At 35.1% G+C, this 288358-nt stretch overlaps 1 protein-coding gene across 2 annotated transcripts; it reads right to left on the bottom strand.

Annotated features, from left to right (window-relative positions):
• Positions 1 to 111487: 111487 nt before the first annotated feature.
• On the bottom strand, positions 111488 to 255668 carry Kcnj3 (potassium inwardly rectifying channel subfamily J member 3). 2 transcript variants are annotated; one of them, XR_013108603.1, is made up of 4 exons: positions 254675 to 255668; positions 245134 to 245350; positions 145400 to 145486; positions 114614 to 114752 (listed from the first exon to the last, which is right to left on the bottom strand). XR_013108603.1 is itself a non-coding variant. In XM_034496459.2 (3 exons), exons 1-3 carry the CDS (start codon positions 255374 to 255376, stop codon positions 114166 to 114168), a joined length of 1506 nt encoding a protein of 501 aa, XP_034352350.1. In that variant the 5' UTR covers positions 255377 to 255659; the 3' UTR covers positions 111488 to 114165. The 2 variants fall into 2 exon arrangements, 1 of the variants encoding a protein (XP_034352350.1); XM_034496459.2 differs by lacking the exon at positions 145400 to 145486 and having other exon boundaries at positions 111488 to 114752; positions 254675 to 255659.
• Between the last annotated feature and the right edge of the window lie 32690 nt (positions 255669 to 288358).

Here is a 288358-nt window from a genome sequence, read left to right as displayed (position 1 = left end):
AGTGTAAATGTAAAAGTAACATTTTTTTCACTAATTAATTTAGCTCCTAAATAGTTGAGACAAAGACTGTTAGATTTATGTAATAAACTTTAAGTCACTGAGCAGATATTACTGTATTCTAACTCTCTAAGCTAATCTAAATGCTTCTCTGCCCAAATACCAATGATACTTGTCTCCAAGACTTTGTAGTTTCTATGTGGATCTCTTTGTTCCATATATGTTCTCATGGTGGCTTCCTGGTCCCTCCTTTCCTGGTAAATTCTCTTATTCTTCTCTCTCTACCCCTTCCCTAACTGGGAACAGTAGTCAAGCCCTTTATTATCTCCTTTTCCCTGTCATTGAATGATTACATTTTTATTCACCAATCAAAGATAACTGGGGAGCAATGTTTATATAACATTGATACAAGAACTTTTTTGAATTAGCATTAAAATGCCATATCCAGATTACAACAAGATGTAGGGTCACAAAAATCAGAATTTGAATAATACCAGGATAATGGTAGATAGTAACATTTTGCCAGTATTGTTCCTTAAAAGTATTTTGGCACAGTACATTCCAAAGTCTTTGGTACCTTTCTCACTCGCATTCAGTCATTAGTACTCAGTTACAGACTGTAAGCTCTACAGTTCTCTACAATTCCCTCTTAGGCAAAATATGAAGTGAACTATTTCCTATGAATGATGTTTCCATTAGTTCAATTCTGAGATTCTTCAGTGCTTCATCTGGGTATCCTTTCACTATGCCCTACTATGCTAACTCAAAAGATTAAAAAGAAAACCATGAGGTTAACATTGTGTACTTTTAATCACATACAGCAAATTATCATTGATGGTCTGAAGATTATTTTCTGGACAACATATAGCTTGCCAATTTTTATTGTTTCAATACTGAAGGATGTTGAATAGGATGGCAAATTTGTATGAATTTTATCTGTGGTGCTCAAAACCTGAAATACTTCTGTTATTATCTCTATTGTTTAAAGTTTTTAAGAAATTGTTGAGTTTTATAGTCAAAGTAATTATATGAACTTCTCTGTGCTAAATGGAAATAACTACTCAAAAGAAAATATCTTTGTAAAATGGGTCAGTTATGTCCTATTAACTCACTCTATTTGGGTATACTTGTCACTCTACAATGAATAGTGCCATCTAATAATCTAATAATTGATTAGTGAAAACCAAAAAATGTCTTCACAATTCACAGTGTCATCTGAACTTAGTACTGAGTAAATGAAGTCCCTTTATGTGGATAACATAGGCAGTATGATTGTGTGCCTAAATATGTATTGAGTAAGAAAACATATCAAGTAAATATTTGGTGCATTATACAGAAAATGCTTACATAATAAACAGCATACTAATATGGGCATAGAACAGCAATTCAATAGCAGCCCCTGATTGATATACTGACAGTATCAGGTTTCATTAAGTACATATTTATTTATTGGTTGTAAGTCTACTCATTAATGACTAAGCTATCATTCCAGTTCCAAGTACACATTTACTAACACCACGAAGAAGAAATTGTCACTTTCCTCTTTTTCTATTTTTGTTTTCCTTCTACGTATTCAGACAGCTATAAAATAACTTTTCCTATTGACTGATTCCATGTGGCATGTCATAAAACAGTTCCTCCATAAATGTATTTACTATTTCAATGTCTATTCTAAAAACAAGTTTTCAAACACTATTTTGAGAGGATCAAAATTAGAGTGCATAATGTTAGATTACAGTATGGTCTTAAATTGATAGATATCTCACCACATCTTAAAAATTGATTTGATATGAAAAACTAATTTTATCTGCATTAGATTTACAGTGAAGTTTGCTTTTTAAAGATAAAGATCATTGTATCTACTGTGGGCTTTGAAATATTGTTACGTCTGAACTATTGAACTGAGTTCTTGAAGATACTTATAAATGTTTTATATGTTACTCTACGGAGTTCCAAATACTTTCCTTCAGTTGAGTTCTTATTTTTACATGGAGCTTTGCTGATATTAAAAAGGAGCTCTGGGTTTAGAATACAGTTACAATGATCATATTTCAGTTCAGGATTTTGGTTTGTCAAGGCTATACAAGCTTTTCTGTATGAATTGATTCTAATCATGAAAAAAATGCATAATTTTCTTAGAGAGATCATTTATATCTGCATTCCACATTTTCTTTAAGGAATTAGATTGCCTTTCTTATTTTAAAGATAGTTGATATGTAACTTTAAATTTCTTTTTAACCCCATAACTCTCTTCTGATTTTCTAATGCCCAAGTGAGTACATTGGTTTAGCTTAATTTTATTTTTGAGATTGTAATACAATTACAACACTTCTCCCTTTCTTTTTTCTTTCATCCCAACCCTCTACTATTCCCATTTGCACCATTCTTAAAATTCATGACCTCTTCTATTCATTAATAGTTATTACAGGCACTGTCAGAGAGGTCTGTAAATCAAAGCAATGAATTTGTGCATTGTAGTCAATTTTGTGTCGAATTCCACATGAGTTATACAGTAACTGAAAAACTACGTAAAATGAAAATTGTGACTCATATACATATACTCTATCTTCCAAAAACTGTAAAAGTCATCTTTCTGTGAGAGTTCCAGTCTGACTTAACTAAAGAGAATGAGAAAGATGGGGTGGAGGGAAGGATGGAGAGACAGAACAGAGAAACAGACAAAGAGAATCATAGAGATTAATAGATCTAAAGTCAAATAAGCTTGGGGAGAGACAGAGAAAGAATGGAAATAAGAAGGAAGACACTTTGTAGTTGTGTTGGTTCTTTGATTCTTTACTTTCTGCCCCAGTGTGTGTCAGTGGCTATGTTTCTATGGCTGCTATGGTTACAAGCCTTTCATTCTTACAAGTCTTCGAATTTTAAAGTACATGGCCTTCTTGCCTTTCAAATAATAATAAAAAAAAACCTGTTAACTGCTTAGATATCTTTCTTTCTCTTGTTGCTAAGTATTAGCCTGCTAATTATTACATAAATAGTAAATAAATTTCCACTCATTTTTTTCCAATGTCTTTTGACCATGTCACATCATCAGTAATCAGGCAACTATATTTTCTGAAAGGTTAGACCATGTAACAAAGCAGTTTTGTGATGTTCTCTGCTAGCTCTCAAAAACAAAGCAGCACCCTCTTCCAGAATCCCCTTGAAAGGCAACCTTTCTAAGTCTACAAATGTCTAATTAATGTTCCTAGAGAAATAGTAAGCTTTGTCAAATCCTCAGGAGTCAAATCTTTGAAACCTGGAGAAAAAAAAACTAGTTTTTCAACATAGAGGAAAATATCACATAGCTTAAAGCTCTTTAAAGACAGTTTTATTGAGATACTTTTTTCTTGAATATATTAAGATTATAATACAATTAAATCATTTCTCCTTTTCCCTCACAAAGAAAAATTTTTTTCAACAGATGGAGACATTACCAAACATAAATAAATAAATCACAACCAAACAATATGCATACTTATGAAGCTCAGCCTCAATAGATATATCTGCAATATACCTCTACATTAAAAGCTCAGAAAAAACATCAGAAGATAGAACAGAAACATGGTAAGAGCCAAAAGATCGGGATTTGATGTGAGTTTGTTATCTCCTAGAGATATAACACTCTATACCCATGAAGTCTCATCAACAATACTGCTTAAATATGAAAGGAACAAGGATGTAAACAGGTCAGAGTAGAATGCATATATGTTCTTAAGATAATGATAAACTATAATTCGAGTGCCTTGTTCCCATAGTGTATTTGAAACATTAAGCATTTTTCCCTTGTTATTACTAGTGTACATTGAAGGTTGGCATGTGTGTGAACCTGTCTGGGTAGGTGTGGAAGAAACTGAAGCAAGTACAGTGACAAAAAACAAAACAAAACTAAACTAAACTAAAACAAACAAACAAAACCACCCAAACTAGTTGTCTACTTCTCTTCGCACTACCATTCCACTAGTGCTGGTTACAGACTTAAAGGTCACAATGCATGGCTTTTTATGTACTCAGAGTGTCTGAACTCAGGTCTTTTTCTTTCCCAGCAATCACTCTTACCCATGGACCGATCTCTTTAGTTCTCAAATATTTGAATTTCAAAGAAAAAATATCTCTGATTAAAAAAAAAAAGTCTTTTTCTCTGAGAGCTCATATGCTTTAATAATTACTTATTCTGTGTTTTTGTTTACTAATAATTACTAATAATTACCCAGTAGCAATAATCCTGTTTACTAGTGATAACCCACTGCCACAAAAAACAACTGTATTTCTGTATTGTTAGGCCATTTATTCCACATGATGTTTCAGTGAAAAATCTTTACAAACTAAAAATGGAATAAAAGTTTTTCTTGTTTAATGTTGTTTAGATTATTTTTGTCAAAAAATACATACTTATTTATGGCTGTTTGCTTCCAATTATATATCCTCATATAATTAAAACTTGAAATCTGTGAAAAAAGATCAACAAGTTTCTTACATAGCAACAGCAACATATAAACATTGATTATCTAGTTAATATATTTTAATTATTTCATTCCTTTAAGTTGTTATTACAATGTTTCTTTTTCTAAAAATCAATTTTCTAACTCAAAGTCATAAAAAAATAACTATAATGTTTTTCTTTGCAACACATATTGTTGAAATCTTTTCTCTGAAGCCAGGATCTAATTACTTTGCAATTCTACTTCTAAAAAATTTTACTAATTTTATGTGTTGTGTATGGGGTGGGTGGAAAGTATATGAGTGTCATTACTGTCATGTTTAGTTCACTTCAAAGAAGAACTTTTGAAAGTCTGTTCCCTCTTTATCCCATGTATATACCAAGGATGACTACTTTTATAGTCAGTCTTGGTAGCAAAACCCTAACTGGTGAAAGCTTTCATTGGGTTAGTTTTTTATTATTTTATAAATAAGTGTATAAGACATTTAGAAATGTCCTTCTGTGGCCTCAAAGATGATATTTTTGAAACTTATCCATGTTCATTTCTCAGATTATTTGAGTGTTATTCTGCAGAAATTATTATTAAAGCACATTGCAGTTTTATGGTATTTGTTTTTTAATGAAATGCATCTGGGATATATGGAAGAATAATGAAAAAGATTTGGGTGGTGAAAGAATTCCAAGTAATGTAAAAAAAAAATACATTACATAGATAGAACGTTAAGAATTAATACAGAGATAAAGATAGAGCAGAAATTGAGGGGATGGCCAACCAATGGCTGGTTCAACTTGAGACCCATGCCATGAAAGAGAGCTGCCCTTTAACACTACTGATGATATTCTGTTATACTTCCAGACAAGAGCCTTACATAACTGTCATCTGAGAGCTTCACACAGCAACTGGTGGAAAGAGAGGCAAAACCCTACAGCTAAACAGTAGGTGGAGCTGCAGAATCCTGTGAAAATAGAGAAGGAAGAATAGAGGGGTCAAGGATACAACAACAACAACAACAGAACTATGGAATCAACTAACCTGAGCCCATAGAAGGTCACTGGGACTGAACCACCAACTAGAGAGCATTCATGAGACAGACCTAGGTCCTTTGTATGTATGTAACAGATGTGCAGCTTTTTCTTCATGTGGAAAACCTAACCACAGGAGCAGTGGCTGTCTCAGACTGTATTGGCTGCCTTTGGATCTCTTTCTCCTAACTGGGCTGCCATGTATAGCTTCAATAGGAGAAGACAATGCAAATTGTTAACCTAAAATGGGTTAATATCTATGGGAGGTCTCTCCTCTCTGAGGAGAAATGGAAGAGAAATGGGTGGAGATGAGGTAAGAGAGAACTGTGAGGAGGCATACAAAGAAAATTTATGATCCAGATGTAAACTTAGTTAATTAATTTAAGAAAGAATTAATAAAAATAGCATTTTATTCCCTTAGTCATATGATGGAGTAAAGAACCAACTATGCAAAATGCAGGAAAAAATGTTGACTAGAAACATTTTTGGTCACCAGGATCTTCTAGGTTACTGGAGTGGAGTAACCAGTCAGGATATAAGGAATAACTGCATCCTTTGCTTTTATCTAGATTCCAACACAGAAAGGCAAGGGGTGACTGCATTTTATTGCTACTAATTAATAGGAACATGAAGATGATAGTTCCAAGAAGAATGATAAGAATGGTCTCTTCATACTGTGCTCTGGAACCTTGCTATCCCACTTTTGTGAACATCTAGTTCCTATGACTAGGAAAAAGCTGTTAAGACAAAGGATTAACACCTTAAACTTTACCAGAAATGTAAGCCAAGTGTGGAGGAGATAATTTAAGAAGAAGCGGCAGCAGTAGACAAGATGGCAATGGTGTCTGAAGACGTACAACACTGGGATCTGGCCATGTGTCTCAAAAGAGTTTTTGAAAAACTACAAATTAAATATGAAAGATAAACTTGCCTTGTTTCTAATTTTACCTAGAGTATCATAATAAATGTATATCTGTGTACTACTAATCACCTTGAGATGAAAAAATCTCCTGAACAACACAGACAGATTAGTGTAGTAACCAGATATGTAGTCACTTGTCTCTATTTCTTAAAGAGCATCAGAGGTGAAAGGTGTGCTATGCTTTCATGGTCCAAAGTATATTACATGATTATCTCACCTCAGTTGGATAGAGATTTAATAATTACAGGACAATAGTAGCTGAGGAAAGTTTACTCATTGGTAATGCAAGCTTGTTAATTCTTTGTATCTTCCAGAAGGAAGAGAAGACTAGGTAAAACAGTTTTCAAATCTGTGCTTAATGACAAGGCTTTCTGCTTTGGCTGATTATTATTATTATTATTATTATTATTATTATTATTATTATTATTATTAATTCCAAGGTAGACTTTGCAGTAGAATCCTGTTCATACATGATCACTAAACTCATTACAACTGCATTTACTGTCCTACTAACCTTCCAATAGTTCTGTCAAACTGTCATTCCACTTCTAATATTCTAATATTTTTATTCAAATACCTTTCAACAGTTAACTTTTTCAATTATAATTAAGAAAAAAATTTCTAGACCATATTAAGGGGTGAAAAGAGTTATAATCCTGAAAAAATGATGAATTAGATATATGCTGAACAAGAGCACAAAATAATACAGAATAGAGTATAAAGCCAAAGGCTATCAGAATATTTCTAACGCCTTTTGCGCTCCTGAGTATAACAATCTGTTTCTTCTTATCTTTATATTTGTACATAAAGTAGATTATAAGCTGCAGTAACTGCTTCTCATCTCTTCATACACATTTTATGAATATTTGAAGAACCAATATTCACTCAATTTTCCAAACTTCAAATAAAGAAATTAAATTTAATCTCTGGTTATTTCTTGTTCTGTTATTCATGAGTTATACTGGTCTCTATAATAAATTCTGTTTTCTATTGTCATGTGTATCTGCTTAGTTTACTCCAATCTCCTCTCTTACCTAGACCTCTGCCTCTATGACTACATCTCCTTCTAAGTCACAGTCTATCATTATCCTTCACACTACTTATCAAAGTGTTCTTTCCAAGAGGGAATTAATATCAGTCCTTTCAGGGTGGCATAATGCAGTAACATAAATAATTGGTTTAGAGATCAGGGGTATATTGCTACCCGGTCTGAAGCCTTGAAACTTGAAGATCAATATGCTCTAGATTTGGTGACTGGTGATAACTGCTTCCTGTAGGACAATTTCTCTTGTAGCCACATCATGGTAAGAATGAGAAATCTCTTCACAGCATGTTTGTATGGACACTAAAGAGTCTATAAAAGCTAAGCTCTCAAAGAAAAAATTTCTCAAAGGCTCCAGATACTAACACCATGTTATCTATTGTGAATATTGGGGGCATGAAAGTGATGTATCCATTAAGCACAAAAAAAGTTCATTGCATTAATTTACAAATGTAATTGAGCAACAAATATATGAAAATATGGTTCTGTCAGTTCCTGTCCTTTATTAATTGCCTTAAAAGAGCCTAACTAATCCCATTATCTCTTAAAGTCCCAAAATTCACGGAATGAGCTACTGCCTCTAGACGGCCTTTCTATCTGGTAATTTCCATTATCTTAATCATAGCTAACAAAGATGTCTTCTTCATGACTGATATCAAGTACAGCCTTTTCCTAATCAGGCTAAAGTTATCCATTCATTGGCTTCCCAAGCACAGTGGGCATGATTCTGATACACAGTTCTTAGAAAGCGTTCAAGTTATCCATACATATGTTTATGCAAGATAGTTGGACTATGTGACCATAAAGACTATGTCTTCTTGTTCTTGACATCTTTGCTTCTTAATATAGTATTCCATGCACAATGAGGTTCCACTACTGTTTACTAAAAGTAATATTTCAGCTCTATAAAAATGTAAAGTATGTCTTTATTATAGGCTGGTATTCTATTGATCATGTGTGTTCACTCAATCACTTTTAGATATCACTTAGTAATTCCTTAATTCTAATTCCTGGAGGCCAAAAGAAAATTGTGTATTCACTGGGACTAGAGCTATATACATGGTTGTAAGCCTTCACGTGTGTGGTGAGAATCAAACCTGGAAGAGCACTCAAGTGCTCTTAACTACTGAGGCATCTCTTGAAGCTCAAAAATGAACTTTGTGTTGTATAAAGAATCATTTGGTAAGAAGCCATTTCTGGAAATAATCTGTGCTAATGAGAAAATGAACTGAAGAAAAGTAGGATGTGGGCTTGGTTATTTTTGCCTTCAACGAGGTATCTTTAATCTTCACTGTGAATAGTACATGCTGCTAATCTTATTCTCTGAAAAAATGCATGTGATTCATGCAAGCCATGATGCATGCAAATTTTGGAATGGATAACCTACATCATTATTTTAAAGGCAGTTATACGGAGGATGATCTTGTTGGAAACAAGGATATTTCACTAGTTTTACTATTTTGATCATTCATTATAGACTGAGTAAGCACAACTACAATAATACTTGGATACAGTATTTCAGTCATTATAAGTTTTGTGTATTAGACCTCAGAAAGAAGTGTTGGAAAATTAAAATTCCTGGAGGACTTGAAAATACATACTTGTACTCTATAATAAAATTGCTAACATTAACAGTGAAAGACTCACATGCTTTCAAACACCCCCACACACATGCACATGCACATGCACATGCACATGCACATGCATACACACCCCAAACTACAGGCAACTAAAGAATTCTGAGAGGAAAAATAGTCTTTTCCATTAACTATATGAAGAAAAGCTAAATTCCCATTTGGCATTCTATTTAGGTAAATAAATTATGTTCTTTCTGATACAGTCATATAGCATGGTCCAGCACAACTACTTTCTCATTATTCCAAATCAACTTATGTTTTAAAGCAAAGCAATAGAATTTTCTTTGAAATTGTATTCAGACTTCTAACACTTTCCACTCTGGCTAGAGTTCTCAGATAAACTTGGTTATCTTCAGCATTATGCAGCTAAGTTGTATAAAATTTTAGGTAATGATATTGACAGGTCAGTTGGCCACAATAATAAAAGTAATATCAAGTGTATGTCTTGAATGTTAGCACAGCCTTAACATGACAAATATATGACTCAAAACTAATTTGTTCTTAAGGATGACACTGCTGTTTTTGTTCTCAATTAAAGAACCAGGTTGGTGGATAAACCAGGTAAACAGTTAATGCTGCTTCCCTATTCTTGATACCCATATGCTATGAGAAGGAAAGAGCAACACGCTACAATAAAACAAATATGCAATTGTGTGTACTAAGCTTGTGAATATTATCTCTGTGTAAAGAAAAGAACAGTACAATATAATCTGCTATTGAAATTGGATATGGTTTAAATTTCTTTCCATCATACTAATAGATATGTGTGCATGTCACTGATAGTTTAAAGGTTACAAAGACACTGGTACCACATACCAAAGCCTATAATGTACATTATTCCTGATTAACATATTTTCACATGAGAAATTTATTCATCAAAATTGATGAATGCCCCACCCAGAAGGGCAGTGAACAGTGTCTGGGGAACTACCTAAAAGAGAGAATGAGGAAAACAGGGGCACACAAAGAACCATAGCTTCTCTATAGGTTGATCAAACTTTAAATTTTATTTTTTCACACAGGGGTTATAAACATGTAAAGGCAGGATGTGGGGAAGGGGATGACTCAGGAGCATAGGTGTTCTCAGGGGCGGACAGATATCTTCCAAAACAGGGTATCGACTGGGTGAAGGTTTAGGGAACAGGTCACTGTGACTCTGTCTATGATTCACGTGTACTTATCTAAGCTGGTACTATCCACCAAGGCTACCTATCCACAAGGACTATGACTATCCAGGCTGGTAAATATTCACAGAGACCAAGACTTTGTGTTAGCAAGCATGTATGGCTGACTTAGGCCTATTACTGATTTTAGGCCATCACTGTATAAACAAGGCTTCTCGCAGCAGATGTAAGTTGCTAGATATTGCCATGCTTTTAACATAGCACGTATCTTTGTTTTAAACTCATTAGACCTGCACAGAGCATGCTGAATTGATGATAACATAGATATACAAGTTAAAGTACATTATTTAAATTATTAAGTAAATGCTTTGTGTTGCTTAATTTTATGATGCAAATTTCTGTATAACAACATAGAATTTTACTATATTAAATGCATTAAATTCAGGAATATACATATTTGAATTGATGTTTGAAAGAAAAGCATTTTTAAAGTTTGAATATTGATTTTGACCTCAATTTAAGGAAAACACTTATACTTATGTTTGTGTTTGTTTATTTTTAGTTTAATACCTTTTATTGAAAGTACAATATAATTATTTGCTTTTCCTCTTTTTCTTCCAGACATCTTCGTGCCCCACACTCTCAAAGTGATGACCTCTTTTTTATAATTACAATTTTACACAACACACACACACACACACACACACACACACACACACACACAAGAGGGGCATGGATACAGAGATCTCTTAGAATAGCACCCAAGCAGAATATAAATAAAGAAATCTCAAGAGAGAAAGTAGAACATAGAGAGAAGCAGACAGGAAAAGCCGAATCAAACAGAACATAGGTTATCAGCTTGGAGCCATGATTTGACTTCGAGTCATTTATTTTTGCAGCTCCTCTTCAAGCCAAAGCTTGTCCTTGGCACCTTAAGTTCAATTAGAAGATGACGGCTACCAATAAAATGTGAGTTCCATTTAGTGCATCATCACCTATCTCATTTTGTTTCAGAGATGTTGCAATTGAACAGAAATAACTCTGAAACTGTTTTTATAAAATGTCAACAAATTGTATTTTTGATTTACCAAAATAATACACAATATAAATCCAGTATTTGATTTTACTTATCTTAGTTACTTAGAAACTACATTAGATTAATCAGAGAAAAATATGCTTTCAACTCTAAAAAACCTAACAAACTTCCTGTCAAAGATGGAATAAATATGTCATTTGTAAGCCATCAATATTCAGTGCTTTTCACATCCACTTCCTATCAGGAAAGATTATGTTTAGCAACTATCTGAAAAGTCTAGAAGACATTTGATCTTAGTTTTAACTTCCAATCTGAACAAAGAACCTCTAGGTTTTTCTATTTTTATATTTTATCCACAAAATAATAAACAGTTATAAATAGAGAAACACCATTCAGTTCAATCCAAGTAAAACTGTAGTTTCATAAACAGAAGGAGAGATAGAAGTGCACATAGAGAGTATTTGTGAAATCGTCAAGATTTGACTTCTGCAAGTACAGTCTGCATTGGTTTGTGTGCAGAACCTCCTACCTGCTGGGAATCCCTATGCTGACCATGTTGAATTTCACCACAACAAATTAAAGAAGTGAGATTCAAACAAGCAATTAGCACTTTGGACAGTTCCAGGAATATGTATGCATGTTTTTATTTTATGGTAACTTTGAAACCATAAAAATAATCACAGAACTAAAGAACACTTAATTGAGTATCTCTGCTCACAGTCTGTATTATTTTTGTGTGAAACTTGAAATTATTTAATTTATTAAAATGAAAAGAAATTTAGGGAAAATATTTGCATTTATGTTTGGGAGGGTGAGAAGCAATAGTTTAGAGAAGACTAGTCCTAAACTCATCTGGATTTGAGCAGGTGAGACTTGATATTGACAGAACCCTGAAGAATGTACAATTTTTATTGAGAAGAACCTGAAATAAATTGCATATTAAATTTCTAACAAAGTCCCTACAAGTCAGCATCCTAAACTGAAATCTTCTAACCAGAGTAACCCAACTTTGAGGGTATTATCCAACTAAGAATCAAACACATACACACACACACACACAGAGAGAGAGAGAGAGAGAGAGAGAGAGAGAGAGAGAGACAGAGAGAGATTTAGACAGACAGACACACAATAAATTGATAAAAACACAGGAAATTACTTAATTAAAATTAAAATTAAAATTGACATTTTAGGGAAATAAATTCAACTATTCAACCTAATTGTTGTGGTACCAGTATGAGCTTCATGTCAAATAGGGGACGAATTGAAGCATCTGCAAATGATATCTGAAAGAATGTTTCATGAAGTGTTGGTTAAACTTTACCTTGATAGAAGATGAGATTAATTAGGCAGACACTGCTTGGATGATTAACATATCTATTTGCAGTTTAGAACTCTGACTCTAGAAAAAAAAGAAAATACAGATATTAAATGTAACCAAAGGTGTTAGACTTTAATTCTGGATCTGAGTACCTTGTAAACTCTAAAGAAGAGTGAGTGCTTCTTATCAAAATCGGCTTCTAAGTCCATGCAACAGAAATAAGGTCACATGACAGCCAAGCATGTTTTTATCAAGGCTCTTTTCTAATTTGTTAGATTTCACTTTCTTTTCCTTGTGATATATCTTGTGAATATCTCTATTCTTGTACTATTCACACTTTATTAGAGTCATTTATGTGTTCACCTAAACTAAAATGATTGCCCTCATGGACAATGACTGAAATTAGTTGGTAAACCATTTAGTTAACTTAATCCCAATGCCTAGAAAACAATGCCTTTCAGATCCAGAACATATTTCAGCCTTGAATTCATTAACTTTTGCTGGATAGCTGTATAGACAATCCTCACCACACACCATGGTTCAGGCATCTTGGTTGATTTATTGTGCTTTTTTTCAACAGTAATTTCATACCTCCTCTGACCCTTTTTTCATCTCCATGAACATGCTTAATTCATTTCTTCTTTCATTGTGGTATTTCATATTTTCTTCTTAGCCTGATTTGTGCTCCTTCTGTGATGATATATTTCTATGAGATTCCACTCACGGTGGTACTCGGATTAAGTAAGATTTAGTGTCTCCACTTAAAATGGCGTTATAGTGGATTTATCCTGCCTTCTCAGAATATATGTATGAATTATCCCATTGATTTGCAATTACAGTAAGGCTTGACTTGTCAATGAGAAATCACCAAATATTATTAAGTAAATACTCGAAATGCAGGAAGTCTTGCAAAAATGAATTTTAAAAAATCCTATGATAATAAGAAAGTATGATAACCTCAATTATGTACATACATAAAAAGTTTAGATTAAAACCTCAAAATAATTGAAAGTTATTTAAGATATATGTGTGGTTCAATGATACACATTGAAAGAAATTCAATATAATATCCACAAGACACAAAAAGGAAGTGTATCTGGCATTATTTATAGATATATTTGTGCCCTAACACAGGAATTATGATTTGAGTTTAAAATCTATATTAGTTGTGATTTGCATTGATTCACAAACCTTAATACTGCCCCAACACTATAGCAACATAATTCCCTGTATGGAGAATCAAGCTGCTGTGGTCTCTAGGATGTCCCAGTGCTTGCTTTGGATATGTTCACAGATTCTGATGCATTTTAATCTGCACCCCAGCCCATATGGCTACTCTGAGTGCACTCAGAATAAGTCTCAGGTATATAGTTACTCAGCTCTAAAACAAAAGCATAACCATGTCAGGCATGTAAGTTGTTCATTACCAATATAGTAATTCATGACTCTCAAAGATATGATGTAGACCCTTCTGAAACTTATTAATTTCTAATTCCTCTTAATATCAGGATCTAAATCTGGCTTTTCTACCACTGTGAGGGGCATGCTCAGAGAGGATGGATACTCAAAATGTTTTCACCACTGAGCGGGGGTAGGAAGCTTCCATCTGAGTAGGAGTTCAGGATCTGTTCTGTGATTTCTGTTGCTAAGCAACTGCTTCCTTTGTCTGCTCTGTTCAGAACAGTTGCTTTATTTATGCTCAGTTTAAATGATGCAGATCATAATGTGAAACCATAAAATAAAATAGAGAAAATTATGAGAAAAATTGCTTCAAGAATATGCAATATGGTGCAGAAACTCATGAGTATGAATGCAAATCATGTTTTAATAGAAAATAACTAAAGAATCTCTACCCATTGGTTTCATTACCTGGGAGGTTTCAAACAGGTTACAAAACAATGAAGACTTAACTTTTGACATTATCTAAGAATGACCGAAACACAAGCAAGCCCATAGGCAGGCAGCAATTAACTACTACTATATAATCTTTAGAGAAATTTTTTCAAAAAAGAAAAACAACTTTTTAAAGTACCAGATGTTGAGATGAATGTGTTAAAATACAAAATGATTCTTAAAATAAAGATTAAATAAAGAATGGTTCAAGGATAAATGAGGAAGAATGTATTTCTCAGTCTTCAATTGTTCAGAGTCGAAAAATCCTTGGTGTGTGTGTGTGTGTGTATGCCTATAATGTTTGGCTCACCAGTTAAAGGTGCTTTCTGCCAAGCATGATGACCCAAGTCAATTGTAAGACCCACATCATAGAAACAGCAAACTCAATCTGGAAAGTTGTACTCTAATAACACACATGAGCTCACACATGAACACACACACACACACACACACACACACACACACACACACACCATTAAACAAAAAAGAAAGGAAAATTGTAAAGAAGTACTATAATTCTGACCTTCACATAATATAGAATTGAAAAAATAACCTTGCTAATTGATAAAACCTTTACCCTTTAATACCACATGTGAAGTTATTTTAGTGTTCCTGAATTTATGTTAAATACAGATATTACATTAAAAGGGTGGGTCTCTAGAGTAGTCATATTAGCAGAAGTTTTATGCATGTCATTAGTGCTGACTTAGTTTCTTCTTTAGTAAGAAATTAATGTTTTATTCACTCATTATGAGCAATAAATCAATGTGTGTCAATAAGACCAAGTTATAATAACACTTTGTGGATATTAGTTCATACATGCAGTGACCTTTGAAGTTAATGCTAGTATTACTGTCATCTTCATTAAAGAGTGAAAAAAAGGGCAGCATGTGGAGCAACGATTTAAACACACATCCTTTGATGTAGCTTTGCCTGGTGAGCATTTGCTAATCTAAAAACTATTTTTACTGTGTTTTTTTCCTATTGTAAAATTCTGTAATTAACCACCATCTCTGTGGTTAGCCTCCTCAATTGGAATTATTGTAAGACACTATAAATGACCCTCTCTGTCCAGGGGACCATTGGCCCTTATCAGTCTTGCAGGGCAAATGGAGCAGCAGAACAAATTAGAGTATGGAAGTAAGTACTGACATGACAACATTCCTGCATAAACTTCAGGGAGATAAATCAACTTTATTCTGGGTGAATGAAGGTTTGGGGTGGAAGGTAAGAATATTTAGGGTGAGCAAAGGTCATTTGTTATAGGCTTGGTTACTGAGATGTCTCATTAGCATGGGAAGGTATTCTAGAATCTCAGGTGTTTGCTTAGGGGATTTCTTTTATGGAGAAAAGGAGTTAGACCTGGAATTTCCTAAGGACTACATGACATTCCTCAGGAGTCACGGCCTGGTATTTCCCGGGTAGATAAAAGGACAAAAAGTGGAGCAGAGACTGAAGGAAAGGCCCCACCTAGGAATCCATCCCATTTGCAGGTGCCAAACCCAGACAATATTGGTGATGCCATGAAGTATTTGCTGACAAAAGCTTGGTATGGCTGTCTCCTGAGAGGTGCTGCCAGAACCTGAGCAATTTCAGATGTGGATGCTTGCAGCCATCCATTGGACTGAACACAGGGACCCCAATGGAAAAGTTAGGGGAAGGACTGAAGGAGCTAAAGGGGTTTGCAATCCCACAGGAAGAACAACAATATCAACCAACCAGAGCCCCCCAGAGCTCTCAGGGACTAAACCACCAACCAAAGAGTACACATGGAAGGACCCATGGCTCCGGCCACAGATGAAGCAGAGTATTGCCTTAACTGGCATCAATGGGAGGGGAGGCCCTTGGTCCTTTGGAGGGTGGTGAGGCAGGAGGGGGTATGTTGGTGGGGGAGCTCTCTCATTTAAGAAGTGGGGAGGAGATGGATTAGGGGGTTTGTGAAAAGGAAGCTGGGAAGGGGGATAACATTTGAAATGTAAATAAATAAAATAACCAATAAAAAGGAAAAAAATGAAATCAAATATTTATAGGTGAGTGGTTGTAACTGGAAATTATGTGAAGCAAAGTAAACCCATCATGAAAACACAAATGTGGCGTGTTCTATGTCAGATACTGAATCTAAATTCTCTGTATTTAAGTGTGTGTGTGTCTGTATGTGTGTGTGTGTGTGTGTGTTTTGCATCATTTATGAACATAGAAACGACCATGAGGTGGGGAGAAAGAAATATTAACGAAGTGGAAAAGGAAGAAAAAGGAAAAAATAATGAAATAAATGTGACATGAATACAGATGGGGGCGCTATTTATGGCAAGGTAGAAAGCCAGCAAGAGCTTCCCAGACCCCCCAAAAAAGTGTGCTCCCCCCGACACACACCCCACTTTTGTGATTGTTGCTCTTTGAAAAATATGAAGCTCCAGTTTGATATAGGGCCAATTTGTGTATTCCATATGCAACTAACTTGTAATGAGGTTATCATCTGGAAGTCAATAGTTCCCAAACTACATCAAATGGAGAACAGTGTGTAGAGAGCACATTGCCTTATTTTTTTCTTTATTAAACAGAAGTAGAAGAAAAAGAAAAACCCAAACAAGTAATATTGCTCACAGTGAGCCAGGGTTAAATTTTCTTATTTAAGTATATAGTTTCCATGTTATTCCATCCATACTCTTTCATCAAACAAAAATAATTTGAATATATATATATATATATATATATATATATATATATCCATACATATATGTATATATAAATGACTACAATTTTGCAATATTTTTATCTTGTTGCTAATACACATATAAATAAAAATAGTTATTAAAATTACTACAATCATCATCAATTTGAAAAAATATTTTTATTCCTAAAGACTTTTTTTTGGAGTAATAAGTTTAATAGGCTTGCTATTTCATATGAGGTAAGAATTAAATAGTACTAATATTTTTTAAAAACAATTTTTTAAATATAAACTTTTTTAATTTTAATAAAAGATTCTGAAATAAATACACTTATTTCAGGCAACCACATAGGAAGACCAACAGTGTCAACTAACCCTTATCCTATGGAAGGGAACTTCCAGAGACTAAGCCATAAACCAAAGAGTATACATACATGGGTTGGTCCAAGGACCCCCGGTAAGGTACATATGTAGCACAGGACTGCCTTGTCTGGTCTCAGTATGAAGGATGCACCTAATGGTGTAGAAAGTTGATGCACCAGGGAAGGAGCATGGGGAGGGGAGAAGCCTCTCAGAGGCAAAGGGTACAGGAGAAGAGATAAAGAATTCTGGGAGAGAGTACCTATAAGGGGGGCAACATCTGGAATGTAAATAACTAAAATAATTAATTTAAAAGTTTTAAAGTAGAAAACATAAATAAAAAAAGAAAATGCAAAAAAATAAAAAGTAAAATTAAGTGAGTTATATGTTGCCCACTAAGAAACAGTGATGAGAAGTAACTACAGTACAGGAGAAGGACTGCATGGTATAGAACCCTCTTCTAAAGATGTGGTTACTATCAAGCCTACTATTTGATAGAGTGAGATTTTAATGTTTGCAAAAAAGAAATGAAAAAAGCAAATTGGAGGAATATGCATGAAAGGAGAAACAATCGCTAAAATGTTATGCTCAAATTGCAAATACCTTAAAGAGCACTGAGGAGCTAATTCTTATGTAAACACATAAGGGTCTTTATTACAAGCAAGGTCTCTCACCATCCTCATTGCTATGGGTTACAGTGAGAGCCCCAAGTTTAGGGGTTCAGGAATTTTATTGTGGTTACAGCAAAATTGGGGTATTTACATATGTGTCAGAAAGTTAATATTTTAAAAACTACGTTTCTGACATAATCTGCAGGAACAAAACATGAAAGCAGAACCACCTGACAAACAGGATGGTCAGAATATCTATTCGCTGCAAGATGTCTTAGGTTATGTCTATGTGCCTTGGCTTTATTATTGTAGCCTGGCTGTTGCTAAGGGATGTGGGGGTGTCATAGAATGTTTGCTCAGGTGTAATTTTCTTCCTGGAATTGGTCTCGCACAAACTGGAGTTTCTTCAAAAACAGAATTGGTTGGGTTTTACTAATGTGATCATTCCTAAAATAATAGTTTGTCCTTTTTGTTTTGTTTTGTTGATGATCAATTAATAAAATCAAATGACTGCAAAACCCACACTAGCATCAAAAACCACTGTATCAGGCTGGGTAATAAATAAAAGAAAATCAAAATATCCAGAATGAAAGATTTTTTTTCCAACTTTTTTTTTTACAGTTATTTACTGAATACAAATTGAGACTTACACAGCAAAATGGAAAATGCATACTTTAAATAAATAATAAGAAAAAAAGACTATGTATACAATGTTAATTTACAGCTCTTTATGTTGATTAATTTGTTTTGTGTAATAGCCTCCTGTATTCTCCTCTAACAGATGTTGGTTTAACCTTTTTTTTTTTTTTTTTTTTTTTTTTTTTTTTTTTTTTTTTAGTGTTTCTGAAGGTGATCCAGGAAGCAGGTGACTGACAGTCAAAGGATTCATAGGTGTTGACAATCTAGATGGATAAAACTGTGTGGTGAGCTAGGGGGTGATTAATTTGGCTTTCACCAAATTTTCTTTTAAAAAGTTAATGAAAGATGTATTTCAGAAAGGCAGAGAGATTCTAAGAGTTGTAAGGGAAGGGTTACAATAAGGACAGCAACCATGTCAAACACATACGAGTTTATACAGAGAGGGACAACATGCACAGGACCAGCATGGCTGTGAGTCATGTGAGCTTCAAGCACTGGAAGAAGAGAATTGCTGCCATATCTAGCCCATAAGTTTCCCCTGACTGATTACCACTTGCAAATGAAAGAGCAATCTTCACCAATAGAGTCTCACTGGGCATGCAAAGCACTCTTAAGGGAAGCCCCTTGGCTAGCAATAGATTTGTCAACACAAAATTTACATTAACAGCATTTTTGGAGGTTGTCTCATATTTCACCAGATTGTGTTTTTTTAAACCTTACAAGTTCTTTTATGTGTATATATAGCTTCCAGTTTTGTGTTTATGGCTTCCAGTTTTGTGTTTTCATGGAACTTCTTTGTGGACAAATGTATCTCTGCATTTATATGTGCTTTTCCTGATTTTCCTTCAGCTCTTTTTGTTTGTTTGTTTGTTTGTTCGTTTGTTTGTTTGTTTTTCCCATTCCCATTTGCCTTATTTGATTTTTATATTATTATTATTTAGATTATTTATTTATTTTATGTGTGTACACTGTTTCTCTCTTCAGACACACCAGAAGGGTACATCAGATCCCATTACAAATGTTGTGAGCCACCATATGTTTACTTGGAATTGAACTCAGGACATCTGACAGAGCAGTCAGTACTCTTAACTGCTGAGCCATCTCTCCAGCCATTATTATTGTTATTATTATTATTATGATTATCACTATCATTATTATTATTATTTAGATGCCTGTTTGCTTTCTAAGGAGAGACAGAAAATTAGTGGCTCTGTATGTGAGGAGAGGTGGGAAGAACAGGGAGAAGTAAGGAGAGATAACACAGTAATCAGATATAGTGTATGAAAAATCTATTTGTAGTAAAAACATACTTACAAAGAAACATTTTTTTTCCTTTTTGGAACATTTGAACTTTTCTGAGAGACTTAATAACAGAATAAAACAATGCAGCTGAGATGTCTCATCCAGATATCAAACATGAAACTCAATAGGATGAGCATTGCAACTTGAAGGGAAAATATCAAATTAACAAATTAACAAAATGAATTATATAGAAGTATGACTTGCTAAGTTCCAATCGGCCTTTAATTTTGCAAGACCAATGACAAACAAATGATAGTTTACGGTCAATTTATTTTAAGTCAAGCAGCATTATAATTCAAAGGTTTGTTTGATAGTACTTTCTCTCTCTCTGAACTGTGTGCTGCTCTTGATGGCCATGATCCACGGGTTGAAATTCACTATGGAAATGTAGTGCTTCCTAAACATCTCAGAACACAGTCACCCTGACTTACAGAAATATTTCTATTTACCATTTTACTTTTTATGTTACTTCATTTATCTCACATTTGTATTTGTCCCTTCTTTTTTTTAACAAGTGCTCTTTTTTTTTTTGCTAAAGATTTATTTATTTATGTACATAAGCACAATTATAGCTGTCTTCAGACATACCAGAAGACAGCATTGAATCCCATTACAGATGGCTGTGAGCCACCCATATGGTTGCTGGGAATTGAACTCAGGACATCTGGAAGAGCAGTCATTGCTCTTAACCATTGTACCATCTCTCCAGCCCTCGTCCCTTCTCTTAAGAAACAAGCAAAATTATAGAGCTACCCAGAAGACTCAGAGCACCTTAGGAACCTGAGGATATAATCTATCTTCAAAGCTGCATTTGTAAGATCTATAATTAGCATAGGACTCAAAGACTAAAAATCAAAATGAACAATGTTATTCTAAAAGAAAGAAATTTTACTCTGGGTGATATGCAGTCTACAATAGCACTCTTTACTCAGAACATGAAACATAAGTTGGAAATTCAACTCCAGATCACCAGGATTTTGTTATATTTTGATGAATTCATTCTTTTAAAATATCTATTTATTTCTATTATGTGTATTGGCATTTTGTCTACCTGTATGCAGTCCAACTGAAGGGCAGAAGAGGACATTACATTTTTTTTTTCCTGAAAGTGGAATTAAAGGTGGTAGATGACATGTGAATACAGAAAATTAAACTTGGGTCTTCTACAAGAATAACAAATGCTCTTACTAAGCCATTTCTCCAACCCTTTTAATTTTTTAAAATACTACAATATGTTATGTATAAAGGGGTTTCAATATAATATGGAAATGCATTCATAAAGTATAAATTCAACTCTTCTAATGATAAGAATATTTTTCATTGGAGTTAATATTTGCTTTTTTTAGATTCCAGAGATGAGAAGGAACAGGTGGTATTCTTTTAATACTGATTTATTTCACTAAATGAAATGACTTCCCCCTTTATTTACTGTTCTACAAATCACCAAATTTTGTCATTCTTTACAAATGAATACTATTTCTCTCTCCCTCTCTGTTTCCCTCTTCCCCACCCCTTCTCTCTCTCTCTCTCTCTCTCTCTCTCTCTCTCTCTCTCTCTCTCTGTATCTATGTGTGTGTGTGTGTGTGTGTGCATGTGTGCACACACATGATTCTGATTCTATTTTTAGCTATGATTGTTAATGGCTATCTAGGTGGACTATGTATTTTTGACCACTGTCAGTAAATATGGGAAGGCAGGAATCTCTGATATGTTGCATTTTTTCCCTTTTAGATATATGCCCAGAAATAAAATAGTGAAAACACATGGAATTTTAGTTTTTGAAAGAACTTTCATGCTGCTTTCCCAGTTGTAAAAATGTACATTATAGCACCTGTGTATGAGAATTCATATTTGTTTACATCTTGTCAGCATTTCTTAAAAAAATAATCATTTGATTTGCAAGGTAATATTGATTTGCAAGATAATATCTCCTTGTTGTCTTGGGAGCTGCTGTTTTTGAGATGGTATAATGTAGGTAGCCAAAGCATCAAAACTAAATATGCAGATGAGATTGGATTCAAATTCCTGATCCTTCTACTTCTTCTTCCAGAGTTCTGTTACATGAGCTAGCCAGCATGCATGACTTCAGTTAGTTTGATTTGTATTTCTCTGGCTGCTTAAAACAATTGGTCATTATTTTCATATGTTAATTATATGACTAATAAACTATGAATCTATCCTTACTACAAAAAAAACCCAAGTACTTACATTTTTATTCAAGTCTTAGTTCTTTTTGAAATTAATTTTTATTAAATATTTTATTTACATTTTAGATGTTTTTTCCTTTCCTCATTCCCACCCACCCAGAAAACTCCTATCCCATCCCATCTCCTCCTGCTTCTATGATGATGTGTCCCCATCCACCCACCCACTCCCACCTCTCTGCTCTTGAATTCTCCCACACTGGGGCATCCAACCTTCAGGGGACCAGGGAACTCTTCTCCTACCTATGCCTCACAAGGCCATCCTCTCCTACATATACATCTGGAGCCATGGATCCCTCCCCAGCTGGTGGTTTAGACCCTGGGAACACTGGTTGGTTGATATCCCCTTCAGCTCCTTTCGTCTTCTCTCTAACTCCTCCATTGGTAACCCTGTGATCAGTTCAATGGTTAGCTGTGAGCATCCACCACTGTATGTCAGGCTCTGGTAGACCTCAAAAGAGACATCTACGTCAGCTTCTGCCTTTGGAGACTGAACATGGGATGGATACCCAGGTGGAGCACTTTCTGGACAACTTCTTATTCAGTTTCTGTCCCAAACTTTGTCTCCATATTTGTTCCCATAAGTATTTTGTTAGTCCTTCTAAGTAGGACCAAAGCACCCACAATATGGTCTTCCTTCCACATGAGATTCATGTGGTCTGTGAGTTGTATCTTGGGTATTGTGAGCTTTTGGGCTAATATCAGTGAGTGCAAACCATGTTTGTTCCTTTGTGATTGAATTACCTCACTCACAAAGATATTTTCTAGTTCCATCCATTTGCTTAAGAATCTCATGAATTCATTGTTTTAAATAGCTAAATCTATTGTGTAAATATACCACATTTCTGTATCCATTCCTCTGTTGAAGGATATCTGGGTTCTTTCCAGCTTCTGCCTATTATAAATAAGGCTGCTAAGAGCATAATGGAACATGTGTTATATGTTGGAGCATCTTCTGGATAAATGCCCAGGAGGAGTATAACTGGATCCTCAGGAACTGCTATGTCCAATATTCTGAGGAAATGCCAGATTGATTTCCAGAGTGGTTGTACTAGCTTGCAATCCCACCAGAAACAGAGGAGTGTTCCTCTTTCTCCATATCCTCACCAGTATCTGTTATTACCTGAGTTGTTTATCTTAGCCATTCTGACTGGTGTGAGGTAGAATCTCAGGGTTGTTTTGATTTGCATTTCCCCAATGACTAAGGATGTTGAACATTTCTTTAGGTGCTTCTCTGCATTCGAGTTTCCTTGGTTGAGAATTCTTTGTTTAGCTCTGTACTCCATTTTTAATAGGGTTATTTGCTTGTCTGGAGTCTAATTTCTTTAGTTCATTGTATATACTTGATATTAGCCTTCTATTGGATGTAGGATTGATAAATATCTTTTCCCAATCTGTTGGTTGCCATCTTGTTCTATTGACAGTGTCCTTTGCTTTACAGAAGCTTTGCAGTTTTATGAGGTCACATTTGTCAATACTTGATCTTAAAGCATAAGCCATTAGTGTTCTGTTAAGGAACTTTCCCCCTGTGCCCAAATATTGGAGGCTTTTTCTCACGCTCTCTTCTATTAGTTTTAAGATATCTGGTTTAATATGAAGGTCCTTTATCCACTTAGACTTGAGCTTTGTACAAGGAGATAAGAATGGTTCAATTTTCATTCTTCTACATGCTGACCTCCAGTTGAACAAGCACAATTTGTTGAAAATGCTGTCCTTTTTCCACTGGATGGTTTCAGCTTCTTTGTCAAAGATCAAGTGACCATAGGTGTGCATGTTCATTTCTGCATCTTCAATTCTATTCCATTGATCTACCTGCCTGTCTCATTACCAATATCACACAGTTTTAATCCCTATTACTCTGCAGTACAGCTAGAGATTAGGGATGGTGATTCCCCAGAAGTTCTATTATTGCTGACAATAGATTTGCAATCCTGATTTTTTTTGTTATTCCATATGAATTTGCAAATTGCTCTTTCAAACTCTATGAAGAATTGAGTTGGGATATTGATGGGGATTGCATTGAATCTGTAGATTGATTTTGGATGATGGCCATTTTTAGTATATTAATCCTGCCAAGCCAAGAGTATGTGAGATCTTTTCATCTTCTGAGTTCTTCTTCATTTCTTTCCTTAGAGACTTGATGTTCTTGTCATACAGATGTTTCACTTGCTTGGTTAGAGTCACATGAAGGTATTTTATATTATTTGTGACTATTGTGAAGGGTGTCATTTCTCTAATTTTTTTCTCAGCTTGTTTATCTTTTGAGAAGAGGAAGGATAATGAGTCTTTTTAAATTAATTTTATATCCAGCCACCTTGCTGAAGTTGTTTATCAGGCTTAAGAGTTCTCTGGTGGGGTTCCTTCTGGTCTGGGCCTGAACACTGAGCAGATCCCAGGCAGCAGCTCTTTACCCAATCACACAATACCCAGAGGAAGCGGGGATCCCAGGAGCTCTATCCTGAGAAGTATCTTAGGTAAGGCGACAACAACACACACCCCAAACAGAGAGTAACTGGGACCCACTCAGAACCAGGAATTCACTCTTGGCCAGGAGCACTGGTTCCTTCTAGTCTGCCCCTGAGCACTGAGCAGATCTTGGGCCTCAGCTCTAACCCCAGTAGTTACACCCACCCCACACAGTTCTGATACAAGCAGATAATAAAAAAGACAGGCTTCATTCAGTGAGAGACAGGGCAGGTAGCACTAAGAAGATCCAGTTGGCAAAAGGCAAGCACAAGGACATAAGCATCAGCAACCCAGGGTACATGGCATCATTAGAACCTAGTTCTGCCACACTAGAAAGTCGTGAATTCCCCCATATCACCAGGAAAGCAAGATTCAGATTTAAAATTACTTCTGATGATGATGATAGAGGACTTTAAGAAGGACATAAATAACATTCTCAAAGAAGTTGAGGAGAACACAGGTAAAGAGGTAGAAGCTCTTAAAGAAGAAACACAAAAATCCCTTAAAGACTTACAAAAGAACACAACCAAACAGGTGAAGAAATTTAACAAAATCATTCAGGACATAAAAAAATGGAAGTAGAAACAATAAAGAAGTCACAAAGGGAGACTACCCTAGAGATAGAAAACCTAGGAAAGAAATGAGGAGTCATAGATGCAAGCCTCACCAACAGAATACAAGACATAGAATAGAGAATCTCAGGTGAGGAAGATACCATAGAAAATATTGAGACAACTGTCAAAGACAATGCAAACTGAAAAAAGTTCTTAACCCAAAATATTTGAGAAATCTAGGACACAATGAGAAAACCAAACCTAAGGATAATTGGTATAGAAGAGAGTGAAGATTCCCAAATTAAAGGGCCAATAAATATCTTCAACAAAATTAAAGAAGAATACTTCTCTAACCTAAAGAAGAAGATTTCCATAAACAGACAAGAAGACTACAGAATGCCAAATAAACTAGAACAGAAAAGAAATACCTCCCATCACATAATAATTAAAATACCAAATGCACAAAACAAAGATATTAAAAGCAGTAAGGGAAAAACGCCAAGTAACATATAAATGTAGACCTATCAGAATTACACCAGACTTCTCACTAGATACTATAAAAGTGAGAAGATCCTGGACAGATGTCATACAGACCCTATACAGAACACAAATGCCAGCCTAAGCTACTAGACTCAGCAAAACTCTCAATTACCATAGATGGAGAAACCAAGATATTCCATGACAAAACCAAACTTACACAACATCTTTACACAAACCTAGAACTACAAAGGATAATAGTGGGAAAGCTCCAATAAAACAGGGGAAATTATAGCCTACATAGAGAAAGAAAGTAATCCTCTTCCAATAAGTCCAAAAGAAGCTAGCCACAAAAAGATAATTTCACCTTTAATAACAAAAATAACAGGAAGCAACAATCTCTCCTTAATATCTCTTAACATCAATGGACTCAATTACCGAATAAAAAGACATAGGCTTACAGACTGGACATGTAAACAGGACCCATCATTTTGCTGCATACAGAACACCCACTTCAGTGAGAAAGACAGACACTACCTTAAAGTAAAAGAATGGAAAACAATTTTTCAAGCAAATGGTCCTAAGAAACAAGCTGGAGTAGCCATTCTAACACCTTAGCCTGAGAACATAAAGGGAGGGACTCATGGCCCCACCTGTATAGGTAGTTGAGGGTGGCCTTGTAAGGCATCAGTGGAAGTGGAGGGCCTTAGTGCCTGAAACTTTGGATTTCCTAGTGTTTGGGAATTCGAGAGCAGGAAGGTGGGAATGGTAGGATGGTGAGAGCACACTCTCATAAAATAGTAGGAGGGGGGATGGGATAAGAGGTTTTTTGGGGGGAATGGGAGAGGAGATAACATTGAAAGGTAAATAAATAAAATATCCGTTTAAAAAGAATAAGAGATAATGGGTCTGGCAATTGTAGTTGAGCAGTCGGTACTTTTTGTCAACAATTTATTACAGGGATTTCATATAATCCTCAAGGACAAGGTATTGTGGAAAAGGCCCATGGAACTTTAAAAAGATTGATGAGACATACTGTTGCTGAGACAAAGAATGATGCTGTCCTGTGAGCTTGCCAAGTATCCTAACAAGGGTGACTGGGAGCTATAATGGACATGTGTTCCTGAACCACCTTTGCTTGACTATATCTAGATGGGACAAGCTGCCTTGCCACAAGTTTTTAGACTTTGTGGGATAGAGAATCAAAAAGAGAAATTATGTCTCTTGTATTATTCTTAAAGGTGCCCAGCTATTAAAATTCAGTCATGTACTGGTCTAGAAATAAATCCAATATGGGAAACAACAGTCTATTTTTGGAATACTAGATATGGACTTTGTCAGAGACATATCTGGATGCTACCTGTAGCTTGCTATGATGTTAGGGTAATAAGATATATTGTTGGAACTGGATCTGGATTTCAAACAAGGGTTAGTGCATGTTTTAAGGCTCTTTTAATTGTCAAGCTAAAATTGGTTTTGTCTCCTCTACAGCATTTATTGTAAGTTGCAATGACTATAATTACCAGTTATGTTAGTCTGTTATGGGGGGTGGGGGAGGGGTCTATTAACCAGCTTTTGTCTCACTGCCCTGAGTATTAGAAATAACTTGATTCTCTGAAAAAAAAGCTTGAAAGTACTGGAAGAAGTGAGTTAGGCTTTAAGCAGAAGCAAGAGGGTAGCAGGCTTGATTATTGCTGCTATAACAGCTTTAATTCCATTAATTGCTAACACCACTGCTTCTGCAATAGTAATGACACAAGGAGTTAAGACAACTACTTTTGTTAACCATCTAACAAAAAAGGTTACTAATGTATTGAGTATACAAAAAGATTTATATAGTTATCTGAAACAACGAGTGATGCTCTATAACCCATTCAAATTATCTGAAGGAGGTTCAGGGTTTAAGAGTTAGAAGCCATCCAAAGTGTCATGACAAATATCATTGGAGTAGTGTTACTTTTGAAATTCACAATGATTGTCATTATAATTAGAAAAAAGTTTAAAGACACCTGCAGGATATTTGGCATAATCCTAACACCTCCCTGGGCATGTTAACGTTGTATAGTGAGGTCATAAATTTAAAGAATGCTGCTCTGTTGAGCTTTGATGCTGCAGATAATGCCAATAAAACTATCTATGGCTTGAGCTCAGTATTTCCATTTTGGAAAACCTCAGGAATGGCATATATAGCTTGATCAGGCTAACCCTTCTTGTCCTTGGAATAATTTTATTCCTGCCCATTTAGTTAAATTTTATCTTTAACATCATCATCATGTTGGCAGCCAAAGTACATGGCTTAAACCTGAAAATGGACCCCCAGACAGAGTTATTAAATTAACAGGTTGGCAAGCCAAGGATAAGTAAGATTCTGCACAGAGCTTTACCAACCTAAGAGAGAAGTGCATGGCCATTAATAATGCATATTTTATGATGGGTAAGGAAGTCATTCTTGTCAGACTGACCTAAGACAGGCTCAGTCTTGTTAACAAAATAGAAAGAGGGAGAGGTGTTGAGCCTTTGGAGCTGCTTGGCAATAAGCTGGCATGGGCCAAGGACAAGGAAATGGGATGCTTTGCAGGAATATGACATTGGCCAAGAAAAAGAAGTAGGCTTCAAGCAGGAATCTGACATTAGACTAGAACAAAGAAGTAATTTCAGGTAGGAGTCTAAATCTTAGGCTACAACAAAAAAATAATCTCAGGCAGAAATCTAAATATTAGGTCAGAACAAAGAAGTAATTTCAGACAAAAGTCTGAATTTTAGGTTAGAACAAGGAAATAGGCTTCAGACATGAAAATAACCTTGTACTAGGATAGGGAAGTAGGCTCAGATACTTTGATCATCCTGATAAGCCTTTAGAAACAGTGATCACGGGAGTGTTCACATTACTGGGTTTAATGCCTTGCTTCTTTGACTATTTTTGTTTATTGTATTGCTTGTTCCTAGGCCATTTGCATCTATTGTATTGCTAGACCCTCAACCTAGAACAGACCTTTATACATGCATGTAATAAAAATGGTATAAAAGCATAAGAAAAAGGGGGTATAGGATAGGAGATTCTAGGGAGGGGAAATGGGGAAAGGGGATGACATCTGTATTGTAAATGAATAAAATATCCAATAAAAAAAGAGAAAAAGGAGTTCTTTGGTGGATGTTTTGGGGTAACTTAAGTATATACTATCATATCATCGGTTAATAGTGATATTTTGACTTTTTCCTTTTCTATTTGTAGCTCTTTGACTTTTTCTGTTGTCTAACTGCTCTGGTAAGAACTTCCAGTACTATATTGAATAGGTAGAGAGAGAGAGTGAGCAGCCTTGTCTAGTCCCTGATTTTAGTAGGATTGCTTCAAGTTTTTCTACATTTAGTTTGATGTTGGCTACTTGCTTGCTGTATATTCCTTTAACTATGTTTAGGTATAGACCTTGAATTCCTGATCTTTCCAGGACTTTTAACATGAAAGGATTTTGAATTTTGTCAAATAATTTCTTAACATCTAGTGAGATTATCTTGTGGGGTTTTTTTTTGAGTTGGTTTATGTAGTGGATTACTTTGATGGATTTGTGAATATTGAACTATCCCTCTATTTCTGTAATAAAACCTACTTGATTATGATAGATGATTATTGTGATGTGTTTTTGAATTCACTTTTTGAGAATTATATTGAGTATTTTTGCATCAATATTCATAAGGAAGATTGGTCTGTAGTTCTCTTTCTTTGTTGTGTCCTTGTGTGGTTTATGTATGAACATAATTGTGACTTCATAGATCGAATAGGGCAGTGTTCATTCTGTTTTTATTTTGTGGAATAGTTTGAAGAGAATTGATATTAAGTCTTCCTCAAAGGTCTGACAGAATTCTGCTCTAAAACTATCTGTTCCTGAGCTGCTTTTTTTTTTTTTTTTTTTTTTTTTTTGATGGGGAGACTTTTAATGACTACTGCTATTTCTTTAGGGGTTATGAGATTGTTTACATGCTTTATCTGCTCCTAATTTAACTTTTCTACCTGGTATCTGTCTAGAAAACTGTCCATTTCATTCAGATTTTCCAGTTTTGTTGAGTATAGGCTTTTGTAGTACAATCTGATGATTTTTTGAATTTCCTCAGCTTCTGTTGTTATGTCTCTTTTTTTTTTTTTCAGTTCTGATTTTAGTTTTAGATACTGTTTCTATGCTGTCTGATTAGTTTGGATAAGGGTTTATCTATCTTGTTGATTTTCTCAAAAAAATAAAAAACCAGCTTCTGGTTTTGTTGATATTTTGTATATTTCTTTTTTTTTAATTTGGCTGATTTCAGCTCCAAGTTTGATTATTTCATGCCATTTATCCTCTTGAGTGTATTTACTTCTTTTTTTCTAGTTCTTTCATGGTGTGGTCAAGTTTCTAGTGCACTCTCTCTCCAGTTTCTTTATGTAGGCACTTTTATTGTGTCCCATAAGTTGCTTGCTGTATGATATACCTTCATTTTCTTTAAATGCTAACAAGTCTTTATTTTCTTTCATTATTTTTTTCCCTGACCAAGATATCATTGAGTAGAACATTGTTCAGTTTCCATGTGTTTGTGGGCTTTCCATTGTTTGTGTTTTTATTGAAGACCAGCCATAGTCTGTGGTGATCTGATAGGAGGCAATGGATTATTTCAATCTTTTTTATCTGTTGAGGTCTGTTTTGTGACCAATTATATGGTCTATTTTGGAGAAGGTACCTTCAGGTGATGAGAAAAAGGTATATTCTTTTCTTTAGGATAAAATGTTCTATAGATATCTGTTAAATCAGTTTGGTGTATAACTTGTGTTAATTTTACTGTGTCTCTGTTTACTTTCTGTTTCCAAGATCTGTCCATTTCTGCGCGTGTGGTACTGAAATTCCCCACTATTATTGTGCGAGGTGCAATTTGTACTTTGATCTTTAGTAAGGTTTCTTTTATAAATGTGAGTGGCCTTGTATTTGAAACATAGATATTCAGAATTAAGAGTTCATCTTAGTAGATATTTCCTTTGATGTGTATAAAATGTCCTTCCTTATAGTTTTTGATAACTTTTGTTTGAAAGTCGATTTGATTCGATATTAGAATGGCTGCTATAGCTTGTTTCTTGGGACAATTTGCTTGGAAAATTTTTTTCCATCCTTTTACTCTGAGGTAGTGTCTGTCTTTGTCACTGAGGTGCGTTTCCTGTATGCAGCAAAATTCTGAGTCCTTTTTATGTATCCAGTCTGATAGTATACATTCTTTTATTGGGGAATTGAGTCTATTGATGTTCAGAGATATTAAGAAAAAATGATTGTTGCTTTCTGTTATTTTTGTTATTGGAGGTGGAATTCTGTTTGTATAACTATCTTCTTTTTGTTTTGTTGGAAGATTACTTTTTTGCTTTTTCTAGGTTGTAGTTTCCCTCCTTATATTGCAGTTTTCCATATATTATCTTTTGTAGGGCTGGATTTGTAGAAAGATGTTGTGTAAATTGTATTTTGTCATATAATATCTTAGTTTCTACATCTGTGGAGATTTAAGTCTTAGTTCTTAAAGCATCATAAATACTGAACCTACTAAATTAGCATCTATTTGTTTTGGGTGGTTTTTAAAGAGGACAAATTCATTATTCATCTCATGAACATTTTAAGTGTTAAGAAATATTATCTTTCTTATATTGAAATGCAAGGTAGAATTCTTCACAGAACATAAAAATATATAGCATGTGTTTAAAATTGGCAGATTAATTGATCCATAGTTTAATTATGTGTATAAAAAACTATGTCACCTATGATGAATAATAAATATGTACTGTTTGAGGTATATAAAAAGAAATGCTATGTGAATAATTTACTTAAAATACCAAGACAGACTAAATTGCTGTCTATCTTGGTCACTTTATTAGTTTTTTTTCCCTAATGAGGAAAATTAGAATTTTCTGGTGTAATTTAAAATTCCCTGTAGCTTGGTAACAGGTCAAATCAGAAAAGTGCATGCTTATGTAAATACACACCATTGTTGTTGATAAAACAAAAATCAAGATACCATTCAGAAATATCTGCTTTTAATGTACTCTTGTGTAGAAGCACGAATTTTATCCACATGATGACCAATTAGACATAGTTACACAGAGAACATAGAAATAACAGAATTCCCACTTAACACACTAATATTTTTCTGTTGTGTTTCTAGTTATAAGCTTTGCATCTACAGGACTTTAAGAGCTCAGTGCTATAATGACTGGATTAAAAGCACATCCATTTGGTGTAGAGAAGTTGTAAAGCATTGCAGGAGGCACCATCAGTGAGAACAGCAAGATGATCTTTATTAAAGGAACTCTGCCACCCCTTGCAAATAAAATTCAAGCTGTTCTTAAACATCAGTCCCTATGCAGGTTGTTTTTCAGAAGTAGAATTCTTTCCAAAATTGCACCATGAAAGTTCTTCCCCTGGGGATGTCAATTAGATTTGAAAATGTCTTACTGGGTTTTAACACACTGATAGTCCTTCACTTTTTTTTTTTCAGTAAGCTTATGCCACCACATTAAAGGGGAGCAATCCACTTATGTGCTTTAAAAGTCAATTATTACATACGGGTTTTGTTTCATAACTTGTTGTTTTTTTTACAGTAAATTTCAACTTTGCATTACTGACATATTTTATTACCAAATTCTGTTATGATTAAGTCTTACTTGCTTTAAGATAGCACCTCTCAATATTAAAAGTAAAGTCTTGATGTGTGTCCTGGTGATGCTCAGTTAACTCTGATAACTATCAGACTTCTGAGGTCTGCTTGGTGAGTGTTTGTGTTACCAGGATAAATTGTGAGTGTTTGTATGTTACCAAGAAAAGGTTATCTTGACTGGCTTGCTTTGTCATGTTAGATTTTGTAGAGGGTTTCAACTGAACAAACCACAGGTTTCCATTATGTCTTAGAATGTTATTCTTTGCTCTTGTATAATGTGATAAGCAGAAAGTGACTCCAGATAAAAGAAAATGATGACACAGAAGAAATTTGGGAATTCACTTTGATACATTCTTTATACAATATCCATGATGCCGATTGAGGTGAGAGGGCAAATATCAAGTTTGTCTTCTATGTCATGAATGGTTGTTGATTGGTCTTTGAATGTATAATAAAACATTTAAAGGAAAAAATAAAATGCAACAGTAACAAAACACGAATAAAAAACTCAAAGAGTTTAATATTCATGTTTAAGTAAACTTTTAAACATTTGAAAAGCATCTAGGTAAATTTCCTAGCTCTATCTCTCAGCATTATTGCACTAGTGCACACACACACACACCACCATCACCACCACCACGACCACCACCACCACCATCAACAACAACAAAACATTCTACATGGTATTTGAAAATCACAGCTACATTCAATTGCAATTCAGAAGTTTGCATACTATGTACTAATTTGTACTGAAACAGAACCTGTGTGTTTTGGCAAATGCTTCTCTCAGATTTATAGATTCTTTCAAGTCTTTTGTAATACATGTAAAATAGAAATGAAGTAATAATATAGCTATCAAGTACTAAGAAGATGAGAGGACAATAAGGGAGTTAAAAGATGCATTTATAAGCATTTGTTAAAGTTGGTGAATTAAGAAGTTGACATATCCTATTATTGAAGAAAAAACACAATTTGAATACATGATACAGAGAAATAAAACTGGAAGTGAGCTGGAAGCTTCCCTTCTGCTGAGCAGAATACAAAGGGCTAGAAGGTTCTTGCCAATCATTTTGGGTAAGAAAGGTGATCAAAGATCAAACCCAGACCTAAATCCTCTGTGCTTTAACATCAACAACCAATCAAGATGTGCCTAGATATCTAGGGATAGCTATAACCTTCAGATTGTATCTGAAGCCCACTCCATGTGAGAGACTACATGTCTGGAATTGTTAATCTTGTCAAAACTCCATGACTAGAGAGTTCATATGCTATGATGTTTGGCTAAATATATGTATGATTAAAATGCATTATAAGTGCCTTTATACACATAGACTGGTGCTTGCCATAGTCATAGAAGTGTCTTCTGGCAGTGGTTTATGATCAAGTCAGAAAACTGAAATTTGCAGAAGTGTTAAGGATCTGAGATGGTGACTTTTCACTCCCACATAAAACATCTAGATGTAAACTCCAAAATCTAGGATGTCATAGAAAAAAAAAACAGTGAAAAATTATAATAATATTTGATTGCTTTTGACATTAAATAATACGCTATCAAAGTCAGGTATCTTCAATATCTGGTTCTTGTTGAAATTATAGCATTTTTGTTTCTAAATCAAAGTTACTTTTTTTTTGTTACAAAGGCCCAAGCTGTATCTTCTGTGAGAGTTCAGAAAAATATTGGCATTATTATTATTGTTTCAACAAAATTTTCATTTTCATTAGTAGAAAGTAAATCATAGAAATAAAAAGCCAAAAGTTAAAGAGACTACATTCCTTTTTTCATGTCGAATTTAGAAGAATGATTCTAAGCACCCTTGAGGGATGAGTGTGAGGTGTGTGTGTGTGTGTGTGTGTGCATCCATTTTAATTTTTCTTACTTTTACATCATGGAAAAACCTTGGCTTGCCGGGTGGTGGTGGCACATGCCTTTAATCCCAGCACTTGGGAGGCAAAGGCAGGCAGATTTCTGAGTTTGAGGCCAGCCTGGTCTACAGAGTGAGTTCCAGCACAGCCAGGGCTACACAGAGAACCCTGTCTCAAGGAACCAAAAAAAACAAAAACAAAAAACAAAAACAAACAAACAAAAACAAACAAACAAACAAACAAACAAAAAAACCTTGGCTTGCTTCAGCAGAGATAAAAGCAGAAGTCAGTTCTGACCAAATTGTTGTAGTGTTATAATACCTCTATTTTATTCTCTACTCTGCTTAGCCTGTGAAGACACTAGCCATTCTCAATCACTACAGAACATTTTTCTTACAGCCTATTAAAAGAAAATGATGTTCTAACATTCCCTCTAGATATAATTTGAAATATTTTTCATTTATTAAAAAAATTTATAAGTTTGATATGTTATTCTGTTGAAGTGTAGGAGGTTTTCATTGGAGATGGCATTAATTATAAGCAAAACTAATTGAACAGATGGATGCTAGTGAAATTAGTTGAATCATCAACTGGGAGAAAAATACAGAAGAGCAAGATGGTGCTATGCAATGGTGACTTGTAGGCTTTGCATATAATATTATTTTACTAAAACCAATTAAAATAAGTAAAAATTATGATAAATTATGATATACATAAAACACAGCACTTAAATACATTATCAGGGTTTCACGATGATTTAAACTAGTAATGTTTACACTAGGTTAAGATCTTTAATCTCTTCAAACATTAATCATGTTTTGGTGAAATCATTCAACCTATATTCACCCAGCTTGTAAAAATTTACAATATATTATAACTGTTTATAGGTCCGTAACTATAGAATAGAGTGTCATCACTTTCTGCTCCTACCAAATCATAGCTTTTAACTCATCAATCAGCCTCTGCCTGTCATGTCTCCCATTTCTTTTCACAGACACTGTTGAACATTATGCAAGTCCTACATTGTAAGAAAGCAAGCTTTTGCATTCCACATACAGTCATTCTGTGCCTTGCTTGTTTTTTCTTAACTGAAAGATGTTCATTCTGTTCTTGAAGTTGAAAATGGCAGTGTTCCTTTTTTCTTTTTTTGATATAGAATAGTATTTAATTGTTTACATGTGGGAAACTGTCTTTATTCATTGTTCACTTGTTGACATTCAGGATGTTTCTATTCTTGAGTTACTGTAACTAAATTTGGCAGTTCAGGTGTTTCACCAGCATATTTATTTGTTTTGAAATATGCTAGTAAAATCAAAGTAATGAATCCTGAAATAGCTGTGTTTAATTTTTAATCAAACATCACTATTTTCTGTAATGTCTATAGTATTTTCTGTTCCCATGAGTGTGTAAAGCTCCCTTTATTTCATATGTTTGTCAATATTAGTTGTACATTTTTAAGTTTTTGTGGGTGTTTTGTTTACATAATTCTCTCCTACAACTATACCTATGTGCTCATAACTTACTTTCAAATTCTTGGCTTTCTCTTCCTTAGTATTTATCATTACATATAAATACAAACACAACCTGATGTGTCCCTTAAATGATGCTTGCACCTACAAGATATCACAGTTGATCACATGGCTTAACTGGAGGCTCTAGGAGGAATGGGGACAGGGGTGTTATGGGGAGATTATGACAGCTCCATGTATGCCTTAGTTGGCTATCATTCTTGGTTTAGGAATGGAACTTTGTAGAAGTTTCTCCTTCTGCATTTGCATGCCTATTGGTGTTTTCCTTGTTCAGGTCTTGTTTAGTTGTTTAGGCAGCCATAGTTTTATTATGGTGAAACTTCTCTGTTATATTTAGAGACACAATCTCACAGCAGAGTTTTTGAGTCTTCTAGTTCTTGTAATCTTTCCACTCCATCTTTTGCAATTCTTCTTGAGGCTTCTCAGCAGGTAATATGACCCTTCACAGTAGCTTAGATGTGTTTTTACACAATGACAAATGATGTGTAGCACTTTTTCATATCCCTGGTAGACACTCAATATTTTAGGTAATCTGATTTAGAATTCTGCTAATTCAAAAGTATTACATATGAATCATAAAAATGAATTACACTTACACTAAAAGACATAATTTTGGAGATGCTGAAATATTATACTGACATAAAAAATGATTATAAGTGGGTCAAAGGTACAGACTTCAATTCTACTTTTAGTGACTTCCTTGGCAAGTTCTGGCATGACATCCTCTGTTAGTACCTGATGTGGTGTCACATGATGTTTTCCTAGAAGCAGTCTTGTGAGAGAATGTTTGCTGAATCAGAGAGTGTTCTGATGAAGAAGACATGTGAGAAAGCATGTGATGTGTGGCTGGAGCAGACACTTGGGAGGGTGCATGATGTTTAGAAGAAATATAATTGGAACCTAACAAACAATGAAATGACCATCTTGCATTGCCTTAGAGTGCTTCACTAATCTTTATTGATCTTCACTAGTCTTCCCTAGTCTTCACTTTATAAAGAGAAGTGCACCAAAATAACTTCTTGTGGTTTTCAGGATAATTCTTGCCACTTCTGCTGACTCATGCACATTTGATCAAGCCTGGTAGTTTCTGCTGGATCAGACCACTGCTGTTGATTCATGTTTGGTGTTTGCTATTGGACGAGACTACTAGTATCCTTGACAAGAAAGAGTGTAATCACTCCAAAGATCTAATTATAAACAGATTCACAATTCTGTTTTTTCTATAAACCTTCTTTTCCACCTACCTTTGGTCTGTGGGCTAGTAGAGGGAGTTGAAGCATTCAAGAACCCTAAATAAAGTAGGGTTAGAGAAAAATCTAATCCTATAGGTGGTGTCCAATGTGGCATAGGCATAATGGGTAACTTCACTTCTAATGTAGTACAGGAAAAGGCAAGTTTTGATGGGTTAACAATGTTGTTTAAAGAGCTTGGCAAAATATCAGGTTCTTCCACTGGCTGATCTCATACCTTGCTCCTAGTGGGGGTTTTCTGGTTTGGATTGGTGAGAAAGTTTAAACTCAAAAGGTTCACTCAATTCTTTTGTGTTAGAAGAGATTAGAGATTTAGCTTTGCACCTTGAGAGTTTACAGATCTATGTTGACATGTGTAGAAACCAAAAAGAGCCAGTAGGAGAAAAACAGGGTTCAAGCTTGATATCTGAAAGTAAAAATTTACTACACAATAAAACAGGAAAGCCAACTAAGCTAGAAGACAAACTGCTGCCCAGCCCTGCCCCACTTACTTCACTGTCTGGTGCCCAGAGCATCTCCATGAAACAAGGGAACAAAAAGAATAGGACCATTTTTTCTTCAATTCATTCTCTTACTGGACTCATTATGCAAAGATAGTATTGTGGAATAAATTTTCTTAGCACATAAACAAAATAACAACTTGAATACATACATAGAACAGATTTCTGAATTAATTATAAAGGGTAGAATAAGAATATGTCAAATGTCAGGAACAGATATGGTTTAAATTGTAATACCTCTTACTAACGTTGAGATTATGTCATTATGAGTGATAAAAGAAGGTTGGCAAAGAGATTGTAGTAACTACTTGGGAGAAATTAATAACAAATATCCCAAATGCAAACATATACAGTTTATAAAAACAACTAATCAGATTCTTCAACCTATCGTGAAGAGGAAAACAATTCCAGAGGTATCTACATTCTATACTGATGTAAACAAGATGGGGATGGTAGGTTATAAGTCAGATTAAATAAGCAAAGTGATCAAAAGTTCATATACCCCAGTTTAAAAATTAGAATTGTAAGCAACCCTTATATTATTAGATTATTCTGAATCTCTTAATATAATTACTGACTCTTTATAAGCAGAAAGAGTTGTTTTGCAACTCTATAGAGCCTGCTAAGTTTGTCCTTGATAACTCAGAATTAATTTTGTTACTTATACACTTTTAATAGGCCATCAGAAGTAGAAACTATCCTTTATATATTGCTCATATTCAGTCTTACAAAGATTTACCAGATCTATTAGCTCATGAGAATGACAAAATTGACTAATTACCAATAGAAAATGTCTTTCAAAATCTCAAAATTTCATGAAAAACAGCACATTGGCAGGAAAGGGTTAAAGTAAAAATTTCTGTCACTTGACAACAAGCCAAAGAATTAATAGTAATAAAAACTGTCCTATGTGTTCTCCATACAACCAAACTCCATTAGCTGATGGTGGTAACATGTTACTAGTATATCACACAAACCCATACAATAAGCAGTTTTAGATAGAGCCAATTGTGTCTTAAAAGGGATGCTTATTATACAAAAAGGAAGAATAAAAATCTCCAGGAAAAGACTAAATAATATTTTGAAAAATTTTTTAACATTGATAAAAAAAGAATTATCAAAAAAATTGAGTAACTAGGCCACCCAGTGTACTCTAATGATTTGTTGACATTAGAATGGAAATCTAAAATATTTTTAAGATAGGGAAGTGGTTATGTTTATGTATCTATAGGGAGTGAAAAAAATATGACTACCAGCAAAACATATAAAGGTTAATTTTGACTAGGGAAATACTCTTGTCAGCTTAGACATGAATGTATTCAGAAAGCAAATATCCCAGGTGCTTCACTCTCTGACTGTCTCAGTTACTGATTTCTCCAAAATATGCATGGAAATCAGCTTCGAAAGATCTCACTCAAATGATTGATCACACAGAGACTGGACAGACTGTTGAGGACTGCTCCTGTTAGCATAACTGTAACTATTTTCTATTTAGTCTCAATTTTGCTCAAAAGTTGAAATTAAGATCTGGTTCTCAGATCCCACTACACATAAGCAATTTTCCATAGCTGACAATGAAATTCTCCTAAAATGTCTAACACTATGGTTATAATACTTATGCTCTATTTTGTCAATACTCTAAAAATCTTGTCCACCACCCTTCTTAATTCACTGAGGACCAATCAGCTTAAAATTTAGCTGATAATACTTTTCTAGTTAGCCAAAATATAGTACTACCTCTACCCTTGCCTTCTGCACATCTATATTTGTTTTTTTCCTATAAAAAGCCTCTCCAAAGAACAGAATGGGACAACAATTAGGCTACTGAGTTCCTTTTTTTGTTGTACCAACCAATCACTCTTGGGGTGTACATTCAATAAACTATTTTTTCATAACTAGTTTGTGTGATAATTCTTAAACATTAACAACACAAAGACTGGCCAACAAATGTTATAGCTAGATATTTTAAGTCTAGTAATTTTTTTCTTGAGCCCAAACAGGAATTCTTTGCCCTAAGTCATCATGAAAAAATTAGAAGACTATCATTCCATACATTGAAATTTGGATGGGCAGTTTTCTACATTTGATGTGTTTTGCTTGTTATCATCTAAGGTTGTAGGTTGTTATTGGTTATGATCAGAGAGGAAACAAAATAAAATTTAAATCAGGGATCTTGCTCCTTTATTTTTCTTTTTTCTTTTTCTTGTCTTTATCTCTTATGTAATTATGGGGAAAAGAAAATAATACAGCAACAAACAAATAAATAATTTTAATAAAAAGAAATGCCCATCTTAAATATTTTACTTTAGATTATTGATAGAAATTTAAGGTTGATTCATTTGGCTATTGTATAATGATAAACATTTAAGGTTGCTCTGTTTGACTATTGTTTAATTATAGAAATGGAAGGTTGTTTTATTTGACTACTGTTTGATATATTATACATGAGAAGCTTATGTAAAATGTGACGTAAAGTTTTAGTTTTGTGGTTCTCATAATTATTTTTATTGTGTATCGATTGTTAATGTTAAAGAAAAACATTAAAAAAACACAAATGAAGTGAAAATTTCTGGCTTCTTTAAAAACTCATTTGTGTCATGTGATGTTCTGGATGCTCTCTTTTGAGAAAATGTTTTGCTGAAGCAGACACATGAGAGGACATGTGATGTTTTGCTGGAGTGGACACTTGAGAAGGTACATGATATTTGGAAAGTTTATAAATAGAACCCAACAGACATTGAAAGGACCCTCTTGCATTCTTATGCCTTGCAAGTCTTTGCTGGTCTTTGTTGACCATGCAATGCTTGGCTGGTCTTCACTTCATAGAGAAAAATGCACCAAAAAACTTCTCAATGTATTTTAGCTGATTCTTTCTGCTTCTGCTGACTTCTAAAGATTCACCTGAGCCATGAGATTTCTGCTGGATCAAACCACTGCTACTGATTCATGTTTGGGGTTTGCTATTAGACAGGATTGCTGTATCCTGACAACGAAGAGTAGAATCACTCCCAAAGAACTACTTGTACAGAGTTTTACAACTTCCTTTTCCAATAAACCTTCTTCTAATCCTACCTCTCATCTCTGGGCTAGAAGGTAGAAACATTCAAGAACCCTTTAAAAAGTAGGTATAGAGGAAAATTTTAAGCCTACAAATATCTTAAGTTTGTATTCTTAAATATAAAATTGTTATATGAATTTCTTTAAATACTGTATGACTATGTTATGCCTTAAATTTCAAAGATGTCTTAATTCTGAATTTAAAGAATGGAAACTTTTAAATATGTTTAAGAGATTCTAAAAGGGAAAATAGAGCTGTTTTACAGCATATGTGGTCACACATACAAAACTGACAGAGTAACATTTAAATATATTATGCCATTTTCATCCATTCCATCACATATCTGAGACATAAAGAACAATATTACTTTTATTCTATGAGCATAAAATTTTAAAAAATGTTTTAATTTAATTTTTTATTGTTATTTGTGTCTAGGTGGCTATCTGAGAGAATGATGTGTTTGTGTGTGTGTGTGTGTGTGTGTGTGTGTGTGTGTGTGTGTGTGTGTGTTTGGGGTAGAGAGTGGTGACAACAGAAATGAAAAAAGGGTATCGGATTTTCATGGCCTGGAGTTTCTGTTACAGTCACCTTTACATGGGTTCTAGTAACTCAAGTTGGGTCTCTAGTATAACAGTAACTACTTCTACCATTGAACCATACACTACTACCGCCTCTCAAAATCCTTCCTAATTGGTTTTTTCAAGGCTCTTTCAATGACAAGGTAAGTCTACAAACTTCCTTAAAGAAATTTTTGTTTACAATTTATTACATATGATATTTAAAGATTGAAGAGAAAAATATGGGATAGCTTGATACTACAATCTTTTAAAAACATTCTATGTTTTGTTAGTGTTTAAATAGCTGCCCCAAACACATATATAGGTATAGACACAGACATACAGACAATAGACAAGCACACATACACACACACACACAAGAACAATATATGCATTCTTCAGTATTTTTATTAAAAGTAAGTAGTCAAGTGTTAACAGCCCTTTAATCTTAATTAGCTATTTAGGGAAGAATAAAGATCAGATAACACAATTCATTTTTTCTTCATTAAGAAAAGGATGTAATAAGTCTTAGTTCCAAAGATTCACACTTATTCCAAATAAAATTCAAGCTTCCAACAGCATTCTATAAAAATATTCTTATGTATGATTTTATTCAATTACAATAAAAATGTCTTAGATATCATAGCTAAAGCATAAGTGATAAAAATGTAGAAAAAAATAGACTTCTTCAAATTTAAACTTTGTTGCCATAGCATACTAAGGACAGAGTGTAAAGCAACTGACTAAATGAAAGAAATATTTTAAAATCATACATACATTGAGAGATCAACAACCAAAAAATTCTCATAATCTTAAAACAAACCATCCAAACACTAGCTTAGAGATGAGAAAAGGTCTTAAATGAATGTTTTTTTCAAGGAAGACTTACAATTGATTAACAAACACTTGAAATCATGTTTGTATAATTAATCATTGAGTAAATGAAATAAAAATCATGGTAAATATTACATATTTGCAATAATTGCCCATAATATGTAGGAATAAAACAGAATAATAAAGTTAATGAGAGTTAAGGAACACATATGAATTACTCATAAGATTGCAGAGTTGTGCCTTCTGGTTTGCATCTACACCCAGGAACAGATCCTGTGTTCCAGTTCCCAATCCCCACCCACCCTAAGAGACAACTTGACCCCCAGGAGTTTTTATATGGTTAGATATTTGTGTGACATAGCTAAAGAATACTGACAAATGTCAAAAGGTAAAAATAGATTTGAAATGTATCAATGGGTAAATGAATACACGTGCATTGACCACATATACAATGGAACACAATTTAGTTTGTCCAAAGTTAAAAAACTGACACCTACATAATGCAATCTGGTTGAACTTTGTTGATAGTTTATATATTGAAAACATTAATAAAAATGAAAGAAAACACAAAATGACAAAGATTGTATGACTCTATTTGTATGAGCTGTTTGGTTTATACAGTTCATAAAAAAAGAAGAAGAATGGTCATAACAGAAAGCTGAATAATGAAAGTATTCCAAGCTATTTCTTAATGGATTATAAATTTCAAAATTAAAAACAGTAATGACCTTGGAGGTTCTCCTTGAGCTGGATCCTAATTTGGGCCCATCACTGAACCGCCTTTCTCTCAGTCTCTTCTACAATTTGTCCCTGCCATTCTTTCAATTTTTATACAAGTACAATCCTGAAATACATACAGCAGAGGACTGCCTGGTCTGGCCTTAGTGAGAGAAAATGCACCTAACTATCAAGAGACTTGAGTCCCCAGGGAGGAGGAAGGTCTGGTGGGGTGGGGTTGACATCCTCTTGAAGACAAGAGAGGAGGAATGGGATGAGGAACTGTCAGAGGGTGGACCAGGTGGTGCATAACAACTGTACTACTGTAAAAAAAAAAAGATGAGATGATGATAAATAATAATAATAATAATAATAATAATAATATAGTAATATACTATACATAATCCAAAAGCAGTGAAGAAAGTTTTGCAGCTTTATAAAAGTACTTAATGTTATTGAAATACTTGTTTAAAATATTAAAATGATTGTATATTTCACCTAATTTTAAAAAGGGAGTCTTTTTTTAAGCTGTCACTAACATTTTAGCTTTTTAAAATTTTTTTCTAATTTATTTTATTGGATATTTTCTTTATTTACATTTCAAATGTTATCCCCTTTCCTGATTCCCCACAATCTGAAACCCTTATCCCATCCCACCTTCCCTGCTTCTATGAAGGTGTTTCCCTGCCTACCCACTCCCACCTCCATGCCCTCAAATTCTCCTATACTGGGGTATCTAGCCTTCACAGGACTAAGGGCTTCTTCTCCCATTGATGCCAGACAAGGCATTGCTCTGTTAAATATGCGACTGGAATCATGAGTCCCTCCATGTGTACTGTCTGGTTAGTGGTTTAGTCCCTGGGAGCTCTGGTTAATTGATATTATTGTTCTTCCTATGAGGTTGTAAACCCCTTCATTTTCTTCAGTTCTCTCCACAATGCCTCCACTGGGGACCCTGTGCTCAGTCCAATGGTTGGCTACCAGCATCCCCTCGATATTTGTCAGGATCTGGCAAAACCTCAGGAAACAGCTATATCAGGCTCCTGTTAGCATGCACTTCTTGCCATCCACAATAGTATCTGGGTTTGGTGAATGAATATTGGATGGATATGCAGGTTGGGCAGTCTCCGGATGGTCTTTCCTTCAGTCTCTGCTCTATACTTTGTCTATGTATTTTATCCTGTGCATATTTTGTTCTCCTTTCTAAGAAGGATGGAAACACCCACACTTTGTTCTTCCTTCTTCTCGAGCTTCATGTGGTCTGTGAATTGTATGTTGGATATTGGGAGCCTTTGAGCTAATATCCACTTATCGGTAAGTACATACCATGTGTGTTCTTTTGTGATTGGGTTATCTCACTCAGGATATTTTCTAGCTCCATCCATTTGCCTAAGAATTTCATGAAGTCATTATTTATAGTAGCTGAGTAGTACTCCATTGTGTAAACGTGCCACATTTTCTGTATTCATTCTTCTGTTGGACATTTGGGTTTTTTCCAGCTTCTGGCTATTATATATAAGTCTGCTATGAACATAGTGTAACATGTGTCCTTGTTATATATGGGAGAATATTTGGGTATATGCCCAGGAGAAGTATAGCTGGATCCTCAGGTAATGCTATGTTCAACTTTTGGAGAAAACTCCAGACTGATTCCCAGAGTAGTTTTACTAGCTTGCAATCCCACCAAAAATAGAGAAGTGTTCCTCTCTCCACATCCTTGCCAGCATCTACTGTCTCCTGAGATTTTTATTTAGCCATTCTGACTGGTGTGAGGCGGAATCTTAAGAATTTCAAGTCTCTGAAGTAAGAAGTCAAAGATGTTCTCAGAAGATGGAAATGTCTTCCATCAATGGAATAGAATTGAACACCCAGAAATGAACACACACCTATGGTCACTTTAACCTTGACAAAGAAGCTAAAACCATCCAGTGGAAAAAGAACACCATTTTCAACAAATGGTACTGGTTCAATTGGAGATCAGCATGTAGAAGAATGCAAATCAAACCATTATCTCCTTGTACAAAACGCTTAATTCCAAGTGGATCAAGGACCTCTACATAAAACCAGATGCACTGAAACTAATAGAGGAGAAAGTGGGGAAGACACTTGAACACATGGGCACAGGGGCAAAGTTCCTGAACAGAACACCAATGGCTTATGCTCTGAGATCAAGAATCAACAAATGGGACCTCATAAAATTGCAAAGCTTCTGTAAAACAAAGGATACTGTCAATCAGACAAAATGGCAACCAACAGATTGGGAAAAGATTTTTACCAATCCTACATCTGATAGAGGGCTAACATCTAATATATACAAAGAACTCAAGAAGTTATACTCCAGAGAATCAAATAGCCTTACCAAAAAAATGGGGCACAGAGCTAAACAAAAAGTTCTCAACTGAGGAATATTGAATCACGGAGAAGCACCTAATGATATGTTCAACATTGTTAGTGATCAGGGAAATGAAATCAAAACAACCTCTGAGGAAGTCTTTACTGAAGCATTCTCCAGATGCGGTAGATCTGTGACCATGTCTGTGAGAGGTTGTCTTGATTTATTATTGATATAAAAGTGTTCATCCTACTATGCAATGCGCTTTCTGGTATCCAACTCACTAAATCAGAGTTCTAAAACTGAAAATCCTAAGATGTGGCCATGGGTAAAGTAAGAAGAATTTTATATCCAGAAAGACTTAATTCAAAATTATTATTTGAAGATGGAGGAGTAGAGTAGTAGCAATGTGGACAGCAAGCAGAGTTCAGAGACAGAAACAAGACAAAGAAAAGTCAGTCTTACAATCACAGAAATCTGGTCTGCTAACATTTGAATATACTTAAAAGCAATTGTCCTTCAGAAAGAAACATTAGTGAGTTAAATGACTGATTCGGGTTGGAAACAGACTCAGTTTATAGATATTTCCCTGCTACGTTACTGTTAGAGAATGTTAGGGCTAATGCGACCGCCTGCAGAGTGCAAAGGCCCTCTGCTCTCTCTGCCTGCCTGTTCGAATCCCGCTCCGTCCCATTTGTCTCTGCCCGAGTCTCATAGGAAAAAAAAAAAAAAGTTTGGCCAGGCAGTGGTGGCGCACACCTTTAATCCCAGCACTTGGGAGGCAGAGGCAGGTGGATTTCTGAGTTTGCGACCAGCCTGGTCTACAGAGTGTACAGAGTAAGTTCCAGGACAGCCAGGACTACACAGAGAAACTGTGTCTCGAAAAACAAAAAACAAAAAACAAAATAAAAAAAAAGTTAGAAAATGTGAAGTTGTAACTGTTCTATTTCATTTATACAAAACTTGTGAGAAGGGCTGCAGAGATGGCTCAGCAGGTAAGAACACTGCTCTTCCAAAGATCCTGAGTTTAATTCCCAGCCACCACATGGTGGTTTACAACTATCTGTAACAGGATCTGATGCCCTCTTCTGGTGTGTTGGAAGACAGATATGGGGTACATATACACATAAAATAAATAAATCTTTAAAAGAAAAAAAATGAAAATTCATGGGAATATATGAAAAGAAAATAATTTCAATCAAAGATGTAATTTCAAATAAGACAAAATTACAATAATGTGAAAATGTTAAAATTAGGTTCTTTGACAATATTCATGAGAGGCAAATACTCACTGTAAGAGAAAATTAGAAAACCAAAAAACTAAAGAGATTTTAAAAGGTAATAATTATAATGATATTGAATAACTTAGTTTTCAGCCAACTATATGGAACAGCCATAGATTTATGGAAAAACACTAAATACATCCAGCTGTGGTGTGTGTGTATATACATACATATATACATACATACATACATATATTCATATGAGTATATATTTCTTTAGTTCATATATATATATATGAACTAAATATATAAGAAAGAATCAAGCGATATTAGGGGTGTAACTGAGTGATAAAAATTTTGTAAATAAAATGTTTATGAATGAAATTTCAAAAATGAATAAATTTCAAAGATGTATTACTATTTTAAATACCTTATTGTAGGCCTGTAGTGTATTGTTGACCTATATGACAATCCCTTTTGCCTTTAAGGGACTTCTGTTTTCTTTAAGAATTTTTCAATAAAATGGTTGGTTTTACCATAGTGAAAAATAATAAATATAAAATATTTGAGTAAAAAAGAAATATATTTAAAAAGTAAACATAAATGTAAATAGTTATTATATAACATATAGATTTCAATATTTTATCTTTTTCAAGAAAAAGAGAAAGAGTTGGTATGATGTGTTCAAAGTAGAGACAATTTTTCACAAATCAAAACTGAACATAATATTCTTCAATAACTGATTGGATGTAATAGGATTAACTATTACATAATATTGAAACTAAATTTTCAAGATACATCATTTTAATTTTACCTTAGTTACTCATAGGAAAATATGGAATGAAAGAAGTCAGAAAAAAATTATTTTTAAATTTACATATGTATGAATTTAAAAAAAACAAATTTGCTTATTTAGAAGCCCATATAATACCACATTGTTATCTTAATGAACGGAATAAAGGAGTTTTTGAAGTTTTAAAATTTTTATATCTTGACATCAGGGATATTTAACTTGATCAAATAATTGTTCTATAATTAGCATGAAAGTTGCTCTTTTATACAATACATATAATGTTAGAAATAAAAGGTAAAATAATTAAAATTTTTGGTTATATATAAGCACTTTGAACAGCATTATAAAAATGAATTTATGATTTCTTTTTTGAGATTTGAGATTATAAAATATTTACAACATCTCTTTCTTTTCTTTCCTGCCAAATTTTTTATATAATCTTCCTTGTTATGCTTTAATCTCCTGGCCTCATTTTTCACTAATTGTTATATGTATATATGCACTCATACACATTATCTCTAAGTACAACCAGCTCAGTTTATATAATATTACTTGTATGCATGTTTTCAAAACTGAAGATTTGATATTAACCAAATGGATATACTCTTCCCTATCAAAGGGTTTTCCATTTATTAGATTTCTGAGAATTATTGAGTCCTTTTTGGTTTTTCATGTCTACTTTGACATATCTGTTGTGCTCAAGGATATTATGACATTCTTATTCAGCTCAAAATTAGGTAGCCATGTTGTTGAGATTTCAGATATGTAATTTCCGACACTACACAAAAGCATTGCTTCCTAGAAACATGTTTTCAAAATTGAATGAAGATGTTTTTTGTAAATATGACTCACTATTTTAAAAGATGAGATTTAAATATTGAAAAGAGAAAACAAAATTATGATTATTTATAGATGGCTCATTTTATAAGCAAAGAATCCAAAAGACTCAACAAGAAAATCATGAAAATTCATAAGAAGTTTCAGCAATTTTGTCATCCATAATTTAAAAATATATATTCAAAAGCTGGTACAGTTTCAAATATAAGAGACAATCACTTAGATAGCACAACTAAAATCTTATTGTAAACATATATTCTATCTATATAGCATGCTTTTGTCTAAAATACAAATATCTGACATTATAAAGAATAAGTTCCAAAGGCATAAAATGGTATAAAAAAGTATAAAAGTCCCACATTGAAACAGAAAAATACAAGATTTAGAATTAGCAACATAGGTCAAATAAGACTAGTATCAGAAATCTAGTGAATAAATAGTATAGCAGGATTTTTAAAAGCATACCCAGCTATCTAAAGGACATATGAAGGACAAGTAACTGAGTCAGGTACAAAAAGCAACAAGCATCAGATTTAGAAACTGATTGATAATTTTTTAAAACATTTTTCTTTTCTGTTTTTATCTATTTATTTTTATTGCATATTTTCTTTATTTGTATTTCAAATGTTATCCCCTTTCCCTGTTCCCCCCAACAAACTACCTAACCCCTCCCCTTTCACCTGCTTCTATGAGGATGTTGCTCTACAAACCTACCCACTACCAACTCCCCGCCCTTGAATTCTCCTACACTGGGGCATCGAGACTTCACAGGACAAAGGGCCTTTCCTACCATTGATGCCTGACAAGGCATCTGCTACATATGCAGCTAGAGCCATGGGTCACTCCATGTGTACTCCTCAGTTGGTGGTTTAGTCCATGAGAGCTCTGAGAGATCTCGTTGGTTGATAATATTGTTCTTTCTATGGGGTTGTGAACCTCTTCAGCTCCTTCAGTCCTTTCTCTAACTCCTCCATTGGGGACACAATTGGGAACCCTGTGCTCAGTCCAATGGTTGGCTGTGTGGCTGATAGCTCATGCATGGGAGCGGGTGTGGGTCTTGTTGGGCAGAGTTATTGTTCCCTTGTGTCTGCCACCCCAGGCAGTTGGAACTTCAGCTTGGTGGAGCAGAAGCGGTTTTTAACTGAGTTCACTCCACATGGCTTCAGGCATATTCTGAGGGGCTCTGCCCGGGTGTGGGGAGATCTCAGTCTGAAGTTCCATGGGGGCAGGGCTCTTGAGTTGACCTGGAGGCCGGTGGTCTCCATCCTTTGGGCTCCCGGATGCCACTGGGGGTTGTGGAAGAACAGAGACATGAGAGGAACAAGGGAGAGAGAAAACCCCAACAGCATCCAGTGGGAAGGAGACTCTTTGTACTGCACTCGCTTGGCTGACTTGGTGGCTCAGCTAGCTTGCTTGAATCAGTAGAAGAAATCCTCAGCGGAGATCAGGCAGCAGCAGAGGAGGCAGCAGTGGCAGCTCATTAAAGGTCTTCTCCACATTTCCCCACAGCAGGGGGCCCCACAGACACAAGGAAGTCCATGATTCCAAAAGGTTTTATTGTCATGGCAGGAAGTAGATTAATCTGGCTATAACCCCCTGAAACTCGGGTCTGGGAAGGAATACTTAATTGGCTATACTCTCTGGCCTTCAGGTATCTCATTAATATGGAAATCTATTGAGGCTGAGGCCTGTAGTCACATCCTCTACCTGTGCTAGGTGACACACAAACCTCTTTGGGAGGGGCTGTATTGTCCTACATGACTGAAAAACGTGGATCAGTGGAGCCTGGAGTCTGGAAAAGTGGCAAGATATGTGCTATCCCTTGTAGGCATGGACGCCTGTTGGTTCTCCGACTATCTCCAGCCAGTGCTCTACCAGAAACCAAGCCATCCTTACACAGACCTCTGCCCCACAGTTGGCTACAAGCATCTGCCTCTGTATTTGTCAGGCTCTGGCAGAACCACTCAAGAGCTATATCAGGCTCCTGTCAGCATGTACTTCTTGACATTCACAATAGTGTCTAGGTTTGGTGACTGTATAGGGCATGGATCCCCAGGTGGGGCAGTCTTTGGGTGGCCTTTCCTTCAGTCTCTGCTCCACACTTTGTCTCTGTATTTGCTCTCCTAAGTATTTTGCTCCCCTTTCTAAGAAGCACTGAAGCATCCACGCTTTGGTCTTCCTTCTTCTTGAGCTTCATGTGGTCTGTGATTTGTATCTTGGGCATTGTGAGCATTTGGGCTAATATCCACTTATCAGTTAATGCATATCATGTGTGTTCTTTTGTGATTGGGTTACCTCACTCAGAATGATGTTTTCTAGTTTCATCCATTTGCCTAAGAATTTCATGAATTCAGTTTTAATTTTTAATTGAATTGGGACAACAAGAATCACATTTGCCACTTATATCTGTAGATGACAGCCATACCATTTGACCAATTTACTCGTTTTCTTGGGACATTTTTCTTGATGTTCCATCTTGTCTTTTAGATGTTTCATTTGTCCAGAGGTCTCTGGTTTCCTGGTTCAATGTTTTATTCTCCTGGAAAGATAAAAACAATATTGTACCTCAACAACATAGGGAGGTAGCTGTTCCCTTTTTTGACAGGTTATATCTTTCCAAAGACTAATTTTTTTGTTTTGTTTTTGGAAACAGGAAGTGTTTTATCTTTCAATTAAATATATTTTTTAAAATCCTTTAAAAATTTGAAACTAAATATACCTTAGTGAATAAATATACCTACATTTCCCTTTCAGATAGATAGATAGATAGATAGATTCAATGTTTCAGTGTATTTATTTTTAGATCACAATGGATATTCACTTTGAATTTCAGCCTACCTTTTTCAAACAGGTTTTAAATTGAGAAATTTGTAATTCTTATATGCCTCCCTCTACCTCCCAAGTATTAGGATTAAAGGCGTGTGACTCTCTTTTTTTGTTTTATTTTTTATTGGATATTTTATTTATTTACATTTTAGATGTCATCGCCTTTCCCTATTTCCCCTCCCTAGAACTAGCTCCTATCCCATACCCCTTCTCCTTGCTTTTATACCATTATAATTACATGCAAATATTAAGGTCAATTGTAGGTTGAGGGACTAGCAGTACAATAAATGCAAATAGTCAAAAACCAAGCAAAACAATAAACTCAAATAGTCAAAGAACAAACAAGGCAATAAACAAAATTTCTTGAACACTACCATGATTACTGTTTCTAAGGACTTATCAGGATGACCAAAATATCTGAGCCAACTTCCCTGTCCTAGCACAAAATGATTTTCATGTCTGAAGCCCACTTCTTTGTTTTAGGCTAAAATTTAGATTCCTGTCTGAAATTACTTCTTTGTTCTAGCATAATATTTAGATTCCTGACTGAAAAAAAAAACAGTATCTTTATAAAATAAAAAGGGGGATATAGCCCTACACAACAAATTTATGTAAATCATGTTCTTTTTATTTTAAATTTTTTAAAAAAATTGGATGCCAAGGAACTTTCTACTGAGTGTCTATGGCATTCTTCAACTAGGCATACTTATACATAGGTGAAAGGGAAGGATCCACTTATTGGCAAAAGACTTGATCTTGATCAGATATTAAATATGGGGAAGAGGGCATGTTTGTGTTTTAACTGCAGGAGCATTGTGGTTTCCAGAGTGACTGGTGAGACATACTAATGACAGGTCAAAGAATGATGCTGACCTGTGAACTTGTGGAGTGCCCTGACATGGTGACTGGGAAGCTGTATTTGACATATGTTCCTGACCCACCATTCCTTACCTATACCCCTGATGGGACAAGCTGCCTTGCCTCAAGTTTTTAGACATTGTGGAACAGAGAATAAAAAGGAGAAGTTATAGTAATTCTTGTATTATTCTTAAATGTGACTAGTTATTTGAACTTAATCATGGACTGGTCTAGAAATTAATCCTATATTTGAAATAGCAGTCTTCATTTAGAAATCTGGTTATGAACATTTTCAGAGACATATTTGGAAGTTAGCTGCTGTTCTCTATGATGTTATGTTAGCAAGAGATAAAGGTGGGGCAGGATCTGGATTTCAAACAGGTGTTAGCACATGTGTTAAGGCTCTTTTAGTTATCAAGTTAAAATTACTTTTGTATCTTCTACAGTATTTAATGTAAGTTGCATTGACTGTCTATCTTCTAATTGTGTTATTGTTTTGAAATCCTGCATGTCAATTACGGAGGTCTATCAACCAGCTTTTGTTTTATTGCCCCGAGTATCACAGAACTTTGGTATTCTAAAAATAGCTTGCAAGTACTGGAAGAAATGAGTCAGGTTTTAAACAGAAGCAAAAGGGTAATGGGCTTGATTATTGCTGATATAACAGTTTTAATTACATTAATTGCTAGCACCGCTGCTTCTGCAATTGCTTTGACACAAGAAGTTAATACAGCTACTTTTGTTAATCATTTAGCAAAAAAAAATTATTACTAATGTGTTGCATATACAAGAGAATTTAGATAGGCATTTGGAAGAATGGATTGATGCTCTTTATCCTATTCAAATTATTGGAAGGAGGTCAGAATTTAAAAGTAAGGAGTCATCTTGAGTGTCATGCCAAATACCATTAGATTATGTTAGTTCTAAAATTTACAGTGGTAGTCAATATAAATAGGAAAAAGTTTAAAGACACTTGCAGTGTATTTGGCATAATTATAACACCTCTCTGGATGTTTTAATGTTACATAGTGAGCTTATGAATTTCAAGAATGCTGCTCTGCTGATATTGATCGTTGGTGTGGTAGATATTGCTGATAAAATTAACCATGGACTGAGGTCAGTATTTTTATTTTGGTCAAGCTTCAAAAATGGCATATATAGCTTGATCATGCTAGCCCTTCTTGCCCTGGGAATACATTTATTCCTGTCCATTGTATTAAGACTTGTCTTTAACAATATCAACATGTTGGTAGCCAAAGTACATGGCTTGAACCTGAAAATGAACCCCCAGACAGAGTTATTAAGTTAACAGACTGGCAAGCTAAGGATGAGTAAGATGCTGCACAGAGTGCATTGCTTTGAATAATGCATATTTTATGACAGGTAAGGAAGACATTTTTGTCAGAATGACCTAAGACAGACTAAGTCTTGTTAATGAAATAAAAAAGGGAAAGAGTCAAAGAACCTTTGGGGCTGTTTGGCAAGAATCTGACATATGCCAAGGACAAAGAAATGGACTTTATAGCAGGAATATGACATTGGCCAAGGACAAGGAACTAGGCTTCAGGCAGGAATCTGACATTAGGCTAGAACAAAGAATTAATTTTAGGCAGAAACCTAAATCTTAGGCTGATTGATAAATTTTAACACTATTGCTTAAGAGCAATGTTCATTGGGTCCTGGGGGTATTGCTCCATTACCATTCAAGCATAGGGACTGAATCTGGGAAGAATTGGATAATAAAGGTAGACATGAACAAAACACATCATGTGAATCTCTCAAAAACCTAATATAATAGAGTAAAGGAAAGATTTGATATTGATACAAATACTATTTCCATTGGGAGTGGGAAAACTAAGAGAAATCATGGAACTCAAAAAAAAAATGACATCAGGTGATAACATTGAAAACTAATCAAAAATAAGTGTTTAGGACTTGATATGCATATATTTTAATTATAATTATATTTTACCTTACTGGATCAGATCCCTGTGCCAACTTGGCTCCAGGAAGGTTAAATTCAACTGTGAATTTGTTCTCCAGCTGCTGCATCAGTTGGAATTTACTGGTACAGAGCAAGGTGATGACTCAGCAGTTAATGAAGTCAGTATGCTACTCCTCTGTAAAAGGAATTTTTATTCAGAGGCTTACTGTTGAATAAACTCACAGTCTCTAGCTCTTTCTGAATTTCAGCTGGGTGGTTGAACATAGCTCTTCTGGATCTAAATTCTCTCCAAGCTAACTGATTCAATCTGGCTTCTCTTGGTTTCTCACTGAATTGATCTACTTGGTATCAAACTAACTCTGGCAATTTGTTCTAATATTCTGGCTCCTTATTCTCTGGCTCATTCTGTCTTTACTTGTGTCTCTTTAAAAAGTGTCCCAGTATATTTCCTCTGCTGTTCAGGAATTGATCTGCACTGTACTGACTGTACCAAACAGAACTGACACAACCAAACTCAATTCCACTGCACTGACTCTAATTATACTCAACTTAACTAAATGGAACTACAGGAACCAAACTGGCTCAATTTAACTGATCTGACTTAATGAACTGAAGTGCATTAATTTCAGGAACTGAACAGAACTGCAGAAACTCAACTGAACTCAACTTCATTCAACTGAACTACACTGAACTTAACAAAACTCCACTGCATTGCCTGAACTCAGTTGAACTTCCTTCACTGAACTGCCTTCCACGCCTAACTTACTTTGTACTACTATTAGTAGCCTCATTTGTGGTTTATTCTCATGAGATTTGGGCATATACTATCTCTGACTCATTCTGTCAAATCTTTCTCTGATTTGTCATCTGCCCGTCAATTAGACTTCACTTTCAAGCATAACTGCTTCCTTCTACAAACTAACTTTACCTTTATTGTTTGAGATTAAATTCATATATAAAGTGTGTGTTTGTATTACAACCAAAGGAAATAAATGTGTATTATATTGGTCAGTTTACATAGAAGGTCTTTGGATGTAATCCCTTACCAGAGCAGTTATGTTATTGGATCAAAATTAAATAATTTTTAATTTTAAATAATCTTTCCATAATTAAATCTTGAATAGGCAACCATATTTCTGAGATTTCATACGTTCAGCTTTCCTGTCACTTATAGAAGGATATCTTTGAAACATGTTGATTCTCTGACTCTTACAATCTCTGCAAACCTTAGTCATTTTCCCTGATACATGATTTTGCTAAATTGCTAATTCTGCCCTTGAAGAAAAGGTCCTCTTGGTCTCATTATCCTACAGAAGATAAACCTCATTTATCTTCTCATTGCTGAATTATCATAACATTTTTATAAATTATATATAAATTGTTTATCTGATATGTTTTTCTCATCTGTGGCATACTTTGTATTTTATACTGATTTTAGAAAAGAAGATGATATTGTTGAAATTAAATATATGATTTTATATTTATAGTTCATGACCCTTTTTTCTAATAAATCTTTATATAATCTAAGAAGAGATAATTTTTGTTCTATTATAGTTTCGTTTTACTTTAGGTCTTTTTTCTTCAAAGTTTTTTGTATGTAGTGTGAATATAGAACAAAATTTCATTTCTTTTTTTTTAAATTAAAAGTATAAATATGACCACATTGTTCAAAAGGTTATCCTATCTGAATTGCCTTGTGGACACAGTAAAATTAATATGCTGATTTATGTGTGTTTATTCTGAGTTTGTTTCTGGACTGGGTTGTGTTCCACAGTTGTTTATGACTTTTTCCAAAGCAGCACTGTTGCACTTGTTGATCTCAGCTTCTATCTCTTCTGAAAGAATCTCCATTCTCGGGAAGTCTTGAAATCAAGTAGTCCCCATTCTCTCACTCATCTATACTCTTTCATAATCAATTTAGTGGTTGTGGTAAATTACATGTATGGTTTTGTTCAATATCTACAAAATAAATATGCTGGGATTTTACTTGAGATTCCACTTAGATTTTTCCATGATTTTGTAAAGAATTTTTCATATTAGCAAACATTTTCTGCCAACACCAAGCATTTGCTATGTTAGAATTCTATTCATTTTTTTCCTCTACAATACCTTTATGATTTCATGTAGAATCTTTTAAATCTTCTAACACGTATAGAGGTGTCTGTACTATGATGTATTTAACTTCAACTTATTTTTCACTGAATTTTTAATAATTCAAGTTACTTTTCTTTCTGTCCATGTGTGATAGTCTTGCTTACATGTGCTATGATATACAGATATACATGTAGAAATCAGCAGGAACTGTAGCTAAATTCATAGATATCTTATTCATAAAAATAGAATTAAAAACAAAGATCATAGGAGCTCATAGTGAATGGCTGTAATCTTTTATTAATCTACTTAACTCAGTATAAAAACAGTACAGTATAAAGGACACATACTGGTTGTAGTCATACCTTTCAATAAAATAACATAAAACACTCATCAGTGGTAGGTTATTATGGAAAATAAGTAGCTAGCATTATCCCTATTCAAGGATCATAGTAAAACTAAATAATTCAATTAAATTTAGTATATGCACATACTACATCTTCAGATGGACAATATTGTTTGTATATTTGTTTGCTTTTAACACATCTTTTAAAATAAATTTTCTTGAATTTTATTTTGTAAGTGTTGAGCGGTGGAGGGTACCCACATTTCACAGTGTGTGAGTAAAGATGGATCAGAAGTTTACTATCAGGAGTCAGTTATCTTGTCTATGTGGGTCTCAGGAACTGAACTGAGGCCATCAGCCTTGGGAACAGGTATCTGTGCTTCCTGAGTGATCTCAGTGACATAATAATGTTATATAAAAATACAACATTAATCAGAATATGCAACATTTTGTAATATAAACTTAGACAATAATCTATTATTCTTTTCTCATAAAATTGGTAGTGTTCTCTATGTAAACCAAGTTAATTTTGACTAACATTTTACTGCTAAAATAACACATTATCAAACTTGCTTGAGTTCAAAAGCTGTATCTTAGCATAGGCTATGATCACTACACATTTGACTCTTTGCAACTTATTTTCAATAAATACAAAATTCTGATAGCATTGGATTTCTTTATTTTATTTTATTGAATGTTTTTAATTAAATGTGTTTATTTATTTCCTTTATAACCTTCTCCCTTCTCAGTATTCCCTTGCACTACCCCTGACCCCTGACCCAGCATATCAAGTCGCTGTAGGACAGGGCATATCCTTTCTCCCTGAGATCAGACAAGGTTGTCCATCTAGGGGCATGGGATCCACAGGCAGGCAGTCTACAGGTTCAAGGACACCCCCTGCTACAGCTGTTTGGAGGACCCATATGAAGACGAAGCTGCTAATCTGCTACATATGTGCAAGAGTCCTAGGTCCAGCTTGCTGCTTGCTGTTTGGGTGGTGGTTCATTCTCTAGGAGTTTCCAAGGGTCTAGGTTAGTTGATATTTTTGGCCTTCCTGTGGAGTTCCTGTCCTCTTCCCATCTCTCAATTTTTCTGTCACCTTTTCTCTAAGACTCCTCGAGCTTCATCTAATGTTTGGGTGTGAGTCTCTATATCTCTTTCTTTGGCTGATGGATGAAGCCTCTCAGAGAAGAGTTATGTTTTTGTCTGCAATTATAATGGAGTATCAATAATAGTATCAGGGATTGGTTTTTGCAATGGTGTGGGTCTGAATTTGTGGCAGTCATTGGTTGATCATTCTTCCAGTCTCTGCTCTATCCTTGTTTCTGCACACCCATTAGGCAGGACTCATTTTGGATCAAAGGCTTTATAGGTAGGTTGCTATTTATCTTTCTACTGGGAATCCTGCCTCGGTAAAGGAAGAAGCTACTTCAAGATCCATATACCCCAACTGATAGAGTTGCCCCCTTAGACCCTCTAGAGCCTCTTCCCATCCCAGGTCTCTGACAACTCCTAGAGATTGCCACCCCAAGTCTATCACTCTTCTCTACCCTCTACTCTACGTACATAATGATCTTCCTCTTCTTGCCCGACTCTGCTCCTCATTGCCTTTTCCAAACAGTTCCCTCCTTCCATCAATCCCGATCCCTGATACCTATTTTGTTTCCCCTTCTGAGTAAGACTCAAACTTCTTCCTTTGTATATTGCTTATGTTTTGCCTTTTTTTAGATCTGTTGATTATAGCATGGTTATTTTGTACTTTATTGCTGATATCTACTTATAAGTGAGTATACACTATGTATGTCCTTTTAGGTCTGGGTTACTTCACTCAAGATGATACTTTTTAATTCCATCCATTTTTTTGGAAATTCTGTATGATTTCATATAATTTTTAACAATGTAGAAAACTTAACTAGACTTTTGAAAACAAAGATGTGATTATGTTTATAAAAGTTTTAATTTTTAGTGCAGAAATTTAATGTTGACAGATATCAAGGAATCTGAAAATTTAAAAAGAAATTTTCAATAAAGTTGTGCACATAAAGGATCAATAAAAAAGTTATGTTGTTTGCCATAAACATTCTTATGAAGATATTAAAAATCATTAATGGAATTTTTAAAGATGTGACATTTGGTAAACTTTCCATATCTAGTTAACATACATTTATTATTGCATAAAAACTTTTAATTACCTATTTTAATTTATGACATAAGTTTTCTTGCTAAGTAAAATATCATTTCTCAAAAGAAATAGCATTGCTGCTTATCTTACTAAAATGTAGTTTCACCCGTGTTTTTACAACAACAGAGTATGCATTTATAAAAAGGAATGCAAAGGAATGTGGACCACCATAACATGCTGAAGCTGTCCTGTGCAAAGTCTATTAAATAGGATAAGCTCAATAGAATCACTATATATAATGTTATTCTTCTTTTCCAGTAGAGAAGTATGTCTGCATATTTTTTTATATTTAAAATGGAAACATAAACCAATCCTCTCCTAACTGAAACTCTATAGGGAAAAAACATCAGATTAAGTGGATATTTAAACACAAATAATCAAACCCTATAGTCACCTCAATTGAATAGATTCTGAACAGTTACTTTTAAATGTATATAAATGTATTTTATATAACAGAGCAATAACTAAGAGCTATACCACATGCTCATCACAATTTTTTTTCATCACAAATTTTAATCAATTTCTAGAGTCCTGTGGCAACATCCTCACAGTATCCAGGTTTCAATTAGAAATGAGTCATAATATTGACAAGAATGGATTCCAAACATCAGTGGCAATCAGTTGATGTTCACACTAATTTAATAGAGATATTAGAATCCACTGAAAAATACTTTTAAAAAATTGTAAGGATCTTCAGTAAGCAGTAAGGTACTTGTCTAAATTAACAAATTACCAGCAAAGCTGAGACATAAAAATTTAAATATTAGGTATTTCAGAAATGAAAAATATAACTGAAAATGCAGTAGAATATAATAAACATACTAATAGAAAAAATATTTAAATAAACAAGGTTAAAATATAATAATAATTTTGACAAAACACAATTCTATAGATTGAGGAAATGCAACAAACTCCAAAGAATATATATTTCTAAGAAAGTTACACCAAGAAACATCTTAATGAAACTTTTGAAATGTAAATGCAAAGCACGAATCTTGAAAAGAGCTTGGTAAAAATCACAGTATCCCAAATGCAATGTATGTGGTACTGAATGGTTTATTGGAAAGGGTAGACTAAGCTGGAAGTACCCAAAAGATTTTGAAGAATGAGAGCAAAGAACCTTTTAAGTCAGTCCTCTTGTCACCAAAAGCATACATTGGCCAATAGATAATGGAAAGACACATTACTGTTCAATATACTGAGAGTAGAAGACTGAATGTTCAACTCTAAATGAGTGTATTTATATCAACCCCCAATCCAATGATCAGAGAAGAAGAAATATATAAGAGTCAGAGCATGAGAGGGATGAATATGATGTATTCTATTAAGGGCCTGTTTTTTCTACATATGAACTCATTGCAGCAATAGTTAACTATACAAATTTTGCACAAGATTAAAAAGGTTAAAAAAAAATCATAAATTGTAGGGTGAAGGCTCCCTGCAGTCACCAGCTAAAACTTTTCACATTAAAAAAGCTATGTGGATGTATTGTTCAGTAAGTTTCCCTGCTGTCACTTTTCATGGAGTGTCCCCCAGTCCTAAGATAAATCTGAATTGTTTAGGAACATCTACTGAACAGTCAACACTTTAACTGAATGCAACCCAGTCTCATCACTGGGAATTTTGTCTGGTTAAAAGATGTCCTGCATCATTTGTAGCCCTCGCTAGGCTCATACTCATAGATTCCAGAAACTTTCCACTTCATTAGGTTTCTACATCACTTTCCAGTGGCCTGTCAATTTCAGTTGTTTTTCCCTGCACATCTTCTCTCCATTCCAACCACCCTCTATTCCCTTTTTGTTTATGTCTAAAGTATTCTGTAGAATCCAAACACAATACAACACATTTTTTTCTGCTTGAATATTTCAACATATATCTGTTGGTGGAAAGGAAAATTATGACATTCCCTGAAAGGAAAAAAATGTTTAACATAATATTTGGAAAATAAAACTACATGGGAGTAAAATGACATAAAGTTAGGTTAGCAGTTGGCATACTATGTACACTGGTAAAATGGTAATATCAGTGAGATATAATGATATTATATATGTTTTCTATTGTTCATAGAGTCCCAAATATACACAAAGACATATCCTAATGATCCTACCTATACATCAAAGTAGAAGTATAACAATAGTAAAGACATTCACAGACAGGCAGATAAAGGACAAAAAGAAATCCCTGTGAATAAAAACAACAAAAAAGACCTAAAACCAGTATATGAATAAACAATGAAACACAAGTAGCTTAAAATACCAGTTAGAAAGCATCAATGGAATCATCACGTGATACTTCATACATGTCTTCATGTGTTTTGTGTGTTGTTTAATACTTAACGTCAAATATAAAAAAAAACAGCAATCAAATAAGTGCATTATAAAATGGCCTATATTATACTGTTTTCATGGGCACAAAAGTCCTAAGTTTTTGCAATTAATTATGACAAATTCTACATGTAACAAAATAGAATAATAAATTCAATAGTAACTAAAACTTACTATATTTGTGTAAATACAGTAAGGGCTGTATTTGTGATGAATTTTATTAAATCAGCCATAGTGTCAATTCTTCAAACTCTTAGTTTACATTTGCCCTCCTTTTTTTCCTCCTAAGCATATCTACAAGTAGCTGTAGTTATATATTTTTCTTTTCTGCAGAGTTTCAAAGTGGTTCTCACTGAAAATTATGAAGCAGAGAGAAACTGAGAATCACAAGATTTATAATGCTTATCAAATATCAGTGAAGACTTTTAGAAGCTAAAAGGAGATTCTTCTTTTAAAATATGTCAGGACAAAGACTTTCATTCAAGTGTGATAAAATTTATTTATACAAAATCTGGCATTATATAATCTTTAAGTGGTACAAGGCTATAGCTTATCTTAGTAAATGTAAAATATATGTTACCCTTATTTCAGTGTGCTTCAAAAATGTTATTTTATGGACTTTAAAATTTAATTGCATGTGCGTAGCCAAATTTACTCATTTTTAAATAAATTATATCATATTGCTTCTTTGTATTCAGAAGCTAAAGTATGATTATAAAATTATGAAGAGAATTTGTAAACATCCTATATATCGCATGGCCAAGTACAAAAAGTAGCGTACGAGAATACAACCTTAACTTTCTTGAATTGCCTGGATTTAAAGTGGAAAAGGAAAACACCACTAACAAAAAGTCTGATGTTAAAAGCATCTGTATCATATGAACATATTTTATTTGAATGAGATTTCCACTCTTATTCATTATACATCGTGTGGTTTTTATATTAAAGCATAATGTACACATGAATATAATTCTATGTAGTATAAATATTTAAGTATGATATTTACCAATAGTTCATTATTTGATATTTACTTTTCTTCATAGTTATTACCAATGTTTACTCAAAAAATAAAATTAAATTAAAATCCCTACTCACCTTCTTTTTTAAATTTTTATTTATTTACTTATTTACATCTCAAATGCTTCTCCCCCTCTATGTTCTCCTTCATTAAGTCCCTCCTCCAACTGCCTATGCTTATCCTCTGAGAAGGTGGGCTCCCCACCTTAGAATGCCTCCACCATGGCACATCAAGTCTCTGCTAGACTAGACACATCTATTCCCAGTGAGGCCAGACAACACAGCCATGGAGATTGAGCCACAAGTCAGCTATATCTGTGTCTGGGTCCTCATTCCAGACTGTGTATGTCTTTTGGTTGGTGGCTGAGTTGCTGAGAACTCCCAGACATTCAGGTTAGTAGACTCCATTGGTCTTCCTGTGGGGTTCCCATTCCTTTCAGGATTTTCATTCTTTTTCCCAACTCTTCCAAGAGTACTTAACTTCTGTCCAACGTTTTTGTGGTACCTCACCTGTTTCAGTCTGCTGCTATGTAGAGCCTCTCAGAGGATAGTTATGCTAGGCTTATGTCTGCAAACGTAACAAATTATCACTGATAATGTCAGGGATTGGTGCTTACCCATTGGTTTCAATTTGGGCCAGTTAGTGGTTGGCCATTTCTTCAGTCTCCGTTCCATCTTTGTCCCTGTATTTCTTTTAGATAGGACACATTTAGGGTTGAAAACTTTGTGGGTTAGTTGGTGTCCTTGTCCCTCCACTGGGGGTCCTGCCTGCCTATAGAAGGTGGCCTCTTCAGGTTTCTTGTTCCCACTGTTAAGCTTCTTGGCCCAACCCCTGGTAACTGCAGATTTCCATTCAATCTCCTGGCCCTTTGAGCCTCTCTCATGCCTTTCCCCACACCTGATTCTGTCCTCCATTCTCCTTACTCTTACCTCTCCCTCCCTTTTCCCTCCTTCCCTTTGCCTCCTATGACTATTTTGTTTTCTCCTTCTAAATGTGATTCAAGCATCCTTGCTTGTATATCCATCAACTGAAAAAGAAATATAGAAAATATGGTACATTTATACAGCAAAATACTTTTCAGCTATTAAAAACAAGGACATCATGAATTTTTCAGGCAAATGAATGGAACTAGAAAATATCATCCTGGGAGTTGTAACCCAGACCCAAAAGGACTTGCATGGTATATACTCAGTGACAATTAGATATTAGCCAAAAAAGAACAGAATGCCCATGTTATACATCCCAGTCTAAAACAATTTAAACAAGAAGAAAGGCCCAAGTGAGGATGCTTGAATCACATTTGCCTTAAAAGTTTCAATCTACTCCTCCTTCTACACTTGTATTCTTACCTGGTGGAAGTGTGAGTCACCATTGCACCTTTCTCTTTCTTTCCTTTCTTAACCCTCATCTAGAACTATTTGGTTTCAGAGTCTTTACACTTTTTTATTTATTTACACAACTTATTTCCTTCAGAAGGCATTATATTTTTTTCACTTTTCCTACATTATAATATGATTACAACATTTCTATCTTCCCTTTCCTTTCTCAAAGCTGTCCCAAATATCTCCCCTTGCTTCTTGCCTTTGTTAAAACTCATAGTCATTTTTTCACTGTTATTTAATGTGTATTTGTGTGTGTGTGTGGGGGGGGTGTTGCTGAAAATAGCTGTCTCTGTCTATACAACTTAACTTGTTTGTATGTTTTTAGATCTGACCATTGGGTATTGGATAATCGATTGATGTGCTTACCCCTGGGGAAGATTTTCTCCTGCTCCAAGTATTCCTAAATTGCCTGTAATTATTTGTATAGGGTTGAGGCCTCATGGGATTTTCACCATCCATTGTGACATGTTCATTTGTCTCATTCCTGTTTAACTCATATTTGGGTCATTATGTTTATGAGACTTTCTGGGTGAATTTTCTGACATTACACAATCTTAAAGCAAACTCCCTGGCCCTGTGGCTATCACTTTCATATTTCTGATACAAATAAGCTTAGATAGTTTATACTACTAAGATATTACTGCATAAATACTTTTTATGATAATTAATATGATAAATTTTATCAATAATTCTGACATAGAAATATTAATATCATTTCTTCTCATAGTGATCATTCATGGGTGTCTTTGAAGTGACCATTTAAAGGAATGATAATCTTTTGCATTGAATGTTTCAGAACAGACAGAGAAAAGAAGGTAATATTACACAGCAGCCACACAAGTGGTTAATACCAGCTAGAAATGATGTGGTGGTTGTTATACATACATGGATGTTCACTATATTCAGAAAATACAATCCAAACAATTCTGTCTCCATTTCTCCACCATTGCACAACATGAAGAGCTCATCCTTTGCTAAATATTCAGTAGTTGACTTGCTACCTGCCACTATCTACTGCTTTCTTATTTTCACTTCTTTCAGGAATATTCATCAAGAAAATTATATTACACCATATCTATTTCCAAAACTCTCCAGGCTTTGTTTTAGCTGAAAGATAAAATTTCACTTTTAGTACATGATGAGCAGAGACTTTATCACCTGACTTTTGTCCCACTACCCACAGTCCTCAGACTAGCCTTCTGAACTATTGAGTTATTACTTGTTTCTTTCAAAAGCACAACCCACACTTGCAGGACTATATTATCTTCTATCGTCATTTCATTTAAAACACCCAGACTAAAATTCATCATAAAAGTTTTACTCTTTTCAGGCCTAGATTGCAGTGACTTTCTATAACATTATTCAAATCTCCAAATGAAACAAAATTTTCCTCAAATATTTTTACAATTTATTTATGTATATTTTCTTCATTATTAACAGCATATATTTGGTCTTCAAAAAATATCTCTTCCTACTAAAATATTCATTTATGACTCATTTTAATTTATATTTTAATAAATACAATAAATACATAAATTGTACACATATGCAGATCACCATGTTACATTTTAAGCACGTGTATATCGTACAGTGCTTAACTCAGAATATACCTACTTTTCCAGACATTCAAATTTTTTCTCATTATGATTACCTATAATTAACCTGCTGTACTCTACCATACCAGAGGTCTTGATTGTCTGTAATTGTAATTTATCACCTACTGAACAAAATCCTCTACCATCTCTACAGCATCCTAACTGGTTTAGAAATCATTTTTTTACTTCTACCTCAAACTTGTTACTTCTTTAATGAGAACATTCATTGTCATTATTGTGTTCCAAAGTCTGGGACTAGTCAAAGCACATACTGGGAGCACAATGACTAGCTATAGATTACATGTGTCCCGATTCTAGACTTACATCTTAAAGCGACATTTGTGCTTTACGTGGATGCAGCATTTCCATTAATACATGTGATAATTTTCCATATGCAAGGTTCTGAGAGATGTTGAATACATTACCTTTTTAACTGCAAGCCCTGTCACTCATTAATGCAGCATTAGTATGAAATATTTGACATAGATTCTCTCAGATTCTCTCTCTCTCTCTCTCTCTCTCTCTCTCTCTCTCTCTCTCGTCTCTCTCTCTCTCTCGTCTCTCTCAGTCTATCTAACTAGACTCTTTGTTTACTTTATTGGGTTCTCTTTCCTACACCTGATCTCCACGCTTCCAACTCCCCAACACCAGGTAGGTAAGAAAGAAGGTTAGACTAAAAAGGAGCCATCAATATAGTTAGACTACTCTTGCTGATTAGAGGTATAGAGTTCCTTGGTGCAAGTCCAATTTTTTCTATGTAACAAACAGAGACCAGAGGACTCTAACAAGCAACAGCAGTAACCAGCAGGAGGAGAAGGAGCAGACACCATGCCTTACAGGGTGCCAACATTTATATACCTTCTGAAGAATCCCAAGAATCCCAAATATAAACTATCTTCAGCTAACAAATTCACACCCCTGCCTGAGCATGATACAAATTCATAGTTAGTTGCTGTAGACAATCTGAAGTGGCCTTGTACCCCACATCTTGGATTAAAACAAAAACATATTAAGAGAACATTTTGGTGTTTAGGATTATTTTTATTTATTTATTTATTTATTTATTTATTTATTACACTCCAAATTTTATTGCCCTCTTAGTCCACCCTCCAACTGTTCCACACCCCATACCTTCTTCCATCCACTGTCTCCATGAAGATGTCCCTACTCCCCACCCTCTATCCCACCAGACCTCTAAACTCCCTGGGGCCTCCAGTCTCTTCAGGGTTAGATGCATCTTCTCTAACTGAACCCAGACCTTGCAGTCAGCTTCTTCCATCGTTTCCCTAATTCAACCACAGTGCTAAGTTGTTTCTGTCCATTGATTGGGTGCAAATATCTGCATTTGACTATTTCAGCTGCTTGTTGGATCTTTTGGAGGCCACTCATGATAGGTCTCTTCTTGTGAGTGCTCCATAGCCTCAGTATTAGTTTCAGGACTTGGGATCTTCCCTTGAGCTGGATCCCACTTTGAGCCTGTCACTGGACCTTCTTTCCCTCAGGCTCCTCTCTATTTCTGTTCCTTCAGTTCTTTCACACAAGAACAATTATGGGTCAGAGTTTTGACTGTGTCATGGCAACTACCTCCCTTACTTTATATCCTGTCTTTCTGCTGAAGGTGGGCTCTATAACTTCCCTAGTCCAACTGTCAGGCATTCCATGTAAAGTCCCTTTCTTTGAGTCCTGAGAGTCTCTCATTTCCCTGGTCTCTGGTGCATTATGGAGGGTCTCCTCCCCTCCCAACCTACCTCTAGAGGTTGCCTGTTTTCATTCTTTCTGTTGGCCTTCAGGGCTTCAGTCCTTTTTCCTCACCCAATACCAAATCAGGTTACTCTCCCCCCTCCATCCACTTTTCCTCCTAGGTTCTTCCCTATCTCCCTCCCTTGTGATTGCTTTCTTCTCCGTCCAAAGGGAGACTGAGGCTTCCTTACTTCAGGCCTTCAGCTTGGTCACTTTTTTGAGTTCTGTAGACTATATCCTGAGTATTCTGTTCCCCTCCTTTCTTTTTCTAATATCCACTTATTAGTAAGTACATACTCTTTAGGGTCTGAGTAACCTCACTCAGGATGATATTTTCTAATTCCATCCATTTGCCTGCAAAACTCAGGATGTCCTCATTTTTAATAGCTGAGCAGTATTCCATTGTGTAAATGAACCACATTTTCTGTATCCATTCTTTTGTCATAAGGACATCAGGGTTGTTTCCAGCTTCTGGTTATCACAAACAAGGCTGTTTGAACATATTGGAACATGTGCCTCTGTGACATAGTGCGAGATATTTGGGTATATTCCCTAGAGTGATATTGCTGGGTCTTCAGGTAGATCTATTTCCAATTTTCTGAGGAACCTCCAGATTGATTTCCAGAGTGGTTGTACCAGTTTACAATCCCACCAGCAATGGAGGAGTGTTCCTCTTTCTCCACATCCTGACCAAGTAAACTTCATCTCAAGGATGCAAGCTTGGTTCAATATACAAAAATCCATTAACATAATCCACTATATAAACAAATTCAAAGAAAAAAAATCACAAGGTCATCTTCTTAGATGCAAAAAAACCATTTGACAAAATACAGCATCTCTTCATGTTAAAAGAATTGGAGATATCAGGATTTCAAGGTCCAAAACTAAACATAATAAAAGTAATTTACTACAAACCAACAGCCAACATCAAATTAAATGGAGACATACTTGAAGCAATCCCACTAAAATTGGGACAAGACAAGGATGCCCACTCTCCTCATATCTATTCAATATAGTATTCAAAGTGCTAGCAAGAACAACAAGACAACAAAAAGACATCAGAGGGATACAAATTGGCAAAGAAGAAATAAAGGTATCACTGTTTGCAGGTGATATGATAGTATACATAAACAACCCCAAAGTTCTACCAGCTGATAAACAACTTCAGCAAAGTGGCCGGATATAAAATTAACTCAAATAAATCAGTTGCCTTTCTTTATACAAATGATAAACAGGCTGAAAAAAATATTAGGGAAACAACTTCCTTCACAATAGCCAGCCACAAATAAGATAAAATATCTTTGGGTAACCCTAACCAAACAAGTGAAATATTTGTACAACAATAACTTCAAGTGTCTCAAGAAAAAAAAAAAAAAAGATCTCAGAAAATAGAGGGATCTCCCATGCTCATGGATTGGCAGAGTCAACATAGTAGTAAAAATGGCCATCCTACCAAAGGCAATCTACAGATTTAATCCAATTCCCATCAAAATTCCAACACAATTCTTCAAAGACTTGGAAAGAGCAATTCTTAAATTCATCTGGAAAGGCAAAAAAGAAAGAAAGAAAGAAAGAAAGAAAGAAAGAAAGAAAGAAAGAAAGAAAGAAAGAAAGAAAGAACCCACAGAATAACAAAAACAATACTTAACAATAAAAGAATGGCTGAGGGAATCATCATCCTTGACCTCAAGTTTTACTGCAGAATAATAGTGATAAAAACTGCATGGTATTAGTACAGAGACAGACATGTTGATCAATGGAATAGAACTGAAAACCCAGAAATAAAACCACACATTTAATGGCACTTGATCTTTGACAAAGATGCCAAACATATACAATGAAAAAAAGAAAGCATTTTCAACAAATGATTCTGGTCTAACTGGCTGTCTGTATATAGAAAAAAGAAAATACACCCATATTTGTCACCTTGCACAAAGCTCAAGTCCAAGTGGATCATAAAACCAGGTACACTGAACTTAATAGAAAAGAAAGTGCAAAAGAGTCTTGAACTTATAGGTACAAGGGAAAATTTCTTAAACAGAACTCCAATGGTTCATGTTCTAAGATCAAGAATTAATAAATGGGTCCTCATGAAACTGTAAAGCTTCTATAAGGCAAAGGACATAGTCAATGAGACAAATAATCAACCTACAGATTGGGAAAAATTATTCACTAACCCCACATCCAATAGAGGGCTAATATCTAAAATATATAAAGAACTCAAGAAGCTAACCACAAAAATCTATACAACCCAATTTAAAAAAGGTGGTATAGAACTAAACAGAATTCATAACAGAGGAATTTCGAATGGCTGTGACGCACCTAAATGAATGTTCAAAGTCTTTAGTGATCAGAGAAATGCAAATCAAAACGACACTGAGATTCCACTTACACCAATCAGAATGGCTAAGATCATTTTCATGTTTTTAAAGAAACCAAAATTCATCCTTCCTTCCTTCCTTCCTTCCTTCCTTCCTTCCTTCCTTCCTTCCTTCCTTCCTTCCTCCCTCCCTCCCTCCCTCCCTCCCTTCCTTCCTTCCTTCCTTTCTTTTTCTCTTTCTTTCTTTCCCTTCTTCCTTCTTTTTTCTCCTCCCCTTCATTTTCTCCATTTCTTTTTCTTTCTCTATTTCTTTTTTTTTTAATTGTTCTCTCATATATCCTAACCACCGACTCCCTTTCTTTCCCTACTCACAGGACCACTCTCCACCTTCTCTTCTCCCACAAATCCACTGCTCTTACATTTCCCTTCAGAAAAGAGAAGAACTACAAGTGACATCAACCAAGCACGGCATAACAAGCCATAATATGACTAGATATAAACCTTCATATTAAAGTTTAACAAAGAACCCATCAGGAAGAAAAGGGTTCTGTGTTCAAGTAAAAGACTCAAAGACATTCCATTTCCACGGTTATGAGTCTCGCAAATATTCCAAACTACACAACCACAACATGAATGCAGAGTACCCTCACGAGCTCTGTGATTATTGATTCAGTATCTGTGAGTCTGTTTAAGTCACATTTAGTTGATTCTATGGGCTATGATTTTCTTGTATGTTTGACCCTTCTGGTTCTTACAATCCTTTATTCTGCAAAGTCTGGCATTGCTTTGGTAGAAACAGAATGGCATGGTTCCTCCCTCTAGGACAGGGCCAGTGAGTGTGGGCCCCCATGGGTGTCAGTGACTGATGTGGGTATAAGGCTTGTTTGTATAAATAATGTACATATTTTCACTCTCTTCAGAGTAATGTCCTCTCTGTTAATGTTAATGATTCTATGATAATCAGAGATAGCATGTGTCCAGGAGGTAAAGGTGTGGCTAGTGTCTCACACTGAGACCTTCAGGACAGGGCTTAAAGGTGTGGAAAAGAACTCTAAATGAGTTTTAAAAAGTATTTTTTTTTCTCAACTATGCAAAAATAAAGATGTACTATGAATTGTATAAGGAGCTTCACAGAGCTAAAGGAACAGAGGTAGCTACACTATGAGCCAACTTGTCAGAAAGATACAAAGACAGGCAGATTCAAATGCAAGCAGATTCCTGAGTTCAAGGTCAGCCTCGAACAGAGAAAATTTAGGTCCAGGCATGGGCAGAATGGTGACTACATGGCAGGGTCCCACCCAGCTATTTTACTGTCTGTGCTTATTCTTGCAGTCTTTTTCTAAGAGGCAAGGGGCAAAGGTCATGGGATGCTGATTCATGGGATTGTCAATAGGGAACCTAGAATAAATAACAGAATTGATGTGTAAATAAAACCTGGGCTTGTGGTCTGCATGAGATGAGCTGACAAAAAGTGATTGCAGTTCTTTTTCAAAATTTTCTCTATTGAGAGCTGAGCTGTCTGGAGGTCTCTGGAAAGTGAACACAGCTTTTCAAGAATTTTTTTCTTACAGGATTTCTGATTTTCATTGGAGCATCTGTAGAGAGCAAACACAGTTCTTGTAGAATTTTTTTTTAAACAGGATTTCTGACCTTCTTACTTTTTCTTCTTATTCATTAAGGTTTTAGTTTTATTCTCTTTGTAAAAACTAATGATTATTTTTCAGAATCATTCTTTATAGGAATCGAAACCTAAATACAGTATATAACTTTTTTCAAACATGTTTAGAAAAATATCAACTTATGAATATGCATGCAAATGAACATACCATCTTTGAAATGGTCTTAATGACATATCATTAAAGCACCTTTAAATTCTAGGCAGCTACATCTCTCAATAGTTGCTATATTTATGTAATGCAATAGGTAATAAGTATAAAATAAAACCTTTCTGTAAGCGCTCTCCATAAGTTCATTCAAAACAGTGAATATATCCTTGGCTCTAAATTTATTTCATTAAAACTCAGGAGTAAATCCAATATAGCTTCAAGAATATTTATTAAGAGATTTCACTCTGTTTTTGATATAGCATAGCAAATCAAATTTGGTTCTTTTACCTTGCATATTTAATAGTAGTTTGGAGTGGCCACAAAAGAAGACAAATTAAAAGTACTAGGCAATAAAGGTTGTTAAACTCAGTCCTAGAGTCAGATAAATCCATCCTGAGACCAATGTAGAAGATATCAGAGTAGTCAGGATGAAGTCAGTGGACCATGTAGAAGGATCAGATCACAGTTTTTACTGAGGCCTTCATGGGGGAAAGGCAAGACAGCGACAGAGTAGACAGTTTAGAGTTCACTAATTTGAATAATGTAGTGGTCTGAGCTAAGAGAATATATAATAGTTCCCTAAACCATAACCCTGGACATGACTAAGGTAGAGAAATGGTTCCTCTATGTATTATGGGACCAGTTAATAATGTTCTTAACTTTTTATTACTGTTATGACTACTATGACTATTACTAGTCCTATTGTTAGAAGAATGAGGCTGGACCATATGCTATATGATAAATGGCAATTGTATACTATCTAAAAACTTTCCTTAAGTGAGCAATGTAACATAGACACAGTTTTTAACTGTTTGAAAAAGTAAGTTGTCACATTTACTTGGAGAAACTAAGTAAGGTTTTTCTTACTCAGAGTCCTTCACTTATAGACTGGTTACATCTATTTTGTGAAACCTGCATTTGAAATATACACTTAGCTTTTCTCCTTTTAATACTGACATAAAAAAGTGAATCTGTAACTTTTCTTCTGCAAAAGAATAATAGCAAGTACTAGCCACAGATGTTCACCTTTTCTCCGATATCGTGATGAATGCTGACCACTGTGAGACAGATGCTATATGATTTCTTGCATAAATATCCTTTCCTCTCTCAACTACTATTTCAGTTAATCTCCATGACATAAACAGAAAGGAAAGGTATCTATATTCACTGCTAAAACCATTTAGTATACTGTAATAGAATGTTAACTGTTAAGACAATTTAAGGATGAAAAATAGAATATGGTCATTAAATTCATATGGGAGTCAAAAGAAAATCAACACATTTGCATAGCATTTAAAATATTACAGTTCTGAAGTAGCAAATAAATATTTCTGTTCTGTTTCTTACATTAGTAAGGTACTATTAGGAAAGCTTTACAGGTGCCCACCTTGATCAGAAAAAGACTATATTTTATATTTTGGTGCCATATCTGAATGCTGTTGGCATCACATTGCTGAATTAGTTTTATTTTAGAACAACAAACAACAAATATATCTATGTGATGATATGTTGAAGAATGTGTTTTGTGTTACTATATTTAGTAATAAGCAGTTGTGGCTGTTTTATTATAGTCTTTCTTCAAAAATTTAAAATGCATCTCTATGTTACATTGTTCACTTAAGACTTTCCCAGATAGTTTATAACTGCCCTTTATCATATAGCACATGCCCCTTCTCATTGGATAGAGTAAAAACATTGGCAATGTTCTCTTCACTATTTGTAAATAGATACATGTGTGTTTTCTACTTGTCCTTTAAATTTCTTACCAAAGGCTGATCAGCATACCAAACAACAGTTTGTACACTAATACCTAGTGTATCCCTGTAGTTGTCTACTTATAGTCTAGGTAAAATAGGATAAACAAGGGGGACAGATGTGAGGGCAGTAGAAGTGGTTGAAATGATGTATAGCAGTGTGCTAATTAGCTGGTAAATATGAGTTAGCATAAGGTACAAAAATGAAATATTAAACATTAAATCATTAATATATAACACCTATGATAATGAAAGAGTACAACATCTTGTGACTATTAATGTTTCTTCAGGTTATAATAAAACTGAGCTAATGTGTGAAGTCTATATACTGCTGGCACTCAATTCTTATTTCCTAATCGTTGAGTTTTGTAACTCAGTATGGCTAATCCTGTTCAGACACATCCCACTAATTGGAACAACTTCTCTGAGAGAGAGAGAGAGAGAGAGAGAGAGAGAGAGAGAGAGAGAGACAGAGACAGAGACAGAGACAGAGACAGACAGAAAGACAGAGACAGACAGAAAAAGAGACAGAGACACAGAGACAGGCAGAGAGAGACAGAGAGAGACAGAATGGAGACATTTATAAGTAGAGAACTTTACAAAATTTATAAGACTTACAAAGCTTCAAAACCTTTCAAGAACCATGAGAACAAGGACATTATAAGCATATAAAATCTTGCTAGGAAATATGAGAACCTCCATGCAGTTTACATAACCCTTCAGTGGCTCTGCATGCAGGTTGTGCAAAAAGCTTTAATGATGCCTCTTCTGTGACTTGTCTGACAGGAGTGGGTGCTTAGGTGGTGCAGCTATCTTTAATTAATGCTCAGTAATTGTCCTACATTTAAACTAAAACTTCATTGGTTCCCCAAACTATATTTAGTTAGAATAGTTTCAATGGTTTCAAGTTGAAATAAACAGACATTTATCCAAATCTCTATTAAAATAATTAAAACAAAACAAAAGAAAAGCAAACAACAACAACAGCAATAACTGCATTAGAATTGACATCAAACAAGTATGAATAAAACCATAGCTGACTTTGGAAGGAGGAATAATAGGCCCATGCAACGGATAATCAGATATGTGACTGAGGAGTATCTTTCTGAAACTAAAGCATCTGAATAGTTTAGTAACTAGGAAGTTAGGGAATTTCAAAGAAAAATACATTATATGATTAGATAAATTTGCCAAAGCAAACACTCAGTTAATTTAGCTTTTTAATCACACTAAATCCACATTTTAACCTTATTGGTATCCATAAGAAAAATAGTAAAATGTTAGTAGATTTTGTTTTTATTTATTTTTTCATTTGTATGAGTTAACAAATTAAATTTGTATTGCCTTTCTAATAAACAATGAACTCTGCCATTTTGTTGACATAATAGCATGATTCATTGCTTACTGTTATTGTTGGGTGTCCAAATGATTGCCACTTTACATGTCATTTACTACAGAAAATTACATTTCCTACTATGTGGGTCAACTTTTCTTCACCAATCAAAATAAAATTGTAATTTTATATTTAAATTACTAATTACTATGAACTTAATGTTGGATTTAAAAGCAATACATTTAGATTTCAGCACTACTTCTTCCTCTGCTAATGCACTTATACATATCTATGTTATGGTATGTCTCTACGCTTTGTTCAAAACTAGTCAGTCTCTTTGGACACTTGTTAAACTAAAAGCTATAATAATTTGAGCAATCAGGTTTTGTATATATGTATGGGGGTGCTTATATGTATGTATTTGTTTTTCTGTGTGTGTCTTTGTGTGTTTGCATGTGTGTTTGTGAAGAGGAAGAGAGAGAGGGAGAGAGAGAGAGGAGAGAGAGAGAGAGAGAGAGAGAGAGAGAGAGAGAGAGATTGGAGTAGAACAGACTATAAAACCTGTAAGTAAATGCTTGTAGTTTTGATACTTTGATTTTTCAGAAGGACAATTCACTGTTACTGTTTACAATAAGCAGAACAAGGTCCATTAAAAGTCCAATTTATTGCTACTTCAAATCATACACAATGTCTAACATCCTCAATGTAAAAGCAGTGTATTTTTCTAAGGAAATAGAAATAATTATGGTTTTGAATTTAAAATTTCTAAGATACATTGCCAATGCTGTAATCATCTGAAGTTTTTAAAAAGTCACTTAATTTTACATCATAAATATTAAGACCTTTTCCTCAAAAATAATCATTAGGAAAAAACTTATGTTTGAATTTGAGAAAATATTTGTAACTCATGTAAAAATGTGTCAAAGTTATGAAAGGAGACTAACCCAAATTTTAAAAAAACTAAGAAAAAATAGTATAGCAATTGCTCTACTGTCATGTATGCTCTACTGTCTTACAAAACATCATTGAACTGACATTTATTTGATTAACTTATATCACAAATAAATGTTATGAAAGAAATTCCATGTATAGCACAATCTTCCATAAATGTGTTAAACCAATGTGTGATAAAAATGACTTAGTAATGATCTGATTTCATACATTTATATAATTTAAGTGAACCTGACATGATATCTATGTACACATGATAATTAATGTTGATTGTAATGTGAACTGGATTTAGGTAAAACCTAGAAGACTTGTAAAGCACACATCTGAGTTACCTGTGAGGGAATTTCCAAAGAGAATGAGCTAACATGAAGCTTTATTTTGAACATATTGGCACCATCACCTAGTCTGGAGTCAATAGAATAAAGAATTAAAGGAAAGATACAATTCAGCTTCTTTGTTTAGGATTACTAAATACCATGATGTAACTTTTTTTTTACCTCTTGACCTCCTTTTAGTATGGGCTAAAGTCTCAGAAAGCAACAGAAAAATAAGTATTCTCTTCAGTTACATTTTCACCTGATATTTTTGTCAAAGCATTGAGAACAGTTTGGGTATTTATATCTGAAAAAATTGTACTCTTCATGAATTTGCACTTAAAAAATAGTGTTTCTATATTTTTGCATGAGTTTTCATTTCAAGATATTAATTTTTACCTACAGGGTTGCAAACCCCTTCAGCTCCTTAGACCAACCAGACTCCCCCCAAACCTTCCAGGAACTAAACCACCAACCAAAGGGTAGACATGGGGAGACCAATGGTTCCACCTGGATGTGTATCAGAGGATTACCTTATCTGGCATCACTGGGAGGGGAGGCCTTTGGTCCTGTAAATGCTCAATGACCCAGGTAGAGAAATGGTAGGTGGGCGGGTCGGAGAGCACCCTCATAGAGGCAGGGGAGGGCATGGGGGGTTCTGGAGGGGAAACTGGGAAGGAGGATAGCATTTGAAATATCAACAAATAAAAAACCAATAAAATATACTTCTGAAAAAGATTAATTTTTGTGGTTTGAAGAATAAGCATGATTGTAGATGAAATTCCAATTGTAGCATACACCCTCAGAAATTTCTACAGAAATGAAGTTAAAGGAGAATTTTAAGACAGGACTGTGTTTCAATTGGATATTTGGTATCTGTATCATTTATTACATATGATTAAAGTTATTTAAATGGATACTGAATGGTAAGTCATATTTCCCCGAGTCTGTTAAAAGGTCTGCTTATACATCTGGAAAATGCCATAATAAAAAAATTATTCATTTTACTGTAAAATGCTTTATAGTTTCTCATAATACATCAAGATGCACTTAAAAATATATCTTTGCAGTGTATTTATTCCTATATATTTGGTAATGTATCTGTTGGCTTAAAAACACAAGGTAAAGTTCTAATGAATAATATTAGGAAAAATTGTTGACACACTAAATAGAATAACAAAATATATGAGAAACTTTGCATTAAAGTAACATCTACTTTAGGCTTTTTATTTTCAAATCATGCAATAGATGAATGGAAAAATTATTTTCTTACTCTCTGGGTATTAATGTACAAAAGGTAGTAATCTAATAACTCATTTGAAAATAGGAAGCACATTTTATTCACTTAAAGATGCAAATTCTTAGCCTTGATGGAGTTAGTTCTTACAATGGAGGTTTTCACCAGGAGTAAGCATGTTCCACAGTACATTTGGCCTAGGAACAATGCACCATTTGATTAGGTGGCTGAAAAAAAAATCGATCTTTTGTACATGATGAAATTTGCACACACACACACACACACACACACAGAGAGAGAGAGAGAGAGAGAGAGAGAGAGAGAGAGAGAGCGAGAGCGAGAGACTTCTCTAAGAAACCAATATGTACCATTTTTTCCCTTACTATTAATATTTCGTGACGTGATCTTGTCCAAAATCTGCTCAAAGTGAACTGTGTGAAGAGAAGGTTTTGGTTTTTGATAAGTAGTTGTTCCCTCTTCACTAGACAGATGTCCATTTAATAGAGGTCATCGAGTTACACACAACATGGAAACTAACAGAGCAGTGTCATCTCAACATGACCATGGATCTGTCAGGTCCTCAGCTTCCTTTATTCTATTTCCTAATGAAAAGTGCTCTGAAACTGAATTCTTTTCTAAGCTGTGCTAAAGATTCTGATGGATGACTTTTGTAGTTTGTGACAATATGAAGATCAGTTGAAAATGAAACACAAATTTTTTTTACTGGCCTTTGCCCCAACTTTAAGGTCATCAATTTCCATGAAAAACTTGAACTATTTCTTTTAGAAAGTTGGAAAATGTCATACCCATCTTAGCAATAGAATGGAAATAAGAATTACAAGCAAATAAGCTTAGAAAACTATCAAAGACAAATTTCAATGTTGCAACCTTGTTTTCACTTTTGAATTGCTTCAAAATATGTATTATATTTAAAATAAATATAATTATATTGCTTATCGGTTTTCTAATTATTTCACTATATTGGATGTGAAACTATTGATATAAAATATGAAGCCATGTATATTTTATTTTAACATAGCATTGCTTTATTCTGTATTTGAATAATTATAACTACATCTCCATATATCAACTTAAAATTCATTCTATTTGCTTTTAAAATTAGTAATCTTCTGTCATGTCATCTAAAATATATGACACTATTTATCTCTGTTTATTATTATAATTCTTTTCTACTCAATGAGTTAGTACATTACATATTTCATACCCTAATTATGGTTGATGATTTTCTGATTCCTTCTTACATGCTGTTTTAGTCAGGGTTTCTATTCCTGCACAAACATCATGATCAAAAAACAAGTTGGGGACAAAAAGATTTATTCAGCTTACAATTCCACATTGCTGTTAATAACCAAAGGAAGTCAGGACTAGAAGTCAAGGAGGCCAGGAAGCAGGATCTGACACAGAGGCCATGGAGGGATGTTACTTACTGCCTTGCTCCCCTGGTTTGCTCAGCTTGCTTTCTTATAGAAACCAGGACTACCAGCCTAGGAATGGCACCACCCACAATGGGCTGATCACTAGTTGAGAAAATGTCTTACAGCTGGATCTCATGAAGGCATTTACTCAAGAGAGGCTCCTTTCTTTGTGATAACTTTAGCTTGTGTCAAGTTGACACATAAAAGCAGACAGTACACATGCATTGTCATTTATTGTACATATCCATAAACATCTATGTGCATATATTTTATATATGTATGTATATGTACTATATTTCATATATTTATAATTCAAGACTAATTTTATCTCTATATATAAAAGTGCAAAGCTCACTAATAATATGGGTCATTCATTCTAATGCCTATACTGAGATATTTGTAGTTGAAAATGTTGGATTTGTGGTACTATTGATTTTCACAAGATGCAATGAAGCCATAGGAACAGTGGAACAGCTCAGTGTCGTAGTGTTTTATTGCTATTAAGAGACACCATGATCATGGCAACTCTTATAGAGGCAAAATTTTAATGGGGACTGGCTTACAATTTCAGAAGTTTAGTTTATTATCATCATGGAGAAAAACATGGCAGCATGAAGACAAATAGGCTGCTGGAGGAGACAAGATTTCTACATCATGATCCAAAGGCAGCCAGGAGGAGACACTACTCCACACTGGGCTGAGATTAAGCACAGAAGACCTCAAACCAGCCCCCAATCACATACTTTCTGCAAGAAGGCTACACTTCCTAATACTACCACTCACCGTGGGTCAAGCACTTAATCACAAAGTCTATAGGAGCCATAGGTATTCAAAAGAGCACACTCAGTAATAGGTTATTAAAAGGACACATCCTGTGGTTTAGCTTTGAATAAGGGACTATGAAAGAAAATTCAAACAATCATGAATTCCAATCAGTACACTCATATTCATTTCTTCAATGTTACCATAACTTCCAATTTGTAGAACCACCTTTTATTTTGCTTACAGAGTGTTTCCAAAATTCCATGACTTATAAAACATGTAAGCATTTGGACATAGTCATGTCTCCCTTTTTTCATTCTGTTAGCTACATTTTAATATTAGTAAGTATGAATTTTCCCAACTGTATTTCTAACTACAATTATGATTAATGAATCTTGTGACACTAATAATAATTATTATAATTAAAGTTTTAAAAAAATTAGTGTTTAATCCAAACCAAGCTTGGTAGTTTAATAAAAATCAGTTTGGTCAAAATTTATTTTGACTTTCATATTCTGCTGGACATCATTCATAAATATTTTATTTAGAAATATTATACTTAGCAAAATAAATTTTAGATAATGTTATTATATGTCATATAATAACCATATTAGTTACTTTTCTATTGTTCTGGTAAAATGTTATGACCAAAGTAAATTATCACAGAAAGTTTATTTTGGCTTATGGTTGAAAAAGATTAGACCCCATCATGGCAGTGAAGCCATGGTCCCAGGTAAAGGAAGCTGGATGATGCACCCTCAATTATAAACAGTAAACAAGAGGCAGAGATCTAACTGTATGTGTAATAATGCTGTAAACTCAGAAATCCCATCACCAGTGATGTACTTTCTCTAGCAAGGTTCCACCACCCAAACCTCCCCAAACTGGGAGCCATGTTTTCAAGTACTTGAGCCAATGGGAGACTTTGTTATTCAAAGCACCACACTGAACTTGCCAATATATTTTTCATTCAAAACTGTATTAAACATTTTAAGAATTTTCTTTTCTCTTTTTTTCTTCTGAGGGAATGAAATAAGATTGGATTTAGGCCTAACTCATCTGTCTTTCCAAGGGACTGAAAAATTTGACAACTGTTTAGTATTACTTACCATACATAATAAAATAAGGAATTAAAAAATAATAACTGATATCACCAATAAGTTCACATGATTATCACTATTATTTTATACATCTTATCTTATTTTGGTTTATTATTTCATTTAAATAACTCTTGGGAGAGATTTAAGTATTTTGGTTTTAGTTATTTTCTCTTACTAGTATTTAAATCATGTTAATGCTTCATTTTATTTAGTTGTATCCTGTAAATTTAAAAAGCTGCCCAGCTATTATTTTACTAAGTGGTGTTTCTTTTCAGTTATTATTTATTGAAACATGGACTACTACAGTTTTATTGATTTTTAAGTACATTATTTCTAACTATTGTATATTGGTTAATCCCCAAGTGACTTTGTAACCACAAAGGAAATTCCATAAATATTTTTTCTAGATAAATTATAACTTCTTTAATTAGTTAATTTAGTTATTTACATTCCAAATCATACCTCCTCCCAGTTTCTTCCTCACAGAGTCCCTCCCACATACCCTCTTCCCTTTGCATCTGAGATGGTCTGGTCGGTCTCCCTGGGTATATCCTTACTCTGGCAAATCAAGTCTCTGCAGGATTAGGTTCATCCTTTCCCACTGAAGCCAGACATGGTAGTCCTCTGCTACATATGTGCCAGGAACTTCAGTCCAGCCAATGTATGCTCTTTGGATGTTGGCTCAGTCTCTGAGAGCAACCAGAGGTCCAGGTTAGTTGACACTGTTGGTCTTCCTGTGGGGTTCCCATCCCCTTCAAGGACTTCAATCATTCTCCCATAAGGGTCTCTGACCTTCAACCAATGTTTATTTGTGGGTATCTAGATCTGTCTCAGTCAGCTGCTGGGTAGAGCATCTCAGAGGACAGTTATGCTAAACTCCTATCTGCAAGCATAACAGAGTATCATTAATAGTGTTAGAGATTGGTGCTTGCTTATGGGATGGGTCTCAAGTTGGGCCAGTTTCTGGTTGGTCATTCCTTCAGTCTCTTGCTCTATCTTTGTCCCTGTATTTCTTTCAGAAAAATTTCAGGACAAATTTTTAAGTTTGAAACTTGTTGACATTTACTTCTTGGTGCAGTGAATGGTTGTTTTTTTTGGGTTTTTTTTTTTTTTAACAACGAATATTGTTCTTTTTTTTTAAGTAATGTAATAGTCTAAGTAAATGTCATTAATTTTATGATTATACTTTGGATATATGTTTTCCTAAAAAGATTATTACTGAAGGCTTGATTTGTAATTTATACTGCTTTTGAGGGTTTCTGTATCTTGAGACTCCTTTTGGGCAGCTATTGGCAGGCAGTTAGATAAAGCTGAGGGAGGTGGCCTCCATACTAAATTACCTTGAATCTATGTTTATATAAACAACCTTACTCAAACAAAGTGATTCATAGACAAAAAGAGGACACAGTAGATAGAGGAAACTAGGTGGAAGCAGCAGAATTCCAGTAGAAATGGAGGAAGCAAAAGGAAAGCTAATACAATATAATTGATTAAATTTATCATATAATCTATAAAAGTATCAACAAATTTAACAATATGGATGGAAGTTTATTTTCTTTATGAATCCTCTACTAAATTTTTTTTTTTGGAGTTGGGAACCTGTTAGGGAAAATAACTAGTGGCATGCCTCTCAAAGCTACACCTTTTTTCCTGTTTCTAGGCTCTCTGTCTTTCATTCTTTGTTTTCTGGCTATTCTAATAAATATAATATAAATGGTTTTACTCTTACATGCTGTACCACTAAGTCACAGTCTTGAAAAAATGTACTAAAATCACAAAACAAAATATTCTTTATTCTTTTTTCTTAGCTAATATATAATCAACATCATCTACATTATGTATTTTCTGGCTAATGCAATAATGAATTCCCCGTCCCACTTGCTATGTGTGTGTGCATGCCTGTGTTTGTGCATGTGTATGTGTGTGTGTGTGTGTGTATGTGTGTGTGTGTTTATGTATGTACATTTACCATATTCACATGTGGGTAACAAAAGATAACCTAATGAATTACTTTTTCTTCTTCTATCATGAGGGATTTCAGCAAGTACCTTTAACCAACTTCACTCATTAATATTTCAACAGGTATATTTCATATTTCACTTTTAGGTCCGTTCTAAATGAATATTTATGTATAATGATCTTCAGCATAAAACTATACTTTGTTTTTTGACTTTTATCACTGTTAATAATGTTTTATGACTTAAAACTCTGTTTAGCCTATGGCTAACATATCTACACAAAGATCATCTGGGATAGCATTTTTAATTACAAAAATTTTTCTGTACACCCTGTGTGTCTTAGAAAACAAAATATAGAGTTAAATTTTAATAGTCAATCATTTGATAGAATTGCTTTATAAATTCATGTATTGTGAAACTTTAGAATTTTTTTTTCACAATGGAGTTAGAAACATCTGTGAACCAATGCTATAAAAATATTAGTTATGCAAAATGGTTTCAGATTGGCCTTTATTTTAAAAAGTGGCACACATTGTTCATGAAAGCCACTCAAGGTCTATTTTCAGAATCTAATTCATCAATTTTACAATTCTTATTCTGCCTTGCTATGAAATTCTATTACACTTTTATTTGTACTGTATGAAATATTGATGTGCAAGAATAATAGACTTGATTTAATTAATGTGCAAAGGAAAGTCACAGTCTGAATTGTGTATAGTAATACTTTGAAACAAGTTTCCATTTTTTACTTTCTAATAAATCACTCATCTGTAAGCTTCTCCTGTTCTAACTTTACATTAAAAGCCACATACCTGTTCTCTGCTTAATGTGCAGATAATATTTGGTCTTTTGTATCATTTATTTGCTTCTAACATCTAACCTATATACAGACAATACAAGATAGTTTTTAAACTCATAACCAAATGCTTCTAAATTATAATCGGATATAGAATCATCTGAATCAATACTCAATTGTGACATTGTTTATCTAATGTTATTAATGATATTGTTATGATTAGAAATGTGAATAGCGACTTCAGCCAGAAAAGCAGGTAGGCTAATTTCATGAGATTTCATCTCCCTCTCTCTAAGATTCTCCCAGTCCAATCCTTTAGTGCCCAGTTCTGGAGCTGAACAATTGAGCCATCCTTCCCTCTCCTTATCTTTGATAGATTCCTTAGATTTTCCCTTTCTTACCTCCTTACTCCCATTCCTTGCTCTGTTCCACTCTTCACTCCAGCAGGTGCTCATGGTAATTTACAGGCCACTATGGCCAGGGGAACAAGGAGTCCAACTTCAAATCCACAGCTCTCCCTCCATACTTCTAAGTCTAATTCCTTAATCTCATCCTTAGCTCTGTAGCCAACCTTCTGCTGTAGCCTCTCCCCACAGCATGCCTTCATTCCTAGGGAACTATGTAAGTACATTCTTTGGGAAACTCTGTGTTCTTCCTTCTTGTGAAGTCTCTCCACTACCCTCAGCCCACCCTTCTTTTTAAATCTCAGATTCCAATACTCAGGTGCACAGTTAACTTGGAAAATCCAGTGCTCACACCTATCAGAACCAAAGGTTTTCCAAAAGTCATTTGATATCCAGCATACTCTCTCAGGAACCAGAATGGAAATCAAAACCAACCAACAAAACATCCACCCAACAAAGACAAGACCAGATGTCAGCACCTATTATAGAGGAATTTTAATCCAGCAACATAACTACTCTCATCAATCTAAAGGCCGTCTAGGTTTCTGTGATCTGGCTGGAATGCAGACATGCTCTTAATACATACCTTTAAGCCCTTTGGCTGATTACTTTAGCACACATCTTTAATCCCAAGCAATGCTTTCTAATTGGAGAGGGGGAGGTAAAATGATGAAACAGAGAAAAATTTGATAAAATAAGTTAGAGATAGGATATGTTAAACTCTCAGAAGAAAGGCTATTTAAGAACAGCTCAAGCAGTTGAATTCAGTTTAGTCAGTGGGGACTCTGTGCAGTGAGTTCAGGGCAGTGGAGTTGAGTTCATTCCTGAATTCATGCAGTTCAGTGCAGCTCATCAAAGGCTGTTGAAGTCAGAGAATAAGAATAAATAAGAAGATTAGAACAAGTTGCCATAGTTAGTTTGAGGCCAAGCAGAGCAATTCAATGAGAAGCTGAGAAAAGCCAGATTGCATCAGTCAGCTTGAAGAGGAGTTTGAACCATAACAACTGAGTCAGAGTTCAGAAAGAATTAGAAAGGGAGAGATTATTCAGCATCCCAAGATGAAAATAATGTTTGGGAAATAAAAGTTACTTTTACAACCTAGAATTACAATCCTCCCAATACAAGAAGCCTAAATGACAGTGTAAAAACAGAACTAATAATAGCTAGGATAATATGTCTCCACTAAATTCCAGCAACCTTATCCTAGCAGTGCCTCAGTATTGCAACACAGTTGAAATATAAGACAAAGGCCTTAAAATTGCCTTTATAAGGATGATAAAGGTCCTTAAAAGTGGAATCTCATATATCTGTTAAACAAATCTATGAAAACACAGAAAACAAACAAACTATAAACAAACAAATCCAGGAAAAGGAAATGAATAAAACCCATTCAAGACTTAAAAGTGGAAATATGATCCAAAAAAGAAAATCCAAAGTGAGAGAAATTCTGCAGTGAAAAATTTAAGTACTTGAACAGGAACTACAGAGGAAAAGATTCACCACAAGAGATAGAAAAAGAAATTTCATGTGGTTTTGTTTCCACTTCACCACTAGTGTGTCAGGACGCCACAGGGTTGAAACACAGAGATATTAGGTTATGTTCTGTTTTTCCTGTTTGGGTTCAGGGCTTCTGCAATGCCTAGCTACCCACTCAGGGAAAATAAAACTCAGCCTAAGATAGGGATCCCAGCTCATGTTTCTCTGGGTGAGAAATGGCAAGGCCTGGGGCTGAGACTGTGGTTCTCAAACTCCTGGGCACCCAGACACTGCAGGAACTACTAAGAGTTAAGAATATGGAGCTGCCAGCCTAAGATGAGTTGGTTGGGGCAGAGAAGGATAAAAAGCAGAGGTGGGGCAGTGTGTGTGTTTGGTGGGGCGTGGGGGTTGTGAAACTGGAGGCTCAGTGTGAATGTTAGGGGTGTGGAGAGGCCTCTGCAGGAGACTTAGGGGCAACCGCACGTGGTCTTTAATGAGACAGTCCTTGCTTGTCCAAACTGTTTATTCTTGGAGGGAAAAGATGAGTACAAAAGAAACAAGTTACTTGCTATAGTTAGAATGTGAAAAAATAGGCTTCAAACTAAAACTATTTAGAAGATTCAAGAAAGGAAACTACATACTCTTCATGGAAAAAAATCTACCAATGTACCTTACAATTATTATCTATGCCCCCAAAACAAAGGTACCCAAGTTTGAAAAAAAAAAAAAAAAACTTTACTTCTACAGTATAAATAACTCAATTATGCTCACACACTCCTAATGGAACACTTGAATATCCCTCTCTCAGGTGAAAAAGACAGGTGAAAAAAACTAAATAGAGAAATGCTGGAACTAACTGAAGTTATAAACTAAATGGACCTAACAGATATTACAAGACATTTCACCCAAATACAAAACAATGTAGCTTCTTCTCAGAACCTTATGGAACTAACTCAAAAACTGACAACATTCTCAGGCACAAAGCTAATCACACTAGATACAAGAAAATCAAATTAACACCCTGCATTCTATGTAACCAGGATGGATTAAAGCTAGAGATTAAGAACAGAAACAAGAGAATGCTTACAAATTCATGGAAACTGAAAAATTATGTACTGAATGAAAAAATGGGTCAACAGTAACTAAGAAAAGATTATATGTTTGAATGAAAATGAACACACAACATACAAGTATAGGACCCAACGAAGGCTATTCATAGCACGAAGTGCACACACACACACACACACACACACACACACACACACACACAGGTGTTGCAATCTCTTAAAAGCAACTTAATAGCACACCTAAAAGCTCTATAACAAAAAGAAGAAATCATACACAAATGTGTAGAGTGCAAAAATTAATTTTCTCAATACATTCCACTTACCTAAGTTAACCCCAAGTGATTAAAAGTTTCCCAATCAAAGAAATTTTTAAAAAATGTCAGGGTCTACTTGTCTTTAGCATAGAATTCTACCAGATATTTCAAGAAGAGTTTATGTCAATACTATTAAAATTGTGCTATGAACTAGAAACATGAGAGGGTTGTCATTGCCCAAATCATTACACAGGAAAAAGTTACCCTGATATTCAAACTGCATAAAGACCTAATAAAAACTAGATTTACAATTCTATTTTCATTATGAACACAGACAAAAAATACATTATAAAATACTAGCAATCTGAATTTGAGAATACATCAAAAAAAAAATCATCCACAATCAAGTAGGCTTTATACCAGAGAGGTTGGACATAAGTAAATTGATAAATGCAATCCACCAGATAAACAAACTGACAGGCCAAAAAAAAATCAGCTCACTAAATGTATAAAAAGTTCTTTGCCAAAATCTTATATGACTTCATGATAAAAATTTTGGAAAGATTAGGAATCCAATGCACATACTTTAATAAAGGGAATAGGCAGCAAGCCCATAGCCAACATCAACTTAAATTGAGAGAAATTCAAACAATTACACTAAACTCAGGAAAAAGAAAAGGTTGTTCCCTCTAGTACTTGAAGTTTTAGCTAGAGCAATAAGAGAACTGAAGAAAATCAAAAGGTCACAAATAGGAAAGGCAGAAGTAGAGTGTAAGTCCTATCAATATGTCAAAGGGAAGGCACCAGAACTTGGAAAGTAGAAATGAAGCTAAAACAACAAAGAAACTATCATCTTATAATAGCAATGTTGCTTTAAAATTTCAAGAAAAGTTTTTGTTCTGAGATTTAAAATGATGTAAAAGAACATTGCTTGGAGTTATTAATTCTTATCCTGAACAATACATCTCCATGAATAATTTGTACACTGTAGAATGTATCTGAGATTTTGTAGACAAAAACTAAAAAAAAAAAAACTATTCTAAAAGTTTGTAGACTATATGGAACTATGAAAATCTTACAAAAGAATTAGATGTTGTCTTTTATACATTGTTTGTTTTTAGATTTGGTGGAGTCTAGAAGTTGGTGAAGGGAGACCTCTCCCCAGCTGGCCTGCTAGTATGTGCACCCCGGATCCTGCCGGAGACATTCTGGAGGCTCCACGGTTCCCACAGCCAGCATAAGGTAGGAAAACCCACATACTGCCCTGAGCCCATAGCTGGGTGCTGTGAGTGATCAGATTCCAGTAGATACCCCCCTCCCGGCCCCTGCTGGCTAGCACTCCCCTTCCGCCCCTTGCCCCTCTTCCGGATCTGAGGCCTGGACCAGACCTCTGCCAGGTCTGCTTTTGTGTGGACCCTGGAATCCGCCTAAGACATACTGGAAGGTCCACTCAACCCAGAGCCACAGAGGAACAACTGAACTCAGAGCGTCAGACAACATATCCTGAGATATCCAACAGGAGACACTGCACCCAGAACAGCAGACACCTAGCTGGACTGCCACCTTGGAGGCACCATATCCTGAGGCATCCTAGATATACCACTGTAATCAGTACAGCTGGAAAAAAAAATCACAGAGACATCTGGACCCCTAGAAGATCAGACACAAGCGATAACTGGAAAGGTAGGCTTCAATCAGAGACATAAGAACAGGTAGCACTAGAATTAACCAGATGGCAAAAGGCAGGCACAAGAACATAAGCAACAGAAACCAAAGTTACATGGCATCATCAGAACCCAGTTCCCCCATCATAGCAAGCCCTGAACACCCCATCACACCAGAAAAGCAGGATTTAGAATTAAAATCACTTCTCATGATGATGATAGAGAACTTTAAGAAAGACATAAATAATACTCTCAAGGAACAGATAGAAACCCATAAAGAAAAAACACAAAAATCCCTTAAGGAATTGCAAGAAAATGCAAACAAACGGGAGAAGGAATTAAACAAAACCATGCAGGATCTAAAAATGGAAGCAGAAACAATAAAGAAATCACAAAGGGACAATACCCTGGAGATAGAAAACCTAAAAAAAAGATCAGGAGTCATAGACACAAGTATCACCAACAGAATACAAGAGACGGAAGAGAGAATCTCATGTGCAGAAGATACCATGGAAAACATCGACACAACTGTCAAAGAAAATGCAAAATACAAAAAAACTACTAACCCAAAATATACAAGAAATCCAAGACACAATGAGAAGGCCAAACCTAAGGATAATAGGTATATATGAGGGGGAAGATTCCCAACTTAAAGGACCAGTAAATATCCTCAACAAAATTATAGAGGAAAACTTCCCTTACCTAAAGAAAGAGATGTCCATAAATATACAAGAAGCCTACAGAACTCCAAATAGTTTAGACCAGAAAAGAAATACTTCCAGCCACATAATAGTCAAAATATCAAATGTACAAAACAAAGAAAAAATACTAAAAGCAGTAAGGGAAAAAGGCAAAGTAACATATAAAGGCAGACCTATAAGAATTACACCAGACTTCTCACCAGAGACCATAAAAGCCAGAAGATCCTGGACCGACATCATACAGACCCTAAGAGAACACAAATGCCAGCCCAGACTACTATACCCAGCAAAACTGTCAATCATTATCGATGGAGAAACCAAAATATTCCGTGACAAATCCAAATTTACACAGTATGTCAACACAAATCCAGCACTTCAAAGGATAATGGATGGAAAACTCCAACACAAGGAGGGAAACTACAACCTAGAAAAAGCAAGAAAGTAATCTTCCAAAAACCCTAAAAGAAGGTAGCTATACAAACATACCTCCACTACCAATGACAAAAATAACAGGAAACAACATTCATTTCTCCTTAATATCTCTTAATATCAATGGACTCAATTCTCCAATAAAAAGACATAGACGATCAGACTGGATACATAAGCAGGACCCAACATTTTGCTGCATTCAGGAAACACACCTTTGTGAAAAAGACAGACACTACCTCAGAGTAAAAGGTTGGAAAACAATCTTCCAAGCAAATGGTCCCAAGAAACAAGCTGGAGTAGCGATTCTAATATCAAATAAAATCACTTTGCAACCAGAAGTAATCAAAAAAGATAAAGAAGGACACTTCATATTCATCAAAGGAAAAATGTACCAAGATGAACTCTCAATTCTGAACATCTATGCCCCAAATGCAAAGGCACCCACATACATAAAAGAAACTTTACTAAAGCTTGAAGCATACATTGCACCCTACACAATAATAGTGGGAGATTTCAACACCCCACTCTCAGCTATGGACAGATCATGGAAACAGAAACTAAACCGAGACACAATGAAACTAACAGAAGTTATGAACCAATTGGACTTAACTGACATCTATAGAACATTTCATCCTAAAACAAAAGAATATACCTTCTTCTCAGCAGCTCATGGTACCTTCTCCAAAACAGACCATATAATTGGTCACAAAACAGGCCTCAACAGATACAAAAAGATTGAAATAATCCCTAGTACCTTATCAGACCACCATGGATTAAGACTCGTCTTCGACATGGACAAAAACAACAGAAAGCCCACATACACTTGGAAACTGAACAATGCTCTACTCAATGATAACTTGGTCAAGGAAGAAATAAAGAAAGAAATTAAAGACTTTTTAGATTTAAATGAAAATGAGGACACATAATATCAAAACTTGTGGGACTCACTGAAAGCAGTACTAAGAGGAAAAATCATAGCTCTTAGTGCTCACAAAAAGAAATTGGAAAGAGCATACATTAACAACTTGACAGCAAACCTGAAAGCGTTAGAACAAAAAGAAGCTAATATAACCAAGAGGAGTAGACGGCAGGAAATAATCAAACTCAGGGCTGAAATCAACCAAGTTGAAACAAAAAGAACTATACAAAATATCAACAAAACCAGGAGCTGGTTCTTTGAGAAAATAAACAAGATAGACAACCCCTTAGCCAGACTAACCAAAGGGTGCAGAGACAGTATTCAAATTAATAAAATCAGAACTGAAAAGGGAGACATAACAACAGAAACAGAGGAAATTAAAAAAATTATCAGATCCTACTACAAAGGCCTATACTCAACAAAACTGGAAAATCTGGATAAAATGGGCAATTTTCTAGACAGATACCAGGTACCAAAGTTAAGCAAGGAGCAGATAAACCATCTAAACAGTTGCATAACTCCTAAAGAAATAGACACAGTCATTAAAAATCTTCCCACCAAAAAAATGTCCGGGGCCAGATCGTTTCAGCGCAGAATTCTTTCAGACCTTCAAGGAAGACCTAATACCAATCCTCTCCAAGCTATTCCATTGAATAGAAACAGAAGGAACACTACCCAATTCATTCTATGAAGCTACCATTACGCTCATACCTAAACCACAGAAAGACCCAACAAAGAAAGAGAACTACAGACCAATCTGTCTTATGAATATTGATGCAAAAATACTCAATAAAATTCTCACAAACCAAATCCAACAACACATCAAAACAATTATCCATCATGATCAAGTAAGCTTTATCCCAGGAATGCAGGGATGGTTCAATATTCGGAAATCCATCAATGTAATCCACCACATAAATAAACTCAAAGAAAAAAACACATGGTCATCTCACTAGATGCTGAGAAAGCATCTGACAAAATTCAACATCCCTTCATGTTAAAAGTCTTGGAAAGATCAGGAATTCAAGGCCCATACCTAAACATAGTAAAAGCAATATACAGCAAGCCAGTAGCCAACATCAAGCTAAATGGAGAGAAACTTGAAACAATCCCACTAAGATCAGGGACTAGGCAAGGCTGCCCACTCTCACCTTACCTATACAATATAGTACTGGAAGTCCTAGCTAGAGCAATTAGACAACAAAAGGAAGTCAAAGGGATACAGATAGGAAAGGAAGAAGTCAAAACTTCACTATTTGCAGATGATATCATAATATACTTAAGTGACCCTAAAACTTCAATCAGAGAACTCCTAAACCTGATAAACAACTTTAGCAATATGGCTGGATATAAAATCAACTCAAACAAATCAGTAGCCTTCCTCTATTCAAAGGATAAATAAGCTGAGAAAGAAATTAAGGAAATGACACCCTTCACAATAGCCACAAATAAAATAAAATATCTCGGAGTGAATCTAACCAAACAAGTGAAAGATCTATATGACAAAAACTTCAATTTCTGAAAAAAGAAATTGAAGAAGATCTCAAAAGATGAAAAGATCTCCCATGCTCCTGGATTGGCAGGATTAACTTAGTAAAAATGGCTATCCTGCCAAAAGCAATCTACAGATTCAATGCAATACCCATCAAAATTCCAAATCAATTCTTAGAGATAGAAAGAGCAATCTACCAATTCATTTGGAATAACAAAAAACCTAGGATAGCTAGAACTATTCTCAACAATAAAAGAACTTCTGGAGGAATTAACATCCCGAACCTCAAATTGTACTACAGAGCAGTAGTGATAAAAACTGCATGGTATTGGTACAGAGACAGACAGGATGATCAATGGAATAGAATTGAAGACCCAGAAATGAACCCTCACACCTATGGTCACTTGATCTTTGACAAAGGAGCTAAAACCATCCAGTGGAAAAAGGACAGCATTTTCAACAAGTGGTGCTGGATCAACAGGAGGTCAACATGTAGAAGAATGCAAATTAATCTATACTTATCCCCTTGTACAAAGCTCAACTCCAAGTAGATAAAGGACCTTCACATAAAGCCAGATACACTGAAACTAATAGAAGAGAAGTTGGGGAAGACCCTCAAATACCTAGGCACAGGGGAAAAGTTCCTGAACAGAACACCAATGGCTTATGCTCTAAGATCAAGAATCGACAAATAGGACCTCATCAAATTGCAAAGCTTCTATAAGGCAAAGGACACTGTCAACAAGACAAAATGGCAACCAACAGATTGGGAAAAGATCATTACCAATCCTACATCTGATAGAGGGCTAATATCGAATATATACAAAGAACTCAAGAAATTAGACGCCAAAAAACAAAATAATCCCATTAAAAAATGGGGTACAGAGCTAAACAAAGAATTCTCAACTGAGGAGACACGAATGGCTGAGAAGCACCTTAAGAAATGCTCAACATCCTTAGTCATCAGGGAAATGCAAATCAAAACAACACTGAGATACCACCTGACACCAGTCAGAATAGCTAAGATCAAAAACTCAGGTGATAGTAGATGCTGGTGAGGATGTGAAGAAAGAAGAACACTTCTTCATTGTTGGTGGGGCTGCAAGCTGGTAAACCACTCTGAAAGTCAGTCTGGCGGTTCCTCAGAAAATTGGACATAGCACTACCTGAGGACCCAGCTATACCACTCCTGGGCATATACCCAGAAAATGCCCCAACATATAACAAAGACATATGCTACACTATGTTCATAGCAGCCCTATTTATAATAGCCAAAAGCTGGAAAGAACCCAGATGCCCTTCAACAGAGGAATGCATACAAAAAAATGGGGTACATTTACACAATGGAATATCACTCAGCTATTAAAATTAGTGAACTTGAGAAATTCTTAGGTAAATGGATGGAACTAGAAAATATCATCCTGAGTGAGGTGACCCAATCACAAAAGAACACACATGGTATTTACTCACTGATAAGCGGAGATTAGCCCAAAAATTTCAAACAACAAAGATTCAACTACCAGATGACATGAAGCTCGTGAAGAAAAAAGAACAAGTGAGGATGCCTAGGTCTTTCTTAGAAGGAGTAATTAAATACCCAAGGGAGCAAATATGGAGACAAAGTGTGGGACAGAATCTGAAGGGGGGGGTTGTATGGAGACCATTCCACTTGGGTATTCATTCCATGGGCAGTCACCAAAAATAGACGCTGATATGGATGTCAGGATGGGAACGCTGACAGCAGCCTGATAATGTCTCCTTAGAGGTCCCCCAGAGTCTGACATACCCAGAGACAGATACTCGCAACTATCCATTAATCTGATCAAAGGTTCCCAATGGAGGAGTTAGAGAGTAAACTGAAGGAGCCTTAAGGGCTGGTGGCCCCGTGAGGAGAGCAACAATACCAACCAGCCAGAGTTCCCCAGGGTCTAAACCACCAGCCTAGGAGCACATATGGAGAGACACATGACTCCAGCTGTATATGTAGGGGACGATGGCCTGGTTGGGCATATGTGGGAGACAAGGTCATTGGTACCTTGAAGGCTGAGCACTGATGGGGGGGGAATCTGAGGGTGGGGAGGGGGGCTGGGGGTAGGTGGGTAAACACCTTCATAGAAGCAGGAGGATGGGGGATGTGATAAGGGGTTCCTGGGTGGTGGGGGAAATGCGGTAAGGGGATAAAATTTGAAATGTAAATATTATATCCAATAAAAGAGGGGAAAAAAAGAAAAGCGGTTAGAACCAACATTCTTAATAAAATGTCAGCCCTCTTTAAAAAAAAAAAAAAAAAAAAACAAGCGGTGAGCTTGACAACATTCTCCATTACAAGATGGCGCGGGCATCCTGTGCTCCCACAAGTAAACAACTAACTATGCAGGTGCAAAAGGCAAAAGTGCGACAAAGTCACTGCCCATTGAGGGACTTAATATGGGTAATGACTGAACAGCCAATCAGAAGTGAACACACCACTCTAGGGTACATATAGCAGTGCCTTTCCCAGGCTTGGGGTCTTTCCGCTTCTGCTGATACAAGAATAAAGCCTCGCTGTAGTAACCACCTGAACACTGCCTCACGTGTCTCTTTCGCAGGCTAAGGGGACTCAGGGTGGTGTGGAATAACTATCTTGATACTAAAATTCGTTTTGAGAATTGTATATTGCAGAATGATCAGCCTTGGTGAATCTACTCAACAAGCAAGCTGGGCAGACCTGCTCAAACCTCTGAGGTTCGGGAAATCCATCTGGAGGCAGTGAAGACACAGCATCAGAGGATTGTCAATTTGCTCTTCCCCCCACTCCTCTTTTAATATCTCAATGCCCATAATCAGCTTGAAGAAGCTAATGAAGAGTCAGCGCCCCTTTTCCCTGGGCTTGGGGACTAAGGTGGTAAATGTTGGACTGTCTTTCTAGGGAAAAGTAGTGGTTTTGTGGGAATAGAGAGGATTAGCTAGGGGTTAATTGCATAGCCATACCTATTAGTAGAAATCTGTAAAATTAGTATCAAGATGAAGATATAAATTCTTAAATGGCACCAATTTACTTTGTTTACAAATTTTAAGGTTTTCATTGGCAGGAGCTTCTTAGTGATATAAGAGTGAGATGAATATTGTTACTCTCATAGGCATTGTACCAGTATAACACATTTAGGAATACAAAGCTTAGACCCAGTCCTTCTTTAACTTTTTTTAACTGATTTGAGAAGGTCAGCCTGTGAGTTAAGGGACTATAGCAAATTCATGGCTTGGAGTTTATTATAAGGGGGTACTCTATGTTTTGTATAGAAATAGCTGAATGGAGTTAACAGGCAACAGTCCAGATTACCTTACATGGATAGTTGGTTTTCAAAACATCAGAAATCCACAGAATTGACATGACAAACATTTCTGTATTAAAGTTAATTTTCATTAGAGACCTGTCTGCTCCAGACAGCTTCCTAAATTGAATTCTAAGAAGAAATTGAGCATCCTTGGAGTTACCCCAGTTGTGGTGAGACAGCCACTAGGCAAGAATTGCCTCTTTAAATCTACAGACAAATTACTGTCCAGAAAAGGACACACTTGCAGAATAGTCGACTGATTATATCTGCCTAGACAGAGTAATCAGCCCTTAATAATTCTGCAGCACTAAGGTCTGTCAGATGATCCTGGGCCAGAAGGCAGAAGAACAGATGCTCCAACATTTTGAAGTAGAGCAAGTGTCCAGGTGTTCAGAGGTCTCTATAAATTGGCTAAGTTTTAGAAGCTATGCTTTGTGCTTCCCACAATTATAGTTAACTCAGTCATTCTGGATTTCTGACGGGGTTGAAAACTTACAGCTATTTACCTTGAGAGAAAAGATTTCAGTGGATGGTTGGCAGCTGACATTCATCCTAAAGCCAGGTTCAGAACTAAATGTTTTAGTTAGGATAGATGACAGAGGTGCTGGTTAGTCAACAAAAGGATGGACTGGGTATTAGGACTATCTTGTACCTCACTGGTACAAATTGGCATAATTATGCTCTAACTGTATCCTGAGAGAAAAGTTTCATTTTAACAGGAAGGGTGATGTATAGGAGGAGCTAAGTTGGGAGGAGTACTGAGAGGAAGAAAAGTAGTAAGAAGAGGAGAAGAAGAAGGAGAGGAGAAGCTAGGTGATGAAAAAGAGAAAGAGGGTGGAGACAGGGAGGCAGATGTTCATGTATCTCCACCAGTCAAAGACAGTTGTTATATGTAGGTTGGGTAGTGGGTTACACCTCTGATTGAACAATACCAAACTTATAAAGCCTATGATTAACATTTATTAAAAATGTATAAATGCAAAAAGGAAAAGGGGGCATGGGATAGGGGTTTTCTAAAGGGAGGGAATGGGGAAAGGGGATGGCATCTGAAGTGTAAATAAAATATCTAATAAAAAATAAAATTAAAATAAACAGCGTAATAGAAAAAAAAGAAGTTGGTGAAGCTTAGTATACATTTGAAGAGCATTCTCTAGTATTTAAAAGAATTGTAGGCCAAAGGATAAATAAATGTACCACAATTTCTTGGTCCATTCTTCGGTTGAGGGGCATCTAGATTGTTTCTATTTCTGGCTATTACAAATAAAGCTGCTATGAACAGTTGAGCAAGAATCCTTGTGGTATGGCTAAGCATCCTTTGACTATATGTCCAGGAGTCTTGAGATAGATCAATTCCCAATTTTCTGAAACCTCCATATTAATTATAAAAGTTTTAGAAGTTTGTGCTCTCACCAGCAGTATGTTCCCATGGCTCCACAACCTTGCAGGCATGAATTGTCACTTGTGTTTTAGTTTTAGTCATTCTTAGTGGTGTAAGGTGGAATCTCAGATTTATTTTAATTTCTATTTCCCTGATAGGTAATTATTTTTAACATTTCTTTATGTGTTTCCTAGAAATTTGAGATTCCCCTGTTAATAATTCTCTCTTTAGATATGGGTTCCGTTTTTAATTTGATATTTTGGTTTGGTGATGTCTTGTTTCTGATGATCTTTATATATTTTAGATATTAGTCTTCAGTCATATATGGAGTTGATGAAAATCTCTTCCATTCTGTGAGCAGCCTTTTTGTCCTATTGACAGTGTCCTTGGCTATACTGAAGCTTTTCAGTTTCTTGGGTTCCCATTTATTAATTTTGGATCTTAGTGCCTCTGCTTTTGATAGTCTGTTCAGGAAGTTGTTGTCTGTCCTCATGCATTCATGACCATTCCCCTCTTTATATTCTACCAAGTAGTGTAGATACAGTTAAACTTAGGTTTTGTTGAAGGTGATAGATGTGGAACTACTTGTGTTCTTCTATATACTAGCATCTAGGTAGAATAGCATCGTTTGTTAAAGATGCTTTCTTTTTCTTATTTCAAATTTCTAGTTTCTTCATAGATTATTAATTAGCTCTTATAAAAACAATGATAGCTGAATCTATGGAACTAAAAAAAAAAATCATTCTGAGATAATCCAGACCCTGAAAGGCAAACATGGTATGTATTCACTTATAAGTGAATATTAACTATACAAGATATTCATGCTACAATCAAGATACCTAGAGAGGCTAAGTAAGAAGAAGAGCTAAAGGGAAATGTAAGGATTTCCCAGGTAATAGAAAGTAGAATAGATTTCACCAGTGGACTCTGGATAGGTGATTATGGGAACAGAAGGAATAAAGTGGGGGAAATACTGGGAGAAATTAATGGATATGGGGACATTTTAAGAGGAGGTAGAAACCCAGTGCAATGGAAACCTAATTGAACCTTCCAGTGAACCTAGCAAAGAGTTCTAGTGGAACACAGCAACTTGTCTGGCAATATTCTGTGATCAGCTAAGACCTCAAGAAGAAGAAACAGGACACCAATCCAGCCACAAAACATTCTCCTTTCAGTTTGTTCTCCCTACATAGTGTTGATGTGAACCATAACATAGTCATCATTACAGAAACACTTCATCTAGCAACTAATCAGAGCAAATTCTGAGTCCTACCTCCAAACATTAAACAGATCTTGAGGAGTCCTGCTGAGGATAGGAAGGAAGGACCTGAGTTGCCATAGCATACAGGAACACTAGAAGGACATGGCCCATAGATCCAATTGATCAAGACTCATATGGGTTCTCAGAAATCACAAAATCTATATGGGTCTGAGCTGTGTTCTCCATATAGATGTTATGGATGAGTAGCTTCTGTTATGGTGGGAATCCTAACAGTGGGAGCAGGGGCTGACCATGCCTCTTGTGCTTCCTTATGGAACCCTTTTCTTCCTACTAGCTTTCCTTGTCCAGCCTTGATGTGATGGTATGTACCTGATCTTATTGTAGCTTGTTATAAAGTGTTTGGTTTATGTCACTGTGAGGCCTGCTCTTTTCTGAGAAGAGGCTAAGGGCTTTGTAGCTCTGGAGAAGAGAAGAACTAAGGAAAAAACTTGGGGGAGGACAGGAGAGAAACTTGCAGTCTGAATTTGATATATGAGAGAGTAATAATAAAAAAAAATGGTAAACCAAATAACGAGATATATGGTAATTGACTATTGACAAGGTCTAGGCATATTACAAGATATCTTTAACTTCTAATTAACATGTATTTGCTTGTAAGGAGAAGAAAACGTGGCTTAAGAAAAAAGCATAAAATGGTACACATGTTTCACTATACAAATATTATAGATTCTGAGATTCATATTATGTAAAGTTTACATATATATGTATGTGATATATATATATATATATATATATATATATATATATATATATATAGGCAGCTTGTACATATGAAAAAATGCTACCAACAGCTAAATATACTGAGTTAATATTTCTTTTCAATATGTCATAATCATTATATTTGGAGATTATCAAATGGTTTATTTTCAAATCTAATATGGATTATTACTGTACTCAGATTTTTCTTATCATTTCTACTTTAGAAATTGTAAAAGTATAACTTAGATGATGGTCTCTGTGGACAATTAGTAAGTTTATTGTCTTCAAATTGATATTCACACTCTCAGCAATTCATAAATTACACTGTCTATAATTTTGATGAATAATTATATTTGTTTTTGCTTTAGAAGAAAATGTTGCCTTATTTTTCAACTGTTCTGTTGTAAAAATTGGGTCATATATCTGTGATTAATTAAAGTACTTTTCTGAGGAAGGTATAGGTAAACAAAACAAATAGATAAAGTTTCCTCTCAGAGTCGCATCATCTCCATATAATTCCTATTCCACAAAAATGAGACATTGATACTTTTTTAAACTCTTATGTAGAATAAAAAAGTAAACCTAGTTGATCATATAATATCTGAGTATCTATGAAGAGCATGGCGAATATGAACATTGTGCTAATTGTGGCTCAGATCATGGGACCCTGGCTATCCTTTGTAATAGATCTCAAAAGGTAAACAATCTCAAGCTGCAAATATCAGGAGATGAAAGTCACAGTTCTACACACTTAGAAATCATCCATAAACACTCTTATTGGGGCATAGTCCTGAGGGTAGTCTCATTGCTTGGTGAATGTACCATGGGCCAGTAGTTTCAGAATGACACACTTTCTCCAACAAGACCACACCTACTTTAGCAAGGCCACACTTCCTAAAAGTGAGGTTCCTTGTAGGCCAAACATTCAAACACATGAGTCTGTGGGAGCAAAACTTATTTAAACAACCACATCTTATTTCTTTTTACAATTTTAGCTTGCTATTATTATGTTATGTATATGCATGCATATATGCACCATATACATGTCAGTTGCAGACAAAGATCAGTAAATTTGATTCCTGAGATAGGAGATACAAATAGTTATGAATCATAAAACAGCAATGATTGTGCCATTCTTAATTGTTTCTGTGAGTGATAGGTTCAAGTGAGTGATGGGACTGAAACCCTGGCCCTCTGCAAGAGCAGTATGTGCTTCTACTCACTGATCCAATCCTTCAAACCCCTCACTACTTTTTGACATCAAAATTTTAAGCATCTTGCTAATTCGATAATATTCCAAGTTGGTGGATTTTTTTTCCCCAGAGAACTTCTGTTCCTGGCTCAATCTTTTTATTTCAACCTCACTATCTCTGCCAAGATTTTCTGTCCATACTTTTACACTTTTGACTCCCTTTCTTCAAATTTCTACACATTTGTTATGGTCCGTGCATTATATATTTTATATATGCATTTTGATTACTTTTCATACCTGCAACTTTATATTATAATTTTACAAAAATATGTATGTATTTACTATTAGCATGCTTTTCTTATCTTGTATTATATATTGGTTATCTTGATTAATGGCTTCTCTGTACAACTTGTCTGTCTAAGAGGAAGGGTTAACACTTATTTACTCTCATCATGCAAGTAAGAGTTGTATTTATTTAATTTAATGTCCTTATAGATTAGATTAAAATAGAAAATATATGTGTAGTGAAGACTACTCATATGAACATGATAAGGTTATATTTATAATAGTAAATGATAATGGTCTGTTACATTTTCAAGACACATATGGTTGGAAATACAGAAAAAAAGGAAGTATGAAGAACAAACAAACTGCATGTACAGGTGCAAAGATGTGTATCTATACATGTACATACAAGAAAAGTACAAAACCCACAATATTATATTGATTCTAGTAGTTAATTTTTATTTATTATGTTTTACTATTTTCAAATGTAAAATGTTATTTCATGTATAGCTTATGTGTTAATGCTTTTTTACTTTTAAATTTCATCTTGAAACCAAAATGAAGATTTATTCCACACAGCTAAGAAAAAAATTTGCCTCTTGATTCACAACGAATCACAATACTGTAATTTCTATTTTTAATATTTGCTTTTATACAGTCTACTCCTTTACTGCCTTTCTTTTAACCAGTTTCATGTGATTAATATAGTGAGAGGAAAAAAAGAACTTTCAAATAAGATTTTCCTTAGGGAAAGGCTCCAGCAGAGAACTTGATTGCAAGAAATGAGGAAGGAGACCCTGATGTGTAAGTCTTATGTGATTTAAAAGGAACTACAATTTTCTTCTTCAAATAAGGGAAACTATATAAAAATAATGCTTTCTTTTTTGTCATACTTGATAATTGCAAAAATATTAGTTTCGGTAACCTCTAAAACACCAATATCAGACTCTGCACTTAGGTTTTTATTTCCCTCTGAAAGATGCAAACTATATATAAAGTTCAATAAAAGAAATACAATGGGATTAAAAACAATTATAATTCATTGATTATTCTTTGTTTTATTGAAAATAGGTTCTTCTTTTATACAATACATCCCAACTGCAATTTCCTCTCCCTCTACTCCTGCCAGCTTCCCTCACCTCTCCCCCTTCCCGTCTGTTTCCTCCTCAGAAAAGAGCAGGCTTACAAGACACAATGGCTGGACAGAACAAGACGAGATAAGATAAGAGAAAATGGAAGTCTTCATGTTGAGGCTGAACAAGCTAACTCAGTAGGAGGGAAAGACTCCAGGAAAGATATAGAATTAAAGAGTTATGGCTGTTCTTGCTGTTAGGAGTCCCAAGAAAACAGCAAGCAAAACCACCTAGTCAAATGACTTGGTGTAGATAGATTCATGTAGATCCTGTTTCATTTGTGAGCCCATGTGAGTCCCACTTGGTTAATTTAGTGGGTTATATTTTCCTGCTGTCCTCCATCCCTACTCATTCCCACAATCCTCCCTCACTCTATTCTATGTGGTTCTCTGAACTCACTGAATAATTTCTGGTTGTAAGTATCTGCACATACTCCCATCTCTTGTCAAAGAAAGCTTTTATGATGATGAGTGGATAAGCCACTAATATGATTATTGGAGAATATCATTAGAAATCATATCTTTTTTCTTTTGTATTTCTTTCTTTTGCCAGTGGTATTTGGTTCTACCTTAGGTCTCTGGGGTATCCAGCCTCAAGTTCCAGTCCATCTAGGCAGTATAGGGCATGGGCTCCCTACTGCAGGGTGGGCCTCAAGTGAAACCACTTGATTAACTTAAACAGTGTTTGCCCCACCCCCACCCCAACAGTTCTGTACCACCACTGCCCCATCACATCTTACAGGCAGGACAGATTTGAGCGGTTTGTGGCTGAGTCAGTATTCTTGTTTCTCTTTTTATAGCCTGTATAATATCTTATCTTGAAAAAGATACTAGAATATAGGAGTGAAGGCTCCAAGCCCACACATGCTTGATGTCTCTGTATTCAATGAGATATGTGGAAGTTATCTGTTTATTCTTCTACCTTTTCATTATGTATGAAATGTCTCCAAAGCATAATTTCTGTACCATTTACTATCAATAATTATAAAGATTTTCTAATTTTGTGGTTGTAATTTTAAACTTACATCAAGCATGAGATATATTACCTTATCCTTCACTTTTCTTATAGAATATTGCACAATTATATTTTAAAACATCTTGAATATTCTATTTCCAGTCGAAGATGCTCTAATAGTGCTTAAAAATTCTACTTTTTATATTTACTCCAGTTTGTTTTCTAAAATTGAAAAAAAATCCAAGTGATTATTTGTTTAAAAAGTTTATGATAAAGGAGTCATTGTGGATATTTCATCATCACTGTAGTTAACTCCCAACTGAACATGACAACAGAGACTATAAAATAACATACAGGTACAAAATAATGGAATATTAGTATGAATACTAGTCATTCACTGTTTATGCCCATTCACACTATAACTAACAACCAGCATTGCAAATACAGAGGAGTATAGCAATTATAAAGACCTGGCTTCATGATGCTCTCAAACATTATTGTTCCTCTAACCTGGTTATAACCTGGTTATATACATTCTTTCAGAACTCTAAGCTTTTTTTGAATGAAACCTTTAAAACAATATTGTATATTCTCATCCCAGGTTATATCTGAATTTACCAAATACTTTTTGCATTAAATTTATTTATGATTGAGCATCCATTTCCTGAGCCATGTAGAATGCACAGTAACTAACACTTTACATACATTCCTATTTTCCTGGAAAACTGAAGATTGAAGAAAAACTTAATCAACACATGAAAATTTATACAATACAAAAATGTAAATGATATGAATATCAGAATTGAAACGTTATAATTTTACCCATAAATATGTATAGTGAAAAAAAGAGTTGATTGTAATCCCACCAACATACCCATTTTCTCCTCCAACTTCAATCAAACATCTCTAACACATAGCCCTCTCAATTCCTTCTCCTCTCTCTCTCTCTCTCTCTCTCTCTCTCTCTCTCTCTCTCTCTCTCTTTATTTTGCCATCACTGAGTGCATATGCTTCTGCAAGGTGTGAGAGCATCCACTAGAGCAGGAACAATATATGATACTCACACAACTGGGAAAAAAAGAATTTTTCTCCCCAGCAATCATCACTTGTTTCAAGCTGGGTACTTTGCATTGGGTAATTCATCAGGGAGGTCATTCTTGGGGAAAGCTGATTTTCCTTCTCAATAGTCATTGGTAGTCTATTCCTCTTCATCTAGGAGTGGAGTCTTGTGAAATTTCCATGTTGTTGTTTTAATTGAAGTTTTAACTACACAGGTATTTTTAATTCAACCATACTGTTGAGATTTAATAGGTGCAAGCATCCCTGTTGTGTATAGAAGACACCACCTAACAGAAGGCATCTTGGTTCTTTGGCTTTTACAATCTGTTTTTTCCTTCTCCTGTGATATTGCCACAGCTTTAACTGTAAGGATTTTAATGAAGGTATAACAGTTGGAGCTGGGAACGCTTGTCACTTATTCTTTCCATTCTGACCAGTTGTAGATCTTTATAATCTTCTCCATTTGTTACAAAAAGATGGTTCTTTGATAAAGAGTCCATGTATCTGTAGACTTAAAGATACAGGAATAGAGTTTAGAATACAGTTAGAAATTACACTGGTTTAGAGAAATAGCAGGTTCTCTGTAGGGTTTGTGACCTCTTCAGTCATGAGTAACTGATGGAGTTTACAATACTCAGTATGAATTATCTATTAAGTGGCACTTAAGTGCAATTAGATAGGTACTAGTTGCCCCAAAGATACTAGTGCCACCATTACCTAATTACGGAAGTCACCAGACTAGTTATTATTATGGTTTATAGGTTTTAAATATGAGTAGTACTCTTGATTGCTTTCTGCCCTTAGAAGCTTATATGGTACCTTTATATACTATAAAATCTATTCTTCAGGAAGGAAGCTTTTAAGAAATTTCCACCTCATTTTTTCCAAGTCTTGTAACTAAAGTATGTGTTATGGAAGGCAATATAGGCATTGGCAAAAGCCTATGTTGTTAGGGGAGTCTCTTGAATTTTCCTAACCAATAATTCAAAGGGAAGTTTCTCATGGACTCTTTATTATGGCTTTTGGGAGTATATGGCTTTTGGGGGACATATTATCTCTCTATATAGGACAATTTTTTAAGCTACACACACACACACACACACACACACACACAGGGACACAGAGTAATACAAAGACAGAAAGATAGACAGAGAGCAAGAAATAGAGACAAAGAGACAGATAAAAAGACAGAGACAGAGACATGGATACAGATAGAAAGACAAGTAGATACAGAGATAAAAAGACAAAGACAGTAGAAGATGAAAACTAACATATAATATATATTTATGAATAAGCTTATATTTGTATATTATCCTTGCATATTGTTCCAGCATTATTATATCTGCTCCTGAATGAAGCTACTAAGTTCTTGTCTTTATAACCCTAAGATAGTGCTTCTCTCTGCCCTCATCAGAGTTGTTTCTTTTCTCTTCATCAGATGGTAATGCACATGAAACTCCAGCTAATTAACATGCAGATAACAGTTTGTGTAGTGCTCAGCCATAAATATGGCATCTATATTATGTCTTTTGCCTCCAATATCCCTGGATCATTAAGAAAGAGGAAGTGAAAATATTATGAGACTGAAGTAGTGGATATCTGCAGATTATACATTCATGTAACTGGAGTAACTCAGAAGGGTTGAAAATCTTATGTTTGAGAAGGGAATGAAGAAAGAATACATAAGTAAAGAGCATAGACTTTTTCTGCAATTCTTATATAAACTACATAAAAATTCACATATATAGGTGTATATATTGTTTCATATATGTAAATATTTTACATAGAGATATGTATACTTGTACATACATGTTTAAATGTATTTATATATTTTATGTAGAATGTTTTTATATCAAAAGTAAAATAATGTTTCTCTGTGTGTAGTGTTGATGTGTTTGTATGTGCATCTATATTTGGGTTCAGATTATCTAGAATTGGATAAATCCTAATTAGGATATTTGGATTATCATACCCATGAGAAGTAACATGCAAGTTGAACCCTCATCAAACTGTAACTAAAAATCGATGATCCCGAGTACCTCCAGAAAAATGTAGTTTTATCAGCAAGCAAATTTTACACTTATAAACTCATAGTAAGAAAGCTTACTGTGAATGGGAATAAAGATGGTGGAATGAGTCTCAGAAGTCAAAGTTACAAATTGTGGAATTAGGACTCGCTTTTTGAAGGCATTTCAACTTCTGATACATTTGTGACTTAATTCCTGGCTGGAAAAAATCACAATGAAACTGAACTAAAACTGTGTCCCATAGGTCCATAGGTAAGTAAAACACTGCTTAACCAAAGAAAATCTAGGTGATAACAGTAAAACATGATATTTCAGACAATTAAGAATACATCTTAAATAAATAATGTTTTTTAAAAGATTAAAACAAAAGAGAACTTTTTCGGGTATTATCATTCCCAATGTCAAGCTATAGTACAGAGAAAAAGTAATAAAATCTTCATGGTATTGGTATAATCAGTAGATAAACCCATACAACCATGAAAACTTGACTTTTGATTTCAAAAAACAAAAAGCCCAAATCATACAACAGGTAAAAGAAAGCATCTACAACAAATGGTACTGGTCTACCTGGATGTCCACGTGTAGAGAGTTTAAATAAATCCTTATTTGTTACACTGTACAAAGTTCAAGTCTAAGTAGATCAAACACTTCAAGGTAAAAACAGATACACTAAATCTAACAGAAAACAAAGTGGAAAAAAAGCCTTGAACTCATCAGTGCAGGAGAAAACTTCCTGATTAGACTAGTGATGGCTCAGGCACCAGCATATCTAATAAAACAAACAAAAAAAACTCAAAACACTAAAACAAAACTAGAATTGTAAACGTAAAAGTAACTGCAGATAAAAATTAAATAAAATAGAATATTCAAGCACATTTTGCATGAGTTAAATTTCTTGTATTGTTTTGAATGAGAGAAAATATTTCATTAAGTTATTACTTTATTAAACCATATGTCTCTTTTATCCTCCATGTCTGAGGTAATTTTATGGAGATTATGGGGAAATTTCATTGTTATTCGACGTATTTTATGAATTTTGTTTAAATGTCTAGGGAAATTTTAACTTAGCTGTGACTTTTTCCTCTCCATCCCAGTTGCATAATTCCTTTTGCACCATTTAAAGCTCCCCCTTTCTTCCAGGTTTCCTTCATTTTTCTTTGTATTTCTAATTATGTTCTAAATATCACACAATCATGACCATGTTTGCTGCTTGTGTTTCACTCAACAGCTCTGCAAATCACAGCAAAAGACACAGTAAACCTCCTTGTACAACCATTCAAAAGGATTATAACCACTGTATGCAGACATTGAAAACATGTTTATAAATTGTTGTTGTCTGGAAAGTTGAATAATGTAACCAGAAGATTCTGCGTTAAGTAAAATATTGCACCTCATGTTCAATTAAAACAATGCATTTAGTATCCTATTTAAGAACAAGTTGTTACAAGTGTACAATGAAAATATTTTCATTTGGGCCAAAGATTTTTAATATTTACAATTACCATGTAAGTAATTGAAAATGGAATACAGCTAGTCCTACCATACATTCCCTTTGTCATGCATTGATTATACGTATCTTACATGTTTTAACACAATTACGATTTCAGGGAACCTGGCTGAAGAAGTAGCTTAGAGGAAGAGTGGTTTGCTACCTTGCCAAGCTCTACACATTGATCACTGTACAGGGGGTGGGTGTGTGTGTGGGGGGGGAGGAGATGTGAACAAAGAACAGAGATATTGAAGATACAGGAAAGGATAAAGGGATGTAGCCTGAACCTGATGTGATGGTGCATACCTGTATCCCCAGCATCAAGGAGGATGAGATAGGACCATGAGCTTGACACAAGATCTTCTGAAAAATAAAGAGGGGGGGAGAAAGAGGGGTGAGATGGAGACAGAGAGTGACAAAGAAAAGCAGAGACAGAGAGACAAAAACAGAGAGACAGAGGAGAGACACACACAGAGACAGAGAGATAAATAAGACTAAAAACAAACCCACAAATTTCACAAGTAAAACAAACCAATGTGTACAATAATAATAATATCAGTAATATTTACTAAAAACAAACCTAATTGAAACCACAAGATTAGAGATTGAAGAAATTTGGCATATTTTTGTTTGCTTTATCTGTGTGGTTTTAAGTCCATCACATAAAATCAAAGCAGTGTAGGTGCCTGCTATGTACAAAATGTGTTGGATCATGTGGTAGTTTGAATGTGAGTCACTCAAGTGGGCTGATATGTTCAAATAGTGTCCAGATGGAAAAGCTGTTTGTCAAGAATTAGGGAGTGTGGCCTTGTTTGAAAGAGTATGCATTACAGGATCCATGACTACAGATACATATGTAGGAGAGTATTGCCTTATCTGACATCAGTGGGAGAGGAGGCACTTGGTCTAGTGGAGGTTTGATGCCCCAGATCATGGGGATGCTAGAGCAGTAAGGCAGGAGTGGGTGGGAAGGTGGGTGGAGGAGCACCCTCATAGAGGCAAAGGGAAAGGGGAAGAGTTACGATGGGATAAGGGGGTTGTAGAGGAGTAACCGGAAAGGGGGATATCATTTGAAATGTAAACAAATGAAATGATTAATAATAAAAATGATAACAAAAAAGAAGTGCATCAGTAGAGGTTAGCTACAAGGTTTCAGAAGACTCATTACATTTCTAGACTTCTGCTCTCTTCTCCCAATTTGAAAATTAAAGTGCTCCAAGCAATACACTTGTTCTCCACATTCATAGACTCTAAAACTTTGAATCCATAAATCCAAATCAAGTATCTTTTATGAATTATTTTGGTCACAGTTTCTTATCACAGCAATATAAAAATAAGTATGAAATTTGTCAAGTGCCATCTAGGATAAGCTAAAGCTAGTAGGTGGCCTTCCTGAGGTGGCCCACCATTTTCACATGGTCTACAATAGATGAGCTCGATGGTAAGTTTCCAAAGGGACTTCATTTTGGCATTGATCCTTGCAGCTGATATGCCTTCCCTGTCATTGTTAAATTAATATAAAGTTCCCTGGGCATTAAACCCACTCTATTGATCAGACTTTCTGCAGATCAACACAGAGATGAACTTTTATGAGTTAATACTATTTGGGTGAATTAATAATGGTTCTATAGAATTCCTGAAATTTCAAGAGATGATCTTAGTTGCTTTGTTAGAAAGATGTAATAAAGTTAGAATCAAGAATAGAATGTGCCCACCCCTCATAATAGTAAGGCTGAATAATAACAAATACAATGAGCTTTCATAATTACTTTAAAGAAAGAAATAGACTTGAGAGAAATCTGGGTTCAAAGAAAAACATTTATGCCAAAGAATTTAGCTCACAAGTGTGTGCTATGGTAAGGCAAGACATCTAAAAACTATTGCTTTGAACTTATAATGAGCATAGAGAATAAAGCACTGCTTGAAGTTAATATCAACATCTTTCTGTAATTTCCATTTTATGTAACATTTTATCTCTGAGGTAAATTTCTAAAAAACATTTTGCCTAAGAAGGTATTAAAAGGCCAGAGGAAAAAAATAAAGTTGTTGGATGGATCGTTGGGCTTGAGGAGTTCTGCTCCATCTATCCATCCATTCAAGTGTATATGTGTGTTTATCTATATGTACATGTAGGAATATGTGTATGTGTAAGCATGCATAAATACTTGTGGAATGTATGATATATGCACTTGGGCCCAACCAAAATGAATGTGTCAATAAGAATGTAAATGAAAATACTTATGTATGTATGAATGTATGAATGTGTCTGTGCATACATCCCTGTATAAAGCATCTTAATTCTTTTCCTTTTCTTTCTCTCTGGTTCCCAAAGAGCTAACAATCCTAGCCAGAGAAGGGAGTGATAGCAACAAATGTTTTACTTTGTTCACTACTAAGCAACAGGTGTTAGTCACCCAAGCCAGCTTTTTAACTCTGGAATAAGAAAGAAAGTTTTTCACATTTTTTAAGGAGTTATCAGAAAGTGTTCAGTGTAGTTAGAGAACTAGAAGGCCAGAAACAAAAAAGTTGCCTCTTTGTCTGAGGCTGTGTTCTGCTTCAAATTATTCCAGCTGGGCTCCTACAAGGCAGAAGTTAGTTCCAGGAAGTATTGTATGCGTGTCACACATTACTTATTGGAATACTGTGGAAGGTGGTGAAATTTTGTACTAGGAAGGCAGTTGAGTACCATGCTTGGGTAGAAGTTTGGAAGATAATATGGATGAGAACAGTGTAGACAATGGAGGTCCTTCTAAAGGAGTTTCAGAGGAAATCACTATTGGCAAGTAGACTCGAGACTTTCTTGTAATACTTTGGCTAAGAATGTGTCTCTCTTTGTCAGTGTTCTAAGAATCTAATTAAGGATAAATTGAAAAGTAATGAATGAATTTGCATAGTGAAGGTGATTACAAGGCAGTCTAATATTGACTCTCCTATCTGGTTATTAGTAATCATTTTTTAACATGTCAACAATGAAATAGAACATTTAGAACAAAAAGGAATACAAAATGTACAAGTCAAGGAGAAAAATATCACCAGGAAATTTATTTTTTGTGCCAAGGCTTGAGCTGAGATGAAAGAAAAAAAAGCTCTAGTCTTAAATAGAATAAATAAAGAAATGCTCTCTCAGCAATACCCACCCAGCTAAGCTTCCAACCCCTAAAAGGGAAAGGTCTGAGAAACTGTATGCTCTTAAAAAGTAACAATCAAAGCTGATATGAGTGTGATTCAACATTGCCAAGGTTTATCGAAAGTTGGTAGTCAAACTTGAAAGTGCTACCTACTTTGTTGTGGCTTCAGAGTCATTGAGGATACATGAATAAACATATTTTTGAGTATTTTTTTATGATAAGGCCAATGAGACCAGATGTGTGGTAGGGGAGTCCATGAACGGAGGCTTGAGAGTCCACTGTCTGAGGCTCTGAAAGATGTTACGGATGTCAAAGCCATAAACATTTGTGAAGATGAGCTGTATACAAGAAGTAGAATATATCAAGAGCAGAGAAGAAGTGTGTTGTAGATAGTAAACATATGAGAACCAAGCCATCAAAGCCTATCATATTGCACATGGAACTATGGAATTTAGGGTTTTCCCTAGTGATGTGAGTTTTGCTTAGGTCTGGCATTTTTTTTTTTTTTTTATTATGTTCTGACCCATTTTTTGTGAAATTGTATGTTGACTTCTTTAATTTGATTTTTGATTTTTGTTGTGGATTAAAAGATAGAAATTGCCTTAAGTTTTAGAAGATACATTGGAATTTGAACTTTTAAAACTATATTGAGACTGTGAAGGACTAATGGGGCCTTTGAAGTGGGATTAAATGCATTTTGCACTATGATTTGGCCACAGCCCTATGGGAACCAGTGAGTGGAACATGATGGTTTAAATGAGAATAGCTCCCACAGGAACATATATTTGTTCTCTGTTCCCAATTAATGAAACTACTTAGGAAGGATTAGGAGTATGAATTTGTTGGAAGAGGTATGTTACTGGGGTTTGGTCTTTGAGGTTTCAAATACATTCTCTCTCTCTCTCTCTCTCTCTCTCTCTCTCTCTCTCTCTCTCTCTCTCTCTCTCTCTCTCTCTCTCACACACCCCACTACTTGTAAACTGAGAAGTAAGTATTCCTGTTAATATATGTCTGCCATCATGGACAATAACCTCTGAAGCTGTGAGCCCAAATTAAAAACGTTATTTTATAAGTTTCCTTGGTTATAATGTCATATAAAAACAGTAGAAAAACAAATGAAAAGGACCCCTGATAATAATATAGGCAGGTATGAGCCCCTGATATGCATTCCTGGAACCAAACCCAGTCTTTTCCATTCAGTAAACTCTCCTAACTATAGAGGAATCTCTCTAACCTTATAATTTACCTTTGTAAGTTTAGTTATTTTAATAAAAATAATTTTGTGTTGATCCCAGGAACAGGAAGCAGTACATATCCAAGGATTCATATGAATCTAGCCTGATACCACACTTCTTTTTGTGAAACATTTTTAGGTGAACCAAAAGAACATGTATCAATATATTCTTTATTAAAAGAAAATTAATAAAAGGATGTTTTCATGCTTTACTTACCATAGCTTTTAAAAATGGTTAATGTGGAATATGTTACTCTTGAAGCTTTTTTCAATCAGATCTTGAGAAATAAGAATTAGTAAGTAGAGGCTTCATGTTGTTGAAACATCTCATCAGGAAAAGGCACAATAAACATAATTTACAAACAAGACCTTGTGATGGATCAAATCACAGTGTTTTAGGAAATGAACCATAAATTATTGATTTATGTTCTTCCCTTTGCAGCTTGGGTAACCCCAGGGAAAATGGGGAGAAAGAATTGTAGGACTAAAGGGAAATAAAGACATCAGGAGAACACTACTCACAGAATCACCTAAGCAGGGCTCATGTAGGCTCAGAGAGCCTAAGGCTGAAATCACTGAGCATGGATAGGTTTATACTAGGTCTGCATACATGTTAGGATTATCTTCTTGGTGTTTTTGTGGGTCTCCTAACTTTGGTAGTGGGGATATTTCTGATACTTTCATCTGCTCATAGGACCCTTTTCTTCCTACTGGGAATATTTATCCAGCCCTGATATCAAGGGCTTATGCCTAGTCTTATTGTGTCTTGTTATACATTGTTCAGTTGATATTGCTGGAAGAGCTGCTGTTTCTGAAGGGAAACAGGGAGGAATGGGTCTTGGGGAGAGAAGAGGTAGGAGTGGAGGCTGGAAGGAGTTAAGGGAGGGAAAACTGAGGTTAGGATGTATTGTATGAAAATAGTAAATTTTAAATTAACGTAGTATATGAAGGTGTGTAGTTCAATAACAGTAGAAAAGTCAAGAAATAATTGTAATGGTTTGAAAATTAAGCCCATTTGTGACCCAAAATTTTAATGTCTTTTAAAATTAAATTTTTTGTACTAAGTGTATGAGTTTCTATGTTTGTAATCCAGCCATCTCTGTATACTGAGCTCCTAGATTGAGTTTTAGAAAATATGCTTCACACTACCTTAAGGTATAATTCAAGATTAAATTGTAAAATAGAACTCAGATTGCATACTCTGCAATCAAAGTGTACTTTCTTCACAGTAAAAAAGAAATTAAAAAAAAAACAGAAATATTTCAGATATAAAGATTATGAGTCAGCTGTTTGGTAATATATGTCCAATAGAAATCACACACTAGATAAACCCTTCTTTTCCAGAAAATGGGACTTTAGTTACCGAGCTAACAGAATACTTTGGATAAAAAGCAAAGCCTTGTATGAATGCTTTTAGAATAACATAAGATTAAAATAGGAAGCCTATGATAAAATTCCTCCAGTTAATTCTACTTTTATTTAAAAAGTATATTTGTATATTGCTACAGTGAATAAATGCCTAAGACAAAGATAGGAGTTTCCAAAATAGCTATGATTTGTCAACATTTTGATAAATAGAATGAGATAGTTTACTATAGTGAGAGCTAGCTGTACCGTGGCAGGAATACATTCTTGTAATTATTCAGAATTTTCTTTCCCAATAGCCACTAAGCAGGTGGTATGAATATTGGCATGCACTGCCAATATCTGAAGGTTGACATATACTGACTTTCAGTTCTTTTGAATGTAGCTCCTATAACTTCTTAAAATTGAAATAGTGGGTTTATTTTGCATGTTATGCTTTCAATAAATTGCATAAGTTTGGAACCTAAGTGATGTGCCGTGAGCTGATTTAACTTCTCTTCTAAGACATTCTGGAGGCTAGTAAAAAGGTGATATTGGAATGAGTTTTCATAAATTGGTCTGTGAACAAAAACAGAAAATCAAGAAAAGGCGAAGTAAAGCAATTCTTTATTTTTTCCAAATATATTAGACTCAATAATTTTGTTAGTGTCAACAAAACTTTACCATATATCATCCAAACCAGGACATAATAGGATTCAAAGAGAGGGCTACTAATAATTACACAAGTACAACAAGTATAAACTTCAATTTTCCTGGGCAGTCTGGATCCTATGATCAACCTGGAAATAGGGATTAAACTGCAAGTACATGCAGAAATCATACTGTTCCCACACGTATGCGGAAAAGGTAAAAGTGTACTATTCATTCGAATTGATTTTTGGCAACATTGGTTGTTTCTCATCATTGAGTTTTCAGAGTTAATGTTAATCAACTTCCTAACTATCACCTTTTGAATACATACCAGCCTACAGCCATTTCCATTGCTACCTTGTTTTCATTCTCCTATTTGAAATATTGACTGCTGGATATTCTCTCTCTCTCTCTCTCTCTCTCTCTCTCTCTCTCTCTCTCCCTCTCTCTTCCTTCCTCTCTCACTCGTTCTCCCTACACTCTCTTGCTGATACAGTGTACATGTCTAAATCCCCAGGAACCAAACTAAAAAGACAATGCCTAGGTCAAAGAAGGCATGCAAAAATTTTGTTAAATGAATAAATTCAGAGAGTTTGTTTTTGGTTCTTCACAATACCAAAAACAAATTAAAATGACTCTCCAAAGAATATTATGGCTCTGTATAGTTTTAAGGTGTTGGACTAAATGATCTATGAAGCTTCCTCCACTGCTAAATACACGGTACCCACTGGTCCCCTTTTTCTGTCTGCTAATATTTTATCACCTCCATTTAGCAAATAAGAACATCTGGTGATCAAGGGGTAGGGCAACTGCTCTATTCACAGTGGATGGATGCTAATGTTGATCATTTTTCCAGTAGTAATTCCCTGTTATGTGTTTGCACCTACAGAATTTGGTTGATACAGAGGTAGCCAGAAGATATAGTGGATGATATACCATAGACGTAATAATTTGCCTATAATAAAATTATCGCAGGATTGCTAAACAATAAGGAATGCTGTGTGCTCAAACCAACCATCAGTGATTTATATATTAATGAGAAGTGAGTTTATTCTGGGCCAATTTGGATTATTACAAATCCATCAGAAAATTGTATAGGAAAATCTATGTTAGTATGCAAAGAATTACTTCTGCAGTTTCGAAAAACAAAACAAAAGAAAACCCTTTTTATCCTAAAGCTTTGTATTAAAGATATACTACTAATCAAATTTGATACTAGCCAGATGTTGGATGTTAAAAGCTAGTACTACTAAAATTATACTGGGGGCCAGGGAATCAAGGCAACAATAGAATAATTGTTCAACACCAAGACAAAACCAAAAAATCCTGAGTGTACAAACATTGTCAGTTCATTTGATTTTAATTTCACTCAGGCCTGTGCTAAATTATTAGCTACAGACCTGGGATTGGTTTCCAGACCAGAAAATAGTCTCTCCTTTCACAACTAAAGCCATAAACAGGAGAGCAGCATAAAAGAGTCTCTGTTAGGCATATGCATTTTCAGTAAAAGTACTTATCATTTGTTTCATTGTGCTGTCACGTCTCCTGAAATATCTACAAGTCTGAAATGGATGACAAAAGTTCCAGAAAAAGAAGAAAACACTGGCAACCAACTCATTTTGACACCGGCACCGTTTACCCTGTCAGTTTCACACAGACTCTGACATAGTCACAATAACCTGGCTACTGACTATTCCAATGATTCAGCATTTGTTCAGAGCTCATATTTTTATTAGAGTACAAAACCAACTTCCAGATATTACTTGGTTTTGGAATTGATGAGTTAATTAACTTTTATTAACCCCTCCCCCACCCAAGTTCTAGTGACTTCTAAAAATCATAAGAAAAGTTCAGTGATGTGTACCGTGTACCAGCACACTCTAAAATTTACAAACTAAATGCATAATAATGATGTCTCTATGGTGTCAAAAACACCGCAAATCTCTGCTACCCTTTCATGATAAAGTACAATTGAAAGATTCCATGACCTCAACAGCAGAAAACATTAAATCAGATTTTTAAATAACAAATAATTTAAGGCTAAAATATTTGGTATTCATAATCAATGCCAGCAGCCTTCCTAGTCTAATAAAGTAAACATGCACAAGAAATACAAATTTGAACAAAACATCACAATTTTTATTAGATATATATGTCTGTATGGGTATGTTTTATATATATGAGTATGTGTGTGTATGTGTCTGTGCATATGCATGTATGTATGTATGCATGTATATAAGTTTAGTGCCCTGAAAGCTATCCACTCATGTTTGGCTTAATACATATGTTAGAAATTATGGGGAGAATATCTCCACTTCAAATATATATTTATATATTTTTTCAGAATATTCAATATAAATATGCCATATATAAATCATGCCATAAAACTAAATGCAAAATTTGCACATTATTGCATGCTTGATGTGATAATACATGCCCACTAGTAGCTTTCTTATGATGTCCTCCCTTCATAACTCATGTTCAGCACAGAAACAACACTTCACTGAAGAGTTCTCTGTTATATTTGCCAGACTTGGATAGACCTCTCAGATTTCATAGGGAGGATTAACTTATCAGCCAAATATTGGACTAATACTAAATCAAAACATTAAATAATGCCTAAATGGGTGTTTTGCTATGTGAAGCGGTCAGAGTTCATTTTTCTTAGTTTGGCTGGAAGATTTCCTTCCATCCTGGTAGGTCCTCCAGCCATCTTTTGAAGCTTTGGTGGCAAATCAGCCACAGACTGGCTCATGGGATCCGATAACATCTTGGTCGTTTTAGATACCAGTTTTTCTTCAGAGTTGCCAGGAACCGAACTTATTCGTTGGAGTTTCATGGGCAAATCACCCAAACTATAGGCTTTTTCTGAAGTTGTGGAACTCATCCTCAGAAGTTTTTTAGGAAAGTCTTCTCTCCCCGTAATTTTCTGCAGCTTTGATGGAAGTTTTGTGCTAATGTCATCTAGTCCATCTAAGCATTCCACAGAATTGTGTCTTTCTTTGCTGTTGGTTATGGCTGGTGCTATTAAAGGGGAGGACATGAGAAGCATTTCCTCCTGCTCTTTCACACTGTATGGAGGGGTGGGAACTTCAAAGGTTGCATGGAACTGGGAGTAATCGACTTTAAAGAATCCTTCTTCTAAAGAAATTACAGGGAAAAAACGATGACCCCAAAGAACTTCGTCCTCGGTGTATGATGTTCGAGCTTGACACGTCATCCCTGCAAGCAGAGAGAAACCTTTTGATGAATTATGCACAGTGGAAGCACAGAAAAAAAAAGCAGGAGTCCATTCTGCTCATAGATTCATATAAGTAGACCACACAGTACTCGAGTTTCTTAGTTTTACTCTGTATTAGAGCTGGAGTGTATATATTCTAGTCCCACTGAAACACACAAGGTGCTGGAAATGATCAGAAGTCCCATAATTCATAGTTTAGTACCCATATATTAAATCTAAAACCTACGTAGAAGAACATCAGAACACATGTCTACAGGAGGAAGCTAGAGAAGAAATTGTATGATCGCTATTATCATTTAAGAAGCAATGTGATAGGCCATACACATCTGGCTTTGAATCCAACCTGTAAGGGAGTGTAAAAGATAATGCAGTTACAAACTTGAGAATAATTTTCTATAATTTAAAGTACAGACACACAACAAAAGTTTCATCCTGTGAGCAAGAAATCAAAGTCATCTATGGAAACAAAGCAAAGTATGTAGCTGGCTTTTAATAAATAAGAGTTCATTTTTTTCTTCTTCTTCTTCAGTTAGTGACAAGCAAGATAAGACAGGAACGCCAAAGATCTCTCTCAAAAGCACTTGTTAAATTAAAAACAGAGACATTTCTATGCTTGGTCAATAGCTAGTCATGATGGTAGTTCTTCCTTTCAGACATGTAAGGTCAGAATGAACATTGGTTAAAATTGTGGAAATTTTATGGTAAAATAGTTACTTTGGGCCTAGAATAGATCATTTTCCTTTTCTGTTCTCAAGATGACTAGAAGTAATGCTAGATTTCAGATATAATATGCCACTTATATATTTTGTTGCTTGCACATAATGCATCTCATGGTACTCTGATATACACATTTTTTTTCTCTTCAAATCTAATTTATTTACATTGTTGTTACCTAATCAGTAAACTTCTGAATACTCAGCATTTGAAAATAAATTTAGAACATAAAAAGCATACATCAAATTTCACCCTTACATGAGTCATATTATTGTCCATGAGAAACAAAAGAGTTGTTTTCCTCAACTTTTATCACCAGACTTCTCTGCTATTAAAATATAAAGGCAATACATTTTTCCCTTAAGAACTAAGTGGTATCTAATGAACACTGTCTATCTCGCTTGCTTCTAATGATCCACATCATACAGGTGATTTCTGTTGTTTAAAAGCCAAGTGTAATTCAAATAAAAGAATATTGTGCCCTTTTGTTACCTGAAAAGTAATCGCACAAAGTACTTACGGAGAATAGGGATTAAAGTCTGTCATTTAAAAAGCCATATTGAAGAAAAGTTAAGTCTTTCATTGAATCCCTGCAAAATCTTAGCAAGTGAACATTATCAGCTATATATCACAAGATACTTCATAGTCATCATTACATGCCATCTTTCATAAAGGATTAAGACATTTTAGTGCAGAAAATAAATGTCCATGTCATGGTAGGAAAGCTGCTGGGAATCCTGGGTCTTCATTCTTATCCTCTATACAATCCAGTTAGGGAGATGTGCTTCGATGATGATAAAGGTAAGTCACCCAGGGCTCAGAGGCATTAAGTGTGAACTCATGGGGAAACATATTTAATAAGCTGCAGAAAAACATATCAGTAATCTCTTCTTTCTCCAATTCTCTCCTCTATCAGATATACACATTCACTCTCCCTCTCTCTGGAGGGAGAGTGAATTTTTTCCCTCTCTACATTTAATGTTTTAGTTAAGAGTCTAAGTCCAGTCATCACTCTAACACTGAAATGATACCTATATGCCTGACAGTGACAAAATTGCAGTTTGTAATAAATATTATGTTATATCACTTCAAAAGTAAATTCTAGGTTTACACACACTAATAGAAGCAACATCATGTTTTATTCCAAACATATGTATGATACCTTCTGAAATAATTTATATGAAAATATTGGATTGTCATTTTATCATAAAATCTAAAAAAGGAATCCCTTGATAAATTTGTTTGCTATCATTCCAGAAATTTGAAGATAAAATACCTAAAAGAATAAAGATTCTATATACTAAATATATAGCAAATAGTACTGACAAATAATATACCCAGAAGAATAAATATTCTACATACTAAATAATATAGCAAATAGTACTGACAATTATAATACCCAGAAGAATAAATATTCTGTATACTAAATAATATAGCAAATAATACTTTAATCCCTTTATTAAAAGAAGCCATTATGTATGGAGTTACAAACTCATTCTGTATGATTTCAATGGAACAAAATTATCAATGCATTTTACATTAATGATATTGAAATAAAAGTGGTGATATTTCCCCTAAATTTTCATTTTAATTTAAAACAAACTAAGTTTCTTACTCTATTTTTTTTTTTTTACCACAACCTGGGGTCAGTAGAATTATATGTTAGGACACATGCTTAGGACATCAGTGTTTTGAATTTGTGTCAGCTATGAAAGTTTGTCCTTAGATTTTTGTAAACACTATTGATAATTAAGAAGAGACTTGAGGCCCCAAGGAAGGAAAAGGCCTGGGGATGGGGGAGGGAGCACCCTCTCAGAAGCAAAGGGGAGGAGGAACAGGATGAAGAACAGTGAGAGTAGGAACTAGGAAGTGGAAATGGAATGAAAACAAATTAAATAATTTAAATAAATACAAAAAAGTCTTAAAGTAAAATGGAGCCAAAACTTTGTGCAATCATTTCCAACAGTCAGATTAAAGATGCAATATTTAATGAATGACCACTTCTATTGTAGATTATCAGTTTTGTTTGCTTGCTTATATAACTTTTGCTGACGGCATTTTGATAAAATAGTCACCAATATGGTTCTTTGGGACCTCATACTCTCACCTTCCTCTTCACGTCCACAGTAACTCTTATACTAGGTCATGCCATTGTGCCATTTTTACGCACATCCTGCCAACTGTTTGTGACTTATTCAGGCCCTCTCTCTGCCAGTAGAAATGATGGACAATTACTCAGTTAGTCATAGTCTGACAGTTTAATTAAGGACCTGTAATGATACCAAGCTTTGTCATTTTCACCTTAAAAGCTCTCAGACCTGTTGTTCTAATAAATGTGAAATTAGTTTGACAATGTGGCCTTGGGCTAGGGTAAGGATTGGCTATAAGAAGTACCAAAGAAGTCATCTACATTGCATTTACAGTTCTAAATTTATAATTTTACTGGAATAAGACACATTAAACAATAAAATATACCCTTTTTCATCTCTGAATCAATGCATGGAACAATTTTTTTTTTCACAAGATGTTTTTCATCCAAAGATGCAGAAGTCCCAGCTATTTCCAGCAGCAGCATCTGCTGCTTCGCCAGTTTCCAAAGGGATGAACGCGTGTTGATTTTCACATTTGTTCCAATCTGGAATCTGGTTAAAACATGCAAACAGTTATCTCGCCAGCTGAGAGGTGCAATCACATATTACCCTTTGAATGATGGTATTCACCTGCAATTATGTTAAGTCATCTGGTATTATCTGCCATGAAATAAGCATGGTTCATTTTTGAATAGTCTGAGTAAGAAAAATAATGAAAAGATAGAACACTCTAGAAGGAAAGATGTTATAATACATGCATGTTCTTAGAAAACATAATTATAACCACTCTCAAGCTCCTCAATTAAAGTTAGCATTTTATTTTGTAAGATACTAGTTTGGGATAGATTTTTAAAATGCAATAGGTTCTCAAGTAGACCTTGGTTCATTATCCAAGGCAAGGAATGGGCATCATGTATATTTTCTGCTATCCAATATGAAAAGCTTCCTCATCATTATCTCCATTTAGATTCAAATTAGTAAGATCCCAAGGTGAGACTAGATTTTAGAGCTATGGTGTTTGTGGACTTGGATGTCCTAAATATGTTCTTATAGCCAAGAAAGTACAGAGGAGGACAACATATGAGTGGAACAGAAAAAGAAAATCTATGTGTTGATCACCTTTCTTGGCATTATTAATATGAAATTTTGGTAGATTTACTCATTCAATTACTGAAAGTGTTTTTAATAAAAAACAAATGTCCACACTGAGGCTCTCTATCCATAAAACACATGTAGAATCAAAATGTAGAAGAAAACTTACAAGGTGGGAATATGAATACTGTAACTTAAAATATATTTTTTAAGGCAAAAATGTGGACTTTGCTTCTGGGCCAGCTACTCGTGGCAATAGGGTGTGTCCTGGAGTGTCATTGATACACCCAGGGAAACTCTATCAGACAAAACTGATTTTCTCCTTACCAGCAGAGGATTCAATTTCAAATAGTTTCTTGGGTAGTGGTAGGACCCTCATGGTTTCCTTGTTTCCGTGTTTATTTGTTTGTTTGTAAACTTCTGAGAGATAGATAGATAGATATATAGATAGATAGATAGATAGATAGATAGATAGATAGATAGATAGATAGAATGAAAGAAGAAGTTAATGGATAGGGGAGTGAACAGGTCTGGGAGGAGTTGGAGGAGAGGAATATACAGAATATATTGGATAATAGATTATAAACAAAAAGTTTTTTAAAATATTGTAATTGTTGATAAGTTGACAATTAGAAAGTCGTTGCTGATTTCCAGTGACTTTGAACATTAATTTTCTATATTGCCAATGTATCAAGCTTTTCACTTCATTCAGACAATACCACAGATTTTCAGGTGCACATCAGATAAAAATTGTCATTATGGAGGAGGGATAACTAGTTACTAAGTCACTAAAACACCACAGGCACTTCCAAACTATAGGTAGTGTCATGACAAGATTACTTTGTCTGTAGTTTATAAGGTAGAAGCAGCTTAGAAGGCTTTAGAAGAATTTGATAGCAAGTGGCTTGTACAGTGGGCAAGCAAATCCATCTTTTTTCAGCTTCTTAAGACTGTTTTTTCTCACCTCTCAGTCTATTGTGAGCAAAGTTAATTGTACATAGTGGAGAAGTATCACAACTTCCTTCTCAGTGAACACCATACACTGGGCACTGCACAAGCAATGTCTACGAGCTCCTAACTGTGAAAGAACAGCCAAACACCTGCTTCCAACTCTAGATGTTGTAGCATCTTACTACACCCATAAAGGTCTGCATCCACAAAGTTAACATTTTATTATTTTATTTCCATCACTTTCTCTCCATTTCTCTTTCTCTACTTCTCTGGTATGGCTTATGGTTTTCTATGGAATATTACCCTAGGTCGACATTAGGTATCAGCTACATTATGTGGCTTTCTAGGGAAAAATTGGGATAATTTTTATTTTTAATTTGTTTTTTTCTATCATTAAAAGAAAACTTCCTATTACTTAAGTCATGTATTCATAATATATGTAGATGCATATGCCAAATACCTCAAAAGCAATGTCCTTATGACTTCAGTCCTCACAATACTTTGACATACTTGAGATACTGTTATAGCTTTTCCAAATTTTTGCAGCAAAACTAAGTCATGGGAAGATGATTTAATCAAGAAGGAGTTGGGGCTGAACTGGAGAAATAGGACCTAAAAATCTAGGTTGTTAATCACTACAGTTATATTTTCTCACTATCACATTGCACTATGTAGTCAAAGAAGAAATGGAAAAGAGTATTAGAGGTATCAGAAATGTAGCCAACAAATATTTAACTTCAAGTGTTTTCTATGCATGAAGGATTAAAGTTGTAATCTGGCTATCAGAGGTGTACAACTGGATATGACAAGGATCAACATGAAGCATAATGAAAATTATTGTATGTAAGAAAAAAACAGGTCCCACATATAGATCTGGAAAGTAATAACACTTACCCCAAACCCTTGGACAAATTCTAGTACCAGCATCTAGGCTGTGTAACTTTTGGAAGTTTTTGGCTTTTGCTTTGTTGATTCTCAGTTTTTATAATCTTTAAAAACTAAAATATTATTGGTTTTTTTACCTTATACTTTAACTCATGAAGCCAGCAAGATGATCTGATGAGTTACTGCTTGTTAATTTAAAAAAATGTGAATAAGTACTAGATATTTATATAATACAGCCATTAATTTTAAGCTGTACAGAAAATATATGATAAAGCAAACATGTCAGTACACTTTAACAATTAAAACATAAAGAATCATCATTTAACCACAATAAATGTTCTTAGTTTATGTTTCTCTGGCTATTGCTTAAAATGATCATTTGTTGTTGTTGTGAAGATAACTGTGATAGCATTAATCACATACAGCACACTTGACAGTGGACCGGGCACTGTGCTGTGTTGCATAATATTTTTCTACACTGTCATTGGGGACAGCACTCTGAAGTGAATTTTACTAAATATACATTTCAAGGAAATTACTGGATTTTGGAAGATACCAGAAGCAAAAAATTATCACAGAAATAAGTCCAGAGGTCAAAGTGGAAGGTGAACCACACGCTAATGACTTCATGTTTCATGTAGTCTATAGTCACAGAGAGATGGAATCCTGTCTTAGGTATCTCTGTCATATAAACATGTGTAGGCAAATTGGTTCATTGATTAGGTAAATCATCATACTATTCATACTACTAAGTCAAAAAATATTTTTAAATATAACTACAATGATGTGAAAAGAGATTTTACAAGATAAATACAGCAGACACCAATATCTAAAGAAGCGGGTCACATCAGCCCTAAAGGCCACTTGCACAATAGAGGAATCATTTTGGTGCCAGATACATGTAATATCAAACAATGACTCTCAGCTCAGTCATTAATTAATGGATAACCTTGAAGAAAAATGCTAATAAGCTTTTTGAATTATCAGTTTTGTTATTTTTTAAGTTGAAGTTTTCCCTCTAAGAAATAGTCTGAAGTCCAGTAATTAAAGGGGACTTTGTAATGGCTCCAATCCTTCTGTTGTTCTCCAGTGAGGCATGAGGGCCATACCCATCCCGATGTCTTTTTCCTGGAGAGGGGATACTTTTGACACCAACCCATATGCAGACAGGCTTGTCCCTTAGGGAACCCAGAAACATATTTTTAACTTTTATTTATATTCCCTTGCAGTGCTTAGCCTCACAGCCTAAGCAAGAATTCAGATCGCCAGTCAGAGGGGTTACTGTAGGTCAGGCCTATCCCCACCTTGGCAAGATTAAAATCGCTAAGGCCCTTCTATACTTGGAGAAGGAAGGAGATGTCAGGGGCAGCCCTGCTTATACACTGAAGGCCTAAAATCAGCCATAAGCCTAAAATCAGCAATAGGCCTGAAATACATGCCTGCTAACACAATTCTTAGGTCTCTGTGGAAAAACACTGAAACAAATGGCTATAAGCTATTGTAAACAGGCAGCTTTTGTGGAAATCTACCAGCCTGAGTAGTCATAGATCTTGTAAATAGGCAGCCTTGGAGAAAGTACCAACTTAGATAAGGACAAGTGAATCATACTCAGAGTCATAGAGACCTGTCTCCTGAACCTTTACCCAGCTGATACCCTGTTCTGAAAGATATTTGTACTCCCCCTGAACACCTATGCTCCTGTGTCATCCCCTTCCCCACATCCTGCATTTTTGTGTTTATAACCCCTGTGTTAAAAATTAAAAATTATGCTTTGATAATAAAAAAAGAAATAGTCTGAAGATTAAGTATATTAAGAAATGTATATAAATTGCTTACATAATATATTCATCATTTTGTTTGGGAAGTATCTCCAAATGCAGGCTATATAAATGCAAGTTACATGTCCAAATACATACAAACACACAAACTAAAAATTTTAACCAAAAGCATTATTTTTCCTTCTTAAGTCCTTATTGTCTATCATTTCTTTAAATTGACAACTATAAATTTATCAGCTAAAATCTCATATAGGGCATGTTGTCACAAAATAACTTCCCAGTCTACCTTGCATATTTTTTTGAAGATTATTGAATAAGATCTATTACTCTTTCTCCCCTAAAGTATTTCCAGAATTTCCCTCATGCCCCTGAGATAATAACTGTTGGGCTCACTCAGAATTCTCTTCTTGTTCTCTATTCAGCAACTAACTGAACACAAATTTAAACTATAAACTTTCCAAAGAAGCTCATAATATTCATCTCCTGTTTGCAAAACAAAAAGACTCTGTGTTCTCTAATGTTCAATAACACAGAGGTTATCGGCTCTCCTGAGATATACTGCTAAGTCATTAAGTATGTATAAATTGCTGCTAGAAATTGCAACATCAAATAGATAGAATTTGGTTAAAGGCCAACATGTTCTACCAAAGCAGATCTTTAGATAGGAGTTACTGACGTACATTCAATTTGATACTAAGCTCAATTCTGTACAAGGAATGATTTTGTCATGTGTTCTCAGATACCAGTTTTCGAATTTTGCTCAAGTGATGTCAGAGATTTAAAAGATACCAGTTTTCGAATTTTGCTCAAGTGATATCAGAGATTTAAAAAATAAAGAAGAAAACCCTAATTATGTTTATAAAGGAATAAAATTACACAAGTAACTTGGCAATGGATATTTAACCTACACTTAAGTTTCTTAAAATCTCAAAACAAAGGTAAAACATGTATTTTTAACAATGATCAACAAAATGAGTATCTATTTTCCAGAAAAGAATTCAAGGATGGATCCTTAGGACAGTGGAAAAGTATGCTATGTGCAGGTAGTGTGTGCTGAACAACCTAATATTGAACAAAGATAGAAATGTACATGATAAATTAGAGATTGTTCCTGTAAGACCAATGATTCATTATTTAAACCATATAAATCTTAGCTATTATAAAATATAGTATATTATATATATTATAAAAAATAGTATGAAGACTAATACTATTTGATTCCCAAGCTGTTCAGAACATAAATATATGCATGCATATATGTATGTAAGCATGTACAATCAACTTATGGATCTGTCATATTAACCACTAAATAATAAAGGATGGGCTACTGGAAGAAATTATTTAACACACTCTTATTTCAGTTACCCCTAACCTAAATATCAGATTAGACACAACTTATTCATTGTCTAATAATCAACTAATTTCCCTGAATCAACTCATAACAAATCAAATTCTAATTTTGTTATTCTCTGGTGATCTTAGTTACACAATGTTGCCTACATCACCCTGGGGTCCGAGGAAGCATATATTATCACACTAACAACTAATCAATCCCTGCTACACATCTGCCTCTTCATGGAACTGTAACATAACTAAAGTAGAACGCCTTCTCTTAGTATAGTTTCCCAGAGACACTAGCAAGACCACACGTATCACCTCTCAGGTTTATTTGTTAAGGAAGCACGGCAAAATGCCAAATTTACTTCCATTTGATTATCATTCCCTAAGTTTCACAGTGGAAATGCCTACCTATTTTTGGATTTCTCCTTGTAAAATGTATTAAAACATGCTTCATCGCATGGTTAATTATAGGATCAAAACAAATCAAGATTTGCCATTGTTCTTTTCCTAAAAAGACAAGATTTAGTTTCCAAAATATTTTCATTGCATAGCAACAGCATAATTAAGCTACTGTGAAACAATGACATGAAGAAGACTGATAGAAGAAAAGATTATTTAAAAAAAGTAACAAATGTAGCAAAAGAAACCCATAAAACAAAACAAATACAAGCACAAAAACACAAATGAGTGTCTTTTAGGAGACATTAGCAATTAATTTGTTGGCAAACATATTCTTATGGGGTGAAAGACTTTCAAAATACCTCCTAAAGCAAAACAGAGGCCAAAATTTTCAAACATAACATAAAGTTAGTATAATTAAATACCTAAATTAATCTTCATCTTCACAGCTATCCCCAAAATAGTGTTTGTCTAACAATAGAAATCTTGCACAAACTAACAAATAAAATATTTCTAGCATATCTTCCAGAAACTATGAAATACCTTCATAAGTTAAAAACCTTAACAAAAACATTTGCTTATGCTTAATATATATATATATATATATATATATTATATAGACATATAACTTATATATCTATATAAATAAAATTTCTAATGCCTGCAAAGAATTATTCTTTTCCTCACATAAACTATGAAAACAGTAGGATACACAAACACATCTCTCTTAAGTCACAAAGTTTCAGTGGGTAGAAAGGATTGTTTTTCATTCATTCATCATTCTTTGAAGAACTGGAATATCTTCATTCATCTCTGTCAACAATTCCTCAAACCCAAAGCATAAACACATTTAACTCTACTACATCATTGCCAGTTTTTATATTTTAACTTTGTAGCTGTAAAAATATGTTTAATTGCCTCACTTGCACATACTTGCATGTGTATCAACATTCTTCATTCATAGGGAAATATAAATGACTTGACAGTATAAATAATAACCTTCATTCATTTATTGAGCATTGACTTTCTGTGAGGCATTTTTCCTATCCTTGTTTGTAAGTGCTGCAGAAATGAAGTGTAAAATCAACTCTCTCAACCTGCACTTGATCATTATAAACTTACTGTTGGATTGCAGTATTATACACAATAGTCCTTATTGACTATGAGAGTAAATAGTCCACCAGTGTGTAAATCATGTAAATAAAAAGCATAACAACCCACATTTAAGTTAAAGGTACAGCTTGCATTTGGTAATTTCCTGTAACAGCAGATAGATTACAGATTTAAGGATTCTTAAGGGTCAGTGGATGACTCAAACAAATAAAGCACCTTCAGCCATGCCTGCATTCCAGCCCTGAGACTCACATAATGAAAGAAAAAAACTGACTCTTGTAAGCCTCCTCTTATCTCCATAGCTATATTGTATCATGTACACACACACACAAACACACACACACACAGAGAGAGAGAGAGAGAGAGAGAGAGAGAGAGAGAGAGAGAGAGAGAACATACAAACAAAATGGAAGGAAAGAAAAAAACAAAGAAAGAAAGGAAAGAAGAAGAAAGGAAAGAAGGAAGGAAGAAGGGAAAGAAGGAAAGAAGGAAAAACTACACTACCTACCTAGTTCCAATATGGTACCAGGATAAGATGCTCCATTTTCCAGGAGGAAAAGTAAAAGGGAGGGAGGAAATGATGAAGTGAAGTGATAGCGGTGAGGTGAGCACTTACAGTAATTTCTATCTACTTATCAATATTCTATTTTAATACCAGTATGCAAGAGTCATCAGTAAACCTGCAGGGAACTTAGTTATTAATAGAATAAATGTCTGTAAGATTTCAATCCTAATTCATTTTCTACATATTGAAAATAATTTGGGGTTGTTATAAATTCAAAACTTGACAAAAACATCTATAAAATAGCCTCTTCAATTGGTTAGTGAAGCAAATGAACAAAGTTAAAAATATATTATATGCAACATGATAAATGATATATGTCACATTAGATGATAACATCATATTTTCCTTATGCGAGTATGAAGTTATATGTAAATAGATATAGATGTATATATAATTATTAGAGTTAATTAACCTGGAATTAGCTATTAAGCCATATTATAATTAAACCAATATGACATCTTATATACATGCCAACTGTTGGCCTATACCGAATCTATTATTTTGATGAACATTCTCTCTCATATCACTAAATCAGTTTCCTCATACAATGTACCGCATCTATTTCTACCTGACAGTTCAAAATTTGTTTTCTCCTAGCTCGTGACTCTTCCTTTTTATAGAGACTGCCACATATTTTATAGTCACCAACTGTAGCTACTTTTTTAACATCTCCTTTGGCAGAAATTCATCTACACTTTGTTTGCTTGCAGGCTCAGAACAGAGCTGAATAAACATTTGCAATTCAGCAGTTGTTCTGGTTCTGTGCTTTGCAGTAAAAGGTCAGGGAATTTTTATTCTAATTTTGCCATTATGCTATTTTTAGAAGCCAAGTGAAAAGTGGATTCTCTATAATTTGAAGAGAATGGTTTCTGGGTTTTCTATGTGTGAAAATGGCACATCACAGTAATAATCGCAAATACATGTTCTTTTAACACATATATTTTAAGGTAGAAGTAATGATCAGTTGTAGCGTGTATGTACAAGTCTTATGAATGAATTTAACTTTTTGGCAAGACAGAGTCTAGAGACCAAGCTTAAACTATTTGAAGTTTTCTAAACACATTGGCTTCTCATCTTCTTCAGTATTTGCTTCATTTATCTCAATTTTATAAAACAAATAATTTTTTGAACCCCAAATTCTATGAAATGCTAAAACAAACAGTACATGAGACTTGAGACACAGTGAGTTTCTTTAAGTTGGCCTTATCAGAAAGAAAATGAGATTCAAACTTTCTATCAGTTTATGCTAAAATGCAGCAAACTCTAAAAGTAGCACAGACATTCTCGCAAGCTGTTAAGTGAAAAAAATGACCTGTCTACAAGCGTTCCACTAATGTAGAGATCTTCTGCCTACAGGCAAAATTCTCCATTTTCCCTGCTAACATTTTGAGAAATTTTATTATATGCATCTTTGAGAAATCATTTAACAGTATCGTTTACCTCACAAGATGAGGTTAAGATTTTTAATATGATAAATCCCTATTAGTCAAAGCCTAGATAACAATTCAAAACAAAACAATACTTAACTATGTAATTGCAAGAGACATGGAAGATCAGAAGAAGTAATTAATCTGGAATAATATGAATTAAGAGCTCTGGTCTGATTTTTACTTAGGACTAATTATACTAAGTAAATTATATATTTACTTAGGACTAATTATAGAGAAGCAGTAACTTATAAAGGAATTTTTTTATTGTATCATATATGTACAAAGTTACTGTCCTTTCAATCATTTTTCATCATTCATAATTGAAAGATAAATATTCATAGATCTGTAAATCTGTAAACTAGATGTTTTGCTAATTTTGTTTCCAATATTATTTTTAATTTTGCCTACAGTGATATTTTCTTTACCTTCTAGATTTGATGACTTCCTTGAGAGTGAGAAAATTAAAGTATCAAAATTTCATTTAAGTGTCATTACTTTTGCATAGTTGAAAATATGTTTTGGTTAGTTTTCTAACCTCCCCCTGCAATGTAGGTTGGTTTATAATTGCCAATTAGATTTTTATAATTAGATAATTGGTTTATTTTATCTAATTATATTTTCATGTATTTTATAATTTCTGTTATAAAAATTAACAGTATTATTTTAATATCAAAAAACAAAACAGCTGATAATAAAATATATGAACACATTAAACTCCATTAACTATTAATCTCACCCTTTTTAAAAGAATATAAAAAAACAGCATCATTTTATTTGAAACAACATAATAAGTGACACTAAGTGAAGCTGTCAAAGCAACTGTAAAAAATATCTACATAAGAAGATGGTGCATCTTAGAAGTGGAGGAATCTCAGATTTATTTCTTATTAGAAACAATTTGAATATATAATATATATATATTTCAAGCTATATATTTAACTAATATATATTCAAGTTACAGTCAATAGAAATACTCTTCCATTGCTGGTGGGAGTGCAAACTGGTATAACAATTTTGGAAATCAATTTGGTGGTTTCTCAGAAAATTGAGAATAATTCTACTCCAAGATCCAGATATATCACTTCTGGGAATATACCCAAAAAAATGCCCCATTATATCACAAAGAGATTTCCTCAACTACTTTCAAAGCAACTGTGTTTGCAACAGCCAGAAACAAGAAACAGACTAGATGTCTCTCAACTGAAGAATTGATAAACAAAAACTGGTTCATCACAATGGAATATTATTCAGCTATTAAAAATAAAAACATCATGAATTTTTCAGGCAAATAGATAGACATATAAAATATCATCTTGAATGAGGTAAGCAAAACCTAGAAAGACACACATGGCATGTACTCACATGTAAACTGACATTAGCTGTTAAGAACAGGATAACCACCCACAGACCCAAAGAAACAATGTAATAAAGAGGGCTCAGGAGAAGATATGTAAATCTCACTCAGAAGGGAAAACAAAACAGTCCTCTGAGGTGGATGGAGAGGTAGAACTGGATGAAAGAGGGTATGAGCAGAGGAACAGGGAGGAGGATCATGTGTGGGTAGAGGAAATGTGGGAGAGAACTGGGAGTGAGAACAGCAATTGATGGGAGCATCTTTGGTTGCTAGCTGGAGATTTGGGATGGGGAAAATCCTGGAAGACTATGGGCATGACCCTAGCTGACACTTTTAGCAGTTGGGAATATGAATATTGAGCTGTCCAGCTCCTGTAGCCAAGAGGGACTACTAGTGGAGGGAAGTGGACAACAACCCAAAATTTGCCTGACCTATAAAATACAATGTCTTAATATAGTCCTCCAGCAGAAGGTATGGTAGAGATTAAAGGTGTGTACCACACACATGGATCTGGGACTTGCTTTGTCCCGGGCTGATCTGGAAATCAGAGATCTCCTTGCCTCAGTCTCTTGTGATTAAAGTTGTGTAGTACATTGCCTGTACCAAAGTTTTTCATGGTCACTATCATGGCTTCAAGATCTCCATGCCAAAATCCAGGTCAGAACCTTGTGGCTTTCAGCCTCAAGATCTGGATGACAGGTGTACCCTTCAATTCTGGATTGTAGTTCATTCCAGATATATTCAAGTTGACAAACACGAATAGACAGTATAGTGTGTGTGTGTGTGTGTGTGTGTTTTGTATGTGTGTGTGTTGTGTATGTGTGCGTGTGTGCACATGCAATCAGGATGTAAAATCAATCAATAAATTAATTAATTTAAAATATCCCAATAACGTAGCATGTTAAACGTGAAGAATCTTACAATGACTATAGCTCAATGAATAAAAAAATCACTGATATGAAAGCTAATTATATAAATAGAAAATGTTCTATGCTACCTTACATTTTATTCTTAAAATTGAAATATAAATACAGCACCTTTCCCTTCCCTTTCCTCTGGCTGCTTATCCAGCACTTCTCAACTTGTCAGCACGAACCCTTTAGGGTCGAATGACCCTAGGGAACACATTCCAGATAGTCTGATATCAGATATTAGCATTAAAATTCAAAAGAGTAGCAAAATTATAGTTACAAAGTAACAACAAAGTAATTTTATGGTTGGGGAGGTCACCACATGAAGAACTGTATTAAAGGGCCTCGGCATTAGTAAGATTGAAAAAGCTTCTCGAATTCCTCCCATGCCTCTCACTACATTCCCTTTCAAATTCACAGCCTCTTTTTCTTTATTTGCTATTGTTACATGTTTGAATCCATAAATATAAAAATATAACTCTGTGAAGTCATTTAATGTTGTTTATATGTATATAATTTCAGGGCCAACCACTATGTAGAGGCCTTATCCCTAGGGAATACTAATTCTTACTCTTCAAGCAGTTTGTAGTTGTTTGTCAAGGTGAAGAGCCCTGGAGTATCCCCCCTTTCCACGTTTACCTGCCAGCCGGTGTGTACTTCGCACGTGGGTGTGGATTCTGTTGGGCGGAGTTGTGGATGCCAAGTGTCTGCCACTGCTAAGGGAGGCTGAAGTGCGGGCATTTGATGGAGTTCACTCCACACAGCGCCGGGTGGACACTGGGCTGAGTAGCCGCAGGGCTCTGTCCGGGCATGGAGAGGTCTCAACCTGAAGTCCTGCAGGGGCAGAGCTCCTGAGTCGGGGTCTCAGGGATGAAAACAGCTGACCAGGAGACTGGTAGTCTCTCTGTCTTTGTGCTCCCAGATGTTGCTGGGAGCCATGAAAGAACTGAGATGTGAGGGCATATGGGCATACGTGCTGGACAGTCCTGCAACCAAGAGGGACAAGAGAGGGAGAGCTCTGGGGTCACCCTGTGGGGGGTGAGAGATTGGTTACTGGAACTCACTTGGCTGGGTCAGATAGTTTGCTTGAGTTGGCAGCTTTTGCAGCAGGAACCTAGAGAAGTCTTCTAGTGGGAGATTAAGCAGCAGCTCCATAGTTAAAGGTCTTCTCCACAGTTCCCTACAGTGGGGCTCCAAAGACAGGAGGAAGTCCACGGTTTTTAAAAGGTTTATTGTCATGGCAGAAAGTGGATGAGTTGTACCCCCCATTACCCCACTTCCCCCCGTTTTTCAGGGCAGGTCTGACTTAAATAGGGAGGGAGGAAGGTCTGGGAGAAATGCTTAATTGGCTATGCCCTCTGGCTCTTAGGTATCTCATTAATATGGAGATATCTGGAAGCCCAGAGGCCTGTAGTCACATGCTCTACCTATGCTAGATGACACAAACCTCTCTTTGGGAAGGGCTGTAGGGGCATTGCCCTACGTGACTGAAAAGCATGGATCAATGGAGGTCTTTGGTCGTATGTCAGGAGCCTGGAGACTGGGAGTATGGCGAAATCTATGCCTTCACTTACAGGGTCTCCGGCCATCTCTAGTCAGTGCTCCACCAGAAACCAAGTTGTCCTTTCATGGTCCCACTCCTGCCTACTGGTGCTTTCCTTCTTTAGGTCTTGTTAGGCAACCATAGAGTTAAGGTATCATGCATGTACCTTCCCTGTCGTTTCTAGCAGACAGAATCTTATTACAGCTTTTCTGGTTTTCTAGCCTTTATGGTCTTTCTAGAGTCACTTCTGTTGTTCTGTTCTGTGCCCTGAACTTTAAGTTCAGGGGATGTATTGTGGATGTATCCATTGGGACTGCACATACTGTGATAGTTGTTCTCTGAATTGTAGTCATTATTTTGGTTTTCTACAGTGTTCTCCGTCTTCTGCAAAAATAATGTCTTTTGAGAATAAATGAGAAATACACTGATCTATGAGTATAAGAATAATTATCTGTATTACAGTTAGGAATTATTCTGGTTCACTAACATGGCCATAGTACGTTCTCCTTTAAGACTAGTCACTGGTATTTGCCTAAGTTTTCAGTACCAGGCATGACTTAATGAGTAGGCATTAAGTCCAACTAGACAGCTTTTGGATATCTTCAAAATATGTGTACCATTATTGAACCTTTATGTATATCTTCTTTGTTGTGGCTCACAGGAGAGTGAGGTCAGCACAGAGAGAGACAAGAGGTAAAAATAATACTAAGGATGTTTGAAAAGGCCCTAATGAATTATTTTTATCTACCTAGAATTAAAATTAAAATAATATATGCATATATATGTATACACATATGTATGTATGTGCTTACATATGAAATGTTTGTATGTATGGGTATACATATTTATATATGTATGTATGTATGTATGTATGTATGTATGTGTGTGTGTATATACGTATATAGGTATGTGCAAACCAGATTTATGACACCTGGGCTGACAGTGCTTTCCTAAAGCATCATATACTAATCATAACCACAGTAACAGGCATGGGAAATCCTATCAAGTTGTTCAGAGGAGTGTCAGGAATGTAATGGAAAAAGAAACTTTCTTATATCTACACTATAGAATATTGTTCAATGTTCTTTATATGAACTTCTTAGTCTCAAAAAGATAGGACATTGTCCAAACTGCATATTACTAATTGTAAGAATCTACTCTGAGACCATGTGTTTCATTATTCCAAGTAAATTTCATTCTAGAAAATAAATTTTAGACAATAAAAGATAAATTATTTTCAAGGGTTAAAGGGAGGGAAAGAAGGATAAGAGGACCATCATATATTTTATCTTGGTAAAATATTTCTCTATGGTATGATCTTATGCATTATTCAACATTTAGAACAGTCAATACAATATAAACTCTGTTACAAACTTTGTCAGTTGGCCCGTTGATTTTGAGAGACATACTATTCTAGGACTAAGTGCTAATGGAGAAACAGGCTAAGCTACTCATATTGGGTGTCTTAATCAGAGTTTCTATTTCTGCACAAACTGCATGACCAAGAAGCAAGTTGGAGAGGAAAGGGTTTATTCAGCTTATACTTCCATATTGCTATTCATCACCAAAGGATGTCAGGACTGGAACTAAAGCAGGTCAGGAAGCAGGAGCTTCTGCAGAGGCCATGGAGGAATGTTACTTCCTGGCTTGCTTCCCCTGGTTTGCTCAGCTTGCTTTCTTATAGAACCCAAGACTACCAGCCCAAGAATGGCACTAACAACAATGGGCTCTTAGTGTTTAAAAATACTATAACCACAAATTAGTACAGAATGCATTAATAGTGCTTGAAAGAATGCCTGTGGTAAATATTCTGGTGTGTGTTTTGTTTTATAAACCACAGTGCCTATGTCACATTTATAGCTAATGAGGTGGCTGAAGTGTAGAATTTAAATTGATAAGTGACTTTAGCACTAGTTAAAGTTCTTAACACTAATTATTGCCTTACATATGCAAGCTGTGAGATCTTGAGAAAGTCAGTAAATTTTTCTTAGTTATGGGTTTTGTGGCTTACCTTTCTCTGTTTTAGATTTTAGCAGTGCAAAGTTCTCATATATCCATTTTTAAGCACTAAAAGCTAAACTAATATAATGAATGTCAGATCTCTGAGGACTTCCTAGAGATTCCTCCTCATCTAGGGTAGAGGAGGCTCTCAGGATTCAAGGCAGGTGACATTAGACAAGATGCATAACTGGGGATGTGGAGTCTGAAGAGGCCATCTCCTGTAGCCAGACAGGAACCTCAGTGGAGAGATAAGGACACCAACCCTCCCACAAAAATGTCCAACCCAAATTTGTTCTGTTTTTTTAAAAAATGCAGGGACAAAGATAGATCAGACATGGAAGAAATGACCAAACAATAACCGACCCAAAATGAGACACATCTCATGAGCAAACACCAATCCCTGACACAATTAAGGATACTCTGTCATGATTGCAGACAGAAGCCTAGCATAACTGTACTCTGAGAGGCTCTAATTTAACAGTTGACTGAAATAGATGAAGATATCCACAGTCAAACATTGGATGGAGGTTGAGCACCCTTATGGAAGAGTTGGGGGAAGAATTGAAAGCCCTAAAGGGGATGAGAACCATACAGAAAGACCAACAGTGTCAACTAACCTGGATCCTGGGTGCTCTCAAGAGACTGAGCTAACAAACAAAACTATACAGAGGCTGGACAGAGGGCCCTGGCATATATGTAGAAGACATGCAGCTCAGACTCCATCTGGGTTCCCCAATAAATGGAGTGGTGAGGCTCTACCCTAAAGGTGTAGCCTGACTGTGGTATCCATTCCCCAACAGGGCTGGCTGCCTTGTCTGGCTTCAGTAGGAGACAATGTGCCTGATCCTGCAGAGACTTCATGTGCCAAGGTTGGGGATACAAAGGAGAAGCCCATGCTTTCAGAGAAAAAGAGGATGGGGATGGGGAGAAGGACTCTGTGAGGAGGGGACTGAAAGCAGGTAGTTTGGGGTGTAAATAAATAAGTATATTATTCATACCCTTTCAGCCTTTTTCTATGTCACCTGAATTATATCTCTTATGTATACAAGCGTTCTTCTGTACACTGTTCTTTACCTGGTATCATATTCTCTCATGAAAATCAAGCCCTCAGAGTGACTTTAGACAGTAAGATGCTATAACTTTACTTTATCCTAAAAAGTTGTTATGATCATAAGACTTCCCTTAAAGAGGTAGTCAATGAATAATGGCTGTTACTAATAACAAAATGTTAATACTTATAATCAAGAATTAAAGTTTTCTTATGAAAAACTACATCTAGTGTAAAAATGTTGACTTTTCCATTTTCTTTGAATGCAGCAAAACTTCTGTTAGGTAAGGATTTGCTTTTACATATACAAGAAAAATTGTATGTATCATGTGGAACCTTGTCTTGTTCCACACAGTAGGGGGCAACAGATAGTTTTTCAAAGGTTTCAAAACAACATGAGGGTGTTTTATAGAGATTGCTTAGGCTGCTCTGCTGTATTTATCAAAAAATATTCGATAAATTCCAGTAGGAAAATGGACTAAAAGACAATGGCCGAAAGCACAGATATCAGGAGAGAAGAAAATTGTATTTAGCGGATGAAATTCATAGAAACTGACAGCTCTTTGGTTTTGGTAAGGAAGGCTGACCAGCAAAACTTTCATACTGCTAAAATGATAAAGAAGGATATGTTCTCAGTTGTCACTGGAGAATTTCCTAAGGACATAAAAATAAAATAATAGTTGAAATCGTATTCTTTCATTTCTCAAACTTCTCTCAGCAGCTAGCTGACCGCTGTGTAGCAAGCTTGGCAGCAAGCATAGCCATCAGCAGCACTGAGAAGAAAATAATCATCCCTGATCAGATCACATGCCTTGAAACTAAGAGCAATTACTGTCTCTGCATTCTGCTTAGATCAGAGGAAATGTTATGATCAAAGTGTCACCTCGTGCCTCAAGTTTCTATATCTGGAATTAATTTTATTAATTATACCCTCTTTGTTTTAATCTGAATCTGCTGACAGAACACTGACTGGGTCTTGGCCAACTAATCAGATCAAATACATTAAGTTTCAAATACATGATGCGCATCTTAATGCCACTGTGTTTTCAAGGCTCTTTTCAGAATATCAACAGTCTGATGGTGGTTTGGTGACATAAAAATAGAGTTTTAATGGAAGCCACTAGCTTTCCTATAATTTATAGGGACTGTTGAGAAATGAGCATAATTTAGTGGTACTTTTCTATGATAATTAACACACAACTGGAAAAGAAAATTATATTTATAAAACAACAGACGAAAGTAAAAGCATCCTTAAGAAAATTCTTTACTTCCATAGCTATTACATAATTTATGCTGATTTCAGTCGAATAATGTCAGAAAATGGATGTTAAAATTCTAACTTGTTATAGAGGGTAAACTGAGGTAAAGAAATTACAACCTCCATAGCTGCTAACCACATTGATTTTTTCCCTTTTTGACACAATTTAGTATATAGGGGATGTCACTATAGCAAGATGACATGGGAAGATGAGTCTCGTGATGAGACTAAACGCACATTGTCCGTCTTTGTTTTATGATGAAGAAAACTGTATGTGAGAGTTATCTGGATTAATTTAGTTCTCTGTTCAGGTTGGGAACATTCTGAGATACCTCTTATTTTAATTATCAGCTTTGTTGCTATCAGAATGTTCAAAGGAATCAGCCATCTGTCTCATTCTCTGCTGTCACTTAAAAATAATAATTGGGCTTTTAGACCTTGGCATACCTATTTTGAGGTTCCATCATCCATTTTCAAGAGATAAAATCAAAAGGGTACATTAGGTAAATTGCAATAATCAGTACAGATTTAAATACATCATTTTTTAATTCAATGTGAAATATTAAATACAATAAATTATGTAATAAATTATATTACAAAATTGAATATAAACATAATTTGATGCCATAACATAAGTGTATTTTCTTTTTTACTTTTTCATTTTAAAAATTTCAACCTAATTTTTCCCCTCAATCTATTTGCCAGTGTAAAGGAAATTTATTTACTTTGAAAAGTTGTGTGTATTGGGGACATGAAATAAAACAGAATAAATTTCAAGAGACCAACTGCGAGAGAGAGCACAATTCAAGGGCGACACTTGAAGAGTAGGCAACATATATCCAAGCTGGTGCCTTATCTGAAACTAGAGTAGACTGTTTGGTCTGAAATAACAGTTCAGTGTTGTACTTTTCACTACATACACACTACAGCGCTCACTCTCTGTTGTGGTAACTTCAGAGATTACATCAATTACTTTGACCAGTTTTAACAAGTTACTAGCAAAAAAGCCCTTACTCACCCTAGCAAATTGAGAATCCTACCATACTACAATCTTTCCTTTCCCAAGACTAAGAAAGTCTAATACTGTCCTTCCTTAGCTTCTCATATATGTGGGAGGCGGACCAGGTCTTGAGTCACTGGGGGATTGCAATAAAAAATCTACAGCTTGTAATTACTTTAAACAAACAAACAAACAAAAACCACCAATATTACCACCACCACCACCACCACCACTACCAACAACAACAAGAACAAAACCCAAAAAGGTACAAGTGAAGGTGATTTTGACATAAGGACTCTTTCCACTGAAATTTGCAATAGCAATAACCTTGAAAAACCTCTGTCAGAAGTTTTAAGTGTAAACCATAGCAGCTTTTAGACATTTCATCTTGGAATAAAGCCACTGTCATCAGGCTTCTCGTTGACTTCTGAGATGAATTTCGGCATAGTTACAACGCAAATGTTAAACATAATTAAAATGGTATAAAAGCAAAAGGGAGGAGGAGGGATGTAATAGGGGGTTTCTAGGGAGGAGAAATGGGGAAAGGGGATGGTATCTGAAATATAAATAAATAAAATATCCAGTAAAAATAAATGTATCACCTATTTAATATGAAATTAAATATTAAGGGCATCAAATACAGGCCATAAAAAATGTGCTTTCTTGAGTCTAACACAGATATACATCTGACACACTCTAGTTATATTGCATAAAGTCTGAGTTAGTTACAGAAACTGAATTTCTCTTTCTAGAATCTGAGCACTGCAATCACCAAAAGATCCTGGGGAATGAAATTGCTTACTTTGTTTATAGTGACTCATATGTGAAAAGCACGTGTTCACACTGGGACTGCCTATTAAGAAACAAGAGACTTAGATAGATTAGTCAATGACTTCCTATATATGAAAAATTTCGAGCACAAAGGTTTGAAGAACATTCAAATTTTTTTCTGAATATTCATAAAATAAGACTATTAAAGTTAAACTGAAGTTGTTTTAACCCCACTCCCATCTAGATCTTTTAAGATCTAGATAGTCCTTTAACTGACAATGCTTAGATATTTAGAGGATTTCTGTGAATTGTGTTTCAAGCAAGGGCCATCTCTGCAAATGGGGACTGGCTTGGTGATATTTGCCAAGTGGAAAAATAAGCTCCTGAATTTGAGGCAGCCAGCTCAGCAGAGCATCTGTTAAATTGATTCTGAAAAAACCCTAGCAGTCTACAGAGGTCTAGGGGGAAATTTTTGAGCTGAGTACTAAGCAAAGAAAGGATGATATACTTCTTAACATAAACCCCAAAAGGAATGAGAAGCCCTTTCAATACATCTTTGATTGAAGGTAAAAAAAAAAATAGACAATAAACAAAACTATTGAAAAATACATTTTTCCCAACTATGACTGAAGCATCTGGATTCAACGAATTTTTCTCAGCCTGTCAAAAGGAATATAAATTTGCTTAAATATGTGCTTACGTTAGGATTATCAGTTTGCAAAATTGAAAGGAAAATACAAGCATGAGTTAACATATGTGTTAACTGAGAGGTATAGGTCTTAAGCTGTTAAGCGGCCTCATTTTAGCCTTGTCAGGCATCAGTGGTAAGAGAGACACTTGGTCCTGTGAAGGCTCGATGCCCCAGTGTAGGAGAACGCCAGGGCGGTGAGGTGGGAGTTGGTGGGTAAGAAGGGGAGCATCCTCGTAGAAGCAGGGGGAGGGGGATGGCATAGGAGATTTCCAGGGGAAAACTGGGAAAGGGGATAACATTTGAAATGTAACTAAAAGAAAATATCCAATAAAAAAAAAAAGGAGAATGGTATATATCAAAAAGAAAGGAAAGAAGGAGACATAGGTTGATCAGCTGACCCAAGATAAAGGAAAAGGAGAGACAGAATAGCACCTGTCCTTCAGAAACTTCTATTTAGGGTAGATGTGGACCATTACATAAAACCACAACTGTTCAAAGAAATCTGAAGTCTCTTCCCAACTTCATACATTTACAATACCACTCCAGCATCTTAGGCTCAAGGATCTTGGTGGGAGAGGGAACAGAACTATTTTAAGATCCCATGGAGCAGGAAGCTTGCTGTGAGATTGTGTCTGTGGTAAACATCAAAAGCTAGACTTACTTAGCCTCACCAACATTTCTACTCAAACAAGGGATGAGCAAGAATGATACAGTAGACACGCTAGCATCAACAGAGGAGAGCTCATGTAACCTCAACCCTGCACAAAGAACTATAGATAACTGACAAATGCTGAGAAATGGGGAACACAACCATCCCTAGAAAAGAGTACAGAAATTGGTTACCAAATACTGAATTTTTTTCTCTGAAAGCATATTAATATAATGTAGATTAAGTAGGTTTTTTATATATAAAATAGAGAAATTTTAATCTAGCAACAGGGCTGCTCTGCCAAGGGATCACATCCAAAGATCTTCTGAGTCTATATGATCTGACCAAAATGCACATATTTCTTAGATTACAATATGATCTGGATGGGATATAAATACATCTTAATGCAAACTTTTAATCCCTAACAATGAAGATAAAGTTAGTTTGTAGAAGACAGAAGTTATGTTTAAATGTGAAGGTTAATAGAGGGATAGATAAGGCGACAGATCAGAGAAATATTGACCACAGAATGAGTCAGGGACAGGATACACATAACTCACAGAAGAACAACACCAGAGAGGCTATTTAAGAGGAAAGAGATCTAGAACTAGAGAGTGAGAACAAGAAAGAAAGAGTGAGAGAGAGAGGAGGGGAATGGCAGTTTTACTGAGATAGTTTTGGAGACAGGCTAGACGCAGGTGAAGACAGAATGTGCCAGAGAATAAGAAGGAGCCAGCAGATAAAAGCATATTGACAAAGTTTGTATAAGACCAAGTAAAGCAATTTAAGCCTAAACTGAGAGAAGTGAATAAATCAGCTTGGAAAACTGGATTGTAAGAAGGCTAGCGGCTTCCAGTTTTAGGCATAGGGATAGTTAGAACAGAGAAAGAAATGTTCTGGATTCTGCTCAAGGTGTGTATTCACACAGCATGGATATGCCTCTTTTCTCCTCTCAGGACATAAAAGCAACATTTACATATTGTTATATCATCAGTTACATAAAAAAATCCTTAAATTTGAAAGAAAGCAAAGAGTTGGTGGTGAAGTAGAAAAGATTTAGGGAAGAAAAAAGGGGATACAATATAATTACATTATAATCTCATATATAATATACATTGTGGTAAACAATGTCTGGGCACTGTCACCTGCAACCCACTAGTCTCTCAAGATCTAAAACCAAAAGGGTTAAATGCAGCAGGACCATGTCTATGTAAGTGACTGGGCCTGTGCTGCTACAAAAACATGTTCTGCAGGAAGACCTGAGAGACCAAGGATTGCTCGTGCAGACAATGCCAGCCAGTCAGGAAATGTTATTTAGAAGTGATACTTTCTTGGGATCAATGAGGCGTGGTTGGAGGGTATTAAATGAACTTGAAGCAGTGTTAGGTTGAGCTTTCTGAGTCATTTCTCACCTGCTCCCAGAGTCTGTGACTGACTTCCAGCCACCTCTCTGATGTGTAAAGGGCTTGTGTATATTGTATATAGATTTGACCAGTAAACAAAACTATATGAATACAATTAAATTTAAAGTTTTTAAATGACATGTACTTGACTTAAAATAAAATTTCGGAAAATATCACACACAGAGAGACACACACACATTCATACGCACAGGGACAAAGAGAGAGACAGAGAGAGAGATAGAGAGAGAGAGAGAACTTGTTTAATATATAGATTATATTATCTAAGTATAATAACACAATAATTGGCAGTATGGCAATTATATATAGAACTGTTGTGAGAATTATAGTCCAAAATCACAAACTCAGTTCCTTTGTTTTATATATTATTATTTTAAGCAAGCAATAATTCAAGATTATCCATGTTCACTCATTATAGTTAAATATAAAATTAGGTTTCACGTTGTGTCTGCAAGTAAGTTTTAACAATATATCTTAATAAATTAGACTTGAAGAAGTAATAAAGCTTTTTCCACATTAAATAAAACTAGAAAAGCCCCATGAACTGAACTACAAATGGTTGACCTAATCAGATATAATTTCTTAATTCTAACAGGAAAACAGAATAAAAATTTTATAATTCTTCAAATATTTTACAAGAATTTTCAAGTTTTCAGATTCCTAGACTTTACTGTAAGTTTAGAAGAATGTCTGCTGTTTGTCCAAACATTAATACTCTTTTTTTGCAAAATTTTTTCACATATTCTCTTGGGAAAAATTTTGTTCACATATGACTTTTCTAATGATTATTTGAGTGTAATCATAGATTTCTTTTAATAAATAGCTCATGATTATTGAGTAGGAATTAATGACCAGAGATGTGGAAGGAAGTTAGAGCCTCATTCTGTCCTTTCTTGCTTACTGTCTCTTAAATAATTAAATAATTAAAAAATTAAAAAATTAAATAATTAAATAATTAAATAATTAAATAATTATGTGACATGACTATTCTATAAGGCTACTAAATTTAAAATAAGTGTTGATTCTGAGAATATGTTTTTTTAAAACAATGTTTCATCACTGATTTTTTTAGCTAATAATATTTTTACACTCTATGTTCTTAAAGATATGTGCATGCATAATTAAGCATATTTGTAGTGGGTAATTACTAATTACATGAGGCCTAGGGTATCTGAGTCTTCATTCTTGTGGATAGAGCCTACAAACTTTTCTTGATAATTAACATTTGTCCAGATATTTATAATGAGATCATTAATTTATTTGTACATATATATTAGGCACTGACCAAACCATGAAGAGCCTGTCTTTTCAACACCTAAGAGTTTGACAACAGACGTTTGAAATGCTATTGCAGAGAACTGGAGATAAGTCCCAGGAGTTATGAGCATTGTATGTTCTTTTAGAGGACCCAGGTACATGCCCTAGAACTAATACAGTGCCTCATAATCATAATAACTCCAGTGGGGCACAGTCATATATGTAGACCAAACACCTATATACAGCAGATGTTAAATCATTTAAATAACAGTATTTCAGCAATGAGTGAATAATTACATGGCAAGCATATCTGGAACAAAAAGTACAGAAAGTTGTTCTGTTTGTCAAGAATCAAGGAATGTGATTGAAAGGATGACAAAGAGTGATTCTGTCGAGCCCGATATCACAGGTGTGGAATCCCCACTATTTCTGAGTTTGAAACAGGACAATAAAAATTCAAGGACCACCTAGGTGGAATACAGAATAAAGCATGACCACCCTGAGTAACTCAGCAAGATATTGTCTTAAATAAAAAAGAAAAATGAGTCTCTTCATATAGCTGACTGGTGGGTACCTGTGTGAAATATGTAAATCCCTAGATTCAATTCCTAGGATTAATTAAAATCTAAAATAGAAAAAAAAATATAGAGCAGTAGTTTCTTTCGGGGTGTGGCTATTTTAAGAAACAAGTTCATCTTAACAAAATACCAGCCAGAAAATTAACTCGCATGAACTGAGGAAAAGTAACAGAAAACCATAACATAGTAAAAATAAGGAAATTAAGAATAAACAAATAAAATAACTTGAAGTAGCCAAGTCATGGATAAGCATGGAGATAATATTCAGCCAGTGGTTTCAACCATTTGTACCTCCGAAGAATGATAGTGTATCTTTTATGCTGATTTTCCTATTAAATACCCTGATAGACTGCTTTTCACTAGTTTTCTACTGGAGTCTTTATAGCTCTTTAGGCATCTCTGTCTCAGTGTTGAAGTCATAGTGCTTACTTTGGTCTAGAAGACTCTCTGAAATATTCATTATCAATATAGATATAATAGAATCCATTTTCAGTTATACAACCATTCATCTGATTTCTACAGCATCCTTAATTATAGCTGAATTCTGTTTCTGCTATTTATAAATAAAATATAAGTGCTTATTTTATATCACTTGATTTTTAAAAAGACATTTAATTTTTTATATCTTATGACTGAATTTCTATTTTTCTCGATATGAAAAATACTATCCTAAACAAAAGGCACACTTGGAGACTTATCCCTCACTGATTTTATTTCAGAAACATGCACCTTTTAAAATAAGGATCATACTTTTTTTTATTAAGGAACACACACACACTTTTAAATAACTACTAAAATCATAATATATGAAGCTGTGTGAGTTTTATGTATAACATAACTTAGAGAACATAAATCTTTCCAGACTGAAAACAGATATTTAATATTTTAAGATGCTTATATGAATTTATCAAACTAAATATCAGGACTATTATAATCATATAAGCTTAAACACAGGAACATTATCCAAGGACAAGTAGATTTTTTCTCAGTGAATACTCAATGACTAAATGAAAAGATGATACATCTCTCTGTTTTACTTCAAGGAAGTAGCAAGTCTTCTTTCATTCACTCACTCATAACATTTTTATAAGAACTTCCATTATTCATACAAAAAGTTATGAAAATAGAACAATGTTGAATAAAGAAAGTATAGAAAACCCCTATCCTCAAAGGATTAACAGTCATTGATACAAGAGAAAATGTAGATAGAAATTTTACCATACAAACCAAACCAAACAACCAACCAAAACAACAACAAAATAAAGCTCAAAAAACAAAAACCCATGGATCAATCACAGAAGTAATGTATGTGTAAAGATTGTAATGATAAAAAATGTTGACTATTTAGCATTAAAAAGCTTAGAAAGCATGTACAAATCTTAAAGACTTCTAAATTAGGAATAAATATATGAACTTGAATAGCAGTTGTGATGGTTTGGATATGCTTAGTACAGGGAGTGACACTATTAGGTGGTATGACCTGGTTGAAGGAAGTGTGTCACTGTGTGCATGGGCTTTAAGACCTTCATCTTAGCTACATGGAAGCCAGTTTTCTTCTAGCTACCTTCAGATGAAGATGTTAAACTCTCAGTTTCTCCTGTGCCATGCCTGCCTGGATGCTACTATGCCTTGATAATATTGGATTGAACCTCTGAACCTGTAAGCCAGCCACAATTAAATGTTGTCCTTATAACAGTTACCTTGGTAATGGTGTCTTTTCACAGCAGTAAAACCTTAAGACAGTAATATACAAATAAATTATAGAAAAGAGAAAAGCTCTAAAAGATAAGAAAAATCAATGTGTTCAAGGATTAGAGAAGGCAGTGAAATCACAGACAGGAAATTACACATGGGATATTTAGGCTCTAGTATCCATGTGCTTAACAGATGGTGGAGCTTGGAAAATATGAGCTGGCTGAGGGGATAAATGACTGAATAAATGAATTCATTGGTTATTGCTGGACTTTGGTCATTGATTGAGTGTCAGAGAGGAAAGGGAAATTACTGGGAAATATGAATCCTTTTAACCTTTATTTTCCACCTCTACTTTTATACTTTTTGATGGTTTAATTTTATATCAACATTACTGCTACTAAGTTAGCCACTGTCTTTTTGTTTAGATTATTATTCAGAAATGTGTATTTATGTATAGCAGTAAGAAGCTAAAATTCAATTCAAAATTTCATTTGTGTAAACTTCTACAACTAGTTTTTGTGATTGAATAGTAATATTACTTTGTAATATAAACTGATAGGAATATCAGTAAAGGTTATGCATAAAAATTAATACAATGATATAAACTTTGTAACAATTATTTCTTTATGCTAAAATATCTCATATGTTAGTAAGGATCTAATATAAAGTATAAATATAAATTTAATATGTATTAATTATAAATGATTAAGAAATAGTAATTTTTGACTTATTGTTTTAATAAAATACCCAATGTTGTTTCACCTAAAAATTAAAACATTTCAGTTCTAGTTACTCATGCTAAAATCATTTGTAATCCAAGCATCATAAAATTTACTTCTGTATAATATATTATATTAGCCAACAAATTTGGTACATTTTGCTCCCAATTACTAATAGTTTATAAAAATGTGTTTTTATTAATTTGAGAAATTAAAAATAACTATGTTATTGGCACTTACTTAAGATAATTATTCAACTATGTAGTTCAATTGGGACTGTACTCTTTTTCACCCTGTTTCAAATCTGCTTTTTCATCATTGGAACAAAAGATTCAGAAACTTCTGTATGACCAGCAGCTGCATTGGGTCAACTAGTTTCATTCCATTTCCTTGTACACCAGAAGCAAGTGTGAAGATGTTTTATTCTTTCTCTTACTGAATTGAGAGATTTATTTGATCTAATTTTTCTAACATATGCCATTTTGATGTTTTATTTCTGAACTGAAAGTAAACAAAATAGTTAAATGTTACTGAAGAACAGCTACAGCTGCTTAAAGGCCCCATTGGTTCTGGACAATGATGAAGCACACAGTTTTCAAGTGAAAGTCTTGTGAATACTCCACTTATGATTTTAGTATTAATATCACATCTTAAATATTATGTGATCATGTGCTCTTGTTTTGTTTCACCTTGATACTTAAAAGTCTCCTAAGGTTCTTTGGCAAATATCTAGAGATACATCAAAAGTAATTAGTGAGTTAAAAAAAGTGTTCCTCTGTTCCCTCGTTTTTACATCTTTCTGGAAACTACCATGGTATGTGTTTTATAATGATGTGTTATGCATCCAAAAGTGGGGAGAATGGAGGGTGGTAGCCTTTTGGTAAAGTACTTCAGGCACATGCACACTGATGTTTGAACATTTCACATACTTTCTGGTGCTCACATTTACATTGGATCATTACAATCTGTGGGGGAAGTAAGTGCCTTTTATGAAATGCAAAGACATCACAAACAAAAGGGAAGTAAGATGTTTTATAATTACAAAATTTTGTTGATATTTCTATTTTTAAAAAATGACATTTAGATAGACTATTTTGTTAGGACACAAGAAAAATATTTTTTAACCAAAATTCCCAACTTCAGAATGAATATAGTAAATTAATTTTAATTATTCATTATTGGAAATATGAACATTAAAATAATACATTTCAAAGAAACAGTGTCTGTATTTTGCTTTTTAGTCTTAGGTATAATCTTTCAATGACATTTTTACAGGCAAAAAAAAAAAAAAGAAAAAGAAAACAGGAACTTGAACTTTTTGAAAGATTATCTCATTAGACATCTGCAGAAGGAAACACAAAAGATGCGACTCACAATTTGCCATGGAAATCAAGACAGCCATCAGAGTCCTAATAGGATTTGTGTGCAAAGGGGACTGATGTCATCTAGATATGTTTCGTTCTGATGAGAGATTTGAGCGTGAAAAAGAATAATGAGTATAATTAACCAGATACCTTGAATATACAAAGCTCAGAAACTGATAAAATATTTTAACATGTATGCGTAGACCCGGAAATGAAACATCTAAGAGTGAAAAAAGAGAGAATGTGTGTGAGAGAATCATATTTCTATCTGTAACAGTAGTAGTCAGTGTGGCAATGTTCGCTGTAGAAGCTGATGGTGTAAAATAAAGTTAAAAGTCATGGTAACTGACTACCTCTACTAATTCAGGATGTTGTTTCTCTTTAAAAGTAAGTATTTTTGATTAAGCTATTTTTGAGATTGTAATTATAAATACATCATTTTCTACCTCATTTTCTCTCTCCAAATCCTCACATACCCTTCTCTGTTCTAAAATTAGATAATCAATAATATTTTACTCAGGACATAAGGTAAGTGAACCAGGTGATAATTATCAGTGGATTCTAAAGAGGAGGAATTTGGAAATTCACAACTTGTATGGTCTCATTTTGACCTACCTGTGAAATGGAACCAGCACACATGTTTTTGCTGAAGTGGTAGGTAAAACATTACAGATACAGCCTAATCTTAAAAGTGATGTGTGTGTGGGTATGTGGGTGTGTGTTTTCGTGTGTGTGTGTGTTTTCGTGTGTTGTTGGGTGTGTATGTGTGTGTATGGGCAACTATATTAAATAAAAGCACTTGGTTCTTTTCTAATTATTAGAGCTAATTTGGATGTTGAGTGTAATCAGTTTAAGTATGTTCACAATCATGAGTATCTAATATATTGTATTGGTTTTATTTTTTCTTTTAAAAACTCACTGACATCATGGGGAAAAGAGGACTTGTGTATGTCAGAAGAGATTTTGGGTTGGATCCTGGAAGGAAGAAATAAACAACAGTGTCAAAATATAGAAAGTAAACCCAAGGAATGGTGAAATCTCAGTAGCACCAATGGAGTAGTGGTCAGTTACTAGTAATTAGTGCTGTGACTATTAAACTCTTTTTTAGAATAAAAATACATTTATTGTTACTAGTTATTGTTCTCCTTAAAAGCTAATATCTGTAAGGCAAATAATATGTCAATGTTGTTTGTACCATTGTATTAAAACACTGACTTCATGTCTCACAGAAAATACTTTCTAAATATGGGCTAAAATGAGTAGAAACTACTTTTCTAAATCTGCGCTCACCACTCTGCTCCTGCCCCACACTCCCCTCACTTTCTATAGGTTTTTCATGAATTCTTATTAGTTGTTTCCTAGTGACCTTTCAGTCACAAATATGAGTTCTCTCTTAATGAAAATTCCAATTATTATTTAATACCTTTTCCATGTTATTGAAAACAGATATTTTTCTCATATCATATGTCCTGCTTACTGTTTTCTCTCCCTCTATTCCTCTCATTTCCACCATTTTGGATCTATAATCTCTTTATCTCTCAGAAATACAACATAACACAAAACACAATACTATGTAATATGAAAGAATATACTATGATAGAAAAAAAAAAAAAAAACAACCACCACATCAGGGCAGGACATAACAGAAGGAAAAGATTCCATAAAAAGCACACAAATAGATATTAAAGCAGAGGCCCTTTGTTTAACCCAACAATCCCATAAAAGCACTAAACTGTAAGCCAAAATATATACATAAAAGACCAGTAGCATAAAATGAATATTGAAATATATATATATATATATATATATATATATATATATATATATATATAGTGTGTGTGTGTGTATGCATGCATATATGTATGTATTCCTGTGTATGTATATAGTTATATCTGTTTAAGTAAATAAAATTGACTAAAAGTAAAAATAATATAAAAATTATTTAAAAAATCCAAAACCCTTATAGGACATTTAGAGAAAAGGAACCTCCAATAAAGCCATTGCATTTATTTTTCTGTTCGGTATATACTCCTGGACATGCGATCTGCTGTAAGAGCAGTTTGTTTCCCCTGTTATACTCTCTTGGACAAAACTAAGCTTTCATTTACAAGCGGTTATCAGTAGAAGATAGCTTCTGGGTTAGGATGGGGGCATGGGTCCACTTCTCCTCTCAGCTCAAGGACCCATCTGGTGCAGACCCACACGGACTCTGTGCATGTTGCTACAATCACTTTGAGTGAATGTGTGCGTTAATCCTGCTAAGTAAGTGGATCTTGTTTCCAGGGTGTCCTCCTCCGTCGCCTCTGGATATTACAGCTTTTTCATCTTCAAAGTTCTCTGACCCCTGAGGAGGATTTGATGGATACTTCCTATTTATGGCTGAGTGTTCCAATTTTTTCCACTCTGCAAATTCTCTGGCTTTGAGTCTCTGTATTTGTTTCCATTTGCTGCAGGAGGCAGTTTTTTTTATGATGACTGAGCACTGCACTGATCTATACAGAATGTTATCAGGAGTCATTTCATTGCTATGCTCTTCTATGAGAACAGTAGTATTTGACTTACCATAGATCCATGGCTATCTAGTCTCTGGTTCTTGTTTACCCAAGCAATGTTGGCTATGGGTCTAAATCATGAGGGTGGAATGGGTCTTACATTAAGTCAGATATTAGTTGGTTATTTTTAAAAGATTTCTGCCACCCTTGTACTAGAAATCTTGCAGTCAGGACACCATTGAAGGTCAAAGGCTTAGTGGCTGGGTTAGGGTTCACATTTCTCCTTTGATAGTCTGTAGAGTACTTTCTTATTCCAAAGATGCCAACATGTAGTGGTGAAGGCTCTATGCATGCACGAGTTTACCTTCTCCATATTCAATGAGTTTTGTAAGTTTTGTCTTCAGTAATGGGAACTTACTGTTAGTTTGTGTGGTGAAACCTATTGTTTAGCCAATAATCTTGGTTGTGATGTTAATTTTTTGATTTTTGAGCACTATGCCATGATTATAATATTACTAGAAGGAAATGTGTTGAAAATGTTCGAAAATCAAAACTACTTGTCAGTGTTTAAATAATTCTAAAATTATTTATAATTGAACATTTAAAAACAGTAAGGGGCAGAGCAACAGCAGCCCACATCACTTATGTTTCAGATTTAAGTACATCAACTCTAAAGGGAAACACTTTAGAAAAGCTAGAAAATTATGATACAATCCTGCATTCGATTTTTTTAATTTTCCTGTTATAATAGTGGTATTGCTATTAGAAAAAAAAATGTATTATTTGGAAAAATAAAAGAATTACATGGTATGATGTTGGTATAAAGATGTGCTACATAATCTATAGAAAATAAGTATTAATTATTCCTTCTTGATCTTAACTAAATCAGAAAATAAATATAACAGCCCTCTATCCTTGTGTTGTTTTGTAAGCTATAATGAACTGAAGTTGCTAAAAAGTTTATATTCAAAACTTTTGCATGGGTACACTGAGAATATAAAATTTTTGGCCTAAGTCAGCCTTTATTCATATTTTCCTTACTCTCTGTTTTTGGTACCATTCATAACTTCCATTGGTGATTTAAAGTTTGTGGATAATCTCTGTGTTCACCCTGAGACACAAAGAGAAACTTCAGAGATAGTTTATAACATATGACTGTCACAGAAGTTTGGATACTGTGATAATTCTATTATATTCAGTTGGTCACTTGATTCTAATAAAGCTAATAAATATTCATAATGTTCTTAAAAATGAGCAGAGATCAGCAGCATAGTACTGAGGTTAATAACATTTTCTTTGTTCTTAGAAAACACATATTTTTGTTAAACTTCTGGCTGTACTGTGCTATTTTTTTCAGCTTCAATTCACCTTTTACATTATATAGAGGAAGGTAATAATACTTGCTATTCAAAAACAATGGAAATAATTAATATAAACATGTATGAAAAAGTCTAATGTAAAATGTCTATAGAATCAGACTTAGTAACAGTGATAGTTGAGTGATACCTCACAGATTGAGACAAGATATATCATCCTTCACAAATTAGAGGAGACCAAGATAATCCATAACTTTGTGATAAATGCATATTGCTTTTCCCAGAACTCAGCAGTAGAATATTTATCATAGTTCTGTACCCTGAAAAGTTTGATATGAATATTTCATTTGTGTAATCCAGTGTCATTCATGATTTCAACAAGCAGGTAAGAAGAGAGTAATCTTACAAAAACGATTGTGGCAATTTAAATACATAACATTCAAAGAGATTTTCTTCTTTGATTAATAAATATAATATCAATTAACTAGGTTTTATCTTTCAGGAGTTTCATTGCTCATGATTTTAATCTCATAGAATGAAATGTAGTATTTACCTATTTGTTTGTTTGTTTGTTTGTGTGACATGGGTTGTGTAAAAGATATAGAAACAAATGGATACCAAACAAATGTTGAAAGTGGAGAACCATGTGAAATCAAGAGAGAAAAATAATTCACCATTAGAAATCACTTCCTTACAATGAAATCTATTAGAGCAGGGCAAGTTCTCCTGAGGGAAGTATAGAATTGTTCTGGACCAAGTCATTTCAATAGCTTCACAAAATAATCAAATATGGCATTAAGACAACAGTCCCTAAAGAGAAAAAAAAAGGTGGAGAAGTGATTAGGTAATCTAATTGAGTTCTCTCGTTTTTACATTTCCGTGATTCTAAAATTATATGAGATTTTAGACAGTTTGATTCCTCACTAGAGAGACTTCAATTTCATTTTTATGACATGTCTAATAGGTGAACAGCAATGATTGTGCAAGCTTGGCTTGGTTTGCTCTCTAGGGCTTGGGTTTCTGGCTCATAGCTAACTGCAGTGCTACGTAAACCTCAATGAAACCAATAATTACTAAGTAATCCCTGTTGAGATTTTCTGTCAGACATCTAAGTCTCATATGAGCTCTACTAATGTTGAATTATTGAAGTTTAAATCAGAAGTGTTTATCCAACACCGTGATGAGACAAAATGATTTGAAACTGCTTACCATGATTAAGGCTGTGTATTGCAGGTTATTATTAGAATGAAAACAGAATATGAATTAATTGGAAGAAAACCAAACATAGGTTTGGTTTATTATCAGAGGAGAGAAAAAAGATTGTTTCTGGAATGCAATTAGTTCACTTGAATGACTGTAGTATTCTCTTGTTTCCACACATAAATCACTTTTATAACAGAAGATTGCCACAACCATGATATAATGCCTAGGGACAGAATCACTTGCCATGAGAACAAAACAAAGTCTTGATTTGTTTAATATCACTGTTGGGATTTATCTGTGACCTACAGAACTATTATTAGTGACTTTGTAAAGGTCAACAAGCAATTGCAATAAGGAGAGAAAGGCTAACACTGGGTTGTTTTGAATTCTAAATTTCCAATGTTTCTACAAAGTACTTAATACTTGAATGAAAACATCAACCCAGAAAAAAGTATTTCTCCTAAGGTCTTAAGGAAAATTTAAAAGTCTATTTTTAATTTTAATTCCATTTACTTATTTACTTTATATATTTGTTTATTATTTTATACATAAAGCCATACAGAATAGGCATAGATTGTGCATTATTTACATTATTCAGTGTTATGCATGTGTGTAACACTGAAATTGATTCTTAATGCCTTATATTTTCAAGAGTTCATAGGATGTTTTAAAGCAGTTACAGGTAGAAATCTAGTTCTAGGTACGGGTACCTTCATTAGCTTTGAAATCTCATTCGTTTATGTGATTGTGTTAATTTACTCATTTACATTAAAATATTGTGAATTTCAAATAAAGGCTTCTCCCCCTATTTAACTAACAATTCTGTATATTTAGTAAGTGACAAGCAAAATAACACCATCATGAAATATGAATTCTAAAAGGAAAAGGTAGAGATTTACAAAAAAGGAAAGAAAAAAAAATAATTGAACAACCTTAGGTCTTTCAGTGATCATTTCTTGAAGAAAATAAAGCAGCAAAGAAAAAAAAAATTACATCTTGCATTGCCAGAAATTCTTCCCTAATAGCAATTTTTAAATGAATAAAAGAAATTATGAGATCATCTGTTAGAAGAGCTTTTCTGGGCTGCTAAGTATCCATTTAATATCAAGGTTGGATAAAGGTACTTAATGTAAGCCTGACAACTCTGTAACTATGTGGTGGGAGGAGAGAGCCACCTCTATCCACTTTTATGCTATCCTATTATATAAAGGCTAGCAAACATCCATACACAGACACAGACAGACAGACAGACAGACACAAACACACACACACACACATGCACACACGCATACACACATACATGCATATGCACCACCCTGATTCTTTTCTATGAGTAAGATTTCTGGAAAAATAGACAATAACTGAAAAGACCTTGAGGTGGGCACCTCTCCACCACTATGAGAAGTGGCAGTCCAGTAGAGGTGACAAGCAAGCAGTGAGGCTGGTATTGAATGGAAGCACTAACAAGAGAACTGCTCATGTAGCTCACAGATGTGCAAGGACATGTATACATTACATACAGAATCCTGTTAGAAAGGACATCTCTAAACAAAATGCAACAGTACTTCATTTATGGCTTTGAGTAAGGGCGTGCTAGATCGATACAAGGGTAACAAACAAATTTTCCATCTGTCCATCTTATTGATTTTTCTCCAACAACATGATATAAAACTATAAATAAATCACAAAGCAGGACACTGCTGAAGGCTTACAATGTAGTCAATATTGATGTTTAATGCAACCATTTTACAAACATGACATAGAGTAGGAACTGAGAAAAAGATGAAAGAACATGATTGATATTCTCAATTATTTACATGGATCTGTAGAGAGGAGTTAACTGTTGAAATTGTCTATAACGCAAAGAAATCTGTGTAGATGAATTGATAATCTTATGTTCTCATTAAGGGTAAGTTTTACTCAAAACATGCTATATACTCATGCCAAGAACATACAAGAAAATAATTTATAAAGAATAATTATTTTAAAGGAAATGCTTATATTGAAGATAAATTTTAAAATTAAATAGTCTAATTTACATATCTGCTTGGTTTCTGAAGACTACAGCAGATATGTGTCTGTGACCCACATAAAATATATACAGCCTTCTCTCTGGGCAAGTCATGGGGTCTGTGGGAAGTGTCTTACCTGCTTATGGCTATGATTCAGAAATTTCCTCCTCAGTATAAAAGGATTGTTTAATATTCTATCTTACAATAGGGACCTCTTTATTCCACTTTGTTCTTGGAATTTGATGATTCCAATGTGTTTCTGAGACTTTTTATGATAATTAATTTGATGACACAATAGTTCAAGTGAAAACCTTTGAAAATATTCTATTCATATAAAAGTTAAAATTAACAAATAAGAAAAATAATTCTTACCAACTTCACTTTGAGAGTTTCTTCTGTCATATACCTCTTTTTCTTACTCCCTAACTCTTTAGGAATTTTATTATTACTCTATAACTTGGTAGACATAATATTTAAATTGTACAAGTGTTTTCTATCCTAACAGCTGTCCCCTGGTAATGAAAACCTCAATAGTCCTTTTGTTACTTGAAATTAAAGTTTATATAACTAAGTAAAACTTTCAGTAAGTTTAGTTACTTTAAAAGAAAGTTCATTTTTAAAATGTGCTAAGTAATAATATTGAAGGATTTTTAAGGATACAATGGCAAGACTGCAGAACATAAGATATAACTAAACCCTAAGGAACATTCGTGAAGAAGAAATCGGAACAGTCTGAAAGCAATGCATGAACACCAACATCAAGTGCTTGCAGTGGACATTTGGAATTGCTACAGGAAAGACTATTCTCTGAAGCATGTAAACTCATCTAGAACATGGTATGGGGAAAATGAAGCTGTCTCTGATTCCATAGGTCAGCAATACACTGTTATTTTTGAATGAGAAAGATGGGAGCTGATGTTACTCAGGTCTGGAAGCCAAGGACTACCTCGCTCTGAACATTTTGTCCTTAGGAAAAGAGTTTGTTATTTTCAAAATCAGTAATATTCATTAAATACTTTGCACTCTGTTTTTAAATTTTGATTCAACTCAAATAATACTTGATAGTACAATCAAATAATTTTGTTTCATGTTATATGGTAAGCTATCCAGTTCCAAAGAGTAAAATCTGTAACTTTACCAACTGGAAAATTAGCATAAATATTTAAACCTATTTTCTGCCAGAATACACTGAGGAGGTTAAAAATATTAGAACAGAAGAAAAAAGGTCTTAAACTTTGATTTTTTAAAAATTTTTATTTTATTTTTTATTTTTTTTGGTTTTTCGAGACAGGGTTTCTCTGTATAGCCCGGGCTGTCCTGGAACTCACTCTGTAGACCAGGCTGGCCTCGAACTCAGAAATCCACCTGCCTCTGCCTCCCAAGTGCTGGGATTAAAGGCGTGCGCCACCACCGCCCGGCAAACTTTGAATTCTTAATTGAAGTAATTTCTGTAACCATGAAGAGAGTTCTGACACCACACAGAGGAATCAGAAGGATAGCCAGAGACAGAGACAGATAGACAAAGAAACAGAGAGACAGGACAATAGGGAGACAAAGACACACAGAGAGAGAGAGAGAGAGAGAGAGAGAGAGAGAGAGAGAGAGAGAGACAGAGAGACAGAGAGACAGAGACAGACAGAGAGACAGAGAGAAAGTGAGTGTATGTAAGTGTGAGAGAGAGAATGAATATGTGTGTGTATGTGTGTGTGTGTGTGTGTGTGAAAGAGAGAGAGAGAGAGAGAGAGAGAGAGAGAGAGAGAGAGAGAGAGAGAGAGTAATTACATTAACCCCAAAGCCAATCACCAGTTTGTTACCTCAAGGCTAACCTACCTAAAGGTTCCTACAGGCCGTCTCAAAGAATGCTAATAACTGAGGACCAGGTCTTCAAGTACAAGAGCCTAACAGGGAAATACCTTTTTCAAACTACAAACTACACAACAATCAAAATAAATCAAAACAGACTTTGTAAAAACTGTATCAAATTCCAGTATTGAGAAAAGAGAAATCTAAACACACACACACACACACACACACACACACACACACGCATGTGTGTATGTGTGTGATTTAAATTACATATATATATATATATATATATATATATATATATATATATATATATATATTACTATATACTTGAATCCTTTAATTTAAGAGAATTGGATTATTCTGGGAATAAAAGCAGTTAACTCCGTGCCTTAAAATTGATCTGAAATAACTTTAGGAAGTCTATAAGACTGCAGCGTTCATAACAACAGAGTCATAAATTAACAATGGTAATGTAGAAAAGTGTGGAGATTGATGTCCAAAGACTGTTTAGAATTACAGATAAATATACACATTCAGTTATAAGATTATTTTTCTCAAACTCTTATTTTTCTTATATTAAGTTAGAATGACTTTCACATATGATAAGGCAGGCTGTCAACCCATTCCTGATATGAATGCTTATTTGCTTCTGTTAATATCATTTACATTTTTGTTAATTATAGGGTTAAAATTTGAATAGCTTTACTTTTTTCATAGTTAGAAGAATGCTTTATTTTTGTAATAGTCACTAAGTATTTATTAGAAAAATTAAATAGATATCACTCAATTACTTTTGTAGTGCTCATAAAATGGGTCATAAACATTTAAAACTATCCCAAGTTACTTTATGTTTCAGTAAAAAATATCCTCCTTTACAATAGTAATGTTGGGGACCGCACTAGCCCCAAGTTGTGGCAGCCAAAATAAATGTCTCGGCCTGAGCAAAATATTGAGGCCCGGGCCGACTCATGTTTGGGCGGCCACTGTATCCCGGCCCAAGCTGCCGCTCCGGTCTTCAGGTCGGGAGTTCAGCAAGAGTGAGGGTGACAGCAGATTCTACCTAATGTCTGATGTGTATGAATCTCTCTCTCTCTCGTCTCCCTAATGTCTTCTATCGTCTCAATTCTGATCTGTTCTGTCTCTGCCTTTTATATGTCTCACTTCTAAGCCACGCCTCTAAGTTACACCTTTAATCATGCCCTTAGGTCTTGTCTCTAACTCTGATCTCTATACTTCTAAGTATACTATTAAGTCACACACCTTTAATCTCACACACCTTTAATCTCAAGGTATCTAAACCAAGATTATCGGAGTGTTCTCAGCTGTTGTAGGCTATTGTAATTTAAATCTCATGTCAGGGTATATGGCTCAAGATGGCTGCAAAGCTGATAGCCGCTTTCTGCTAAAAGTCGGCCCCCAACAACAATAGCATGTATTTTTTCACTGACTAGTGGGAAAGACGATTAAATGGGACTTTTCCTTTGCCTAAGAGTAACTTGTAAACTAAAAAGAAAACACACACACACACACACACACACACACACACACTGGCTAATGAAAAAAGCAAGCCATGAATTTGAGATAGAACAAGGAGGTACAGTGTTTAGAGGGAAGACAGAGGTGAAAATGATTTAATTACATTCCCTCAAAATAAAATAATAAAAATTTAATAACATATAGATGATTTTTAAAACTTCAATTCTTCTTCCATAATCAGTTTGCTGAACTGTTAGAAGGATGCACTGAAATGTTTCTTACTTAATATTTTCTGATTCTGAGCGTAGCTGGATAAACCCACTTGAGCATTAACTATAGCTTGGGACTTGACAGAAAAAAAAAAAAAAGAGTAACACTCCTCAAGAAATTTTTGGTCAATAAGACAAAATGGCAGCCTACAAATTGGCAAATGATCTCACTAATCCTACATCTGACAAAAGTCTAATGTTCAAAATATATAAAGAACTGCAAAAGTTAGACTCCAACAAACCAAATACACAATTAAGAAAGAGGATACAGGGCTAAACAGAAAATTCTCAATAGAGCAATATCAAATGGCTGAAAAGTATTTAAAGAAATGTTCAACATCCTTAATCATCAGGGAAATGCAAATCAAAATGACCTGAGATTCCATCTTACATGAATCAGAACTGCTAAGATCAAATATTCAAGCAGCACCACATCCTGGAGAAGAAGAGGAGAAAGGGAAACACTCCTCCATTGCTTCTGGGATTGCAAACATATGATCACTCTGTAAATCATTCTGGTTATTTTTTTTAATAAAAAAAAAGAAAGAAAATAGTTCTATCTTAAGACTCAGGTATACTGCACATGGCATATACCCATATGCTAGACCCCAGCAAAGAACACATGCTCCACTATGTTCACAGCAGCTTTATATGTAACAGCCAGAAATTGGAAACAACCCAGATGTCCTCAACCAAAGAATGGCTTCAGAAAATATGGGTTATTTACACAATGAAATACTATTTAGCTATTAAAAATAAGGACATCATAAATTTTGCAGATAAATGCATGGGGCTAATAAATAACATCCTGAGTGAGGTATCCCAGACCCAAAAGAACATGTGTGATATGTTCTCACTGATAAAAGATAGTAGCCAAAAACGTACATTCTACCTATGATATACCCCAAACCCCCCAAAAAGTTAAACAAGAAGGAAGACCCAAGCAAGGATGTTGAATCCCACTTAGAAGGGGGAGAAATAGTCATAAGAGGCAGAGGTAAGGAAGCAAGTGGGTGGAGTAGAGAGCAAGGGGGGAGCAGGTTCAGGTATGCATAAGAAGAGGAGAATGAATGGAAATCTGTAGCTACTTGGGGGGGGGGGGGGCATTGCAGGAATTATTAGGAAGTCCCAGAGACCTGAGATGCAGGAGGCTCCTAGGAGTCAATGTTTTCAACCTTAGCCAGGATGCTGAACAGTGGGGATATAGAGCCTCTATAGGCTTCTTCCTGTACAAGCAGGACCCCCAGTGGAGGGATAAACACACCAACTCCCATACATTTTTCAACCCAGATTTATCTTGTTGGTAAGAAATATAGGGACAAAGATGGAGCAGAGACTGCTAACCAATCACCTGCCCAACTTGAAACCCATCCCATGGGCAAGCAACAATCCCTGAAATTATTAATGATCATCTGTTGTGCTTGCAGACAGGAGCCTAGCATAACTGATCTCTGGGAGGGTCTATCCAGCATTTGAATGAAACAGGTTCAGATACCCACAGCCAAACACTGGATGAATGCTGAGGACTATTAAAGAAGAGTTGGGGAAAGGATGGAAGGCTCTGCAGGGAATGAGTACCCCACAAGAAGACCAACAGAGACAACTAACCTGGACATCTGGGAGCTCTCAGAGACTAAGCTATTCCAACCCAGTATGGTTCTTAGTGTTGCTTCCAAAATCATAAATAATCAGGCACTATAGGTCAAGCTGTAATTTCACTCAGCCTTTGCAAAACTGAAGTATGAGAACCCCACATCTGTTGTCAAATTGACCCTCATAAAGACTTCTATGAAAGTCTAGGGTGTAGAGAAAGACTCTGTCTAAAATTGTAGATAGTTGAAGTTAATTTAAAAAAAATAGGTGCAACTAACACCTTTCTAAAACACAACTGATAAATAAGGAAACATCTTTGATCAAGGCATTGTTGTTTATTGTTTATTGTTGTTGAATTGGTGAACTTTATTGGGGTTACTTACAGGAATATGGGAAGTGGTTGCTTACCAAAGTCAAAGGTACACAAAGTCCACTGCCATTATGAAACTTCAAACTAGCATGAGATACTTCTTATGAAAACTATATATCCAAAAAGCACATTGCACACATATAGGCATAGCTATAGGTTAAAGACCATCCTATCTGATTGTCTGAGTTTGCCAACGCCTCTTCTAAGTAGCAGTAATGATCTGAACATCTTAATATGAATTAAACTGAGTGAATCCTGTCAGTTTCAGGGGGTTCTTGAAGATATTTTTAGGTTTATATATCTACTTCCTTTTTTCTCGGAACATGATTTTTAATAATTATTTGGGAATGTATACAATGTACCCTGATCCCACTCACTTCCCATTCATCTCAATTACACCTTCCCACCTTTGCACCTTCTCCCATAGAACAAAACACACACACACACACACACTAACACGATGTCTAACTTGTGTTGTCCAAATACTCAACAAAGCATGGTCAAACTCCCAATGGCCTCCCCTTTAATTATAACTGAGTTTTTCCTACCCAGCACCAGAAGCCCCAAACTGTAAAGAACTATACTTCAGCATCTATATCACAATTTTTAAGGACTTAAAGACCCAGAAAACCTTTTATTTTTTGACATAAGGAGCTTTAAAATTGCAAGTTTATGATTTTATTATTCATTATTATCATCCTTGTATGGGTGTTCATGATTTCTTTTATGTCTAAGTGACATTGCCTTTCAATTTTGTAATTAACATGACTTTATCACTTAACTATCTAGTCACTTTCACAGTACCATTGTAGCTAAGAGTCTTTCTCTCTCTCTCTCTCTCTCTCTCTCTCTCTCTCTCTCTCTCTCTCTCCCTCTCCCTTTCCATCTCTCTCTCTCCCTCTCTCTCTCTTCCTCTCTCTCTCTGCCTTGCATACCAAAAGTTTTAATCTCTCATTTATATTTCATTTATATTGAATAAAATTTCTTATTTTGTCCTCCCTGTCTAATTGAGAATCTGGAAAAAGATCTACAATTCACAATTCACTAAGGCCAAAGGTTTCTTCTCTTAGCCCTGATCTGCTACATTACAAAGAATACACTGTTAGACAGAGATTCCTGAAGTTGCCTGAACCTACTACATCTGGAGATAGGGGCAAGACTGTTATAAAATGTTGAGTTTGTTCAGTCAATACCAGCCCTATCCTTTTGGACAATAAAGCTAGCCTGCCTCGTGATTCTGTCTTTTTGGAACATTATCATCCAAGAATACTGTGGTTGTGTTTCAAATATCACCCCATAGCAGGTCAACAGTCTGTGGACTATGTTGGGAGCTTTTATGTTGCTTTTCATTTTGAAATGCTATGTAAGGAGTGACATAGTTTCTAAAAGGCACAACATTTTTGATACATATACAGAAATGCTATGATGATGTGGAAAAACTCTTTTGTGTGATTAATGCACACCAATTAAAAAGCAAATTTACAGTCCTTAGCAAAGTATTCTTGAGCATGATCTAATATATCCTAATTAATCTAAAAGTAGCAGGTGATGGATTTGAACTTCTTATTTATCTGATTTTTACCTCTCACTTGTTGGTATTTCAAGGCTGTATCACTGTGTGTGCAAACTAAAAAAGATGTCTGAATATTTTCTTTGTCTTGTCTTAAAGCACAACATCAGTAAATGTAGTGTTGTTCCTCAAAGATACTTCTTTCCTTGGTGCTCTCCTGGGTAAAGATCAGAATTAATGAACAGTGGAGTCATACAGACGCCTCAAAAGACTGTGATTATATCCTGTTATTAGTCATAATACTTGCCTGCTACCCTAATAATATCCCTAAAGAGGCCTAGTAGGTTCACAGGCAAGGTAGCAGTCTGATAAGAAAATCACTTAAGAATACCTATTCAATTATTTTTCAATGACTACATTCATTTATTGGATTGTGATAATCTTTAGGTCATAAAGACAATGGGCACTGCTTAACTGCCGTGATTTCTGATTATGACACAGGGCATTGTGGAAAAAATAAAACAACTTGATAATTTAAATCAAATGTATTATTGGTACTCCACATGACAAGTCTCCGTGCTGGGAAATAAGGAATAAAGATAGTTGAATGTATAGTCCGTAGAATGGGAAACTCAGTCTTTGGGGGACTGTGAGGGAGGCAACAACTCTAACACCCAGAAAATAGGGAGACACCCAAGATCCAAGTAAGGATAGAGCAGAGGGAGACTTTAATCATCATTTACCTTCAGCGTCACTTCTGGAACTTTTCCTACAAGAAATCCATCCAAATACCACTCTCTCAAATGGAATTAGGTAGCTTAAATTCCTCAGTCTTCCATTTCTTACAAAATGTCTATGAGTCTATCTAACTTTACCACAAAAAATTAATTGTCAGTACCAGCTCCTATACTCATTATCAAAGAGAATTCAATTTAAAAGTCTTCTAACTCTACCTGCATCAGTACATCATCCCAAGGGATAGGTTGAAACCACTTGACACATGCTATAAGTCAAATATTATAGGCCCCACTGTCTTTCCCACAAGAAGCTTTTCTTAACTGACTTGAGGGCTTTAAGGCTTACTAACTTGTTATGAAAGCACAATGGAGGCACTGTTTACACATTAAAACTGTTCCATGTCTAATTAAGCCAAACGTGGTGTGAACAATAGATGTTAGCATTTCTTTCCAGAAGTACATGTGGTCCCAGAACTGTAATGCATCCATGGAAACAAGACTTTAACAGGTATTTTCTCAGGACTCATTATAAACATTATTCAAGTACTGAATAAACCACTACCAGATCATGAAGTCCTGATGACTAGAGAAATGTGATTGAAATTAGTTTCCAGGAGGTACAAATGGTTATTTATTGATATCACCATCTTTGGTGTATATATCTGTAGTGGGAGGTATCAAACTAAAAAAGGTAATGAACAATATCCCTGACTTATCTGAACCTATCAAATATAGTAATTTTAGTACTAAAGTAATGCAGGTCCAAATTAACTGACCAAACATCTGTTAGAATAGTTGTTGTTGCTGTTGTTGTTGTTCTTATTTGTTGGTTGGTTGGTTGGTTGGTTGGTTGGTTGGTTGGTTGGTTGGTTTGGTTCGGTTTGGGTTTCTTTCTTTAAGGACACATTGGAGCCTGAATAAGTGTATCTTAGTAAATCTGGATTAGTTATTCTGGGCAAGTGAAAGGGTCAATGAGAAAAAAATGGAAAAAATAGCCATATTTCTCTGCCTAGAATACACTGTTATCTGTAGAGTTTTATAGAGAGCTGATTCTGGAACACTTTGAGGAAGAGTTGAAGTCAGTAGTTTAAAGTTATGTGGAGTCCTGGTGACAGTCCTAAGAAAATGTTGTATATATTGTGCCTTGTAGACACAGAATCTGTTGAGGAGAGTTACATTATGCCCATGCAATAACAGATTCAAAGGTAAGTTTGAACTTGGATCAGAACATTTAGTGCCACTAATATGTTTTGTTTTAAATAGGCAGCCTACCAGAGTTCTGAGTATCCTGTATATTCTTTTAAATGACAGACAGGTTTGTCTGTTCTATGGTACAAAGCTTGTGTTGGACCTAGAAATCCTGCTCTGCTAGATATATCAATAATTAAAAAATAAAATATTGTTTTATAGTATCTGTCTAAATATCACTTCCATCAAGTAGTACTTGAGAGGCAAGAAAGACAGACACTAATACATTCATATGCCTGAGTCCAGCTCTACTATAATTAAATTCTTTATTCCTAATCCAGGAGACCTATGTTTCAGTCACACTCCATGTAACAAAATAACTTGGCCATTTCAATGTAGGATAAAATAAAATCTAGGAATCTTAAATTCTCAAAAAAAAAAAAAACCCAATATGTATTTAAAATGGGATATAACCATACCACTTTTTAGCCTCTTCATGATTTTGAATTTTAAAAGTATGAATGACTCTTTCTACTATGATTAGATGCATGTAGAACACAGACTAATATTTCAATTTAACATCATGGATGAAGAGTACAATTAAACTATGAGTCACTATTCTATAAGTTGACAGTTGCAGAATGGAAGAGTACCTTTTATATTACTTACTGCATATCACATATGCTTTTCTCTTTGTTGTGCTTATTAGTTTTAAAAGAAAGTTTAAAAGCCTTATATTTTACATTGATGATTTTCATATAAATTTTACATATCTGATCATTAGAATCTTTAGTATACTCATCATGCATACATATTCTTAACACAAACTAGCAAGTCAACTATATAATATCCCTATCCCTGTTACATACTATAGTCTATCATTTCAGTAAAAAATGTTAAGGGAATCAATTTCATAGTAAAATTTTAAATGAAAATATATCTTAGTCTCTTAAATTAAAATTTTCAAAGATCTTCATGTTAAAGGTTTGAAAGTAAAAATATGCTCTTTCAGTTCCTTTGCTTCAATGTGTAATTCCTATGTTGTACCAACTTTGGAACCACCCTTGCAGTGCAATGCAGTAATTAATCAGGAAGAAAGAGGACCAATTTTAAATCATTTCAAAGTGTTACTGAAATATTTTCTGAAACAGAAAGGAAGAAAGACTTAATGATACTCTATTTATAAGTACAAAGTAGTTCAACTTCACAAGACTTCATCCTGAGGTTGATCTACTCTCACTAAAATTCCACTGCCATGTATGCACTTATGTCATTGATACATCCCAGCATTCCAGGATAAAGGCACTCTTTCATCAACACCATAGGAATTCACCTGAGGTTAATTCTATCACCTTCTTTTTTAGCGCTTTAATCTACCAGTCCAGAGTTTGTGAAATGTCCATCTGTGTGTATAGGTTAACTCACTGTAGCTAGCTATTTTATTTTAATCTCAAATATGTTATTAAATACAAATCTTGTGCACACATCTTTACAGTGTGACTTTTCCCTTCTTACAATATGAATATATTACTCAGCTGACGTCAGGACATCTTATAGAATGTGCTCACTTCCTCGGGAGTTCTTTGTTTTCCCTACCATTTGCAAGAGGATGCTGTGCAAATATCTTTTCTTTTCCCTGCCACCTTTTTTTTTTTTAAAGATTAAATAAGACATATTATTTGTCAAAAACCAAAACAAATTTTGTGATAAAAATATAGCCACACGTGTTGGTAGCTTGTAGAGTCCTCCTCCAGTAGAAAGACAGGGCAGCAGGTGGAGGGGATGGGGTTGCCATCCCACAGTAAAAATTTCTGACCGAGAATTATTTCTGTCTAAAAGAACTACAGGGATAAAGTTGGAGAAGAGCCTGAGAAAAAGGAAGTTCAGTGACAGGCTCAAATTGGGATCCAGCTCAAAGGGAGTCTCCAATCCTGACAGTATTACTGGTGGTGTGATGTACTTACAGACAGGAGTCCTAGCATGGCTGCTCTCCACGAGGCCCAACAAGCAGCTGAAAGAGTCAGATGTAGATACTTATACCCAACCAATGGACAGAAGCTTGGGACCTCAATGGACAGAAGCTGGGAACCCCTGTGGTTGAATTAGGGAAAAGCTGGAAGAAGCTGTGGAGGAGGGCAACCCTATAGGAAGAGCAGCAGTCTCAACTAACCTGGACCCCTCAGATACTGAGCCACCAACCAGACATCATAGACTATCTGATATAAGGCCTCTGACACATATACAGCAGAGGACTGCCTGGTCTGGCCCCAGTGAGAGAAAATGCACCTAAATCTCAAGTGACTTGAGGGCCCAGGGAGTGCAGAAGTCTGGTGGGATGGTAGTGGGAATGGAAGTGGAAATACTTTCTTAGAGACAGAAGATTAGGTATGGGATGTGGAATAGTCAGAGCAGGAACCGGGGGGGGGGGGGGTGGGGGGATAATGACTGAACTGCTAAAAAAGATAAAGAATTAAAAACAAATGAAAGAATAGAAAAAAACAAACAAAGAAAATCTATTGTTTGTATAAATAAAATAAAGAATAAATGTGCTCCCCTCATGTAATTCTTGACATTTGGCAATCAGTCTCTTAAATTTTAAATGCTGGTGCTGGTGAGATGCCAAAGCTAGTAAACATGTTTTCGGCCAGTGCTGAGGGCCTGAGTTTAACGTTGGGATCCACATGGCAGGATCAAAGAATGAGTTCCTGTCACCTTAATACTCATGTCATGGCATTCACAATCTCTTCTTCCCCCTTTCTTTTTCTCAGGTAAATAAATAAATCAATAAACATATGTCAAATTTAAATATGTACTTATTAACTTAATTCTAACAATAAACCACTAAAGTTAGTGGTAATTTTACTTTTACTTCTCAGGTCAGAATAAGAAAGAATAGAGAAATTAAAGTTAACCTTCCCTGGATCACATAAGTGACAAGAAATCAGAAATGGAATTTTACTCCGCAATCTGTTAGCAAACTCCCTACATTTTACCTTCAGTATTGGTGCATTTAAATAACTGAAAATGACTGAGACAGATATTAGGCATCCAGTGACTCCTTTTGAAATCACCAGGAGACAGATAGGCTGTGTTCTGGTGAGGTCATGAAGGCTGGGGGAGCTTGTTCCTCTAATGGCCATGAGGGTTCAAAAGTCCTACCTCGATTGCAGGTTTTGCTTTTATGTATTTTACTGGAAATATACTCTGTTATAAACAGGATTCTACTTAGAGCTTGTGGAAAGGCATACCAGTAAAAAAAAAAAAAAATGAAATGGAACTCAAAATGCAGTTGTTACAAAGATTATGCTCTATAAAAGCACTAAAATGTGCTTTATAGAAAAATAAGTCTGGATAAAAAAAAACCACACAGACGTGAAGAGAATATTTTTTAAAAAAGTGCAGAAAAAAATTTCTGTCTACTGAGGGTCAATTAAAATTCATTGTGTAGACAATATAATGAAAAACTAAACAGTGAAACCTAATAATACCAGAGAAAACACAATATGTGATCTGAAACTAGAGGAGGAACCTTACATGCAAATATGTGAGAATGACTAAGGCAGATTCTAAGCATAAAGAAGGAAGAGCAATCCTGCTCTTTGCTTCACCATTCATCAAGCATCCATAAAGCATGTGTCTACGTTTGGACAATGTTACTGATTTTAAAATTATTCACATATTCTAGTAAGATTCATAAATTTAAAGGGCAGAATTTACCTTTCTCATAATTTTTACTATACTGACAGATACTCTTTGTAGTTGAAGAATCTGAAGTATGTTCAGAGATGTGTGTGTAAGACATGTGTGTGTGTGCATGTGTGTATAAGTGTGTGAATATTTATGTGTGCTTGTATGTGTGGACATGTTCATGTATATATGTGTGAATGTGTTTGATCCTGGGAATTAAACTTACAACCTCATACAAACTAGTTAACTTCCACCCAAGGCTTTCTGAGGTTTCAACAGTAAACCATTTTGTGCTAGGGCTGAGAACCTAACCAACCAATCAAAGGAGGCAATGATGACCTGAGAAACAATGCAAATAAGCAAGTGTGTGTATGCTTGTGTGTGTGTGTGTGTGTGTGTGTGTGTGTGTGTGTGTATCAAGGATGAGGAGAACAAACTTTGTAGTACAGAGTCCTGCCATTTGCAAGTCTAATCCGTTTTTTTCAAGGCAACACAAATGTCACCTTCCCATTGACAGTTCCCTGACTTTTCTATTGAAAATTACAAACCTCTGTAAAGGTTACTGCCAACTTGTTCATTTTATTTACATAAGCTAATGCTAGACTATATAACATTCATAAATGCACGTTTTACATTTTCAGAAAGATTCAAACTGTTTAGAGTGTAAACAGAAAAGATTACAACCTTCTTCCCACCTCTGCACCATTCCATCTCATTTTCATTTATGCTCATTACTTACTGTATCTTGATGTAATAGCAAAACAATCTACTCCACGTTATGATGACAGCAAGCTCTACAGGGGATGGGGCTTTTTCTTAATGATTATCAAAAATAAGTTCATTAAAATTGAAATAGTGTGTTGTGTCAATAAGGATACTAATAAGTATTTATTAACTTCATGAGTGAAGTCCACCAATAGAGATTTTAAAAAAAATGAGAAGACACAAAGAGTTGCTTATATTAGAACACTGGAATGAATAGAAAGCAAGATTTATAGTGTGGGTCTAGAAATTGCTATATTGACCAGTGGTTCAGTTTTGAGCGCTCAACAGAAAGAGGTACATAATCAGATCATTGGCTTCTTCATTCTCTGTTAGGTATTTCCCTCATCAAAAATATTATAGATCATATTGAAATCTAAGGGCTCTTTTCTTCCTTTGATTATGGAGCCTGTCAAGTTTGTGAGACAATATACATATATAAGAAAATGATCAAGGCAGACTCTAAGCATCCAGTGACTCCTCTTGGAATCACCATGGGCCAGATAGCTGGTATGCTAATGAAGGCCAGAAGAGCTTGTTCCTCAAATATATTATATGTATGTAATATATTGTACATATATGTATTATATATATATGAAATGTTAAATACCCAGCTTCTCCCACTATACACACATAAGTGTATACTTACACAATCACACACACAAAAAATACACTGTTTCTCATGCATAGCACCCCTGCTGGTAACAATGCAAAATCTGTATGATCAAACTTAAAAGATGTCTACACAAAGGGTTACATATTTTAAATAATTCAGCAATTATAAAATGCATCAAAAATCAGTACATTTTTTAGTCAAATCTGAAATGAAAACCAATGTATTCATGAACAGTGATTATGAATTATGGAGTCAGTGTGTGTGTGTGTGTGTGTGTGTTGGAACATACTTGCAATCCCAGTAAATGGGTTGCTGAGATATAATAATCATCTATTTGGGACTAACCTGGGCCACAACGTGAAACCCTGCCTCTAAAAATATATTTTACATGGCATATACAAGGAATATACACAATACACTTTCTTATGAAGAGCAAACTATTGGTATGCATATGTCTCTGTGTGTTTGTGTGTATAGCATACACATACTGAAAAAACTATAGTAGTTTTCAAAATGAAAACACTAAAATGTAATAAATAAATAAATAAATAAATAAATGTGTTGACATTTATTAATGAAGCCAGGTGGTGGTGGCACACGCCTTTAATCCCAGCACTTGGGAGGCAGAGGCAGGCGGATTTCTGAGATCAAGGCCAGCCTAGTCTACAGAGTGAGTTCCAGGACAGCCAGGGCTACACAGAGAAACCCTGTCTCGAAAAACAAAAAAACAAAACAAAACACAACAAAACAAAAGAAAAAGACATTTATTAATGACTGTGAACTCACAACAAACAGCACATTAACCTGTGAGAAGAAGAAATTCTGAATTACTCCCTATTTTCATCAAGAACGTTTTATGTTAGTCTTGTAATTAATTGTAAACATACTCGTGTCAGTCAAAGCTTCTTACAATACTTACATAATGTAAGGCTCATATGAACTCCATGAAACACAAGCAGACAGTTATTAATATTAACAGTAAGATAACAACTCAAAGATGGGCCACAGAATGTATTTAAAATACTTAGACACTGGGAAAGTGACAACTGTCTTTATTGGTCAAGCAGTTAGAGCACCAGGTAACACATTGCATCTTAGTAAATGCTAAGAGACATGAGGAGTAGATGGCTGTTTCTAGAGTCCAAGCAGCTAACCTGAACATTGAAGCACTCTCTGTTCACCTAACCGAAAACAAATAAACCTTTGCTGAGCACTTCCCAGCAGATGTTTCTCAGCCTTTTGGTTAGCCATGCAATAATAGAGTGGGAAGAAGTAATTTTAAAATTCAATGGCTGATCCTGCCAAATGTGGCCACAGATTGCACATCAAGTATTAAAACAAACAAACAAACCAAAAAAAGAGAACAACCCAAAAAAACAAACAAACAAAACCCCCTTTTTCCTATATAAATTATTCCAGCTGTTTTTCTAATCACTATATTCTTTGACTAAAGTAATTTTCCAAATTAAAAACTTGAGAAGTGGTAATAAACTGACTGGCCAATACTCTGGGAGCTCCACTGTCCTGATTTAAAATTACATACTCTCTACTTTCATTTGTAATAGGTGGTACTCACTTTTTTTTTTTTAAGCAAAGTGCTCACTTTGCTAAATGACAAACATCATTATCAATATAGCCTCTGCATATATGCCTGAAGGCCACAATGAACAGAAGCTGCTGACCCCTGAAGTTGAATTAGGGAAAAGCTGGAAGAAGCTGAGGAGGAGGGCCACCCTGTAGGAGGACCAGCAGTTAACCTAGACCGACCCCTGAGACCTCTCAGACACTGTATCACCAACCAGGCAGCATACGAAAGGTGATATGGAGCCTCCAACACATATATAGTAGAGGACTTCCAGGTCTGGGTTCAGAAAGAGAAGATGTACCTAATCCTAAAGAGACTAAGGCCACAGGGAGTTGAGAGGTCTGGTGGGGTGGGGTTGGGGGGGGCATCCTTGTGGAGACAGGGGCAGGAAGGAGGAGTGGGAGGTGGAACAATCGGAGGGTGGACTGGGAGAGGAACAAAATCTGGAGTGTAAAAAAAGGGATAAGTAATAATGATGATGATGATGATGATGATGATGATGATGATGATGATGATATGACAATCAAATCACCAGGAAAAAAATATAAAAGCAACCTAGTCAGATACCTAAACACTGTCTAGAATATGTAATTGCAATATGTGAATTTTTTTTTAACTTCTTGTACAAAGAGACATTTTATACCTCCAAAATTCACAATTTCCCCTTAGCTTGTTATTTCTTTTCAGAAACTATCTTCTAAGTATCTCAAAGACAAACTTCAAGTCTTTCAATCCCACATCTAACCTTGTCTGGTCCTGTAATATACCACTGTTTAAATCTATTACTTAAATCTCACTCAGAACACTCAAAATTGTTTAAAGCCATAGACATTCAATCCATTACTTGGGGCTTAGTTGGAGAAAAGCCAGTGAAAGAAATATCTGAACACCAGTATTGCTCTGTCTGGGTTCTTGTGAATCAGCCTATGGACATTCTAAAAGGACCCTTCTTTGAGAGTTAAAATCACAGTCATTCACAATCTATTGGGAAAATTCAATTCCTCAGAATCCAATTTCCCAGGGTGAAACCTAATTATCTAAGTTTTGTCTTATTCTGCAATGATGCTTTTGGCTCAACACTGATTTAACATGCGAACAAACCAGAAAGTATCCACAAAAAACATGGGAGAAAAAAGTACATGGGAATGTTTTATGACTTTTTTAAGAGTCCTGAGTTTAAAGTCACAGTAAAAAAATATCACTCACGATTCACCCCATCCATATAATTACCATCAAAACTAGCATGAGTCATTAATAACAGATATTTTCAGTTGTCTTCAAAAACACAAAAGAGACCATAGTGGTGACTCAAGCCTGGGAATAGTATCAGGGGTGAAGGGATAGAAACAAGATGTAGAGTGAGTCCAAGGAAGTACTGTGATGTTAAGTAATACAGTTGCAAAATATGTATAAACAATTACAGTAACTAGAAAATAACTAAGAGACAGGCTGTTAAACACTCCTGACATAAAAAGTAAATGTGTTTATGACTGAATAGTAATTACTCTGATATGATAATTTACTCCATATGCATGTACTGAAATGCAACCTTATTACCCATAAATATGTACAATTTATGGCATATTTTGAGATAGTAATATTTTTAAAATACTGCCTACTAACAAAGTTTTTACTCTTAGATTAAGTCATAAAAATTAATAATAAAGTCCATGATCTAACAACATTTGAAAATTCTTAAATAGAAAAAATTTCAAAAGGAGCAGGTTTTAAAGGGTAAAGATATTTTAGAAGTTAAGATATCTCACATTTTATAAAAAACATAATAAAATACGATTATATTAAAATATTAAATATAGAATAACATTTTAGTATCAATGTCCATTAGTTGAAAAATTATCTCTCTATAATATGTACACAACATATAATGATACATACTGAATATAATGATATATAAGTTCAATTTTAGAGATAATTTTGCTTTATGTTTGATTTTTTGGTGGAAATTATAGATTTAGATCAATAATTACCAATTTTATAGAATATAAATTTTCCTAGAAATTATACAGCACAATATCTAAAGTTAAAAGAAAAATGTTCAGGCTTCCTTAAAATGTAAAAACACCAGAAGACAGAAATTGAAACAGATTTATCAGAAATAAAACCAGCATTTATTTTATATCATAAATATGAATCTAATCTAGAAAAGTTAATTCTGTAGAATACACTGGATTCTGCCTAACAACATGATGCTACCCAGGAAGGAATGGTCAGCACTTGTGCCTCAGTGTTATTGGACTGTACCCTTCACATCACTGACTCCCCAATTGTATTATTCCTCTTTTATACTTCTTTAATGTCTAACTGTATAGATTCATCCATAAAATTTTGTATATTAGGAGGTGAAATTGTCCTAGGACAGAAAGAATGTAAATCACACTGTATAGATGCTCTGTTCACCATTACTGTATGTATTGAGAATCTACTATGTGATGAACTGTATGAATACTTTAGTGTAACTAAGTTTTTAAATTGCCTTTTGTTGATAACAAGCAAAATAATCACTCTAATATTTAACCATGTTTAGTATGCCACATAAGTTTAAATTAAAATATTATGCAAAGCAATAACCTCATTTGTTGATAAATGGGGTTCACTGTGACTTTGACTGCAGGATACCGATTGGCTAACTAATCATCTTTGGTGGAGTAATGCAAAGATAGTTTTAATGTGAGGACTCCACTGAATGCATTCATTCCTGAGTCAATTTTTTCCCCCAGTCCAACATATTGCAACATATTGCACACTGATCCAATTTGGAACAAGAACCAACCTTAAAATTCAAATTGGGAAAATCTTTAAAAATAGACTGTACATAGCATGACGAATCAAACATTTGAAATAACACTGTTGGCAAGGTGGCTTTTCCTTAAATTTGAAAATGTTAACATTTTACAAGAAGGTGAATTAGGTTTTCTTGGCAGAAATATTTTAGAGAACATTGAAAGGAAAACTAAACAAGATCAAAAGTTTCTAAAGCAAAATCAGTTCACCTAAAGGAAATTACACATCATAGCGGAATGACAATAAAAATGTCTATTACTTTTATTTCATAAAGCAAACCTGTATAAAGATTTGTATAAATAGTTTCTTAGCAATAAAGAAATAGAAATCCCACTCAATAGTCCAGAACACAAAATTAGATAATATATGAATCTCAGGCTTCAATTAGAATTGAAATGTCTGCATCAAGTTCAGCAAAAAACAAACTTTCCTCAGAGATTGGCCTTGAGGAGTTTCTAGGCACCTCCACTTCACAGTGCTGAAAGTGAACAGTCAGCAGCCTGAAAATAGCAAGGTATTTGCTTCAGGGAAGAAAATTACCATAATGTTTGGGCTCAGAATCTGCAATCCAAGTGCCTAGAGGCATTAAATCCAATTTTGTACATTCAACCCACCTTCGTGTTTCATTGGATAGTATTCACTCGTTGGTTCATTCAACCAGCCAGTGTCTATTAAGTGCCAGGCTCCCTACAGTGGTTCCAGAGTTGACATAGATACATGTTAAATGTTAAATGTTAAAGGTCTGTTCATAGTTTTTAGAGACTTATATCAGTGCAGATTTTGTGAGCTCTCTCTCTCTCTCTCTCTCTCTCTCTGTGTGTGTGTGTGTGTGTTTGTGTGTGCATGAGACACACAGAGAATGAGAGTGACAGAGAGAAAGAGAGAGACAGACAGAGAGGGAGAATAAAATGCTTGTCACATATTTGTGACACTGCTGAACCTAATGCTTTTCGATTATATATATATATATATATATATATATATATATATATATATATATATATACATGATTGTATATGATTCTTAAAATATCTATTAATTTCATGCATACAAAGATTATGTATTTTAAAGAAGGATTTTGGAACAGCTGAAGAGACTCGAAAAAGTCACACTTTCTGTACTAGTATAGTCCTGAAATTATGTATATTTTAGAAGAGGTAAGTGGGGAATAATGGTGACTAGTCTTCCTGCTTGGCAAAGGACCACAACACCACCTTCTTCAAATACTGATGAGTGTGGCCCAGGCAGCACAAACCAAACAGTCTAGGTAGGTACCTTTGAATACATTGATGAATATTTTCCATTGAGCCAACGGGAGAAGAAAGAACCACACATTCTATACTTCTTCTGGTGAAGGATGACATGTCAAATGTAAATTTTACAACCTGGGCTTTTAAGCTTTTCACTGATACCTTGTTTCATCAAATTTTGAAGTTTTTCCTGTGTGTAGAACATTGCATGTGTTCCATACCCTGATGGAAGCAGCCTGTGGACTGTTTGTCATTTCCACAAAACTGCATTTTAAGAAGCCTTTGTAACATGTCATTTAAGATAGCTCTACTTTCATTTCAAATAAAAAATGCTTTAGAAAACACATTTTCAGTTCACTTCTGAAGATTCATTGTGGCGATTCATGGTAAAATTTCTGCTATAATTTTTCTTCCTCTGTGATGTTTATTTATAATAATGACAGGTAATATTGTTCAGGTAACTGTTCCCTACAGAGGCTGATATATGGTTGTAGAAAGAAGACTAAGTTAATATTGTCAAATTATTCTACTTATTATTTTAAAAACAATTAAATAAGACAGAGAAAAATAAGCAATCACAGACTATTCCTGTTGCTACATATCTCTTCTTCATTAACCTTGATTTTCAAAACTGAATTATTTTAAACAAGTATAACAGGTACCAAAGAAAGAGAGGTGGGGGCAACAAGGAAGTGGGAGAGGGTATGATTGGTAGTATAGCTAACAGGCTCACAGATTCTGAACAAAAACTCACAACCTCAGGCTTAGAAGGCAGAAGCATCAACGTATTTGTGGTCATTCTGCCAGGAGCAAATTATTCAGAGGAAGCCCTGAGGGATGGGTCCAGTGCATTGGCATGTGCACAACATGTACATGCCACCAAGAGAGAGTCTCAAGAAGCAGTGATCACTCCTTTGCCCTTAGACTAAGAGGACAATCAGACCTGCATCACTGATTCTGTACCTGTCAGAAAAGCCTGCTTTATAGATGCCGGATTGGAAATAGATAAAGGAATAGGCAAGGCTTTGGCTTTTTAACACATCGAGGAAACAAACAGGAGCAGAGAAAGACTAGGGTAAATGCCTCTTAGCACATCTGAAAATTGCTTTGTACATATCCAAGATTAGGAAGGCATGCACTCAGGACTAGAAATACGACAGCAGTTAAAAGACTAACCACCCACTCCTGCTTGTTCGCCTCCCAAAAGGCCACATGAGGACAGGAGCTCTTATTTGCTTGCTGACTAATGTAATGTCAGACCTGATCTAAAACTCAGCCCATCATAAGATTTCTATTGTGTCTTTCTTCAATGAACTCAGGAATTCTATTTCCTGGGGCACTTGCCATGTTCGCTTGAATATTCTGCTGATTAAACAGTTAGTGATAGGATACATTTTGCTTGAATCAGTACCTTTGACTATGTTACAATTGTCCCTCTTGACTGGCAGTACAAGATTTTAGTCTCTGCTTTTAGTTATGGATGTCATGTGCTACTTGAAGCTCTCTACCCTTTATCTAATAGAAGATGAGATATGGTCAAAGGAGATTTGGACATAGACATCTCAGAATGATTTCCAATCACCCTTTTCTCTGCTCTACACAGCCATGCAATCTTACCTCATGATTTACCACCTCCTGCACCAGTCCACATTGGCTAACATCCTAGATTTGTGGTCATTATGTTATCCAGTTTGAGAATATTTCTCAGCCTTTCTAGCTATCACATGCTGAGTTAATTCAAACAGCTCAGACAGGTAGACCATGCTACCTGTCTTGGATTTGAATTCTTCAGTGATAGTAATTTAATAAATCCCATAGATATTTAATGGGATTATGCACAAGCATTGTGCAGAATAAACTACATAGCAACCTCCAACAGTGAGTAAAAAATACATCCATTGACCAGGAGCTAGAGACTAGATCGTCCAGAGACTTAGGATAGAAAAAACAAACAAACAAACAAACAAACAAACAAAATATCACCATCAACAACAACAAAATAAAGAAACCAAAGAACACTATTCTTGTTCACCCCTACAATTCAATGAAATGGTTCTTCAAGATATTTTACTATACTCATAGATAAATGCCTTGTCCAGTCATCATCAGAGAGGTTTCTTCTGGCCCCTAATGTAGAAAAACACTGCCAGAAGTTATGTAAAGAGGAGATCTAAATTAGTGATCTCCATCACGTCTCTCCTCTCAGAGCTCAGAGAACTCCAAGAAAAGAAGAGGGGGAGGAATGATTGTAGGAGTCAGGGGATGGAGGACATCATGGCTCACCACATCAACTAAGAAGTGCTCATAAGGGTTAACAAGGGCTGAGGCAGCAGGCAAGGGACCTGGATGGTTTTACACAAGGTCATCTGAGTACATTATGGCTATTAGCTTCGTGGTTGTTTTTTTTTTTTTTTTTTTGTATTTATAACACTGCTGTGTCTCTGATTCTTTTGGCTGCTCTTAGAACTCTTCTCACTCCCCCTACACTAGCTGCTTTGGATTGTCTTGTCCAGCCTCAATATGAGGGTGTTTTTCCTCTCTTATTGTATCTCATTTTGTCTTATTTGTTTGTTGTCTTCTTGAGGCAGGCTCTTGTCTGACAGTAAACAAAGGTAGAGTGGATCTGGGGCAAAGGTAGCTGGGCAGGGCAGAGTTGGGAGGAATGGATGTAGGAAAAAGTGTGGGCAAAATGTATTGTACATGAGAAAAAGCTACAGTCAATAAAAACAAAACAAAACAAGAAGAAATGAAAACAAGGAAGTAACAACAGATACTGAGGAAATTCAAAGCATAATAAGTATGCAGTTTAAAAAACCTGTACTCCATCAAATTGAAAATCGAAAAGAAATAGATAATTCCTCTAAACTGCCATTGACAAGGATAAATCAAGATCATATAAACAATTTAAATATGCCTATAACCCTTAGTAAAAGAGATGTCATTAAAAGTCTCAAAGACCAAAAAAAAAAAAAAAAGTCCAAGATTAGATGGTTTTAGCATAGAATTCTCCCTGGCTTTCAAAGAAGAAATACTGCTAATACTCTTCAAAATATTCCAGAAAAAAACATAAACAGAAGGAACATTTCTCAATTCATTTTATGAGGCCCCAATCTGCCACCTATCCCACAGAATGACCCAACAAAGAAAGAGAAAAACAGACCAATCTCCTTTATGAACAGTAATGCAAAAATACTCAATAAAGTATTTGCAAATTAAATCTAAGAATGCATCAGAAAGGTCATCTACCATGATCAAGGCGGTTTCCTCACAAAGATAGAGTAAACTGTAGCTTTTTCTCTTTTTTCTATTTGCTTTCCTCCTCCTCTTCAAAGTGCTCTCCTATACTTAGGAAACACATTCTAGATCCAGAACTTGTAGTAGTGTATGAAGATTGTAAAGATGGAATCAAGTCTTATGAACTGGTGTTCTCTTGAATTATCTTTTGATTTCTACCCAGGTAATGTTCTTCTTTGGTTGAGGTACCCTCACTAGCCTCCTTGTCAATGGGGTAAAGCCAGATAGGCATGCCATTGAAAGTTTATGGAAGTTTAAACATGGTATCTTCTAATTGGAAGCTAATGATAATAACAAAATGGTATTATCCATAAAAGAACACTGACTTGGCTTAATATTGGACACCTCTAATCCCAGCACTCTGGAAGCTTGAGGTAGGAGAATGTCAAGTTCCTTTAAGTTATATATCTAAATTCTGTCTCCACAAATACAAACAAACAAGGAACACTCTTGTGTCTATGGAAACCTAGACTATGTTAACCTGGTCATCCCTCTCTTTCTTAAGCAAATATTTTCAAATAACAAACCTATAACAAAAACTTTCCTGATAAATGTGAGACCACCAATACAGTCAAACAACAAGAATCCCCCATCCCATTCTTTACCGCCATGATTATTGATTCTAAAAGTTGCCAGGGAAGCCATGGGTGTAGATAGAAAATTGGGTTAATCAAAGTTCATGCAGCAATATAATTAACAAATCATGGGCCGTGCTCAGAAAGCCTGCTTATGCCACTAGTGTCGCTTCCAGTCTATTATTCTAGATGCATAGTAATTTCAGTTTTAAAGCATTATTTGCTAAACTAAAAATGTCCTCTGATAATATACTACTCTGGTTGCTGTTATGAAAAGTGGATATTTTAGAATAATGTTTCAGTAATTGAAATCAGTTTGAATACATATTGAAAGAGATGTTAAATGTGTATCTGACACCCTCCTGTTTATCCATAATGTGAAAGAGGTACAATAATAAGCCATAATGAAAATAGTATTTAAAAAGCATCAGACCAGTTGCCCTGCCTTTGTATTATCTACTACAGATAATAATGCCACTGATTATTATCAGTAGGGCTTGATGTTTTTAAATTTATCATTATAAAATATCCTTAATAACATTCACATAAAAGCACCCTTGGTAACATTAATGCATTCTGTATCCCATTAGTTATTCTAAAAGCTCAGGACTGAAAATCTTTACATAACCCCTTCAAATGGTATTCCTTTCTCACTCACTCTACTTTGAATTACCTAAAGATTTTCTGAATTGGTCATCTTAATAAGAATAAGTACACATTTATGAATTTAAAGTTAATAAAGATTTTAGACAGTATAGAATAATTTGGAGTATCTGGGTGAAAACAAGGGTGATGTGTGTGAGTATGTATATATATGTATTTGTATGTTTTGTGTATATATGTTGTGATACAAGCACAGAGATAAAGGAAATTAATTTACGCATCTGATATACTATTTTTGTCTGTGTTTTTGTCTTACCAAGAAACATTAGTTATAATAATTTAATAATACCTAACATGTAAACCATGTTTTATACCTTTCAAGGCAGTTTAGCATACAGTGTTTTAGGAATCAGAGTTAATCTCTGGCATCTATGCTGCTAAGTATCTTGAAGACTCTAGGTTCAGAATCTTCCAAAGAAAATTACTCTAATTCTGAAGACTGGTTTGCTTGTTAGTTCCTATTAAAGCCCTCTATTAAGCAAATTTATAAAATTAAGATGGGTGGATAAAATAAATATCATCAGTGTTTTCCTCATACATAAACCCCATGGTGTTCCAAGAAACAAAGTAAATTCAAAGAAATCCTTGCTTTAATTTCCCCTGAGGCCATTGTCTTCTTTGCTTTAAGTTTACCCTGATTGCGATTAGGCCCATGCTACATAGAAAATTCTAGGCTTGTTGAAAAAAAAATCCAATATTCAAATACCCTTGCATTTTTCTTCTTCCAACATTATTCAGCTAAGTAAAATATCAGCCACCAAATCTTTGTATCTTCAATGAATTGAAATTTATTGACTCTTTCTAACCTAGGAATTTAAAGTAATTGCCAGAAGCTGGAAACAACCAAGATGTCTCTCAACAGCAAAATGAATTCAGAAAACGTGGTACAATGGAATACTATTCAGCTATTAAAAACCAAAACATCATGAACTTTGCAGGCAAATGGATGTAATTAGAAAATATTATCCTGAGTGAGTTAACTCAGACCCAAAAGGACATGCTATTGTATGTGCTCACTGATTAGTAGATATTAGACAAAAAAGTAAAGAATACTTAGGCTACAACCTCAGACCATAAAAAGTGTAACAAGTAGACATGCCCAACAGAGGAGGTTTCAACCCCACCTAGAAAGGTGAAGGAAACAATCACGGGAGGCTAAGAGAGAGAGGAACCTGGGTGGAGGAGGGGAGGGATAGGGGAAAATTGGAAAATGATCAGATATGTGGGTATAGGACAGGAGAGAAGCCCAAAGGATCAAGAGAATAAATGGAGATAGAGGGATCCCCTAGAGAGCACCAGAGACCCAGTAAGTGAGATACTTTCAGGACTCATTGGGAGTGACCTTAACCAAAATGCCCAACATTGCAAAGAGAGAACTCAAAGAGTACACCTTCAGTAGATAAACAGGGCATCAAGTGAAGAGACTGAGTTATTAACCCACAGTCAAAGTTCCTTACCCAGAATTGTTCCTGTCTAAAAGAACTGCAGGGACAAAAATGGAGAAGAGACTGAAGGAAAGGTGGTCCAATGACTGGCCCAATTTGGGATCTATCTCACGATGTACCAAAGCCTGACACCACTATGCCATGATTTGCTTACAGAGGAGAGCGTGGCATGAGTGTCCTCAGAGAGACTCTACCAACACCTGAGACAGAAGCAGATACTTACACTCAACCATTGGACTGAAGTAGGGGAACCCTATAGTTGAATTAGGGGAAGAATTGAAAACCCTGAAAGAGGAAGACCAGCAGTGTCAACTAACCCAGTCCCTAGGAAGGTCCCAGAGATTGAGCCACCAACCAGGAGCATACACTGGCCAGTCCAAGGCCCCTGGCACATATGTAGCAGAGGTCTACCTTGTCTGGCCTCAGTGGGAAAAGGTGCTCTAAATCCTCCAGAGCCTTGAGGCCCCAGGGAAGGGACAATCCTGGTGGTAGTGGGGAACACCTTCTAGGAGACAAGGGGGAGGAGGAATGGAGTAAGGAACTGTGGGGTGGGTCAGCGGGGAGCAGTGACTAGAATGTAAATAATTAAAATTGTTTTTAAAAATGGTATATATGAATATAAATTCTCAATCACTTGATGAAGTTACTTAGACCTTAAAATTATTCTCAAGCTCTGAACACTCAAAGGCACTCAATATTTCAGAGAGGAAACACTGTTATTTTCTAGAACTCTTATAGTAGTCTCTGCCTGTGTGGCCCATCTAGTAAATAAGAAAATTTGAGAAACCCTTAAATTTTTACTCTAGCACATTATCCCAGTTCTCGAAAACTATTCTCTGATATATTTACTTGCAATTCTAAGACCTGAGAGTCAATCAAAATCTCAATTTTATAGTGAATTTATAGAGACATTAATAGCAGCAAATATAATATAGATGAAACTCATGTTTAAAAACAGAAAGAATGTGGACATACAAACAAATATTTCTAGTCAGTATAATTAACCACCAAAACTTTCTCCATGAAGATTTCTATAATACCTGTTTTAATAACAAAAAAACACAGAAAGAAGTCTAAATATTAGATAGTAAAACAAAAGAACACATTTTCAGCCATGTGAACACATCTATTTGTAAACTGTGTCATCTGCAAAATGAGAAGAAACTGCCTGTCCTTTTTATGCACATGTCAGGACTGCCCTTTTGTCCAGCATCTGAAACTCTATCAGTCTAGTGCTCTAGAGTCATGTATCCGGCTCAGTATCTTAGACAATGCAAACCTCCATGTAGTACATGATAAGCAGACATAATCATATTTCACAATATTTTCTTTTTGCTTTAATATAGCTTCTTGGTACATTCATTTGAGTAACTGCATACTGTAAATAAGATTCATTCATCAGTAAAGAATTTAGCAAAGGATATTTTTACTTGTGCTCTCTATAGCCTCGTTCTCTGTATATTAAACCTTCAATGCTGAAATCAAGCTCCCAATCTCAGTTGCCATGAACTTTGTGGTAATATTACCACAAAATTATTTTTACATAAAAAATTTATGGATGAAATTGTATATCTTTTTCAGAACACAAAGGATTAATTGGCAGACTTTATGTTGGCTTTTATTACAAGGAAAGGAATACTTGTTACTATAAAAAAAAAACATACTGAATCGCATTTTCTTAGACAGTACCACTGAATAGCACTTGGGGATATTTGCAATGATTATGGCCGTTCCAAAGGCAGAGATGGAAGAATTTCATTTTATTTAGTATGAGAATCATGAAGATAACATTTACGTATAAAAAGGCACAAAATAGTTTTAGGAACCTGTGGAGTATAGGCTGGGTATGCATTTGTTTAACATACTATTCAAAGTACTTGGAGATGATTTTTCCATGCAATAACTACTAAATATGAGAAGTGGACTTTAGAAAGTTTAAGAAAAGAGAATAAATTAAAAAAAAATAAATAATAAAGAACCAAATAGGAAATAAGCCCCCATGTGGTGCTTGGAACAGATTCCTGCTTTGTTCTCATACTGCTGAGGTTTCAAAGAGATGCTTAAGGCATTGTGCCAGGAGTGCAGATGAGGAAGAAAAGAGATGAAGGGCACATCTTAAATCGATCATCAGTACAGACTAGCACTATAAAGGCACTATGACAATCCACTAAAGGTTTTATTTTAGAAATACAATGAAAAGAGCAATCAAGTAGTAAAAATCAATTTATTTCAAAAGACTACTAGGAAAGAGGACCATTAGTGAATGATGGATGTGGAAGAAAAATGAAAAGAAGATAATGGAATGTCAATTATACTAAATGTTTTGAAATAGCCAGGAAGAAGAAGCAGCACCCAGTTCTTGAAAAATATTGAATAGTGATTTCCTCCATCTTTCAATTACATTTTTTATCTTTACAACATACTTTGAACTATTTTTAAATTGATACATTGTTTCTAATGGTTGAGAAAAATATGCACTGAAAGGTTCCAGACAATAGAAGAAAGGATCATCATATACTTACTCTTGTTATCTCAAAATTCCTCTAAATCACAATCCAACCAATATTTGGGAATAGCAAGTCAAAATCTTCTGATTTGTATTACATGCAAAGCTATACATTTTCTTCTTGTCCTCTACAAATAGACATAGATAGTTCATACACATTTTATTCTTAAATTCCTCTTCAGTGATTCCTCCATTAGTTTGTGTGTGTGTTTGTGTGTGTGTATGCATGAGAACTTGTATCATAGTGCAGAATTCAATGACTTGATGTACCAAGAAGTTTAACTAAAAATAGCAAATGAATGACCCTCCATTGTTTACAAGATTGGTATCTAATATGCAACTGTCAATCATGTAGCTTTGATAGAGAAAGATCATTGAACCTAAAACATGTTTCTCTTGTCTAATATCTGATGACTCAGAAATAAATGAAATATTTACGAAGTTTTGTTCTTGTTGATGTAAGAAATGACAAGCCTTCAATGACCTCTGGCTTCCCAGAAGTATAGAATATTCATAATTTTCTCTTCATCATTCTCAAAGTAAAAATAAAACTGTTAATGGAAATAAAACTCATTCCTTTTCTGTATGGTAGACATTTCATGTCTACATGAATAAAGTCCAAGACCTATTCCAAGTGTTTCCTGCATATTTAGAGCCCAATATAATAAAGTCTATCTGGTAAAGCCATGCTGTTCAACCTCACATAGGATAACACACCTATTTTACAACAGTAATTTAAAAGATGGACATTTTCAACTTTGAGATTAAAACTTTCAAAAGAGATGACCAACATTTTAAAGTTATCCCTGACACTTAATAATAAATTTGAAATTCCTTAGCTCCCAGAAAGAATATGAGAGTATGGGAGTCTAGTTCAGTGGAAAGTGCTTGTCAAGCATATACGAGGCTTCAAATTTTCCAGATTCAATATGGTGGTAGTGTTGGGGAGGCTATCTCAAGACAAACTGTGTTCTTCTCTTTTATTTCTCAAAGTTCTTACATTCATTTAAATTTTGAAGTATGAACAGTAAATACATGATTAGGTTAAAGTTGACATCTTTAGGTGATCTTTAATCCAATGTGACAGGTCTCCTAAGACAACTTGGAAACCGAGTCAGACACGAGAGATATGTATGAACAGAAGACCACATGTTACCACAGTGAAAACAATGCCTTTAAAGGAGCTGTACTTCCCATCACCTTGTTCTTAAGCTAGCAGTCTCCAGGTATGACATTCTGTATTAAATTGGTTTCTCTAAGTACAACCAAGACTCTACTACTATATGTTTTCTAAGAGAGAATTTTTTATAGCAAGCTTCCTTAGGAAAAAAAATCATGTATATGTCCAATATGTTTGTGCTGTATCTGTCCTTTAGCCCACTTAGATCTGTTAAGGTTTTCTTCCTCTTCTTCCTTATCTCCATCTTCTTTTTCTTTCTACCCTAACCATTATTATAACAAGAAGTATTTATCACACAACCAATATGCTATAAACGCTATTCAGTATTTTATATGTTAAACTAGTTAGTCCTCACCATGAGGTAGAAAGGTAAGGACTACTAGGATACTGTGTTATTAACTGGAAAACAAAAAGAAGTTTTGTAACTTTCCCTAGTTCACAGATACTAAAGAACACATAGACCAAGTGCATTGTAGACAGCCCCTCTGGCTCTCTTCTTTAACTATTATGTCATGGGGCCTTCAAAACATAACTCTGACTTCTGGAAAGTTAAACTGCCTATCCTTAACTCAGTGAGATTTTTTTTTTTAGATAAACTACTATTTTAATACAAAAGTCACATCCACATTTTCTTTAAAGATTTTTTTCTTTCAATAATGTCAATATAGTTTTGACCAAGATAAATAACTCTAAATTATATTACATTCTTCTCTGATCATAAATAATTCTTCCATGATATATAATAATTTTAAAGGTTAAACTTTATTTGAAAATTTTTGGGTAACATTATGAATTTTTGCACCAAATTGAGTCTTGTCACAATGATTGACATATCTATATCAAAGTCTACCTTCAAAGCTAAAGGTGGCATATTATAATGTTAAACTTTATCTTCTATCAAAAAATATTTTAAATTGGATTTTTATTTAAGTTTTATGAAACACAGAGAATTCTAGTCTCCTCCTCACTTCCTCTCCCCAGCAGTACCTGAACCTCACTTTTTTCTCAGAAAAGGGGAGGCCTCCAATGGATAATACCCTGCCTTGGCCTACCAAGTTGCAACAGGATTAAGTGTATCTTCTTCTATTAAAGCTAGATAAAGTAGCCCAGTTAGGAGAAAAAGATCCAAACACAGACACCAGTGTCATAGACAGCATCTGCTACTGCTGTTAAGAGTCCCACATGAAGATCAAGCTGTACAATTCTTACATAAGTGCATAGGGCCTTTATAAGTGCCATGCTTGGTCTCTCATTGGCAGTTGAGTCTCTGTGAACCCGTATGGGCACAGGTTAGCTGATTCGGTAAGCTTTCTTGTGATGTCCTTGACCCCTCTGGCTCCCTCAAATCTTCTTTCCCCTCTTACACAGGATTCCCCTACATCTTCTCTAATGTTTAGCTATGGGTCTCTTCATTTATTTCAATCAGTTCCTGGATGAAACATCTCAGAAGACAGTTATTCTAGAATCTATTTTGCATATATAACAGAATTATTATTTGTAGTATCTGGGATAAATCTCTCTCTCTCTCTCTCTCTCTCTCTCTCTCTCTCTCTCTCTCTCTCTCTCTCTCTCTCGGCATGGGTCTCAAGCTAGGCCAGTCATTAATTAGCCATTCTCTCAATTTTTGTTCTGTCTTTACCTCTGCACATCTTTTAGGCAGGACAAATTATGTGTCTAAGGTTCTTTGGTCGAGTTGGTGTCCCAATCCCTCCATTAGAAGTATTGCCTGATTAAAGAAGATGGTCGTGTCAGACTCCATATCCCCATTGCTAGTTGCCTTAGCTAGTGTCACCCTCATAGATTCCTGGCAGTTTCCATTGCCCATAGTTTCTAGCTAGTCCTAGAAATGCCTGCCATTTCAGTTGTCACTTGTAGCACTCTCTTCTTAGTTTCAGCCTTACTTAGATTAGAGCCTTCCTGCTTTAGATTAGACCTCTACCTGTACTCTCATTCAGTCCCTTCTCCATGTCTACCCCGATGATGTTTATTGTATTTCCTCTTCTCAGTGGGATTCACATGTCCCAATCTACTTTGAGCCCTACCTGTAACATAACCTCTTTGGGTCTGTGGATTATAAAATGGTTAGCCTGTATTTTATGGATAATATTCAGTTATAAGTGAATACATAGTACATTTGTCTTTCTGAGTCTGGGTTACCTCAGTCAGGATGATCTTTTCTAAGTTCCATTCATTTGCCTGCAAATTGTATGATGTTGTTGTAATTAACAGCTGAGTAATATTGTGCAAATGCACCAATGTACCACATTTTCTTTATCCAATCTTTGGTTGAAGGACATCTAAGTTGTTTCCAGTTCAACTGTACATTTAAGCAGGAAATTGTATCTGGCATTTATCAACTACTATGAATGTTCACAGCTCTGTATACTAATCCTGTAAGCATCCCAATATCTGCATGAAACAGTCATTATTATTACCTTCATCTTATACAAAATAAAACCAAACCACTGGAAGGGTGAAAAGTTTCATCAGAATCACATGACACTCAAGTATTAAAATCAAGATTGACCAAATATCCTTAATCCATAATTGTTATTTTCCAGATTTCCAATGCATCTTTCAGCCTTTTAGCCCAGTAATCACACCACGTGTAGTCAAGATGAAACAAGTAAAATATTCAAAACTAATCAATAGTTTTACTCATATTTCAGTATCACCAGCAAGCAAAATAATCCCAGGAAGACATTTAAAATCATCACAGAACATTATTTACTAACTCATATAAGAACATTTCTTGGCGCTCAAATCCATAAACATTATACCCAATAAAAACATTAGATCACTAAACCTTAGACTGACCTAGTTAAAGCAATAAATGGAGGTAATTTAGTTTATTAAAGTTCTGTTGTTCTCTTTTTTTGTAAACAGTCAAGATAATGGAAGAAGTAAAAACTACAAATGTATTCCACCCTTATAATAATGTTTATATCTACTAGTTATTCTACATAGACTAAAAAATTCCCTGGATAATTAAAAAGCACACAACTTATGATTTTTCATTTAATACCTACTTAACCATGTTATTAGTAGCCTTAATGCATGCCAATCAGAAATAAAGAACTACTGAATTCTACTACTATTTTGAAAATTAAAATATATAGCATTTTTCCAAGTTTCTAAGCATAGCCTTCATGAGTCATTCTTGAATCTCTACTTTCTGCACATTGCATCTTCTTTTTATTTCAGAAACTGCTCCCCTACTTTTAAAAAAGCCTACATTTCAAAGATAAGAGTTCTTTGAAAAGGCTCTGGGTAATGCCTGGGTACTAATGCATTACTTGCAATTTCCTGTAGATAATTGAGTCCAAACTGACTCAATTAAAAAGTTATAGCCAAAAGGCTCATTTATGTTGTACAGGTAAATTTATTTATCATAGCAACAACAACTTACCATAGTAGCTCAAAGTAAATACATTATCGTATTATCCTATAAATCGAAATGAGCTGTAAACCTCATGTACTACAGTCACAGTGAACTAGAGGGCATCCATTGTGGCCATGAGGAGGAGTTTCTGTTTCTTGATCTTTCCACTTTCTCAAGACTTCCTTCACTACTATTTTCATGCCCTTCTCCACCTCAAAGCCATCAGTGACTGGTTGTTCTCATTATTAATCCTCATTACTCTATTAGCATCTACCTTTTACCATTTTTTTCTAAATTTTGGATACCAAACCACATCTACTCTGGATAGTATCCCAGTGTAGGGCTCAGCTGATTAACTGGCTGCCTCAGTTCATCTACTGCTTTAACTTCCTTTTTCTAAGTAAGATAGCACTGGTGGAGATTGGTAATATATTGTGGTGGAGCCATTATGCCAAAGACAACAATATTTTCATTGCTATCGACAAATAACTCAAGATAATTTCTTTGTTTAACACAGACGTAAACTGGAAATAGTTTCTAACGTGTAAAAATTATCAACAGAAAATTTGTCATCCTTACTTTATTTTTTCATTCTTAAATATTACATTTTATTAATAATTTATATTGTTTGAAAGTTTCACACACTTATACTTAGATATAGATATAACCTATCCTCCCTATACCATCCTCTAGGGCTCCCCAAACCTCATCTCTTTCCAAGCTTCATACGCATCTTTGTGTGCTATTGATAGCCCCTGAGTCCAATTAGTGCTATTCATACGCTCATGCTCATGGGTGTGTGGTCATCCACTGAGCCATAAATAACCTACCAGGGCCACATCCCACTGAAAAGGAGAATGACTCCCCCTCCATTAGGAGTTATTAACTGGAAGTAGCTCCTCCAGTAGGGGTGGAGACTTGGGGGATTTCTGCCTCATCCATGCTAATTGGACAGGCTTGATCTTTTGCCAGGAATCACAGCTGCTGTCAGTTGACTCATGCAACAGCCACATCCTTTTTAAAAGGATTCTAAAGGACCAGTTGATGTGCAGTTGTGTCTTGGTTTTAAATATCTCAGTTCACTACAGGAATCTTGGAATAAGCTTTCTAACAAGTCACAGCTGATCATTTTTTTCTATTTTAATTGAAGAATAAAATAAATTATTGCTAAATAGAGTTTTAATAACTGAACTATTAGTAAAAATAACTAAAGAGTCCTTGCACACTTAAGATATGAAGTAATTTTTAGCATATGAATAATTGAGTTACAGGGTAGATCTCAGTCTTTGTCTCAGAATCGGGAGATAACAAAGCTCTATGGTTGTCACAAGCACCATTCATTTTTGCCTCCTGTTCACTGTTCATTTTCATGAAAGAAGAAAATGAAAACAATAAATTAACACACTAGAGAGTTTCCCTTGTGCATTAAGGAAGAAAAAACAGACTGGGTAAAATGACTATTGGATTAAGTTTTAGTTCTTTGCATTAAAACCCCATGCATGTGATCATGTTTTATTTCCTAAGATAAAGTTTCTATGAAGCCAATCTCCTTTATGGTTTCTTTGGTCAACCAAGTTTGACAAAATAAATTGGGACTACCCACTCACAGTTGCTACAATTTAACATTTTAACAATTTATGCAAAGGGAAAAATCCACTTTTTAATTCTATGAGAAAAGAATACTGAAGGAATATATTTTAAAAGAAAAAAATAAACATTAAATGTTCTCCATGTCCCCTATATTTACAAAAAAATACACCATACAGTCAGTGTCGAGAGGGGGTTATTACTGCCTCAGCTACTACTTCTACATTCAGTAACTTACATCCAGCAGAGCTATAAAAACATGTCAGCTGAATGGCGGAGAATGATAGAGAGACAAAGGTGAAGCAAGATAAAGGACAGGTTGGGAGAAAATAAGGAAGAGGAGTCGTGAAAAGCACATGATGTTGATGTGATGGATTGCACTGGGTCAGTGATTTCTGACAGGAAACAGAGCTGGCCTTTATAAAGCAGGAAATACACAGTATTTATTGGAAGGTAGAAAACAATATTAAGTTTGAGACTCACATAAATATATATACTCTACTGCCCATAATACACTCTTACAGTCAGAGATTGGAAATAGGACACAAAAATTACATCTATTAATCTGCATTCTTGAAAAGAACATTCTTTTTTTTCTGTTTTTTTTTAAATTGGATAATTTATTTATTTACATTTTAGGTATGATTCCCCCTTTCACCCATTTCTACTCCGCAGAATCCCCAATCCCATCTCCCATCCTCCTTTTTTGCTTTTATACCATTTTAATTTTATGCCTGTATTAAGCTCAGTTCTAGATTGAGGGTCTAGAAATACAACAGATGCAAAAAGAACCTGCTTACACCAAGCATACTCTTGTAAGTTCGCTAATGTTCAATGGAAGTTTTCATACTGAATTTTATATAGTATTATGAACAATCAGAATACATTAGCTTGCCCAATTGAATCTTTCCAGTATAATCTCTGTCTCAGTCTCTGTCTCTTTTTGTATCTCTGTCTCTCTGTGTCTCTCTTTGTATCTCTGTCTCTCTGCCTCTTTCTCTATCTCTCTGCCTCTCTCTTTCTCTCTCTCTTTCTCTCTTTTCCCCTTTTTCTCCCCATGTATGTGTATGTGTCTGTGTGTCTGTGTGTGTTTGTGTGTCTGTTTGTCTTAAATATTGGTAGAAGAGACTTCTAGAAATTTTAGGAAGAACAAGATTTTGATAGAACATAGAAACTAAGTGGGATGTTTGTGTGATGCTTATGAAAACTAGGACCAAAGACCACTGATAAACTAAATTGAAATTTTTCCTAGGAAAGTATAGGGGTTGCCTCTTAATTGCTAGTGGTTTACTAAGAAAACTGAAAGTAAAAGACAAGGAGAAAAAAATTACACCTTCTGCTAAATGTCTACAGTTTTTATATTTTCTAGATTACTATAGTTTTAACTAAAATAGTGGACCTGAATACACACTTATATATGCAGTGTGATTAGGGTATTGATTCAGTACAATATTTGCATATTAAAGAACTTATTATTTCTCACTAAGTTTTATTCTAAAAACATAGGCCATGTAATTGAGCATTACGTAATTAGATATAAAAAGGTCTCAAAACATTTGTTTGAGGAAGTATAAGTAATGCATTTCAAAGATTACCACAAAATGCTCACATTCCTCAACTTCAAATTCACTGAATTTAACTATTTTGTGACTTAATTCATTACTCTGCATATTGTTTATTTTTGTTGTTTTTCTCTTATCACAAACAGTAAATGAACATCTATATTTGTTCATGTGTCTTCCTTAAAGATGATGACTATGTTTACAATTAACTTCTCTCCCCTTTCCCTTCCTACCTTCTTATGTCTCTCGAGTTTTGATGAACAGTGAAGGAAGGCACATGAATCAAAACTCCAGAGATATAAGAAGGTAGGAAGGGAAAAGGGAAAGAAATTAATTTTAAACATAGTCATCATCTTGAAAAAACATGCAATAACCCATGCAATACTGTTTACAAATATATATATTTATTATATATATTTTTATAATATATTATGTTTATAATATATTATACACATTTGTAATATATATTTATAATGTATATTTATAGTATATATTTATAATATATATTAAAAGCATTAAAATGCTTAGAAGTATTTTTCATCTTCTATGTAGAGTTCACCTCACCAATTTCATTCCATACAGTTATTTATTACTTTATTTGTCTCCCAATCTTGTTCTTATGAACTATTTTGTTCTTACAATGTTTTATATAACCATTTGGATACAAATGGTTTAAAGAAGATCTAATAATTGTCCATGAGAATATATACAAAATTCTTTGAAATTAATGTCTCTAAAATCAATATTCTATAAAAATGGCATTCCTAAAGAATGGAAATGGCTCAAAATTCTATTTATGTAAGTGGTGAAATGAATGAATTATTTTTATTTGATTGTCTTTGGTTTCATTTGTTTGGTTAGTTGGTTTTAATGGGTGGGTGTTCTATTTGTTTTGAGTAATTTGTGAGAAGGATTCAGTATGTACAGCAGATGAGCCTAGAACTGCCAATTTCGGCCTCCTGAGTGGTGGGACTTTAGGGCTACATGCATAACCAAGGATGAATATTTCTTTATAGTTTGATATTAATTTTCTCCCAAGATTGTGTTGCAAATTCAGTCTTTGAATTTTTTGGAAATGTGTTGAAATTCTCTTTGGTTGGTAGCAATGTGTAATGTGTAGGAAAATGGGAAATGGAGTATATATAAAAGATCCAGAGAGCAATACAGATATGCAGTTTTAAGAAACAACACTGTAAAGAAAAATGACCTGAGTCACATGCACTAGTCAATAAACAAAAATGTTCCTACAAATCATGCAATTCTTTAAAAGTCTTTAAGCGTTCTTAAGTATATTTGTTTACTTATTTGTTTATTTATTTGTTTATTTATTTGTTTATTTATTTATTTATACAGCTGAAAGTTTATCTCTGGCTCTAAATCTATCATTAGTACCACACAGAAAAAAATATTATTTCATTGAAAAGATACTGTAGCTGAAAATGTTCTATGTTACTCAAGTATTAAAGAAAGAGCAAAAGTGAGAGAGAGAGAGAGAGAGAGAGAGAGAGAGAGAGAGAGAGAGAGAGAGAAATATTAACTAAACTAGAATTTAAGGGCATGGTAAATGATAAAACATAGTAAGGAGGCCAAGCATGGTGGTGCACTCACTTAATCAGACAGATCTCCACAAATTTGGTGGTGCACTCACTTAATCAGACAGATCTCCACAAATTCAAGGCCAGCCTGGTCTACAAATTGAGTCCAGGACAGCTAAGGATATTAAACAAAATAACCCAGTCTTTAAAACAACAACAAACAAAAATAAACACGAACATGAACACAAACACAAAGAATAAAACAAAAAGAAAAAGGTTAAAAACAATTTAAGGAGTGAGCTACATTTTTTAGAATTACTTGATATCTTAGATACCTTACTTTATATCTTAGATATTCAGGAGCCTAGTTCATGATGGAAGGTTGTAGAAAGTATGTTGCATCCCAGAGAATAATTAGAATGCCTTTAAAAAAAAAACTCCTTTGCATTTTCCAATTCTGCTTTCCGGAAACACTCAGAAATCCAAATTCCCTCTGTTTCTGAACTTCTTCCAGGCTCTCACACAGAACCATGGCAAGAGTTTGCAAATGAATCAGAATATTCTCTCTTCCATCCCTTTAAAGCCATTCACCATGGGACCTTAGGAATTTCATGACCTCATATTATGGAATTATAGACAAATTAGAGTAAAGAAAGGGAAAACAGACTAGAAAGGATAAATTGAGATAGATAATAGAAAAGGGTTTTTCAAAAAGTCATATGGAAATCTACCACTGTAGAAATAGATTTGTACATATACATAATGAGAAAAATCTACCATTTGCAATTTTTAATATCTATGCAGCAAATACAAGATCACAAAAGTTTATGTGTGCAAACATTACAACAGTTAAGTCAAATATTGACTAAATACTGTTAGTGGGAGACTTTAGTACTACATGCTCACCAATAGACAGGAAAAACTAAACAGAGAAATGCCTGAATTAACTGACACTATAAAATGTAGGGACCTAAAAGATATGTACAGAACATTTCTCTCAAACACAAAGGAATATACGTTCTCCTCAAAAACTCATGGAACTTCCTCCAAAATTTACAATGTAGTAGGACACAAAACACATTTCAAAATATACAAGAAAAGTAAAATAATGCCCTCTATTCTCTTTGACAACTACAAATTAAAATTGGATATTAACAACAACAAAAACAACAGAAAGTTTTCAACCTCACAGAAACTGAACAGCAAATTACTGAGGGAAAAAAAATGGGTCAACACATAAATTAAGAAATTAAGCCGGGCGGTGGTGGGGCACACCTTTAATCCCAGCACTTGGCAGGCAGAGGCAGGCGGATTTCTGAGTTCGAGGCCAGCCTGGTCTACAAAGTGAGTTCTAGGACAGCCAGGACTACACAGAGAAACCCTGTCTCAAAAGAAAAAAAAATTAAATAACTTCTATAATAAAAATGAATATAAATCATAACCAGACATTTGGGACACAGTGAAAGCAGTTCTAAGAGACAAGTTCATAGCACTAAAACAAGGGAGTGTAGATCTCATACTAGAAGCTTAACAGTACACATAAAGGTCCTAGAACAAATGAAAAGATCATATTTATAAAGAATGGATGGCAAGAAATATACCAACTCAGGTCTGGAATCAATAACATAGAGACAAACAAAAACAATGCAAAAAAATGAGTGAAACAGTGTTGTTTTTGTGAAAATCAATAAGCTTAAAACATCTAAACTAACTAAAATGAGAGGAGAAAATATCCAAATTGATAGAATTATAAATGAAAGTGGGGGAATAAACACAGACCAAAAAAAAAAAAAAATCAGACTATCATAAGGACATACCCTAAAAATTTGTACTCCATAAAACTGGAAAATATAAAACACATAACCTTGTTAATACATACCACATAGCAAAGTTGGGTCAAGATCAGATAAGCCATTTACATAGACATAATACCCCTAATGAAATAGTAACACTCATTAAATGTCTACCAACAGTAAAAAGCAAAGAGCCAGTTGGTTTGAGCATATAATTCTACTAGGCTTTCAAGAAAGAGATAATGCTATGTGTTGTTCAAATTATTTCACAAAATAGATTCACAAATAACATTGTCCAATTCATTTTATAAAGTCTGATAAGAAAACAAACAAACAAAAAAACCCAGCAAGGAAAAAGATTTATAGACCAGCTTTGCTTATGAAGATACATGTAAAAATTCTCTATAATTGCAAACCAAATACAAGGACACATCACAAAAGATCATATACCATGATTCAGTAAGATTTATCACAGAGATGCAGAGATTAAGGAGTGGTTCAACATGTGTAAATTGATAAATGTAGTCCTCCATATTAAAAAAAAAAAAAAAACGCATGATCATCCCATTAGATGAAGAAAAGGCCTTGGGGAAAATACAATAAGCCTTCATAATACCCAGAAATTAGAAACAATCTAGATGTTCCTCAAATGAAGTAATACTTATCTGTTTACAAACAGGAAATCATGACATTCTCAAGTAAATGAATGGAACTATAAAACAAACAATCATTCCTGATAGAGAAAGCCAGACCTACTAAGACTAATGTTATGTACTCACTTATGTGTAGAGACTAACTATTATTAGAGGATAATGGAGCTACAATCCATAGAAACATAGAAGTTATATCTAGGGTAAGTAGGAGGGACAGATCTCCATAGGAAGAAAAATAGAATATATCAATGTTTCTCAACCTTTCTAATGCATGACTCTTTAACACAGTCCCTCACATTATAGAGAATCCCAGCAATAAATTTATTTTACTGCTACTTTTGTAACTGTTGCTTTGCTACTGTTTTGAATTGTAACACAAATATCTGATACTCAGGATATTTGATATGTGACCCCTTAAAAGGTTGCTTGACCCACAATGGGGCTGTGGAACATTGATTAAGAACCACTAGAAATAGATAGCTATGAGTACATGCAGGGTTTGGGGGTGGTATTTACAGGAATTGGAGGATTACATGTAAAATGGAAGGGAAGAGGAAGAGAGTGAAGAAACACAAGGAGAGAGAGGTAGAGTTAAAGGCCATTTGTGGGTTGTTACTGAAATCTAAACTATTAGAAGCTTCCTAAAATGTACATATATATGAAGGAGATCTAAATAAAATCACCAAGTAATGAGGAAAACGAGTCCCAACAGACAACGTCTTATTATCAACTGAAGCTCCTAATACCATGATGGGTTAACATCTAATTGAGTTTTTAGCCCCAGGGTATGGTCAATACTATAGGTTGCTCTTCACCAACTGACAAGAAGGTCCTATTGCTGAAGATAACACCTACATGACTCAATGAACATAGAGAAGTTGAGCTCATGAAACATACATCCTTCATCCCTACATTCTAGTATGTTTAGTATAGGAAGGCATTCTGCATGTTACTAAAGGAGAAACATAAACAACAATCTAGCTATAAACCCTTTGATCTATAGTGGTGTCCTGTCTGCAAGATATTCTAATGTAATGGTGACACAAAGCTTGTGGAAGTAACCAACTAATATCAATTTAGACTTAAGGCCCACTCCATGAGATGAAACCCATATCTAACACTACTTGGGAGACCAAAAACCTGAGACTAGGCTAAGGATAAAACCAAATACTCTGTGTGTGTGTGTGTGTGTGTGTGTGTGTTCTAATAACACTCTGCTATACTTATATATTTGTACCTTGCCCAGTCATCTCCAGAGAAGCTTTCTTCATCTTAGCAAATAAGCAGATTAATGAAAAAATAAAATAAAGTAGATAGACTCTATGTCCAGCAATAAATGAGTAACAAAAAACAGTCTTAAGGTATATTTGGAAGTCACTTGTCCCAATATGTCATTTCAAAGCCTTACCTTTTGTTTATAATTTTATCTTATTTTTTATTTTTAATTTTTATTTTATTTAATATTTGTATACTTTATCCATTGTTTTTATCCTACAGGTTCCTTGCATATGTATTATGACTTCCAGTCTAATTTATGTTATTTTATAATAAATGTATTTTTGGTTTGTATTTATTTCTTTTTGTAATAATCTTCTAAAATTTCTTTATATACACATTTCTTACAGCAAGTACAGAACAGAAAGAGTTAAAACAGTATAATCTTATAAACAGGCCAACTTCCATAGGCATCAAACAGAAGGCTAACAAACAGAAAGCCCTGTGCCAGGAATGGGTTGCTTATTTTTGAGTTGTTTACTGGTAATGTCACAAACACCCCCATATATTAAAAGCTATTGTTAATGCTTTGGTTATCATTTGTAATGTGATGGTGGGACCCTGAATACTGATGTGTGAATGTGATGCCAAAGGCAGCACACACTTTCAGTTTCCCATTAATTAATCAATCTACTACTCACCTGAAGCTTTATCCCTTACTAGTTAGCTTTCACTGCTTTGGAAAGTGCTATGCAAACTACACAAGGAGAAAAATATTTATCAGTCTTTCTCAGGTGTGAATCCTGACCACTACAATGACAGACTTGGCAAGACCTGTCCATTGCTACATGGCAAAAATAACATGGGAGATATAGGCCATGTTCTAATTGGATTTACAGTCTGATCCAGAAGATGAAGACCAACATTTGCATCACTATTGGACCGAGAATGTGTGGCTTGGCCACTCTTAGATGCTAGAAAAGAACTTACTATATTATTCAGCTACATAAATAAACATAACTCCAAAGGATTGAGGAACTCTGTGGAAGAGAGAGCAAAAAGAGTGTAAGAGCCAGAAATGGTAGATGACTACAGACAAACAGTGTCTACTCAAAAAATCAGGGAAGCTCTCCATATTAACTCTGAGCTTTGCTGACAGCAGCACATGGCGTGATGAAGTCCAAACCAGATTAAATCCCAGCATGGAGAGGGGAGTTAGGCATGAAGTTCTACACCTAACTAAGGACCTAATGGCAATTCTTGGCTCCATGAAGAGGGATGGTCCATTTTGTCTAATAATAAAGCCCCTTTAAAATCAACTACATTCCAGAGGAAGTTCACATATCTACATTTTTTTTTTTTTGCACAGCACAAATAGATTTGAAGTGGGAGACACAAAGTTATATGGGAAAGAAATAGGATTGGTTATCTGGGAATATAGAGTGCACATGATCAAAACATATTGTATTATTTCTAAAGAACTAATATTTTTAAAAGAAGCTAATTTAAAAAATTTAAATGATCAGTTTCCATGTGAAACACTAAGGTGATCACCAGTCTTTCTTGGAATAATTATATCATCATGAAATATAAATATGCAATATGTTGGACTTGTCCAGTGGACCATTAACTCCACGCCAATGAATAAGAATTTATGCCTAAAAACAGGATACCTAGGAGGAGTCCCAGTGAGAAGCCAGTACTGATGCTGCAGAAGCTAGAGGCCTTGACCCAGATCATTGACTCATTGCAATGAACATCTGCAAGTAAAGATGTGTGGACAGAGGGGTAGACTATAGGACACACTGTCCCACACTACACCTTCCACAATGAGATTTTTTTCTTTGGGAAGGAAGGTTGCAAGGACAGAAAGTGAGTATGAAGGGATAAAGAAATGAGTAGGGTTGGGGTGCATGATGTAAATCCAATTAAAAAGTTAAAAAATATTGCAATAAGTCCTTCAGTCAAATGATATAAAGGACCAAGAGGCAAATTAGTGCAACCTCCTTTGCCAGTGAGGTTACTGAGATGTACCTTGAAGGAAGGAGAATTAGGTATAAAAACAAGTTTTTATTTGAAAAACCAACTCCACTCTGTAAAACTCCTCTTGAAGAAATTGTCCTAGCCATGAAGCTGCTCCATTTTCAGGATACATATCCATTAAAATGATATTCCAATAACAAATTATGATGTCAAAGTATAGCACTTCTACTTAGATGTGATTAAAATACCAAAATATTACTGAAAATACTTTAAAACATGAAACATGAGAATGATGTCCATCCTTGGACAGCTTAATATGTGGTAACTACAACCAGTAGCCGTCTTTGGAACTTCTTGAGTACTAGGAATGAAGAAACCTAATCTCTGAGGAAAAAAACAAATTAAAAGTTATCAATTATGTATGTGCAATATTAGCAGGCTAAGAGTGGTGGAAGACTAGTGAATTTGTACCTTTAAAAATATATTAAGTACATTTAATTCTCATAATAAGCCTCATGGTAACTACACAAATGGTTTTATTAGTTATAATTTACATATTAAAATATGATCTCATGTATGTGTATAAGATACTTAATCAATTTAATAGCCCTTCAAAGTTATAAAAGTACATAATGGAAACTGTAACTGAAAAAAAGAGATGTCTAAATTTTTAAGTCAGCAATAAAGCACTGAATACTGATGATCTCAAAGTCAGAATAAAAAGACATTCATGTTCATGTGCCTGTAGATAACAGTTCTTGACAAGTGGGAGAAAATTTGTCTGGGTCATAGATCTGAACGAGTTCAAAAATTATTTTAAACATAAAGTTTGTTTCTAGACCACAAAATCTCTTTTTCCTCCTCATGTACCTAGTATCCTAATGGTGCCATTAATCCCAAAATCCAATTTTCAGACTCAAAACTCAGTTATGTAGTAAGACACTTGGAAAAGCTATGCCAAACTTAGCTACCACATGAACACATTAGAGATTTCTGCTTGATTGCGACTATCTGCAGATTATCAACATGAAAGCAGCACCAGGATGAGATGCTCAGGAGTAACAAAATATATATGTGAGAAGATATTTACCCACTAAGAGAAAAAACACTGAATGTATAAAAAATGAATAAAAGTGTCCTTATTAATTAGGAATTAAATGTGCCTTTTGTGCCTATTAAATATCTGGCTTTATCAATGAGGTTGTCCTTTTATGTCACTATTCAAGTCACCTAATTACTTTACTACTTTATTGCTAGAATTTATGGCTGTACTTGTTTACGTCTCACAGACGCACTGAGTACTTCAATCATTTCACAGAATGAGAAAGAAAATTTAATATTAACCATCATTTTAAAATTCACTGCTGAGTAAATGAAGTTGTGTTTGAAGTAAGATATTATCATAATTGTTTCAATGGTAAAACTAAACTTATATTCCTAGTGTTCAAGTCACTCAAAATGCAGTGCAATATTTGAAACATCTTCAGCTTAGAATGAGGTATAATTTTCAGTTTAGCAGGATACCAAACAAGGTATCTTATCAAACAAGCTAAAAATTAATAGAGATAAAGTAAAGACTATTAATCATGTGGACCTCACATTTTTCTAATTTATCCATCCATCTATTTATTTATTTATTTATTTATTTATTTATTTATTTATTTATTATATTTAATACATCCACAGAAAGCATGTAAAGATCAAATATTTGTGAGAGTTTGCTCCTGTCTTCCAACATTACATGTATCATGGGAATCAGACTGGCTCTTCAGGTTGATGAAAAGACATCTCTGTCCAAGCACTTATTCCCTTGTAACAATATTCTATTTCATTTTCATCTTATTTCATGAGTGAAGATCAAAGTCTATAACACTGTGAGGTTCTCTATTTGACAAAAAAAGAAATTTGTTGAGCACATTTCTCTGATATTTAGTTACATGCCCCTTTTACATGAAGCCATACTTCTATATTCCTGAGAACCTATCTAGTAACTTACATAGTAATGTTTTTCTTATCACCACTCTCTAATAGACCAGAGCAGTCCAACTTGTATCACCTTTGTAATTCATGCTATTTAGCAATTATACTAGGCAGACTCTTCTTGATTGTTGAGCAATGACAAGTTTTTTCTTGTCTAAAAGATCATCTTATAATATCTATAATTGTATTAGTTATGCTCAATTTTTATATGAAGAAGCTGAAGAAAAATTTATCTGATATCAGAAAGTTAACATAATGCAACATGAACTTCATCTGTATCACACAACCATCTGGATAACATTACATTCTATATTTCTTTTGAGCCAATTAAATTCTGAACAAATACACAAGGCAATAGGAATCACAGTAACCTACATTCAATTTCAGTAATAGACTAAGGTGAATTTATGAGGACAATATGATTGGGAACTGTAGATGGATTTTAATCCAGGAACATAACTGCCATAGTAAGGGATCACATCCAAAGATCGTCTATGTTTGTGTGATCCACCTGAATGCAGACATACTACACAACTTTAATCCCTCTTGCTGGAATACTACATGCCTGTAGTATACACATTTAATCTCAAACAATGAAGGTGAAGTTAGTTTGTAGAAAGAAGGAGCCATGTTTCAAAATGGCATTTAGTTGAGGGGCAGTCAAACTGATGAATCAGAGAAAGATTTGACAGAATGAGTGAGATAGAATATGCTCAACTCTCATGAGAATAGATAGTAAACTGAGGCTACTAGAGTACAGTGCAAAGGTGTGTGTGTGTGTGTGTGTGTGTGTGTGAGAGAGAGAGAGAGAGAGAGAGAGAGAGAGAGAGAGAGAGAGAGAGAGAGAGAGAGAAAGGAAGAAAGGGAGAGAGAGAGGGAGTGAGCAGTTTTTACTAAGACAATTTTACAGAGGGAGTTTGCAGAGAAAACAAGCTAGACACTGGTTAAGACAAAGCAAGCCAGAGAGTGAGAAGTATCCAGAAGATTAGAACATATTGCCAAAGTTAGTAAGAGGGCAAGCAAAGCAGTTCAATGAAAAGCTGAGAGAAATCAGTTTGAATCAGTCATCTTGGAGAGGAGTTATGACCTGAGTTGAACTGGCTAGTTACAGTTCAGAAATAATTAGAAAGGGTGAGCTTATTCAGCAGTAAACCCCTGAGATGACAATTACATCTGCCAAATAAATGTTATTTTTACAACTCTAACAGGTATGTCTTTTGTAATAGTATACTTGTTGATGCTTCATTGCTAATGATAGTATGTGAACACTTCATATATTCTTATATATTTATATTTTTAGTCTTTATATAGAAACAATAGAACTCGATGGCAGTGTCAAAGGAAGGTAGTTATTAACTGTCATGATGGAATAATGATAGTAATAGTGGAAACTGACATACAAATGATTGCCTCTAACATACATAAGCTTCCAGTTAAAGCCAATAAAACTTAACAACTATGTTATTTTCAATACATTACTCTACAGTTGTGCTCTGATATCTCATTCCATAATTATAACCCTTATTTGAAAATGCACTGAATAGAAAATGAATTACAATTTTGTGCCATAGAAATCTACATTGTCAGGTACTATAAAACTGATGCTATGAATAATTAAATGTTTATAATGCCTTTGATATGCTCAGTACTAGGTGGTATAAGAAAATTAAGTTCTTGGTTTTCTGTCTAATTTACTGTGGAAGAAATTTTTTCATAAATGTAACATTCAATACATGTATAATAGAAAGAACAAATATTTTGGGAGAGGTTTGATTGAAATTCACTCCAGGGATCAAAATTTTTCTAGGAAAATTATAAAATTTATCAAAAATTTGTACATTATCTTATATAATTTGAATGAAACATAGTGACAATATAAAGATTCAGAAATGAAGGAATAATGAATCCCACAACTACATTTTGTTTTTAAAGCATTTTCAGAATAATTATGATTTTTCTTTCATAATGGAGTAAGACACTAGGAAAAAAATTATTATAAATCCAGAATATAAATCGACACATTTGAGCATAACAGAATGTCCCTTCCACTTTTTTTTTAGTAGTTTTCTAGATGAACAACTTGGAAAAGCTGCTGATTCTGTATTTGTGAGCAGTATGGCAGTATAAGTGAAGTGGATATTTTTAGGGAGGAAGATTTAGTATTGCAACAGCTGGTTCAGGCTGTTCCCTTATCAGAAATAGTACTTCTAGACTATCAAAAGTAGAAATAGGAGCTTAAAATACAATTTCACTCAAGCAAGAAAACACTTCACCCGTTTTCCCTTCTTGAACTCCTTGCTGTATTCCACAGTGTTACATATGGCCACATTTTGGTTTTTCCCTGCATGAGGTCTTGTTAGCTAACACAACAGGAATTAGCATTCAAATGCTTGACTCAGTTTTGTACACATAGTGTTTAATCTTTGATTTTAAAAATCTTTTGGTGTATTCTGTGTGATGAAGCTAAATACTTGAGAAGGTTATCACAAATAATATAAATGTATTTGTTCCAGCTATGAATTTGAGGAGTTTCAAGATGAAAATATGGTGTCTGATTAGGGTTCTCTATATCTAAGATGAAAGGTTTTTCTTTGTTCTATGTGGCCACAAAGGCTGCAGAAGTCTCTGCAGGAGTCTCCTTATTGAGGCAAAAATCTGTTTATGAGAATGGATCTAGTAAGTCACTCCCCAAAAACCACACTTCTTAATACTATGACTCTGCTTGTGAGAGTCCACATAGGAACTTTTGGGAAATAGCATCCACAGAACATATCTAAACATGCCACACTGAATGGCTGGTAAATAGTTAGTGCTTTTGACTTATCTGCTAAGTAGTGCCCTCTATTACAGAAATATATATAAATGTGTGAGGCTGTGTGAATGTGTGCAATCATGTGCATGAGTACTTCTGTGTATGTGTGTGTCTGTGTGTGTGTGTGTGTGTGTGTGTGTGTGTGCAGGTGTCCATGGATGCTGGAGGAGGATGTCAAATTGTCTAGATTTGAAGTTGTAGCCTATAGTAAGCTGCAAGATAAGTATATGCTCTTAACCACTGAGTTGTCTCTCAAATGCCTCAAGAATTTTATAAACTCAGCAAGGTTTTAAAGGGTGTTTCCTGTTTGAATAAATTTGCAGAATTCATGTAAAATCTCATAAGTCCAGAGTGAGAGACAGATAAGATGTTTCAGTGGATAAAGGCACTTGCCATCATGTCTGATGACCTGAATTTGATCCCTGGGACCCATATAATGAACAAAAATGACTTGAGTTCACAAATTTGTTCTATAACACTTCTCTCACTTTAAACACAACACACACACACACACACACACACACACACACACACACACACACCACAATGTGTGTATGTATAAAACACAAATAGAAAAGATTAGTCTTTTGTTGCATATGTGGCATTTGGTTAGCAACACTGCTCATAATTTATACTGGGCATTGTCTTTTAGACAAGTGTATATTTACTGGAAATTTATATGTTTAAGATGAAAAGCGGGGGACCCTATGTAAGAGTATTTATATATGAATTGTGTGTGTTTACATTTGAGTGCTGAATGTCCCTAGAAGGACTGCATTCAGATGAGAATTTAAGTGAGAATGTTGCTTTTACTGAGTTGAAGCAAATGTGGTTTCCTTTATTAGATTTGTTATTAAACTGAAATTAGAGGAGGATAGTCAGGGACCCAGCTTTGTCGGAAAGTGTGTTTCTTAAGTATTTGTCATGACAGCTTGATTTTAGATTTTCCTTCCGGGCATATTTACTGATTTCAAGTTTCCAGTTTAAGCAGCTGATTGGACTCTTAGGTTTGCCCTGCAGGTCTCTGACAATATCAAAACAAGTTTCATAAGCAAAATAAATAAATAAATAAATAAATAAAATGACATGGTTGGTTTTGGTTTTGCAGACTAAGGGACAGATGGTTCTCAGAACTCTTCCATTAAACATCTATACAGTGTTAACTTGTGTGTAGCAAACCCAAATGAAGTCTCAGCTACAAAGCACAGAGTTACAGAACTGAATTGCACCCTGCAGCAAACTCTAAGTGCTGAACAAGAATGTAAGTCTACTGTTAGGACTAGGACTAGGAGGAAATTTCACACAGACCAGACAGTTCTGCCTTATTAAACTGATGTCCAGCTGTCTAATCTTGGATACCCATGCTTATTGATGCAGTCTTCACAATGACAAAGATATGGACCCAGCTTAAATAGTCATTAAGGGTGAAGTGGTAGGAGATGTGTCATACACTTACATATTAGAAATTAATCAGCTATAGCCAAGAATTAATTTAGGACCTTTGGAAAAGTGTAAATAAAATATCTAATAAAAAAGTAATTTAAAAAAAAAAATTAGGACCTTTGTAATTAAATGAATGGAATTAGAGAACATTATGCTAAGTGAAATAAGCCAAACCCCAAAAGACAATTATGGCATCTGATCTCTAATAGGCAGGCTCTACACTTAAATTTAAGCACACAGGTGTACACACACACACACACAGTAGAATCAATTGATTAAAAAAGACAAAAATACAATCACATATAGCTCTGTGTATATATGTATATCATATATATTTGTAAATTATGTATATATGTGTGTAATTTGTGTGTGTAATATATTTTATATATATTTATATGTGTGTGCCTATTTTTGAAAATGTTATTTTGCAATCAATTATTTCATACTTTAAATTAATAAAAAGGTAAAACAAGAAAATCAAGTTCCTTCATTTAGGTGGTCTGCTGGGAGTGCAATAATATTTTTATCTTACTAAGAGGGATCTACTCAGTCTCCATGTTTCAAGACTTGTTTTCTTAATCTGTCATTCAAGGATAATTCCAAGGCAGATGAGTTTGTAAAGATGAATTGAAATTAAATAATAAAAAGTCCTGGCTCTTTATGTTTGCATCTATTATTTTAGTTTTTGGTAAAATGTAAATGAAAATAACTGACCCTTGGTATCTCTAGCCCAAAAGTGAGCCTGACTTGCTCAGACCAGTTCTAACATTTTATGCTCTCATCTCTTTAAACAGTGGCCTTCCTCTCTACCCATTGAAAAAAACCCAGTACAGAAAGGAAAGGAGAAATTTTTATCTCACTCCTTTATGGGAGGATATTTGTTTGAGGATCTATTGATTAAGAACAAGCACAAAGCCAAAATCAGATATTATCAATCTATAACCACATATTTTTGTCATTTTTCTATTGTTACTGTTGTTTATGAGGAAGGGTATTCAGTTTTCAATGCTTTGCTATTTTCAGCGAATGGTCATAGATCTAGTTACCATAATACCCACACACATACCTGGTTCTAGGTCAAGTGCATAAATGGGTTACTAAGAAATAATAGGGAGCATGGTACATAGGAAATTCGAAAAAATAGAAAGACAAACTGCAATGTTTCCTTAAAGATTAGCTAATTTTGAATAGGTGGTGAACACAGCATGTAAGCAGATTGATTATATAGTTCTAAATGACCACAAAGCATGTTATTAACTTGGTTACAGGGAGGGTGAAAGTTTGATTTATAAAGAAAAGCCTCAAATAGCATTTCTAAGAAAAACCATTCCCAAAGGCATTTGTACTTCTAGTGGTCTATTTTCTAAAGGTATTCTATCATTAATAAAATTTTAATATGTTAGAGAAAAACTTTTATGTTTTCTTGATCTGGTATTATAATAAATTTGATCCTTTACCTAAAAATTCATGGTATAGCTTTTAGAAATAATTTAGGTCAAGTAATGAATGGAATCATCTCCTCTTCCCTTTGCTTTCCTGTCTATTTTCTAGGTGTGCCTTACTCAGGTAGTTCTATGAAGCTTAGGTTTCTGCTAGTACTCATAATTCTGTCTTATACTTATCCGTGTTCTTTCAGTATCTCCGTATTACCAATTGTTATTTTTGTTTTACAGAATGTGTAACACTGTGATCTTATACAACCATTGATTACATGCTTTGGGGATGCAGAATGGTGGACTTTCATATATGAGAAGAAGGATGTTGAATTAAGTAATCAAGTTGGATCTTTCTAGCAGCTTCTAAAAAGTAATCTGTGGCTAGAAGGTAGAGCCCAATGAAAAACAAACAATATTCTAAAAAGGAGTATGGTATGATAGAAGTTTGTATAAAAGAAATAATGACATCAAATACTAACTCTAGCTTCTCAGTGATAAATCTGGACAAGCAGAGCCTATTTTCTCTCATATAAAACAAGGCTATTTGGGAAGTTAAATAGAATAAAGTGAAAACACTTCCTTCTGATTCTGTCATATTCAAAATATGTATTTAATAAACATGGTATTCTTTCTTAGTTTCTCTTCTGCTGTATAACTGCTAAAAAAAAAATACAGCTCATAGGAAAAATTTTAAAGAGTATATGGCGCTTATCATAGCCGATGTGAGAATACAGATAAGATAGGGCTGGCATCTGTGTATCCCCTGTGAATAATACAAAGCCGTCACTCAAAGCAACATAATACCCTTCTTCAACTGTGATGTCAGTATTTGTTATCAGAGCACTGACTCACTTAGTTGCTTATAAACACAAAAATCCTGTGCCCATCACAGTCTCATTTTGCCCTAAGATAAACCAAACAACAACAAAACACACATACACACCATAAGCAGAGGGCAAAACAAAACAACAACAAAAGAGATTTTTATAAAGAGTAATGAAAGTAATCATTCACAATGAAAACTAAGGAGCAACGACCTCTCTGATCATAAAACGCTTTTCTGCCTTCTACTTTTTGGATTTTAGTTTGCCCAAATCTGTTTGATCAGTCTCTGAATTTGGCAGCTACCGTGTGGCCAGCACCACACAGCCACTTGATAACAGTGTAGGTCTTTCAGTAGGTCACTTGCTTTTCCTGATCTGTCACTTTCCAAGCAGAAGGTCAAGATTGATGTTATATATAGTCTGGTATTCATCAGAATAATCAAAATAATATCTACTTTCTTTCTTGTATCCTGAGAATAACTTAGTACAAATCATTTTTTCCTTGTATACTTCTATCCATTTCTAAGTGGTGGGAATCACTGTGCATTAAAAAAAACAACAACAACAACTTTTGTCTACACAAGCCTTCTCTTGATTCATGGTTATATCCTGGTCTGAGTGTTATAAAATCTTTGTGAATGCTACTCACTTGACCAAATGATTGTGGAATCTATAACTACATAGAATGTATATTCTGATGCATTCTTTTGCTCTTTTAAGTTCTTCTCAAAGTAGTGGATATTTTGAGTCAGGTAATATGTTGGAGGATGAAGTTTGAGGTCCTTTACCATATATATTTTCTGCATTGTCATATATCTCAGATATGATAGCAAAATAATCTTCTGCTGTCCCATGGAGGGCCAACTCTCTTCCTGAGAACCACTACTTTACTGCTTAGTGCAAATGTTACTAAGAGAAACTCTATTCTCACTGAGAATTATCACTTCTCTTTATCTTTGATAGAATATTAAGGGATATCATACACTTAATACACAGGTCTCCTTTTTTCATTTAGTACTAGAAAAATTATGGAATGAAAATAATTTTAAGAAGATAATCTCTAACTTACAGTGACTTGACTTCGTGTGCCTGAAAAGACTATTTATAGAAACAATATACACACAGAAGAGAATATTTTTTAATAAGTTATTTTTTCCATTTTTTTATTGGATATTTTATTTACACTTCAGATGGCATCCCCTTTCCCCATTCCCCCCTTAGAAAACCCCTATCCCATGCCCCTTTTCCTTTTTGCATTTATACACTTTTTAAAAAATGTTAATCAAAGGCTTTATAAGTTTGGTAATGCTCAATCAGAGGTGTAACCCACTACCCAACCTAGATATATCAACTATCTTTGACTGGTGGAGATACATGAACATCTGCCTCCCTGTCTCCCCCCTCTTTGTCTCTCTCATCATCTAGCTTCTCCTCTCCTTCTCCTCCTCCTCTCCTTACTCCTTCCCTTCCTCCTTTCTTAAGGTATGCAGTAGGCAGACAGCTGTTCGCTTTCACTGCTTGGCAACTGCAGCACGTGGTAGATCACTGTGAGCCTAATGATTGTGAGGGTAAATAACAAATGTGGGCTTGCTGGACTAAGAGCCTCCCAGAAGCTAAGTATACTAAATTCATCGTTTCACTTAAGTACATTCAACATGCACTAGATTCTCAGATTGAACCTCATTGTAAATTGAGAAGCATCTATATTATTAATTTCCTGCTTAAATATAAATTTCAGAAATGAAGTACTGTTCCCCTGCCTTATTCCCTACGGTTATACTGAAGGCTCAGGACACATCCTCACATTCACTTTCTGGATTCCTCTCTTTGAATTTGTGCCTGCTGATTTGCAACTACCAGAATTACTCTGTTATGAACCAGTGAATCTTTGTTATCATCAGTCTTAACACTGAACACTATGTGACTTCATTAGTGTTTAGGCTGTATCAAGCTGTACAGTAAGTTTGGGGAGAAAGAAGTTACAGTAAAGTTTTCCATATACCCTGCTAGATGTTCTTTCTTGTTAATTCAGTGTCAGCATTGGTCCACATTATGTTGTATATGCTGTCACATCTTTTCTAAGATAATTATTGACAGTTGCTCTTAATAATGACACATAAAAGAGGACAGACTAGTTGACAACCTGATTGGAGATTTTGAGAAATGGTGCTGACAGGTACCCATATGCTATTTGGAAGTAACTATGGATATTTAAATTTGACAAATTCATTCTTAACACATGCACTACTACTTTCTAAATGAGCACTAAGATGCTGAAGTTATAAATAGGTTGATTGAGTTTAGTTGCTTAATGAATAGAATATATAAATGACATTAATAATAGTAACATTATTTGGGCCAAGAAACATAAAAAATTAGCATTGAGATAGTAAGGAGGGCAAAGGTGACAGTTCAATATCCCTGAACTAGTCAATGTAACCCTTTCAAACTAAGAGATTTTCTTGTAAACATTATATTAATGATATGATACTTTATTATCTTATAGTAAAAATAAAGTAAGAAGTTTAAGAGCACTATTGTTGGCTAGCTTACTTTTTCCGTGGTAACATCTCTCCGTATGACAAAAAAAAGTGGCAACATCTTCGGAGATATTTCCTTTGTTTTTGTTTTTATTAGATATTTTCTTTATCTACATTTCTGTTATTCCCTTTCTTGGTCTCCCCACAAATCCCCCTATCCCATCACCCCTGTGCCTGCTTGAGGATGAGGATCGAAAATTTTTATATTTATGTATGTATATTTCAAGTGAAACTACTGCTATTTTTATCATAAATAAGTGGTGACACTTGTCAATACTCAGGCACCATTTAGAATGTAATTATTTCTTTAATTCATTCTTACAATACATTCAATAGACTTTTAAAATTATAATCAACCAAACATCATAAAACATTGAATAAACATTCTTTCAATAATACTCAAATGTATTGGAAATATACTTTTGAATATTGGTTATATTGATATAGAGCTATCTTGTATAGGATTTTGAATCTATTGTTTGAATGACACCAGTCTTCTATGTTTTGACTTTCAAAGAATGTATGGAGGCACTCTGGACTTAGGCAGAGAAGAAGCACCTAACCCTCAAGAGACTTAAGTCCCCATGTGGTAGGGAAGTCTGGTGGAGTGGGAGTGAAGTTGGGGGCTGGGGACATCCTTGTGGAGACCAGGGAGTAGATATGAGATGTGGAACAGTCAAAGGGTGGACTGGGAGGGGAATAAAGTAAGGACTGTAAAAAAAAAAAAATAGACTAGATAAAAAAAGGAACAAAAAAATATTTGTTTTATTTTTGCAAAATACATGTAAAGTTTTTTTGTTTTGTTGTTGTTGTTGTTGTTGTTTTGTTTTTCGAGACAGGGTTTCTCTGTGTAGCCCTGCCTATCCTGGAACTCACTCTAGACCAGGATGGCCTTGAACTCAGAAATCTGCCTGCCTCTGCCTCCCAGGTGCTGGAATTAAAGGCGTACGCCACCACTGCCCAGCACATGTAAAGATTTTATTAAAGATAATTATGATTTCATAATTTTTACCACCGCATTATGGTTATAAAAAGTATTAATTTTATGAGAAAATAGAGGAAAGTTAAATAAAAGTTTTATGTAGCAATTTTCTATATCTAAAATATTTTAAATAATACATTTAAGGTTTTTAGGTAACTTATTTTATTGTTTGACAGTTTTAAATTTGTCTAGTTTAAGGAAAGGGCAACGCTGCATTTGGTAGTTCAAAATTATAAGCCCAATACTCAAAAAACTGAGACAGGAGAACTGCATGTTATTTGAGGATAGCCTAGAGTACATAGTTAGTTCAAGGCAGATTGACCTAGAGTGTGGGCCATGGTCTCAACTATAAAAATATAAATAAATGTGCCAATGGTAAGAAAGTATATGAAAGTCATAAAAATTAAGTAGATACAAAGTTTGAGTGGGGGGATAATATTTACACTCACAAAACAGAAAGCAGGAAGTATATGCAAGAAAAATTACAAGATTAAGGAGACTTTCCAATACTAAACTTGAGTAAGGCAAAAATAATAAATAAGCAGTCAAAATGAAAGAGATGTTCTCCTGATGTTGGTGTCAACATGATTTTAATAAGCTGTCACTCCATGTTGCTTTTGAATGGCTCCAGTCAATAAGACATCTGGCTTGTGGGCATTGCTCTGTTGTTCCTGACAGTGGGTAACTGGTATAAACTATACTGAAAGAAATGAGAACACTCCACATGACCAGCCTTTGCCCTCCTGATTATAACATTAGCCACCATTACACCAATATCATTACATAAACCACAAGACAAAACTGAAGCCTAACCTTAGAAAATTAAGATATTCCTCTAAGGCTAATAACACTGACCTGACACGACTACTGTATTATAACAATAACTAATATCCAAAGTGTACCAATGTTGCTTCTGTTAAACTGTTTTATGCATTGCTATTAAACACACTAGATGTTATCATATGTTGTCAGATTTTTCTTTCTATTACCACCATTTAATTCTAATGATGTTTAGTAAATCATAAGTTTAATCTATGGCTGGTCACATCAATAGATTATTTTATTTAGGTAGAGTTGTAGAAGCTTAACAGATGCAAAACCCTTCTGGCACATGACATCTCAGGGGCCCAGTTATTATATTCCTATTTTACCATTGAGGAGAATAACACATAGAACAACTAGTAACAGTACTTTACCCTAAAAATAATAAATGTTTAAATATTTCATAGATTAGATAATGTATTCTTCAGAATTTGATGCATATGATGTTTAAGCAATCACTATGAGCATTATTATTATTATCAAATAATATTGTATACCATTCCTCATTTTAAAGTTAAGGATTCAGTGTTTTTCTTAAATTAACTACTGTTTTCTCAATTTTTTCAACAGTTGTTACTTTTTTGTGTCCTTTATATTCCTTCTGAGATTATTCACATGTATTCACTAGTTACATATGTGGCTGGTATTACTTTCATAAATGAATTTGGTTTTCCCATTGCTTAATCTTATCAGTTATTGCTATTTCAAAGAAAAAATACTGATTTGGATAGGATCGCTTTTAAAATGACTGTAGTATAATTTAAAGAAAATATACTATTTATTTTTGAGGGAAAATAGTTTAATTTAAGTGTACCAAAAACTTTTTCTAGTCAATTTTATTTTTGCAATTCAGCACATGAGATCATGTAATTTCACAATTGCATACGAATTTGTAAGAAGTAAATATTTTTAAATAAAACAATGGATACAACAATGCCTTAAATGAGTGAAAGATAATTGTAACCTGTGCTATTATTATAAAAATATCTTTCTAAAATAAAATAATTTCTAAAATATTGAAATCCTAAATTTTGAGCCCTTAGACTATAAGTATGTTAGAGACAGTGATGCATGTATGTCTTTATTTAAATAAACAGTTAAGTAAATGGGTAAAGAGCAAAGCCGACAGCACTAATGTAACACTAGTATCTTTCTGAGCCAAGATTAGGGCCAAGTAGATGGATTAATGAGACTATGTGAAGACAGAAGTCTAATTTCTCCATGCCTCAAACTTAAAATACCACTAGCATGTGAAAGTTAGTATTTCCTGAGGTCACTTTTTAAAAATCTCTGTTTCACAAAACATATTGATGCAGTACTCCCAAAAGTCAAGAATTAACTATGGTCTCACAATTAATTCTAGTTAAAAGGTTTTCTGGAAAATTATGTTATACAGAATAAAATATTTATTTACTTGGTACTTGGTGGCAAAACTCAAGGCATGCACTAGAAGTGCTTTATCCTAGTCTTTTTACAATGTGCCTCATTTTTAGTCAGGCAAGTCAAATATAGGATCTACAGTGGCAGATTCTGTGAATTCAAAGTCTATAGTTTTGATATCATATATCACGAGTCACATTAAATGACTTTGCACTCATTTTGTATGTGTGGCAGAATTTTTATTATATAAAATGCTCAAAAAAGATATATATATATATATATATATATATATATATATATATATATATTTAAAATTAAAAAGCGAAAAAGCAAGTCAGTGTTAAAATAGACCCTTTAAAAGCAAATGCCTGCCATCTGTAGCAGGAGCACTTCACAAAACCCAGGGGTGTCTTCTTACCCAACTGTCAACACCAGGAAAAATGCCAAGGGGACAGATGCTAAAACTGGAAAGTCTCATTGAGGGCGTGACATCAGAAGCCTATAATTTCCCTCTAAAGAAGCATCAGCCTCCACAACAAAACAGAGAATTCATGAGAAAACAAAAGCACCCTCCTAATGAAGAAAAGCCTCCATTTCACTCTTACACTATGAAAATTCTGTTAACAAAAATGAGCATACTGTTTTGTGGGATGTGAGGCAAAATCTGTATTTGAACAAGTTTCCAAGAAACCAAGAGGCATTTTTTTAAGTCATTGGCAACAACAAGGAACATATGATCAAGCAGGAAAATAATCACAGAAGCCACCACTAAAAATAGTGTCCAATCTCAGTGTAGAATTGAAATGAAACAATAAGGAAATATCTCTCTATTTAACAATACACTGGCAAGCATGTGGAGATGAAAACTGGTAACTCCCATGGAACATGAATCATTCAAAATGAAAAACCATCCATAATACCAAAATATTATTAATACTATAAATAGGTATCCCTTATTAAGATCTCATTTATGCATCTATAAAACCTGTTAAAGTTTGAATAGTCACTTTCTTTTGATTTCTATCTTTATCAGAAAATAGTTTTTGCTTGTTAGGTTGAACATCATAAGCTACAACATATCTTTCACAAAAAAAGCAGAATCACAAAAGGAATCTGCTGACATTGACTTCAGCTCCTAGGATAAGACTGCGCATTGAAACAGGGGCGAAGTACATCACAGGAGTGAAAGGCAAACTGTGAGGACTGGGAACCCGGGAAGCAAGAACAAGATGTAAGCAGTGGACACTCTTCAGCTTCAATCTAGAAAGCAATCCTGCTGCTGCCAAAGCTCATTTTCAGTATAAAGACAAGAACTTCTGTTTCAACTTGAAAGGTTCAAGTTGCATATGTGTTCATACATGTACCAAGATTTGCTTAAAAACACAGGGAAACAAATAAGCTACACATTATTAAAAGGCCAAAGTATTTACCGGACAGTAATTTTCAAAGGGTCTCTGTCTCAACTGAAGCTCATAATGGTAGTCATGGCTACCTTGTTTGGTTTTGTTTTCTTTCAATGGTGTAGTGATTTAACTTTGGTGATACTGTTCAGCTTTGTGTATAAAAAAAAAAAAAAAAAACATTAAGATAACTAAAAAAAAAAATCCAACAGTATGAAAATCTTACTTGCTCTATAACAGAAAAAGAAAATTCTAGACTTTATAAGAAATGAAAAAAATCCTGGGGTTATTTGCTTTTTACAGAATGTGTGAAAACACTATGAGCTCCCATGTTCATTTCAGAAGAAAATTCCCAGTGTTATGCATTCTGGTTTCTAGTCTATTCGATGATTCACAGAAAATCATATTATCATTACTAGACACTGGGTATGAGCCCCTAGAGGGGCAGGGGGATAAGGGGCTTTGAATATTGTCTCTTTCTCTCTTTTTAATATAGGATTAAAAGCAAATTGTAATTACATGAAACCTCAACAAATAAAAAGTGATGAAAGGAATGTCACTTGAGGACATTTTATCCATTTCACTTTCTATTTCACCTTGGCAAACTTTTCCTATCCACTTGTACTTCAGCTTAAAGGCAAATTGACCAGGGAGCCTTACCACAATCTAACCCCTTCCACTTCTATCACCGCTGACTCTCATGCCTTCTCCAGGGAAGAGAACTCATAAACATGCCTTGTGACATAATACTATATTAAAAATAAAGAGCAAAAAATGTGTGTGTGTGTGTGTGCGCGCGCGCGCGTACACACATGCACGCATATGAGAGTCAGAGGTCACCAATGGTCACATCAATGATTTGATAGCAACATGGCATCATGAAGAATAAGAAGGAATCCTTTTTTGCCAATGATGAGGAAGACAGTTACTGGCAAGAGTTGGTAGAAAGTACATAATAATTACGCAATTATTAAATAAAGAAAATACTAACTCATCACCCTTCAAAACTCAGTTCAATATGTATGTCAAGATGGAGTCCAAGGTAGAAACAGAATTTGACTTTTTGTTATAGTAGATCCCCAGAAGAAAAAAAATTTTATTTTATCAGCCTTGAATACTCCAAGTATTGGTACAGAGGAAGTCATATAAAAAACAGTACATATGTCTCTGAAGTAGTTTAAGATCAATTGTATGGTCAATATTTGAACAAATTAATATTACTTTAAACTACATGATCTAACAAATTCAACTACATTGAGAAGTCTGAAATAGTTCCTACTTGACATTCTGATCTCTAAAGATGTCACTTTCAAAACTTGGCATACATGAAAGTGATAGAATTTTTTGGTTATTTTTCTATTTATGCTTCATAGTTTACTCATGGTACTATATTAACAACAGTATATGATGCAAAAAATTGACTAATCTAAGACAATATTTAAATGTGTACTAAATTAGCCTGGAGATATGGCTCAGTGGGTACAGACAGCTTTCACAAGCCTGATAACCTTAATTATTTCACAGGGAGAAAATACCTGAAAGGTGTCCTCCTATTTCCCTATGGAAGCCTGCCATTTGTGCACTTAAACAGAAACATGTAAGCATTCATGGGTACATACATATGTACACACACACACACACACACACACACACACAATCATACCAAAAAGATTTAATAAAACACTTTCAAATAACATTTAAAATTTATCAGGTGGATGCCGGAAACTATAAGCATTGTTCACACTAAATGTTATAATACTCCTGTAGCCTTTGATGAGCTTTCTTCTGTCCATGATTGAATTACTTGGAAATAGATTCAAATTTTCAAGAACTTCTTTAACCATTGCCAAGCAGATTTAAAAGAAAACACACACACACACACTTTAATCTAGAGCTAATTTCGACCTGACATTGAGCAAAGCCTTAGTCTATTTTATACAATGACTTATAAATTATGAGATTTTTGTACTTTGATTAACATGAACAAAAATTGCCTCTCAGATTTGCATGTCCTTCAGCCCATCTACCTATAATCTTTTTGGATGATCTGCTGCAGTTTCCTCCTAAACATTAGCTGAATCATACCCAATCTAAGACTGAACTTTGCCAGTTTCCATGGATTTCTCCATTGTAGCTTTTCCCTTTCTGGCATGAGTTTCTGTGACTTGAGGCTTTTATCTTCTCTAGGCTGCCAGTTTTCTTCCTCAATTTGAGACAACCTCCAAGCTCCTTCTTTTGATTCTACAGTCTTAAAATATGCAGGAAGCTAGACAAATCAGAGGTCTTATTTGGTTGTTTCTTGATTTTAGGTATCATTGCTTCCTTCTTTGACTTCAATATTTTGAAAGTTAGTGTGTCTTTGAGGTTTTTGCTTTTTTGTTTGTTTATTTGTTTGTTTGTTTTGATTTATAAGTTTGGGTTTGAGGAAATACTAGGCCACTGTTCCTGCATCTTCACCAACATCAAAATTGTACAGCCTAGAACTTGAAACTGAACTTCTACAAAATATACTGCATCAAATTATGTATGTACACACACACACACACACATATATATGTATATATATATATACATATATAACATATATTTGTATATATATGCATATATAATATAAACATATATATAAACATATATAATATATGTATATATATATATATACATATATATATGTTTGAAATTTATATCATCTTTTTCTATGGATCTTGCCACACAAAACAAATTTTCATTTTATTTTTACACAAAAGAAATTGATATGTGAAAGCTAAATAATGGTTTTCTCCAGAAATTTTCATTTTCTGCTTTAAATGATTAACTTTAAAAGCTATACATAAAATTATGTAATAAAGAAAATATTAAATTTTTAGAACAGTTGTCAAAATAGTTTCACATTTTACTTTTACCTTCAAAGTCAACTTCTATCTTTTTTAATATCTGTGGACATTTTCTATTCACATAAAGAATAATTTTAAATAAATATTCCCAAATCCTTGGACTGAATATCTCCTTGAAAACTGACAATGTACTTTGTCATCATAACAGTCAAAAAATTGGACCTGTAAGAAAGTTGTATGTTGATTAGATTTTATGTAGATTTTGGGATATACAAATCTCCTTTTATTCATATACAAGGACTTTCCCATTTCCAGCACTGTTTCTTTGAAGCTGTCTTTTCCTCATTAGAGAAGTTTGCTTGTTATATTATATAGTAGTTAATGCAGATGCTCACAATTGATTGAGGTACTTTAAATAAATACCTATGAAGCATTCAGCTACAAATGGCATATCTATATCATCCACCCAGTTAAGTTCAGGATCAAGTAGCAGTTTAGATGAAAGATTGTAAGAACCAGAGGTTGAGGAATACCAAATAGAAATATCTTATGAATGTAACAGGACTGTTACACCCATGTACTCACAACAGCTGTAAGTTGCCTACACAAGACCATGATAGTAATGTTCTAACATGGAGCGTGGAGAGAGGAGGCGTTCATGAGCCCCTACCCTTAACTGGAGAGCTATTGAAAGTTAATGTCTTCTAGGTGAGGGAAGGCCAGATTTATTTAAGGAAGTTCACCCTAGTAATGTAGGATATCTCCAACAGATAACCTTCACTCCCTTGACTGTATGGCAGCAGAAACCGAACTTGGTCAATATATCATATATATATATATATATATATATATATATATATATATATATATATATTTTAAATTTTATTTTAAATAAATATTTTAAATAAATATTTTAAATATAAAATATAAATATATATATTTTATATATATATTATAAAAATATAAAAATTTTAAATAAATATTCCCAAATCCTTGGACTGAATATCTCCTTGAAAACTGACAATGTACTTTGTCATCATAACAGTCAAAAAATTGGACCTGTAAGAAAGTTGTATGTTGATTAGATTTTATGTAGATTTTGGGATATACAAATCTCCTTTTATTCATATACAAGGACTTTTTTATATTTATATATTATATTTATATTTTATATTTATATATAAATATATATATATAGAGAGAGAGGGAGGGAGATATGATAGATAGATAGATAGATAGATAGATAGATATAAAGATAGAGATATTTACAAAATAGGATGTGAGTTCTTGAAGATTTGCACTAGTAAAAGGTAGATGGGGTAGGATTTAGGGTTAGGAGAAAAGCATTAAAATTCATTCTATAAAAGTCACAAAGAATTACATGCATGGTATGTACTCACTTATAAGTGGATATTAGCAATAAAAAAATGTACAGACTATCAATAATACAGTCCACAGAACTCAAAAAGGTCAACAAGCTGAAGGACCCAAGTGAGAATGCCCCAGTCCTACTAGGGATGGACAAGAAAGCAATCACAAGTGGGGAGAAACAAAGGGACCTGGAAGGGAAAGTGGACAGAGATGGGGGGAGAGAGGAACATGATCTGGTATTGGGTCAGGAAAAAGGACTGAAGCCCTTAGGGCCAGCAGAAAGAATGGAAACATGCAACCTTGGGAGGTAGAAGAAGGTTGGGGAGAACTTCCAGAATGCACCAGAGGCCTGGGAGATTAGAGACTCTCAGGACTCAAAGGGAAGGGCCTTAGATGAAATGCCTGAGAGTAGAGAGAGGGGACTTATAGAACCCACCTCTAGCAGAAAAATAGCATCAAATGAGGGAAACATTTGCCATCCCACAGTCAAAACTCTGACCCACAATTGTTTTGGTCTGAAAGAACTACATAGATATAAATGGAAACAAGCCTGAAGAAAAGAAGTTTCAGAGACAGGCTGAAAGTGGAATCCTGCTCAATGTGATGTTCCAAGGTCCGACACTATTACTAAGGCTATGGAGAGCAAACAAAAAGGGATCTATCATGATTGCCCTCCTAAAGACCCAACAAGCAGCTGAAAGAATCAAATGCAGATATTTGCACCCAACCAATGGAAAGAAGCTGCTGACCCTTCTGGTTCAATTAGAGAAAGGCTGAAAAAAGCTGAGAAGGGGGGTGACCCTATAAGAAGACCAGCAGTTTCAATTAATCTGGACTCCTGAGATTTCTCAAACACTGGACCACCAAAAAGGCAGCATACACCAGCTGATATGAGGCCTCCAACACATATACAGCAGAGGACTCTCGGGTCTGTGTTCAATCAGAGATGATGCACGTAACCCTCAAGAGACTGGAGGCCCCAGGGAGTTTAGAGGTAAGGTGGAATGAGGGGCAGGGGGTGAATACATGCTCATGGAGACATGGGCTGGGGAGGAGGTATTGGAAATCGAACAGTCAGAGGGTGGATGGGGAGCCAATAAAATCTGGAGTATAAATAAATAATTAATTTAAAAGAACTAATAAGTATACTTTAATATTCTTCATCCCAGTATATGTTGTTGACAGCTTTAAAAAAAAATATTAAGTTGCTGTTTAGATGGAGAAGAAACTCAGAGCAGTTAAGAGTGTATACTCCTCTTGTTGAAGACCTAACTGCAACTTCCAGTACTTAATCAAGCATCATATAACTGCTGAATTCCATATGTCAGCTCCATAGGACCTCCACAACTCTCACTTGGTTGTAGCTGTATTTCTTGGTGGGTTCTTCTCTTCAGTAAGTCTATGGGTCCATTTTTATATGAGTTACATGATTCTCTTAAGATGGCTCTCTAATATAACTTGAGTTTAGGTATTGTTATTCCTCACATATAGAACTTTCAACTGAGTTCGACCTTTTGTGGTTCCAAATTAATTTGGGTATGTTTTCCTAGTTCTACATACATTGTGATTGGAATTTTGATTTGGATCAAGACTTTGATGTAAGGTATTATACTTTGAAATTGCTAGACAAAGTATTTCAAGATAGGCAAGGACATTCCAAACAATTCTCCAGTAGTGGGGTTGGAAAGATGGCTCACAAGTGGGGCTGGAGAGATGGCACACTGGTTAAGGACACTGACCTCTCTTCCAGAGGACCAGTGTTCAAATTACAGCACCTCCATGGCAGCTGACAGCTTCCTATAACTCCAAGATGTGATACTCTCACATAACCACACACATGGAAGCAAAATACAAATGCATGATAAAAGAAAAAGCATTTCATAAATAAATAAGACTCCAGTAGCACAGGAAATAGTCTGAAAAACTGACAAATGGAATACATGAAATGAAGAAGCTGTAGCGCAAAGCAAACACTCACCAGTGTGAAAAGACTGCTGACAGGTTGCGAGAATATCTTTCCCAATTATACATCAGTCAGAGAATTAATATTCATGATGTATGAAAAACTTTAAGAACTAAACATTGGAAGCCACATCATTCAAACATTATATCTGTGAATGAACTGAATGGATAATTTCCAAAAGAAGGGACACAAATGACTAAAATGTATGTTTTAAAAGATCCAGCGTCTTAGCCATGATGAAAATACAGATGTAAACTAGTATAGAATCTCATGTTACCAGAGTCAAAATGACTATTATCACAAAATCAGATAACAAATGCTGGAGAAATGTTAAGAATGGAGCACATGTCTGATAATAGCAGGAATATCAAGCTGTGTAGCCATTAGGGAAGTCAGAATGGAGGTTTCTCACAAACCTAAATATAAAACTACGTCTTGGAGAGATGCTCTGCTGTTAATAGTACTTGCTGTGTAAGCATAAGAACTAATAGTCTGGATTTCAGCACCCGAGTCATAAGTTGGTCTTCACATGTCTATAACCCCAATCCTATAGTGGGAGGGTACTTAAGACAGAAGTATCTGACCACTGGAACATAAGGAACCCTGTTACAATAAAGAGTGATAGAGAAGAACACCAAATGTCCTCTTCAGGCCTTCACACAAATGCATAAAAATGCATAAAAATTTATGTGTGTAAATCCATCAGATGCTTACATACCAAATTTATACATACTCATACCCGCAAAAAAAAAAAAAAACAAAAACAAAAAAACAAAGCAAACAAAAAACCTTATAGCCCAGCTATTAAACTTGTGGTTATATTCCTAAAGAATTCTAAGTTGAAAGGCTTATACATCCATTTTCATGTATGTGTTAGTCACAATAGGCAGAGAATGGAATCAGTCTAGATGTCCACTAACAGATGAATGAATAAGGAAAATGTTGTACACACTAGCAAGTCATTTTCTTGCAGCAGTAAATAAGAAGGAAAACATATTTGCAGAAAGATAAATGCAACTGGAAATCAAAAATTTAAGCAAATTAAACCAGGTGATCTCCAGACAAGGACTGAATATTTTCTATCAAGATAGAGCATATTTTGTGTTTATATATTCATATACTACTACTTGAGTATGTTTGTAGGCCATGAAACTATAAGAAGGATAATATAAATGGAAGAGGAGGTCTTGTTTGAGGTTGAAAATAGTGAAGGCGATGGAATACATGTTAAACCAAATAAGTATTAAAAATAATTTTTAAAAAGAATAATGTGAGTCTGAAGGCTATGGTCCTTTGAATTGGCCATTGGCCTTGTCACAAAAGCAGATTTGTTACAACCACAGCCTCCGTTCTGTTTCTCACTCATGTTTACCTAATCTTCCACATAGGGTCATTCTTTTTGACTTCCCAGACTTCAAAACTATGAGCCAAATACAGTTATACTACTTACACATTACACAGTTTGGTGATTGCATTAAAGCAACAAAAACAGACTAAGACATCAGATAAAATTAAAAGTATACAATGTTTTACTAATTTTCATGTTCCCCTTAAGGTCTAGAAATGAGCTTCAACATAATGAAAACTATTATCACCTTGTGAGCCTGATTGCCCTATCTCATGAGATTTATGTTGACAATAATGAATTAAGATATCCCTATCAGTGACTAGGCAACACGAGTTTAAAATTTAGCTATTTAAAGCTACCCTTGTTACTTAACTGATCATAAGTGGAATTTCTAATCGACGATCCTAAACATGATATGGAAAGAACAAGTGGCTTTCTTGTCACTGTCTACACTCAATTCACTGTTTCACATCTTCCCTCCTCAATGTTCTTACATATCAACCTTTCTGGTTGCCTCAGGGTGTATAACAACCCTTTACTGATCATCACAGCTAACATATGCTAATAAAAATGATAGTGATGTCTAGAAGGCAAACGACTATCGAATCCATTTCAACTTCATTTTTTATTAATGGTGACCTTTTAACTTTCCATCTAAAGCTTTGGTGTCTTACAATTCCCTAGAATGTATGAACTTTGGAAAGGGCAACAAAAATATTGGTGATGATGAGCTTAAACATTGGCACATTTCTAGTTTTATTGAGTGGATAAAGACTAGTTCTCTTGTTCTCCATTGAGTAATCACCAGGTACAATTCTGTCATATGATAATTACATGGTACTCAAAGGCTTGTGGTTGTTGGTAACAGTCTTGAACTGCTACTCTTCGTGCTTCAGACACCCAGTGCTGAGATTAGAACCTTCCATCAGTTAATTTTTTTTTTTTTAGTAATTTTGGTTTGTTTAATTTAGATAACATGATTTCTTTGCTTTCTTTGAAGATGACAGAGTAATAAGTGTAGTGTTTTATACAGACTGTGATCCTAGAGGATCACCTCAGCTTTTCTTTATGTTACACTGTCCTCTCCTCCAGAAAAAAAGAAAAAAAAAAAAGCCCATTGTGCAACATCTCCAGAGGATCTAAAATTCCTGCTACTTTCTCTCAGAAGCGGTTAGTTTAAGGGAAAGTAGAAGATCACTTCCCACATTAAATTGCCATTATCCTTTTTGTTGCTATAATGAGAATGCTACTCATGTGTCTTCAAATTATCACACTGCTGAATCAGCTGAATTGCTTAATTACAAATTGTTGTAAGCAGCAAATTCTAGCAAATCATTGGAAATTAGACATGAATTTAAACGGATAAACTCTAAGATCAGTAATATAGAACCTTTCCAAGATGCAGACAAGGCCGTAGAAGTATGCTTACATGGTAAACAGCTGAAAAAAAATGCTAAAGTAACATAGAAGGTATCTTTATATAAAGTTTTCTCTTCAATAATCAGACATGTCTGTATCTATACATACCAGAACTCAAGATCCTCCAAGGAATTCTAACAAGATTTTTCCTGCTTACATTTTTATGGGATTCCACAAAAATCCCCAATTCCACTAAGTTGAAATGATACTTAAGCAATGAACAGCTCTTTAATCAGCTTCAGAGCCTACTTCATGAGATAGAACCCATAACTAACGCTGCTAATGTGGCCCAGAGCCTGAGACTAGAAATAAATTAAAGCAAAAACTCCTAATGACATATTGTTATCCTCACAGATCAGTGCATTACTCAAATCTCATCAGAGAAGAGACTTCTTTCAGTAGATGATAATTAACACAAGGACCAACAACTAGATAATGTCCAGAAAGAAAGAAACTTTTGCACACTCAGTCTAGAATTGGGAAGTCTTAATCAAATCCTCTCTCAAAGCTCAGAACGAAAAAAAAGTGTAAGAGTCAGAGATAGTGGATGACTGAAGGAAGCGGCGTGTTCAAGATATAACAGTCTTGATACCATACATGATCTCACAGAGACTTGTCAGCATTTAGAACCTGTTCAGATTCAAGACAGTTGGGGTTCTAGCACTAAGAAGAGCAACTAGACATGGGGTCCCACCCATAACAAAGAAACTATTTACAACTGATACTTACTAGCAAGTAGAAAATCAGTTTTCTTCAAAGGAATATCGTTGGGTATATCAACCACACTCCAGGGCAAGCCCCACGTCCAGTAGTAGTTGTCCAACTAATGCAAACTGAAGTACATTTTTTTTTGGTGACCTTTCTTTGCATTTTATTTTACGTGGGCTATTTTTGTTTCATTGGTTTTCAGTTTGCTGAGGCTTTTATTATTGATGTGTGTGTGTGTGTGTGTGTGTGTGTGTGTGTGTGTGTGTGTGTGTGTGTGTGAAACGAGAAAGAGAGAGAGGGAACATGAAGTTGGATAGGTAGGCAGGTAGCAAAGTTCTAGGCATACTTTAATTCGAGAAGGGTAAAAACATGATCCAAATATGAAAAGTAAATTAAAAGGAGAAACTAAATGATCTTTGCATTCTGACATGTCCCATATTAATAATGATAATGTATTGCCTTTCAAATGGACAATAAGATACTAATTTTCATTGAACACTTTTTTCTTTTTTCTTAAGAATTCCACAGGCATGCATCCAACATCTTCAGATATGCTCATGATATGAAACAGAGGCCACTGACTCATTTCAAGTAGAGCTGTACCATTAATAAAATTTCATGAAGTTCCTGGAAATGTGGGTATCATTCACTTAAGATGACGTGGGTAAGCATGACTGACTCCAGCTTTTTCATAAATCCAAAAAGGGGCCCAATTCAAAATTTATAAGAGATATTTAAGGTAACAAATTTATCTTATATTTATTTAACACTTCTGGGAAAATGTAATTTTGATAGCTGACCATTTGTAATTTATATCAAAAATTCAGCATTTTCCTTGAAAACTAAATATTAGGGATTATATTTTTAGAGGCCTGACCTAAATTTTTTGAAAAAATGTAATTTATATAGAATGAGGAGAGAAGAGCCAATTGATAATTACATATACATAACTTTTTAAATATAAGAACAAATCTTCTAGAGATAAAAATCTACTTAAGAATGCAGAATAAATTCCTACATAGGTAGCATAGGTTTGCTTGATCTTCAAGTTTATATAAAGAAAATTTTATTTTGAAAAAAATGTATGCATACTAATAAATTAAGTGAAAATTAGAACCAAAGTTGTTAGTTTTGTCTGATTTTTTTCAGTATTCTAAAAGAAAAAAAAAAGTCCTCAGTCTCAGAACACAGAAAAAAAAAATGTGATTTACTTTCTAATTTTAAAACAAATCACTGATAGAAGCTAAATGCATTTTTCTGTCCTTGCTTAATCTTTCATACTTTCAAGTGATCTGTAAGTAATGCATGCTTGTGAGTGATCTCTTTGCAGATTGCTTGCAACAGGCCTACAGCTACACACTGAATTTTGATGGGCAGTTAGCAAAACAATGCAAGGAAAGCAGAAATGAACAGCTAATGAGCTACCCAGATGCCAACTTGACATTTTCCCTTTGCAAAACTTCAAGCCCAGTAGTGATACAAAAGAAAATGGATTGAAGCCACTCAGCTTTTGGATCCTATTCCAAAACATGACCCTGTAAATTTTCTTTCATGTATTTCTGAAGAGTTCACTCACTAAAGTCTGCAATTGTCTTTTATCTTTTCAAACAATGGTGGGTAAGAAGTTATTCCATGTTGTCAAGAAAAGGAAGAACTGGAAACATAAATGGATTTAGTACTAAATCCCACAGGTTATTCTTGTTAGGAAAAGTAAAATTATAACAATTTTTTTTGTATAAATGGGGCACTAAAGAAATTTTAAAGACTCAGAAATTCAGAACCAAAATGGAAAAAAAAATAAAATAAAAAGTTTTAGTGGCCCTTAGCTCTGTAAAGAGAGTTTCATGAGTAGAAAAAAAATCCATAATAAAGGTTAAACTTTATACTTGTCCTTTTTAACTCAATAGGCAAGCATATTTGTTTTAATTTATGCCACAAGGGCTGTAATAACTTGCTTAAGAGTGTCACTCATATGCTAATATGTTCAAATGCCTGGTTCCCAGTAAGTGGATCAGTTTGAATTAAATTAGGAAGTGTGGCCTTCTTGGAGGAAGTGTGTCATTGGGAATGAGCTTTATTTAATGTTTCAAAAGCCAATTCCCCTCCCCCTGCCCTCCTCTTTCTCACCTCCCCCCTCCCAGGTCAGCGTGTAAAGCTCTCAGATGCTTCCTCTTCAGCGCTATGCCTGCCTGTGTGCTGCCAGGTTCCCAGTCATGATAATAATGGATTATCCCTCTGAAACTGTAGACAAGTCTCCGATTAAATATTTTCTTTTTTAAGAGTTCCCTGGTTCATGTTGTCTCTCCACCGCAATAGTACAGTGACTAAGACATACACCAAAATTCAAGTTGACTTTTATGTCTAAAAGGCAAGAAACATTTTTCTTCTGAACACGTATCGGAATTACATAAAAAAAACAAAAATTCACAAAAGTATATGTGTATTTTACATATTTTTATATTTTTCTAAATACAATAACTTAATAAGCTCAGTATTCTACATATTTTTATATATTCCTAAATATATTAAAATATAATATGCTCGTTCTATGTACAGTTATACTTGTACAGTGTATATTTGTTTTCAAACCTGACTGTTTGGTAGTAGGTAGGCATTTGGCATTGTCTTCCCAGGGGAAGACTATTTTTCTCACTCTGTGTGTCTTATATAACAGCAATTAATAAAAAAGAGACCATAATGAGAACAAGGGGTTTTTTAGAAGGGAAGGGAAGAAAAAAATGGTATTAAAAATATCATTAGTTATGCACAAACCATAAACCATGAACCACTAACCACAGAGCATACAAGAGCTGTACTGAGGGTCACACCCCCCACCCCAACACATACATATATGTAGCAGATGTGCAGCTTCGTCTTTATGATGGTCCACAAACAACTGGAGCAAGGTTACCCCTGACTCTCTTGCCTGCCTGTAGAGCTTGTTCCTCTAAATGGATTGCCTTGTGTGGCCTCAATGAGAGAATGTCTGTCCAGGATCCAGCAGTGATTTGATGTACCAGGGTGGTTTGGTATCCAAGGGAGTCCCCTCCTCAGAAATGAAGGGGAGGAGGCATAGGAGAAGGAGCTGTGAGGAGAGGGGGGACTGTGAATGGGATGTAACGTGAATAAATAAAAAAAATTAGTGGAAAAATAGCATAACCTCAAAAATATGTTAATTTTAAAAGTTAGATAAATAATTCAAATATCTCCATGTTTACGAGTTTCAGATTTCCTCACTGTAGTAATACATATGATCACATAAGATATAAATGCAATAAACTACTTCAATCAATACTTAATGGCAAATATTCTATTTCCAATTGAAAAATTGAAGTGTCTCTTAATGAGACGCTTCATCTGAGTGGGACATCTTGGCTTCATTTTCTCGCGATTTCCTGATATATCCTATTTTCTTTAAGTTACTTCTATTGCATATACTTTTTTATTCCATGAATTATACAACTACATTTAAATAAATTGTATTCTTCTTTTAAGATCTATTCATTTTTATTTATATCTCTAGGTGTGTGTGTTTGTGGGGGTGGGGCGGGAGATGTTCCATGGATCCCCAAGAAAGCCAGAAAATGCTGTCAAATCCCCTGGAGCTGGAGTTATAGGTAATGTTGTGATGCCCAACATGGGCGATAGAAATTAACTCTGGTCTTTTCTAGGAGCAGCAAGAGCTCTTAACCAATAGGCCGTCTTTGCAGCACCTAATAAATTACTTATATATCTGACATAAGGTTTTGGCAGGCTTATTAAGTTATACATCAAGTGAAGAATAATAGTTTATTTTTGAGTATGGAAAAATAATATAGATAAGAAGCACATACTGAAAAACCTTTTTCAATTTCTAATGAAATTCAGACTGTGTCAGGGATAAAAACCCATTTAATTTTACAATAAAATTTGGAATTTTTAAAATATCATACATGCTATCTGATATATAATAGTCATGGATTAATAAAAAAAACTGTTTATGGTAGCTTTTGTTTTATTTTACTTTGTTTTAAAGCATACATTCATGTGCTTACTTCATTTTAACAAGCAATGATGCTGACAACCTCACAGTTTAATAATACACAGTTTAGTAATCTCTACTCACCATGTCTCCTACTCAAATATGTACTACTAGAAAAAGACAAAATTCTTTTTATTTTATTACTTGGCTTTTATAATTAATAAGCTAGAAAATTTAATATAAAATAACATTTTTTATCTTATTTCTTTACCATAACTTTTAAAACTTGGCTGAGGAAAGAGTTCATTTTTATATGTGAGATTATTCATTCCCACCTCTCATTATTCCTCACTGTAAAAAAAGAATCTTTATTTAGTCCAAGAATGTATGTACAGCTAAAAATACTGAATTACTAAAATGCATCCAGTAGGGACCAGGGGGTGGAAGGAGTTAGTTGTGACCAAGGCAGTGGAGACCGGTTTTCCTAGGAAATACATTTTTCTGAGTAAAACGACAAAACTACTTCCAGGAGTAAACTATTGATCTTTCTTCTTCCGTAATTATTTGACTTATAAGCTAGATGATGTCTGAGTGAGGGAGCCATCCTTAAACCCCAAGGAAGAAAAACATATGGTAAATAAAAAGGCAAAGCCAGGCAGGAGTTTGGCTCTTTAATGTCATCATTTAGCAGTTCCGCCACCTATTCTGCTTATTTCTGAATGTCTCATTACAAATAAAAAGTAAAGTAGCTATGTAGGGTTTTCTACTGAACCTCTAATTTATTAAAAAAAAAAAAAGCACAGCAAGGATAAATCAAGATTACAGAATAGGGTCATCTGATTTATATGGTCTCATTATAGTTTGGGTCATAACAAACATAATATTCATTTTTGTATAATTTTTTTAAAGGATTATAGAGTCTGTGAGGCCTTTTAATGTGATCCCCTCAGTCCACAGTCTCTGCTCCTCATTATTAATGAGAAACCACGATACTTAAGGTCCATAGGAATTATAAGTTTATATATTGTTTTACTATGATGGTTTATATAACAATAAATTTAGGAAAAATACATATATTCTCTAGAGAAAATATGGAAAGACTACAGGGATGAGTCAATAAAGCCAAATAGTAAAATATTATTTAAAAACATGTATAATGGCAATATTGTTAATATTAACATTATATTCAAGGTGAATTCAAGTTTAAAATATTCTAAATGATTATGAGTAATCATATTGACAGAAGTTTTTTATTCCTCTTAGTACTCTGCTTTATGTCTCAGCATTTAAAAATCATAGATGAGATTGATGAATTTCTTCTCTGATGGTGCAGCTGGCAAACCAATTGTAAATGTTCAGAGAAACAATTTTCCCAACCAGAAGTTAATCAATCAATCTAACTTTCTTATTTTTTTCTCGTTATATCAGTCCTGTGTGTGTAAGCAAAAACATGCTGAAATAAAGAAAATCTTCTTCTTTGCTACTCATTTCCAATATGTTCTCATTTTAATTTTTATAGAAATTAATACAGATTACATGTATTAGTACATTTCTAGTCTTCAAAAATGAGATAAATGGAGAATATTATTTTATTAAATATTTTTAAGATTTATTTATTTCTCTCTCTCTCTCTCTCTCTCTCTCTCTCTCTCTCTCTCTCTCTCTGTGTGTGTGTGTGTGTGTGTGTGTGTGTGTGTGTGTGTGTGTGTGCATTTTGTGGAAACCTATAAAGACCAGAAGAAAGCATTGGCTTCCATGGATCTGGAATTTGAAGTGGTTGGAAGCTGACAAATGTGGGTGCTAAGAACCGAACTCAGTCGTCTGAAAAAGTAGCAGGTATTAGGAACTGCTCCACCAGCTATATTAAACATTCTAATGATAAAAGAAACAATCAGTATTTCTCAAAGGTATTTTTAAATAGCAATGAGCTAATTATACCCATGGGGCAGTTATTTTAATGTGGTTAATCTTGCCCTAGCTTCCATGGGGAAATTGCAATGATATAATTTCACCATGAACGCATCATCCATAGGTACCAATCCAAAAGGAAGTGAAGCAACTTGTCTAGAATCACATAAATAACACAAGGCACAAAGACACTAAAGCAGTCAATTTCACTCCAAAGTACTTGTAATCACTAAATGTGTAAGTTCTCTCAAATACAGCAGTCCAACTTCCTTCTAACATCTGAAATATTTTAAACATCAGTAAATGGAAAGGTCATCTACTGTATTCTTCCAAAGAAAATATGAACAACTTTGCAAGTACTAAATTTTACTTTTGGAGAAATATCTTTCTCAGTGTTTTCAGGAACCAAATATATAAATAAAAATATAATAATAAAACTGATACCAAACCTGTTAATAGTATCAGGTAACGTAACAGAGAAAATACACTTTAATATAATGAAGCTTAGAGTGTATATAAACTACAGTGCAGATATTTATGTACATAGAAATTCAACATAAGGGTCATTCATGTGCTATGAACTTTTACAAATTACAAGTAACAAGTGAACAGAAGAAAAGGTAGGTAAAACTGAGAAAACTATCTCTATAAAACCTAGATGATATCAAGGGTACCAGTAGTTTTAGGCACTGCAAGTGCATTGTCATTAATGAAAAGGACATCATGAGTAAGCAAGGATAAGGGGGCAGTGAAGCAGTGAGACAGGACCTGTTATGAGGCTCTAATTTTCTGGTAAAAATGGTAACCACTATGTACTTTAGGCTGGCCTTGATTTTGAAGCAAGTTTGTTCAGTAATAGTACAGTATAATACAAAATATTATTTATGTTGGTGTAATCAGTAAGAATTGAAAAATAACAGAAAACATGATAACACTCAGAGAATGACAAAAATTAGACATGATATTTTTATTCATTAAACATATTTTTCATACCTTGGCACCTAGTATTTTTATATTAGTTTTTCTTTGATTTAGTAAACATTAGGACAGAAAAACATTATCGACTATTACGAATAAGGCAAATTACATTTTAGAGTAGTAATTGATTTGGTAGAAATAATTGCAGTTAAGAGCAGAACTGGACTGTAACTTAGCTTTTGTAAGACTTGCTAAAAGTATCCATGATGTAACCTCAGAGAACATCATGTAAAGGAGGGTGGACAGATTATAAAAGCTAGAGGACATTTACCGGCTGTGGTAAACAACAGCAACAACAATAATAATAACAACAAAGGAATGTCTTCTAGCCATGGTAGGGCCATTGCACATGAACTTGCAAGAGCTATTGTTCATTGCACAAAATGTGAACAAAATCAATCTCATCAACATTCTTTTATGGATAAAGTGAAGGGCAAAGAAGCCCTGATAGCAGCTGTTGAGGAACTAACATTTAATGGCTTCTGTTTTCTGCAGTCTCTTTACCTTGCTAGGTTAACCATGATATGATGACAAACCCTATACTAATGATCATATACACAGCAGCATAGACTCACTAAATTATTAAAGAAAGAGAGGAGAAGAAAGACGAAAGGGACAAGGCACAAATAGCCATAGAAGAGGAGGGGTGAAGGTGTGGAGAGGGAGAAAGATGGAGAGAGAGAGAGGACATAAAATTGAGTGGGGAAAGATGTGGGATAAAGAAATCCAGAAGAATAGGAGGATAAAGTGAGCAGTGGACTTTATATTTTTCAGTAAATTATATACATAATACATACATACATACATACATACATACATGTATGTATATATATATGTCTCTAAAATATATAAAATTTTCTTAAATATTTATTACTTGCTGCTTTATTGCTGTAATAAGCACACCCAAAAGAAGCAACTAATAGAACTAAAAGTTGAGTTGGGTTTATAGATCCAGAAGGATAAAGAATCCAACATGGCAAGCAAGCATGGCTTCAATCAGAAAGCCTGGCATCCACAGTAGGAATCTGAGAGCTCACATCTTAAACACAGCCATGAAACAGAGTGAGCAAGTTGGAAATAGAGAGGGATTTAAACTTGAAACCCCCAGCAACATTGGGTTTTTTTTTTTCTTCAGCAATGTGCCACCTTAAATCTCTCCCAAATGGCACAAGCAACTAACTGGGGACCATTTGTTTCAATATGTAAGCCTGTTGGGGGAGGGGTGTTTCTCATACATGCTATTATAGCATCTATGCTCTGGGTTCTAGAAATCTGAATTATAAGCAGATATTTAATGTAAGATTCTGGCTATATTTAATAAACAGCTTTAAGTATATTTAGTTCGTGTTCTTTTCATTCATTATAATGGTTCAACACACATACACACACATACACACACACACATACACACACACATACACTCACATGCGGGCATGAATAAATTATTTTTAAGTTATTTGAAAAATAGCAGATAGGATTGTTTAAAAGTGTTAAATAATGATAGAGTTAGAAATCCTAAATTGGTAATACAAAGTATGATATAGGAACACTTATCCAATACTTCTAATAATCATAATGCCAATAGACCTATGAAAGATTATGCCTGTAAGTTGGCAGCAAGGAAGGGAGATGGAAAAGTGGAAGACATCCAGACTCTGTAAGCCTGAAAATATTTTACTGTATGGGATTTCATCTTTAAATTCTCAAGAGAAGTCCAAGTTGAATATATCTTATTCTAGGTTCTACTTCTCAGTGTTTATACGTTAGATATAACCTGCATTGACCACAGAAAACAGTAAACTAAAAAAGTATCCATGTGAGTTAGAGAAGAGGGTGGATAAAGAACTTTAGAGAGAGCATAGTAGGACCCAGTTGCTATGAGGATGGAATTGAAAAAATGGGGGGGGGTGTCCTTAACTGGAAAGAGGGGGTGGAGAACAATACAAAGGAAGAGATTGGGAAGGGGATAAATAATGCTAGGAATGTTTGAAAATTCATAAGACATTTTATTTATGATGTTTTGTAGAAATTTATACCTGTGTTTACTTAAATATACATAGAATGTTTGAGTGTGTGTATATACATAGACGTGTGTGTGTGTGTGTGTGTATATACATAGACGTGTGTGTGTGTGTGTGTGTGTGTGTGTGGGTGTGGGTGGAGGGGCGAAAAGAGAGAGAAAGAGAGAGAGAGAAAGCAGTGAATATAAATGAAAACATGCCACTTGGAGTGATGTTGCTTATTCCAAGAGCTGCATACTATCTTAAAATGCCACAGGAATGGAAAACTTCCCTTTTTGGTCAGAGTGCTCAAGAGATCCCAAAGTAAAATAGGCTATTAGTGCCATGCTTGGTTTCCTCCCAGAATCTCTAAGTATAATTCTGTTGCTAAAATCATCATATACTTTAGACACAAGACCTGGGGGAATTCAGCTGGGAGCCTCCTCCCTGAGAACTAGCTCTCATAGTATGAACAGGAAACATATCACAACTTGCACAGTCCTTGGTAATGCATGAAAAAAAATCCTTGAGCTATAATAAAATGTGAATTAATTATATATCTTCTCAATACAGCAACTGAAAATGTATTTTGTTTGTTCAAAATAGGGCAGAATTTATCTGTAGTTGAAACAGTAAATTAATTTTTTTCTATAAGAATAAAGGAGAAAGATAACAATAATGATAACAATAATAATAATGGTCTTAAGAAAAGACATTAACACTTGACATCAAGCTGTCTACATCAGAACTAAAGAATACGCATTAGCATCTATACATTCATGAACATGCCAATAATCTTGATATTTTATCAATAGATCTTGAGATTAAATGTCTATATAAGCTGTGATTTTTACATTCCATATTTCTGTAACTTTCAAATTTAACATATAGCTAAATGAAATAGAATAAAATCTATAAATTTTATTCACTTATTTGGTTTTAAGATTTAACTGAGGATCTCAATACCAGGGGTAGTTTCCCACATTACAGTTCTCATTCTCATGTATGTATAGGAGACATTCTGGCTATATGATGGGCTATAAAGTCTGTTGGCTTTACTCACGTCTGTTGAAGTCAAACATCAACAACATGACTTCTTTAGTCATCATATACCTTACTTTTTAGAAGACATTGTTTCTCAGTGAACAGGCCAGCTCAACAAATAGAGTCGGGCTGTCCCATGTCATTATTTCCTTAGTGCTGACATAAGAGTCCATGCCAATTCATTTAGCTTTTCACCATAGGGACTGGAGGTCAATAGTCAGGTACTTGTGCTTATGTGACAAGCAGTCTACTGACTAAGCTATATTATCAGTGGGTCCCAAACTTATTGCCTTGTTTTCCAGTCTATTTGGTGAAGCGACTAACTCTAATCAAAGGTTGGAATCTTGAAATGTCAAATTTAAAGTTCATCAGCATGCCTTGATGAAATAAACTCACTATATATCATCTTCAGCTAAAGAAAGAAGCAAGAGATATATTTAAATAGAATATATGAACTATGATAGAATAAGATGAAAATAACACACATATTCTACACTAGTCCAACAAAGGGCTTTGAGATCAGTGACTCACGTCATCAAATCATAATTTCCATTTTCAACAACTAGAAAGTTTTAACAAGATTATCACTGAGGCACATTTCATCTTATAATTCTATTTCTACTATTCAATTAGGCAACAGCTGAGGTCTAAATGTATTTGTTTCTTCTCTATTTACTGTAGTAAGATAGATTGCCCATGAGTTATATGTACTCTCACAGTAACATAAGGTTTTTAAAAGAAACTAAATTCAGCTTATTAGACTGAATATTTTAAAAACTCATCAAGTGAGTAAAAATAATCTTGCAGTATGGAACTGCAATGTATTCCCAGTGCCCTACTGCTAATGGCTTGGTCCATGGATGATGGTGCTATTGTGAAGCAGAAGAGCCTACATGGAGGAACTTGGGTGAATAAAAGAATACACGTGTGGATATTGGTACTTTCTCTTTGTCTCTCTGTTTCTTGGGTCCGAAGAGAGGATAGAGGAATATTCAAATGGATATTCATATGGGCCTTATTCTCTGTCCACCTGTTCCTAGGCTTCTAAGAAATAATGAAGGCATACTCAGTTGGATATTGGTACATTCACATTTCCTCTTGGTTTCTCTGCTTGTTAGCTCCACAAAAGGGATAGAGGGATACTCAAGTGGATATTGGTACCTTGGGTCTCCCTTTGTCGCTCTGTTCCTTGGCCCCATGAGGGAACAGCTTCACCAAAGCCCAAAGAAATGGAACAAGGAGAAATATGGATTAAAACATAAAATTATAGGCCAAATCTATTACTATAAATTTCTTGGTGTTTCATCACAAAGAGAGAAAGCCATCACATTATACACATGATGTGTCTGTCGTGTATTGCACTAAAAAGACATCAAAAATTCAAGGTCAAATTTAATCCTCAAGCTTCACCAAATTTTCCCAAACCTCATGGCACCTGAATTTTTCATCACCATGACATATGATCCTACAATAATACGTCGTAAAACATTAACACTTAAATGAGTAGAGTGTGCTCTATAAGTTTGCAAAAATTGGCATGGAATGTCTAGAAAAGTAAGTGGAGGAAAACAAACTTGGGGGATTTTATTATTGTTAGTTTTGAGTTTGGGGCTTTGTTGTTTTGTTGTTGTTATTTTGGGTTTTTTTTTTTTTAAGGAGGTAGGCAAATACACAAAAAATCAAAACCAGGGGACAGATAATACATGCTAAAATATTTGGGGAGTTCATAATGTTAATCCAAATACAGATACATATGCAAAGAGACTACATTAGTTTCTTAATCCATTCTCAAAGTAGTGTTTCCAAATTCAGAAAGATTGAAGCCATTTCTAGGGAACTGCTGAATCAGGAGCATGAGTCAGAGAGTAAGCTCTTAATGCAGAAAAAGTATAAAAATAAACTCTGTGAGAACATCCACAAACAGGCAGGTATTTTCAGCCTGTAAGGTTCACACTCCTTTCATTCTCAAAGTATGAAGTATTTGCACCCTCTCCCGTACTTATTCTCTTATACGTATAGGAAAGACAGCTTACTTTCCAAAGAGTTAATATTGTCTGCATTTAATGGCAATACATAACCAAAGATACCTGGTACTACATGATCACTGATAGCTCTGAAAGCAAAACAGTTTCAAACTTAGATTTAAAAAAGAAGAAGAAGAAAAATTAAATTAGATATAATAAAATGAAGAGATTGAATTATATTAAAAGTTATCTTAGAGATATATGGAAAACTGATTGACAGTAATATGAGAGAGACTAAGAACTTTTTTCAGTAAAATGCTGTAAGATCTAATCATCTCTCAGTAATGGTCTAGACATAGTTCTGCTTTGAGGTTGACAGTAGCCATAGATCAAGCTACTCCTGGGTTCATGAGGAAATTATTGGTAAAAGACATGAAGCAAATACAGCCTATGAATAACTCAAAAAATTAGAATTAAGAGTTAATCTTTCATTGAGCAACATAGAATCAATATCCATCCATCCTGCTTCTCCATACCTTTTTCCATAAAGGTACCATTCCCATTCCAAAGGTGCCACTTTGCTACTGACATGAATAAATATTAAGATGTCTCAGATTTTAAAATAACTCCATGTTAGTTTGTGTTGGGCAGTAGCAATGATGCAGTAGCACGGTATCCACTTGAATTTGCATGCTAATGTCCCCACAATGAGCTGAGTAGGTCCCTGATCTTTCAGCATTTTCTCAGACACAGCCTAAGGCATGAAAATAACAGAGTAAAAACTAATCAGAGTGAGACAATGTCAAATTGTGCTAGAGTCCTAACTTGTCAAACTACATTCATTCTATCTAAATCTAAAATCTAATCTATTTTCTACCATTGTCTATTAAAAACCTCTTCATCTTTATCTGTGTTATCTCTCCAAATTTGTCCCCAGAAAAGAAAGGTGCGAAATGATTTGGCATTGGCTAATTGCCAATGTTTGTCATCATGTGAAATGAAAACCATCCTTTTGAACTTTGTCTTAAGAATAATGTTATTCCCTCACATGTATCAGTAAATAATTGCACATGGTGTTCTGCGTCTAATGAGTGTTCAGCAAGTTTTTGTTCGTGAGTGGCATCAGCACCCTTGTTTGGCATTTATGTCACATCTTTACACAATGTTCCACAATAGATGTCACATCTTGTTCGTAGTTAGGATGATGAGCAGCAACACATTTTAATTCATCACCCTGATTTTCACTGTTTTCTTCCCACATTAATTTGCATTTGATTACATTGATCAGCACAGTCTGAATCAACACAATCTCTGAAGATGGTACAAGTTTAAAGAGCTGTGTTCTCCTTTACTTTTAACAGGTGCCAATCTGGAAAGTTTACTCAGAATATACTGCAATTAAGGGCCACTGAGATGGCTCAGTGGGTAAAACAATTGCCAAGGAAGTCTGAAGATCTGAGATCAAACACCAGAACCTAAATAAAATGGAGAAAGAGAATCTACTGGGACAGCAGTTTCCTCTGACCTTCATGTACCTGCCACAAAGTCATCCTGACTCCAACATACAAAACGCCTTATGGATATATACAAATAGTAATAATTTTTAAATATAAATAGTAGTATATTTGATTTATTTTTATTTTAAAACATTTATTGCAGCTGATAGAGCAGCAATTTATCTCAGTGGGCAAAAGTGCTTCTTGTTAAATCTGACCTGAGTTCAATCTTTGAGTTTCACATGGTAAAAGAAGGGAACAGACTCCTGAAAGTTGTGTTCTGACCAGCACCTGCACACAGCGGCACACACACACACACACACACACACACACACACACAAAAAAAAAAAAAAAAAAAACCCACATACATATAAAATAAGTGATTGATGTTTTAAAGTGTAAAGGTATATTGTAGTTTTATATTCAATTCAACTTTTTAAACAAAAAGTACCTTTAGTTAAGCTGGTTCATAAACAGAACGTTTGTTCTATACCTTTACACATCTTTGACATGTAAAGATATTCCAAAAGTGAAATATAAACACCAAACTAAACACAGAATCATTGATCTGCCTGTAAAATATGAATATTCTAGGATAAAGTTGGCACAAACCTTGTGAGAATAACCAACCAATGTCTGATTTGAGTTAAAGCCTAATCTATGAAAGGGAACCCACACCTGACATTGCTTGGGTTGTCAGAAACCAGAGATCTGATTGCCCAGAGACTTAGAGCAAAACGAAATACTACTGGTTAAAAAATAAAAGGAGCAATAAAATGACTTCTAATTATATTCTGCTATATGCCTTGCTCAGCCATCGTGAGATGGGTTCCTCCTGCAGTAGATGGGAACAAAGATCCAAAGTCAGGCATTATGCAGAGAGAGGAGAGAGAGAGAGAGAGAGAGAGAGAGAGAGAGAGAGAGAGAGAGAGAGAGAGAGAGAGAGAGATTGCAATACACAGTTCTAAATAACATGACTCCATCTCGTATTTCCTCTCATACCTCATGGAACCCTATCAAAAAGAAGACAGAAGTACCAAGGGAGACAGGGAAAGGATCAAGGACAACCATGAGAACAAGAACTCTAAAACAGCTGAGCAACGCTCATATGAACTCACAGAGACTGAAGCAGCAATCACAAGACCTACATGGGTCTGTACAAGGTCCTCTGTTTATATACTAGAGCTTCAGTTTAGTGCTTTTATGGGACTCCTTAATGTGTAAACAAATGGGTCCCTGATTCTTATGACTTTTCCTGGAGTTCTTTTATTTTTCTGTTGACTTCTCTTGCCCAGCTCTGATATGATAGTTTCACTGCACCTCATTTTATTTTCCTATGTTTGGTTGTTATCTCTTCAAAGCCTTTTCTTTCCTAAGGGGAGGCAGAAAGGGAACGGATCTAGATGGGAAATTAGATGAGGAGAAACTGGCAGGTGTAGAGGGAGGGAAAACTGTAATCAGATTATATTGTATGAAAAAAGAATCTTTGTTTAATAGAAAAGGAAAACTTACCTTTCTTAACACAATTTCTTGACAGTCATATTTAACAATTATCTATGTTATCTAAGAGTTATTCTAACTCCTTTTGCTCATAGTAGCCTTAGACAAAACTGTAAGAACAGCAGAAATAACTAGACCCCAACTACATCCCCAAAAATTTCCCCTCACCCCAGTCTCTTACATGATGAACTGGAATTTCTGATTTCTTTGTAAACTTAGTTGTGTCACATAATGTTTTTATGAAAGCTGTCCTATAAGAGAATGGTTTGCTGAAGCAGGCACATGAGAGGGCATGTGATGTTTTGCTAGAGGAAATGCTTCAGAGGAAGCATGATGTTTGGAAGGAATATAAATGGTACACCACAAACAGTAAAAGGACTCTTGCATTGCTATGCCCTTTTCTTCACTGGTCTTCAGTTCACAGAAATGAAAGCACGGAAGGACCTCTCCTGGTATTCTGGCTGATTCAGGCTGCTTCCACTGACTCACGTCTATTCGGTAGAGGCTTGAAATTTCTGCTGGATCATGACATTGCTACTGATTTGTGTTTGGTGTTTACTGTTGGAATGCACTAATAGTATCTTGATAACAAATCATAGAATTGACCCCCCCCCCCAAACTACTTCTAAACAATTCTACAACCCTCTTTTCCTATTAACCATCTTTCTCCACTGCCTTTGGTCAGTTGGCTAGAAGAGAGTTAGAAATGTTTTAAAAACCCTAAATCAAATAAGTATAGAGAAAAATCTAAACCTACAGTGTGGGAAGTGGGACATTCCAATTTAAAGATGCTAAAGACTGCATTGAACAAACTAGAAAGGTGCTTTTAAAAACTATAGACAAGCTAATTGAAAATGTTCTCTTGAGAGATTTTGTTGATAAACGCAGAATATGTGAAATGGTGGGAAATAGCAAACAGAAGTGCTGAAAAATCTATTCCATTCTCAATGAAGCATAATTCATCAGAATTGAAACTGGCATTTAGGAAGGTTGAGCAAACAATCTGGGATGCTGCAGAGTATGAACAGCCATCTCTGTTTGCTCAAGATTTTCCTGATATCATTATTGAAGTTCCCATATCTCACAAAGCCTTTTAGTAGTAGGTTGTTCTAGTTAGTCATCCTCCTTCATGCTTCAATACATAAATGTTATTTTTTCTAAGCCTGAAAATTTTCTGCTATGACCTATCAAAGAAAACCAGTAGGATATAATTTTGTTCAGAAATGTCTTGTCAAAGTTGCTTTTATTTAAACAGGGATCTGAGTCTCTGAGTTTCATGTGGACTCAGAAAATTAAGGGATAAAAAAAATCTACATAAAATCACAAGTAAAAAACAATATGTAGTGGATAAATAATCATAGAATTTAGTACTTAAATGAAGAAGCTATTTAGGAACCTTCCATCCATGGCTATTGCATGCCACTGACATGGAAATTGCATGCCACTGACATGAGACAGTCATAACTCTGAGTTCCAGATATGTTGACCTACTCAATAGTCAGTAATTTAGAAAAAGTACAATTAGGAAAGATGAATAAAATTTCCAGTAACTGTGTCAGCATAGCCTCATTTTAGGTACCACAAGGCAGTCTGCTAGTTCCAGTTTCCCAGTAGATCACAAAGGGCCAATGACTGATTACAGATAATGAAGGAAAATAATGTAAAATCGTCAAGAGAAGAAAACGATGGCAAATCTCAATTACTAAGAAGTGAGATGTTACTCTTTAAATTATTTTGGGGGGAACATTTTCAGTGATTTTTTATGGGTAAGGAGGAGAGTCAACAGCTTATTACTGCTGTTTTATTTGTTATCCCCCACATTCCCTTCTCTATGCTTCTTCTCACTAACTAGTAGAAATTCACTGGGAGGGATCCTAAGGCCTTTTTTCCCCCACCATCCCTGTTTAATCACAAATAGGAGCTTTCAAACCTGAGGCCTTTTTCATTACTTCCAACAGCCAAAGAGTTGCCTTAAACACAAAATTTCAAACAGAACTCAATTACTTCTGTTCTCCCCCGTTGTAAATGCCTAATGACTGGTCTGTAGTCAGTCTCAGATGCACTGAATCAATCTTCCACTTGCTGCCAGAGGGATCTTTTGACCATGAAGCATGATCATGGTATACTTCCACTTAACACTTTTCACAGTTGTGTTGTCTGTACTCTACCCTTGGAAAATTACCCAGGGATCAGCCTAGGCTTGTCTTCTGTCAGTCATTCTATGCTTCTCTTAACATTTCAAATTGTCTGTGATGCCCTTGGCAAAATGAGCCCTCGGTGGTCACACTTGCTGTCCCTCTGCCTAGAATGTCAAAGTACCAGTACCATTCTGATGACTTTCTGACTTATCTGTTATAAAGTACTTACAAAATAAATAAAATATACCTACTTGCATTTACATGAAGAAAGCGTTTATATCAAAGAATAAGACCTACCAAGGATATCACCTTACTAATTATACAAGCAATTTGTCCATTAAATAAGATGTCATATTAACTAATAATTTTTAAAACAGAAAAGACAGCCAGTAGGCAAACAGTGGAATATGTTCCACTTATCACTAATCAAAAGTTTGAAAATAATCACAAAAATCTTGCAAATGTTTGGTCTTTGTAAATACATAAAGAAATAAGCAACTTAATTTACAGTTGTTTACTAATATGGACATCACATATAAGACTCCTGAGGTACATAATATAAAGAGCATGCATCTGGACACTTAGCTCAGTGACAAAAGAACACTTGTTATTCTTGCAAAAGACTCAGGTTTAATTCCGTTTTCCACATGACAGCTCATAACTATCATTATCTCTGATCCTAGAGGTTCTGATGCCTTCTTCTGATTTCTGCAGCCAGCAGACATACACATATGCACTTATAAACATAAAATAATTTTTAAAAATCTAAAAACGAAAAACTTAAGAGCAGACTGGATTAGCATGTGATAGCATGATACAGCTCTTGTCTAACCCCAGCAACAGCTTGAATTCAATCCCAAGAGTATGGAACAAATTCAAATTTAATTAAAATAAACTAGAGGCTAGCAGTGTCCTATGCTTCTTACCCAGTGTTTGAGCTTGCTTTGCTTTACTGAGATAAAACACTGACCAACACCAACTTGAGGAGGAAAGCATTTTTTAGATTGCCTGTTTATTACAGGGGAATCCAAGGAAGGAATCTGGAGGCTGGAACTGGAGTCAAGCCCATGGAGGAATGCTGCTCATTCTCTTGCTTTACTCTTGCTTTGCTCTTGGTTTACTCAGCCTGTTCTCTTACGTAAACCAGGACCACTTGCTCAGGAACACTACAACTCACAATGGATCGAGTCCTCTTACATCAGTCATTAATCAAGAAGATAGTTCATAGACATGTCCACCAGCAAATCTGAGGGAGGTAGTTTTTCAATTGTGTTCCCCTCATCCAAGACAATTCCAGCTTGTGTCGCGTAAATAAAGACTGACTAGTTTACTCAATGATTCCCTCTCTAATCATTTATTTAAAATAGCCAGTTGGAGGTGAAAAAATTTAAGCTATCAATACTGTTTGCTTTGTTAACAAGGAAATATTTAAAGATTCTAATTAGAGGCTAAATTGTAAAAGATCAAGATAGGAATATGTTAGTATATAATAAAGCAATTCAAATTAATGATGTAATATTATGACTTGACATGAAGGCAGCAAGAACAGATAACATAATAAGGTAAGTTATGATATGGCACACTGAACACAGTACTATATCTGAACACAGACCCTTGAATAGTTAATCAACATGCTAATATCAACAAATGAAATTAAGATTAAGTTTCTACTTTTGAATATTTTTTAGTTCTTACATCTTCTAAAATGAGCATTTGAGTAACAACCCCTTGCATGATCAGGAGATATATCTAAAGGAAGAGTATGGGCTACACCGCTCAGGGATGACTCAGTGCCTATGGCTGCTCTTGCAGCACAGAGAAAGACAATAGGATTTTTGAGCACAGGCCTATGGTGAAAGTGGTGTATTAGGCAATTACTCTGCTAGTGGGTAGAGAGCTTCTGCAGGAGCTAAATCCCCACCTGAGCAACTGTGGTTAAGAGGAACTTCATGATGCATGTAAAATGGGAAGGTAGAGGGTGACAACACAGACATTACTAAAAATAGAAGCATCTGCCTGAGATCACTTCCACCTGCTGGCACTGCTACCTGGAGTCACATATCTGGGTTTTTTCTTTTGCTTTAAGCCCAGCTGTCCACTTTTCACTGTGGCCTTTGGCCTCTTTGCATCCCCAGTTCCCCTGCCATTCATTCCTGGTTTTTAAACAGCATTTTCCATTTGCTCACAAGACACATTTTCTTCTGATTATTGTGTTCTTCTCATAAAAATATGAGTGTCCAGAAGAGCAGGAATTTGGGGTTTTATAATTTCATGTTTCTAGGTTCTGGAATAGTATGTTCTCAAGATGTATTTGTGCATAGAATAAATTAGCTGGATATAAAAAGGAAAGGAGTGGCCTGTGGTGAGATACCTGTTACTGAAACAGATAAATGTTCCAAAAATAAAATCTATTATGATTTGAAAACAGGATGGTGACATTGTATTTGAAAAAGGAAGATCTTAATTAAAATGGCAGCACCTAAGGAGAACAGTGTGTGGAGTTGGTAGAATTTGATCACAGAAGAGTTTCTAGCTGGAGACAACATAGAATGGAAGACTAGTGAGAGCTTTGCTGACTGTTTATATACATATACATATGCATATACATATACACATATACATACACATACACATTATATATATATATATATATATATATATATATATATATATATATATATATGCTGGACAGAAAAATAAGCAAGGCCAGAAAGCTTGGGGGAATTGGGAAAACAGATGATACAGAGTGAGGATGCAGATGAATGACTAGAAGATACCAAAAAGAAGAAAGGTGAAAAAAGGGAGAGGTGAGGCTATGCTGCTGAATTCCAGGAAAAACCTTCAAAGTATAAATGACAAAACACAGGCACTTCTGTGAGGAAAGTACTGAGAAAATTCTAGAGAACAAAAAAGGAGTTAATGAGAAGAGACCATGGAGGTTGGTACTGAATATGATACAAAATCATATGAATATGATTTTGGTTGTACACAAAAATGCGTAAGAAACGCAACTAAACCAGATGTGTTACCTCACACAGGTTAGAGTGGTACTCACCCACTCATACTGCTTGGTACGAGCCAAGACTGTCATGTGTTCAGAGCTAGTCTGGTTAGAGAATATTAAACTGTCCTAAAAGAGAATTTTTAAAAAGGCAGCCTTCAAGAGTAGAGATTCAGGAAAACAAAAGAATAAAACTATGAGAAGAGGGTGAGAGTAAAGAGAGGTACAAAAGCTGGAGTCTCAGATAGTTTTAAATAGAATAGGTGGAGAGATAACATGCCAGGAAAGGGATAGGACAGCTGGCACTGGGGGCATGGAGAGAGAGAAAGGTCTAAAATAGATCCCATGGGGACTGAGCCTGAGAGTACAGAAAAGACAATTAAAAAGACTGCCAAATAGCAGCAGAAACCAGATTGAAGCCTGCGAGCATCCAGTTCTAATGAGCCAAATCTGCAGTGCTTTGTTTGCGGCCAGCAGTGCTCACTCTCCTGGGAGACGCAGTGAGGAGAACAAGAGTTAGAGGTATATTCTACCTCAGGGACTTGCTGTGTGAGCAAGGATACAAAAGACCATTGCTGAATACCAGGAAGATCGTGGCAAGCATGCCAGCCTGTCTTACTTAAGGAAGGAAACGCTCAGAGTCTGATCACTGGCTATTTCCAAGGAAAGGAGAAAGTGTTGACTGAGAAGCTCTTGCCTGATCCCTCTTTGTGGAAATTAGGAAGCCTCTGGTTTCTTACTTCCTTGTCTTTTCTATTCCTGCTGAGGCCACAGTAGCAGGAAGAAGCAAATGCAACATAAAGTGTACACATTCTTAGTAAAGGACAATCTTGAAGTGACCAGTTGTGGAGTGCAGGGCCACAGAGGCCATAAGGTGACCGTGGTTGACATGAAAGAGGGACCTGTCTAGAACTGTATACTTTTCCAAGACATTTAGTTATTAACTTCTACATAAATTACATGTTAGAAGGGGTAAATGAGTTTTTGTTGAGTTTTCTAAAAGATTACTCCTCTTTCTAAAGAACCCTTAATGCTTGCATTCAGCGAAGCAATAACTCTGTAGTGAGTGCTGGCCTCTTCTCTTTAACTTCTCACCTTGTACGCTACATTGTTAGCTCTGCTCCAAAAGCAGGCTTTCTCTTATTTACTAAGACAAATCACGTTTACTGTACGTCCTGGCATTTCCACCAGCTGTTTCAGAGGACTTGTTATATTTGGCCCTTAGATCAACCAGTTGAGATTTAGTTTAAGTGTCACCTTTAGAACACGTTCTGAGCATCAACCTAAAGTAGTCTTCAGTCATTGACATCTGCTACTACGAGCTGATTGGGGGAGGGAGGATTGGTTTTGGTTTGCTTTTACTCAATTGTTGAGAAATTATAATAATTGCTTATTTACAATGCAAATCCTAGGGGAAAGAGAGGTCCTGTCTAAGTCATCATTATACCTCTAGTCTCTCAGGTACTTGCAAGCACACCACATATATTTAATAAATGCTTACGTCGTAAGTGAATGAATGGCACAAATATTGTTGAAAAGTTACATCAAAATAAGTTCATGCCCAACACTGTGTACTCGAAAACCGGAGGAGAAAATAGTGTGTTTTTTCCTCTTAAAATTACATGAACCCTCTCTACTTTATTCCCAAAAGTAAATACTTTAGGAAAGAAATTGTTTATGGTGGATGAAGGCATGGAAGGCATGGAGTAAAAAAAAAAAGCAAGATGGGTTTGAGTGCATTTCAATAAAATTGTAAAAGATGAAAATAGCATTTATAGAGTTTGAACAGTCTCATCTTCTAATCACTGGGGAAGAAATATAAACAAAATATCAGATGAAGTTTCCATAGAGTATGTACTATAAAGCAGTCGTTTGGCTTCATATCTTGCTTAATTAAGAGATTTGTTTTAAGAAAAAAGAATTTATGGTCTTCCCCACAAAAAGCAATCTCTAAGTTTCACATTACCTGTGTAAAGTGTTGCTTGCCAGCTGGCTTTCAACAAAACAGAATAAAAAAATGCAAGAGTGAGGAATGTCATCAAGATCAAATCAATAATATGAATGAATAATTGATGATAGAGAATATAATCTGACCAGATAACAGCACCATTTACTAATCATGATTCTCTGAAATACAGCAAAAAATTACAAAGCAAATTGTTTCAGCATTTCCCTTAATACAATGGTGTGGAAATAATAATGAAAGACATCATCTTAAACACACACATGCACACTCACACACACTCACACACACACACACTCACACACGCACACTCACACACACACACACACGCACACGCACACTCACACACACTCACACACACACACACACTCACACATGCACACTCACACACTCACACACGCACACTCACACTCACACACACACACGTCAAAAAGAATTAAGGAGTAAGTAAACATCAGTAACATACAGTACTCATCTATAGACTACCTTGTCTAGATTCTTCAACCAGATCACGTTCAACAAACAAAATAATAAAGGAAAGAGATATGTCTCAGCAGTTAAAAAACTTTACTGATCTTTCAAAAAGTGTAACTCCATTTCCTGTTTCTAGAAGATCTGATAGCATCTTCTGGCCTCCATAGGCACACAAATGCACAGACACATACATATACACACACCTATACATAATGAAAATAAGGTAAATCTCAAACATACACACTCGTACACACACACACAGAGTTAAACTAAAGCTAGGAAATTTTTCATATTTAATTGATTTTATAGGGAAATGTTCTTATGCTTAAAAGTAACAGTGGTTATGGTGGGAATCAGATAAATGAATGAGTGAACAGTTACATAGATAATGGACCTAATGGATTTTAAGGTTGCCAAAAGAAAAAGAAGGAGGAGGAAAAAGAGAAGGAGGAGGAAGAGGAGGAAGAAGAAGAGGAGGAAGAAAGAAGAGAAAGAAAGATTAAAAGGCAAATTTTACCTATCTCAATGATTATGATAATTAATTAACAAATTATAAGCAGGTATGTTGAAGAAATACATATTATAAGTAAATAAGTAAAAATGGGAATATCTGTCTTGAAGCTCTCATGTATTTTATTGTGATAAAAATATTAAAAATGAGATTTAAATTTAAATTGGTTCCTTATTTAGTAATATATTTCCTAAAAGAGTTGACACTATTTAATTCTAATATGAAAACTGAGTTTGGAGTGAAAACCATAAAACAACACAAGTCAAATTTCAGCACTTTTTTGATTTAATAAATCTTTTATCACTTCTTTTCAAAAATCTTAGTTTTTAAAGCTAAACACTAGTAACAAAGGTAATGTTAGACATGAGTTGGTCATTACATTTCTCTGACTTTAAAGAAAAAAAAGCAACTTAGAGACAATAGGTCCCCTGCCTAATTACAGTCACTATGTCACAGGTATCAAACATAGCAAACAAGTGGTATTATGAAATCAAAGACCATAATACAAAACTTGAATTTTTATTTTTGACACTTAATTCCAGTATTGCCATACTACAACAGTTAGCATTTCAACATTAAGAGGATATCAGTTATAAAAATAAAAAAAACTAAAATATTTCTTGCTTCTTTATTTCCTGAAGAAAATGCAAAACCGTAATATGCATGCATATGTATTTGCTTATATAAACAATTATGTATATAGTCATATATCATTAGTCTCCAGCACTCATCAGGACCTTAACTGTTAATGTATATGGCCCAAATAATATATTTTTTTTATTGGTTCTTTTCTTTGTCTGCCTAATTCTCCTCATAGTGCAGCAAATTATTTTTGATTATTTCAATGGCATGGGATGTTTAAGGACTAATTAAACCAAAGCAGGAAAAACAAAAGGAAAAAAGTCCTGTTTTTAAAAAGAAGCCATAGTCATTATTTAGCTAGAAAAACAGCTGTTCTGCTAGGAAACAGTAACATTGCTTCTTTTTGCAGACTCAAGCACACAGGGCACTTCCCTCTGAAGCTCCACAGAGTAGATGCCAGAGCCTTGACAATAATTCTCTCCCTTATTTCACCACCAAAAGTTAGGATCAGGCATATTGAACTCGGGCTGATCCCAAATTGCCTTAAAGATTTCGTAATCTTAAATTTTAAAAGACAAATGATTGTAGGAAACCTTGGTGTGTTATTAAAACAGAACACCATACTCATTTAAAGACATTATCTCAGTCTAATTTTAAGGCATTAACTCAGTTTACTTTAATCATTATTCCCGGATTAGTATCAGGTATATGATCACTAAAAAAGCAATCTTCATTTGCAAATTACTATCTGTTTTGTGATATAAAGTCGTGAAGTGACATGTCTTTACTTTAAGGCTTGTAAACTGAGACAGTAGGCCAGTTAATGCAGGCACTGGAACATTGCACAGAACGCTAAAAAAAAAAAAAAAAAAAAAAAAAAAAACAACTTGATTGCACATCTATATTCTTACTCACCTGTGGTTTCCACGATGCCTTCCAGGATGACGACCACCTCGAACTGTTCAGTTTGCATGCTTCGCTGAGATAGGTCATAAAAGGGGCTTTTGGCATCGATCACGTGGCAAATTGTGAGAGGGGACACAAGAAAAAGTTGATCTGCCCCTGTACTAAAACCTACATCCAGTTCAAGTTGGTCAAGGGGAAGGAACTCACCCTCAGGTGTCTGCCGAGACTAGACAAGCACACAGAAAAACAAAAAAAAAGAAGAAGAAATCACCGCTTGTACTGAAATTTTCAAGGCAGTTCAACAGTCATATACGTCATTGCCTGCCAACACTCTGCACTATCAATCATCAGCAATGCAATCCAAACAAATCATTATGCAGCTATGTTCTACCAAATGGGCTGAAATCCCACGTAGCTCGTGCAGAACATACATGCATTATTTATAATAAACAATTTGCTATAATTACCCGTCCCTAACTCCTGAGCTTTGGAGACATGCCTGCTCTAACAATGGCTGTGAGCACAACTGTGGAACTTATTATGTATCTGCCCACTGCTTGAAGAAAGAAAAAAAAAAAAGAAAGAAAGAAAGAAAGAAAACTCTGCAAAATAACCAATTGAAATGCCAGAGTTGTCTTTCCTCACAAAGCACATAAGTTTTGCAGTTTGACTGGAGGTTGGTAAGCTAAACAGTGCTGACCACAATTTAAGACCTGATTTCTTGAAAAGTAAACTGAATAATTGTTTCTTCAGGAATTTTGTAAAGTCACAATTGGCTGCAGAACAGCAAAGACATGTTCATAGTGAATTGTGATATGGACCATAATTTTAGAAGGCATATTCTAATAGTTTGTGGGTTTCATGCTCCTAAGAATAATAAACTGCATATAATTCTCCACTCCTTTACTTATGAAGTTTTAAGTATAGCCAAATATGTGCTATATTAAACGAAATAGAATTTCCAAACAGTTGTTTTCAACAATTAGTTCATTAAAACTCTCATATGATAGTGGCATTTAGTTTCAATATAATCATTGAAAAGCTTTAACAAACCAGTTACGGTATAGGACTGTGGATAAAAATCAAATATGAGGAAGCCATAAACGTAGACTTACTCATTTTTTGTCCCATTTGTTTTCATTTTGTTTAGGATATCTATTATATACAATAGTTGTACAAGCAAATATTTAAATTTGGCATTCACAAAAGAGGCAAATGGAGACTGGATATTTAGATTCATACTGAAAACAATCAATGGGAAGGGTTTGGTCACAATGGTCTAGTAGGAGCTTAGAAATATCTGGTATATTTTTAAGACCCATCATGAGCAAATTTAATAAATGAAAAAAAAAATCTAGAGCAGGAGTCTGCCCCCCAAAATATTCATTTTAAGACAGAAATTTTATATTTATTAGCAACAAATATATTGGATTTGGAAAGTAAGGTAAATCATGGTTGCTATACAAGGCTGAAAATTCTGAAGAATTGTTAAATAATCTGCTTTTCCTAGAGAAGTCGATGGTGGTATGTAATGGTTGACATCACCAGACCTGATTAATTTGAGAGGCTCAGTTACAATTGGTAATACTGAAAAATTTACTTGTGTAGGACAATATCCATGGAGAGAACACTGAGACAACTTTCTTCTCTCAGTAGAATGTAAACATAGAAGAAGAGGACTGGGGTCAGGGCTTCTGGAGAAAAGATTGGGGGAAGAAATGAATTCTGATCACAATTTTTGTTTTTAATCTGTGGGGAAACTGATTACCCAAAATGTACAAACTCAGCTTTAGCAATCAATACTGAAAAACATTTGGTATTTCCAAAACAGCAAGAAAATGCCTGCACAAAGCTTTTTCGAGACACCTATATTCTCAGATTACTAAATTAAAAATGAGGCTAGCTGTCTCATAATATTGACAGCTGTATATTGATAATTGATTCATATATGGAAATGATAACTGAGAAATGAAAAACAAGGACAAGGCTCAATTTATTACTCTCTTACCTTAGAAGCAACAGGTGCTATACAAGCACAAGGTGATATTCTGAAATCTATAAATGATGACTATAATTTGCAACCATTAACTTGCTATTCTAAGTTCTGCTTTTCTCTACTACATCATAAACAATGTCTTTAAACTCTAATTTTTTGGTAATATTTCTCCAAAGAAGATAATTTTTGTTTATCATATGTGTATACCAAAACAGAAATTCACATTGATTTTAATATATTTGTTGTTCATACCCGTGGCTTTAGAGTTATTATGCCTAATATTTCCTAATATTAGCCATTCAACAACTGAAGAAAGTGCTCTAAACACAGCTAGACTACCAGCTTGAACTGAGAATACTTCATGGTTTGGTAAAGAGGTTTAGAAACATACAGGTGATTTTGCTTTAAATATGCATAGATCCATTTCACTCACATTAAACATGTCTTTCTTTTTTAAATGCTTGCTCATTCCACTTAAATTAATGCTCTCTAATCAATGTATTCCAACCTCAGTGTCCTATCCACAACTCCCTACTGTGTGAGACTATGGAGAAAGTGTTAATAACTTCATTTACTGGAAAGGTACTCTTCATATTTCTCGGAAGATCAGTGATATCCCACACATGTATTAAAATTGTTTTTGCAGCAGTCACTATAAAATCCATTGTTTAATTTCCTGAGGTAGGACACACACACAAATTTATCATCCACAGGTTCATCATTTATGTCACAACATCAGATATTTTAACTATAAATCCATTCACTTTCAGATTTTTGTTTGTCTCCTGGACTTGGTCATAGACTAAGAAGCCTATAAATAACTAGAAACAGATAGAAGGCTTTGGTGGAGGTCAAAATTGAAAGACGTGGTATCAGAGTAGAGAGTGCTCTAAGACTAAAACTCTCTGAAGTTTGAACTGCTGATTGGAGTTAAGTTCCACTATCACTGCTAAGCCAAACACTTTTGAGCCTGCAGAAAGCAGCAAGAGACTACTATATTTATTCTCAAAACAGACCCTTTCTGGACTGTGTTTCTAAAAATTGTAAACTAGGAGTCCCTGATTCTGACACAAGTCCCAAGATCTACCAGTGCAAAATTAATAAGGCAATAATAAAAATATGTTACTTAACTGTGGTAAGAGAAGTTGGGGGGTTTTGTTTAAAAACTGTGACATACACATGCATATGAAAACTGAAGATAAAAAGGAAAAGATAATTAATAAGCTTCTAAAGGCACGCTGCACTCTACATTGTGACCACATGATAATGCAGCATCCTTATATCACATCAGCTTTCTATCCTGTGTGGCTAACAAGTACTATGTTTAATATTGATAATAAGCATAATCATTTTTGATAAAATGAATTTAATCTTTCTTAATTACATCATAAAAAGTGTTCTGAATCAATAAGCAGGCTGCTTTTTTAGAGTGTTTGTGGCTAGTGGATATAGATCCTGCAACAATTTCCCTATTTCAACAGGAGCTTAGAGTAGAACTATTACCCTGATAAAATATAAAATAGTGGTCTGATTAGACAATAATTCACATTGCCTTCAAAGACAAAGCAGTTCCTCAAAATTTAGATTGAAGTAGTAAAATATTTAAAGGATCTGATTACAAAGATTCATAAGGAAAACTGTAGAAGCAATGAGAAAATAAGAAAATATAGGAAAAAAGAAAACAAAGGAAAATTGATAATTCTTAACAATTTAAAAGATATGTTGATAAAACTCTGGTCTGAAAAGGGCTTAGAAACAACTGTGGAATTTGATTATATGGAATTACAGAAAGATACTAAAATGAGCTCCATCATTCCAAAGCCAAACTAGTTGTTTTATGCACTAAAGAAAAAGTTTTGAGTTGGAGGAAAGAATTACTAAGAGTAACAATACTTTATATGTTCTGTCTCATATTAGAATTTGAAAGTGGATTGTTGAAACAATTTGCATAATTTCAAATTTAATAATAACTTTGAAGTTATTGTTCACATTAAAACATCTATATAAAAATATTCAGTCACACTGAGTTCACATTTAATGAAAAGATATCTCTGAATGTATTGTAAGATTTTTTTTTCCTAAATGTAAAGTGGTAAGTTTGACTCTCAAAGAATCAACTATTGTCCAATAACTTTGGGTCCTCTCAGATTCTAAAATCAGTGGACAAGATAAGCAGATACATTTTTACTACCTATTAAAAAAAAAAAAAAAAAAGAACCAAATGCTCAGAGTGGAGCATCTCTTTCAGGAACTTTAGACAAATAGTTTGCTTTCAGTGTAAGAAAAATATAATTGAAGGTTTATACACATACACATTTATTTATCATTGTCCTAGCATACAGAAGCAGACCTGCATTCATCCATTGTCCTTCTGGACATTATGTGGCCAAGCATCCATATTCATCCTCCAAAGTATCCACTTAACTAATACTCCTGAGACACTTGCTAGCCTTCCATCTCTGGCCTGTAACGAGTTGTGTTCCAGTTTGTAACTGGCAGAAGATTCTGAATAAAATGCCTACTCATCATTGCCTGACTCTGCCATAGTCTGTTCATACTTTCTACTTCCCACAATTCTCAGCTGACAAAGGCCTGTACAGTCAATGAGAAAGAGAGAAGGATAAGGTGGAGAGGGCAAAATAGTCTTTCTTACAACTTTCTATGGTTACATCTGGAATTTCCTTTCTCTTTAATTGTGCCCTATCTTATCTATGAGTTTGTATATGCCAGTATGTAGTCAAGTGACAAAGAAAAAAAATACATTGAGTATACACAGAGTAAGAACTTATAGTTAAGAGTAGGAACTCTAAGACATGTGCCAGGCAATAAACTGCCTCTGTGACTCAAAGCAATTACGACAAGACCTATGACATGCAGGTCAGAATTTAAGGGAGTTACAGAAGCATGTGGACCTATATTTCTATATTTTCATCTATACTGTCTGTGATGGACCTTTGTACATTCATTTGTCTGGTTAAAGCTCGAAATTTTAGCTAAGGTAGAATTAAAGTCATTATCAAATCTAAAACCCATTTTTTTAATGGTAAGCTAATTAAACCCATAAAATGTCCATTTATAGGAAAGGAATGCACCTTATTTAGATGCAATGTAATTTATCTTGTAATAGATTATGTGAGCCTTTTGTACTGTTCAAATGAAAGCTCTGCTTTGTGTCCCCATGGGGGCCCTTTGTTGGCTTTATAATAACTGTGGGCAGGATCTGTATCCCTGTTTGCACATTCCTTTCCTACTCAACAACACCCTTCAACTCATGAAATGCCTTTTCCTGCCTCCTTTTATCTTCTGTTCCTACCTACTGCTGGTTACTTGTGAGCTTTTGCATCCTTTACTTTTGTTCATGCTTTATTTATGAGTACAAGTCATCCCTGTACTCTTTAAAACACATATTAAAACAAGCAAAACCAAATAAAACAAATATTACTAGTAGTGTAAAAAAAGATTTTAGAAAGAACCCAAGATCTGTATCTATTAGACATCTGTTGTGCTTGGGTCAAAGAAAGCAAAGCAAAAGCTAAACTAAATATCTACTGTATTTTTCTTGTTCCTGTTGTTTTGTTGTTTAGGTTATAATGAGCTCATCTAAAACAACCAATATCAGGCCTAGTTTCTAACAATTCTAACGGGTTCTATCTTAGAATTCTATGATCTAATGTTGATCTTATTCAGATATACCCACTTTTGTGGATTGATGTTTTAAACAGAACATTAGTGCCTAAAGGAAAGTTTCACCAAGATCTATTTTGAAGGGGTCAGTCAGGCAAGATAAGGTTATAGACAATGAAAAGCAAAATCTCATTTAGGTTCAAGGTATGAAATAAAGACTACCGACATTTAATTCTTCAAATTAGAAGCATTAGTGCCTCATGTTTAGCAAAATGATGCGTTGACCACAAACTAAGAGTGCTCTCGAAATAAAACAGTCTTAAGAAATTTCAGTATCAGTTGGTAACTGGAAGGTGGAGTTTAAACACAAATTGTCTCCATGTAAATGATAAGCAAAATTAAAATTAGACAGGAAAGTTAAATCATTTCTACTAGATTATTGGGAACTCCATCGAAGGATCAGTGGAAAGCTTCATAAGATCCAACATTTGAAAGGCATTATCCACTGGGGGTTGGTGGTGGCACATGCCTTTAATCCCAGCACTTGGGAGGCAGAGGATTTCTGAGTTCGAGGCCAGCCTGGTCTACAGAGTGAGTTCCAGGACAGCCAGGGCTACACAGAGAAACCCTGTCTCGAAAAAAAAAAAAAAAAAAAAAAAAAAAAAAAAAAAAACAAAAAAAAAAAAAAAAAAAAAAAAAAAAAAAAACCAAAAAAAAAACAAAAAAAAAAAAAAAAAGAAAGGCATTACCCTGTTCTTAGTGTCTTCCCAAGAACTGAAAGTAGTAAGTAGTTTATAATGATGCAATAAAATTTATATTTGTGGATTCTGATTTTTAGCAAATAAAATCTGAGTAGAAAAAAATCTTAAATTATAAGAAAATATATGTGTACTATAGTTATTGTGATTCAGCAATATACTGGCATTTGTTGGCATTAGACTCTGGCATATTGTGTATTGAAGACATACACATAGCATTTAAAGTGTTAAAAATGCTTACAATAGGAAACTGAATATGTGAACTGATGACTAGTAAGCATATATACAATTCATAACAAGTTTTACAACTTTTAGCTTTTTATATAGTTTTTCTCCTATATCAAAGTTGACTGTTTTAGGTTACTTTGAGTGTCTCTTTCAGAAAATAGGGGTCACTCATTAAAGCAAACATCCTCTTTAATTTTGCTTAATGTTATTAATCCCTCAGTAGAACATGAGTTCTTTTCCATATCGCGTAAGAAAATGATTTAAAAAAAAACTATCTTTATTATAATTACCATGTCTACCAGAAAAACAAATTTAAAACAACCTACATTAACTTCATTATAATTTCTGTCAGTACACAATTGATGTCACATACTTTGATTTTCTAATAAATCATAAGACAAGTATATCCTTACTACTCTATTGTTTGAATATGATATTGATTTCTCATCTGTGTTAATATAGCACCTTGCTGAAACATTATAATATTATATTTCTTAATTCAAGAAACTGTTCTTGTAAAGGTGGTACATGGCAGTAAACAATAATTCTTTATTGGTGTGTGTACACTCCAGAGACTAAGAACTTCTATTCATTGTACATATCTAAATTGATGATTTGTAGATTAATTTTAATTGTATCTTGAATTTGTTACAATAAAAATTGGCAATGCTTACAATAACTAAAGTAAGTTGTATGTGGAAACACAACAGTTTTATTACATAACATTATTTGTTTGAAAAATTAGAGAATGACAAAAACTTGAATTCTTGTGAATAGGATAAACTACTCTTAATGAGAGTTTCCAAGTAATATCCACACACAGGTTTCTTGACAGTGTTCGAACATTCAGGGTGCTCTGGGTCCTTCCTAATGAAGATGAAGAGTTCAGCCTACACATAGAAGTGAGCACACACAAGTACCACTGCCATAAGAATGTCTGCAAAGCATCCATTTAGCTAGATCTATCAATTCACTTAATTCAAACATTCGTGAATAAAATGAAATGCTACCTTAAAATGTAACAATTGTGTACAGCTAAATTTTACAAAAGAACAAAGTCAATTAAAATTATATAATCAAAGCTATCCATATGAAAACGTATACCAGAGCCAGGCTGGGAATTTTGCACTCTGATATCAAAAATGCCATTTGTTTACTAATGCAGCATAGAAAATACTCATGTGATGAGAAGTGACAGGGCAAGTGAACTGCTTTAATTCAAGCACTGCCCTGGCCAACTTGGTCAAGAATAATTAGGATGAGGTCTTATAAGTGCTAATGAAAGTGACAGAAGAGCAAAACATGCTTTTAATCCAGGGAGAATACTTTTAATTACATAACAAGTTGGGGCTGGATAAAATAAAATATCATTGAATGGTGCAAATTGAAATTTCAATGGCAACATTTTACCTCAATTTGAATATCAGTCATTTTATGACCTCTCACTTCTGACCCTGGCTATACTTCTTTATATAAACTCAGATTCATCTTTTTCAAAAATGAACTATTATTTATGGTTATCATTTTCAATTTGTGAATATTTAAAAACTACTCTAGAAAAATTCCTGGAAGAGGAGGAGGAAGAAGAGGAGAAGGAAGAAGGAAGAAGGAGAAGGAGAAGGAGAAGGAGAAGGAGAAGGAGAAGGAGAAGGAGAAGGAGGAGAAGGAGAAGGAGAAGGAAGGAGAAGGAGAAGGAGAAGGAAGGAGAAGGAGAAGGAGAAGGAGAAGGAGAAAGGAGAAGGAGAAGGAAGGAGAAGAAGGAGAAGAAGAGGAGAAGGAAGAAGGAGAAGGAGAAGGAGAAGGAGGAGAAGGAGAAGGAGAAGGAGAAGGAGAAGGAGAAGGAGAAGGAGAAGGAGAAGGAGAAGGAGAAGGAGAAGGAGAAGGAGAAGGAGAAGGAGAAGGAGAAGGAGAAGGAGAAGGAGAAGGAAAAGAAGGAGGAGAGAAGGAGAAGGAGGGGAGAAGAAGAAGAAGAAGAAGAAGAGGAAGAGGAAGAGGAAGAGGAAGAGGAAGAGGAAGAGGAAGAGAAAGAGGACACCTGTAGACCTGCAGAGAGAACTAGACTTCAATCCCTCCTTCCCAGACTCTAATTGGTAAATAACTGAGGGAAGCTTCTTGTTTGTGGTGCTGCCTTCTAAGGGCTACAAGGATCTTACCTTAACAACTACCCTGTGAGCAATTTGTTTACAGCATTGATGTTAGGAAGCAATCTTCTTTAATGGATGCTGAAAAGCTTCAAGTGAAATTTATAATTGACAAAGTCCTCATAGAAACAGGCAATTAAGAGTAAAATTAACAAGAGACTCAACAGGAAAAGCACTCAAGCTTTCACAGAAAGCCTACATCTCTAGGAAAATATTTAGCAAAAAAAGAATATAATAATTCAGATATGGCGGCTTCTACTTTATTAAGAGCTGCCTGGATCTGTTACAGTTTGTTTAAAAGATAACCACAGTTAAACTTACTGTGTCCTGAAGAGTAATCCACCTGGTAGTATTATTGGGAGGGGGTACACTGAAGACTAATCCCAAACTAAAGTGGAAACAACTTCCAACAACTAATTCTTGACATTGGAAGGGTTAGTGCCTCTAGAAGAGTATTGACTTGGTAACAAACCAAAAGCGCTCTGGGGACAAAACAGTAGTGGGTGAACAGGAGCCCACAGCACTCCCTTCACCATTATGGTGAGCTACAGCACAACTGAGGTGAGAAAAGTAAACAAGAACAGGAACAAAAGCAGAACTGGCAACTATGCCCTCTGCCTAATTTCAAATCTTTTGGCTCCTCCCCACACCCGCACCCCCTCCTCCAAAGAAGTTTACCTGTGGTGGAAGGAAAACCCTGGAGGGAAAAACCCCGGGGAGGGAGCAGAGTGGTTCCCAGGGGATTGAATCTTTGGGTATCTGGGTGGCATCTGCTTGGTGAACCAGGGGAGGGCTGTACTTACTTTGAGCAGCTTGCAGCGGATCTGCGCGGAGACCATGTGGCTGTTGCGCAGATTGCCCACCCGGAACATAAGAGTGAGTTTTCCGTCCCTCATGGAGATAACCGCATGCTCGCTAAACATGAGGGTCTCGGCGCGCTTTTTGGGCTGGGACATCTTGATGAACATGCAGCCAATGAGGAAAGCGTCCACGATGGAGCCAAGGATGGACTGGAAGAGGAAGAGGATGATGCCCTCGGGGCACTTGTCAGTGATGTAGCGGTAGCCATAGCCGATGGTGGCCTCGGTCTCGATGAAGAAAAGGAAGGCAGAGGGGAAGTTATAGACATTGGCCACACAGGGAGTGTAGTTGCCAACATGGGCTTTGTTCAGGTCGCCCCGGGTATAAGCGATCACCCACCACATGGACGCCATGAAGAGCCAGGCCACGGTATAGGTGAGGATGAAGATAAAGAGATTCCAACGCCACTTGAGATCCACCAGGGTAGTGAAGAGGTCCGAGAGGTAGCGACTGGTCTCGCTGCCCAGGTTGCCGTGCTGCACATTGCACCGGCCGTTCTTGTCCACGAACCGCTGCCGTTTCTTCTTGGGTACAAGCTGCTGCTGCGGGCCCTGTCCTGGCCCCTGGGGCTGCAAGCCCGAACCGCTCGACGAAGTGGTCACTACCTGGTAATCGTCCCCAAATTTCCTTCGGAGTGCAGACATAATACGGAGGGGCGAGCCAGATTCAAACACGAAGCGGAGGCGCAGGAGCCAAGCGCTGCAAACCAGCACCAATAAGGAGGTGGGGGCAGGGGACGAAAGCAGGAGGGGAGGGGACGAAAGCAGGCGCCTGGGTTGGGGGTTGGGGAGCACCCTGCAGGTAGCAGCAGTCTCTACCCCGTCGGATGCCTCTCTTCTCCTGGGACAGAGGCTTTCTTTCCAGGTGCAGTGTCAAAACAGAAGTGTTTTCCCACACTCAATGCAAAAAGGATGCAAGGGGCCAGAACCCGAGTGCAATTTTGCCTCTGAGCTTTTTGAGGCTTCTCTTTTCCCCACCACCACCACCGGCATCCCGAGCCACCTCTTACCTTTCCATAGCACCCCACCCTCGACTGTCTTGCCGCACCCCTGAACTGGTTGCTGAAAATTAATGAGTTTGGCAAGCAAGTCCCACCCCACCAGCTAACTCCGCAAGCTTCTAAACTGCTCTACCTGCCTGATCCAGACCCTCCCCCCCTCCCAGCTGCACCCTGATCACCCGCCCCCCGGGAGTGTTCCTGGGTCCCTTGTCACTCCCACCTCCTATCTTTTAGCCAAAATCCCGCCCAGAGGCATGTCTGCTGGGCAGTGGTGCAACGCCCCCTACCCACGCTCTACTGGCTCAGAATCCCCCGCCCGGGACTCTAGAGACCTGTACTCCTGCGGTGCGCGGGCGGCTGAGTTTCCACGCGCGCCACCCGGGTCTTCGGGTGGACTCTCGAGAGAGGGTGGAGGGGCGTCAAGCCACCCCTGTGCTCCAGGGAGCGCTGGAAGCCCGGGCACTCACCCAGTGACAGAAGACAGGCGGATGCTCTGCAAGCAGCACAGGCAGCCTGGCCAAGCACCCTGCGCTCAGGGTTGCCTGACCCCTTTCTACTTTACTTGGTGTTCCAAGATGAGAACCAGTGCAGGTGTGTCAAGCTCCGAGTCTCCCTGGGGACAGTACACGGCCTCAGCCAGAAACCCCTGATGATCCAAGCAGAGACTGACCCGGACGCCTCACTCCCGGGTTCCTTAGCGCGCGATGCCCTCTTTCCAGGCGACAGTGCGACTGCTGAACCGAGGTCAGACTTTCAGGTTAAACACCAGCTTTGCTCCTGCTTTTCCCGTGCCTCTCAATAGAAACATTTGAGTCTTCCTTCCTTCCATCCTTCGATCTCCTATTCCATGTCCGCCCTTTGCTTGCCCCGGATGGATGGAGGAAGCAAGGCTCAAGCAGAAGCAACGGGAATGAGGTGTGTGTGTGTGCTAGTGCGTGTGATCAGCTGCAGAGCCACACTAGCCCCGCCTGTCCTTGCCTTCCCCCGCTGCTCTACCAGCCTGAATTGCACCTCCGCGCCTGGGTTGAGCCTGCAGTGTCTGGCAGCTTAGAGAATATGAGCCCCTCCAATGAGAAGCAGCTTTAAATCTGCTCCCAAAAGGCAGCCAACTCTTCCTCGCCCCCCTGCATCAATCAGAAAGCCCCCAGAAAGCAACAAATGCTGGTTTCTGCGAGGAGTACAATATGTCTCTATTTCTAGGGCTTTCTCTTAAGCGAATAGAATACTAGGATTTGGGGATGCATAATCAACGGAGATTCAGCTTTCAAATAGGCATACTCAGAACCAAAAAATTCCAAAACCAGAGGGACTTGACAATGAGCACATCAAGAATGACCATACTAAAAGGAAACTCCAGGTCCTTTCTGAAAATGATTCTATGAGAAAGGCTTAGAATATCCACAGTTCGTGTGTGGCTGTAATTGAGGGAAAAGTGCTATGTTTTAATAGCCCCGGTCTGGCGGTTAACTAAATGGAGGGGGCAAAGTGCAGAAACAGCTGATATAGAGCCCTTGAGTAAATGCCAGATTATTTACCACATTTCATGCTCGTTTTAAAATGTCATGGAGTCTTATGCCATTTTCTACTCAGTCCGGATACAAAAAGTTGGTAGAAAGTCATAAACTCTTGCTATAAAAGCAAAGGTTGGCTGTAAGGAGAAGCAAAAGAAACACACAATCATTAGACCGTTTCTCCCTGGGTAGACACTGCTCCTCTGCCCTACCACAAACCTTGATGCACTCAAAATCAGAGGACCTGTGAAACACTTACCTCCAATTACAGCTTCGCCTACAGAGTCTCTGTTAAGAGGAGAGCAATGAATTCTCTGGAGATTAAATTAGACCGTGACACTCTGGTCCTGGAATCCTAAGGCCTTATTTGAATATAAGGCCTTATAATCAATATTAAATGATCACCAGCTATACAGTGAGCCCTAGGGTTCATTTTCCTATTTACAGTTGGTGGATTAACCAGAATTGATCTATCGATTACAAGCGCTATTGTTTTCAAGCTGTGTGTCACCTTGAGCAAGAGAAAAATCGTGGGGCCTGAATTTTGTCCTTCAATAAATAAATAAATAAATAGATAAATAAATAAATAAATAAAAATGATAGTTTTATATTTTCCCAGTGATGGTATAAGAACTTTTTTTAAAAGATGGGTAATGTTATTTTTATTATTTATTTTATTAATTGATCATTTCCCCTTTGAAGGCTGTACTGGAATGCAAAGTTTTAGCGGGGCCAAGAGGAGACTCTGAATGAGTTCCTCCTTACCATGCTGTGAACTAACACATCTTCTTACCTCATTTCTGTTTCTCCTCCACTGTCCACTAAGCCCTTGGCAGGCTGCTGTTTTAGATTACTAAAACACATGCAGGCATAAGCAGATCCCTGGGCCATTCCAGGGTCTTCTTTCTTTCCCTGTAGTGTTCTTGATCTCCCCATGGATGTTACTGGCTCCCTGTTTAAGTGTGTTCTCTATAGGGAAGCCTTCCTTAGTATCTCAGGCCTTCCCTGTCTTGTCAGGCAGGTTCCTTCCTCATGAGAAAGTTTTTCTCTACTGTTTTCTTTTGATGTCCTCCCTCTGTTGGCAATCAGATAAAACAGGCTCTACAAGGGTGAAAGTCCTGTCCACATTGTTTCCTGGTTTTTTACCTTGCTTTGTTTCTCATTCCTAGAATAGTACTTGCCTCATAGTTGGCAAACAATATTTCTTCGATTATTACATATGCCAATCTAAGTCTTTAGCAGCTCTCCACCAATTCACTAAAACTAGGTAACTCAGAATGTAACTATCACTAAATGGCATCCCTTACTTGAAATGATATGAAAGAACATTGACACTTAAAAGAGAATATTTCTTGTTACATTAAAAATTTGTATTCTATCAGGTTTTTTGGATCTTTACACAGTATGTTTGAAATGATACCTGCACTTTATTTAAAAGGACATCAGTAACCTTTCTTTAGGACCCAAATCAGACAAGCATGGTGGAGTATGACTTTAATCCCATCACCTAGTAGACAGAGGCATTCAGATCTCTTGAGTTTGAGGCAAGCTCCAGGCCATTCATGCCTACACAGTGAGGCTCTTTACAGAATCATGATGGTTTAATAACAACAAAAAAAAAAAGAAGTATTTTAATATCTTTCTACCACCATTCCTCAGTGAGTATTAAAGTCAAATTGATTTAATCGTGTTGTTTTAGAATGGTTTGACTTTAATTTTTTATTTGAGTTACTGTTTTGAATTTTATTTTGACAATCATTATATGAATTTCTGCCTGGGAGCAGGGCAGAGTTTCCAACCGTTTCTGAACTAGCAGGAAACATTTTTACTTCTGCCATTTGTACTGTATGTACAGGCAAAGTGTTGTTCTAGCCCTAACAATTATCAAGTCAAAATATCAATCAACTGAAAAAAAATGTGAATTTGCTTCACATGCTGCGATGTCAAATATTCATCCATGATATACTTATATTCACAAAAGTAAACTCAAAAATTCACACTGGGACTGGAGAGATGGCTCAGTGGTTAAGAACACTGACTGCACTTCCAGAAGTCCTGAGTTCAAATCCCAGCAACCACATGGTGGCTCACAACCATCTGTAATGAGATCTGATGCTCTCTTCTGGTGTGTCTGAAGACAGTGTACTCATATATAATAAATAAATCTTTAAAAAAAATCACACTGGCTTATACATTTATTTTTTTGTCTTTAATAAGTAGTAAGCATTTACGTAAACAAAACTTACTCTAAAAAGGCATCTTTTATGATTAGTAATGTTTAATTTGTTTATATATTTTATGTGCTGAGTTTTCAAGTTGAATGTTTAAGAAGACTTGGCCAAGTCTAGTCCTCTGTTTACAAATGGGCACACTGTGGGTAGAAAGAATAAATGATTCCTTTAATGGCACACACAGAAGAGCCTGAAATTTGAATTCAAGTAGTGTGTCCTCAGGACCTGTGTGGTTGCTCCATCTCCTGCCAGCAGTGTTAGAAGAGTTAGTTTCCTACTCCTAATCTAGACCTTGGGACCCCCTTCTCCACAGGCCATGTTTCTCATTGATGTGAACTTTGATAGGCATCCAAAATGGTCCCACATATAGCCTATTGAATTCTTTTCTACAGTCCCTTCAGAATGGACTCTTCTCTAGTCAGCTCTGATTGTTAGCAGTGATGCTCCAGATTAACTCACCTTCAAATAACTCCCCTTATTTTTCATTACATTTTCTTTTTCCTAGGAAATGTACATCTCAGACACTAACATATAAGGAATTAATAGAATTTTTCCACATTTCATGTCATTGGCCACTTCTTGCATAACACTGAATCCTCCCACTAACCATAATCCATCCTTTTCTTGTGTGCTCATTTCTTCCGATTTCACTATGACATGTTTAGTATTCCAGTCTGTGTTGAGACTAGAATTCACCAAAGTTGTCTAAGTAGAAGGCAAGCTCTCTGAGCTTGTATCAACTTTGACACTCTCTTTACTTCAGGGGTGCATCTTAACCTGGTACATGTGAAGTACTTAAGAGAGCCTAAAGATCCAAGCTTTACAACGAGCTCATTTAAATGCTCCAGGCAACATTAAGTGTATCTTAAGGTTGAGTTTGTAGTGCCTATCTAGAAAGAAAATGGGGGCAGGGCTTCTAATACACACTGGCTCACTTTAGGTCTCTGTCACTTTAGAGATACAGTACTGCCTGCTAAGTCAAATAGTTTTTCATATGCCATCATGTCACACTTCCCACATGACTGAAGCCTTGACCTCTTTGTGACATTGAGTCCTGCTCCTTGAAAATATTTACAGATGAACCAAGCTCCTCTCTCCTTGTGAGGACAGCTGCTTCCAGGATGAGGTTCTGGAAGGCAGCCAGCCCCTGGCTGAGGCCAGGCGAATGTGTGGAGAACAGATGACAGAAGGCTACTGAATCAAATGATATTGGATAGACTGGGGGCAAACACTATAGACAGACCAGGTCAAAACTTGGGTAAGGCACAGGATTTTAGACCAGGCTACAATGGCCATAAGAGTCTGGGGAAATATTTGCAGAATGCATAAACATTGGGAGTCCAGTGTTTCAAGATAAGGTGGTAGCTCACAAGCAAACTAACCTGGAGTTCAGAGGGAAAGAGAACAAAGCTATATTTAACAACAAACTGAGATAAGGCTGGGATACATATTTATTCTGCCTAGAGAGTACTTTTGGCAATGTCTTATTTGCTGTGTCCAAAATAAGTAATATCACAAATAGCTGGTACTTCAAAAATGAAGGATGTGATTTTGTATTTTATACTAAAAAAGCATGACTTTGAACATGCAGTTATCCTATTATGTAACTGAACAGTGTGAGGGAAAGGACATACCTAATATAAAAGATAAAACCTCTGCCCCTGAGAAGACCAAATTCTAAAAATGACTTAATCGGCCAACTGTGACAAAAGCAAAGCTTTGAGCATCCCAGTGTACCTGGAATGGGCCTCCTCATTCATGAACTGCGACTGTGATGTGCCATGTGACTGTGGGCAGGCTTGCCGGCTTGCTAGAAGTATTAATTTCCCGAATAGAAAAATTGGTTGATATTATTTGTAGGTGAGTTTCTTCTGATTTTTCTAAGGAAACAATGAAGGAGTGGCAAGGCTGGAGTTCTAAAGCTTTTATCCTTCAAAAGGCTATATGCTCCCATTGCCAACAGAGGTTTGGCTACATCTGGGAAGAGGTCACTTTTTTGAAATTCTATATGCAATTTTGAGAAATAGAATGATATTCCTTTTCTCACTCTCCTAAAAAAGAATACAGAAGTTATTTTCTCCCTTGCCAAAAAAAGAAGAAGAAGAAAACCAAAAAGAGAAATCAGTTTGAGATTTGATTGCACAGACGAGAACAGAGGCCTTGCCAGACCATGGCAGATGACTCAGGAAGCCTTTAATCTTGGCTCCAACCTGGGCTCTGCCTAAGGGTTCAGAAAAAGGTAATAACCCATTGTCACTAGGAGGCCATTTGTTAGCAAGGCTTTCCTCACTAAACCTTGTCTTTACCACAGAGCTGTGCCAGGACTACTCTGGTCTATAAAAGAATAAAGACTTTTAATTGTCTTCTGGAAGTTATTCTGCTTAATAAGGTAAACATTTATTCTATAAGGTATAAAGGTATTGAGATGGTATAAAAAAAACTAACTTATCCCTACCAATGTTAATATTTCAAAATTGCCCCCAAGAGCATCAAGAGAGTTACAGATAGCAAAATATATTATAAAGATTATGCTTACTTTGATATGCCAGACAATGAAAGAATGTATACTATATATCTATCATTAGGCCAAATCTTTACAGGTGGGGAATGATGAAGTCATGATACCAACAGGATATGTTATCGATAGTACCTATAACAATAGCAGTGCTCTATGTATGTGGCGACTATTAAATAAAGAGGATTACTTTATTAGCAATCAGAACAAGTTTCTTGGGGAACTTTTCCAACTAATGAAACTCTTCCAACTTCTATCTTACTGGAATCACATTTTGCTCATCATTAGGTAATAGTATTTCAAGCCATTTTAGAACTTCAAAAGTAAAAACAAAGTTCACAGAAAAAGTAGGGATAAGATCTGTATATAATTAGAAAAAATAAGACATGTTTATGTATGTGTAATCATTAATACTGCCTATCAGTTAACTAGAAGATGGACATCTAGGCATGTCAGTGAAGAATGAACAAGTTGGACTCTGATCATCTCTTCATAGAACCTAAATTATTAATCTCTCACTGGCATGCCTAGATGTTGAGAAAAATGATCTAAATTTGGGTAATTGAGGTTGTAAAGTCAACAGTTCATGTGGCCTCTGCTAGTCCACAGGCTGAGGTGCTAGACTGAATAATAATAAGAGAGAGTGTTTAATGTTCTAGGTTTTCTAAATACATATGCAAAATAACCAGCCACCTCATGCTTTTACTATGATGTCCCTATGTGGTGGACATTCCCCTGGACTGTAAGTCAAAATAAACCCTTCCTTACTAAAATTGATTTTGTCAGGTAGCTTAGTGCAGCATCAAGACAAGAAACAAATATATTATAGCATGGATGCTTACTAACATAATAATATAGAAAACACAGCGTATTTTGAAAATGGTAGATTGTGTTATATGTATAGGAATTAGAAGCCATCAACCAATAATTTAAAATAATATTTAGTTTGTAATATAAAATTTTTATAGGTGGTGACAGCTTGTATCAGTACAGTTTAGAAACAAGATACTGAAAATTAGGGCAAGGATTTTCTTAGGAGGTATAGCCATGGAAGATGAAAGAGAAGGGACAAGAGCAGGTAGGAACTTCCTCTTATGCAGAACTCATGCTCTGGCTTAATTATGTTGTGAATGTGTCTCCAGGTTGCATGTGTTGAAATTTCATTCTCTCTCTCTCTCTCTCTCTCTCTCTCTCTCTCTCTCTCTCTCTCTCTCTCTCTCTCTTTCTCTGCTTAGTCAAGATTTATTATTTTAATCGTTTTCTCATATATTACATCCTGACTGCAGTTTCCCCTCTTTCCCCTCCTCCAGTCTCTTCCCTACCTTCCCCTTCCCCTGATCCATGCCTTTCCATTTTCCCTGGAACAAGAGCAGACCTTCCAGGGACATCAAACTAATATGGCTTAATGAGCTACAAATTAGACCAGACACATACTATCACATCAAGCCTGGACGAGACAACCTATGAAGAAAAACTATTCTAAAAGCAGACAGAGTCAGAGACAGTCTCCACTCCCACAGTTAGGAATCCGATATGAAGACTAAGCTACTAAGGCATAACATATAATACAGAGGACCTACCTCAGACTCCTATAGGCTTCCCGATCTCTGTAAGCTTCCATGAGTTCTGGTCAGTTGATTCTATGCTAAAGCAAAAGATATAATCCATAGATCTTAAGTAACAAGAATAGCTTAAGACTGGACACAAGAATCTCCCTGGGAAGGAGAAATAGAGATTTTACTGGTAGACTGGGGGCAGGTGGATTTGGGAACAGGAGAGATCAGGTAGGGGAGGGAGAAAACACTGGGAAAAACAACTGGAATTGGGGGCATTTCAGAGGCAAGGTAGAAACAAGGGTTTCTAGTTGCAATGGAAACTTCATGAAACCAATAGAGTAACCTTAGCACAAACTCCTAGTAATGGGGGACATCCACGAAGCCTGGACAGGCCACCTTCTGTAACCAGGCAAAGCCTCAAGGGGAGGGACTGAGAAACCAATACAGCTACAGAACCTTCTACCTACACTTTGTCTTGCCTGCAGAATGGTGTGGATTCAGAGCAGTCAGCAGCAGCTAGACTTCATGCAGCAGTTGCCGTCAGGGAGCAGATGCAGAGTTTCCAAATCCCAAGCAATAGGTAGTGTTCAGGGAGTGCTGCAGAGGAATAGGGAGAAGAATCTGAGAAACCAGAAGGGTCACCACAAGAAACTTCTTTTTCAATGTGAGATTTTTGAAAAGGTTGAAACTTAATGTGACTATGATTCTGTTAAAGGCAGAGTCAATGGGAGTTGATAGGATTAGCTAAACTCATTGGGTAGAATGCTTATCAAACACAGTATTTAAAAGGAGGAGTGAGTAGAGGATCTAGAGCTGTCCGTGTTATTACCTGTCTCCTGGAATGCAACTTCCTTTACAACCAGGGGAAATTCTCAGCCAGAGTGATGTCACAAAATAGAATCCTTTAAGTCTCCAGAACTGTTAATTAAATAAATGTATTTCCTTTATAAAGTTTTGTACCCTGGAACACATAAGGAATAATGATGAAGAAGTACTAATAAACCCCATAAAAGGCAAGGTAAGTGAGCATAATTAAGCAGAAAACTAAACCATGATGTAAATCAGATACATGTTTACCAAGAAAAATAGAAGCTCTGGAACAAAAGTAATGTGCCCTCGTCAGAAACAGCCTGCACCTTAAATCCCGCTAATCTGCTGATAACTGGCATCCACCAGTAGACAAGCTGCTTTTGAAAAGGACCTGCTTCTTCCACCTAAAGGGGAAATTCTCTGACTGGAAGAGCTAGCAGCATACATCCTTGGCTACTAGGGAAGAGAAATAGAAATCACTGGTGTTTCTTCAAAAGTCTACTTAGAAATACCTAGAAGTACTTCACCTTCAACACATGCAACTTTGGCCTCATTTTGGTACAGTCGCGTGAGACCCTGTGACTGTGGGAGTCCCAGGGCTATTTGAATATTAGCTTTGATAGATGTAGGTAGGAAATAGAAATTCTCCAGTGCTGCTGCTTGAGCATCCTTCAATACTAAGAACTGCTGGAAACCGTATAAAGGAGACAGAGAAGGAGAACAATGGATCAGTGTGACAGCAGTACAAGATTAGGGACAGAGGAGAATGCAGAAAATTAGGAAAGATGCTGGGAGACAAGGTATGAAGAATGGCAGCCAAAGGTTTTATGGCAGGTAATCTAAGTTAGAAAGGGAGGGAGTGCCATGAATACAATTTTCTGAAATAGAATAATCAAATAAGCATGTTTACTGCTGCTAGCTAAGCATTAGCATTACCTTTGGACTTCACCCAGATCATTTATATCAAGCTCTGTAGGAGTGTAACCCTGGCGGGCTTCAGTATTTTTCAAAAGCCTCTCTGTTAGTACTGACAGCCCAGCTGGGACTGTAAAGCTGCTGCTTGGGTAGTGCACCCCCATTAGTAACAGTCTTCCGAGGAAATGTCACCTACAGAATCCCCCATCCATCTTTGCCTTTGTCCTGACAGCCCTCATCTTTACTGACTTACTGAGTGTGGATTAGTGCCTTCTCTTTCACCACTCACTAGAGTCCACCATCCCTGGACGTAAATGTCTGGTTACAGGAGGTTCTTTTCCCCAGTGGAAAGCACCTAAGCAAAGCATAATACGTTTTGCACTGAGGGCAGGTTAAACCAATCCTACCACCCACACAGTCATAAATAAAGTATGGATAGGGGAATCCAGTGCTACTGGTTGTAAAACCCATAAATGTTTTAAGTTACTCATTAATAGTGTTTCTACTTTCTGCGGAGGAGTATGTAAAAGTTCTGCTTGCATAATTCTTTCTTCTACTAGGTATCACCTTCTCCAGAATCAAGGAATAGAGGAAAGAAAGGAAAAAAGAAGAGAGAAACAAGGAAAGACAGAAGCACAGAAATTTATATTGCTGCAATGACAATTTACAAGCTAGTGGAGAAGCCCATCACTGTGCCTCTAGGAGGATCATACATGTTGGTCAGTTTTGTTTTCTAAATTTTGTTGGTGTTCTCTTCATTATTTTTATTTTATATATAATATATATTATATACAATATATATAGTCTATAATATATATGTATTATATATATTATGTCTAATATATATGCATTATGATTATATATAATGTATTATATAATTATATATATAATGATATATATATATATGCATTATGATTATTTGAACACAGTGCTTTGAGGAACAACTGCAGAAATGAAAACAGTTACTAGAAACCAGAATATCATTTTACTTTACATGACTTTACACATAATTTCACCTTAATTTTTCTCCAGGCAGTTCCATAATAGTCATCAGTTTGTTTTTCACTTAGAGAAAGAAAATAGTTCCAAGGTCAATCCACTGAATGGCAATATAGACCTGCTTACCCTCATAATTACCCAGCAGTCCACCCCAATCATGGTCTGGATTATCTAGAAAACCACAGAAGTGGCCACTGTTTTTTTTTTTTTCTTTTTTTTTTACAAACTGAGAGGAAATAAAGTAAGACTCAACACTTTCTTATCCTGCAACCATTTTTTTCCAACTTAAGCAACACAAATTTGAAACTTATTAAGTAACAATTTCTGATCAAACTGGTCTGAAAATAAAAATTGTGTGCATTTTGTTCACAGAGCAAATGTATATATGCTACCTGGATTCTGTGACATTATGGTTAAAGTCATAGCTCTAGAGACATCTGCAGACAGCAGTAATAGCTAACAATAATTTCTAAAGCTAATATTGTTCCTTCTTTCCATTTCTACTGGTCATCTGTTCTCCAAACTGATCTAAGGTTACTTTTTAAATAAATATCTTCATTAAAACTGTGACTTGCAGGGCTAGAGAGATGGCTCAGCAGTTAAAAACATTAAGAGCACTGGCTGCTCTTCCAAAGGTCCAGAGTTCAATTCCCAGCATCCACATGGTAGCTCACAACCATCTATAATATGATCTGGTACCATCTTCAGGCACATAGGTATACATGCATATAGAGCATATATATATATATATATATATATATATATATATATATATATATAAACTCTGTGTATTACACTTGTTAGTATCAGTAAGATGCTCTACAGTATTTACATGAGTGTACTTTTTCAGTGATGTATCAAGCTTAAAATAAGAAAAGGAAATAAAATGTGGTGAGATCATCAACTAATAAATTAAATTTTATGTTAATTATATGAAATTATATCTGTAGAAAATATTTTTTTCTGCATGATTATCTTAGTAAAACCAAAGCAGTGCGTAACCATCAGAAGGTAGATCACGAAGGTCAATGCCCAGTTCCAACTATCAATCAAGTGCGTATTCAATTTAGCATTCTGTGAGGCTGGAGTTGCTGCTGATGCAATGTCCTCATATATTCAGTCAATGTCAGAATACAAACATCACTAAATAAACCCTTGTGTCAAAATGTCACTGAGTGATTAGTTCAGCTTCTTAACACAGAAATGAGTGACAGGATTGCTTCTTTTGGCTGCAAAAGGTCTCACATCAATTGTTGCAGGTAACATAGATGAAGGACAAGATAATCTCCTCAGAATATACTTCAAATGTCCCAATTAATTAAAGTGTTAGCAATGGCAAAAACAGCAAGCACTGCTGTGATTTTCCAGGAAAAATATTTCACCTAAACAATTTCATGTAAAGCACTTAAGATAGTATGCACCACTGAATTCCCTTTGTCAAGAATAAAAAAAAAGAATAAAAAAGGGTCATTCATATTTGTTCTTTAATACGTCCATTATTACACGGTGCTTTTTTTCTAGGATTGAATGTGTGTGTATGTGTGTGTGTATGTGTGTATGAACATACTTACACATGTATGTGTGTGCCAGTGCATATGAAAATGTGTATTAGGCTTTTGAAGGCACTTGTACATGTGTGTAGCCATAGGAACATACTTGTACACACACACTCACACGTACATATACAAATACACATGTCTGTTTTTTTTGGTTCCTTTTTGATTTTTTGAGACAGGGTTTCTCTGTGTAGTCCTGGCTGCCCTAGAACTCACTTCATAGACAAGGGTGTCCTCATACTCAGAGATCAACCTGCGTCTGTCTCCTGAAGGCTGGAATTACAGAGTGTACGACCATTGCCCAACTGATACATAAAATTTTGACACAGACCCATGATGATGCTAAGAAATAGAGTAGAAAGCCTTACACTTCCTGGCTGTGTGGATTAGGGAAGTTAGTAATCTCCCCATGGTGTTGTGTATTTTCACTATTAAAATGAGACAGAAATACCATTTATTTCTGAGGGGAATTTGATGGAAAGATTGTAGAACACCTAAATACAAAATAGACCCTTAGATCTGGCATGAAATATTTTCAAAGTTAGTTTAAAAAGTCAAAACATTATGTATACCTAAAATTATAATTTCTACAGAGAATCTCTAGTAGTGTGGCTGCAAAGGATTTTAAAGTCAAAGATATTAATTTATTAAATATTAAATCATTAAAATTATAACTAGATTATGATGTTGTAGATTTGTAAACTTCAGCTTGTTTTCAGGCCTCAACACCAAAGAAATAAGAATGTGCCTACTTTTGCTCTGAATGCTCTACCACTACGCATCTCATACTGCCAGCTGCATCTAGAGTTAGGACTGTCTATCATTGGTCTTTTTTTTTAATGGACATTTTGCTCAGTCCTGTTCATGGTACCTTTGGCCACAAATGAGAGAAACCTACTCATCTCCTTGCTCAAGCTCCCACAAAGCTAGCCTTTTGCATCTGAAAAGAATTTAAACAGAAGCTGCTGACCCCTCTGGTTAAATTAGGGAAAAGCTGGAAGAAGCTGAAGAGGAGGGCAATCCTGTAGAAGGACCAGCAGTCTCAATTAAACTGGACTCCTGAGATCTCTCAAACATTGAACCACCAACCAGGGAGCATACACGAGATGATATGAGGTCCCCAATACATATACAGCAGAGGACTGCAGGGTCTGAGTTCAGTCAGAGAAGATGCACCTAACCTTTAAGAGATTGGAGGTCCCAGGGAGTTGAGGATCTGGTGGGGAGAGGGGACATTCTCTTGACAGGTGGGCAAGGAGGAGGTATGGGATGTGGAACAGTAGGAGGGTGGACTGTGGGGAAAATAAAATCTGGAGTGTAAAAAAAAGGGAAAAAAAAGAATAAAAATAAAAACGAATTTAATTATTATTAATCAAACAAAAGAGATCTTTCTCCATGCATAAAAAGAACAAAATCACATGAAAAAAACAAAGCAAAATAATGATTTCCCTTAAAGACTTTCCTATATTGAAATCCTGAGAGATTTACCTAACAAAAACTGTCCGAGGAATTGAATCTGCCAGATACTGGAACACATGAAGTCAGATAGTGGACTCTCAGAGAAAGACCTGAAAATTGCTTGTTATTTCTCCCAGGGAAGAAGAGGGCTGGAGGCTGGGCCATCAAAACCTGAAGATGGACAGCCTTTCCTTGGAAGAACAGTCCCAGAACAGTCTTCACACAATGTTCCTCAGTCTCAAGGTGACTTCTGAGGTCAGTGGAATGCTTAGGCTGCACACTCACTCTGACAGAAGGCAGCACACAGCAGGAGGATCAGCATACCAAGGCTATGAGGCACTAGAGGAAATGTCTCCTAAGGCTTCTTACCTCTTAGAATTTTGGAATGATATGGCCATAAAGTTCAAATGTGTTGGGATAACTCTATGAGAAAAAACAAGGTTCCCACATGACTTTTTTCTTATAATTCTGATTTAAGATATTTAGGTCATTAAGTGCTACATTCCTCTCTAAGTCAAAGTAACTGTTAGTATCCCATGTCCATATTTACCACTAAGCTTTCACTGATCTTCTGTCGATTATACAGTGACAGGCCCGACAAAGATTATTTAGAGATTCAGAGATGAGGATGAATACAGATGTTTTAATAGCTGTGTAAAGAACAATATAATATTAACAGCTCTCAGAGAGAATTTCAAATAATGACATAAGAATCTAAACCCACCTAATAGAATAATGCAAATTTAAACAGATGGTTTTTAAAGACAAAATAGCTGAATTATAAAAAAAAACCTGTTATTGATACATCAGTCCTGCATCCTTTTCAATCCATTTGAAAACTGTCACTTTGTATTATTCGATTTATGTGCTAAATAATAGCAAAGTCATAGCAAACACACATGCGCGTACACACATGTACACACACATGTACACAAGCGCACACATGAGTACACATGCATTTGCATCTGTGCACACATTAAAGATCTGTGAGAAATATGTCATACACAAACTCGAGAACAAGATAATTTTATTTTCAAAATAAAGATACTTAAAAATAATAAATTGTTTTTTGCAACTATTATGATGAGAATAGAGCTATTTACTAGAAAGTATGTTCTTACCACCACACTCCTGTATCTTGGTGCCATAGATCTATAGCCATATGTATCCACTGCAAAATACAGACCAAAGGAACTAAATGTATATAAGATAAAACCCTGTTCTGCTCAGAGTTCAATCTTTGAACATACATCCACTGAGCCAGTGCAGACAACAACAACAACAAAACCAAAAAGCTGGTTCTTGGTAGAAATCTTCAGAGTGAAATTTCTCTGTTCAAGAATACTATAACAAAAGGAAAACTGAAGACATACCAAAGTCTGAGGGACAAACTCCATCTGCCATAGTTTCTAGAATTTAATAGACGAGACAGAGAGAAAAGGTAGCATTGTGTTGAAAAGCAATTTTCTCAGAGATAAAGCATGCTATCATGGGGGGAAGCTACTTAAGTTTCAAGATGCTCTACAGAGAGGTGAGACATCCTGTTCTGCAGGGAAGATTTTTAAGACTCAGGAAGTAACGAACTTTAAATCTTCAGGAAATCACTGAACTTGACAAGATGTGCTTGCTAAATTTCTTCCCAGGGATAGGTAAGCAGTAAGGACTGATGATATACACTCAGACCATCCGGCCTTCCTCGAAGAAGCAGAGATAAGCTAGAATGAATGCAGACCAACTGACCTGCCCTAAAGACACCACAATCTGTTGATCTGCCTGCCAGTTGCGTATTACACTCAGATTTTCAGCTTTTGTGAGGCATTATCTATTCGATGATGCATTTCAGTGAGAGAGACTTCTTTGAGTTACTTCTGTTTCAACAAGAAACACATACCCATACTTCTGTAAGTAGTCCCAATAAAAAACAAAACAAATGGTCAGCTCTGAAACTACATATACACAGACAATAAAAACGAACTCTGTTGTATTTTCATATCTGTCATATATATACATGAATTATGTAATAATACTTTAAATGTATTGTAGATAGATAGATAGATAGATAGATAGATAGATAAATAGATAGATGAGAAAGAGAAAGATGTTCATAAATGTGTGTGTAAAAATAATAATCAAAGAAAAAGAAACTATCAGTTTTAGAATGGAGAGTACATGGGCGGGGTTGAGGAGAGAACATGGCTAGGGATGGATAGGACAAACACTGGAAATACTAGATTTTTAATTTAAATTATACCAAAAGTATTTTAGTGGGAAAACATACTAACAAACTCATTTCACTAAACTGGACCTTTGTTGTCTTCTTAAAACAATCTGTTTGTTGCTTATATTGGGTGATTAGACCCTTTTATGTAGTGAGAAATTTGTTTATTGTCTCACCAGTAGTGCTACACAATACAAAGTGAGGGACAATGCTAGTTTTGTCTTAAGATATGCCCATTTGTATTTGCATGAAACGTGGCACAGACTTAACAAAACTGAATTGCTTGAGGGCAAAGGAATCATAAAATACTTAAGTCACTTCTTCAAAGAGAAGACAGAATACATCAGACAGAACAGCTAGTAGCAAACTTAGTCACCAAGGGATGAGCAATTCTGCCATATGCTGCTCTCTACGGAAAATATCTCTTATTCAGGCACTAATGGTCTAGTATAAAACACAAAACTTAGGATTGTTTAGGTACAGAAAACGGTCAGAATGATTCTAATTTAAAATGTCAAGTACCTGTTTCATTACTATTTCTTTTTCTTCTTCTTTTTTTTTTAAAGTGGCTATAGATGATGTGTCCTAGTCCCACTCTAAAACAGCAGGAAGCTTCAGAGAAGTTGTTTTGAATAAACTTGATTTCAAAATCATGGAATGTTCTCATGGATGATTAATTTCTGTTTCAGTATGGGTAGGGGGCATCATGTGTAGAGCACACAGTGCCATCCTCCTGAAGTTCCAGATTTAGTTACTCAGAAACTGAAACTTACCAAGGAAATTGGTAAGTTGGCAGAAGATACAGATTCTTGCTCTGTGGGACATCCTCTTCCCTAAAGAGAATGAAAAAGAAAAAGAAAAGAAAAAAGAAAAAAGAAAAAAAAATCACGGCTGTGTTATGTAACCAGGCATCAGGTTACCCTAATAAGTAACCACCAGAAGATTCCTGCAAAACAAGTAATAGGTAGTGGAATTTGCATATTGAAACCCTAAATAAATGTTGGGATGGAGGGCCAAGGAGAAAGAAGTTAGCTGTATAAGGTAGGTTGTATCATTACTCTTTCATGTTCCAAAATTGGTCACATTTCTCCTCTGCTTTTTCCATTATCTATCCTTCCCCCTTCGGTAATATTTCAGACATTTATATTCAGTCTTCACATTCAGTAGGGCTTGCTCCAGCCTTGGTGCCTTGTAAACACATGAATGTCTGCTCAAATGGTACTTTGTTATAGAATAAATAAAGATGAGAAATCACCATATAAGGTTAGTACTGATCAGAAAGTTAATCTATGCTGGTGTCACTGAGAGCTGATTTCTTCCAGCACAGCAAAAACTCATTTTGGAAACGAAGGTAGGTTTACATGACTGATAAATGACCAATGCGATTCAGAGGATCTGCATTCCTGAGATGACAGAGAGCTGTCTTTTGTCCTGACCTAGGGTTAAGGTATTTAGATTCCTTCTCTGGTAGAAGTATTCATTTTCATTAAGATAATCTTAGTCACAAGAAATGTAATGTCAGACAGACTCCCAGGAGACCTTCAGAATTGACCTTCAGTTCTCAGTCAGGGCCTCTTTCTGAGTGACCTTGATCTCTCTCAGCAGCTTTAAGTGCCCTGGCTCTTGGCATCCTCCAGAGCCCATGTCTCACTGTCTTATATTCATGAAATAAGAGAATTAAAAGGATTTGAACCCCAATGGAATTAACTTCTTTGATAGATCTCCTATTCTGAAGATGTTTTGAGTGTTCTTATGAGTACTCTTAAAATTTCCCTGCCTGTATCTTGCAATCACAGTTGGAGTCTGATATCAGCCTGGAGTTGTCCTTCTAATATTAGACTTAGGGTTAACAGCCTCTGTCCCAATAAGCCATGTTCGGCTACACATCCTCAATACGCCAATTAAAGTAGCAAAAGCAATATAATAATACAAAGCAGAAAAGAATTATTTATTTGATTGGGAAGAGAGACAAAGTTATATATTCCTGACTCCAACCCTCATTGGGGTTTTGGAAAATGTTGACAAGAGAGTAGGGTTTAAATTGATAACCAGAACAAAGGTAAACATAACTAAGCAGTCTGACAAGCTATAGTCTCTTGCACACTTCTGTCTTTGTTCCATGTATGTCCTCCAAACCTAGTTTCTATTCCTACAAGATTGCATAAGCATTGTAAATCATTTTATAGGGGACAAAGTTTCTTCTCTGGATACTTCATGGCTTCAGGTACTTGGTTGGTCAAGAGGAAATTTCTAGGAAAATTCTTATTTCTTACAATACATACCAATAGTCAAAAGAGGAACACAAGTGTCTCTTTAGAGTAATTCATTCCTGTGCAACCAGGGGGTTACCTTTTAGATGCTTTTGAGAGCTCATTTTTTCTCCTGACTTCTTGGCATTGCTGCCAGAATCATAATAGAGCCCGTTATGAAATGTTTTAGCAGCCTTCACTCTTTCTTAGTACATTGGCCCACCAGTATAGCATGTTTCCTATGACAGTTATTTGATTTTCATGGTCATTCATTCAAGAATGGTCCCTTTCTTCATACTTTTCCATTGTTATTTGGTGCTTGTTTCATGATGCCAAAAGCTGCAGTGGACACAGGTCAAGAGTGCCTTGTTCTCATTTCTCTAAAGCAGTTGTAAGGAAGATATATAGAAATCTGTCAACTTCCTACAAAGTCATTCTGAATATAAGATTTTAATATTAAAGAAATAATTTTTATGTTCAGGCATCAATGCCTAATCAAGCCGTGTTACAGGAAACATTAAATATTTGTGTTTTCTATTAGACTATAATATTTTTGTTTAGTACATGCAATTTACCTTTTAAAAATCTTAGTATTTTTTATTTATTTACTATTTTTATTTTCCCATTTTGTAAGACTTGGATGCAATATTTTATCCTTTAAAACCTTTATGAAATGTTAAAGTTGTATTTATAAAAGCCCTGATGCATTCTTAGAAAGTAAGTGGTTTATTGACAAATCCAGTCTAGCTTTTTTTTTTTTATTTCCATTGTGGTGAAAATGGAACACTCACACACACACACACACACACACACACACACACACTTGGTAATATTAGGTCACATTGTAATCGATTACAATTTTAGTCAAAGTTTTATTGCTGTGAGGAGATACCACAAAATGGTAACTCTTATAAAAGAAAATATTTAACAGGGCTGGCTTATAGTTTACCATCATTATGGTAGGAAGCATGGCAGCACCGAGGTAGACACTATGCTGAAGAGGTAGCTGAGAGCTCTACATCCACACCAGCAGACAGAAGGAAGAAAGTAAGACACTGGGCCTGGGCTTGAGTATTTGAAAGGTCAAAGTTCACCAGCCAGTGACACATTTGCTCTAATGCCACACCTTCTAATCCCTGTCAAGTAGTCTTACCTCCTAATGACCAAGCTTTTAAATATATGAGCCTATAAGTCTATTTCTACTCAAATGATCACAATCAAATTATGTATGCATCATAAGATATGACAGTCGATATCAATGTCACATGCTGATCATTTTTCCAATCAATGCATCTTGAGAGCAGTATTAAAAATTGAGGAGCCCAAAACATCATAACACAAATAAGGGCAATTTATCAACTGATCTTTTTTTCAGTTTTTAGATTTATTTTCATGTTGTTTTCATTATTGTTATTATTATTTTCCTTCTTTTTACACTCCAGGTTTTATTCCCCTCCCAGGCTACCCACCCTCTATCTATTATAAATTCTGTACCTTCTCCTTGGCCCCCTGTCTTTACGAGGATGCCCCCACCCCACCCCCCACCCACCAGACATCTAAACTCTCTGGGGCCACCAGTCTCTTGAGGGTTAGGTGCATCTGACACTGACTGAACTCAGACCTGGCAGTTCTCTGCTATATATGTGTTAGGGGCCTCATATCAGCTGGTGTACACTGCCTGGTTGATGATCCGGTGTCTGAGAGACTTGGGGGTTCTAGGTTAATTGATACTACTGTTCCTCCTACAGCATAACCCATAGGGTTCCCATTCTTTGCCCAAACTGGTGCAAATTCAGAGCAATCCTTCTGCCTCAGCCTACAGTATAATGAGCCACCATGGCCATCATTCTGAGCATTTTAAGGTGGAGGAAATTGAGAAAAATGTAGAAGCATGTTTTACTAACATGCTTAAAAACACATTACCCTTTCTGGCTCCCAAGGGTGAACATTTAGAATTTCTGTGATCTGAAGCAGGTCATAGAATATTCCTCAGTCCAGAAGAAAATAATGTAGGAAAGGCCTGTACCTACCCTGTTTCCTGCTGCACAGTGGTATTCTTGTGACAAGAGTTGTGCTCCAGAGTGGGAGAAAAATGGCTGAGAATCATGAAGGAATCTAAATGAAGTGGTCTCACTGTGCTCTCACAGTTTATCATTGTCTCATACCATCACCCTCTCTCTCATCGCCTTACATCAGAGTAGCATGCAAGTTGGTCTTCCTCAGCTTCAGGGCTTCCTTTCTGAAGACTCCTGTGTAGTAAAAAATAGTTGTTAAATAAATTTCTATGCTTGATTTTTGATAAACTTTTTCAGATTTATTTTATTTTCAGTCCCAGCTGGAGACTCTAAATTACCTAGGAAATGTTTCTCCCCTACAAAAATAAAGAACAAAGTGTAGAGAATTGGGCTATAATATAATATATAATATTATAATTATATAATACATAACATATAACATATACATATATTATGTATTATATACATATAATTATATAATACATATGATAATATATTATAATCATATAATATATAAGATATATAATATATACTATTATATATATGTTAATATTTATATGAGATTGAAATAAGTAAACTAAAGAGAAAGCAACTGAATGAGACCAACCCTCCAGAAATCTACTTTATAACTTATTAATGCATAGATAAATTGCACACCAGTGAGAAAGGAATGAGTTATTAATAAAATTTATTTTATTATTATTAGTGTTGAGTAACACTTCAACCTTGGATCCAAAGCAAATAAATGCTGAAGCAAAGATTTATGGGATAGGTTTTATCATGGTAAATTCAAGCAACGATAGTGAGGAAAAGGGTAAGAGAAAGTCAAGGAAGAATGAAAATGCACATTTCATCTTTTCTTCCACATAAAGAGAAGTTATGTGGAGCTGCATTTGAGACCTTGTGGATTCTTGCTTCATCCACCTTTCTCCAACTTTTTTCCTTCCACCCTTTCAATCCCCTAACACTAGATAAGAGAGAAAAATGGATAGTGAGGAGAAGAGATCCCTGAAAACCAGGGGTCAGAAAGGGGGCAGTATTATCGTTAGACTACTTCCTGCTGATTAGGGGCATTGAGTTCCTTGAGGCAAATTTGATCTTCCCTGTCAGGATATCTAATTTATTTTATTGTTGTCTATTTATTGTGCATGATTACTTAACAAACCATAAACAACAACTGTTGATGTTTTTTTCTGCTCTTACGTATTGCAATGTTGAACACTGGCCCTGATTGCCTCATGGATGAGAGAATCCTCATGTACATCAAGTAATGTAATGTGACCTTGCTTCTTAATCTAAAACTATTGGTTGAATAAAGATGCTGATAGCCTATAGCTGGACAGAAGAGAGGCGGGTTTGGTTTCGGGTCCTGGGCTTGGGGTCTGAAGGAAACCACAAGTTAGGAAAAAGAGAAAGTGGAAAGAGAAGATGTCATCAAGTGGTGATCATAAAAACATGGCCTTGAGGACTAGCCAACTGGAGTAAGAGCAACTAAGGCAGACATGTCTAATCATATCTCAGGGGTATGGACAGGGAAGTAGACAGAATAACATAGAGCATAGACATCTGCCCAGCTTTAGTGTTGTGTAAGGCTTATTACGAATATAAAAATTTTGTGTCTTTTATATGGGAACTGAATGATAAAGGCAGGTAGAAACTCCCAACTGAGATTAAATATTCCCTACTGCAAACAACAACTAATGACTAATGACAAAAAGCAACAATCCAACCTGCCTCTCTAGGCCCTAACATTTACGTATATTCTGGGAATACCCGGAATTCCAAACATCACCCAATTGTGTAAACTATCTGCAGCTGGCAAAATTACACCACACAAGAACATGAGGCAAATCATAGTTAGATGCTCTGGACAACCTGAAGCAGCCTCATATCCCATACCTGAGATTAAAATGAAAATATATTCTTAGAATAGTTCTATGCTTTATTGTAAAAAAACGAGCAAACAAACCAAAAAAAAAAAAACAAAAACAAAAACAAAAACAGAACTCAAAATCTGTTACTACAGTTATACACAGATAATGAAGGTTGAAAATACCGTGTGTTGAAAATACATTAGATTCAGCTCTCTTAGCAAAAAAAAAAAAAAAAAAAAAAAAAAAAAAAACAGCTCAGCAATGTTCTACAGTAGAGGATGAATTGTTTAACCTCATGGTGCCAAGACTTCAGCTCACTGCCATTACTGAAAATTGCATGTTAGCTAACCCGGGGAGCATCAACAATTGAAATCAAAGTACAATTTCCAATCACATTGCTTTCTACACAATTGTAAAGTAAAAAGTTTTGGTAAACTACTAGAAGTTGAACTCTTTCTTGATTATATTTACAACAGGCCCATTTCAGAAGATTTTTTTTTTCAAAAAGGATGTAAAGGGGAGTTTCACTTTCTGCTCTTCTTGTACTGCGTTGGTGGTATAGTGGTGAGCATAGCTGCCTTCCACTTTCTGCTCTTCCAAAAGATCCACTCAGATCAGACAGCTTTCAACCTGCATCAATTCCAGTACGAGATGATCCAACACCCAATTCTGGTTGGCCACTCTAGACCATCAGAGTATAAATGTGCATGCACACACACACACATACACACACACTTAACTAATTAACCAATTAATAATTTAATACTAAAAGAAATTCTAAGAGTCAGCAAACAGAACCACTGCTCACAGAACTTTATCCTCACAAGACTTCATCTTGGATCAGAAGTCAGAAGACTTGCTGTTTGGGCCTACCCCAGTTGTCATTGGCTGTTAATATGCTTTGGGAAAATTGATTATGGAAGATTCCTAAACAGATACTGTTAAACAAAAAGAAATATAACCCCTCCTTCCTTTTTATGAAGCTTAAGCGGGAGTCATAAAGTTCTTTTTGGTCTTAATGATAGATCCTGGAGGTGGCACAAATAACACATGAGAAAGAAAGTTTGTAGCAGAATCTCTGTCAAGTGGAACATATCTGAGAACAAAAAAGTTCACTATGGATTCATAACAGTAATTATTGCTTTAAGCAGATGTGCAGTATTTACCACACCTCCTAAATGTGAATGAAATGAAGATTAAATAAAGAAAACAAGACTATTAAATAGGTGGTCCATTAGCAAGTTGTACATTTGCAACTGGTAATTAATTGTAATTTAACTGATAGTAGTTAACATCTCTAAAGATGCTTTAAAGCACCTCAGCATCGGAACAGACTGTAACATCAGAATTAAATGGTAGTCTCTGCAGTACTAAAAACCATTCTCCCTTCTCCCTTAGCTGTTGTCCTGACCTTCATTGTTTCTTGGTAGACATTTATGTTTTAAACAACTATCTCTTGTTTTTTACTGTAATGTGTACAGTAATCTTGAGCTAGGCTCTTGGTTTGTTTCTGTTTCCTTTTCAATCAGTATGCTCTTTCAGTATTGTTGCCCTCACTCCCAAATCCAATTATCTCCAGGTTTATGTCCTCTAAATCTGTCTTGTCAGCTCTTATCTCTTTTGACTTTCATATCAAGATTCCTAATTCTAGTTTGCTGTCTGACTTTTGTCCTACAAGCTTATCAAGGTTAGTTCATTCAAATTTGAAATCAATACTGCCTTCCCCACTGACGTGTTACTTCCTCTTTGGTCTCAGAGATGTTATCACTATTACTATCTATTCTGTGGTTAAGGTTGAAACCTGAGTTCACACATTTCTTCTATCCATTTCTTCTACATATTCAGCTACTTGACTCCTTTTGTTAGTTGTTTCTGCAAAAGTCTTTCATCTTTGTTCTCCCATTGCCCTGCAGTTGCCTGATCTCAGAAACTCAAGATCAATTTTCTGAAATCCTGCTATAGCTTACCATATATTTTTATCTAGTCAGGCTCTTCTCTTTCCTACCTCCTCCATATTTCTAGCAATAGAGCCAACCCATTATTAATTAATCATATCTGAGTACTGCCTTATACATAATTATAGTATTTGAAAGCAATGCTTATATTTTTAGTGCCTCAAGTCTACTTGAAAAGCATATATAATACTCTTCAATTTCTTATGCCATATTGATACTTCATTAAACATGTAGATAATGGTACTGCAATTTTTCAATGTTCTTTCTGGAAATTCCAACTTGTGGATTTTTTCACAATAAGAAGTCTTAGTTCATATCTCTGTTTCACAGTATAAATGTGCTAAATCATCTATAACAGTAGAAGTTCATTGAAGGAGTTAATAATGGCAGTAAGATATTCAGAATTAACATCTTATAATTGTGCTTAAGAAGTATGCTAAGTAATGTAAAATAAGAATATGGATCATGAAGTGAAATATTTGGAATATTTTTAATAAAGGACTGAAACCATTTTTCCCTGGAATTTCAGAATCATTAATTGTCTACTTCATGCCATGATTTAGTAGAGCAACACAGCATAATGTACTAATTGAATATCTTGATGACTGAACTAGTATTTCAAATGAGTAAGTTCTAAAAAGAATAGTTTTAGAAATACTTCCATAAATGAAGTCTATAATTTACTATACAAAACTATAAAGCAGACTTCCTCTTGTTTGTAGCTTAACTATGCAGAAGAATGTGCAAACATCCCAAAGACACAGCCTTTGTTTAATTAAATTTTGAGGATTATAGCAAAGTGAGAGCAACTTAAAGATGACTTCTGCTGTGATTTTTAAATAGATATAGATAATTCTCTATTATATAATAATTACACATAAATAACAAATTATATACATTCTTTTGTTTGGGATTGTATCCACAACATACAAAACAAACAAACAAACCAAAAAACAAAAACAGAACTCAAAATTTGTTACTACAGTTATACCCAGATAATGTATAAAAGGTTGAAAATACCTTGTGTTGAATATAAATATTCATTAATATTTTAGTTCAAGACTGAGAATCCAATGAAAAGCTGACAACAGAAAACAAGCATATTTACTGTGGATGCTATAAGCAAATAATTCAAGAAAATAATGAGAACATCTATATGATTAAGTTGTTTAAAAGATAGACATAAAACTACAGATAAAGGTGAGACTACTTGTGAGTATTAAGAGATGTTTGAGACTATATCTATGACTATTAAAAAAGATAACTGAATCTATTTATTTTTATTCTCATTATGCCTAGATTTTCAATGAAGATGCAAAGTAACTGGTCTCATTATGGCACTTTCAGACTTTTTTGAGGTTTTACATTTTTAATGCAAGATTTTTCAATCATATTAATTTTGCTTCCTCAACTCCTTCCAAATCTGCTTTATTTCCCTCCCTACACTAATCTATCTCCCTACCTAATCTATCTTTCTTTGAAAAAATTAAAATGAGCAAAACAAAGTGAACCAAAAACAAAATAAAATTTTAAAGCAAACAAAGATTGAGAAAAATGAAAGCAAACAAATTAAACCAAAACAAAACCGCAAATGAGAGAAAGCAAAAAAGAAAAAAAAAAAAGCACAAAAATACACGGAGTCTGTTATACATGCCAAGTGCTCATGGATATGGGGCCAGCCCTTGACTGTGGCAAATATACCCAGTGACACTCTATGAACAAACTGATTTTTGTTTTCCCATTAGTTGTTCATTGCAAACAGCTTCTTGGGTAGACATGTTATCCTATCAAGTAAATTTTCAGGGAAAAGTGTGAATTATAGCTTGTTGAATCATTGGCTACTGGGGTCCTATAAAGACCTACACACCTCATAGTCTATTTCCATTGGTTATTCTCCACAACCCGATGGTAAGGTTCTATTGCTGAAGACACTACTTACTTGCATAATCAACCTTATAAATTTCATGGAGAAATCGAGCTGGTTCCCAAGTAGAAGCTTCACTTTTACTGACTAGTATTCATAGTGCAACAACCTTGTGCCATACAATAGCAATCTTCCTGAATAATACACTTGGGTAATAGTGACATATAATAAGGAAGTAATTAACAAATTTTGAAAAATTAGAGATAAGGCCCATTCCACAAGAGAGAACCCATATGTGATAAAGCTATAGTATGCAAAAATCTGAGGGAAAAAAAAATAGGTCAATGTGCCCAGAGGAAAACAAACTACTATTATTTTCCTAAAAATGGCAATAAAATGACTTCTAATGACATACTGTCATATGTATATATCCTCTTATTACTCAACCCTCACTAACGAACCTTCACAATGTAGTGTATTACAATTAATGCAGATACTCACAACCTCACCATGTACAGACAGACAGACAAAAAATAAGAGAGGGGAAGGGAGAAGGAGGGAGAAAGAGGGAGAGAGAGAGAAAGAGATAGGGGGGATTTTGCAGTAATCTTAAGTAGAATCTATCAATCCTCTTGCCTCAAGACTCAAGGATCTATGTGGAAAGAGATGCTTAAAGATAATAAGAGCCAGATGATGACCACAATAAATCTGTGTCTTCTAGACATAACAGCACTGACACATATATGAACTCATAGAGGTTGCAATAGTGTGCCCAAGACATGAACAGGTTCAAGCTAGACAAAATCACAGATATATATTACTTACATAACTTAAATGTCATAAAGTCACAGGTAAAAAATTGTATATTAGTCTTCAAATATAATGGTCTAATAAACAGCTATGTAAAGAAAAAGAACAGATTTTATGTCTCAGTTTAAATGGTCCAGAAAGCCCAGGTATTTGGTCAGATATTGGGAGAAGATAAGGTTATCTCCATGTGACTGAGCCTGAAGGTCTACATCGAAGAAAATATCAGCCTGTTTGGACAAGGCATGGATTTGCATTTCATTTGCAGTTCTGACTCCTCTTGGTATGAACATGCTCTAAATGCAACTGGCTGGCCAGCTATTTTAGATTTGAGGTCATCATGTCTCCAACTAATATGACCCAATTTTCAAAAAGTAAATCTCTCTCTTTTTCTCTCTTCCCTGTCTCCCTTCCCACCTCATATAATTGAAGATGTGTATATAAGAACAGTCATATTTGTTTTACTTTCCATGCTGGTGTAATAAATTACCCTGACCAAAAGCAAATTTTGAAGCAAAGGGTTTATGTCAGCTTACACTTCCAGATCACAATTAATCATTAGGTAAAATCAGGTCAGGAATTCAAGGAAGAAACTGTTGGCAGAAACCATAGTGGAAAGCAGCTTATTCACCTTGTCTCTAGCACATGCTCAGCAATTTTCTTATACAGCTCAAATCCACATGTTTAGAAATGGCATCACACATAGTAGGCTGATCCTTCCCACATTTATCAATATAATCTATCACAGATTTTGCTATATGTCAATCTGATCAAGACAATTCTTCAGGTGAAGCCCCCTCACGCGGATGATTATAGGTCGTATCTAGTTAACAATAAAATTCTTATAAGTACAATATTATACATAATTTATCTAAATGTAGACATAGACACATTTATTATGTTCCAGAGACTTTATTATCTGAGAATACTGACAAATAAGGTATACTCATATTCAGTACTGATGACAATTTTCTAAGTATTTTTTTTAACTCATGACTAGTTGAATTTAGTAGTTCAAAACACGTGGATATGAAGCATGGGTATAACTTGTATAATGAAGATAACCTGTATATCTTCGTACCTTTAAGAATTAATAGTATTTTAATATAACACCCTCTTTGTTCTATTTCTCCAAGTAATACTACGTAATGCACAGCAAAGTTACAACCCAAGTATACTGTTGAATATGCAGTTGTTGTTACATGTTCCAAGCATGACTGTAAAGTATGTATTGATTGTTTGCTAGCCCTTACTAATTGCTGTTATTGCTACTCCATTTATTACTTTATCCATTTACATCTGCGTGGCATGCTAGGCTAAATAGACTGTTTTCTTGAAGAATCAAAAATAAAATCATTGAGTGAAATCAGTCTGTCTCGACACATTTGTAATGTCCTCAAAAAGCAGAGTCTAGAACATGTGGTGCCTGCTTTCATGTGCCATGCTAAGATCAGTAGAATTTGTATCTTCTTTTATTTTTATTTGTTTAATCCTGAGCACTTTGGAAAGACACCAATACTTCTTACAGTAAAATATACTGATTAAGGATTATGTTTTATAATATGCTTCTTCTGAGAGCTGGGGAAAAATAAAGCAGTTAAGATAGGATAAATAAGTAAGGTTATGTTACTTTGAGTAGAGTGAAGAAAGGTTGGTGGCTTGAAGATACAGTAACAGATGAAACTCCCAGCCACAACCACTTTCAAGCCTGCATCTGCCAAGCCAACAATCACCAACACTAGGACAAGCCAGAGGAGCTCCCCTTTCCCGTACCCCAGCCGCATCCCACGACTCCATTTTCTGCTCTTTGGTGACTTCCAGTGACACTTGGATGTCCAAGAGTCTCAGAACCCTTGGCCCTGCCTCAGGGACCCCTGAACCATATCTGGGTTTCCCATGACTCAGACTGTGGCTTCGGGAGCCACATTTGGCCTCCCCAAGTGGCTGTTCCCAGCAGCAGAGTGGACACGGGACAAAACCCTACATACAGCATAACTTACTTTAATATATCAGAGTGTATAATGTATCCACTTTTGTCTACCAAAAAATCTGGTTTTTATTTTGTTGTTGTTGTTGTTGTGTGTCACTTACTTCAGTCTAAATCTATAAGCAGTGAATAACTAGAAATGCTATAGATAACCGGAGAACAATCACCACCAAGAGCTTTCCAGAAGTTAGCAGGGATATCTTTCTGAATAAATCTGGATTTCTCAGCACAATTAATAATGTATTTGTGGAAGATGTTTGGCATGAATCCTCAATTTCAGTACAAAGATGGCCAAGTTGTGAACATATTCAAGCAACTGTATTGGCAAACTTTAACTACTAGGATTTGTATGCTTATCTCTTTTAAAATCAGGGTGAATTTTAATTTTCATTGTACCAATATTAAGAGACAAGAATTTTTTTAAAGGTGTGATCAAGATAGAAAACTGTGTATTCAAGAATGGATTTATATAATTACCTCTACAGTGGGCTTATAATCCTGGTAATAATTCCCAATTAAAAGGCAATTTTCATCTCCTCTTGTTTCTCCCTCTTGCTTCCTTATTTCTTCCATGGGATGATAAGGGTCTCGCAGCTTGATGACCTCCCAACATTAAACTTTGCAACCTCCAGAGCCATAAACCAAGTTTCTGTTCATTATAAATGACCCAGATTGTGCTATTGTGTTATAGCATTAAGAAAAAACAAAGAAGAGAGGAAGAAAAGGAGGGAGGAATGGAGGAAGGAAGGGAGGCATGAAGAAAGAGGGGACAGAAAAAGGAAGGAAGAGAAAAATGTCCATGGTAACACACAAGGTATGTTTTTTTTTCAGTAAATGCATATTTCACAAAGAAGTGAGAAAGTATTGGGATAGTAGTAACATAAGAACAACAGAGTAAAAAATAAAGTGAATTGAGAAATTAGTTATGATTACAAGAAATGATTTGCTTATTCTAGTAGGTCAAAAGGTTATTATGGTTGATAATGATTTATGTAAAAACCTTCAATGTATGATTATTCTTCATAATTGCAAACAAAACAAAACAAAACAAAAGGAATAATGAAGACCAAAAATGAAAGAAGACAACCGATCAGTAATTTAGAAATGGCTGAAGGCATGAATTTCCACTCACAGAGATTAAGTCACTTAATAGCTTTTTGCCATTAGAATCTTATAGTAAATTTTTTTTTATAGCTTAAGATCTCATATTGTCACTCAAATGTTTCCTGTGGAAGGACAGTTCTAAGACTATCTCTCATCCAGTTCATGCAGTGTAGTGATGTCACCTGTCTTCTTTTCCTTGGGTACATTGTCCACTGGAAGATGTTCATGTCATGAAAATTAAGTATTTACATACCTCTTCTGGATTTAGCTAATGACAAAATTGGATAAATCATGGCGGAATGGGTAAATTTTACTGAAGAGATATACTTAATACAAACATGCATAGCATGAAGAGTATTCATATTAGGCTTTGAAATCTATTTTTTTGGTGCTAATATTTGAATGTGTGTCCAACCTTCTGAGAAATTATTTCTAAGAGATTAATGAAGCCATACTGTGAAGACCTGACTCAGGGAAGCTGGGAAACTGTCCAACCTTTTCTTCATTCTGCCTCCCTGCTGAACTCCTCTTTGACACCCACTCTCTAACAACGCACAAAACAACTAAAATATCTTCACAATAATGTCAGGCTTTGCTTACAGAACAGGACACAGGAGTCAAAAGATTACAGATGCTTTTATTGCTACTTTGCAGCACATTGTATGTAGCTGCAGTCTCTCTTTCTGAACAATATCTTTATTATCTGTTTTCCTTTTTTTTTCAACAGTCTCTGTAATACTTTTGAAATCCCAATGATTCCTATTTTATAACCTCAATGGTATCCAAGTGTTAGGTGTGGGGGTTATCAGCTTAACCCACACTGTCCCTTTGCCCTGTCAATAAGTTTAGCCACAAAAACATTATAAGGTGGACCAATTATATTAAATCTCAGACTTAGTAAAGTATTGCTAAGGTCCTATTAGGTGGGTGGTATCATACACAGATAGGAAGCCCAGAATCACAGCAGTTATGTTAATGAAATCATCATTAGAATAAGCCTGTATCTGAAAATGCACAGAACAAAAGGTTTATGATTGAGTTTCACAGGAAAGAATAAAACTCCAGATGAAATAATATATGAACCAGACTTTCCCTTTCCACAACTACATACACTCAGTAAAACCAAATACCTCCTTGTTATTTACAGCTTAGAGCCTACTAATTAGAATAGTCAACAAACAGATAATTAAGTTGATTAGACATTGACAATTATATTAAAATATAAATGCTGCCAATTAACATGAAAGAAAATTTTATGATGTGAGGGAGGGTTTGGGACAGGGATGTAATCTAGTTGACAGACACATTTGCATCGATATCAGTGAATACACTCATACATACATATGCCCAGACAGCACCAATGTGATTTACCCACTGCATAGTAATTCAGTAGTTGCTTTGTTAGTTTTTGAAGAATACATGTCATGAAGCTGTACAGGGACTCTCTGTTACCAGCTTGGTCCTGAGAAACTGACTTGCAAAAATGACACCACCGTATAACTGATATCAGGAGGAAGTACTTCAAAAACTCTAGTAGATTGTGCTTCCCTAACCATAGTCATAGTTTTATTTCTTTAAAAAGGTAAACTTTGATCAGAAAAATAACTAGACTAGAAATGTCAATAGTAATTCATGGCAATAAAAAACAAACACCTTTTGTGAAGTAGACTTATTATTATGCAGTCATTATCCTTATCTTGACATGTGATCATTATCATTATTTTGAAACCTGTGCCCTTCCCATGTATTTTTGTTATACAAAAACATTTTTCCATATTAAGTCCAAAATAAAAAAAAATCAGCAATCGAATGGAAAAATGATGAAATGCAAAAACAATGATTTCTAATTTTTCAAATATTGCGGTGAGTATAAATGCACAATGAACTGTTTCTGTTTTCACTAAAGCTGAATATTTCTTCAGCATGATACAGAGGTTGCATGAAAACAAACCTCAGTAGTTCAAATCTTGTCAATTTTGGGGATCATTATTATAGAAGTAATTGAAAAATTAATAAGAAGACTGTTGTTCAGGGCCTATAGCTAGTAATTGCTTTCTCTAAAAAGGATTCTTGGAGACGGATCATTAGCCTTGCCCTGTAGTCAGAACTAGGCTGTTTCTGAAAGCATTCACTGATACATGCAGCAGGGTAATCATTTGTGTCTGCTCTCTCCCTTCCGGAGAACTGGGAGCCTGCTCAGAAGGCTCATCACCACCAACAACTGAGAAACAGAAATTACGACACAATGGGCAGATAAATCCTGTGCAGCCACAGAGTCAGTGTGAAAGACAAAGATGCTTAGTGATGGAAAAGACATTTATTTGGTTGCTGCTGCAGATATCTAAGATAGACTGAGGCATGAAACCTGGCTTCAACAGTGAGGACACATTTATTTTGGACCAAAAATAAATTGAAGAGAGAAGTTGTACATACTTTATCAGTAAGAGAAAATTCAAGTGGTCTGCCCGATAGACTCTTGATTTTCTGTTTCTTAGAAGCATACATCCCGATATCATATTTCAACATAGATTTTATATTAAGAAAAAATTATGTAATATTTAGAAATTGTTTTTTTCTTAAGATTTTAAGTGATGTATAAGGTACCTACCAGTTAATTCTATCCATCATTTGTAAGTAAAGAAAACAAGATTTTTAGAGCTCCAGAGATGGCTCAGGGGTTAAGAACACTGGCTGTCCTTCCAGAGTCCCGGGATTAGATTCCCAGAACCTACATGGAAGCTCATAACTGTCTCTTACCTCCAGTCCCAGGAAATTTAATGCCCTCATCTGGCCTCTACAGACCCCAGGCATACATGTGATATATAGGTACACATGAAGGCAAAACATCTATTTAAAAAAAAAAAGAAATAACCAAAACTAAAAAGTCAACAAGATTTTGACATTGAAGTAAGCTACAGTATACATTTTTTGGGTAGCAAAGCAGGACAATTTATTTTGTGCTCTGATATTATCATCACCATTATGTCTGTTATTAAACACAA

This window comes from Arvicanthis niloticus, chromosome 2, assembly GCF_011762505.2.
Source record: "Arvicanthis niloticus isolate mArvNil1 chromosome 2, mArvNil1.pat.X, whole genome shotgun sequence".
In the NCBI taxonomy this organism is placed as follows: domain Eukaryota; kingdom Metazoa; phylum Chordata; class Mammalia; order Rodentia; family Muridae; genus Arvicanthis; species Arvicanthis niloticus.
Note: the sequence above shows the minus strand (reverse complement) of the source record. Positions and strands in the feature narration are given on the sequence as shown.

Excerpts from the sequence above, each read along its gene's own strand:
- Kcnj3 (XM_034496459.2), bottom strand. The coding sequence starts at position 255,376 with ATGTCTGCACTCCGAAGGAAATTTGGGGACGATTACCAGGTAGTGACC. Across the intron at positions 245,351-254,674 it reads TCCGCTGCAAGCTGCTCAAA|TCTCGGCAGACACCTGAGGG; the intron begins GTAAGTACAGCC and ends GTGCTTGTCTAG. Across the intron at positions 114,753-245,133 it reads AGGCATCGTGGAAACCACAG|GGATGACGTGTCAAGCTCGA; the intron begins GTGAGTAAGAAT and ends CTCTGCTTGCAG.